This window comes from Pipistrellus hanaki, assembly GCF_964339955.1.
Source record: "Pipistrellus hanaki genome assembly, chromosome: 6".
Classification (NCBI taxonomy): Eukaryota; Metazoa; Chordata; class Mammalia; order Chiroptera; family Vespertilionidae; genus Pipistrellus; species Pipistrellus hanaki.
Genome location: NC_140508.1, coordinates 63823622 through 64092080, shown reverse-complemented (window position 1 = coordinate 64092080; position 268459 = coordinate 63823622). Strand labels below are relative to the sequence as shown.

At 48.6% G+C, this 268459-nt stretch overlaps 6 protein-coding genes across 9 annotated transcripts; 2 read left to right on the top strand and 4 right to left on the bottom strand.

The window, feature by feature from the left end:
- The first annotated feature begins 25177 nt into the window (after positions 1-25177).
- On the top strand, positions 25178-121452 carry MGLL (monoglyceride lipase). Of its 2 annotated transcripts, none has more exons than XM_084887359.1 (8): positions 25178-25406; positions 26742-26886; positions 66671-66777; positions 90894-91030; positions 92550-92660; positions 100650-100739; positions 115565-115780; positions 118405-121452. In XM_084887359.1, exons 2-8 carry the CDS (start codon positions 26762-26764, stop codon positions 118537-118539), a joined length of 921 nt encoding a protein of 306 aa, XP_084743485.1. In that variant the 5' UTR covers positions 25178-25406; positions 26742-26761; the 3' UTR covers positions 118540-121452. The 2 variants fall into 2 exon arrangements, with proteins under 2 accessions (XP_084743485.1, XP_084743484.1); XM_084887358.1 differs by lacking the exon at positions 25178-25406 and adding an exon at positions 25447-26239.
- A 5324-nt stretch (positions 121453-126776) lies between these two features.
- ABTB1 (ankyrin repeat and BTB domain containing 1) lies at positions 126777-136083 on the bottom strand. 2 transcript variants are annotated; one of them, XM_084887356.1, is made up of 12 exons: positions 135924-136082; positions 134775-134837; positions 134630-134685; positions 133120-133264; positions 132765-132924; positions 132625-132670; positions 132135-132251; positions 131932-132050; positions 131530-131628; positions 131258-131425; positions 128930-129130; positions 126777-128846 (listed from the first exon to the last, which is right to left on the bottom strand). In XM_084887356.1, exons 1-12 carry the CDS (start codon positions 135977-135979, stop codon positions 128640-128642), a joined length of 1437 nt encoding a protein of 478 aa, XP_084743482.1. In that variant the 5' UTR covers positions 135980-136082; the 3' UTR covers positions 126777-128639. The 2 variants fall into 2 exon arrangements, with proteins under 2 accessions (XP_084743482.1, XP_084743483.1); XM_084887357.1 differs by lacking the exon at positions 134775-134837 and having other exon boundaries at positions 135924-136083.
- A 276-nt stretch (positions 136084-136359) lies between these two features.
- On the bottom strand, positions 136360-167403 carry PODXL2 (podocalyxin like 2). The gene is made up of 8 exons (XM_084887774.1): positions 167212-167403; positions 162765-163043; positions 147542-148350; positions 146691-146765; positions 140821-140977; positions 140110-140171; positions 137441-137620; positions 136360-136793 (listed from the first exon to the last, which is right to left on the bottom strand). Exons 1-8 carry the CDS (start codon positions 167279-167281, stop codon positions 136581-136583), a joined length of 1845 nt encoding a protein of 614 aa, XP_084743900.1. The 5' UTR covers positions 167282-167403; the 3' UTR covers positions 136360-136580.
- An 11013-nt stretch (positions 167404-178416) lies between these two features.
- Positions 178417-196639, bottom strand: MCM2 (minichromosome maintenance complex component 2). Its single transcript, XM_084887840.1, has 16 exons — positions 196518-196639; positions 195356-195588; positions 191809-191984; positions 191451-191708; positions 190064-190283; positions 189562-189769; positions 188897-189031; positions 188412-188603; positions 184528-184621; positions 183128-183378; positions 182889-183015; positions 182181-182293; positions 181029-181274; positions 180083-180265; positions 179719-179874; positions 178417-179270 (listed from the first exon to the last, which is right to left on the bottom strand). The coding sequence occupies exons 1-16, from the start codon at positions 196521-196523 to the stop codon at positions 179160-179162; spliced, it is 2709 nt and encodes a 902-aa protein (XP_084743966.1). The 5' UTR covers positions 196524-196639; the 3' UTR covers positions 178417-179159.
- A 4091-nt stretch (positions 196640-200730) lies between these two features.
- LOC311624449 (cytochrome c oxidase subunit NDUFA4-like) lies at positions 200731-201233 on the bottom strand. The gene has a single exon (XM_084887696.1). The coding sequence runs from the start codon at positions 201158-201160 to the stop codon at positions 200912-200914; it is 249 nt and encodes an 82-aa protein (XP_084743822.1). The 5' UTR covers positions 201161-201233; the 3' UTR covers positions 200731-200911.
- Positions 201234-205478: 4245 nt separating this feature from the next.
- On the top strand, positions 205479-214802 carry TPRA1 (transmembrane protein adipocyte associated 1). Of its 2 annotated transcripts, none has more exons than XM_084887301.1 (11): positions 205479-206570; positions 208191-208331; positions 208470-208602; positions 211162-211248; positions 211341-211413; positions 211525-211604; positions 212105-212215; positions 212353-212413; positions 212605-212707; positions 212806-212886; positions 214142-214802. In XM_084887301.1, the coding sequence occupies exons 2-11, from the start codon at positions 208207-208209 to the stop codon at positions 214383-214385; spliced, it is 1098 nt and encodes a 365-aa protein (XP_084743427.1). In that variant the 5' UTR covers positions 205479-206570; positions 208191-208206; the 3' UTR covers positions 214386-214802. The 2 variants fall into 2 exon arrangements, with proteins under 2 accessions (XP_084743427.1, XP_084743428.1); XM_084887302.1 differs by having other exon boundaries at positions 206318-206570; positions 208537-208602.
- Positions 214803-268459: the final 53657 nt, after the last annotated feature.

The following is a 268459-nucleotide window of genomic DNA, read 5'->3' as shown; positions in this document are numbered from 1 at the left end:
ATAGAGAATTAGAAACATCGATGAGAGAAACATCGATCAGCTGTCTCCTACACACTCCCCACTGGGGAAGTGCCCACAACCAATGTACATGCCCTTGACCAGAATAGAACCTCGGACCTTTCAGTTCACAGACCTGAAACCGGTAGGGCTCACCCCAGATTTTTTTTCCTTTACAGTGGGGCACAAGGACTTAATCAGGGATGCAGTGAAACATAGCCACATGACTGTCAAAGCCCCACACACTGGGTACTCTTCCCCATGCAAACTATGAAAGTAACATGGTTCACATTCAGAAGCACATGTAGCAGATGCTTCATTAAGCTCAGTTTTAATGCCAGGCCATAGTGCTGGAGATCGTGTTTTCTTTGTATTTTAATCACAGTTTATCTCACAGTGTGTGTTCCTTAACAACACTATTTGGATTTACAAATATCACTACCCCCATCCGAAATAAGTTTACAAATAGATTTGTACATCTCTTCAAAATCTGAAACCTAAAAATTCCTAAACAGTCCTGGGGTGAAACAAAACAAAGCAAAATTATTCTCATTGTGGTGAACGTGGCTCATCAATGCTGAGACAGAAGGTAAACCTGCCCGCAGGACACGGAGTCACCTGCACACGTGACAGTCTCCTGAGTGCCATGGGGTCCACACCCATAACTGAGCCAATGAAAGACAAGCAATCCACGAACTTTGCTTCTGGAATGATACAATTCCATAGCAAGATGGTGACACTTGGGGATTCCATCCCACTGCTACTTTGGAAGAATCAGCTAACAGCCTCTCTTACAGTCTCAGATTCTATTCCCTTGTCTCCCTCCCTTTAATCAAACTGGGATAGACTTCAATGCCCGACACAGGCAGGGACCAGGGCCCGCTCTTATTAGCAGAGAACAGTTACTAAGATGGACAAATGCAACAGCTAAGCAGTTTACAGCCATCTAGTAAATTGCTCACCCCGGAAATTTTAAAAATAGCTTGTCATCTGCCTAGTGTTACTCATGAAAAGTTTGGTGGAAAATTATAAAACCTTCTAGAAAGCATGTTCTCTCTCTCTCTCTGAGGTTTTTAGGATCTTCTCTTTATTTTTGTTCTGAATTTTCATCAGGATCTGCATGTGGGTTTCCATTAAAAACAAGCAAACAGCCAAAACCGGTTTAGCTCAATGGATAGAGCGTTGGCCTTCGGACTGAAAAGTCCCAGGTTCGATTCTGGTCAAGGGCATGTACTTGGTTGCGGGCACATCCCCAGTAGAGGGTGTGCAAGAGGCAGCTGATCATTGTTTCTAACTCTCTATCCCTCTCTCTTCCTCTCTGTAAAAAATTAATGAAATATATTTTTAAAAAAACAACAACAAAAAAGCAAGCAAACAAACAACCCCCAGAACCCTGCTTAGCCCTCAGCATTCTTACTGTGAAGATGCTCACCTTTAGAGCACTAGCCAAAGGCAAGGTTGTGATGCTACCACACACTCCTTGGCCATAGATCGGCAAACTTTTTCTAAGACAGTGAGTGTTTTTAGGCATTGCCTGCCACATTCTTGGCCAGAAGGTCTCCATTGCAACTGCTCAACTCTACCCTTGTAGCACGAAAGCAGCCAGTGCAAAATCTAAATGCAGGGCCATGGCTGTGTTCCAAAAAATTTTCACTTGGGCACACTGGAATGTGAGTTTATATATTTTTCACATGTTACAAAATATTATTTTGATTTTTTTCCAACCATTGAAATGCCATTCATACATGCAGGCATATTCAAAAACAGGCAGAGATTGGATTTGGTCTGATGATCTTATTCTGCACACCCCTGCTCTATGCCAGTGGTCAGCAAACTCATTATTCAACAGAGCCAAATATCAATAGTACAACGATTGAAATTTTTTTTGAGAGCCAAAATTTTTAAACTTCTTCTAACACCACTTCTTCAAAATAGACTCACCCAGGCCATGGTATTTTGTGGAAGAGCCACAAAATACCGAAGAGCCCCATGTGGCTCGTGAGCCGCAGTTTGACGACCATAGCTCTAGGCCAACAGAAAAATCACAATACAGTGTATTTATTTTGTAAATTTTACACATCTCTTTTTTCTGTCATTAATATCCATTTTCCTAATCAGAAGACCTTCAATTCCCAGAAACAAATTGTCTTTTAATCAAATAGTAGTGGCTAAAGTAGATACTGTGTATGGGGGGTAGAGGTGTTTGACTCCTACCTTATATCATACATAAAATGAATTTAAGCTGAATTATAAACCTAAATGTGAAAGGAGAATATTTTCATGAACTCAAGGTAGGCAAATAACTTGATAAGGAACCTCATAAAAAGCATATACAAGAAACATCTATCTATCTATATAAAAGCCTAAGCTATCGGAACGCCAGAACAATGGGTCACCATGACACACACTGACCACCAGGGGGTAGATGCTCAATGCAGTAGCTGTCCCCGGGTTGTCAGTGTGCTCCCACAGCCAACCTCCCACAGCCAGCCAACTTCCCTTGGTCCCTTCCCCGATTCAGCAGGCACCGGCCGGCAGCCAGAAGGCCCTGATCAGCCCTGATCACTGGCCAGGCCTAGGTACCCCACCCATGCATGAATTTTGTGCACTGAGCCTCTAGTTGATCTATAAATATTGTAAACAGAATAAAAAAACAAACAAACTTAAAAAGCAACCCAGAGACGATAGTGAAGGTATTATGATAGCTGACTATATGGTATGAACATTGAACTTAAAATTGGAAAACTTGGATCTGAATTTCAACCTTGCCTTTTACTAACTGTGTAAGTTTAAGTCACTTAAATATTGCCTAGATTTATTTTCTTTTACCATAAAGTGAGGGGAGAATTGGACCAGGTGATTCCTAAGTTCTCTCAGCCATGTTAGATTACAGTTCTGTTAATCTATTATACATTGAAATCTACTTGATTCAGCCAAGAGAAAGGATCTCATACATATGTGTAATCAAGTTGTCCACTGATAAGATAAAGGCCACTTGAAGGTAAGGGTCTAGATTTTAGTCTCAAAATTACACATGCTACCCTCTAGTTGTCTCCTGTGCTATCAACCACATCATCTCCTGACCTTATTAGGGGTGTCGAACTCAATCAGAGAAGGGGCCAAAATCTAAAATCCAGCCTAAATCGCTGGCCGAATGGTTTACTGAACAGTCATAAACTGACAATGTCATAAACTGACAGCGGAGTGCAGTGATGACAGCGTGGTGCGGGCCACATTGCAAGGCCTGGCGGGCCGGATTTGGCCCACGGGCCTTGTGTTTGACACATGTGCCTTAGATGATTAGCTGCTGAGAACCATGAATAGGGTTGGTTTCATAATTAGTATGCTTCACTTTAAGAAGTCAAGGTATAGGATATAATTTCAAATTTGAAATAAAAAAGTAAAGGTTAATGACTTTCAATATAAAATAATTTTTAATTTCCAGCTCTAATTGGTTTGGCTCAGCAGATAGAGCGTTGGCCTGCAGACTGAAAGGTCCCAAGTTTGATTCTGGTAAAGGGCATGTATCTGGGTTGCAGGCACATCCCAGTAGGAGGTGTGCAGGAGGCAGCTGATTGATGTTTCTCTCTCATTGATGTTTCTAACTATCCCTCTCCCTTCCTTTCTGTAAAAAAAAAAAAAAAAAAAAATCAATAAAATATATTAATTTTTTTTCCATTTCCGAAAAGACTTCCCATACTATTTTATAAATTTCAAAATATCCTGAGCATTTTTGTAAAATGTTTGAAACATGAAATTATTTACACACAGCTCCTCAGCAGAGCTTAGAGTTCTCTGCTACATTGAACAGAATTCAAACCTCAGCCATGGAAGATAAGATCAGGATTGGGCCTCTGTTCTCCATATCTACTCCTCTCTCACCTCCAAAACTTCACTTCCTGGCCATGAAGGCAACCTCCAAGGACCATTAAAACGGAATTAATCTCTCCATCTCGCACAAGGCCCCTCACCTTGACCTTTCTTAGGGCACTTACCATTCTCCCATATGGTCTCCTTTCGTGGCCATGTTGTATTTTTCATTGGCCATGAACTTCTCTGAGGGCAAGTGTCCTACCTTTTGTATTCTCAGGTCTCCCACAGCACCTTTAGAAGCAGGAGCTCCAAGTTGTCCAGGCAAGGACTGAGGATAGGTGTGGGGAGGGCTGGAGCCCACAAATATGTGCTGGGGAAGGGCTGGTTCAGGAAGAGCTGGTGAGGGCTGCATTCCAGGCATGTGCTGGTTCTCCTGAGCTGTAAGAATACGCTTTTCCACTAACAAAGCGTATCATCAATCTGCAGAGGCAGCATCTCAGGAACACGCAGAAGACCACCTGCTGAGAGCATCACCTTGTGGGGTGGTGAAAGGGTAGGTGCTGTTAGGAATATGGAATCAGAAATCTGGTCTACATAGAAAATCTGGTCTACATAGCCTCTGTTTCTGGTTTCTGGTTTTGTTTTTAAAGCCCAGAGCACAGGAGTTTCATTAGAACGTGCCAAGAATGGACCAGGGAAGGGATGGTCCTTCCAATACCCCTGTGTGTTCAGTCACTTGTCAGGTGTCACCCCACTTGCGGCTGTAAAAGAACATCATCTCTGCACTCTGGCCATGCATCCTCGGGTTCTTGTTCTTTAGAACCCGTTCTTACCAAGGTCAACTCTGATTTTTCTGAGCAGACTTCTTTGCTGGGAAGAAAATTTGGCAACCCACTGACATGCATACTGCAGTATACTTGGCAATTACAGTTAGTTAAAAAAAAAATAGTGCTTATTTTTTCCAATTATAAACATAATATGTGCTTATAATAGAAAATTGGAAAGTATTAAACACTAGAAAGGAAGAAATAATTATCCATGATTTTACTGCCTGTGACACCCACTGTTAACATGTTAGTGAATTTCCTTCCAGACATTTTCTATGAATATTTATATAGCTGAATTCATTTCCTGGGTACATTCTTGCATTACACTTTTAACTTTAAGTTGTAACATGAGCATTTGTCGGTTATGGACAACTATGGAAAATATTTACTATCAAGCTCTTTCCTTAAACTTTTCATTAGCAGTACAGTTAAAAGTATATATATATTTTTTACTTTTCACCACAGCATTAGAAACTCATTGTAACAACAACAGCAAAATCGAAGATGACAGTAATTTAAAAAGAGAAAGTTTATTAAGCTCCCTCCCTGCAGATATAATCATCATTGGCTGTGTTTTTCTATGCCTCTATTAATCTTGGTGTATTAATATACATTTTAAAAACTGTATGACTTAACCAGCACATTGTGAAGTCATCAGAAGCTAGGTGAGTAGGGGCTGCATGGCAGGGCCACAGACTTCACAGCGTCCAGAGGCTTTAGCTGCAGGGGAGCCAGGCTCCTGGCTCCGGTGCGGGAGGCCGCGGCCACCCTGAAGCTTTTGGCTTTCTGCGGCTCCCTTGGGTGCAGAGGAGCAGGGCCTGGGTTTTGAGAGGAGATGCCCGAGGATTCCACCTGGATGAGAAGCACTAGCCTACACATCCACTTCTGGGCCACACCGAGTCTTTCAGCAGATCATCGCTCTTGAAGGGCCAGACTGGAACTAAAACTGCAGTGGGGGACACACACCTGGTGTTCCCAACGAGGTCAAGCTGATGCGGAGATTTTTCTCAAGTGAGGATGGAAAACACTGTGGTCCGGTAGGAAGGGCGAGGTGGTGAGAGGGGCTGACCCAGCTTCCCCAGTGGCAAGCTGAGACAGAGGAGGGAGCTCTGGGCTATGGGAGGGTCTGTTCCCTCAGAAGGTTGAGGCCCGGGACCCAGGCTGGGCTGCACAGCTGGGAGCACCAGCGCCAGACCAGCAGCCCATGACACATCCAGCTGGGAGAGGCAGCAGGGCTGCAGGCCCCTGGGGAGTCTGGAGCGAGCAGACGGGAGAGAGAGCGCCTGTGTCTGGTTTCTGGTTTTGTTTTTAAAACCCAGAGCACAGGAGTTTCATTGGCCGCTACTTGCATGAAGCTTGGATCCAGGGAGGGTGGTGCGGACTCAAGGCGGAGAGGCTGGGTGGGAAGCTTTGTGGGGAGACGGGAAAAACAGCAGCCGGGAGTCCTGCATTCAGTTGTACCCCCTGCACCTCCCCCCCCCCCCCCAAAAAAAAAAAACCACACACACACACACAAAAAACCCCGCAAAAAAACAACAACAAAAAAACCACAAAAAAACAGCCGAAACTGGTTTGGCTCAGCGGTAGAGCATCAGTCTGCGGACTGAGGGGTCCCGGGTTCGATTCCGGTCAGGGGCATGTACATTGGTTACGGGCACATCCCCGGTGGGGGGTGTGCAAGAGGCAGCTGGTCGATGATTCTCTCTCATCGATGTTTCTAACTCTCTATCTCTCTCCTTTCCTCTCTGTAAGAAAAATAAATAAAATATATTACAAAAAAACAAAACAAAACAAACAAACAAAAAAAACCACATGAAATGGCCATTTTCCCTGAGAGGAGCTAGCTGCTTCCAGCGGCCACAGCTCAGGAAAAAGGAAAACAACCTTCCCGAGGTGACACAGCCCGCCCCACCCTCAGGAGCGCTGCCTGCTATGCCCTGCTTGTTGACCCTTACAGAGGAGACAGCCGCGGAGGCCAAGTCTCCACTGTCTCAGGAAGCACAAGGGGCTGGGCTGGGGAAGAGGCCAGCCCTCCCGCTCCCCGGGGAGCCTGACTGTGCTTTCCCCAGGCGGGAGGGGAGCTGGGAGGAGCTCCAGGTGAACTTCCAGCTGACCCCTCTGCCCAGCCACGGCCAAAGGAATATTCTGAGCCTCTCGCAAAGGAGTCGCTCTGGGACAAGGACACACACCCATCACTTTTTCCGAACAGCACCTCCCTGTCATGGGAGACCCAGAGGTCTAGACGCCCCATTCCCCCCAGTTCCCTTTCAGACACAGGCTTTTGAGTGATTAAGATTGATGGCTGGCTGGCTGGCAGGCGAAGGCAGGCAGAGATGGAGCCAGAGAACCTAGGGAAGCTTGCAGACTGAGCCCGGGGCTCCATGCTGCTACCCAGGGTAGATTTGCCCTCCTGATTGCAGCCGAGTCCTCTGGAGACAGGCACAAACATAGATGGCTTGGAGCTTCAGGCAGGCTGCTAAAACCAACGGAGGGCAGTTTCTGATAGGGGCTGGCGCCTCAGTGCCTCCCAGGAAGCTCGGAATTGGCGGCAGAACAGTCAGCACCGTCAGCAGAAGAGCAGGACCCAGAGGGAGCTTCTGGAGGCTGACCCGGGCAGAACCACCACTTCATTTTTTCCTTTTTTCTCTCTCCCCTTAATTTTAAAAAAAAATTTATCTGCATCTATCTGCCTTATTGATTTGTTATTATTTTAGTCTCTATTGTTTTGTACATATATCTAACTTTCCTCTTCCCTTTTCCTACTCAGATTTCCCCCCTTTTCTTTTTTCTCCTGCTTATTCATCTCTTTTCCTTTTCTTATTTTGTGTCTATCTGCTTTCTCTATTTTCCTTTTTAATTTTTCTTATCCTCCTTTATTTTAAACCACTTCCCTTCCCTTATTCTTCTAATTCTTTATTTCTTCTTTTCTTCATCCCCCCTTTTTTGTTTGTGTTTGTATCTTTGTTGTTGTTTTTTTCTCCTATGTTTTTCCTTTTTTTTTTTTTCTTCTATCACTCTTGCTCTCTCTTCTCTTTCTTAATTCTCTCTCTTCTCTGGTGGTTGCTTTTGTTGTTGCTGTTGGGTCTTGTATATGCTTTCGGTTTGTGTCTTGTTGTGTTGCATTTTGCTTTGTCCAGTTAGCACCTCCACAAGAGCTTGCATGACATGGTGGGTAGTGACGGTGAGCCACATGGCCTCCACAAAAATCTGCTCTGCCACCCACCATAAGCCCGCCACTTATATTGGTAGACGTACAAAGGATTACTTGGGGAAATAGCCAAAGGGGATGCCAAATGGGCAGTTAACAGGTAAGCGAACTGGAGATTTGCAAAGGCCTGCAGGTGTACAAAAGGGCTAGGGACCTTCAAAGGGCTTAGTGAAATGCCAGGGCTGGAGATCTTCAAAGGGTTGGCAATTCTGGTTTCAGCAGCAAAGCTGTTCATCTTTCCATGCTCATAGGCAGGGTCAAACGGGGAGGACAGGCTGCACTGCCACATGAGCTCCCAGGTCCTGTGTGCAGCTGCCGGCCAGGTTAGAATGTGCCTTCCTAATCAGAATGAAACAATCATGGTTAACAGAGCAGGGTTAATATTTCTTACCATTCTAGCTGGTTCCCCAGCATTCTATTTCTGCCCCTATCACTTCCCTAAGGAGACCTTGAACTTCCACAAACATCTTTGCTTATGTGTTTTGAATATGCTGCTTCCTCTGCCTGAATACCCGCTCCCCTGTGCCGCCCCTGCCTGGTAAACTCCTACCCAACCTATGGCACTCCACTCAGATGTCCTGTCCTCCAGGAGCCCTTCTTACTCCCCTCTCTCCCCAGTCAGGGTTCATTATTTTCTCTGCACTGAGTCCATAAGTATCCAAAGCTCTACTACACTTACCATATGGTACCGTGCTTATTTGTTCACATGTTGATCTCTTGAAGTAGATTGTCATTTTCTTAAAGTCAGGGATCACATTTTATCATTTTTGCATTCCCAACACTGAATTTGTTTAAGTTACTGACAGATCTCTAGTGAATGGATGAATAAACAGAGGTGCTATAATGACATGTAAACCTATACAAAACCTCATTCTTAAAATCATGTTTCCTTCTTTATTAAGATACCACTTGTGAGTAGATACCCCATTTCTCCTGAAGAAATTAAATGAGCCTCAACATACTATTATATATTTTATAAACAAGAACTACATTTCCCAGGCTCCCTTGCCTCTAGGAAGGAAGCCTGGGAAATACATAACTGCATTATGGAGTTGTTCATTTCCTAAGTGAAACAATGCTGTAAACAGGTTCCCACCCTGCGAGCGAGGGACTGCAGAATTCTAAGCCCATGCTTTGGCTCAGTTTGTTTCTGTCTTCCTTCAGCTCAGAGCAGATGATCTAGGCTGCAGTGTTAGCAGCTTCCAGAAAATGCTCAGGCATGGCCAAAGCTAACAATGAGAAGGGCCCGTTGTCCTGCCCTGGAACACTGGAGAGTTCGAGGGCTTTTCGGCTGGCGTGTTCTGTTTCAGTGGATGACAATTCTGTGCCAATATCATACCGACTGTAGCCACACTGCTGGTGTATTTTGTACTACTTTTGTATTCATGCTAATATTGGCATTAAAATTCGATTTTTCCTCTCTAGAAATATAATTTTAGCAGTCCTAGATTTCAACATGCAATGTGTGACGTGTTGAGGCTGTCCAGTGGGACTGAGTCTATACCCATTCTGAATGCTCCCTTAGATGGTGGTCTCTGTGTTCCATATCTAGCCTGGGTTTTATTTTTGTAGAGACTTGTCTTAAATATCCTTAATTTGTAAAAATCCTAAAATTATTCTCCTAAAAAATTCCCACTGCCCAACTTCATCCCCCAAGCTGTGGATTTTAAAAATTAACTGAGAGCATGGATTCCCTTTTCTAAGCATGCAATCATAAAGTGTGTAGAATACATACAGAATATATTTGTGCACTTGTGTTCTCATTTTCTGTCTCTCCCAGAAAGAACAAAAGCTGCAATAAGAGAGGCATCTTGTTTGTTTCATTCTCGCTGTTTTCCCAGCTCCTGGCACATAGGAGCTGCTCAGTAAATCTGTGGGCTGACAGAATGGTGGTGTCTCTGTTTTTGTAGATGTATTTGCTGCATAAGCCAGTTGCTCTGAGTGAGGCATGGTTGGAATAAACGAAGAAGCAGAGACCTGTTCTCAGTGCCCTCCCTGCCCCTTTTTCATTCCGTATCCTTTTCTTGTCAAGCATGTGACACCTTCCTGACCCAGGCCTTTGCTCTCTTTCAGCTGCCTCCCCTGCTGTCTCCCCCATACCGTAGAAGGCATGATTGTTTGTTTTTCTTTTGCATTCCTCCAGGTGTTCTCTCAGGTTAATTAGAATAGTTAATTTGTTAAAATGGGTTATCCAAAATGCAATAACTATTCTGGAAAAGAAGAAAAGAATTAAGGTTATTTTTAAAAAATAGTGTTTTTAAAAACATGTTTTAAAATCTAACCTAGAAGGAGCTAAATCAGGACAGGGGCTTAAGTAAGCAGACAAGAAAGGCTGCCCATTTCTTATGTAACAGTGATATCAGCTGGCAAGGAACTGACGGAGGTAGAGAGAGGAAGGAGAAAGATACTGAGGACAGAGATAGAGAGACTGCATACAGCTAAGTTTTCAATGAACAGAGTCCCATTCAACCAATGTTTACTAAGCCTGAGCTCTTCTTGATGCTGGGAGAAGACAAAGCTCTTATTCTTGTGGAATGTCCATTCTAGAGCACTACTGTCCAATGGGAACCGAATGAAAATCACAAATGCAAGCCACATGTGGAATTTAACATACTGAGCTAATCCATAATATTGTTGTTTCAATGTGTAAGCAATATAAAAATTATTAATGAATACTTTACCTTCTCTTTTATGCTAATTCTTCAAAATACTGAGTGTGTTTTATACTTGCAGCATGACTCAATGCAGAGTAGCCATTTTCCGAGAGCTCAATAGCCATGTATAGCTAATGGCTCTCATATTGGATAGCGTCATTCTAGACTATAAACAAGTAAACAAAAATGGACTATATAATAAGTATATTTGTAAGTAATATAACTTTAGAATTGAGTATTTATACGTATTATGAAGTACTCAAATAGTAAGGGTATTATGAAGAAAAGTAAAACAGGACAAGCGATAGAGAATAAGGGAGCTCTTTGGCCTGGTGGTCAGACCAGGACTGGGGGGAGCAGACACTTGGGCAGAGACTGAGGGAGTGAGGGAAAGAGCCATTCTAAAGCTGGAGAAAGCTTTCTAGTGGAACACCTAGAAAGAGCAAAGGCCCTGAGTCAGGACCCAGCATGGCCTCTCAAGGGTGAGAATCAGGGAGATGAATTCAGAGCCATCGGGGTTAGGGCTGTACCTTATAGGCCTGGCAAGGAGCTTGGCTTACCATGTCCATAAATTGTCTTCAGAGGACATGAGTTATGCTCATGTATTCCAGATGTTCCATTTCTTCCATGTTGAAGGCTATAAATCCTAAAGCCTTCCCCTGTGTTGTCTTAGGACCTTACCAGTTTAAATGTATCTGTTAGCATGTTTTCACTTTTGGTGTCCTTAATAGTGTCTATATTATAGTGACTACCCTGAATCCACCATGCTCTGGACACATGGACACTGTGTCTGGGGTTTGGAGGGTATCACAGGCCAACACCCCCATTTAAAGGCATTTTCTCCCTGCTAGATGGTACGAGTCACCAGCATGCCCTTTGAATATCTTTATTTGGCACATATAGTCATGCTTAAAAAGTGTCTTTATAAATGTATTATCAGCTCTTCTCCAGGATTAGCCATTTGGAGAGTTTTGTCCTTTCTCTTAACCAGCTCTTTGTGCTGCCAATCAACTTAGGCACCCATACTCCCAAAACATTTGTAATGCTTCCAAGAGCAGCTTCCAAGAGCAGCTACCAATAGAGGCCACCTCAAGCTGTGCACCAAGTGAGCATCAGTGGGCCCTTGTAGGCTGAAACATGCATTTCTAAGAGGCTGACTTTCTGCAGCCTCTCCTTCCTTTGCTTTCTAAGGACCTCCCCAGTCTATTATAGATACATCTCGGTCCCCCTTTCTTCCTCGTCCCGCTCCTTTCCTAACTCCTTCTCTTCCATGCCCTTCTCTTCCATGCCTTCTCTGTGAGCCCCATCAACCCTGAGCTTGCTCCTTGGACTTTTGGGGTGGGAGGTCAGTATGCATGGTCATGTCCCACCTCCTGATACAGAACAAGTTCTGGTTTATCCTTAGGTTGTCAGCCAAATCATGCACTCAAGAAACAGAGACTGTTTGGTGCTTGGAGATGGTACAAGCTTGAAAAATGTTGGTTAAATATGTATTTTGTTTTGCAGGTTTAAGATGTTACTGGGTCATGTGCTCCCCTGATCTGAAGTATGTGTGTGGGGAACCTAGTGTTCCAATTACAACAGGGCCACTGATTATATGAAAACAACTCCTATTAACCTCCCAAGAAGAAATTCTAAATGTTTCTACTCCCTGTAATAGCTTTGCCTAATAGAGGCCCCCTTCTTACCAAGACCGCCTTCTCTTCATGATCTCATGTGCCTGTGCTCCTTCATTACAATATTATTTTGGCACTACAACAATGCTCCCCACTGTTCTGGTTTAATATCTAAATAAACATAGGAGAGTTTTAATTTAGAGGGAGAGCCACACGTTATTGACAGCGTTTTTTAATTTGATCCTCGGGATCTGCTTCGGATGCCAGAATTGAAAGAGTTTTGTCTCCTCTAGCATTTTGTTCTCCTTTGTCACATGCCCAGGTCTTCCCTCTCATCTTAATATCTCCTGAGCACAGCGGGGCAGTAGCCCCTCTATTTAGTTGCAAATGTGTGTGTGTGTGTGTTGTGTGTGTGTGTGTGTGTGTGTGTGTGTGTTTTGACAGATGGAGGCAGAAAATGAACAAGATTTTAAAAGTTTCCTGATGGGATAGCAACAGTTCAAATACCAAATTAATCAGAGCAAGTAATGCTAGCTGCTGTAAGAGATGAAGCCCAAATGGCAGAGGTTTAATGAAATAAGCGGTTGCTTGTCATTTGCTTCATAGCCAAATGCAAGTTGTTTAGGTTTCTCTGCTCCATGCAGTCATGCAGAAACCTAGATCTTTTTTTTTTTTTTTCCTGTTTTATTTTGTTAATCAAGGCCTTTCTACTGTGTGTCTCCTCATCATCTTCTAGGCTGATGGATTGGGAGTAGCGGAGAGAGAGAGATAGAAAGAGGTTTCCTCCACATTTCATTAGTCAGACTCAAACCTCTGAGCAGCAAGGGTGTCTGGGAAATGTAGTCTAGCACCTGAGGAGGAATTTATGGCTTTAATCATCATTTAAATCACAGTATTGTCCCATGCTACACAGGTAGGCGAGCCAGGGGTGGTTTAAAAACCATAAAGAATGTGTTTGTTCTTACGGGGACACTTTGTCTTACATGACTTTGCCAGAGAGTTGTGTAATTCCCAGCACTTGAAAAGGTTGGAGGGACAGGAGAGGTCCTTGATACCAGTGGTTTTCTAGCAGCTGTGTGGTTTCTTTTTTACATCTGGATCTCTAATTCTTTTGGAATTTGTTCCTAAGTAAGATGTGAAGTGTGGATCTAATGTTATCTTTTTAAACAACTAAATAGTTGTCCAGGGCTATGTTAAAAAGTTCAACTTTGCCCCAGTGATTTGAGACGCCACCTTTACCAAATGGCACATTCCTGCAGTGCCCCGGTCTATTTTTAGACCTTCTATTCTTTTCCGCTAATCCATCAGTCTATTTATGTGCCAGTCACCACACTTTCTAAAAAGGTATGCTTTAGTGTCTACCAAGGCATTCTTACCTCTCAGACAGTAATTGCTCTTCTTGTATTTTTAAAATTAAGAGTTTTAGTATCAATTGTCTACCTCCACAAAGAAGCTTTTGCTATTTTTTTCTGGGATTGTTTAAACTTTATAAATTTAATAAAAACTGACATCTTTACCATGTAGTCATCCTATCCAAGAACAAGGAATGTCTTTCTACTTATTCACATCTTTTTTTTTTTTTTCCCTGTCTTTCAGGTGCGTTTAATAGGGATATATATATATATATATATATATATATATATATATATATATATTAATATATATATATATTATTGATTTTGTACAGAGAGGAAGGGAGAGAGATAGAGAGTTAGAAACATCGGTGAGAGAGAGAGTCATTGATCAGCTGCCTCTTGCACACCCCCCACTGGGGATGTGCCCGCAACCAAGGTGCATGCCCTTGACCGGAATCGAACCCGGGACCCTTCAGTCCCCAAGCCGACACTCTATCCATTGAGCCAAACCGGTTTCGGCAAGGGTTTTATATATTTTTTGTTAAGTTTATATTTTATCTTCTCATTATTGTAAAAAGAGTTTTCTCTACCTTAATATCCTTTGATTGACACACACACATATTACATTTATATGTGTATATTTTACAGGCTACTGACTCCTATATGCTAATTTTATGTCCTGCTATTTTACAAGTTTTTTTTTTAAATATCAGTATTTCTCAACCCATGAAGTTTCTAAGAGCCACCCTAAGGAATATTTTCAAATATAGATGCTGAGATTCCCTTCCCCATCCAAGGACACAGGAAAATGTCAGGGGAGAAGGAGAGGTCTGGAGGCCCTCTGCTTCTCTGATCAAAATCCACCAGGACCTGGAATGTGAGCAGCTCGGGTCCACGAGAGAGTGGGGCTGGGCGAGCAATGGGCTGACCACCTGTGCGTGACTGCCTTTCCCCGAGGCCCAGAGCAGAACCACCTCTCAGCATGGGAAGCAGGGCCTGCGGGTGCAAACTGCGGAAAGACAGGGCTGAGAACAGTCAGCACCTGGAGCAACAGGCTGGGAGGCTGAGCAGAGCTGAGGGTTAGGACCCGGAGGCTGGGCTCCTAAGTGCTAATAGACTCAGGGGTCTTCAAACTACGGCCCGCGGGCCACATGCGGCCCACAGAGGAGTCTGATCCGGCCCGCCAGGTTTTTTGGGCAGTGAGCGCAGCCGAGGTGTTACAGTAGGAATTAGTAGTTCATATAGTCCGGCCCTCCAGCTCTCTGAGGGACCGTGATCTGGCCCCCACTTTAAAAAGTTTGAGGACCCCTGTAAGACGTGAGAACCTATGGGTGAGCCGCCAACGGGACCGGGACCATGACTGTAGACACCTGTAGTTACTTATCTCGATACTTACGTGTCTATTTTTGTGCTCCTGGTGCCGAGGGTTGAGCCTCTTCATTTCACATCATTTTATCATGGTTGGCTCTTCTTTTATTTTTCTTCCTTATTTGTTTTTATGGTCAGCTACTTATTTGTTATTTTCTCTTATTGTTTTTTATTTATCGCTTTCTGCATCTCTATGCCCTATCCCATTTCTCCTTCCAAAAAAATACAACTCTTCTATTCTGTTTAGAGTTTATGTTTTTAAAATACATTTTTTGGGGGAGTCCCAATGTTTCTAAATACATGTAAATGGAAGTGTGTTATGGATTTCATTGTTTTCATTTTATTTACTAAGCATTCTGAAAGATCATCCTATTGCTTGGGCGCACGCATCTGATAATTTCCTTGAATTCGGCATGACTTTTCATGGTGTGTCCACTGCCCCAGTGATGGCTGCTGAGGATGCAAGGACACCCCTCCACAAAGGATCGCACTGCCCCTCTGGACCTGCATGGGAATGGGAATATGAGAAACTGGCCGTGGGGTGCACACAGTTAAAGGAGAGGGGCTGTCCACTCCCACCAACGAGGCAGGAGCTTCCTACAGCCCTGTCCCTGCCACTGCTTCCCAGGACTCAGCTGTCAAGGTGGTCAGGCTAACAGAGTCATACAAACTGATGTACTAATGTTATTTTATGATTTTAACCATCTCTTCACTTTGTTTATTAGCTTTTAAAATTTCTGTTTGTATAAATTTCCTGATTATATGCTTCGCCCATTTCTCCCCCCCCCCCCATTAGTAATCTTTTTTCTTGTTGGTTTCAAGAGTTCCTTGAAAAAAGTACCTCTTATAAATTAATCCCTAATTTGTCTTTGGCAAATATTTTCAGCCTTTCTCTGCTGTCTTCCCCTATCTGTACTTGGTGTCCTTTGTTGAAAGGACATCCTTAATTTTGTTGTAATCAAATGCTTTTTTTCTTTCCTTATGGTTTTAGTTTTTAGAATTTAAGGCATTTCCCCCTATACCTGAATGTGAGCATATAATAATAATAATAATAATAATAATAATAATAATAATATTCTACATTTTCTTCTATTAACTTTTTAAGTTTCTCTTTCACTTTTGGGCCTAGTATCTATGTGGTGTTGGGTTGGGATTCAGTTTTGCTTTTCCAGTACTATTTATTGAAACATCTACCACTTCTAGTTCTGACTGCTGTGTGGGGAGAAATAGGTGACTCAACTACATTCATATCTGGGTTGAAAATATTACAATTAATTATTACACAAGCCCTTAAATTAAAGTTTCTCCTATTTTTGGTTATTAATTAATCCATTTGTTTTAATAGTTTCAAGCTCTTTTATATGTTGTGAAGTTAACACCTGGATCTTGGTAGACTAGAGTTGCCAGATTTAACAAATAAAAAATACAGGATGCCCAATTAAATTTAAATTTCAGATAAACAATTAATTAGTTTTTAGTGTGAACATGTCCTATGCAATATTTGGAACATAGTTACACTAAAAAATTATCTATTGTTTCTCTGAAATTTAAATGTAACTGGTCATCCTGAATCTTATTGGGCAATTGTGGTACATCCAACACAATAGAACTTGTCCTGACTGAGTCTTCCTGCCATCCCTCACCCCTCTGCCATTGTCCCCACTAGTAACAAGGACATTGGTTAGATACTATTCCTGGCTGATACGGCTTAGTTCCAAATAACTTATCCTTAAATGAATAGCTTAAAACTTCACCTGTTTCTCAAGTGTTATTAACATGCTTATGAATCACCCGGAACCTTTTTAAAATGTATACTGTGTTCCAGAGGATCTGGAATTCTGTATTTATAACAAGTTCCTAGGAGAGGTTGATGTGGCTCATCTATGGACCAATATCGGCAGTTGGTATTTAGGGGGTCCTGTGCATTCCCTGGGGAACCTGGCTATTAAGCCATCATGACTTTGGGAACCAGAGTGAAGCCCAATTTGGCAAGTCCATGCTCCTCTCCTCCATGCTAAACCCCAAAGGGCAGCAGAGTCCAAGGAAAGAGAAGCTACAGACCACACACTTGGAACTTTTCCAGAGTCTGCGCATCTCCTCCTCCAATTATTGAAGACGAGTGTTGCCATTGCATGATTTCTTATACAAACCATGACTTGATTCTTTGTGGCCTCCCTCACTTCCTGCTTCCGGTGATTATCTGTTCTCTTGTCCTTTCTCGCTGGACTGTAAATCATGCGAGGGGAGGGACAATGGTGTTTAGCTCCAAAGCCCAGCATCCAGCACAATCTCTGGCATGTAGCAGCTGCTTAATAATTGCTAGCTGAATGAACGAAAGAAAGAATAAATGGATACTTGACTTCTAATTGTCAAGACTGTCGTTAAAGCAATTTTTGTTGCCCTTTTAAGGGCTCCCTGTACAGCCCTGTTTTGCTGTAGCAGTTGGTGTACTTTACTGAGAGAGGAATGAGTTTCTGGAAGTTTTCCTCTCTGGGTTTCTCATTTTTCTGTTTCCAAGTTGTCAGCTACTGCATAGCACATCCCACCCCACCCTCACCCCACGTACACACACACACACACACACACACACACACACACACACACACCAGTCAGGAACTTAAACATGCCAACTTCTTGGTTTGGCATAATTCGTATTTCTCAGTCTTCCCACTGCTGAGCAATCTTCAAATAAGAGGAGATTGTGTTAATCTATTCACAGTTCTTTCTCCTTTTCCAAGACTTCTCTACGGCACGCCCCTCAGTTGCCATTCCCCAGGTCTCCAACCATCTTTCAATCTGCTAAGAATTTTCCTAGTAGCTCTGGTAGGTTAAGTCAATAGAGTAAGTTGTATCTGTCAAGGTTCTTGGCAAGCAATAGAAATCAAATCCAGCTGACTTAAGCCCAAGGGGACTTCACCGGAGGTCTGTTGGGTTGCTCATAGAATGCACTAGACTGCAGACCTGGCTTGGAAACAACAGAGTAGGGACCAGGACATGCACCAGGCCTCCCACAGCCCGAACATGCAGCCACCTTGCCCAGCAAGCAGGAGACTGAGTAAGCGCCTCGTGTGCCTTCCATCCCATATGCGCTCTGCTCAAGAGTCAGCCAGAGAGAGTCCTTTGTTAGAAAGGGCCCTTTGTTAGAAAGGAGAAAGTGTTGCTGGTGGTCAAAAAACAAACAGGTCAGAGAAAACAAATGTCCACAGAGACCTCTGAAGGATTTGAAGGAAATGAGGGGGAAATCGGACAGGCCTGTGGCAGTGTGGGCGAGAGATCCCAAGCATCCCAATTGCTGGTTTTCAATGGCTTTTCATGTCTGAAACACTCAGAATCCACCGGGAATGATGGGAGTAGTGCTGGAGATGCAGAAGGAGAGGTCCGGACTCCTGCTCTCATTCAGATTTCATCACCCACTTACTGTGCAACCTCGGGCAGGCCATCTCTCTGGTCTCAGTTGCTTCATCTACACAATGATGGCTTTAGACTAGATGATGTCTAGGATGCCTTCCAGCTGTGGTATTTCCCCGAAGGCTTGACAATTTTGCTTGATGTACAGAGAAATGCACATTTAACATTGTACAAGGTAGCATGATGTCATAAGACACAGGTTCTCAGGTGTGTGGCATTGACAGGTAATTTGGAAGGGAGAGTTGATGGCTGTTTCACAAATAACCGTAAAGTATTTGCTATATGCCAAGCATTATTCTAAGCCCTTTAATGTGTTAATTCATTTATTCATCACCACAATCCTACCACATGGATACTATTATAGCCTCCCTTTTACTGATGAGGAAACTGAGTCCCAGAGAGCCTAAGTCACTTGCTCAAGGTCACAGAGCTTAAAAGTCCAAGAGCTGATTTAGTCCCTGGGTGGCTGCCCTTAACAAGCACACCACATGGCCTCTCTGACCCAAACCAGCCAGATACAAGCAGACCAGGAGAAAGTGCTCTTGTTTAGAAAGGCTGTGCATTGTGCTTCCTTCCACCCCCAGCCTTGCCTAGCTGATCTGGAAATGTCTATCATACGTAGCAGCTGCTGCATTGTCAGTCAGCCCTCATTGGACTTCCCCTGCCTAAACATAACCACTGCCTCATTTGCCTTCAAAGGCCAAATGCTAGTGTTAGGTCAGTGCATCTATTTTAAGAGAAGTGAAAGAAAAAAAAGTTTTTCAAAAAGTAAAATAGAAAGATACGCATGTGTGACCCACCACTGTTATATGCTAACAGAATCCATTTGATTTGCATTTATAATGACCCCAATGGAATATTTTTTCAGTAGGTTTAACTTTTAGCTGCTCCATTAACCAGGTTAGTGAGTGGAAGGATTTTCCCTTTACCACACAGTGCAAATCTCATTAAATGACTGGGCCTAGTTACTAATTGCTGACATTCTGGATTTGCCAAATGCATTTAAAGAAGGTGCTGTGTGGGCGGGAACCTGTGTGTTCATCTTTGTAGATTTGATTGTACTTAATGGCCTTTCCTGATAGGCCTGGTCCTGGTGCTTGACTACAGAGCAAAAATAGCCACCCACAGAGTGATGGTTTCCAAGAGCTGGGAGGACCCTGGAAGACAATCCCGGCCAGTCCTTTTCCTGACCCACAGGAAGCTGACCCCCTGAAGGGCAGTATCAGCTGGAATGGAAGGAGCCTGACATGGAAAATTCTGCTGCAGGGCTAGAGTGTGTGTGTGTGTGTGTGTGTGTGGGCGGGGGGGTGGGGGGGTGGGGGGGGTGGGGTCCTCAAGCCCATCTCTCCCACCAGCCGCCACCCCTGCATGTCCCCCGCCTCAGTTATGACCACAGCACTGACATTATGACTTTTCCAGTTCAATGTCCCATGTACTCTGTTATTTACTTAATCTTTTTATTTAAACCTGTGCCGCGCCAGCACAGTCAAGGCTTTGGCGAGCCTGAGTGGGGACAATGAAGGATGGAGAAATGATAGACAAAGAGAAAAAGCTGGGTCTAGGTGGATCTTCTGTGCCTGGCTGAGGGCACAGAACAGATCCAGACTGTATTGTGTATTCACCACCCAAAGTCAACTCTCCTTCTATCACCCTTTATCGCCCCAATGCCCTTTTCTGCCCCCCTACCCCCTTTCCCTCTGATAATCACCATACTGTTGTCTATAGTGTTTAATTTTTTTTTTTCTTAATCCCTTCACCCTTTTCGCCCAGTCTTGTAACCCCCATCCTCTCCGACAGCTGTCAGTCTGTTCTCTCTATTTTGTTTGTTATTTTATTTTGTTCATTAGATTCCACATACTTGTTTTTCTCTGGCTGGCTTATTTCTCTCACTTAGCATAATGCTCTCCAGGTCTATTTATGCTGTCATAAAAGATAAGATTTCCTATTTATTTATTTATTTATTTATTTTTATGACCAAGTAGTATTCTATTGTATAAACGTACCACAGCTTTTTTATATACCCATCAACTGACTGGCACTTGGGATCCTTCCAAAAGTGGCTATTGTAAAGAGAAAGGATAACTTGAAGTTGTAAGATGACAAATGTAGTGATGATCTTCTGCATCAGTTAGCTATTGCTGCCCAACAGGCCGCTCCAAATGGAACGGCTTAAACCAACAAGCATTTACTCGGTTCATGGTGCTATGGGTCAACAATTTGGGGCTGAGCTCAACTGGCTGGTTCTTTTGGTCACAACGGGATGCCCTCAGGCATCTGCCATCAACCGCAGGTCAGCAGAGTACATAGAGGTTGTCTGCTTATCTGCTGGGGAGCTTCAGTTTCCTCCATGTGTCTCAACATGCTTGTGCCTCAGTCATTGCTCCGTCCAGCTGGCCCAGCTGGTTCACATAGCAGAGGAAAGTGAGAGAGAGGAAGCATGTCAGACCCTAGACGCCCAGGCGTTTCTCAAACTCTGTCCACCACTGTCGAAACCTACTCCCCTTCCTTCATGCCACTCAGAAGTCTGGATCTGCCTCTTCAGGCACCCAGCAGCACGGAGCCACTAGGAACTCAGCGACTCTCACTCCCCTCTGATGCCATGGCATCTTACTTCCTCCCATCCTCCTCACATGTGCTCCCAGCATGATCTACTCCCCTCCAGCCTCAGAACATCTCTGGAAGGCCACATAAGAACCTGCAGGGCTGGTTCCCTCTGTGGACAGGAACCAGGGCACAGAATAGGAAGGATACTCACAATTCACTGTTAACTTGTTAGCTCTCATTGGGATTTTGAACACGTATACATTACTCTAATAATGGTGAAATTTTATTGCATCCTACCTACCAGGTGCCAGGCATTGAGCTAAGTAATTCACTTGTGCTATAGAGGCATCAAGAGGGTACAGTAGCTGCCCAAGATCGTGGAGTTAAAGTCAACAGAGCCAGAGCTTGAATGAAGACTGTCTGGTTGCAAAATCCATATACTTCACCACTGTGCTCTACTGTCTCCTCTTCAAAGAAAATGTCTTGAAGGGATGTCTACACTGCTGTTGCCACTCATTTTCCATTCACTTTATAGCTCAGAGCAGGTTGTCTTCTGCTCCAATTAATCCATGAACTGGGTTATCCCCAAGATCACAAATGACCTCCTTCTTATTAAATCTATTGGACACGTCTTAGTCCTCTGGTTTGGCTTATGGACAGCATTAGACCTTGTTAATCCTTTGTCTTACAACATGCTGTGCCTTTGGATTTGTGAAATCACACCTTCCAAGTCTCCTCCTTTGAAAACTCACCCCCTCCTTTTCCTCCTTCCCAATGTCCTCACAAAGATCTCTCGTAGGCCATTTCTCCCTCCAGTTCACGTGTCCTGGGCAATCTAATTCATTCTTATAACATCAATCACCAATTGCTTCCCAACATTCACCTCCATCCGTAGTCTCACACTGCACCTGCTACGGCCTGGCATGTCTCTAGTTGGATTTCCCAGAGACTTTGAAAAGTCTAGAATCACACCCTGCCCACCACCGTTAACACTTACCCTCCTTCCTTCATGTTCCAACCAGAAAACACAAAGATTCGCTTTTCTGGAGTGAGCTCAGCAGAGGAGTGGGCAGATGCGCAGTTGCAGATGCCTCCTGAAGGGGGCAGCCTCCACCCAGCCACAATGCAGACCAATGCCAGGCACAAACGGGGCCCCTCATTGCCAATGTCCTTTCAGAGGAAATTCAGAAACCAGCACTGAAATGTCCTGATTTCTGAATGCTGGCTACTAATTCAAACATTTTGAAAGCATTTGTAGGCCAAGCTAAACCTTTTGCTGGACAGATGCAATCCACAGGTGGCCGAGCCACACCTCTACCTACCCATTCTCCTAGGGTGAGGTTACCCTCTCCCACGGGTGAAAGAGCTGTTTCTGGGCCAACGCCTATGTCTCCAGCCTGACCTCTCTCTTTGGTTCTAGACCCATGAACTCATCCTCCTCTATAGACACCTCATGCTCAGCACTGTCCACACCATGGCAAGGAATAATCAAATCTCTCTGCAGTTCAAAAAAAGCCAGGAATCTGGATTTGCATGCAAAATCGCCAAGTTTTAAATTTCACATTAAAATTTTATCAGACAAAAAGTACTTTTTCTTGGGTCAGATTTGACATCATGGCCACCAAACTGCCACCCCGACTTTGTGCGAGCTGACTGTCCCCCAGGGGTGTGCTGAGTGCCCCACAGACGTGCTCTCACTGATCTTGGCCAAGGTCTGGAGGGGTGTTCATATTCCCGTGTCAGGAAAGGAGGCAGGCCAGCCAGGTCCAGGGACTCTCTGGAAAGTTACATAGCTCATTGGTGGAGCATAGTTTTTAGTCTTAGGTATTTTGGCTCAGTTTTCTTTCCCCCTGAGTTTGATGGGCAAGACCTTACTTCTTCTCTGTCGTTCACTTTAAATGTCATCTCCATTTCCAAGCTCTCCTTCTTTCCCACAACAACGCTAAAATTGTTGATAGAAACTCATGGTTATCTTACTCACCAGTACCTGAGCATGATCTATTCTCAAACCTCAGAGCATCTCTGGAACACTTGCAGAGGGCCGAAAGAGGCCACTTTTACTTGAATTGCCATCCTACCTTTTCATCCTGGGTGGTAGGAATGGATCCTACCCACCAGCACTTTTATTACAAATCACCATACCTAGAGTAATCCTGTCTAGAGGAACTGGGACCAAGTCACTAAAGGGTACCCCAGTCGGCAGGGACCACTGAAATACATGGCCACACTTCTGCATCTGCAAGGGCAGAGGGATGTGCTTGTCCTTACTACTCTTGCTAAGCACAGCTAAAAGCCCTGGACATTATATATAAAACAAACGTAAGGAGACTCTGAAAGTTAGAGCGAGAAGGCAGATCAGTTTGAAATCTTCGGACCCAAGAAATGACGTGGTGAGTTCCCTGGGTTTTGTTTTGCCTCATACAGTCCAGACTTGAAGCTGAAGAAGCTAGCAACCCAGAAATGCCATCGGGGCAGAATAGACAATGCCCAACAAAAGCACGCTCTTTCCAACCAAAGAACCGGGAGAGGGAACGCTGAAAGACAGAAAACATTCAGATGTTACCCTTTCTACACTAGTCAGCATCCTGTGGCCCACACCCTCATAGGTTGAATGGGAGACCTAGGTTTCTACCTCCACCTGGAAGCAACGAGGCACCCCTTCCGTTCTGTCCCCCAACTCCAGGCCTGGAGCAGCAGAGGCCAGCTAAAGCAGAAGGTTTAAATAAGATCCAGAGTCTCACAACAACACAAAAATGTCCAGATTTCAACAGAAAATCACACATCTTACCAAGAACCAGAGAGATCTAAAATTGAATTTTTAAAAAAGGAATAGATGCCAACAGAAAGAACAGAGATTTTAAAGCAGCCACGATAAAAGCGCTTCATTGAGCAATTGTGAACATGCCAGAAACTAAGGCAAAATAGGAAGTCTCAGGCAAGGGATAGAAAAGCTAAAAGATGACCCAAATGGAAATTTTAGAACTGAAACATACAACAACGGAATTGAAAGCTCAGTGGATGGGTTCAAAGGCAGAGTGATGGGGACAGAGGAAAGAATCAGTCAACTGGAAGATAGGACAGTAGAAATTACACAGTTTGGACAACAGAGAGAAAATATACTGAGAAAAATTTGAACAAAGCCTCAGGGACCTTCAGGATTATAATGAGAGAACCAATATTCACATCATTCGAGTCCAGGGAGAAGAAAAAAAAGACGGTGGGCTAAAAAAGTGCTTGAGGAAATAATGCCTGAAATGTTCTAGGCTGCTTTTCAAAAGCCATTGCTTTATTTCTTAAGTGAGATGGCAGGCGCTAAGCCTGGGCCTCCCCACACAGTGTGATATTGAGATAGCAGTTTCGGAAGGACAGCAGTTATTTTCAACACTGCTATGGTGTAAAGCGTTTTTGTGAAAGAAGAAGGATACAAAGGCTGCTGAGGTCAGTGTGAGCAAGGGACATGTGACACATAGCTCCTGAGTTCCAGGTGATATCAGCCTATGCTCCTTTCTGTGCCCTCTCACCCACATTGCCAGCAGTCCTGGACAGCTTCCAGACCTTCCCTGACCTGTGCAGACACACCAGACGCTTTGTTTGGGGGCCTGACTCCTGGGTCAGGGGAGAGTTGCTGTGGATGGGGGTGGAGGGAGAAGGTCTGAACTAGTCTATCTCTGACGACTTCCTGGGGATTTGTGCACTGTCACCCCCCACCCCGCTCCCCAATCCCTGCTTTTTATTTGTGTGTCTGTGTGTGAGTGTGTGGGGGCAGTGTGTGTGTGTGTGTGTGATATGAGTGTGTCTGCCCTTATGTGGATGACATGCGTGTCTCTGTATTTGTGTGGGTTTTTTCTGAGTGTCTCTCTGGGTCCATGTTCCCCTCTGTGTGTATCTATGTGGGTTTGTGCGTCTCTGCGGAGGTCATGTGTCTTTCCTTATGTATTGAGTGTGTATGTTCTGTGTGTCTGCGTGTGGTGAGTTCTGTGTTTGTATGTGTATAGTGTATCCGTTTGTTTATCTGCGGGGAGGTCTGTGTTCCTGCATGCATGCATGTGGTGTATCTGTGTGCATTTGCTATGTGTCCCAGTGCACGTCAGTGTGTGCGTATGTGTTGCAGTGTGTTGTCTATGCCTATGCTTGTGGTCTCTGCGTGCGGGTCTGTGTGCACCTGCACGTGTGTTAGGTGTGCGGGCCTGAGGGCTCCATGGTGTGCATGCCCGCATGGGTGTGGCGTGTCCTCCGGAGTCTCCCCTCTGGAGAGTCCAGTTCTATCCAGGGCCCGTGACAGCGCCCCCGCGGCTACCCTGGGGAGCCGGAGCCCACGAGGCCGGCGCGAGGAGGAGCGCGTGGCCGAGCCCACGAAGGCGCCCCGCTCCTCCCCGCAGGCCGGGCACACGTGGGCCCGGCGCCGCCTCCCCGCGCGCCGCCGTCCGTCTCCCTCGTCCCCACCCACCGCGGGCCGCCCCCCCGGAGCCGGCCGGGGATAAAGTGGCGGCTCCGGCGCCGCGCCCTGACCCCCCACCCGGAGCCCAGGCACCCAACCCAGCTCGGCCGACCCCGGCCCGCGGCGGACCCGGACCCGCAGCGCTCGGGAACGCGACGGCGGCGGCGCTCGAGCCCCGGTAACTGCCTCCCGGTCCCCGCCCGGCCCGCGAGCGCCGCCGCCAGGACAGGGGTGGGGAGCGGCTGCGGGGTCCCCGGGCCGCTGGGCGTGGGCTCCCGCACCCTCCGGTGCGCGCGCATGTGCGTGTGCGTGTGCGTGTGTGTGTGTGTGTGTGTGTGTGCACCGCCGTGCGCGCGCCTGTCAGCCTGTGCGCGCGCGCGCCCTCCCCGCGCCCTGGCACCAGCCCCCGAACCAACCAACTTGTCCGCATCCGCTCCATCTTCCCGGCTCCGGCCAGGTCTCCCCGCGGCATCGCCGTGACAGCCGCCGGGCTCCGTCCCCGGGGCTGCCGGGGGCGCGCAGGAGGCAAAGTTTGCCGGGTGCCACGGGGTGACTCTCCTCGGGGACCCGCATCGGCGCCGGGTGCGAGCCGCCTCGCCGCGCGAGGAGCGTTCGTCCCCCAGGTTCTCGGGCGGTGGGTGCTGGGCTCCCGGCCCCTCCCTCCCCCGAGCCCATTCGGCGGCGATTTCTTTGGGAAAAATGATGACACGAAGAACTAGTAGCGGAGGATCGCAGGCTCCGGTCCCCCGCCCCGGGAAGGGAGGGGAGCCGCGGAGAACTTGTCAGTGAGCGCTGGAAGCAGGCTGCCGGGCTCCGCACCCCGAAAGGCAGGATTGCGGGGCAGGGCGCGGGGGAGCCAGCGGACTGGGGGCTCCAGCTGCTGGATGCCGCGCTCCGACCTCGCAGGCGATGAGGGAACAGCCCTTATCTGCCCAGCCCTCCTCTGCCCGGCTCTGATCCTCCCGGCGGTCGCGGTGGTGGAATGCAAAAACCAGGAAATGATGGAAACAGGTTCGTCCAGCCGGCATCTTTGGAATTCCAGGCAGGAGGCATTACAGGGAGCGCCATCACCTCCTGGCTGCCCCCCCCCCCCCCCCCCAAACTTCCTGGGAAATTTGAAGATGGCTGGGTCTTCTCGCAGCTGGGTCTTGATTCCCACGGAGCTAACTATAATCTCCACTTGATGATAGCTAAAATAGTCTTTAGGACGAAGTTTCCCGAAATGATTTAAAATAAACACAGATGGGAAGGAGGGGAGAGGGGGAAGAGAAGGGGAAAGCTGTAATGAAAGCACTTAAAAAATAAAGTCAGCTTTCCTTAAGAACAAATGGGGCTTTTCAGTGTTGGAGAGATTGCAAGAGATGTATGTATTTTTTTTTTTTTTAATCTTCGAAATGGAGTTTTTAAAAACTGCTTTAAAAAAAAAAAAAATTGTTACCGACAAGGCTTTTCTCCCCTGTCCTCTGCTTTTGCCATGCTTCTGACTTTGGACTGTGCCCTCCTTTCTTCCCAGGACTTGGCCGTCCTCTCAGAATGCCGGAGGAAAGTTCTCCCCGGCGGACCCCGCAGAACGTCCCGTACCAGGACCTCCCTCACCTGGTCAACGCTGACGGCCAGCACCTCTTCTGCAAGTACTGGAAACCCGCCGGGACTCCCAAGTAAGTCTCCCCCCGATGCCCGAAACCTCCATACCTGCCTCCCTCCTCTCGCTCCGTGGGGTGTCACCTAAGGGGCCAGGCGCTCCAGGATCTGCTTCACCTGCCCCCTGAACAGACATGAGGCTCAGCCATGCTAACGAGGTTGACATTGATACCTTATTTTTATTATGACAACTAGGATAGGGATTCTGCTGCAGGGCGGTTTTCAAAAATTCCACATGACTTTCATTCTTGTACTGGAGTTGGTTTCCCATTGTACAGTCACGTCTTAAAAATCAAGCCCAGTATTTAAAGAAAACCACCCAAATCAGATAAGAAAATCAAAATTATATTTAGTAACCTTTGTTCTCTTTTTCCTGTTTGGTTATGAGCTCTCGAAGGTGTCATTCCTTTTCTTGGAAGGAAGGGTTCAGGGTTATTTCCTCTGATTTCACGCCAGCTGGGTTGCTTTTATATTTTCCTACCCAGGATTGTCTTGCTGTTAGAAACAGGACTTGGGACTGTCCATAATGAGACAGCTCGCCTCCTGCTGCTCTTGTCTTGTCTGAAACAGGGACAGCCCTGCTTGCTTGTGTTGAGCAGGGAAAGAAATGATTTGTGGTAACCAATTGGCCTAGTGATGAGTGAATAGTTCCATGGACAGCTTACCTGCTCCTTCCTAGGCCTCTTGTCTCCTAGGGGACATGGGGACGTGTGATGATGTCTCTCTCTGGGTTTCCGTAATCACCTAACCCTAGCACAGCTATAAAACGTCTCCGATACCTTTAACAGGCCTACCTGTAACAGGTATATGTGTAACAGGTATATCTGTAACAGGTGGCTGCACATTAAAAAAAAAAAAAAAAAAGCAAAGCTACGGACTTTTTAAAGATCTAGCTGAAACGCATAGCTTCAATGCAGCTGTACAAAGTAGCTATCGTAGTAGGCTGTTCCTAACAGCCCTGGCAATGTCCTTCTTAAAGGTTCCCCCCGGAGGAGAGCATGTGTGTGTGTGTGTGTCTGTACATGCACATGTGTCAGATGGAGGGAGGGTTGTCAAGCGTGACCTTCGTGCTTCATGCTGACTTATTCTCCACCCTGACTTCACTGGCTGTAGAATTACAAATTCTTGGTTGAATTTCTAACAACTTAACAGTAGATGGTGAGTTATTTTTCAGTATACAAAAAGAGGACATAAAAGTGAAAGGAGACGTTTTTCATGTCTGAATCTCAGACTGCGGGGGCTTTCTCTGTTGAGTGGGAGGTGGTTCTGTTTGAGGTCAGGGGAGAAAGAGGGCCTGCAGTCCTCACACGGGGGCAGGGTGTGGGTGCGTGTCGGAAAAGGCTGGCTTCAGTGTTTCACAGTCTCCAGGCCGGGGCTGCGCCGTGGGGAGCTCTCTGCTGTTTCCCCTTTGCTCTGGTCAGAGACTGAAACCCAAGAGTTTAATCAGAGCTGTCGCTTGGAAGTCAGTGTTTGCGTCTTAGCGGATGTTGATGGAAATAAAGAATGGGGTGGATGCTGGAGGCAAGTGGGCCCTAGGTTTTGGAAGAGAACAGTGGCTGGGAGGTCAGGTGACAACCAAAGCCACAGAAGTTGCATCTCTAACCCAGGTGGCTTGACCTCAGCTCCAAAGCCTCCCTGTAGCCCACGCCCCAAGGGGCTCCGCCTCTACCTGCTGGAGATGGTGCAGATCAATAAACTCCCCTTTGGGGTTGGGCGTCCCCCTCTGTCAGGGATCTTTACAACATTTCACAACCAGCTCAGACCAATGAGAACGTCCTGGAGGCCCCCTCGATGGCACCGGTTAACCCTGTGCTTGCTGCATTGCAGGGAGGGCCAGACAGCCCTGGAGGAGAGATCATGGCAGCTGAGTGGTGGGGAGGCAGTGGGGGCCTCAGGGCAGAGGTTTATGAAAACTGGTACAAAGCATCTCCATATCTTAATAACAGAGCAGCTGCTGAGTAGGTTCCCTTCTTGCATGGCCTGGGATATCTCTTCTGTTACCTTTCAACATTGCTGCCTGATGCTTTTAGGATCGGGGAGAAGACCATAGGCCACCACTGGCTGCAGCCTGTCTCCTCCAGGGACTCTCCTTCAGGCCTTTCCCCCCAGTCCAGCTCAGGGTCTTCCCTACTCTACCATGTGGGGGAAACGCAGGCAGACACCACCGTGTCTCCACTTGTTCACTTTGCTCCTTTAAAAAGGCCCTTGGGACCTCAGAAGACCCCACGGGCCATCTTACACAGAGGGGTGGTGTGCCTGCCTTCCTTAATTGGCACAAGTTGGGTTGGTTTTCTGATCAGCCCAGCTCCCTGTGCCTGCCCAGGGCACCTGACCCAAAGTTCTGCCCTCAGAGGACTTACTGGGCACCAAGAACAGCCCCGAAGTTGGCTCAGAGCACCACTGGGTCACAGGTGACAGCCATAGCTGGGAAACTGGCTTAGCTGGCTTTTGGAAACAAATCATGTCCTCATACCGGATCCTGAGAAAGAAGCAAGTATTCCTTAGGATAGCCATTACAATGTGTGTCCAAGAACAAAGCTGTCCTAAGTATAGCAGGCTAGGATTTAGTCATTAGGAACCTGAGATTTTAAATCTACATCTGCCAATACCAAGGCAAATTTATGCTCAACTAGTAGTATTTATTTATGGCAATTAGAAATGTTAGACTTACTAGCAGAATTATCTCATATTGATTATCAAGTATGTTCTGAGGCCTGGACTAGACTCAGTACAGACATATCTTATTTTATCTTTACATCAACATGTGAGACAAACATTATTATTATTATTATTATTATTTTACAAATGAGTAACAGAGGCCCAAATGACCAAGGAAGCAGTCAACTGTTCTTAAAATTGTTTCCTAAATAGCACCTCTTTATAAATTCTTACATCTTTGTTGGTAAAGAGTAATAGAATAATCAATTCTCCTTAATCATTTGCTCAGAATATATGAAAAGTGGGACATCGACTAAAGATATGTATCCAATCTGAAACAAACAAATCTTCTGATGCCCTCGGGGACTGACTGGCTGCCGTGTAGAGGATTCTTCAGTACTTTGGATTTTTTGAAATGCTGGTTCTTCAACAGTTTCACTGGTGGTATCGGCAGAGTAGTGGAGACTGGCTCGGGTGGGGGGTGCATTGCTTTGTGGGCTCTTCATATTCAGAAAGGGTGGGAGAGTGGGGGTAATATTATTTAGTGCCTTTAAACTCAGTCCACCAAGTGCCCCTCAGTCCATTGAAAGGACAACTTCAAATTAACGCCTGAATGTCACTTAGTCATTTTCGGGACAGCAAAGGTGTTTCTGCACAGAATGTTGCATGACTGACTGCATGCCATTGTTGGTGGGTGGGATGCTGGGGGTCGTCTGACACAACACTCACTTTGATGGCTTGATTCCCGGAAGCCCTGCTTTGATCCTGTCGGACCGGGAAGGCTGGAGAGCACGCTCTAAATAAGATGACACAGCTGCGCCCCCTGGCACGGTCCGCTCCAGGCGAGGCCCAGATCACGTTCTTCTGCTCACCGTGAAGGCCTGGCCTGATGGAGATGGATGTGGAACAAATGCTTTGGTGCTCTCCACCCGTCTGTAAGGCTGATGCCCCTCTCCTGCCGTGTGCACGTTGTATCTGGGTAGCCGGGGAGCTGTTCAGCGTTCCTTTTTGTGGCTTCTGTTCGGTGGTTAACTGGTGCACCGAGGGAGCTCTTTCAACATTCAGGCACCCCTCCGCCTGCAGATGTCCTGATGCAACCCCCCAGGGAGGGGAGCTCTGCCACCCTTCCCCAAGAATGCAAGTGACTCATCTTGGAGCGTTCCGTGTAGCATTTTGTTGCAAGCTCCCCTGCATTTTCAGAGATCTTCCAGAACATAAGCCTGGGACGTTCCTGGCTTCCTCTTCGTTCCCTTTCTTGCCTCCAGCTTCAGCAGCCTGACTTTTCCCTCCAGTAACTCTGCAGCCACACCCTCGCCATGGAGATCCCTCTTCTTACCTCCCCAGCCCCACCAATCTGACCTGCTCCCCCAAACAGTCCGCTGCTGGTGTGGTTTTCCAGATCTTCCCGGTGGTGATGTGGAGTTAGGGCTGGCAGTGGGGCACATGGCTATCCAAGAGTAGGGTAGCATCGGTTCTGGTGGTCACGGTCGGTGGACCTAGAATCAGTTAGCCCACGGCCCCTCTCCCCCTGCTCCTGTCCTCATTCCTTATTGCCTTGGACTGGGGCTCAGGGGACATCCCTACCTCTGTCCTGCCCTTCCCGGGCTACCGGATCCCTTTCTCCATGAAGACCTTCCCAATCTGTGTCCGGAGTTTGGGGCAGTGCCCTCAGAGGACACTTCCTCCCACCTCTACAGATTTACCTGGAGGAACAATTCCCCGAAGCTGGAATATATTGGAAGGCTAAAAAAATATTCTCCCTTCCTGCCTCCCTTATAATGTCCTCCTCCCATCGGCCGCCAGCCACTTGGGGGTGGCACCTGTGGCTCCGGAAGATAAGGGCCCCTCCCAGCCAGCTGGATCCAGACCAGGGAGATGCAGAGTCCTTACCATCTGGCTGGACATAATTTCTATCCCCACTGCCTTCTGGAAATTTTGTTCTCAGAGATCAGATGGGTGTTGCCCTCTTCTCCCCTCTCTCGTAGGCTTTCTAATCAGGTGGTAAGTCTGTTAAGTGGCGCCTTTCTCCCCCCTCCCTCCACCTCCACCCCCAGCCTGGGATTTGCTCAATGTTCTGAGTGAATGTGCTGTGGGCTCTGCTTACATCCCGGAGTGTTTGTGCCTCCTGTGTGGCCCCTGCTGACTCCTGTGTAACTCGGTGTTATTGCATCAGTTACCTTTGGTTGTTACATCCCCGGGGGCCACCAAACCGCAGCCCTTATTTATCTCTAAAAGAAGTCATCCTGGTCTCCATGGGTGTGAGGACAGTTGAGTTCCTCCCAAGCCCGGCCCCTTAGCTCTTCCCCCTGATTGGAGGAGCTAGGGTAGCTTTGGGGCTCCCCAGAGCATCTTAACCAGACAGGCTGTCAGGAGTCACCTCTGCCAATGTCCCTGCTCTTCCCTTCCATTCAACAAGTCAGTTCAGTGAACACTTACTTACGGAAGTCCGTCTACACTTTCTAGGCATTGTGTTGGGCACCAGGTTGGGGAGAGAGTGTCAAAGACCACTTGCTTGACAAAGGGCGGGAGGGGAGATGAACACAAGGTCAATTGGCATATGATGTGGTAAGTGTCTAGGGGTAGGACCACCACTTACCCAGGAAGAGCTTTTGTGAAAGTTAGAAAAGGGAGCCCACCTGGGCAGACACGGCCCCTCAGGCGCGAAGTTCGGTGAGCAGAGTGTCTGTTAGATTTCAGCTCCTACTCATCCTTTCAGCCAGTGCCCGTGAGAAGGGCGTGGCGGAGCAGGGAGCCGGGCGGGAAAGCAGGAGCCACAGCAGGTTGGCAGTACTGAAAGAAATAGAATGAAGCTAGAGAGAGGTGGGAGGGGGCCAGGCCTGGGGGCTCCTGCAGGCCAAGCTACAGGTGCGGACTTGAACCTTCAGGGCTTGGGGGGGTGGGAACTTGTTGCTTGGACAGTCATTTTCCTGGAGGTGTTTGCAGTAATCCAGGGGACAGGTGAAGAGGGCTGAGTCACAGCACAGTGGGGCATGGCAGGGTAGTAAGGGAAGGGGAGGTGAAAGTTGATTATGTGATGATGATGGGCAGTGCAGGGAGGGAAGGCAAGCTCTCACATGCCTTCCTGAGTGGGCCATGGGCTCCTCCTTTCCTCCACACACCTTTAGGGTATCCTCTGCTCTGAAGATGCCAGGGCTGCTCTCTGGCAGTGAGTTCAGGTGGGGCCACCCAGAGCAGTAGGACGTGTCATTGGAGCAGGCCTGGGATACACCAGTAGGAGAAATGGAGGAGAGGGAGCGTGGCACAGCAACTGAATTACATTGCAAACATCAGCAATAAAATATTAATGACAAGGACAAGTTCATTTTAGTGAAGGGGAGAAAGGAATCTTGTCTTACATTGGCTCTCCAAAATGAGGAATCAAGAATTAAGTGCCTTTGACTTTGTGTTATTTCATGAAATTTGCACTTAAACTCTAAGAAAATGGACCTTACTGTGCATCTCATACCAGTCCCATTATTTTTAATTAGATTACCGATTTACCGCATGCCTCAATTTTCCTTTGCCTATTTTAAGAATTTCCAAAAGTTTCTTCTCTTGTATGAAGCCGTTATTTCTCCCTCTGATGCTTCTGCCTTTGTTGTAGTGCAGGGAACTGCCGTATTTTTAAATAGGGCATCTCTTCTGGGCTTTTTAAAACAGATTCTTTGAATAGCAAAGATCTTTTGATGGCAATAGGAAAGGCCGGCTGCTATTCTCACAGTTGGTTTTTCCAACAGCTTCGTTAGGGAATAATTTCTCCCAGTTGCTATAAGAATGTTCTGCAAATACAAACCTGCCTTTGTTTTGCAGTGGAGTCTAAGGGAAAAAATAGCAAAATAAGCTGCTTCCTGAATAGCAGCCATTGTCCGCCATTGTCTATTTATTGGCACCTTTGAGGTTTGGATCGTAATCCCAGATGCACTTTGTCCGTGAATGCAAACCAAACCTCCGATATTGCAGAAATGGCGTAAACGGCCTTCAGTGGTGTGAATTCTTGCAGCTGAGATTACAAGACGACCCTTGTCCAGTGCGTTAGGGTCATCCAAGGTTCTTGTCGGTGGGAGGTTCTTTTCCTTTCATGCGGCCTTGTTCGTTAGGGGTGGGTGCGGGGTTGCGGATGGTGTTCCGGACGGCAGTAGGAGTGAAATGGCTCCCTATGTATTTGAAAGCCTGACCCTCTGCAGCAGGGGCCGTGTTCAGCTCAGAGGGCTGCAGGAGAAGCTGTGCGTGGGTTTCACTCCATTTGCAGCTGCCCGGTTTCACACCCATAGCCTTCCTTCCCCCAACGCGCCTCTCTCCCCTGCTCTGCGGACCGTTCGTTTCTTCTCTTGGTGCTCAACAAATCCTCCTGTGCAGTGACATCAAGGCATGCCTTCCGTTCTCAGAAAGGCCCCAACACTGATTTTCATGGGGCCACTGCTTTATCAACGGTTCTAGAAGACAGGACAGGAGAGGAGAGGCGATAGAGAAGAGGAGGAAGGGGAGAGGGAGAGAAGAGGAAGAGGAGAAGGGGGAAGAAAGAGAAGGAAAGAAAGAGGGTTTAAAATTATATATTTTATATATATATATATATATATATATATATATATATATATATATATATATATATATATTTATCCTGTTCATGTTAGGGTAAGGGGAATTTGACCTTCCTTTCCTTGAACGAATTTTTAAAAACACAAAGATTTAAAAGGTTGCCAGGGGCAGAATTAATTGGTTCTTTTCGTGAAATTACACCTGTGCTACCTTGAAGATGTGTGTGCCTTTGTCATCTCATATTACTACCCCCAGAGAGCAGGTGCTGGGGATAAGGAAGGCTTAGATTCCTGAGATGGTGATATACTCGCGCCACCAAATTGCACGTTCTCCGTTGTTTTGTTTTCTCTGTGCACAAACTGTGTGCTTGGTCTAGAATGGCGGTCAGCCCTCTGTGGGAGCTTAATCAATGTGCTGAATGAATGAATCTGCTCCAGCAAGAGGAAAGGGGCACATGAGCATGTTACTGACGGAGCCAGATTCCACCACCCCCCCCTCGGGGGGGAGAAACTCAGACTTGAGCACTGAGGTATCATTAGAATTTATCAACGCTCCCTATCGTTAGGGACTTCTTAAAGTTGTTGGTGGAGAGTGTTAGGGAGTTAGAGTCTGCCAACCTTTGGACATGGGTTTGTGGGTCTATGTACTTTTCTGGAAAGGAAGATGGATCACAATCTCCTGACCATGTGTTTCTTCTGCTCCAGGCTGTCTCTCAGGAGTTGCTCCCCACACCTTCTTCTTTTGGGTTCAAACCACGACTTAGCCCTTCCCAGTAGGGATTTGAACAAATGTCCAGTTTGGGGTAGGGATTGAAGGGGGTCTTAATGTGCCAACACCCCCCCACCCCACCCCCCCGCTGCCAGAAGCCATGTGACACATCTGCATTTGGGTGGTTCTGTTTTTAGTGGTTAGAAGTGTGTGGGTACTAGGTGGTACCCAAGGAGCTGATAGGGGTGAATGGACTTCAGAAAGACAGTAGGAGACTTATTTATTTATTTATTATTTAAAAAAATATATATATTTTATTGATTTTTTTACAGAGAGGAAGAGAGAGGTATTGAGTTAGAAACATCGATGAGAGAGAAACATCGATCAGCTGCCTCTTGCACACCCCCTACTGGGGATGTGCCCGCAACCAAGGTACATGCCCTTGACAGGAATCGAACCAGGGACCTTTCAGTCCGCAGGCCAATGCTCTATCCAATGAGCCAAACCAGTTTCAGCAGGAGACTTATTTAGAGGCTCAAGCGATGGGGTAGGAGGAAGGGGATAAATTGCAGGAGGGGGAGAAGCTCAACAAGGCCTCTAGGAAAACAAGAGAAGAATGGGGCAGAAGAAACAAGGGGTCCCCAAATTAAAAGGGGGAAAGGGAGAAGATAATGTGAAGAGAAAGCTCGAAGTCAAGAAGACGCTCAGCCAAAGCAGGTCAGTTTCTTCAGGATGTTTACAGCCTCCTGAGTTAGGTGCTGGTTAGGAAATGGATGCCTTTTAGACATTTAAAACGTTTTGCTGTTTATCCCATTCAGTCGATCCTGAGGAGACATGTTTTGGATAAAACTGTTCTCTTCGGGAAGTGAAGCAGGATGGCGCTGTGGGGAAAAGCCCAGGCCCAGGGGCTGGACATCCAGGACCAGAGCAGGTCCATATGGATGAGGCGTGAGGCTGTGGATACGTTCCTTTTTTTCTTTGTTGTTACGGTATTACATATGTGTCCTTATCCCCCCATCCTCCTCACCTCCCCCTCATGCCCTCACCCCCTGGTGTTTGTGTCGCGTGGATACATTCCTTGACAAGTCTTGGCATCAGTTTTCTTATCTGGAAAATAGGGGCTAATAGCACCTTTCCCCCAGGGTGTTTGTGCAGGTTGGGGGTAAGTGTTAAGGTCAGTGGTTGGCACACGGTAAATGGCATGTGCATGCTGGCTCTTATCACTTAGTTTGGCTTCTTTGGCTACTTCCGTGGTATATAGATATTAATCGTATGTCCATATACTGGCAGTGAATAATCTGAGGATGAAATCTAAAAAATCCATTTACAAGAGCATCGAAGAGAATAAAAATGCTTAGGAATATAAATTTAACAAAAGAAATGCAGAACTAATACTCTGAAAAGTGCAAGACATTGCTAAGAGAAATTAAAGAAAATCTAGATGAGTGGAAAGACGTTCCATGTTCATGGATCAGAAGACTTAATATTGTTCAGAGGGCAATACTCCCTAAATTGATCTACAGACTTAACGCAATCCCTGTCAGCATTCCAAATGGATTCTTTCTAGAAATTGACAAGTTGTGTCTAAAATTCATGTGGAAACTCGAGAGACCCAGAAAAGCCAAAACAATCTTAAAAAAGAAGAACAAAGTTGGGAGACTCTCATTTTCTGATTTCAAAACTTACTACAAAACAATAACAATCAAGACAGTGTGCTATTGGCATAATGGTGGAAAATAATTGAGAGTCTAGAAACCCCCATGTATCTATAATCAGTTGATTTTGACAAGAATGCCAAGATAATGCAATAGAAAATTAAGAGTATTTTCAACAAATGGTGCTGGGATAATTGGTTATCTACATGCAAGAAAATAAATTGGATTTCTTTCTTACACCATATATAAAAGTAAAGCTATTACACCTAAATGTAAAAGATAAAAGTAGAAAACTTAGAAGAAAACATAGGGGTAAACCCTCAGAACTTTGCATTTGGCAATGGTTTCTTAGATATGGCACCAATTTCACAAGTAAAAAACAAATTGATAAATTGGACTTCATCAGAATTAAAAACTTTTGTTCTTCAAAGTACATAATAATAAAAAATGAAAAACAAGTCACAGAATTGGAGGAAATATGTGCAGATCATTTATCTGATGAGGGAATTATATCTAGAATGTATAAGGAACACTTACCAGTCAGTGATACAAAGACAACCCATCAAAAATGGGCAAAAGACTTGAATAACATTTTTCCAAAGAGAATATATAAATGGCCAACGAGCACATGAAAAGATGCTTAATACTGACTGTCTAAGGGAAATGCAAAGCAAAACTACAATGAGATACCACTTCACATCCCTTAGGTTGGTTATAATAAAAAAAAAAAAAAGATAGAGAATAACAAATGAGGATGTGAAGAAATGGAAACTCTCTTGCACTGCTGGAGGGAATTTAAAATGGTGCAGCCACTTTGGAAAAACAGTCGGATAGTTTTTCAAAGGTTAAACACGGTTACCATATGACTCAGCAATTCCACTCTTGGGCATAAAATAAGACAATTGAAAACATATGTCCACAGAAAAGCTTGTACAGGAATGTTCATAGCAGCATTAATCATAATGGTGAAAAACGTGGAAACAATCCAAATATCCATCTACTGATGAATGGATAAATAAAAAGTGCTATATATCTATAATCAAATATTATTTGGCCATAAGAAGGAATGGAGTACTGGTACATGATACAACATGGATGAGCCTGAACTCATATGCTCAGTGAAAGAAGCCAGTGAAATATACAGCATAGACAAATCTATTGAGACAGAAAGTAGATTAATGGTTGCCTAGGGCTGGGGTGGAGATTGGGAGGTTGATTTTGGCAAATCATATTTACCAAAATAATCTAATGACACAGAAAGTTGTTTAGATTATAATGGGACATAGAAAACTACAGAATAAAAAGCTGTGATCTCAACTACACTAAAAATATAATCATGGATAAAATATTAGAAATGAAAATAGTGGTCTTTTCTAGGTTGTGCATTTGTGATGGGCAAGTTTTATTTTGTTAGTTAGCGTTTTCTGTATTTTCCACATTTTCTAAAAGGAGTGATTTGGGGGCAGTCTGGAGGACTTTATATCTAAGCCAGGTCCTGAAGAGTGATGGGATTGAACAAAAATGAAAGTACATTCCAGGCAGACGAACTGGGTAACATCAGAAGGCACGGAGGGGAGAGCACAAATGGCTGGTGAACTGAATCTGGGAAGGCACCGGGGTGTTTAGCTACAGAGAGTCTTGTGTACCTTGTTTGGACTTTGACTATGGTCAATGGGAGTCCCATGAGACTCCTTTAGTGGGACTTGGGAGTTAAGACAGAGAAAAGAGAAAAGACCCCATTGCTGAGATCAGTAGCAGATTTAGCATCAAGAAGTATGTAAAAGAGACCAAAAAATAGTAGATGGAGCACTGGGAGAGAATATTGTCATAAAAGGAATGATGGGCCCCCCAGAGCCAGCTCCTGTAGACAAGAAGCTGACCTAAGAGTCTCTTCTGTCTGGCTTGGGTAGTGTCAGCTACAAAGCAGGAGCTTGCTGACAGGATGATTCCATCTCATCACTCCTTCCTAAAGTTTTTTTCAAAACAACTCAGAAGAGAGAAGGATGTCAATAATCCTTAAGCTTCCAGGTCCCAAAAAGAGAGGTCTGGATGTCCTGTCGCTTCTGCAAAGGAAGAGACAAATTTGTAGCTATAACAACCTATCCATCCATCTCCTCACTCATCCCCTCATCCATCCCTCCATCCATGCATCAGTCCATCCATTATCCATCCATTCACCCACACATTAGTTTCATTCAACAAATATTTACTGAGCACCAACTCTATGCTGATCTTGTGCTAGGCCTTGAGAGGTAGAAAAATCATTGAGACCCAAAGGTCTCTGCCTTCCGGGGGCTCAGAGTGCAGAGAGGAAGACAGGCAGGCAAGCCACTTGTTCACATGCCAGGGCCAGTGAAGTCTGGGGTCTAGACCAGGTACTGTGCCTGAGGAGGCTGGAGAGCTTCACTGAGTGTCTCCTCCTTAGAATCCCATGCTCATACCATGTCCAATAACTTAGTGCATTCGTACACCAAAGATGGGCATTGTCAGGGCTCTGCGTCCACTGAGGCTCCAGCTGAGAGTTGGGGATGGAGCCTGTCTGATCTCTAAGGCTGACCCTCAAAGGACTACAGCAAAGCCAGCTTTCCTTGAATATGTCTTTTGTTTTTAAAAAACTTTTTAAAAAATTTATTTAATGTGCCATTTGCTTCTGCATAGATGTTTTCCAAGCTTTTCTGAAGGTTTTGCTTGGTATTTTTAGTATCTGAAAATACACACTGCTACTCAGATGGCTGCCTTTAGGGAAATGGATATAGTATTGAGCTGACTCTTTATTTAAAAAAAAATATTTTTATTGTTTTTTTTAGAGAGAGGAAAGGAGAGGGATAAAGAGTTAGAAACATTGATGAGAGAGAAACGTCAATCAGCTGCCTCCTGCACACCCCCTACTGAGGATGTGCCTGCAACCAAGGTTCATGCCCTTGACCGGAATCAAACCTGGGACCCTTCAGTTCATAGGCCGATGCTCTATCCACTGAGCCAAAACAGTTAGGGCTGAGCTGACTCTTTATTAATTTTCTGTCCATTGATGTGAGTTGGGTTCTAAAATTCCCTACTATTATTGTATTCCTGTGAATTTCTCCCTTTATGTTCATTAATAATTGCTTTACATATTTAGCTGCTCCTATGTTGGGTGCATAGATATTTATAGTTGTTATATATATATTTATGATTATTACAATATAACAATAATACATGTCTGTAAGCATGTATTGGAAAGGAGAAGGAAACTGATCTTCAGAAGGCTCAGGCCTGAGACTGACACCTTGGTAGATATTCTTTGCTTTCCCTCCCTGAATTTCATAGTGCTATAGGGTGGTTAGCATCATCCTTGCTATTTCATTGACCTAGAAACTGAGAGTCACATGCTATGCTAATAAATGGCACAGCCAGGATTTAAACCCAAATAGCTTTGCTTCAACTATTCCCTCTCCAGCAACCAGTTCTACCTCATGAATACTTACAAAGCTGTTTCTATAACCCATGTGGCGCAGGTGCTATTTAATGATCACGATAACCTGTGGAGGTAGGATGGTAATCCCATTTACAGATGACAAGACGAGCTCACAGAGGCACAGTGGCTCTGTTGAGGCCCCACAGTGGGATGACAGGTCTGTGGAGTGAGTCCAGGGTCCATCGCCTGTCCAGCCTCCCCCGGTGTCTAACTCCAGCATTCACTCTGATTGTGCTGGCCTGGCTGCACCTGCCAGGTCAGGTTATAGCATAGCTCAGAGGCTGCACTGTGGCCATAAAGTTGTGACTGTTTTCCTTAACTTCTTCCCTGTAGGATTGTCTTACCTCTCCTGAATTTTCAATAAGTTTCTGATTATTTATTGCCATCCACTTGGCATTTCACCACCCAGAAGAACTTAGAGCCATCTGCAGACTTGGAAAGTTCATGTTGTTCTGCTTTCAGGGAGGGGAAAAAAGGCATGTTACATAAGGTGGAACCCAAGTACGTTCTTATAGGAAGGTCAGGGAGCCACTCCCTTACTAAATAGGCCCCTATTACCTCCTCCTGCCATTTCCTGTTCCATCCAGGTGAGAATTGCCTTGCAGCTATCTTTTTAAACATTTTTCGTTGCAAAGCCTTTCAGAAGACTCTAAATGTTATCCCCAGGTCTACATGGGATTGCCCTCTCTTCAAGGTCTCCTTTGGGTTCTGTGACAAGAGGTTTCTCCCAGAGAACTCAAACAGTCTTCCTCTCAACAGTCTGTGTGAGTCACTTTGCCCTTTGGGCAGGCCTGGGGGTCATCTCCGGGGGCTGAGGTCCCCTGTGAACCCTTGCCCACTTCCTTCTACCCCCTCTCTGGGTTGCTCTCCTGGCCCAACTGTTACCATTTCTTCCATGGCTCCACAGATAGGGAAACTGAGGCACAAAGGAGTTACTCATTCATCCCCTGGAGTCAGGGAGTCTGAGCTGAATGAGCCACGGTCCCCTATCCTCGGGAAGCCAGAATTCATCAGGCAAGAAGATGATTGAGGGATAGGTGAGCAGTGGGGGAATGTGGGACAAGGGGCAAATGAGCAGAGGGGATCAGCTGACTCTGACAAGGTGGCCTGGATGGCTTGGTGGCCAAGCTGAAGGAAGGGATGGTCATCTGACCTGGCTCTGAACAGGGAAGTGCTGGCCAGTGACAGAGGCAGGCCTGGAACTCTGTGTCCACCTGCCATCCGTGCTTACTGGCTCGACACTCAAGCTGGTGCTTCCCTCATTGGTAACAAGGCTTTCCGGTTTTTATCACCCCATGACCATTTTGGGAGGTTTGCCTCTTAATGGACCATCTCTCATTCAGGTCATTTCTGTCCCAGGCTTCACCCCATCTTTACTTGTAACGAGTCTTCAAATGCTTTCCAAGGGCCACAGGGACCAGCCTGACAGTGAGAGAGGGGCCTGGTGACCCTTTCCAGTCCGAGTTGTGTTGACCCCTCATGGGGGAAGACCCATGCCTCTTGTTCCCGTGCCATTGGTGTGATTTCCACCATGGCGATTTGCATTTAAGTTTTCTTGACTCAACTCACTTTTTCACTTCAACTCTATTTTAAGAGGAAACATTCTAATTCAAGAAATGGAAAGCCAGGATCAAATATTGATAAAAAGTGGCTACAGGAGGAAACAAAACCATTCTAGCTCTGTACTAGGCTTGCCCCAAACCCAGAGCCTGTGGCTTCTCTCTCTGTCCTGAACATGGAGGTTGGCTAGAGTTGAACAGGTGTTTAAGACGGATCAGCACCTAGCTGAGACTCCCTCCTCTCCCCACAACATCCTCAGAGATGAGAATAGGTTGGACTAGAGGTTATGGCGCTGTGCACTTTGATGTTATTTAATGTTGTGTATGGAACCTCCATAATTTATCCTGAGCACCACCAGCATGGGAATCTTATAGGTTGGGAACCTATAAGGTGGGAATTCTGTTCCCCTAGATTTATGTTAGTAAGTGTTGTGGATTTGTACCATCTCTTCAATAATCTGATGGTCTAGTGTCCCCCACCACCAATATACTATTATATATATACACATCTCTTCTTAAAAGTCACCCTATAAGTGAGTGTGCCGTTCTCTTTCCCTATGGAACATACCAGCACAACACAAACATACAGATGGTGTGAGCTTGCATGCATCAGTAGGGTTGCTGCAAGTATGGTTGGCACCTGGGAGGGGGCAGGGAAGCAGCCAGAGGCCAGGGCACTCCCCCAGGCACCCCACTGTTGGGAACGAGAGCAAACACAGGCCCTTTTCTGTGCCGTGAAAGAGACCAGGGTTTGGAAGACAGAGCTCCGAGCTCATTCTCACAGAAGACCAGGCAGCCACCCCGACGTCTGGCTCCTCGGCTTTCCTTTTCTGGAACCGGGACAGCTGTGAGATGCTTCATTAATGGGCCATCCTAAAAGTCACGCCATGTGTCTTCCGCAGACCATTAGTGATTTCCCAGAAGGCCAGTTCCAAATATTGATCTGGACAGTGGCCTCTGAGCAGCCCTTTGGCGTGAGAACCTTTCCAAAGCTGGCCAGGCCGTGGCTGCCAGAGAGGCCTGGGAAGAGATTATACATGTTAATGAGCGTTCTGAGTCTCTTGGCTTCTTACAACACAGAGCAGCTCTGTGATTAAACATAAATCATTCCTGGAGGTTGCACACCCCCCCTCCCCCCACGTGTAAGGAATTATGTGGAGGCTGAATAAGTCCATATAAGTGCCTACTAGGTTTATTAGTAAGGCAGTTGTCCATCTCACTGAAACACACTAAGACAGTGGTCAGCAAACTGCGGCTCTATTGACTAATGAGTTTGCCGACCACTGCACTAGGAGATTCATGGGAGGAAGGGAAAATGTGGGAGAGGCTTAGTTAGCCTAATTAGGGAACCCAGGATGTCACGTTTGCTTGTCATTGCATTTTGAGCAATAGAACTGAATGTTCTATTGCCACTATGTTCCTCAGTAGCGCCCCCCCCCCCCCCCATATTTGGTCATTTTTGCAGTTTATTGGCAATAGGAAGGCATGTACTTACGTTAGCAAATTCCTCTCTGGTCAGTGTCTTTTCAGTGTTGTTTTCCAGTTTTATTTAGATATAATTGATGTGCAGCACTGTGTGAATTTAAGGTCGCATCACAGCATCATGACTCGACTTACATATATTGTGATAAGATATTCACAATAAGTTTATTTGCTATCCATTGTCTCATATAGATAGTATACAAAAAAGAAGAAGAAATGGGTTTTTTTCTCTGGTGGTGAGAAATCGTAAGATGTACTCTCTTTCCAATATGCATACAGTAGTGTTAGCTGCAGTCATCAGGTTAGACATGACATCTTTGATACTTATTTATCTCATCACTGAAAGTTTGTACCTTTGACCATTTTCCTCCAATTCCCCCTTCTCCCCACCCTCCTCAGGTAACCACAAATCTGATCTCTTTTATTATGAATTTGGTTTTTTTCTTTTTCCTTTTTTTATTCAAGAGTCCACAAATAAGATTATACAATATTTGTCTTTGTCTGACTTAATCCACTTAGCATAATAGCCTCAAGGTCCATCACGATGTCACAAACGGTAGGATTTTCTTCCATTTTATGGCTGAATAATATTCCATTGTGTGTATATGTATCACAACTTCTATATCCTTTCATCCATCAAAGGACACTTAGGTTGTATCCCTGTTTTGGCTATTGTAAACAATGCTGCTATGAACCCAAGGTGTATATATCTCTTTGACATAGTTTTGTTCGTTTGTTGGTTTCCTTTGGATATATTACCAGAGGTGGAATTCCTGGATCACATGATAGACTTACTTACTTATTATTTATTTTTGTTAATCTTAACCTGTAAGATTCCCATGCTTGTGGGAGGAAATTCCCCCACCCCCATTGGTTTTAGATAGAGTGAAAGGGAGAGTAAAAGGAAGGGAGAGAGGGAGGGGGTGAGAGATGAGAGGAGAGAGAGAGAGAGATTGGTTTCCTCCCACACCTGCTGGGGATTGAACCTGCAACCCAGGAACATATCCTTGACAGTGAATTGAACCCTCAAACCTTTGATGCCCGGGCTGATGCTCTAACCTCGGAGAACTACCCGCCAGGGCCATGTGGCAGTGTTATTTTTAATTTTTTGAGGAACCACTGTAGTGTTTTCATAGTGACTGTACCAATTTCTATTCCCACCAACAGTTGGTAGGGTTCCCTTTTTCCACATCCTCACCAGCAACTCATTACCACTTGTCTTTGGATGATAGCCACCTGACAGGTGTGAGGTGATGTTGAGCATCTTTTTGTGTGCCTGTTAGCCATTTGTCTGTCTTGTTTGGAAAAATATCTGACTGAAGCCTTACAACTAGCATCTCTAGTAAGTCTAGTACCATAAGAAGCAAGTCTGTGTTGTAAAGGATGCAGCAAAATACTCTCCTGACCCCCAAACCCTGACTGTTTTTCTCCATAGTGCTAAACAAGACCTAGCACATGTTTATTTGCTACATATTCTGATTCTGGCACTAGACTGGAATCTCCATAGGGATAGGGGATTTATCTAATTCAGATGTGTCCCCAGAGCCTAACCTGGTGCTTGGCCCAGACAAAGTGCTCAAAATCTCTGTTAACGAAGAGCTGAAAGCTGGATGAGCATCAGACTAGTGACATGCAGTCCTACTGTTCCTTCATGTTATATTTCGAGTGTGATCATAGTCTTCTGGCCTCTTTCATGAAACTTCATTTTTTTCTAGGAAAAAAAAAGAAATATGCATAAAATATAAATATTTCAAGGAAATAGGTGCTTTGGGAGATATTCTAGTACTTTGCGCACACCTGAACTTTACTCGGCAGTTCTTACCAGCATACTTGTTAGATATTTTGCATTAAAATGAATGTGAGAACAATAGAATCAGATGTGAGGGATCTTATTAATGCAAGTCTACATTTCTTAAGTTATAGGCTAGACTGAACATTATAGAAAAAGAGACATGCAAATTTAGTGGCTTATATTAAGATAGAAGTCTATTTCTCTCTTTCTTACCAGGCCAGTCATGGAAAATCCAAGTTGGCAGGGCCACTCTGCTCCATGCAGTCATTCAGGGGCCCAGGTTCCTTCCATCTTGTTGCCCCCCTACCACTTAGGATGTGGTTTCATGCTGTGTCATTGCCACTTTTATGTTGTAGACAGTGGAAAGAAGAGAGTAAGTATAAGGCAAACAAATTGTTTCAAGTGGAAATCACATACATAACTTCTGTTCATATTCCATTGGCATAATTGGTCATGTGACCACAACTAGCTGCAAGGAAGTCTGGGGACTATGGTCTCTCTCTGGGTAGCCATATCTCTAGGTAAAATCTATTACTATGGAAGAAGGGGAGAATTTAGTTAGGGGTAGTCAATTTGCAGTTTGACATGAAGACCAACTCCTCTTTCATGAATGTTAATATGGTATGGCACACTCCCTATGATATCACTTATATGTGGAATCCAATCAATAAAATAAACGAAGGAAAGTGCTATATGCAGGCATGTGGTCATTTGTTCATTCAATAAAGATTATTAAGGCTTTCTTTGGTGGACAATGCTGTGGTGAGCAATTTGGGGGCTGCCAAGGAGCCTAGTTACTGTCTGTGACATAGCTGGGAGATAAGACATTGGCCATGCAAAAGGACCAAGTAAACAGGGCTGATTCATTATTTCATTTATTCGTTCACTCTCATTTATTTACACATGACTCATTCTAAGAAGGACTTGAGGTAGTGTAATTATAGTAATATACAGTTGGTAAAGTGCTATTTACACATACAATCTCTTTCATCTTCCCTCCCATCCTGAGAGATGCAGGGTAGGTGCAGAGAAGTTACATAAGCAAAGAAATTATACAGTTGGTGAGGGCTGGAGCCAGGATTAGGACCTAGATCTCTCAAGTAGTGTAGTGTAACGGGCAACGCACAGATTCAAAGTCAGGTGGATCCAAAGTCATTTGCTAGTGAACAACCTGCCTTTTTTGAGCCTTAGTTGTCTCATCTGTAAAATTGGTGCTAAGGCTACTTATGTCAAAGAGCTATCAGGAAGAGTCTAAATGGGCACTCCCTACATGTATGTTTCTTTTCTTCTCTTCTGGCTTCCTTGGAGCTTTTGATCATGCATGTTCAATGATATCCCAAGAATGCAATGGAAGAACATTAGGGCAGAGATTCAGGGAAGTGAGGTATGTGGCCCTGCCTGTTTCCTCAAGTTTTCACTTCCTTGCGGGAAATCTGCTGCTCTCTCATCCTGACCTTGTTATTCATGCCCCTCTACGGGACTCTTCCCACCCTGCCTGTTCCACCTATGACTCTTTCAGTGCTATCTTGCTTAGCCATGTCATCTGTTGCCTCAGCTCACCGTGCATACCCTCACCACCCACACCCACACCCACACACACACCAGGGCCGCAGTGGCTGGAGCGCTCTGGGAAGGCCTGAGCCTCTTACAACAGGCACAGGTGAAGAGGACGGGCAGGATGCCTGAGGTGACAGGGCCTGAGAATGAGTGAGAGGCAGGAGCAGAGCCATGGGGTGCTCTGGCTGTCAGCACAACGAAGGCAGGTCTGTGTCAGCACAGACTTGAGTGGGAGAGCTGGAGGCAGGGTGTGGAATAGGAAGCTGTTGTAATCATCCAAGTCTGTGTGCTACAGGACAGGGTGGGAACGGGGGAACGCAGAGAACAAATGCAAGAGGTGATGGCTGGGTGAAGAGCTGGCTGAAGAGTCAGTCCAGGGACCCTGTCCAGTGGCAATCTGTGGGAGCAGAAGGCATGGTCACAGAAGTGAGGATGAGGCCGAATCTAAAACCGGCATCAAGGAGCCAGATGAGACCCAGGACTTGGGGCTTAAAGAAAAGCAGAGGTAAAAGCCCAAAGAGAGAGCCCTAAGACAGACTGCCTGTGAAAAAAGCACCCCAAGAATTTACCTGTGTGTTCATCTGATGTACACAGAGCTGGTAAAGAGTTCACACCTCTTTTTATCTGAATCCAGACCCCCTCTCCCCTATTCTGGACTGCTCTCTGCTGGCAAGAGCTTTTCTCTAAACCCGATGGAATTCATCCATAAACATAACGAGCAGCCACTCTGTTTCAGGTGCTGTTCTGAGCAATGGAATCCAGGGACATAAGGTAAACATGGTTTTCTGGCAGAATAGCAAGGCAATAGATTTCTCCAGCCCTGGAGATAAGAGGCTATGACACAGCCAAGCCCAGGGATATGGGAACCCAGAGGGAAGGATGACTGATTCTGTCTGGGAGGACTGGAAGGACAGTTGGAACCGGGTATTGCGCACTGGGCAGAAGCTTGCCAGGCAAGCTTGTCATGTAGCAGGAGGTGCTTCACCTCATTGATAACTAGGGAAATGGGAATGAAAACCACAGTGAGACTCCTTCTCGTACCCATTCAATTGTCAGACATTACAAGTGCTATGGAGGATGTGGGCAAAGGACTGTTCCTCTGCTACAGGCAGGAATGTAAACTGGTCTGGTCTCTTTGGAAACAATATGCTCCATCCAGAGACTCTACTAGCTGATCTGCATAATAGGGTCACTCCTGTCCATGGGCGTAGGAGTCATACTCAGGAATGTCCACAGCAGCATGACTTGTAACCTGTCAGACCTGGAAACAACTCAAACGCCCGTTCGCAGGAGGCTGGATGAATGTACTGTAGGATATTCTTACAGTGGAATACGAGACAGTAGTGAAAACGACCACGGCTACACCTATCCGTGGGATGATTCCCAGCGCATTCTGAGTAAAAGAAACGAGACACAGATGGACTATTAGGATGAGTCTGTTTACGTGAAAGTTCAAACACGGGCAAAACTAAACAGGTCATTGTTTACCTATATACATAGGTGGTTCAACTGTGAAGAAAAGCAAGGAAGTGATCAAACCAGGAGTCAGGGCAAGTGGTGACTTCTGTGGGGAGAAGGAGGCACGAACTTCTGCAGTTCTCCTGACGTCCTTTACGTGGCTGTCCACGGTCTGCGATGATTTAGCTCAGTGTTTTTCAACCTTTTTTGGGCAAAGGCACACTTGTTTCATGAAAAAAATCACGAGGCACACCACCATTAGAAAATGTTAAAAAATTTAACTCTGTGCCTACATTGACTATATATAAAGTAATTCTCTTGAATAGGAATCAAATAAACACAAAGAAAGTATTTTATAATTACTTTATTATGAAATATTAAGTAAACAAAATAGTGAAAAATTATAAAATTCTTGTCTTGTCTGCACCTACGGCACACCAGGCAACATCTCACGGCACACTGTGCCGCGGAACAGCGGTTGAAAAACGCTGATTTAGCTGCACAGATAAATTCGCATGAGCCGTCACATTAGCCTCGGGGACCCAGGGACACTGACCTTGGGGTGATTGGCCTTAAGGCTGGGATGAGGCTGGAGACCAGGGCTGGGAACACATTGGGAAGGCTCTCCTGCGCTTTAGGAAACTTTTGATTTCATGTTGTTTTTCTAATTGGGGATACTTTATACTATTAGTGATCACCAGAATATTTAAAATCCTAATTATAGATAAGCATAATCAAAGGATTATGCTATACCTTCATCTTTTTCTTGCCCCAGGTTTTTGCTTTCAGAAGCCTTCCAGCTCAGAAACTAGGCAGTGTGCACAGCAAGACTAGATTGAATCTTGAAAGGACGAGAGGAAATATTACGTAGGAGACATGCACTCCTGTGCATCTTGGAGACATTTTTCATTGCCTGAAAAAAATAGTGAGCTGGGAGGAGGCTCAGCCTTGTTCCGCTGTGCCCCGTCTTTTTTGGGGACAGCCGCATGGAAGGGAGGCGGGAACGCAGCCAGCAAAGGAGAGGCTGCAGAGACCCAGGAAGGAATGTCCAGAAGCTGAGTGGAGAGCAGTCCTGGGACACGTCCTCTGCAGAGAAACAACAGGACAGTAGGTGGGGGGCAATGCTGGCATGGTCATGCAGCCCATGGCAACAGGCATGTGTGTGTGGCATGTGCCTGATGGCAGTGTGGCGTCACAGGCTTCTATCCTGCCAGTCTTGACGGCAGGCACACCATTTGGCCACAGGCTCCCATGAGTCCCTGCAGAGTGGGTAAGACATCGCCTTCCAGAACCTCTCGATGTGGCAGGCATCCAGGTGGCCCAGCGGGAATGCGATAAATGCCCAAAGGAAGATGTTAGCATCAGACTGTCTACCCCTCTGTTTCAAGCTGGTGGATGCTGGATTTGCTTTTGCATACTTATGTGGAAATACATCTTTGCTGTGGCTTATGATTTTCTAGTTGAATAACTGCAGGGCAGGCCCACTTTGGGATCTAATTATCCTTACACCAGGCAGGCTTGACTGAGGCTTGGCGCTCAAAAGATGGGATGTTTCTAGACATCTTGTGCCACTTACCCCGGGGCACCATTGGCTTCATTCAGCACATTGCTGTTCTGAGAGTTGTGTGCCAACAGTTTCTGATGGCACAGGAAGCAAGATGGATGGGTCTCAAATGAACTTCTGCCCTGTCACTATTGTGCAGCAGGGAGGTCTCTCATTGACTAGACTCCTAACTATGTTTTTTTGAAGCCAGACCCTGATTTTGGCCACTTGAATATACTGTTACCTCACGGTGCTTTTTAGTGAAGGCCCGAGCGAAATGAAATGTTAAAGGACCAACTGCAGATTCATTGTGTGCAAGGAAGTGGAGGCATTGGAAATTGGAGATCAAAGCTTCTCAGAAGTAGCCTTTCAAAACAAGGGTCCAATGCAGGAATATATGTGGCTGTTGAGAGTGTGGTGCTGGAAAAGGCTCAGAGACCTGGGGTTCGTGGGAACAGGGAGATGTGATTGATTAGTAATGCCTGCTTTGAGTTCAGGAGTGAGATGGTGGGCCGCATTCCACCATCTACCCATTTCCTAGACATGTCCCTGGTGCTGGGCCCCATGCAGAGATCCTCCTCACTCACTCTCACAGCAACTCTTCCCGTGGGAAATGTTCATGGAAAGATGTTAGGGAATCAAAAGCAGGATCCCAATGAAATGTAGCGTGTGGTTACAGTTATAAATTGTGATAACCATCATAATTTGTAATTATAATATTTAATTAAACTATAAATAATTACAAACAAATTTTAATATACATATGGAAGGGAAGAACCTGAAGGGAAATACACCCTATGATTATAATGGTTATCACTGAGGCGTGAGATCATGGATGGATTTCAGTTTTCTTTATGCTCATCTGTATTTTTCCATTTTTCAAAATGACCCACATTCCTTTTCAAGCATATGTAAGTTATGTATGTGGGCATGGCAGTGTGAATTTTTAAAATATTATATACGTCTGGAGAGTTGGTGGCATGCATTTTTTTTATTATTTTTTTTTACTTCATAAATTCACCAGGGACATTTATTATTCCTCCTCAGTGTAATTCTTAGTAGCTGCTTAAAGCCGTACTGACCCCTCTGCCTCATCTGGGCTGAAAGGTTTGGGCAGGCACCTTCCCAGTCACGTCCCAGCTTCTAATACTGAACAGATCTTGACCTTCTTCAGAGAATTAGGTGAAGAATCACTAGAAATGAGAGAATTAGGTGAAGAATCACTAGAAATCTAAAAGGCTTAGCAGCCCCACAGCAGGGCATGGGTCTGAAGAGTCATAAAACATCTTCTGAGATAGCGTTGCCACAAGAAATTTACAAACTGTCCAGTAGCTTCCAGCACACGCCAGGAAGACGTGGCTCCTGTAAAGTAAGAACGGGCACTTAGGAACAGGAATCAACTGACATCTGGAAAGATCCCCTGGATCTAGACCTTTTCCAATTGGGAGGATGACGCTGTGCATATGGAGTGCTTCGCCCAGCACCTGGCACAGAGGCCCTCAACATATGTTGTTAAAATGTCAAAAATAAGATTATATTTACGTTATAACCTACCTACACACACGTTAACTGTTGTCCCAAAGTTTTAAAAACTGGTTTATTAGGAGTTATGCTCAGTGGGGTTCTGAAACTGTCTGATTTGTGCAATTCTGCCAAACCCAGCTCTCTCTCCTTCTCTGTAAATACACATGGGCTGCAGACTGAGACCCAACTGGGGCACTGAGAGCTGCTGAGCCAGGCGAGCTCCAGGGCGGCTGTCATCCTGCCACACACCTGGCCCCTCTCTGCTCGCATGTCTCTCTGCTTGGAGCCGCCTCAGTTACCCTGTTGGAGCTGGGCAGAGCTCCATTTGGCTCAGAGCCAGGGGGAGTGGAGAGTTCCTTCAGGGTAGGTAAGCCAGCAGTCATCATCCCTGCTCCCCGAAAAAATATGTCAAGTCATGACCCCGGGTGGGACCAGGCCCAGTTCATTTTTGGCCCAGAAATACCTGCTTTATGTGACTCAGCTATATAAAAACCCAAATGCACAGGCCAGAAGACCAGGAAGTGAACTGCCGTGAAACCAAACGGTTGTGCAGGCATCCTTTGTGTGTGCCCACGTGGCGTGACTGACACAATTCCGACAGGCACAGAAGGGTACAAAGCATGGCAGGTGTGGGAGTGGGCACTGTGAGAATATTGCTGTGAAGCAGCTCTGTGTGGCAGGGGTGGTTTTTCCTCTTTCGCATGTGCCTCCCTGAGGCGGTGAGTGGCTTTCTCAGCTGTCAGAGGCAGAGCTCAAACCCAGGCAGAGCTGATTTTTAAAGCTTGTCCCTTTTCCGTTTTCTCAAAAACGCTTTCCATCAAATCTTACAGACACACATTTATGGACTGTGGCCATGTTTCTCTGCTATATTACTAGTTTACGAGATAAAAATAAAGTGGATTTAGCATGAGTATCTTTTTTTTTTTTAATATATTTTATTGATTTTGTACAGAGAGGAAGGGAGAGAGATAGAGAGCTAGAAACATCAATGAGAGAGAGTCATCGACCAGCTGCCTCTTGCACACCTCCTACTGGGGATATGCCCGCAACCAAGGTACATGCCCTTGACTGGAATTGAACCCGGACCCTTCAGTCCCCAAGCCGACGCTCTATCCATTGAGCCAAACCAGCCTCGGCTAGCACAAGTATCTTTAAGCCAGATAGATAACCATGGATCTCCATAGAGAAAGAGAGAGAGAGACAGATACATAGGTTTGGACCTAGTTAGTGACCTCCAGGGGCTGCACCATGTGAAAGGAGAGGGGCCCATGCTCCTCCTTCCCATGTTGATGGAACAAAAGCAAACAGCCTGCTGCAGCATCAAGAATTTCCGTAAAAGGTGAGGAGGAAACTCCTGGCCTCCGGAGTTCAGCATTGGGGTAACTGACCCTCACTGGCATTTGAGTGTCCTGATCCTGGTCCTGGGTGTGATAATCAAGGAGTTCATTCAATAGCATAACATATGTAAAGTCCTTAGCTCCACAAATAAGAATTTCTCCCCTTTAGCTAAGAAATAAACACAAAATTAACAAAATGCAGCTGTGTAGAATAATCAGGATGTAACATCTAAACTGTGGCTGGGCTGTGGTTTTCCTGGAGGCTGCAGATACTTCTGAGTGTTTTAAAATAGGAGCACTCAGACACAAAGAAATAAGAAGAGAAGGGGGGACGGAAGCTCTCTGGTTCCTGGGGTGGGGATGGGGATGGGGCATGTGCTTCATCAAAAGGAACAGAAAGGTGGGCCTCACCTGGTGCTGGCCTGTGACACCCTCAGCCTGCACTTTGGGGACCCATCTGGCGGTTTGGAGGACCGGGGCCTCACCCTGCTGTGGCTGCATGAACTCTGCGTCTCCTCAGAGCAGGGAGCAGTGTTCTCATTCCCATGGTGGGTCCCGGGAGTAAGAGGAGAGGAGTGGAGTGTGTGTAGTCCACTGCTACACCAGGGTCACACAGGAAGCGGGCAGGCAGATGGGGGACTGAGTAGGGACACCAAGCTAGAAAGAGAGGCATTCGGAGGAATGGCAGGAGGCTGTGGGGAGGGGTGGAATGGGAAGCAGTGCTATGGGTTATTCATAGGCTCCTTTCATGACCTGACACATAGTAAGTCTAGTAAATAATGAACGAGTGACTCAGCGTATTTACTTCAGGAATGTAGACTAGAAGCAGACTTTCAGTAGGTAATCTCCAGCCAATTTGAGGATGACTCTGCACTTTATGTAGAAGAACCACTCCCAAACAGAAGCCATGCACACACCCTCGCCCACCCTCCTGCACCTCTTTGGAGCACACAGCTCCCCTATTTCCCTCTCCAGGGCGCTTCTGAGGCAGAGGAGTCCACGGGGGGCGGTCAGCGTGCTGGCTAAGGCAAAGGGTCCTCAAATCAATTTTTCAAAGCGTGGCCTGTGTATGATTTGGGCTAGATATTTAATATTGCTGTGTGCATTTCTAAGTTTGTAAAATGGCATGTAATAGTAAATACTAGCCAACATGGATTGAACACTCACTGGCTCAGAGTTCCACAATATTGACTAATTAATCCTCAGGACTCTAGGAGGTACTGTTATTGGTGCCCCATTTCACAGATTAGGAAACCGAGACCCTGACAGGTGGACCCAGGACTCCAGTCCAGAGAGTGATTCCAGGGCCACATCCCATAGGGTGTTGCCTCTTAATACGTATCCGTCAGCCCTGTTATTGTTAATCAGGGTGACTGTCAGTATATCTACTTTTAGTGATCTTAACTGAGTGTCTTCTGTTTTATAATGTTCTTTATGATAATAGAAATATACCATTTGGGGTGGACAGCAGCATTTAAATGTACTGGATAAAAAACTGTTCTGGGTTTTGGTTGTGCACATTCCAAATGGTGCACAAAATGGAAGAATGATTTCCCTGTGGCCTTTTAGAAATTATTATAATTTTTTAAATTTTTATTGATTGATTGATTATGGTACCACATAATTGTCCTCATCCCCCATTCCCATCCCAAACCTCTTTCTACATAGGCTCCCACCCCCCTGTTGTCCATGGCCACAGGTTAGGCTTATATACATGCACACAAGTCCTTTGGTTGATCTCTCCCTCTTACCCCCACCCTCCCCTGCCTTCCCTCTGAGGTTTGAGAGTTCTGATCTCTGCTTCTCTTGAAATTATTATAATTTAGTTTCTCCTTGGAAAATTCCTGTATTGAAGATCTGCCTTTTAACAAGAAAACTAAGAGTGGGTTGGGTTTCAGAGATAATTAGTCCAGTTTCCATTGTGTTCCTGACTCTTGAATTTTCCTTCCAGCCATAGATGTGTCTTTGCCTGTCACATCCTGGCCCCGAAGCCTTCAGCACCTCCAACCCCCTGGAGGATATAATCAATCATTTTACTCCAGCCTCTGGGGCCTCTTCCCCAGCTGAGCTTTGCTCCCTCACATGTCAAGCCTTTTCCCAGCCACCTCATGAGCCCACATGGCATCTCTCACCTTGACCACCAGTTTCAGAGCCTCCTTACCTGTCCTCATTCTCTTCCTTCTGTGGGCCTACTGGCCACTTGGACCTCTCCATTGAAGCATCTGTATCAATTGCAGACTATAGAAACCTCCCTTGCCAGGCGAAGTGAAAGGGGATTTAATGGGAGGGTCAGGTGCCTTCAAAATAGTTGGAGGAGCTGCAGGAGAGGTCTCCCGGCCTCCAGGAATGCTTCCCTGACTGTTCTAGCCCACACTCATCTCTGCCTTCTCTGAGCCACATTCATTCATTCAACATTCATGGAACAAAGGCCATTCCATCTGCTAGGGACAGGGCACCAGGATGGATAAATAAAACATGGTCCTTGTTTCCAAAGAACTCACGGTCTACTTACACTAGATTATGATGAGTCCTGATGTGAACATAGTGCTACCAGGTCCCATCGGGGAGCAGCTAACTCAGCTTAGAAGCTAGGAAAGACTTCAGAGTTCATAGAAGGGGTGGCTGGTGCAGGAGGCCAGAGGATAACCTGGTCGGGGCATGGGGGCTGTGGGACACCACCTGACCACTCACTGTGACATGCCTACATGCTATCTTGCTTCCTCTTATTGTGTAATCACATAGTGGTAAGATTACAATCTTGATAGTCAGCCTAATCAGCTCTAATCCCACTGGGTTCAAAACCTGCTATCTGTGTGATTGCACGCAAGCTATTCAGCCTCTCTGGGCCTCACTTTTCTCATCTGTAAAATGGGAGAAATAGTAGCACCCACCCAGTGGGGTGGTTGTGAGGGTTAATAAATGAGTTAGTGCATAACACACTTAGACCAGTATGTGGCCAAAGTAAATATCAGCTGCTAGCATGGGCCATTCAGTAATGCCTGACTCTGCAGCAGGCATCCTGCTGGCTTCTTTTCCATAAATTCTCTCAATCAGCGTTCACAAAGAGCCTGGGAGATCAGCGTTATCGATCTGCTTTACAAATGAGAACTCTATTTCTGGTTCCCTCTATGAGATGCTAGACCCCTTTAGGAATTTTTGTTCTATTTCCGTCCCTGCCACATGCTCCTCGTGCTGTGGGAGCCCGGCCAGGGAGGAAGGAGCAGTCATCCCAGACTCTGAAAGAGGAGGGGAAACAGTTACATTTGGATTCCAACAGAGCCCGCCATGCTCTGGCTTTAGTTATGGGAGAGGGGTTCAACTCAGCCTCATGGTCCCACTCATGCCCGATGGTTTTTTTCTTTTTACTCTGTTAACATTTTATTTTATTTTAAAATATATTTTATTTTTATTTTTTAAAAATATTTTATTGATTTTTTACAGAGTGGAAGAGAGAGGGATAGAGAGTTAGAAACATCAATGAGAGAGATCAGCTGCCTCTTGCACACCCCCTACCGAGGATGTGCCTGCAACCAAGGTACATGCCCTTGACCGGAATCGAACCCGGGTCCTTTCAGTCCGCAGGCTGACGCTCTATCCACTGAACCAAACCAGTTTCAGCTCTGTTAACATTTTAATTAAGGGTAGCAAACAATAATTAAAGAGATGACATGTCAATTAATTTTCCTATCTGTAAATAGCCTAATGGAAATTATTGTTAAATCTGACTTAAATATTTTTCCTCAAAAAAACCATGACCTCAAACTACCTATCATGAGGAACATCTCATATATATATATATATATATATATATATATATATATATATATATATATATATATATATATATTCCCATCTGGTATCGTACATAGTTGTTACAATATTAGCGACTATATTCCTTATGCTGCACTTTACATCCTCGGGACTGTTCTGTAATTACTGATTTGTGCTTCTGAATCCCTTCATCTTTTTCACCCAGCCCCCCAGACACCCTTCCATCTGGCTACCGTCAAAATGTTCTCTGCTTCTGTGAGCCTCTTTCTGTTCTTCTTGTTCGTTTGTTTTTCAGATTCCATATATAAGTGAAAGAATATGCCATTTGTCTTTCTCTGTCTGGCATTTCACTCAGCACAATACCCCATAGGTCCACCCATGTTGTTGCAGATGCAAGATTTCATTCTTTTTTTATGGCTGAGTTATATTCTATTATATATAGGCACCACTTCTTCTTTATGCATTCATCTATTGATGAGCACTTAGGTTGCTTCCATATCTTGGCTATTGTAAATAATGCTGTAATGAACACAAGGATGCCTATATCTTTTCGAATGAGTGTTTTGGATTTCTTTGGATAAATACCCAGAAGTGGAATTGCTGGGTCCTTCTTTGTCTCTTATTTTAGCCTTTGTTTTAAAGTCTGTTTTGTCTAGTATAATTATTGATAGCTCAGTTTTTATTTTCATGAAATATCTTTTTCACCCCTTTACTTTCAGTCTGTGTGTGTATTTTGATCTGAATTGATCCTCTTGTAGACAGCACATATAAGGGTCTTGTTTTCTTATTCATTCAGTCACTGATGTCTTTTGATTGGAGCATTTAATCCATTTGCATTTAAAGTAATTCTTGATAGATATGTATTTATTACCATTTAATTTTTATTTTTTAAATGTATTTTTATTGATTTCATGGAGGAAGGAAGAGGGAGAGAGAGATAGAAACATCAATGGTGAGAATCATTGATCGGCTGCCTCCTGCACCCCCCTCCCTCCCCTGCTTCACCCCCTGAGCCCACCAGGGATTGAGCCTGCAACCTGAGCATGTGCCTTTGACTGGAATCGAATCAGCTAGAACATTGCCATTTTATTATTCATGTTTTTTTTTTAATTTAATCATTTTTTCCCCCTTTATCTACTTAAAGAAGACTCTTTAACATTTCATGTAATGATTTGGTAGTGATGAACTTCTTTAGCTTTTTCTTGTCTAGGAAGCTCTTTATTTGTCCTTTTATTCTAATGATACCTTTGCTGATAGTCTAATCTTGGTTGTAGGTACTTACTTTTCATCACTTTGAATTTTTCATGCCAATCCCTTCTGGTCTGTAAAGTTTCTGTTGAGAAGTCAGCTGGCAGTGTAGGTAGTTCCCTTATAGATAACTAACAATTTTTTTTTCTTGCTGCTTTTTAGATTCTCTGTTTGTCTTGAACCTTTAGCATTTAAATTATGATGTGTCTTGGTATTGGCCTCTTTTGGGTTCATCTTGTTTGAGACATTCTGTGCTTGTATGTCTATTTTCTTCACCATTTTAGAGAACTTGTCCATCATTATATTTTAAAATAAGTTTTCAATTCCTTGATCTCTCTCTTTTCCTTCTGACATCTCCATGATGCAGATGTTGTTACACTTGAGGCCCTGTAAATGATCCTATTTTTAAATTATTATTCTTTTTCCTTTTTGCTGTTTTGATTTGGCATTTTCTTCTACCTTATCTTCCAAATAGCTGATTTGATCCTCTGCTTCATCTAATCTACTGTTGACTTCCTATAATGTATTCTTCATTTCTGACTTTTTTTTTTAATGCTCCGTATTCATTTTTATGCTTCCTACTCTTTGTTAAAGTTCTTATTGAGTTCATCTATTCTTAGCAAACTTATAAGCAGTTTTTTGAAGTCTGCATCTGGTAGATTGCTTGTCTCCATTTTGGTTAGTTCTTTTTCTGGATTTCTTTTTCCTGTTTTTCATTTGGGATATGTCTCTCCATTTTTACTACTTCCCTGTGTTTATTTCTATATATTATTATAGATAGATCTGCTGTATCATCCCATTTTAGTAGAGTGGCCTTCTATAGTAGATGTCTTGTAGGGTTCAAACTTGCCAGTCAGCCAAGCTGGGTGCTTCAGGGGCATCCCCATGCAGGCTGTGTGCACCCTCCTGTTGTAGTTGTGCCTTGACTGCTGTTGGCATGTCAGTGGGAGAGATTGACCCCAAGCTAACTGGTTGTGAGGACCTGCTATGAGTAGACAGGAGGAGCTGCTGTGCAGGGGCAGACATCATGGAGCAAGAATTGCTTTAGGGGGATTGCTAGTGCCTGCCACTTGAGTGTGTCACTGGTAGAGATTGCTGAGTGATACTCTGGCAATGGTCTGAAGCTGTCCACTAGGTGCACTGGCTCTGGGGCCTCCCAGGAGGTGTGGACCAAGTTTAGCCATCAACTCATCACTTCCTGAGGCTACCTGGTATGAACTAGAAAGCAATCTGCAGATGGCTGCTACTTGTACTGGGCTTAGAGGTGCCTGGGAGACTTAAACTGCAAACTAAAGCTGGCTGTTGCTAGTGCTAGACTTGGGACCACTTAGTAATACATACAGGGTATGCTGAGGCCAGATCCTGCTTGTCTGGAGGTTGTGAGCCTTTGAGAGATTTTAAAGAAGTCCAAAGCATGAACCAAGACAGGCCATTTGTATGAAAAAATCACTGGAAGCAGCTTGGCACTTGGATGAGCCTGCAAGTTGGGTGGGGCCAGGTTTCAGGGATTCACCTTGTGGAGTTGATGGAGACTCAAATATAGTGCCTGCCTGCACTTCTGTCTGGGTAAAAGCCACCCCTCCAGACCTCCTGTTTGCCCTGGTCTTTCAAGCTGCTGACCAAGCATTAGTGCTCAGAGGGAGTAAGTCTATGCACAGGCCCTTTAAGAGGAACTTCCTGGGACTCTAGCAGCTCTCCATCTCACTCAGCCACAATCCCTGCTGGTTTTCATAGCCTGAAGTTATGGGGACTTCTCTTACTAGCACTGGAACCCTGATGTGGGGCTTTGACCCTTTGCTCCTCAAGGGGGACCACCCCAACTGAAATAATTCTCCTGATTTTAACCATCGCACGTTGGTATTGGGACCAACCCCTTTCACATCTGCATCCCTCCTACCAATCTCAATGTGGCTTCTTTTGTATATCCTTAGATATAGGACTTATGTTCAGCTAGATTTCAGGTAGTTCTCAATGATGGTTGCTCTGTAGTTTAATTGTAATTTTGATCTGATTTTGGGAGGAGGCAAGTACCACATTTGCCTACTCTGCCATCTTGACTGGAAGCCCTGATGATTTTAAAGTCATAAAATCTGGCAGCAGGAGTTTAGCGGATATGGATAATGTGGTGGGCCCTGCACTGCCTGAGTGGAGTGCCTTGGAAATAACCAAGAGATACCAGCATATCCAGTCCCCAGAGGAGGCAGGCAGACTCCCTCCCCCCATCTTCATTTGAGGACATTATCAAAGTAAGGGGACTGGCTGGGTCAGACGCCCCCACTCTACCGCCTGAGCTACTGCCTAGGGGTAGGAACATCCACTGTGTCCCTCTGATCATTTGTTTCCCCCAAACAAACCCTGTTTTCCAAACTTTCCTGGTCAGATGAACAGAACATTTTTTTCAGTAGGGCATCCAGTTCTCCCTTTAATGAAGCCTGGCATCGCTCAGAAAAAGGCAGGCAGGAAGGAGGCTAACATTCTCTACTCAGTGCCTGGCCATACTAAGTGCTCATTTAATTCTCCTGATGGTCTGGTGAGGGAGGCATTGTGATCCCCACTCTACAGATGTGCAGATAGAGTGGGGAGTGGGTCCCAGCAAGTCCAAAGTCCTGTGGGAAACAGGTGGGGGCCCCTTTGATGGAGGTGAATTCTTTTTCTCCCAGCGCCGGTCTCCATCTTTCAAGGCACTGGTGGGCTGCTGGCTGGTTTCCTGCCCACCCTTCCAGGGGTCCTTGCACCCTGTGGGTCTATGAATGGGCCTCACCATTCGAGGGGTCAGCAAGGCAGAGCAGATGACTGGGAAGGCAGGGGCCTCAACCTTGACCTACAGAGCCCGTTAGCTGTATGTATTTTTACATTCCTTTCTTCATTTCATGCCAAAACTCCAGTGAAGTTGGTGCCAGGTACAGAAATCGAGGCCCATGGGAACCCAGGAACCAGATCATGGGAGGGCTGGAGCCTGAACACAGGCCCCCAGACTGCACGTGGGCCACCTGTGCCACCAGAGAAAAGTGGACAGTTACAGAGTGCTTTCTCTATGCCAGGCAAGGCCCCGAGCACACATCTTCTCGTTTTCTCCATATTGCCCTCCGCAGCAGGTGTTGTTCAGATTATCTCCATCTTGCAGGTGAGCAGACTGAGACCCAGAAAGGACTGTCACTTCAACAGTAAATCAGTAGTGTCATAAGAGGAGAATTGACTGTTTGGTTGAAGGGAAATTCCACTTTATCTCACTTGGGCATGAATAAGCAGGCCCCGGCGTATAGACTCTGAGGAATTCTGCAGCGTTTTCATTTAAACTTTAAAGGGTTGCATATGCTTAATGGGAGCTGCCCTGCCTCCCAGGGCTGGATGCCAGGCAGGCCATCTGCTCCCGGGGCCAGGCCTCCCCCTCTGATAGTCCCTGCCTTCTCCCAGAGCAACTGGCTCCTAATAGGCTGCAGCCATTAAACACGGCCCCGGAATAAGATCTTCACTAGCCTTTCCTGCAACCTAATTTCTGCCGCTGTGGGTACTGCCGCGTCTGCACAAATACTCTGTTCATTTTCTGCTACTGCTGTTGATCGAGGTTGCAGAATGCCAGGGGAGGAACAGTAGGATGCCCTGGCCGTGCAGGTTTCCCTCTCCTCTGTCCACAGCAGCCAGAGGGCCTCCAAAAATCAGACCAGGCCACTCCCCTGGTCCGCACCACCCTCTGTGCAGAGAGCACCTCCTCCCAGCTTCTTGCTGCCTCCAGGGCCCCGCAGGCTCTGGCGGCCTCGCCTCTCAGAGGTTGTCTAAGGCACCTCTGCCTCCCAGCAGCCTCCCGATATCACACCCTTGTTCTGTGCCTGGGATGGGTGCACCTGCATTGCCCTGGGCGGGACCCTAAACCCAGACTGCTCTCCTTCCCACCCACAGCTGTCTCCCTCAGCCTCCAGTTCTCAGCTGTAACACTCCAAGGTCTTCCCAGCCCCAGTAAAGCCCCCTGTGGTGTCCTCTCTTAGTCTTCACGGCAGTGCTCACAATACACACCCCGTCGTGTACTTTTTTCTGAGTACCTGTCTTTCCTAGGAGACTGTCAGCTGTGTGCAGGTGGGGACAATGCTGTTGACCCATCTCTGTGTCCCCTGAACTTGGCATGTGATAAGCTTTGAGCCGGTATTTCTGGACAGTCTCAACCCAAGGGCCTTTGTCACCGCCATGCTGTTACTGCAGGCTCAGAACTGTCAGGTGACTTGCTCAGGGCCACGTGTGGTGGCGCTGGGAATCGAACCATCCACCTGGCTTGTGCTCTCTGTTCACAGCCTCCCAGCATCTGTGCTTTTGTTATCATCTAAGTTCCTTTGTGCTGTCTGTTTTCAGAGCATAAATATCACCATGATGTCCCTGGAGCCCTAAGTGGGGGCCAGCATCCAGTGTGAATGTGGAAGTCCCACAGAAAGCTTTGATAGAGGCTTTCCCTTTCCCCAAAGACACAAGACATAGAGACACAGAGCTCAGGATGTGGCTGGCTGTGATGGCGACCAGGGGAGGAGCTGGAACATGCTGGGACTAGGGTGGGCCTGAGGGACTGCTGGTCATGTTTAGACACAAATGGGCTGAAGCAGATGGTGGCTCCACCTACAGCAGGTTTGTGGGGTGAGAGACAGGGAGGTCTGACAAGGGGAGGGCATGTCCAGGCCGGTAGGTGGCAAAGCGATGGAAAATCCTGGTGCCACCCTGCTTCCCAAGGCCCTTGCCCCAGGGCATGAGCGCCAACCTGGGAGACTACAGCGGGCAGAGGGGCCACACAGACACTCAACAAATCTTTACGAAGCTTCTACTCTGCGCCAGCATTTCCCCCAACTGAGAATACAGTTGTAAATGGGAGTGAAGAGATCTCTGCCCTCACAGAACACAATCTAGGAGGCAAATTAAAACAGCACTGGATACGTACCTTTAGACCAGCGGTCGCCAGCTGGTGTCTGTGGACCACTGGTGGTCTGTGAGGTCCAAAAGGTTGGCGACCGCTGCTTTAGACAGTGGCGTGTACTGAAAAGACTGCTTCAGCTGAAGTGGTCAGAAGAGGCCTGAGATTCAGTGATGGTCAAAGCCAGCAGACAAAAATGGGGTTGGGAGCGGAGATCCCCAGTAGAAGCCCCTACAGATGGGAAAGGGCTTGCCAACCTGGGCTGAAGCAGCTTGGACAGGCTTTAGGGAGCCGATGGCGCACACTTCTTCTCAAATCCAGATTCAGTGACAGCACAGCAATAGCTTGAAATCAGCCATCGTGAGAACATTTACACCGTGGAAATAGGCAAACACTACAAATGGGGATCATGTCCTTCCCACATCTTAAATACTTAGCACATCCCGATTGGCATATCTGAGCATCAGCAAGGAGCCCAAAACAGGGGGAGGAGGACATTGTCACAGAGCTTCAGGCTGTGCTTTGTGGCAGCAGACAAAATGTCTCTGAAGGGTTTCAAGCAGAGAGGTGACATGATTTGATTTTCACTTGGCCAAACAGATTCTACAAAACAAAGCCTCATGTAGATAGGAGGAAGGGAGATTAATTTATCAGAATTGGGAGCCAGGCAAAAGATGAATCCAGTAACTCAGGAGAACTGCCCCCCACCCCCACCCCCTAACAGCAGCAGCAGCATAAGACCAGAAAGAGGCCAGTGGTAAGGGTGTGTATCAGGAGATGCCTGACCTGGGTCTGGAGGGGAAGGGGTCTGAGCCTGCAGGTGCTGCCAGGCCTGTGCAGAGAAGGGAGCTGAAGCCTCTGCACCTGCAGTGGGATGGCCATGTCACTCTATTTCATTTCCCAAGGGATGGCAGCGGCAAGCTGCAGAGGCCTCTGCCTGTCTACAGGTAGAACCCCTGGTTTACCCAGCTTGTCCCTTAGGGAGATAAGTGGTTTCAAAGTGGCTTTAAAAGTCTCCATACCAACATGGCTTCATTCTCGCCACTGGCAAGTTCCATGTGACATCTGAGCAGTATTGTCACCCAAGTTGCATATGGCGACAAAAGCAGGTGCCTCTCGGCCTGGCCAGTTGGACTTAGTGGATAGAGCATCAGACTGAGGACTGAAGGGTCACAGGCTCCACTCCTGGCTCCAGTCAGGGTGCATGCAGGAGGCAACCAACGGATGTGTCTCTCTCACATCGATGTTTCTCTCTGTCTCCCTCCCTTCCACTTCTCTAAAAATCAATGGGAACATATCCTCAGGTGATGATTAACAGAAAACAAAACAAAACAAAAAAGAAAAGCAGGTGCTTCTCCACATCAACTGCACATGCTGGGGACCTGACCGGCATGGCTCAGTGGTTGAGCATCGACCTATGAACGGGGAGGTCCTGGCTTGATTCCCGGGTTGTGGGCTGGGGAACTTTCCCACCCCAGGCCCATTAAGCCCAGGGGCTCTTCTGATGGTAGGACTCAGCCCCAGCCTGTTACAAAGCTCTCTGGGTGATTTCAAGGTCTGGCCCACGTTGAGAACCACTGGATCAGAAGGATTTCTGTCGAGTAAGAGGCCAAGTGTTTTTCCACGTCTTGCCTAGGGGGTGGACTCTATTGGCACGCAATTTCTGGTACGATGTCAATCCCTGGTGCTATTCCATCGGACATTAAGTGAAACCCCGAAGTTCTCCTCCACGTTGGACCCTGATGGTATCGAGAGGCCAACTTTTGCATGACTGGCTTAATCACTTGTCTGTTTGCATTAACTGTGGGCTCCACTAATGCAGCAGCTATTGCAATTCCCAAAGGTTTTAACGTGCCGAGCCTCCCCAACCTTTTGCGGGTTGGCGACGATGACTAGGTTCCAGCCCACGCTCTCTGTGCTCTCAGTCGCTGAGAGGACTCCCATCGGCCCATCTCAGAAGTGTCAAGGGGTCAGATATAACCAGGCGTCTGGGCATCCCATGGAGCAATGAAGAGGGTGTGAAATGTTTCTCTTGCATCTTTGGGAAAAGAGCAGGGAGGACAGATGTCAAAGGAAAGTGAGGTTAACGAGGTACGTTGTGCTCTGCACAAAGAACAAAGCATGTAGCGTGGTAGAACAAAGCCATGCTGTCCTGCCCCTCACACCCTGGCAGCAAGAAACTCAGGCTGCCTGGCCGGCATGGCTCAGTGGTTGAATGTCGAGGTCACGGTTCGATTCCCAGTCAGGGCACATGCCTGGGTTGTAGACTCGATCCCCAGTGTGGGGCTGCAGGAGGCAGCCGATCAATGATTCTCACTCATCATTGATATTTCTATTTCTCTCTCCCTCTCCCTTCCTCTCTGAAGGGAATAAAAAATGTTTTTAAAGAAAGAACACAGGCTTTTTTGGGGGGTGGGGGTGGGGGAGAAAGGTGTTTATTCACTCAACACAGATTCTCTGGTCCCTGCTCAGTGCCATTCGACTGGAGAACTGTTCTGGGGTTTGCCACTCTGGCCTCTTGAGCTGACCGCAGTGTAGAGGACACAAGCCAGTAAGTGGCCAATGGTGCTGTGCAGTGAGGGTCCAGTGCAGGTCAGGACAGTCCAAGGGAGGGAGGCCCCCCCCCAGGGGGGATGGAGGAGAGGCCCTTCTGAGGTGACGCCTGTCTGAGACCTGAGCCTGAGAAGCAACCCTGGGAGAGCTGGCAGAGGGCACTCCGGGGAGAAGGGTTGGCAAAGCCACGCCCAAGCTGGAAAAGCCGGGTGCTGCTGAAGAAAGGCGGGGAGCCCCTCCTGAGGACAGGGAGGTGAGCCGGGAAGGTGGCCAGAGGAGGGCGGGGCAGGCAAAGGACAAGGTGACTTGTATTGAGCCCACTGGTGGCCTGAAAGCTGGTGCCGACATGCTTCGATCTACCGTCACCAACTTGCCACGTGACTTGGGCAATTACCCTCTCAGATTTCCACTCTCAACTGTGAAGAAGATAAAGCATGAGGTGATTTTAAGGATTAGAACTCTTGTATGTGGAGTTAACAGAGGAACGGACAAGTAGTAAATGCTCAATAACATGGCAGCTACTGTCCTCCTCCTCCTCCTCCTCCTCCTCCTCCTCCTCCTCCTCCTCCTCCTCCTCTTCTCCTCCTCCTCCTCCTCCTCCCTCCATCTTATGTGCACAAACTGGATGGGTGTGTATCACAGCAGCCACTCCTTGTTCGAGGGGACTCTAACCTGTCATGGGTTATATGTGAAGACTATGAGTGTTGACAGTTGTGTATTTAAGAATCTAAATCCCCTCTCAAACTCCACCACTGCTGGGCTGACGCCAGCCCATGTAAATGCTGGGGTGAGCCGTGTGCCGCGGGCGCTGTTGTTTGTGTCCCAGGGTGCCCATGCCTCTTTGAAGGCTTTCCTGGGTGATGGAAAGCCAAGCTCTGCTTCTAGCTCCAAAGGCTTCCACTGCACAGATCTTAGGTGCAAACTATAGCTGTTCATTTTAAAACCTCACAACCTTTGTCATTCATCCACCCATTCAGCATTTGCAGAGTGCCCACCATGAGCTCAAAACTAGGCTAGAAACGAAAGAAAAATAAGGGAAAATGTCCTCAAGAAGGTTGTAACTGGTGGTGGAGGTAGGTAGAAGGCAGCTGTCACCACTCCTGTGACAGAGGGATTCCAGAGGCCAGAGCGGAGACGTGAGACGGCCTTTCGGAGGCCGTAAAATAACTCTCAGAGGGGAACCTTAGGGCTCAGGCTAGAAGGAAGGGGAGGAGTTTGCCAGACGGAGAAAGAGGGAGGGGAGTAAAAGGTGCGCACATACTACAAATGCCAGCAGCCTGGGGAAGAATGAATGTGGAAGTACAATCATTCCACACAAAAATGGAAAAAGCTGGATGGATTCTTCTTGTTGCTAGTGACAGGCAATCCAGGGCCCTCAACAACAACAAAAGGCAGGACTGAGGAGAATGCTGGCTTCTCGTCCAGCTGGATTCAGGGCTCAAATACCACAGGACTTGGTGGCCCTCCTTTACATGGTTCTCTTCTGTTGGGTCAACTCATAGAATGACGGGGGCCATTCTAGCCCACAGGCCAAGGCTGCAGGCTGGTGGGAAAATACAAATGCTTCTCCCGACCATCTCAGTCAAAGCTCTGGGATCGGCTCTGATTGGACCCAGCCAGCTCGGCTTGAGCCACATGCCTGTGCCTGACCCAGTCACTGTGGCCTGATCACGGAGCGCCCTGATTGGCTTAGGGCTGGCCCACCTGGGCGGCGTGGCCAGGGAGGAATCCAGCACTGATGGAGGACCTGCCATGTGCCAGGCTCTGTCTGGCACGTTGACATCATTTAGCAGCTGCAGCCCTCACCACCCCTCTCCAGAGGAGGAGACTGTTATTACTCGTTTGTGGTGAAGAAATGAAGCTTTAAGAATGGGTACTTCGCCTGAGAGCTCACGGGATCTGGACTCCATTCCGTGGGACCCCTGATCAGCGTTCTAAGAGCAATCCCCTCTCACTCACTGATGCATGTAGTCTGCCGTCTGGTCTGTGACTTGTGATGTCATGAACACTCTGGACTGCTTGGCTGCAGCCTCACAACCTACCGCCTTCCTGACCCAGCTCCCCTCTCTTCCCTGCAGGGGCCTCGTCTTTGTGTCCCATGGAGCCGGGGAGCACTGTGGCCGCTACGATGAGCTGGCTCAGATGCTGGTGGGACTGCAACTGCTGGTGTTCGCCCATGACCACGGTGAGTACCCCCAGGGCCACAGGGCACAGGGCCCACGGTTCTGGCCAGTGCCTGACAGTTTTGGGGTGTAGGAAGGCCTAGTTTACCTTATCTCTGTCCTTCTTCCTCCTCAACTATTCTCTTCTGGTTCCTACAGTGAAACGTGGAAAGTACATCCTCCATGAGATGTTTCTAAGTTAAAAAGAAGAAAAAAAATGCATAGTATCTAAACAAAAAGCATGTCTGACCAGCGGTTTCTGTTGAGTTTGGAATTGAATGTAGGCTACTTAGGAAACTCCACTGAAAAACCAAAGTGGAAATATGTTTATATAAGAACTAGCCCCAGGCCAAGTAATCCTCTTACATTTATAGAGCGCTTTCCGTACGAAATGAGCCCTGGTTGTCTCCCCGGGGACTTCAAATGGATGTGATGCGTCAGTGCCAGTGCCGTTTAAACTCTGTTTTAACCACAAGAGCTTTAGAAAGCATTTCAAACCAGGAGAACAGTAAGTCTCGAAAGACCATATTGGTCACAAGAAAACCCCAAACACACACACACACACACACACACACACACACACACACGCACACACACGCACACACACACACGTCTCCAGGCTGAGTCTTTGCTTCTTTGTCCTATAACAGAACCCACAATAACCATTAACATGTATTGTTCATTGACTAAGGCAGTATGTAGTCCCTTAATTATCTCTGTGACATTCTCCATGGCTGGGAAGGCTCCCAATAGAGATCTTCCTTTGCCCAGCAGCCCTTAAAAAGGAGCATTGTCATCCCGCCCTCCTGTGCCTTGTCAGCAGCATGCTGCTGGACCCTTCACCCCAGACGGCACAAGGGCTCAGACGCAAGCATACCTGGGTCCAAGTCCCCACTGAACTGTGATTCCAAGCCTTGCTATCTTAGAGACCTTTGTTAGCCATTGCAAGCCTTCAGTTTCTCATCCACCAAATGGGCAAGATAGGCCTGTCACACAGAAAGGGCTGTGGTGAGATAATGCATGGAGAGGGCTCAGCCTAATTGGGTGCCTTCTTCCCCTTTACTCTGTTCTCTCTGAGACCCCCTCTAGCCACAATGCAGACCAGCTGATGTTCTGTGTATCCAAATGGGGTACTCCAAGGCGCTTAGCAGGCCCAGCTAAGCTGAGGCTGGGAGTCAGGGGTGCTGCCCAGAGCTGGGTCATCTATCAGGCCTGCAGAGGCTGCTGTGAAACTAGAATGAAACGATAGATATGGCTGCTAACAAGGGTTGTGTTGCTGGTTTCTCTAACACAATTTGTAGAAAAACAGGTTTCTATAAATCTGGTGCTAACTGGATTTTAAGTTAAATCTTGTTTAATTAATTTACAATCTAATTTTATTGTTTAGACAGGGATCTCGAGACGCTCCCATTATGTCAGTCTGGCTGTGTCTCTCAGTGTGCCTGAGAGATTGACACAGATTGCCCCTCAGTATCTCATGTAACTGTGCTTTCCATTCTCACCTTAGAATTTTACAGGTTGACCTCATGGGCAGGAACAGCTTGCCAGAAATGAGAATGACGATTCCTGACATTTATTGAGTGCCAACTGCACACCAGGCTGTGTTCTAAGCATTTTCGTACATTATTTCTGATCTCTCATAACCATGAATATTACAGCCTCCTTTTAGAGGGGAGGATTCTGAGGCTGTGTAGCCCGGGGCCCATTGTCATTGCACCGAAGCACACACACCAGTCCTGGCAGTTGGACTGTATGCAACAGAAACCTGCTGGCAGTAACTTAACAAATACATTTCATGCTTCTCGAAGTCTGCGGGAGACGCTGAGACCGCCAGTATGCCATCAGCGCCCAGGGTTCCATCTGCAGTTCTGCTCGGCTGTTCTCAGCTTGTGGCCTTCATGCCTAGGGATGCCATCTCCTCCTCCTGTTCTAAGCAGGAAGGAGACGCAGAAGCAGCACAGCGGAAAGGGCTGGGCTCATACGAGGAAAGCACATATTTCTTGCAGCTCCCAGGCATATTCCAGCTGCATTTCATTTGTCAGCACCGCACAGCATGGCTACCCCCATGCTGTAAGGGAGGCAGAGAAATCTAATTTGTTAAACGTGTATTTGCAGATGCAAACGAAACAAAAAGATTCTGTACGAAAGAAGTAGAAAATGCACATTGCTAGTAGCCATCTTGTCCTCTGCCACACCACACTCCAAGTTTATCATTTAAGAGGGCATTTCTCAACATTTCTACTTTATATGCTTTCTAGGTATAACAGCTAACTCACAGAATCATGCTTCTAGCTTATCCATCCCCGTGTTCTTTCGCAGTGTTTTGATGTGAAGGTTATTATTAGCATCCTCAGCAAGGAGTGGTTCAAGTTCCTAATTAGCCCTGGGTTAGGCGTAATGCAGGGGGAAATGCAAGGACTTAGTAACTGCTGTCCTCATGCTCCAGTGACCTGTCTTCACCAGAAAAATCAAGCAGCCTCTATTAAGTGCTGAGCTTTGTTAGAGCATTTGTCACCCTGAGTGGTAACTTATTCCTTTATGGTGGAAGCAGCAAGCTCCTGGCAGACAAAGACTGTCTTACTGTGTCAGTGATAGCCTCTCTCTCTACCCCCACCATCTTCTCATCTGCCGTGTGGGGCCCAGGACTGAGCAGAGAGTCGAGGCATCTCCATTGGTTGTTGAATGAATGAAGGAGTTCGTGATCCATCATAGATCAGCCCAGAAATGTCTCAAATATCAGCAGTAAAGTAAGTGCCCACATTCACAGGGCATGATCAGGTCTCATCTTATGGAGAGGATCCCGCACAGTGGCCACCGGAACTTCGAGTCTGGTGGCCAAGGCTGGGGCAGGGGTAGCAGTCAGGTGGAGCTAGACAGTGATGTGGAGAGAGGCTGGAGCAGAGGTGGGGTACAGCACCTCAGAGATACGGGGCTTTCCCAATGCCAAGAGGGACTTGTTGGGTGAGTAGGAGCTTGCTAGAAGAAGAAAGGGTGTGTGTGGAGAAGAGGCAGTGATCCCTGAGAACTCTGGTTCTCACACTGGCCGCCCATTGAAAGTACAGAGGATTCCTGAAGAACACTGGTGCCTGGGGGCCCTCTCTCCTCAGCGATGGATGTCTTGGGTTTTTGGTGTGGCCGGAACATCGAGGCTTTGGAAATTACCCGAGGCTGAGAACCACGATTCTAGGCAGAAGAGGCCAGAGATTGAAAAGCTGGATATACCAGGTCACATGCTTATGCCCTATTCAGGTAGAAATCCCCACATGAGGGTTAGGCAGACCCTGAGGTTTAGGAACAGAAACCGAGGACAGCCCCTGCTGGCGAAGCTCGGGGCCCCGTGGTAAGTCCCTTGGGACACGTGGAGCTTGTGGAGGAGTTTATGCCGGGAGAGAGGGTGGCTGCTGGCAGCAGCGAGGGCCACCAGGGGTCTTTTGGAACCATCAGGAGCCGGGATCCAGGGCAGGGCCCAGCGAGGAAGAGGCACGAAGCAGAAGTGGGGCTGCTGTGGCGACATCTGAACAGGTGAAAACCACAGAGGCTGGGATTTTCTGTGCCGTTCTAAATATAACCCTGGGGGGTGGCTCTCGCAGCACCCAGCCCCTCAGTCACCGCCTGCTCATGGTGACTCACTGGAAACCCCTCGGCCTTCCTGGCAAGCAGATTCGGCAGAGTGACCCCGATAGAGGGGCGAAGGAGGCCATGTGGGTGGAGGGGCGGTGGGCGGCAGGCCCCGGGTGACAAGGCTGCTGGCCAGATCGCCCCTCCCGGTGAGCAGCCTCCTAGCTGAGCAGTGGCCCACTTAAAACGACTGAACTTGGTCTGTCTATATTTACAAAGTATAAAAGAGTAACTGTCAACTGATTAACAGTGAATTAATTATTTGCAAATATTTGAGGGAAAGTGTTAAAGGAAGTTTATTTTGGGTTTTGTTGTTTTTTTTTTATGGCTTAGGTGCATTTCATTGGTTTTCTTTCAGAGATCTTTTAAAACTATGCCGGGGTGTGTGAGAAGAGGGGTTTCTGAGGGAATGTTTGTGGGTGGCAGGCATGCCTGAGTAACCTGGGAGGGGGCCTTCCCTGGCCAAAAAAGGGTATTCAGGGCATTCTGGGGAGAAACACATACACCAGGTGTTTCCCATTCAGGGAGACAGGTTTGAGTCAAGGTACTTGCTGGGTCTGTTCTGAAGTAGACTGCCACTAATTCCAGTAATATATTCTTTCGCTTGAAATGGTTGAAAATTATGTTAACAATTTTTCTTGTCTTAGTAAATATGAGGATGAAAATCTTAGAGTGAGTAGTCCTTTTGATGCTTCAGAAGGCCTAAGTCCAGGACGGGGCAGGGGAGGGGGCGGGTGGTGAGGGGGTGAGCTCTCTGCAGGCGCCTCAGGCGTCAGGCCTGGGGTGTGCCTGGATCCATTTGGGTCTCTGTGGTTCCCTCCCTCACCTCCCCATTCCTGCTTGATTCATAGTTAGGCAGACCTTCCCTCTTGGACATGACCCTCTAACATGAGGTTATTTGGTCACTTGCTTCTTTTTTTTAATAAAGCAGATACTTCCCCGAGCCTTAGTTTGATCATCTGTAAAATAAGGGTTAAAAAATATAACAACAAACTTCAATGATAAGATTCCCTTGTGGTTGTGGACGGAGTGGGAGGAAGAAGGGTTCTCCTTGCTCCTGGAAGGCGTGTGGAAACCCACATGGCTGGGCGTCACCCCGGCCTGTCCGGTACTCTTGGGCAAATTCGAAGGAGGCCGGGGTCACCACCGGCGTTTCTTGTGAAGAATCTGCATCAGGTGTAGTGTAGATGTAGTCCACACTGGAAATGTACGGTTTGCCATCAGCAGATTCAGCATGTCGTATAGCAGATGCTACAGGAGAGCCTACTCTGTGTAGCGTTTGTACTGGGTGTGGAAATATGGAAATGATGCAGATGCAGGCGCTGCCTCCAAAAACCCAATACCACAAAGGGGACAGACATGCTTTAAAAGCACAGAGAACAGAGGAGCTCATTCCAGGGCCCTGGCGGGCGTGTGCAGCGGTGAGAGTCTCCCTTGGGGAGTGAGCATCCAGAAAAATCTTTGGAGGACATGATACTTGTGACCTTGGACAAATCACCGCTCCACACTGAGCCTCAGTTTCCCTACCAGAGTCATAGTATCTACTTGCTGAGGATTATGTGAATGTGGCACCTGCTGGGCACATAGTAGGTGTTCAGTAAATACCTGTGCTGTCCTCGTTTTTCCTTCGTTTCCATCTTTTCTGCAGCAGGTTGCTCACACTTCCCATTTTATTTAGCCCGATAGCGCTTCAGCCCGTAGTGGGACCCCTCCTGCCCATGTCACTGTCCCAGAAGCCGCCTCTCTGCCAGCATCTTGGGGCTTCCCTCTGTTGACGTCTGGAGCAGCCACCCCTGGCTTCCTACCCACTGTTGATTTCATTTTTGCAAATATTTAGAAAATGACTGCTGTGAAGATACACTGAACGTGCCGAGTGATTCACGTGTGACTCAGGCGCGTTTGTCGTCCGAGTCCTGTCTCGTGCGTTCGTGTTGGGGGCTTTGGAAGCCAAGCGGAGGCTCCTGGAATCCCAGAGCCGTCTTTTCTCTGGTCCAGACGTTTGCATACCAGTTCTCCAGCCTGGGAGGCAGAGGAAAGGCACGCGGATGAGGTGGGCCATCTTGGGTTCTTCCCGACCCAGCTCTGCAGCCGGGAGGACCGTGCTCTGCCTCTCTGTGAGGCCAACAGAGCTGCTCTTCCTCCCGGTGCGTCCTGAAACCCGGGGAGTCTGCTGCATGGCCAACGGTTCTTTTTTTAATATATATATATTTTATTGATTTTTTACAGAGAGGAAGAGAGAGGGATAGAGAGTTAGAAACATTGATGAGAGAGAAACATCGATCAGCTGCCTCCTGCACACACACACACACACCCGCCAACCGGGGATGTACCCGCAACCAATGTACATGCCTTTGACTGGAATCAAACCCGGGACCCTTGAGTCCTCAGGCTGACGCTCTATCTACTGAGCCAAACCAGTTAGGGCAGGCCAGAGGTTCTTAAAGGGAGTGTGCTCTCCCTAGTCCCTCCTCTATCCTGACCCTCTCTCCCTCTCCTTTCCTCTCTCTAAAAATTTTAAACATATTTAAAAAATAAACAGTATGCACCTGGCTTAGGTAACAATTACCTTGGATTATTATCCATCTGCAAAGATTGAATATTTTCCTGAAGACATTCAAGTCGGGTGGGTCGGTCACTCTCAGAGACACACAGGGTTTCCCAGCACACTCGGAGGCCAAGAGGAGGAGAATGACCTGGCACAGCTGCCCAGGTGAGAGGCAGGATCAGGAGCAACCGCCTGGGTGTGAGCCCCAGCTGCCCCACTCACCACTGCAGAGGCAGGGCGAGGGCCTGACCCCAGGACTTCTGTTTCCTCCCCTGAAGTGGGGATGGGGTCAGGTACCTGGATGTGGGGCGCCTGTGGTCACCATCCGTAAAGCCCTTCGGACAAGACCTGGTCCAAGGGAGCATTTCAGCACATGGTGCCTCTTCCAATACGCACACTCCTAACCGAAGCTAAGGCCTGAGCATAATTATGGTCTCTGTTAGTCTCCAGCGAGCAGGAAGCCGCCATCAGCCTTCCAGGAAGGCCTGTCTTCGCACATTAAAGTCTGGGGGCAGGTGCTGGGTACGAGGTCCTGCCCACCATGGCAGGTTTGGGCCGGGACTACAGGTTCCCCGGGGGCTGCCTACATGTGGGGCTCCCAGGCTTGGAAATGGCTGCTGCTCTTGGTAAATGAGCATTTGAAATAACTCTGGCTGCAGATGGACCATGGACGGAGCTGCTCACAGTTTTAAACAGGTAGAGCCGAGGCTGGCTGCGCTTCAGCATGTCCCCCAGAGAGTCTGCGTGGCTGTGGGGCCCACAGGGAACGCTCAGGCCTGGAATGGGGGTGGGAGGGAGAGGGAGAGTGCTGGGGGAGGAGCACCCTCTGTGTGTGAACTGGAGCCGTTTGGAAGTCCGAGCTGAAATAGCATGTGACCAGGGAATGTCTGCCCCACAGAGAACTAAAAATAAGTGACTGCGATGCTGCAGGCCGCCAGGGCCGCAGGAGAGCGCGGGCGGGGGAGTGGGGCCTCCTCTCGCCGGAGAAAGGAACCGCATTACAGCGGACAAGCTGCTTACAAGCCTCGGGTGGCAATTTTGTTTTATCTTTTTTATTGAGTTTATTGGGGTGACACACGTTAACAAAATTACACAGGTTCCAGGTGCACAATTCTACACACATCATCTGTACACTGTCCTTCCATCACCATGTGTCCCCCCCTTACCCTCCTCCACCTCCCCCGCAGCACCCCCGGCAATCTCCACACTGCTGTGTCTGTGAGGTTTTCTCTCTCTCTGGTGTGTCATATTTGCTCAACCCCTCCACCCCCACCCCACCCCCACCCAGCTCCCCAGCACCTCCCCGCAGCTGTCAGCCTGCTCTCTGAGTCTGCCACTGTTTTGCTTGTCAGTGTATTTTGTTCGTTAGACTCCACATATGAGTGAGATCACGTGGTACTTGTCTTTCTCTGACTTGACTGGCTTATTTCACTGAGCATAATGCTCTCCTGGCCCCTCCATGCTGTCCAAAGGGTAAGATTTCCTTTTTTTTTTTTTTTTTTTTTTTTTACAGCTTAGTAGTGTTCCATTGTGTAAATGTACCACAGCTTTTTTATCCCCTCGTCTGCTGATGGGCACTTGGGCTGCTTCCAAATATTGGCTGTTGTAAATAATGCTGGAGTGAACACAGGGGTGCATATAGTCTTTCAGATAAGTGTTCGGATAAATTCCTGGGTCATTATGCAGCTCCATTTATAATTTCTTGGGGAAACTCCATACTGTTCTCCACAGTGGCTGCACCAGTGCACGAGGGTTCCCTGTTCTCCACGTCCTCACCAGCACTTGTTGTTTGTTGGTTTCTTGATGACAGCCATTCTGGCGGGTGTGAGGTGATATCTCATGGTTTTAATTTGCATCTCTCTGATGATGAGTGACAGTGAGTATCTTTTCATGTCTGTTGGCTCAACTGGCTATTTTAACATGTATTGAATACATGATACCAGCTTGGAAATCATAAGTCACGGCTATCCATGCGTGATACACCCTTCCCGAGTGTTTCCACAGCCTTCGTTAACTTCTTTTCCGAAAGTCGCTGCCAAGGCAGACCGCATGACGGTCGCCTTCATTCCAGAGGAGAGGGCGCAGGCCAGGAGTGCAGGGCCGGCGTCAGAATCCCAGCTCACCGCCCTGCGAGCCACTTTCCCAGAGCCTTGGTTTCTCTTCTGTTGGTGGTAAAAGGAAAAACTGAAAGGCCACCGCGGTACGGGTTCCCAGCACAGTGAGAACTCTGTGAGGCCGTGCATGCTTAGTGCTTCCCTGGACATTCAGGAATGAAGAAGCTGTGTTCGAAGGCCAGGCAAGTCTGAGCTGGGCCGGGCCGGACATGCAGGGACCAAGGCAGCCTGAGGTCTGTGTGCTGGACCCCTTGGGCCTGTCCCTCATCTGCAAATGATGAGACCGATTCCTCCATCGTCAGCTATTAGAGTGAGCAGCTTATTGCAGACAGCACTTGGCACGGGGCATGAAGGCCGTGTGCAGTCTGCTTCAGTCCCTTCCACATGGTGTGGCTGCAGAAGCAGCCCCCGGGGGGCACCGTGAGGTCCTGCCTCTATAAGCAGAGGCTGGGTAGCGGGTGGCACTGCCTGCTGGAGTCGGAGGAGCCCTGGAAAGGCACCCACTCCCTCGCAGCCTCTCACCCCTGTCCTGAGCCGAGCCCAGCACCCAGCGCTGTGGCTCTAACAGGACAGCCCGTGGGAGAAGCGGTATGCCTCCAGAGAGCAGGAGCTCCCCAGGAACTGCCTCCCACACCCAGGGCTCTCACAGCACAGTCGGCCACAAGACACCCCCTGACGGGAAGCACCCTCAGAGCAGTGCCCGAGGCTGGCTGATCTCTGCATCCAGCCAGGACCTAGACAGTGCAGCTGCTCAGTGGATGTCTGGTGAATGATGAGGCACTTGACAAAGAATGGTGGTTTCTCTGGGTTTTCTCCAGTTCAGACTATGAATCATGTCTGTGTGTGTATGAATTTGGCCTGGAGGACGGACCCTGTTAAAGAAAATAAAATAATGTTTTTCCGCCTAGGGAAAATCCATCATTTCTGTGCTAGGAATTATTTCCGATGATCGCCTCCATTTAATCCTTTCAGCAATGTAACAAGGAGGGGTGGGGAGAGGGAGGGGGCGCAAGCTCAGGGATGCAGAGTGACTTCCCCGAAGCTGCACAGCCGTCAGGATGGCAAGGCTCTGGTCAAATCCCCACACTCTTCCAACTCGGGAGCATCTCCATTTCTGGAAAACTGCTTCGGGCTGGGGTGCAGCAGGCCGAGTCTGACCAGCAATGCCCCTTGCTGTGTGCCTCCCAACAGCTGGCTGGGAGCGCAGTCCCCAGGCAAATGGCCCTGGGGTTTCTGCATCATAGAATCGACAGGCGTGCCAGAGCAGCTCCAGGATTTGCTGGGGAACTAGAGTCTGTTGGGGGTGCCAGCTGTATCGAGATGCTTGTAGCCCAGATATTAGGTGCCAGCTCCCCACACACCTAATGCCAAGCCTCTACTCAGAGGTGCTCGGACTCCCAGAGGTGGCACCCAAGCCCAGCCAAGGGACAGGCACAGCGCCAGGGCCGATTCCAGGGGTGGAACCCCGTCCTTTACCCAATTCCTCGGCTTCCCCACCGGCAGAGACAGTGCCGTGTGCCCCGTGCTAACCGCGCCCGGGAGCCTCACGGGGATCGGAGCCTGTTGTCAGGTCACGCCCAGCCCGAGGCAGAGGGGCTCGGGCTCCTGGCCTGGTCCGCTTTTCCTGGCTGCGTGGCCAGGACTAGTCCGTGTACTCTGGTTAGCCTCAGTTTGCCCATCTGTCTGCTGGGCCCGAGGCTTCCCCTAGACACCTTATGTCAAAGAAAACCCAGTAAACTCTGTGCAAGAAACTTGGGCTCCCTCTGCTCTGCCTTTGTTTGAAAGGCTGTGCTCACTTCAAAGAGCCCTCTCTCTGTACCACTGGCTTCCTTTCTTCCACGCAGAAAACCAAGTCTGCTAGGCAGGGCCTGCCGGCAAAGACTGTGAGGCAGGGGCCAGCTGCTTTCCCCCAGAGTGGAGGAGAGTGCTGGATCATTTAGCACCACAATAGCCGTCATTTCTTTCACGGCTTATTGTGCACATGTCACCCGATTGTAAAATCTCTGAGGGCTTATTCAGTGGGAACTTCTTTTACCGAAAAAGCAGAGGAATCATGCTTCGTAAGTACTTCATCGGAAGGCCAGGGGACAGATTCCAAGGCTGCTGGGGGGAATGAGGGAGGAGGTGCTGGGCTGATCGGAGGCAGGTCAGTGCCCACCCCCCCAACTCCCCTCCCCCTCTGCTTCTTCCCAGCTGACCCACAGACCAGAAGCTCCTGAGGTCCGCAGGCTCTCTGGGCTACAAGCATCTTCTACACAGTGGCACCATTTCTGTAAACAAGAACCTCTCCGAGCAGGAAAGTGCCAGGATATGTGAGAACACGCCCGTGGCTAAGATTTCTAAATGACCACAGGTAGACACAGCCGACACTCGATACAGAAAGGTGAACCTGACCTTCATGGGACACCTGCTGTGCACTGGTCAGAGTGTAGAAGTTTAGTCACACGTCCATGTGTGTGACCGGGGCCAGGAAACGGGTGACGAAGGTCCGGAGAGGCGGGGACGCCGGCCAATCACCCAGCGGCAGAGCGACAGGTGTGAGAGCCGCCTGACCCGCGTGTTCCAGCCGCTGCGGGCGCAAACAGGGACCTGTGGGAAAGAGCCGTCAGAGCCCCCTCCACTCGCCCTCACCTGCAGTGATAACATTCACAACTTACAGCAGGCACAATCCGCACATTTTCAAGAGTGAGATTTCCACTTTAGCAAGAGCTTTTTCCTTGGCAGCATACGTGTTCTGCTCTGTTCTGTGTTTTTTTTGTTGTTGTTTTTGTCCCCACAAAATATATCTGATTTTTAAAGGCTTTCTTAGCAAGAAAGAAAAGAAAATTGTAAGGGACTTCCCCTGTTCTCCTGGCTACACCCAGCAGAATCCTCAAGAAAAGAGACTGACACTTTGACACGAGTCACAGGGCACCACCTTCACAGCTTGGTCCTGGCACAGACCACCTGCGCCGAATATGTGTTCTTAGCACCTGGACTCACTTTCGTATGTTGGTGTAATTATTAAAGACGCTTTCTGGCACTCCTGTTAATGGAAAACCAGAGTCACTTCCCATAAACAGAGAGCAGCTGGCAGAGACTGCTGTTTGCCTACCCATCGTCCGACCTTTCCCTTCTTTTTAGGAACTGAGGCCTGGTTTTATTCAGATCGGCAATGTACACCACCTCCCACCTTCCCGAATGACTAGGTGTGGCCCTGTGACTAAGTTAAAATAGAAGTTGATGGAAGGAACTTCCAGGAAGTCCTCCTCAGAAGGCAGGCACCACGTCTGGTGTCTAGAATGTAAGTGGGATGTTGTGACTGAGGCCAGCAGCCCTCTTGGACCAAGGGGCGCACCTGAGGCTGGGTGCTCTGAGGGAGGCAGAGCGCTCCTCCCTCCTCCCACACACAGCAGAGCTTTAGCTTCGGCCGTTTCTTGTTCCGGGTCGTAGCGACTCATGAGAAGTGGAATTATTTGCGTTAAGGTTTGCCTTTGGCTTCTCTGCCTGAGGCTGGGCAGCATGTAAGGGGCCTCCCCGGGCAGATGCGCTGTGCAGGCTCAGAGAGCGGCAGAGCGGCCGACAGCCCTGCCTTTAGCATCGTCCCTCCCAGACGGCATAGATGGGTGACAACTCAAACTGGGAGCCACCGCCCAAAGGTCTGAGGAGGCCAAAAAACATAAAAACAAACAAAAATGTTGCATTTTTCCCTACACCATCCCCTCGCTGGGGCTCAGGGTGAAGTTTTAAAAACAGAATGCACAAACATTTGAGGAAGTGTTTCCATCCAAAGAGTGTGGGATGTGTGAACATGAATGCCCACATTTCAAAAGGCATCTTACAAGATGCCCGCCCTCCCCCCCCCCAAACCCTCTCATTGTGGCATTTCCCCTTTTCCTCCCCAGCCTTGGTTTCCTCAGCTGCTGCGTGGGAGGGAGTGTGGGGAGGCCGGCTGGGAGCCTTGGGGGCAGGCTGGGGACGAATCATGTGCCTTCCCTGCATCCTAGGCCAAGGCCGGCCCCACTCCAGCCTTCGCAGGACACCGGCCAGCCGCCCCCTCCCAGCCAGCGCTCCAGGACGCTGGCTCCCCTGGCCTGTAGGGGAACCTGCTGAGCTCCTGCAGGGATTAATGGCCTAGGGTGGATCCCAGCGCTGCTGGTTAGTTACCCCTCCGTGCCTCAGTTGCCACCCCGGGAAAATGGAGATCAGGAATGTTGTCTTACCAGCAGGGCTGTTGTGAGGATTAATCCAGTTAGTCATGTAAAGAATTTGAGACACTGGATGGTTATACAACATTTCTAAGTCTCCCACTACCATTAGCAGGAGGTTCTGAAATTCTCATCTTATGGTTGAGGAGACGGGAGCAGAAGTGAAGTATTTCTTGCGATCTTGGAACATATTGGTAGGGATCTATATATACATAATTTTCTTTCTCGTTTTGCCTTTTATGGTGGTGCGGATGACAGCAGGACTGCTTCCCTGAAAGAGGGAGAGATTCTCTCTGAGTCCAAGGGGATAGAAGGAGCTCAGAGTGGACTGGGTAGGAGTGTGGGCGGCCTAGCCTGGCAGGTCACGGGGATTAGAGGTCGTGGGCTGAGCTCACAGAAGGAAGTACCAGCAGGAGGAGGAAGCTCAGAGAAGCAGTGTGAAACCAAGGCCTGGGGGGCAGGGTGCGCCACAGAAACCAGGAAAACAGCTGAGATGCACCGAGGCCCACGTGCCCAGAGGCTGTGATGTGGCCTGTGGCAGGAAGTGCCGTCCAAGGGAAGACAAGGTTCATGCAGTACCGGCCGGTCTAGGCTGGTCCACTCCATGTGCCAAGTCAGAGGTGGAGATGCAGCAGGGGTGGAATTTGGAGATTGTCACCAAGGAAAGAGTGTCAGGGGGCCCTGCTGGGGGCGGTGAAACCCGCACGTCCCCATGGGCCAGGAGCCTTTGCCATCTTGTAGCCATGCGACCTTGATAAGGCCATCGGAGGGTTCCTGAGCCTCATCTTAGTTGCAGGAGGGGCTTCCTCCCCTTGGGCCCCATGCTGCCCTTGTTATTGCCGCCACTTCCAACAAGGAAAGTGAAGGTCAGAGAGGGGCCGGCTTCTGAGCACACAGGCCAGATTGCCCCAGGCTTCTTTGCGGTTCTCTTCTTTTTTCCTGCTTGGGTTTCTGTTCTTACTCCTGTGAACATTGCATCTCCCACATTCCTTGTATTGTCTTCTTCCCATAAGAATCTGGTGTTTATTTTATAATGCAAGAGTAGAAAAATCTTCCTTTTATTTTGTTCCAATGAAAGACCATTAACTAAAATAAAAAAAATAAAATAAAAAGAGAAAAGAAAATCAACCAATGGAACAACAGCAGGTAGAGGGCAGTTTCTCTCTCTTAGAAAATATAGCGACTTTAATGCACATGCGTTTTAGATTAGGGCAGGAAAGAGAAGCTCTACCTGCAGAGCCCTGTGCTTGCACACCGAAGGCTCTGGGGCCCAGAGCGGAGGGAGGTGACAGGGTTCGGCCGGTTTTGCAGGACGGGTCAGTTCGCTGGCCTGTGGGCTTTGGAAAGTCTCCCTGTGTCCTGGCCTTCCCTGTAAAATGCTCACTTGACCGGTGATGCCTGCGGTTCCCACCCCAGAAGGACCTGGCCTGGGTGCACCTTGTTCTCGTGACACAGCCCACACGCCCACAGCGGAGAGCTCAGCACACTCAGCCCTGACTGGTTAAAAAGGAGGAAAAACTGCCATGAGTTGGGCTATGGGAGGGTTTCCAGGACATTTGTCTAGGGGAAAGCTAGAGGACTGTTTGTGGAAAGAAAAAGAAGACCATTGCACAAAATTACACAGAGGTGGAGACATCTGAGTGTGAGTGGGTAGAGAAGAGAGAAGGATGCTCGTCCAAGGGAGAGGGTTGGCAGGCGGAGGGTGTAGGAGACTGTATTCACGTGTTTTGTCATGTAACATAAGGAGATCAGCATAAAATGCTTGTTGACCAAGCTCTTATTTGTGGCTCTTCCCCTGGCACAGGTCAAACACGGTGGACTAGGCAACTCCAGCTGTCTCACAGGAGAACAGCTTTCTCTGCCAAAGCTTCGAAGTCTAAAATGGAATTCTCTGGGGGCCAGTTTCAAGTGAGCCCAGGTTTTCTCACCCAGGGGCATTGTCACAGTCACCAGCCAATCAGTCAATTATTCTGATGTAACAAACCACCCAAAGCTGAGTGGCTTAAGACGACGATTTATCTAGCTCGTGATCCTGTGTGTCAGTAAGTTTAGTCTGGACTCAGCTATAGATCAGTAAGGCCCTTCTGGCCTGGGGATCATCTGGCTGCTGTGCCTAGGCTAGTCTCTGTCATCCGTTAGGTTAGCACAGTTTCCAGAAGCTTATGAGACCCATCGAACCTGGGCTCAGACCTGGCCAAACGTCACCTTGGCTGCACTGCGTCAGTCAAAGCAAGCCCGAGCCCCAGTCCAGCCCTGGCTGGGAGGGGCTGCAGGGGCACATTGTAGTCAGCCTGCCAAGTGACCAAGATAAGTGTCCAGGTGTGTTTCTAAAAAGGCATAGGTAGCAGAATAGGATGAAAAGCATTTTTTTTTTAGTTCTTTCTGAGAATTAATTTTTTCCATCCTAGGAATTTTCTTGTGGCTCTGATGCAAGACAGAATCCTCATTGCTCTATTAAAGGGTTTTCCTTATCCAGTGCCTTTGCTTTAGAAAGGTCATAATCACTTTGGTTGTTTGGTGGCAAAAGCTGGACATTGCACAGCCAGTCTCAGAAGGAGCTGGGGGCCCCCGTTCTGCCTGCTCCTTCCGTCCTCTCAGCTCGGCTCCCAGGGAGAGCTCCTGACCACAGAGGCCCAAGGCGGCGGGTGCCCAGGGTGCAGTTACTCGCTGGAAAGCCTTGTTTGGCTTCAGGGGGAAGGACTGTGCAGTGGACACCATGTTCAGAACTCGTGGTTCTGGTTTCAAAGCAGGCATTCTCACTCCTGGGGTCACAAACGGTGGACGAAGGAAGACTAACGTTTTCTGGGCCTCGGCCGCCAGCTAGATACAGCTGTCTCTGATGCCGATTTTAGCTGTTGGGAGGCCCACGATCATAGTGGTGAAGGAGTGTGCCCAACCTCACACAGCTGAAGAGTCGCAGCAGAATTTGAATGCAGATCCGACGCCGATCCCTGTATCGGGTCTTCCAGGAACTGCCAACCCATGGGTTTAAGGTGTGGAGGCAAATGTATTAGTCAAAACATAGTCTCTATAACCTATTTTCCAGCAAAAGTGACCATACGGACACAGAGAAAGTCATGCACCAGTGAAGTATTCTGTGAAACCCGAGCCAGCTCAGGAATTTGTCTAATTTGGCAAATTGTTGCCCATACCTTTGACATTTTCCCCCTTTGTCTGGTTCTAAGTATAGGAAGTGTTTTTTATATGAAGCGTTTTCCTGAAGTTTTAAACCCTTACGATTGCTGATCTTGTGGTTTTCTGTAATTTGCCTCAGTGTTATTTACGGAATTTGCAGAGCTTCCTGTTATTTTGTTACCGCTTTTTTATTCCTTGATCTCATCGCATCCTGGAAGTCTCTGATCGTGAATGCCTCTTCCCACCCCACAGCTGCTGCCTGTTTATAAACCCGGGGTACTTTCTGTATTCATCCGGGAGATCTGAGGCAAAGGTCTAGCATTTCTGGATGGTTCTGGCTAGCCTAGAATTGCCCAGAGCCCGACCAGGTCATGAGACAAAACGAACGAATAGGAGAAATGTCCCAGGGGCATGACACCTGGGAAGGTGGCAGCTTATCAGACAGCGGGAACCAGCCTCCCTCCGATCTCCAAAACCAAGTCATCAGTCAGCGTGATGCAAAGCGAAGATCATCTTGCTAGATGCCAAGAACCGTCATTCTGACACGTTTTGTCATGCTGTTGCCTCTTATTTATACAGTGGAGAGTAGGATGTTTTCAAATAAACCCTCTAAATTTGAAATCCTGAGAATGCATTATTTCTAAAATGCCGCACCGTTAACAGCCTTTTAGCTGGTTACATTATAAAGCATATTGTAACAGCTTAAAGGAAAAATCTGAGCTGAAATGTGTTTCCATGGCCCATATGTTGAATTCTGGCATCTTTTTCAAGCTGTTGTCAATTAGGAGAGAGATTAAGTTCTGCCTTTATGTCCTTTGTGAGATCGGGGATGTGCTTAGATGCTGCGGAGAGCTACAAAGGGAGATGTTTTTTCTTGGGTCAAAGGTGACGGAGAGCAGCGGCCGTGGGGAAGACAAAGATGTGTTGTCCCCAGTGTCCGCGATGGACACGCGGGGCCATCAACCAACACAGAGAAGGAATGGCTTCTGCTGTGGGAAACAAACCATTTTGCAGGCCAACAAACTGTGATCTTGGACTTTTTGCCATATGCATGTTTTTTAAAAAGAGAAAGAGAGGTTGAAGCAGATCTCCTGGTCGTAGGCTGGTTCTTGCCCTGAACCTGGATCCAATCAACCTCTGCAGTCCCTTTACCCCGTGGCTTTGAATCTCCCTTTGTTCCCACACTCTCTGCTCCTGGAACCTAACAAAGACATTTTTAGCATTGGTGGGATGACCCAGCATACTTTCGTGTTGGCAGCGAATGGACCTACTATATAGCCTTTTAGCTCAAGAATGCATTTCCATTACTTTTAAGTTGTCATTGGTCTTGTTTCCTTACACTCTGGTATAAGATGCTATTGCTAATGGGATTTCTGCTACTGGATGTCACAGGAGCACAGAAAACAAACCAGGCCTACATGAGAAAACGGATTTGATATCTAAATTTTAAGCAGCATAATTACATTGCCGCCTAAAATAGGAAGGAAACTTGGGGATGCCAGCATCCTTGCTCCAATAAGGCATTGAGGCTAAAGGCTGGACGCAGAAAATACAAACAGTCATGAGGAGGCCTGCTGGCACAGGGAGGCATGGCTTGATGTGCAAAGGCCACTGAGTGGGCCTTCTGTCATATTGTTGTGGGAGCATTTGCCATGGCTCCAGCAGTCACACGGACTCTGCCTGCTATCTTGACTTCTAAGTGAGTCAGCCCAAATGGGGAGACTTATACTATGGCTCTCTCTCTATCAATGGTAGAGAATTATGTTGACCAAAAAAAAAAAAAAAGAAAGAAAGAAAGAAAGAAAGGGAAGAAAGGAAAACATATTACTTGAGCTACTTGTTCTTCCGACCAAAACAATGGCTTTCTGTTGGGTTTTTACCTGGAAGCAAGCACCACAGTGGGAAGAAGGTGGGTGTGTCACTCCTGTATAATAAACAAAGACATAGCTAGCTCCCTCAGCTGACAAGGATGTGCCGAAACTCGCATTTCCATACTTTGCTAGGGACAGGGAAAGCTATCAAGTTGAAAAGCATTTTTGGTTCTATGAATGAAATCTCATTTTGGCAAGTTAATCCTAACAATTTTATATACGGCTATAAAAAATGTTCATCTCAGTATTATTCATTGTAGCAAAAGACTGAAGGCAATCTCAGTGCTCCACCATAAAAAGCAGTTGAGTGAGATTTTATTTGATTCCCCCTGACTGGCTTACATGCAGTCATTATAAATCACAGATACAAATTATGTAACGATGTGGGAGAAATATCCATGCATTATATGTTAAGTTAAAAATCAACTCTAGGCCCCTGGTACCTTGTCAAGACCTGACACATAACAGGTATTGAGGACATGTCTGTTCATGGCAAAGAGTTTTCACCATCTTGTTGCAGCAACCCAGATAGATAAAGGTCTTATCTAATTGGAGGACTGACGTTCACCCTCACCCCACGCCCAAACATATGCCCCTAGGAACCGTGAGATAATGGGGTGTTGACTGAGCAAGAAGTCTAGTGATATGCCCTGACTGGTCTTGCTGGAAGGCATACATGATGACCACCTTCACTTATACCTTCTGCTCCTTTGTAGTCCATGTGTCATGGATGCCCTAGTATGAGCAAAGCGGCCCCAGGTGGCTTTGTCTGGTCTGGGAGAAGGTGAGATGCTGGAAAGAGCCTGAGGAGGCCATACCGAGATAGCGTTCAGAGCATGTGCAGGACAGATGGTCTTCCGGGGCCACAGGAAATAATATGAGTTTGTGGGTTTGTAAAAAATGTAAGGGGTGAGCCATGCAAGCATCATTCCACAATTTGAGTTTTGGGTTTGTTTTTTCTTCAATGTTATGTCTTAGAGTTCTTCCTGAGTGAGTATATTATAGAACATTTTGCCAGGCCGTTGAAATAAACCAAGCTTTACTCACACATGTTTCCCCTGCTATCAGAAAATAGAGCATTCCTGTGAAATCTGTTGTAAGCCAAAATGGTGTCAAGTGAAAATATGATTATCATTCATTTATATGGAAAACTTTTTGAGCTTTCCCAGACCCAAATTTCAGCACATGCACTATGTCTTTAATTCCATTCACCACGATTGACGCAATTAATCACATCCAGGTTTATGCTAGGTGGAACACACGAGCTTTCTTAGGCCTTTATGGGACATTAAGACACACCTTGCTAACGGATGCACAGATAAGTGGGGTTAAAGCGCAGATGCTCACACAGGTCAAAAGTTTGATGCCGAGATGCTAAATGTGGTTCCCAGGTGGGGCCACTCTCACTGCTCAGGGTGCCTCTGCTGCCTCTGTAACAGCTGCTACCAAACAACCCTGAACGCCATTTTTGCTTTTCACCTTTTTTTTTCATTAAAGTGAACATCCTCTTTGGGTTTCTGTTAGTGGCAACGGGAACTGATGAGGTCTTTTTGTAAGAGCGAAGTGGGGGACTCACGAACTTTGAAAAGCAGGGATATCAGTTCTTATTTCTGGTTGATGAGAGAGGAATGGTTTGTTACCTTCTTTTTTAAAAATGCTCATTTCCACAATTTTTACTTATTTGCCACTTCCTCTGTGTCCAGCACTTACCACAGATTCTCTCAGTTCATAGTACAAACAATTCAAGGAGGGACTATCACCCCCACTTTGCAGATGAGGAAACTGAGGCACAAAGAAGTTGAAAACCCTGCGTGAGGCCTTCCCACTGGGGAGCCCGAGGCCGCCTAAAGGCCAGAGCCATCCCAACTAACCCCACACTCAGTGGCTGTCTCGATGCTTTCCTGGTTTTCCCCATACAGTGAGCATGTATTACTTCTATTCTGAAACAGTGGGACCATCTGACACTACCAGATCAGAAGGCCTCAAGCAGAGGATGCCGGACAGTGCAGAGTGGGTTAGAGCAGGGAGAGCTTGAGGCGGACAGGGGCTGGATAGGAAGCTGTCACCAATTCAAAGGCCATAGACGTCTTGGTCCCTGTGAGTAACGTAGGCGTGAAAGGAAGGAGACTGACGCAGGAGACTGTGATCTAGAAATCCAGAAGAATTTTGTGACCAGCTGGACAGAGGGCTAGCACTGAATTCAACGATGACAGCTCTATTTGGAGCCTGGATGAGCCTAGGAGTCATTAACCATGACATAGAATCCAAGAGAGAGCCATTGAGATAGAAGCTGCTTGAGGAACCATGGGACAGCCAGGGGAATCTTTCTCCCTGGGCGTGACCAGGTGAATGTTTAGCTCTGGAGAGAACCCAGAGCCAGAGACTGGGAGACACCTGCCTCCGGATAAGAGTCACAGCAAGGGAGTGGTGGACGTGAGCAAGAGAGAGCTTGGAGATGCCCAGGCGTCTCCTGGCTTAGTAGGTAGACGGCGAGGCAGACACAATCATGCCTGGTAATAAGGGCTGGTTTGTGACTAAGCAGACCAGAGCAGAAATCCAGGAATAGACTAGAGTGAAAAGGAAACTTTCACATATGATAAGAATGACATTGCAATTCAGTGAAATAATAAAGGGCCTCTTAGCAAGTTCTGTTAAGACAATTAAGACCCTTCTGCATTTTGGAACTTAATAGAGGTGTGGTTGAACAACATTGTGGATATACTAAATGCCACTTACTTGGTATGCTTTATAATGGTTAATTTTATGGTATTTGAATTTCACCTCAAGTTAAAAATTATAATGGTTAATTTTATGGTATTTGAATTTCACCTCAAGTTAAAAAAAAAAAAAAAAAAGAACCATAGGGATACCAAGATAAACTCCAAATGGATCAAAGATTAATGTGTAAAAAATGAAACTATATCTTGTGATAGTTGTTGGTGATGGTTATACAATAATGTGAATGTACTTAATGCCTCTGAACTGGACACTTAAAAATGGTTAGTGTAAGTTGTATGTTGTGTGTATATTATCACACAAAAAAATGAAATGAAACCATATAATAATTCACAGAAAATATGGCTGAATTTATTTATAACCTTGGGTGGACAAGGCCTTTATTAATAAGAATCAAAATTCAGAAGCCATAAAAAGAAAACAGGTAATTTGACTTTTCGAAAATAACAGTGTTGCCCTAGCTGTTCTGGCTCAATGGATAGGGCATTTGGCCTGTGGACTGAAGGGTCCTGGGTTTTATTCCGGGCAAGGGCACTTACCTTGGTTGTAGGTTCCTCTGCCCAGGTTAGGGTGTGTGCAGGAGGTAACAAATCGATGTGTCTCTCTCACATCGATGTTTCTCTCTCCCTCTCCCTCTCCCTTCCACTCTCTCTAAATATCAATGGGAAAAATATCCTGGGGTTAACCAAAAACAAACAAACAAAAAACACACACCAATCTTGTGCATAGCTAAACACAACATAAAAAGTCAAAAGTCAAATGACCAAGTAACATACAAAGAGCTTTTAAATATCAAGAATAATGCAAAACCCTGATAGAACAAGCAAAGACATGGATTCTCAGTTTACCTAAACTAAATACAAATGGCTCTTTAAAAAATGATAAGATGCTCAACACACTCTTTCTCTCCTATACATGAGCAAAAATCCAAACAGCAACCAAGATGCTTTGTTTGTAAGGCTGAGAGAAACAGGCCTTCTCTCTCATGCCTTGCAGATAGAGCGAAACAGCAATTGGGAAATTTGCATTTGGACCGAATGTAAGATGATATTAGGGAGCTACTGTGAATTCCCGCAGGTGGGAAAGTAGCATTGTAGTTGCGACAGTCATGTGAGTTTTAGGAGATGCATACTCAAGTACCTAGGGATGGAGTGCGTGATGGCTATGAATTCCTTTTATAAAATTGTTTTTATAAATAATTTCAGTTTATAGGAAGTTTGCAAGAATCATGAAAAGAACCTCTGTATTGCCAGAGCAGGAGCGGAATAGAGAGAGGGAGAGGGAGGGGGAGAAGGAGAGGGAGAGGGGGAGGGAGAGGGAGAGGGAGAGGGAGAGCTCACCAGGAGCCATTAGGATCAGGAAGAATCCACTTTGGTAAAGAAGGGAAGCCATCACAGGGGGGAAGGGTCAGGAAGGCCATGTTGGTTGGTTCATATTTTTTTTTTTAAAAAAAGAGCTATAGTGTCTGCTCAGTCAGGAGGTAGGTTTGCAGGTTTTCGGCTAAGGGAGAATTTGGAGGAGATGCTGAGGCAAATTTGTTTGGTGACTATGTGTGAAGAGGCAGTATGTCCTGTTGCCTGGCTCACAGCTCACACTCACCCAGCCCTCACAGAATAGGCTGGCGAAGGGCTGCTGTGAGCTGAGTCTAGAGCGAAAGATGTTCCAGCTCAGACTCAGAGGGGCCATTCCTCAAAACACTAAACCGAACTATCATATGACCCAGCAATCCCACTTTTGGGTATATGCCCCCAAAGAATTCAAAGCAATAGTTCAAATAGATATTTGCACACACCCGTGTTCATAGCAGCAGTATCCAGAATAGCCAAGAGGTGGAAGCAACCTGAGTGTCCATTGACAGTTGACTAGATAAACAAAATGTGGTAGGTATTGCATATAGTGGAATATTATCCAGCCTTTAAAAAAATAAAAAGGAAGAAATTCTGGCCCAGTCAGTGTGGCTCAGTTGTTGATCCTTGATCTATGAACCATGCGATCATGGTTCAATACCCAGTGGGGTCATGCAGGAGGCAGCCAATCATTGATTTTCTCTCATCATTGATATTTATATATCTCTCTCTTCCCCTCTTCCTTCCTCTCTGAAATAAATAAAAAATATAGTTTAAAAATAATAAAAAATGTGGAAAGGAAATTCTGACACGTGTTATATAACAAGGATGGACCTTGAAGACTTTATGCTAAGTGGAATAAACTGGACACAAAAAGACAAAACTGTAGGATTCCCTTATAGGAGATTCTTAGAGTAGTCCAATTCAAAGAAATAGAAAGTAGAAGGGTGAGTGCCAGGGGCTGGAGGGAGGGAACGGGGACTATGTATTTAATGCAGGTATTAGTCAGCTTGAGCTGCCATAACAAGTACCACAGACATGGTGGCTTAAACAATAGAAATTCCTCACAGTTTCAGAGGCTGGAAGTCAGAGATCAAGGTGTCAGCAGGGTTAGTTTCATTGAGGCCTCTCTCTTGGGCTTGCAGACAGTCATCTCTCCCTTTGTCCTCATGGTCTTTCCTCCGTGTGTGTCTGTGTCCTAATTGCCTCTTCTTATAAGACACCAGTCCTGTTTGATTAGGGCCCACCCTAGTGACCTCATTTTAGCTTAACTGCCTCTTTAAAGGTCCTGTCTCCAAGTAGTCACTGGGGGGTTAGGACATCAACATGTGAATTTCAGTTTGGGAAAATAAAAAGTTCTGGTGAAGATGGTGGCGATGGTTAAGTGTGAATGTACCTAATACCACTGAACTGCACACTAATAAATGCTTAAGAGGGTATACATTTTAGATTTTGTATATTTTACCACAATACAAAATGAAACTTAATTAAATGTAATTAAATTTTAAAAGGGAAAAAATCCTCAGAGAGGCAAGGGAGCTGCTGAAAGGGTGACAGGCCTGGGCCCTGGCCTTCATGCAGGGGGCAGAGCGCAGGTGGGGCTGGGCAGGGGGAGGGTGGGAGGCCACGGGGGAGGGGACAGGACAGAAGGAAACAGGAGGCTGTGGTCTGACCACACTGAGGGCTGGGCAGCCAGTCCGTGTCAGGCGATACTGAGTCCTCACCTTCTCATCTGTGAAACGAGTGTTACAGTCGCTGCTATAATCGCTGCCTCGCAGAAGCAGCAGGGAGGGTCTGGGCTGATTCTCTCGCTGTGTGGCCCTGTCCTCTCTGAGCTCTTCCTTTTTTGCGATTTTCAAGCAATCGCATCAGCTGCTTTCAGCCTGAATGTGGAAGCCGCAGACAGTGAGCTGTTTCTATAGAGACTTACATCCTCCTGAGAGGAGGGGGGACGCAGATACAGCCTAAGAAAAGAACAGCCCAGAGAGGTGACAGATAAAATCCCAGAGGGATGGGACCTGACCTGGTTTCACTGCTACCTCGTTGAGAAAATGTCTAGCAAGCACACTTGACTATTTTATGTTATGTTTGTCATACTCCCTCCTACGAAGTGAGATGACACTTTACCCGGTGAAAGGCTAACGTGGGAACACAACTGTGAGGGTCAAGGAACTGGGAAAACCCAGGAAAGTGTTGAGCCTCACGGATCTCACTCCTGGCCGCTTTCCAGAAAACCGGGCTTGCTGCGTCTCTCCTTGCACCTTCCTTCCTTCCTTCCTTCCTTCCTTCCTTCCTTCCTTCCTTCCTTGGGGATGGGCACGGGGAAGACAGCTGGCTGTGGATAGGGGTTGCAGTCTGGTTCACTGTATGATCTTGGCAAGATCTACCCTGTGCCTCAGCTTCCCAATCTGTACAGGTGGGGGAGACCGACCCCCATGTGTGAGAGCGGTTGGAATGGGCTTAGTGAGATGATCCACTCAGGTTCTCGGTGAAGAGCGGCTGGTAACCCTGGCGAGGACACCGCTGCGCTTGGGCAGAAGTCAGCCCTCCAGTCACCGCTGCTCTCTCGTCTCCCTTTCCCTTCCAGTTGGCCACGGACAGAGCGAAGGGGAGAGGATGGTAGTGTCCGACTTCCACGTGTTCATCAGGGATGTGCTACAGCACGTGGATGTGGTGCAGAGAGACCACCCGGGGCTGCCCGTCTTCCTGCTGGGCCACTCCATGGTAAGTCGACCACAGGTGATGCAGTCCAGGTCAGGGCTGAGGCCATGGGCCGTGTGAGAACACCGGGATGGAGAAGGGGCAAGCGGACTCCCCACCTCATCCCAGCTCCCCGCCTGGCTGGCACACCCCACTCTGCACGTGCAGCTCCCAGGCCGTGGAGTGCTTAGGAAACAGGTCAGGTTCAGAGCCCTGGAGACAGCCCAGAGAGCTCAGAGCAGCCATTGCTGCCCACCAGGGCCCCAGGCACCAGGGGGTGGTCCATCAGTCCAGTCCTTACAGAGGAGCTGGGTGTAGGCACTGACCTTTGGTTAACCCTGCCTCTACCTCAGCGCTGTTTGAGGCTCTCAGGGCACTTCTCCCTGCAGAGCCACTTCTCAGAGGGGGTGTGGGGGGTATGGAGGTTGTGCTCCAATCAGCGAGGAGCACACGGCATGTGCCCTCACCCGCTGCTGGCTTCAGAGCTGCGCAAATGGAACCAGGCACAAAGGCTCCCCATGGGCCCGATTTCTCACCGGTCATTCGCCATCCTTTTTACACTTTAAAGTTGTAAAAGCCTCTTAAAACGAACCAAGTATAGTCTTTTTTTTTTTTTTTTAAATATATTTTATTGATTTTACAGAGAGAGGAATTGAGAGGGACAGAGAGTTAGAAACGTCGATGAGAGAGAAACATTGACCAGCTGCCTCTTGCACACCCCCCACTGGGGATGTGCCCGCAACCAAGGTACATGCCCTTGACCGGAATCGAACCCGGGATCTTTCAGTCCGCAGGCCGACGCTCTATCCACTGAGCCAAACCGGTCCCGGCTCGAACCAAGTATAGTCTTTAAATTGAGGGTCCTCACACTGGCACATCTCCCTCCCACAAGCTGGCGTGTTGGCTGGCAGAGAATTTGAGCTGCTCGATTTTGAATTTGGGGAGTCTGTTCTCTCTAGGGCAGAGCCCCTGGCCCTTGTCACCGCCAGGCTCTGTCCCTGAGTTCCTCTGCCCTGCCTGGCCCCTGTAAGCATTTACAGTGTCAACCCACGGTTCAAATGACCTGCAGCTTCAGCAAATAGTCAAGGCCTCAGACCTTCAGCACTGTCCACATTCACTAAGTACCCGGATTTCTGGAACCTTCACTGAACCGAGGGGCGGGGGGGCAGGGAGGGGGACGGTGCAGTGTAGCAACCTCTTACGATCATCAGATTAAACAAAAACAACCTTTGGTAAGCCTGAGAGAATGGATCCGCTGGATCTCTGCCAGCTTTGGGTCTGAGGCAGAGTAGGGATGTATTGTTGAACTTGCAGCCCACACGCAGGAACCTTATTTGTTTCTCTCTGAAATGTTTGCTCCTGGGAAGAAATACGTAATAAAATAATTGCAGACCCAGCTTATCCAACATTGGATGGCGTCTGTTCCCAGGTGGATCCCCTGGGGACTCTGACCAGGCTTAGGGGGCCCCTTCCACGGAGCTCGCTAGGAATCGTGTGCTGGCGGGCGCCGGCACACAGCAACTCTGCCCGTTTCTCCTTGCAGGGAGGCGCCATCGCCATCCTCACGGCCGCCGAGAGGCCATGCTACTTCGCTGGCATGGTTCTCATTTCACCTTTGGTTCTGGCCAGTCCTGAGTCCGCAACAACTTTCAAGGTAAATGGATTTCTGTTTCTGTGAAACTCTTGCATTTCCTTGGCAACTCCGGGAGCTGGCGTCGGGGGTAAAGGGCGGGAGTCCATTTGGACACCTATCAAACGTGATTGCCACCAGGGTTCTATACTTTTTATAATCAGGGGCTTCCCACCCCCGACCCCCCAAAGACAAAGGAAAAATGACTGCCTGTTTGTGTATGTTTTACTCGTGACTGTTGAAAGGAGAAAAGATTACCTGTGCTAGGAATCCCAGCGAAATAACCTGTGTGAACAAGCCACACGCAAGTTGTGTGCTAACTTCAGCCAAAAGTGCCCCTAAGTGGACTTGCAGGCTATTGGTAATTGCAACATAGAGTGGTGTTCACCTTCGCTCTCCCAGAGCACTTTCCCCTCTGGTTCTAAGCCAGCTGGCATTTCGTTTTTCTGGTTGTGATGTTACACAACAGCATGTGTGTATGCCTCTTGGTCCTGGGGCTTTGAGCTACGAGGCAAACAAGCCGATAATACTATCACCCGAGGTAGAGCAGGCGTCTTCCTCCTGAGAAAGGAGAGGAGCAGGGCTGCTTAATGGTGCATGTGGGTTGTTGACATGTGATGGGCCTGCCCTTGTGGGGCATGAAGTTTGAGAGAAATAATAACCCAATGAGAGTAGAGAATCCCTAACCTGTGCATCTCCAAGGCATGCTCCATCTCACCTGAGAGCTAGGTGGGCCTGCTGCCTCCTGAGCCAGTTCCTGGGGCTCTCAAAGGAGCACGAAGGGTGAGGCGGTGGGTCACAGGGCCAGGGGGGACTGGGCAACCATTAGCCTATGTGCTTTCCCTACCTTCCCCCGCCTCATCATCCAGTGACAGCGGGATCACTTAAGTCATTGCCTTAGCTCAGGTGCCTTTGATATTCTGAGGACCCAGAGGAACACAGCCCAGGGAGTGAAACGTGACCTTGTCAAAATGTCCTCAGATGTCTCCTGTAGCCCACAGCCACAGCCGTAATCCTTAGAGACGGGCTGGCAGGTCCTGTGGACGGGCTTTCAGTGAGGTACCGAAAATGTCACCAGTTTCAATGAGAACAGGTTGAGCAAAAGATAAGCCTGTAACCATCTGATACTTTAACCAGAAAAACAACAATTTACTTAATTCAAGGAAGAGGAGAGAGGGCTAGCTCTTTTGAGTATGACTCAGTTTCAAGGAATTCACCCCTGCCTTATTGCAATCGACCAGCAATAGTGCATTTTAGTGCCGTGTGGGGCAGCAGCGAGGCGGGACCCACGTGTGTCTGCCATGGGAAGAAACAAGGTCACCCACAGAACCAGAGGTGGCCTTTAAGTGTGCCAAAGGGGACACCACCTCCTGGGCACCTCCCTTCGTGACGACGATTGCACAATGCGAGCCAAATCAGTCACGGGCTCTCGTCCAAGTAGAATAAGCAAGACCGGGGTCTCAGAGGAGAGGGAAGTTCCTTCTGCCGTCCATGTGCTTGGAGTCACGTGCCTGAGATTTACTCAGCTCAGTGAGTGCCAGGCATGTGCTGTACTTCTACGTGCATTATCTCACTTAACTCCCATCATCAGTCCATGAACTGATGACGGGAAAGGTCATGGAGAGGTCACGGCCTTCCTTGGATGGATGGAACACTGAGGCTTAGGCTGGATGAGTGACTCTCCCAAGATTACACAACTCCTGCGATGGATTTGAATCTGGGGCTGTCCATGCCTCATCTAGGGTGCCTCCCCGTAGGAGGAACTGGATGTTTTTCCGTAGAGAAAAGCCAGGGACTGGGGGGGCTTATCAGATGATGCACACACAGGTCATGGTAGCTGAGCCCTGAGGTGGAGCTGGTAAGGTTTCCTCCCAGAGTCACCGGTGGAGGCGGGATTTCTGGGCAAGGCTACAGGAACGTGACCTTTCAGAGCCCTGTGCTAATAGATCACCTTCTCAGATCAAGGGCCAGCTGTCCCTGGAGGGAGGCAGGTCTCTCCCTATTGACCAACACAAATAGATTTCCTGTTGCCCTCAGACCTGAGGGCACGTCCTTCCCACCATGGGTTCTGTTGCTGCCTCTGGCTGTTGGGCAGTTTTGACTGATAGAGTCTTTGATTCATCTGTCTACTCCCACCCCAGATGACTTGATCGCCCTGCACACATCTGGTCCTGTCTGGCAACCTTCCAGAAAGAGTCTCATTGAATCTTTTTTTTTTTAAATTTAATTTTTTTTTAAGTTTTGTATAATACATTTACCCGAGGGAACGCTCCCTTCCTAATTTGAAGGTGGGCAGCCAGAATTACAGAGGGAGTGGATGCATCTTCTGTGGACACACATACACCCTCCATTTGTTCCTGCTTTACACCAATGGAACGTGCTCCCCGCACTTTTTAGTTTCACCGTTCTCTCTTGGTTGACTGATTTGTTTTTGTGAGTTTTGGGTTAAATTAGGCCACTTTGCAAAGTGGTCCCTCTTAGTGCTCCTCCCCATCAGAACAGCAAGAGGCCCACTGTGGGGTGAGCCCTGGATTAGGTGAGGCCCCACTATGGGATAGGCTGTGGATTAGGTGAGGCCCCGCTGACCAAACTTTGGGCCGTTTATTTGCAGTGGTTTGCTCTAATGGGCCCAAAGGTGGACAGATTGCCGCAGACCATCTCTCGCTGAGAAAATTAAGGCTCAGGGGGACCTTTCTGAAGGTCAGTGGCGCTGTCAGGGGCCACAGAATGCAGAGCCTCATGACTCCTCGCCCAGAGCTCAGCTGAGGACGTTTCAAAGGTTTGTTTCATGGCCCGGAGTTGCTGCTGTAGAGATTCTTGAAATCATTAAAGCAGGCAGCATGAGGTCTCAAACTTCTCAGTGCAGAGGGTCATGTGAAAGGTGGCAGAAGACTGTTGACATAAGAAATGTCTAAACCTGAAGAGAATTTCTATGACTTTATTGGAGCCAAACTGATGGCATATGCTGGGGCACAAAATGTCAAACAGTTATGCAGTTTCTTTTATGCATTTGAAATTAAAGCAAGAACTTAAGAAATATTATATGGAGGTGGGAGAAAAGCAAGGCGGGGACTCGATGACAGGATCAGATTTGCTGTCTTGATGGTTTATCTGAAAAGGAGGGGTGTGAAAGAGGGCATTTCATAGGTGTGTTAACCTAGAAGCACAGAAACAATGGACAGGACTTGCTTAAAGCAAAGCCTTTTAGTAAAGAAGATATATGCCTGAGGCATGACTACCCACCATGATCTGTCCAGTTCGGAATTTATAATAAAATCACCGTGAGGTTACTCTCCATAGAACTCCTTTTCTGTCCACATGCCCTACCTTGAAATGTGAGAATCCCAGGTATCTCTTCCCCCCAACCCCACACCCCCCTCCAATCCTGCACACAGCTGGTTTTCCCCTCGATGTTCTGTTTTCAACAAGCTGGGTTGGGAAGAGGCTTCTGGTCTCCAAACACTGTGTTAAGAATATGGTTGCACAAGAGAAATGAGAGCAGGAGAAATTTAGAAACAAAAATGTAGTGCATTAGACCAAGTCTCGGCTGTTTATGCGGCCATTTCACGGGGATGATGCCCTGGGGAAGACGGGGCTGGAGTAAAACCGGAAATAGAGGGGAAACCTTTGGCTGCCCAGATGGGAGGATGTCAAACTCTGAGCTAAACTGGGGTCTCCTCACCTGATCTAGCCCAGGAGGACACCGGGAATGTGCAGCAGGCTGTAGCGCACCTCCTTTCTCTGAGAGTCCCTGGGGTCAGGACCAAAATGGCCCTGGGCAGAACCTGGGATCAGGATGGGGCTCAGCCTGCTGGGAGGCTAGTCTTCTAAACGACCTTCCTGACTGTGGCCTGGAGGTTGTCTCATGGGGTCCAGGGTCAGATGCAGGTGCCAGCCCACTGCTTCCAGCTGCTTCCACTCCCCGCCAACCAGGGCACCTGGCCAAGTAGGGAGAAGGGAGCGGCCACGATAAACCTAGCACGCCTTGGTTGATGTCCTCTCCATTACCATCCTATAAGGAGGGACAATTATTCACAATTTAGGCAAGGAAATGAGGCCCATTGTCTTGCACAGGGTCAACGTGAGTCCCAGCTCTGTTAGTGATTGTGGCAGGATGCTCCCTTTCACCCCAAACCCGTCCAAATCAGGTCTCCTTAACTTTAGCCCACTTCCCACGTGAATGCCACGCATCTGTTTTTAACCGCCGTCATCCAGAGGCCGTTGGAGCAGGGTGGGGGGTGGGGGTGGGGGTGGATGGATCAGGTAGGGCGGGGTGTGGGGGACTGGCTCTTTCAGACTTCAAGTACAGTTAGATCCAGGAATTAAGGACTTAGCTGTGCTCATGAATTTGGCAGCAGCAGTGCCTCATGAGGCATTGTTACCTCCGTCATACCTGCTCTCCACTAGCTGGGGGTTCAATCTTCTAGACACTTAGGACTTGGGGAAGGAGTTACATGGCTCCAACTCATCTTTGGGGAGCCCCAGCAGTCAGCAAGTATTTAGTCCTTCCGCGGGGTTTACCAAAAATGGCCGGCAGGGCTTCCTGTCCTCCGTCTGCTGGAGGGTGCGCTTTCCCTCCTGAGAGAGCAGGGCTATCCTCTGACCCTGGTGCGATGCCACCCCCACAGAGGGGGAGGAGTTCTAGCCTCCAGCACAGGGCAACCTGCTGGAGCCACTTTCAAAGGTAACGATGGTCATTACCTCCCTCGTGTCAGGTCTCTCGTGAGCAAGAAGCTTTAAAATGATCTTAGGGGGCCATTAAAACCTTCATAGCAATAAAGGCATTTGTGCAAGTCACTGGTGTTTAAAGTGATAAAGTGGAGAGCCTGCCAGTTAACCCCAGAATGCCACAAAGGCATGCCAAGGACATAGGACACATTCCAGTCTCTGACTCCTCAGGAGGTGGACCTCGTTTCTGGGGAGTTGTCCTCTTGTGAGTGAAATGATTTGGGGTTTTAACTCTGATGTGACATTTGTTGCAAAAGCTGCAGGTCACATGCTTTCCCTAAAGTCTCCACTCTGGATAATGCCAGCGTGTACTCATTCCTTCATCAGCCACTGCCAGTTTCTTGAGCTTCTCTTGGGGCCAGAAGCCCAAGAGAAGGTCAGTTAGGAACTAGCTCTGTGGGAATCGGGTCCCAGGTAACTTCCCAGCAACCCTTCAGGTTCTTTTCATTACCCCATTTTAGAGATGAAGAAACTGAGGATCGTAGGCTTTCTTGGGGATGCAGAACCAGAGGTCTGGTGCAGATCTATCTGCCTGGCTCCCAGACTGACTCTGATTCTTCCACTTCAACACCTCCCTCTTTGGGGCTGGTATCCAGTGACTGTGTGTCCTTTCGTTGTGGATCTCAGCTTCCAATTTATGAAGCACTGCGTGGTGTCTCTCCCGGTCCTGTTGCAGGCTGAGTACCGAAGTGCTATGTCCCTGGGTCCTTTTCCGGCCAAGCCGATCCTGAAATGGGTAGGAGGCTGACTTGCAGAAAAACAGCCGTGTCCTTGGGAAGGCCATGCCACAGCAAGCGGGCAGGCAGGCCGAGCCGGGCAGCAGGGTCTGGGGACTGACATTTGCACAAGGTCCTATCAAACACAGCCACTCCTCAATTCCTGGGCGTGGCAGGGTCACATGTGGAGTCAACCATCAGCCCTTGTGTCCTCTCAGGAAGCTGTGGGCAGGAGTCATGGAGAACAGCAGAATGTGTAGAAGTCAGGCCTATGAACTTTGGGATACATGAAGTTTTTCTCCTAGTGTTGTCCTTGGTGGAGGAAATAACCCCTAAATTTCATCAGGGTCCAGTGCCTCTGTGCACCCACAGTGCACTTCTTATCCATTGTGTTTTCTCTTTATTAAAAATATTTAACTTGCCGAAACTGGTTTGGCTCAGTGGATAGAGCATCGGCCTGCAGACTGAAAGGTCCCAGGTTTGATTCCAGTCAAGGGCATGTTCCTTTGTTGTGGGAACATCCCCAGTGGGGGGTGTGCAGGAGGCAGCTAATTGGTGTTTCTCTCTCATCGATGTTTCTAACTCTCTATTCCTCTCTCTTCCTCTCTGTAAAAAATAATAATAATAATAATAATTAATAAAATATATTTTTAAAAACATTTAACTTTTGAAAGCACAGATACCAACTTCTGAATTTAGATTTCCAGAGGATCCCCTAGTTCCTGGAGTCCAGACATTTGACCTGTGTTTAGAAACACTCGGGTCCTTTCCTTTTGTAAAGCTCCCAGAATCCCGAGTCCTTCTGGTTCCCTACTTGTTCACAACCCCAGCTTGGCCCTTGAACCTGCCCAGTAGACCATGTCCGCTCACAAGCTTCAGATGGTATGAACTGACTTGAGTGCTAACCTCGTTTTCCAAGTTGGATCTCCTTACATTTCTATGCTGGACTGTCACAGCTCAGCGCAGAGCCTGGCAGTAGCACCTGGCACATTGATGGCAGCACGTCGACAGGCATGGGGTTACACCAGGCTTGGGGTGCAATCACCTACACTAGAGGTCTTAGAGGCAGGAGATTGCCATCCTCGCCCTGAAAAATGGAGAGTTGCCATGTGAATTTCAGAACAGAGGTGTGCATGTGTGTTCTCTTAGGAGCAAAGCCCTGCCTGGTCCCTGGCAGTGCGAGGCTGCATCATGCTTGTGCGGCCTGGGGAACGGGACTCGTTAGAGCTTGAGTGCGAAGGGAGATCAGGCAGCAGCAGTTGTGTCACTGTGGAGAGTGGCAGTGCCTGCTGTTCTAGATAATCCATAGGAAAGGTTGGCTTCTGGTTGCATTCATAGCGGGAGAGAGAGAGAGAACATAATGAAGGCTGGTGGCATAAAAGGCAAGATCAGCCTCGCTCAGACCCTTGCCCCCTTTCCAGCTGAGCTCCTGATGTGGTACTGAGCCTCTGTTTTCATGTCTGTGAAATCAGGATAAACCCTCTCCTCACAGCATCTGTGTTGCAATGAAAAGACTGGGCATCTATGACTGTGCCCGATGCACCAAAAGATTGTCACTCAGTAGAGGCCAGTGCCCCAGCTCCCTACCCAGGGTACTGAGGAGACATCACTTAGCTCCAGGACATTCGCTCTCAACATGCGCTGAGAAGTCACCGTTTGCCACCTTCCGTGTGATTCTAATTTCAGCGTTTCACAGCTCACTTTCGAAATAGCATCTTTCATCCCTGCGTGTCTGTGCACGGTGCGGAAATGAGAACAGTCCCCTCCACAGGCGGAAGCGTGAGACCCAGGTCCATGCTTTTCCTGGGTAAACCCGAGACCCCGCAGGAGAAATGGGGTGGGACAGGAAGGCCTGTACCTGAATCAGGGTCAAGCTCAAGGAGCATGTATCAAGCACCTACTGTGTGCCTGATGCTTTTGCACCCAGGGGTTCTCCTGGGCAGCTAAGGAAACAGAGGCTCAGTGATGGTCAGCACAGCCAGGAATCAAGTCAGGTCTCGCTCCCTCCACCACATGTCTGATCCGGCTTGGTGACCATTTGTTTCCCTCCAAGAGAGACCACGACAGTCGGCAGATTCTTGCTGATCAGAGCAGGCTCCTGTGGAGCCTTCTAAGCACTCTGGCTACCCTCTTGGGTGACTTAGGTGATGCTGCTCCTGTTGTGTGTTTTTTTAGAATCTTCTGAGAAGTTTTTTAGAATCTTCCTCTGATCGTGTGCAGAAGAGCTCACCGGGGAAGCTCCTGCAAATAACTCAGAATCACCTCTGATGAGTGATTGTGGGGTGAGGGGGCCTACCACACAGAACCCGGAGCAGCAAACACAGACGTGGCATCCCCAACGACAGCCCCGGTGACCACTCTCGCCCACTCCCACAGGGATCTGAATCAGCCTCACTCAAGGCTGTCTGAGTCAGAGCAGGGAGAACCCTGGTGCGCTCAGCCTTGGGAAGCAACCCTGGCTGGTGTTCAGTTTGGGCGTCACTTCCCTTAATTTGCTGTAAACTGTCCTGTGGGCAGAGCTGGGCACGGATCCCACTGCACTCACACCCTTGTTTTCCTCCCTGGTTAGGTCCTGGCTGCGAAGGTTCTCAACGTTGTCCTACCAAACATGTCCATGGGCCCGATCGACGCCAGAGTGATTTCTCGGAATAAGACGGAGGTGAGACTCTTTCTGAAGACCAGGGGGGTCGCTGGGGCTGGCGAGGGCGTGAAGGCAGCAGCCCAGTGGGGAATCTGAGCGTTCGCTCTGTCGGTGGCATGGTGCTGCCCCGTGGCCGAGGCCCTGAAGGAGGTGATGGGGACGTGAAGGTGCGGGAGATGCTGTCTGGTTCAGGATTGGGAGAGGAGGGATAAGTGGTGGTGATGCCTGAACTGAGCCCTGAACATGCAAAGAAGCTAACCAGACGGAGTTGTGTGCCTATCAGCCAGGTCTCCTTGGGTTGTAAGTGACAGAAACTTAACTCACAATGCTTTAAGCAAATTTAAAAGTGAAACCTATTGGTGAATACACCAAAGGCCTCGGGAATGGGTGAATCTGGGGGCTCAAAAGTCTTGTTCACCATCCACTCTCCCAGGTCTCATATCCCCTGGTTTGGCTCCATTCCCGACCAAGCTTTGCCCAAGTGGAGGCAGAGATGGCTGCTGGCAGCTTTACATGAGCCACCCCCGTGGGAAGGTAGTAACTCTCTCCAAGAATGGTCTCAGGGCTGATTCTTACTGGCTGATTGTCCAAGCCTGAGTTCTTTGTCCAGGAAACGGGTCAGTGTCAACCCCACCCAACTTCAAGGACGGAGTGAATGGGAGGGGGGCAAAGTTGGGATAGAGTTTCGGAGGACAGAAGAATGGATTCAGGCCAGGCTGAGTGCCCTGTGGGCTGTGGGAGTGGTGCAGGGCTAACAGGGAGTCAGAGGGAAAGGTTCTGGTGGAGGAAATGGCACATGTAAAGAGCCCTGGTGTGGAGAGAGGACAACCCATTTGCAGAACAGCCAGGAGTTTAGTTCAACCACATGTAGGGCAGCAGGTGAGTGTCGAGGACTAAAATGAAGTCAGATTATGAGGTTACCCATGAACCCTATCTTCCGGGAGCCACCGCCCTCCTTGCCAGGAGCATGCTGTAGCCCTCTGCGCAGTGTGGCCTTCTATACAAGCAAAACCAGAGAAAGGAAGGGGAGGGGAGAAAAGCCAACTGAGAGAAGCTTAGAAGAAGAGACTAAGTGGCTTTGGAGAGATAATCCGAGAGGCTGTGCCATCAGTCAATGCCATTGCCTCTGGGACCAGGCAGGAAGGTCAGCATGGGCAAAAGATCAAGATTAACAATGTGGGCTCTGGTCAGTGGTAGAGCATCTGCCTGCACACTGAAGGGTCACAGGTTCCATTCTGATCAGGGGCACATACCTGGATTACAGGCTCATTCCCAGGCCCAGCCGGGCCCATGGGAGAGGCAACGAGGCAACCAATCCATGTGTCTCTCTCACCTTTCTCTCTCTCTCCTCTCCTCCTCTCCCCCCTCCTTTCCCTTCCTCCCCCCTCCCCCTCCCTCCTTCTACTCTCTCTAAAAAGCAATAGAAAAAAATATCCTTGGAGAGGTTTAACAAAACAAACAAACAAAAAAGATCAACAGTGTGCCTGAGACACTGGGTCTGAACAGAGTTCAAAACCCCAGAAATTGGGGTTCATCTATTAAGACACCGCTCAGTGAACCAGCCCACCCCCCAAAGCTGAACGCAAGGCCAGCACCTATCCTGCCTTTGATTGGGCCTCAGTGCTACACACACAGGTGGGCACATGTGCTTACCCCCCAAGGCAGCCCCAGATGGGCAGACCGAGGCTCTGCAGGAATGGAGGACTTGTCTGGGTCATCCGCTGTGGGACCAGCCTGAGAGCTTAGTGGGTGTAGTCCCAGCCGCTCTGTCTGTGGGACAGCAGCCCCCTGCAGACTTACAGCCAGGGGACAGGCAGCAGCCCTGGGCCTCTGGAGGACCCTGGGATTATCTCCAGGATTAAGCAGTTCATTTTGCCGCTCCTCTGCCTCAGCTTCCCATCTTGCCTTAGGTACTTGAAATCATGAAAGCTGTGGCTTCCTAAGGACCCTATAAAACAGAATGGGTATTCTAGCTTCCCCAGGTTTCCTTGGGACTTGAGCAGTTGGAGTTCAACTTTATTATAAAATTGGACCTCTTGGGACTCTGAGAGTCACTTGAGAGTGGGCACATCAATTCGAATCATCCCCAATGTGTATAAAGGAGACATTCTTTTTCTTTTTAACTTTAAAACAATATATTTTTCTTTATTGATTTCAGAGAGGAAAGGAGAGGGAGAGAGAGAGAGATAGAAACATCAATGACAAGAGAATCATTGGTTGTCTGCCTCCTGCATGCCCCACAATGGGGATTGAGCCTATAACCCGGGCATGCGCCCTGATCAGGACCCTCCTGGTTCATAGGTCAACGCCCAGCCACTGAGCCACACCGCTCAGGCTAAAGGAGACAATTTTGATCAGGTTAAAACTCCCAGGCTTCCAGGGCCAGGAGAGCCTTATGAATTAGGCTGGTGTGAGGCGCTATGGAGTGGTGGGGCCTGTGGGGAGCCAGAGGCTGTCAGATCCACCTGAGTCATCCGCATTCAATTTTAATTTAATCTGAATTTTAAAAACCACAGTGCCTCCCAAACCCACGTCTTGGGGCCAAAATGGACCAGGGTCGAAGAATAGGTGAGTAAAGGGAAGGAACATGTAACTCCATCTTGCAGTTCTGTATGTTCAAAAGGCACAACTTTAGGACCCAGAAAAACCAAAGGCAAGCATATGCTGTTTGATTTAATCCCAACATGAAGCTCAACCAACATTAATCTCATTTCACAGGAGTGGAAACTGAGGCTCAGAGGTTAAAGAACTTGTCTCTGATTGCACAGTCAGTCAGGGGCAGAGCTGGGATTTGAACCCATTTGATTCCGAAGTCCATATTTGGGTGCCTCTTTCCAACTAGTATTTACAATAATTAAGCTCTTTTTCCTTGTTTTTAAATTTATTGATTTTAAAGAGAGGAAGAGAGACAGAAAGAGAGAGAGGTTGCCTCCTGTATGTGCCTTGACTGGGGATGAAACCCAAAACCTGGGTATGTGCCCTCACCAGAGAATCAAACTCGCCACCTTTTGAGAGACATTTTTATTTATTTATTTTTATTTTATTTTATATATTTTATTGATTTTTAACAGAGAGAAAGAGAGAGAGATAGAGAGCTAGAAACATCGATGAGAGAGAGTCATCAATCAGCTGCCTCTTGCACACACACACACACACCCCCTCCCCCACTGGGGATGTGCCCGCAACCAAGGTACATGCCCTTGACCGGAATCGAACCTGGGACCTTTCAGTCCACAGACCGACGCTTTACCACTGAGCCAAACCGGCTTCAGCCAAACTCGCCACCTTTTGGTGTACAGGACAACGGACGCCCCAACCAACTGAGCCACACCGGCCAGGGCTCTTTTCCCTGCTTTATAATTACTGGTCCACACAGCCTGTGGCTGGGGGCCATGGCTCCGTGTGCAGATTCGCTTTGTGATGGGGCCCCCACCTGCCGGCATCCCCCATAATAGCCCGGCTTGAATGTGCAATCTCTAGTAAAACCAATTATTTTTGCAGCAGCTGTGCTCGGACAACAGTGGGTTAAAGAGAGAGGGACCTCCCTTTGAGAGCTTTGAGAGGAAACATCCAGGTGCAAATGTAGTCATTTATCTCACCACCTGAAAGAACTTGAGCATAAAGAAAGGGCGGAGGGGGGGAGAGAATATAATGAAATTATTCCAAACCCTCTTTGTTTAAGTATAGAAACTCTCAGGGTTTTTATCTCATTTTTGAAATAGTGGAAAGTTCCACTGAAGGCCTTAAACACACAGAAGAGTCGGGTGTGAATATACAGCACACAGTCTCCCCTGGGATCCCGGTTGCATGCCCTTATGTATCAGGTTTCTGACTGGTCAGGTAAATGGGGTGATTCTTTATAAACACTAATAGGCCTACCCGGTTTGGCTCAGTGGATAGAGCCTGCGGACTGAAGGGTCCCAGGTTTGTTCCGGTTAAGGGCACATGCCTGGGTTTTGGGCTCCATCCCCAGCAGGGAGTGTGGGGGCATGCAGGAGGCAGCCGGTCAATGATTCTCTCTCATCATTGATGTTTCTCTCTCTCTTTCCCTCTTTCTTCCTCTCTGAAATCAATAAAAAATATTTTTTATATAAAAAAGGAAGGAAACACTAATAAATGTCCTGATAGGAAGACTTAGAGGAAGGAGGTGGCTGGTCAGCAAAAAGCTGAAAGCTGAACTCCTGTTGGAATGAATAGGAGCGAGCATTTCCATTCTCTTTGGCAGAGAGAATTCGCCTCTCACATGTCCAACTCTGAGTCTCCCTTTCAACCTTGTGCTGAGCTTTAAAAATAGCAACGCCCAGAGGGGAATGTGCTCAGAAAAGGCACCGCCTGGGATCTAACATCGGGTGTCTTAAGGCACAGCTTTAGCTAAGATATTTCCCATGGAGCCCTGCAGCGATAAAAGCTCAAAAGAGGAGAAACGTTTGCCTAACGAGCTTACTAAAGCAGGCCCTCGGAGGAAGGGTGCAGGCGAGGGGGTGGCGGATGGCAGACTCTTTGGAAGGCTGGCTCTGGGGAAACAGGCTGGCTCTGCCGTTCGAATGTCAAAAGCAGGATATCTGTTTGGGGTTTGCTCTGGCAAGGGTTCTCACAACCCACCCAGGGCTGTTAGCACGATGCCCTTCACCAGCATCACTTCAGGGCTGCCAGCCCGCAGAGGCACATTCTCCTGGCCTGCATGGCCTCCGGGAGGATTGTCCTCACAGCCCAGTGCTCAATGGCTGCTCCCTTCTCCTGTGTCAGACTAATCCTTCGGTCTCCCGCAGCTCCGAGAAGGCAGTCTCATTACCAGCATTTGCATTTGTAAAAAGCTTGGGCCCAGACAGGGCTAGTCACTTACCCGAGGTCACACAGCTACTTAGTAAGGATTTGAGCCCAAATCTCTCTGCTCCAAGCCAAGCACTCTTGGCACTAAAATCCTGGGGACAAAGAAGTTGCTACTGTCAGACATTTTTTGGTTGTTGCTGTTTGTCTACACATTTAGAGTCCCTGATCAGAACACTGGAGAACTGACATATTAATCATTCCGTCCTCGGAATGTGATGAATCCCTCCCACTCCGAAAAGCCTTGAATGCTCCTAATAGTTGTCAGGCCAAGGATGTGGGTGACAGTGAGTGTGTGGGGGGAAGGAGGGGGGTGGCGGTAAAAAGGGGATTTGCTCAGAGTCTCCACCTGCCCTCACACCACACCATTGCTGACGGTGCAGTTATGAACAGAATGCACTGTTTCTTCCCGAGCTTCATCCTCTGGCCTGGGAGCTGGGTGGAAGCCGGGAGGAAGAGATGCTGTAGTTCTGAGTGCACGGTTTCCATATTGAGGTACTGTGTCTTCTGGAGCCAAGTCTCTGTTCTCTATAAATACTCTGGGATGCCCACCAGGAGTATCCTAGCTTGTTTGTATCACGTTGGCAGGCCATATGGTGAGAGCTGTGAGGAGTGGCCAACTCTGCTTCATTTCATTTCTATGAGTGGGTGCCACTCCAGACCCCACCCAGTGTTTGAGATGTGCCAGGGTCAAGGATTCAGCCCCCCACCCCACTCCCCTGCAACCAACCTGCCCACCCATATGGCAGGAGCCCGCCTCTGCCCGTGGCTCTTGAAGGCTCCTGCCAAGTCTTGGAAAGCTGGGTCACACGGCAGCTTTTAACTAATTATAACCACAGCTAAAGATAGGCCCCAGCTGCCCCTCCACCCCCGGGACATGGCCTCCCTCTGCAGTCCCCTCCAAGAACTGCTTATTCACTTGCCAATATTCCCAGCTTGGTTCGCCAGTTTTATCTTACTGCTCTCCATCAATCATACGGTTACCAAATTACCTCCCAATATGTGGGGTTTGTGTATCTGGTGTACTTGTAAACTAACACATTGAGACACCGGCCCTTGGAGATTGAGAAAGGTTTGTTCAGCTTGGCCAAAGCCAGAGGACAGGAGAGCAAGATCTTTCCATCTTTCTCGCTCTCAAGAAAGCAAAAAATAGGGAGTTTTTATGCAGCGAGGGAGCAGGAAGGGGGAGTTCCCGGGAACGGAGAGAGAAGCCTGTGTTTCTTTAGTCACAGATAACATTTTGTGCAGCCAGACTTCTGGGCGGCGGCAGCTGGTCGCAGCTACCTTGGAGACATTCTTTCTCCTTCTGCAAAACAAACTCATAAATTCTCCTTGTGGCCCTGGCATTATTTCCTCCTACTTGACAAAGAAGCTGTGCATCAGCAACACAAAATTACATTGTGAGAACAAGGGCTGCTGGGTTGAAGAACCAAGATTCTGCAAAAAATGGCATAATTGCGCATCAGTCACGTTGTCTGTAGAGCAGAAACTAGACAGCGTGTGATTGTTGCCATTGTTGAAGCTCCCATTGTTTTGTGCTTAACGAACTATATTTTTTTATTATCTCAAGCAAAGTCTGCTTTTAAGCACCTTTCCTGGAACTTGCTTTGCAGGCAGCCCTTCAGAGCCTGGCTAACACTTCTCTAATCTTTGACTATAAGTTATGTGACAGCCAAAGCCATTGAAACATTAGTTAACGCCTGTACCCATCTATCTAGATTATATGATCTAGAACCTAAGCATGTTTACTGTTGGATGTCGGTCTCAATAGTTCATATTTCCCACTGGAGACTTGTCCATTTGAGGCAGCTATCCTTTACTAACATCTTAAAGGAAAAAAAAAATAACGAGTCATCAGGAGGTTTCTTCGAGTGCATAGCTCAGTAAGGGGACAACTGACAAATGGCTTGGTCTTGTGCCCTGAAAAGTGGGACCTGTTGATCTTTGTGTCCCCTTACTCCAGATGTTTCCTGCTCCCAGCTCTCCTCCTGCTGACTCTGGAAGAAGCAGCTTGGAGCACGTGAGAGACAGATTCCTGAAGTCAGTGACTTGAATAGCAGCAGAAAAGCCAGCCACTCTCTAGAGTAGGGGTGTCGAACTCAATCAGAGAAGGGGCCAAAATCTAAAATCCAGCCTAAATCGCGGGCCGAATGGTTTACTGAACAGTCATAAACTGACAATGTCATAAACTGACAGCGGAGTGCAGTGATGACAGCGCAGTGTGGGCCACATTGCAAGGCCTGGCGGGCTGGATTTGGCCCGCGGGCCTTGTGTTTGACACATGTGCTCTAGAGAGACTGTCAGGGTTCACGTGGGAACACAGCCTGGGCAAAGCTCTCTCAGAGGTGCCATTGGATTAAGCCCCCATTTACATGAGGATCCAATGCAACTGACTGGCTGAGGCTTGAATAAGTGGCTGAGCCAGACCCAAGCCCCAAATGGGCCTCTGCTACAAGCCTGCCCAAGGGACGTATAGCTCCTCCTGGCAAAAGGAATCAGAATAAAGAATGAGAAAACAGATTGTGGGGAAAGGAGAGGTCAAAGCCAGCCTTTTCCTACAATTTAATTATGGAGATTTTTTTTAAAAAATATATTTTATTGATTTTGTACAGAGAGGAAGGGAGAGAGATACAGAGTTAGAAACATCGACGAGAGAGAGTCATCGATCAGCTGCCTCTTGCACACCCCCTACTGGGGATATGCCCGCAACCAAGGTACATGCCCTTGACCGGAATCGAACCCGGGACCTTTCAGTCCCCAAGCAGACGCTCTATCCATTGAGCCAAACCGGTTTCGCCTAATTATGGAGATTTTCAAATCAATAGAAAAGTTGATATGGTAGTACAATGCATACCCATATGCTCCTCCCCAGGATGCACCCATTGGAAATATTCTGCCATACTTCCTTTTTCTATGATTCAAAATGAAAATACAAATACAGATATAGATTTTAAGTCTTTTAAAATGTATTGTGGTAAGATATACGGAACACAAAATTTGCTATCATATCCATTTTTAGGTGTACAGTTCAGTGGCCTTGAGTACATTCACATTATGTGTAACCCTCACCACCGTCCATCGCCAGAACTTCTAATCTTTCCAAACTGCAGCTCCATGCCCATTAAACACGGACTCCCTACCTCCCCTCCGCCAGGTCCTGGCAACTACCATTTTGCTTTCTGTTTCTATGAACTCAACTATTCTAGATGCCTCATATAAGTGGAATCATACAGTATTTGTTCTTTTTTATCTTTTAAGCATAATGTCCTCTAGATGTACTCACGTTGTAGCATGTGTCAGAATTTCCTTTCTTTTTAAGACTAAATAATATTCCATTGCATGACTATACCATGTTTTGTTGATCCATCAATCCTGTTGATGAACACCATCTCTTGGCAATGACGAACAATGCTTCCATGAACTTGGATGTGCAAATATCTCTATGACACCCGGTGTCACTGATGCTCAGTTCCCTTGGGGACTTAGGGTGCAGCCTGGCACAGCATCAGCCCTTGGCAGATGGGGGCTGTTGTTAACAGCTGTTTCTAAAGAGGTGTCTGCAGAGCCACAGGAGTCCTCTCACTGCTGGTATTGAGCACCGCTCATAGGAGGAAACACCTGAACTGTACCTTGAAGGGAGACGGGGATTTGCTGGCTGACAGGAGTCAGGGCATGGGAAAGGCATTCTGGAAACAGCGGGGACAGCCCCCAGTCTTCAGGTACAGAAGCTGAGCATGTGAAAGGGGTGGAGCCAGGAAAGGCACGGGCTTCCTGGAGGAAGGGGCAGCTAAGCTAAGTGTCATAAGAGAGGAGAAACTCCAAGGGGAGCTAAGGCAGAGGGAACAGCCATGCGAGACCGCCGGTACAAGGGTGGCAGGAGTGTTGAGGAAGGAGGCAGAGCGGCGGCTGGAGCCCACCACGTGTGGCCTTGCAAGCCGCAGGAAGAGTATGGACTTGACCTTGCAGTAGGTGGGCAGCACAGCAGGGTTCCCAAGTCCAGGGGGAATCTGGGCGCAGTGTTCAGGGCATGGTCAGCGGGGGAGAATTCGTCAGACCCAAGAGGAGGGGACACGTGGGGAGAGGAGCAGACACTGGCCACACAGCAGGCAAGGCTATTTCCAGTATTTAGCATGTTTCGTATTCAAGCCAATTGCTCTGCTAAATTATTATTTTCATTTAGAATATTCCACAGGCTTAACATTCATGAGAATAGCCCAGTGAGCCACAGGGAACAATACTGAACAGCTCCAAAGAACCTACCTTTGGGGGTGTTTCCTCTTTCATGCCTGATTATTCTTGTTGAATGAATTAATGAGGGCCTTTTCCTCTAAGGCCCATGGATATCATTCCAATGTGAATACCCCTTTGCCAGCTGTTGGCCGGTGGGCCTGGTTTAGAGGTTTCCAGGTGCATCTGATCTGTGCCAGGCTCCCCGGGCCCACAGGTGTTTCTCGTTGGGCTGGGATAGAGGAAAGTTGGCTCAATCATTCAGCCAGTATTTGCTGAGGGCCTCCTACACGAGGACACAGCAAAAGTAGGACAGAGCCCTGCCCCAGGAGCCAACCGTCCAGTGGAGAGACAGGCGGGTGCACAAACCCCTGGGTGAGGGGTGAGTGGAAGGCTTGAGAAGGGCTGTTAGCCAGGAGAACTTGGAGAATCAAAAAGGTATCCCTGAAGGCGTGAAGGCTGAGCTAAGGACTGAAAGAGGAATAGATGTTGATTGATTTAAGAGCCAAGGGCTGGAACAGCCACTTGGGATGAGTGATGGAAACCATAGTACACAGAAGAGGATTTTCTATCATTCAAGTCTTTCCACAACAAATTGCCATTCAAAATAAAGGTAGGAAATGAAGAGATTGCCTCTGCAAAGACATGTCCATTCATTGTAGGGTTCCTCCAGTTTCTAGATTTTAGAGCTCACTTAGTTAGAATTGTTGTGCACTCTCTCCAGAATGCCAGAGCAGGCTCTCTGATTTCCTGTGATAAAAATAGGTGGATTAAGAAAGATTTAAACCCTGGAGGAAGGAGAAGGGAGTCCTGGGATGGACTCCGAAACACAGGTGGAAGGATGAGGCTTCCCTAGGAAAAGGGAGGGTGTTAGAGGGAAGGAAGGTCAGAAAAACCCAGTTGTAGACACACATAGGTCCCTGAAGGGGAACTGTAGGAGATCAGACCCAATGGGCTATATTTCTCTGTGAAGTGATAAACAGTGTCATGTGAGGAGGGTGCATGCCTGTCTGTGCCTAGTAGGGCACCCCCTTCCCTTCTGTGAAGGGTAGCAACTGTGGTACCGACCAAGTCCTTTCACCGTCAGGCCTAGATATGTATGGTTCTCACCAGGGGCCCACCGCTTTCTTTCCTGAGGAATGCCACCTCCATGGCTGCTGGCTGACCTGTGAGTCCACGGGACTCACCTTCACTTTCTCTTCTCTAGAGAGGTGGCATAGCGTGGTGAGTGGCTCTGATGACGATGGTGAAGCCCAACTGCCTAGGCTCTCATCCTGGCTCTGCCCCTTATTTGCTGTGTAATCTTGAGTGGGTCATCGAGCCTCTCTTCTCGCATATGAGATGGTGAAAATAGCAATTGTCCCTACACTGGTTTCCTGAGAAGAGTCAACGAGCGAGTACCAGTAAAATGCTCAGCACAGCACCTGGTACATAATTAAGGGCTAAGTGTGTTCGTTATTTTAAATACCATTTTAATTAAAAATGTAATTTTGTATTCCACCACGGAACAGATTTTTTAAAAATAGGTCAAGGGATTTGGCTGTAGGGGTGGTGCCTGGATGTTGCTCAACCCACTTGAAGACAACTCCCAGCTGTAGATTGTTGCTATATTTACTGTGCTTTAGGGCAAAGTCTCGTCCCCACAGAGAAACAGTGTTCAAAAGTCAGCAGCCCCAGTTGGCACGTTCCTAGCTGGCAAGTTCAATCTTGCTGAGAGCTCTCAGAGCCACAGAAAACAGTGAAAGGCGCTGGGGATTGCTAATGTATGTGAAGGAGGCCAGGAAAACATTCACAACCTGTGACACTGGAATCCCAAGAGGAACCTTCGAGGTTCCCTCAGTGGGAAAGTGAAGGCCTGGAAGGAGTAAGACTTCACCTAAGGCTATGTGGCTCCAGGTCCCTGAGGCAGAGACCTTCCTTTCCTTGTCCCCAGGGTCTGAGCCAGAGGCACCCCACACATCACTAGCCCCGCTCTGGGGCCAGGCCCTGGGCTTGGCATGTGTCTGCATCAGCTCATTGAGTCTCCCTAGAGTCCTCAGAGGCATTTCCACCATCACCCCTATTTCACTATTCGGCAAACTGAGCCTAGGAGAGAAGAGCCTTGCTACATCACGGCTGGGAACTATCAGGGCTGGGTGCTCCTCACTCCTCAGGTCTCCCTTGTATTGTCAGTTGACACGACCCCCAAGAAAAAAAGACTTCAAGCCTCAGCCAGTGGCAGCACCCCCAAAGGTCAATCATCTGAAACAAAGATGTGCTCACTTGGACCTGGACCCAGAGCCTCCAGCTGACATGTCCCCAGTAGACACGTTCTCAGCTGGCATTAAAAAAAAAAAAAAAATTATGGCCGAAACCGGTTTGGCTCAGTGGTAGAGCGTCGGTCTGCGGACTGAAAGGTCCCGGGTTCGATTCCGGTCAAGGGCATGTACCTTGGTCGCGGGCACATCCCCGGTAAGGGGTGTGCAAGAGGCAGCTGGTCAATGTTTCTCTCTCATTAATGTTTCTATCTCTCTCCCTTCCTCTCTGTAAAAAATCAATAAAATATATATATTTTTAAAAATTATGATTAAAAAAAATGGGGAGAGGGGGTGCAAGAGATAGTGCCAAAGACTGGGTCTTTGTTATATGTTTTTTAAATTAAACTTTTTGGTTTGACGTAATAGTGATTCACATGTAGTTGTGGGAAATAATGGAGAGGAATCCCAAGGACCCTTACTCAGTTCTCTTCAATGCTGACATCTTACAAGACTATAAGACAACATCACTACCAGGAAGTTGACATTAGCACATCAGACCACAGAGCATCCTATAACCACAAAGATCCCGCATGGTATCCTGCTGTAGCCACACCCACTTCCCCTACCCAACCCCTGGCAACCACATTTCTATTCTACATTTCCCAATTTTGTCATTTGAAGACTGTCATAGAGATGGAATCCTATAAGAAGTCATCTTTGAGGACTGACTTTTTCACCTTTGGCTTTGAATGTGCTGCTTCTGTTGACCAGTGCTCTGGGTTGGGTCTGGTCCAGGAGAAATAGCCCTCTCCGCCTGTTTCCTGAGCATGTTCTCACCTCACAAGTAGGACTTCAGGTGACTTTAGATCTTAAGCTCTTAAAAAAAACAAAAAAAACCACCACACACACAAAGGCTGGCCGGGTGGCATGGCTCAGTGGTTGAGCGTCGAATGTGCTCAGATTGCTCAGTCCCCAGTAGAGGGTGTGTAGGAAGCAGCCAATTAGTGATTCTCTCTCATCAGTGATGTTTCTATCTCTCCCTCTTCCTTCCTCTCTGAAATCAATAAAAATATATTTAAAATAAAAATAAATAAAACAAAGGCCATCGCGCCTGGGCCAGAATGGTTACTTGAGGGGAGGGTTTGGGCCCTCTGAACCTCAGTTTCCCCATGAAGTTTGGCCCTCCTTTTTGCTCCAAACTCCTCTTTCCCTCTGTCCCTCTTGCCCTCTGCCCCGGCTGTGGCTCCCACCAAGGGCCTGCCCTTTCCCCCACACATCTGGCAGCGCCTTCCCCCGGCCCATACACAGCCATTGTGTAAACAGGGTTACGTGACCAAGACATGGAAAATGAAGCCAAGAGCAGGAAGCCACTTGGGCCGTGAGAGCAATTAGACCCGAGAACAGACTCCCCAAGGGGCCTCATGTGGCCAGGATGTCCTGGAACAACAGAGCAAGGGGGCAGGCGGTTTCAGGAAGGTGGTGGTCTAGCGGGCTCTGGCCCTGTGCGCTCCTAAGGACACATCCCCTGCAACCAGGGCCCAGCGACAAGGAATGGAGTGCTCTGAGCAGGGCCACCCGCCCACGGAGACCCAGACCACAACAATGGGGGGTTAAAAAGGAGACAGGCTTATTCACTTCTCAGTGTCACCATGTGCTCCAGTGCATCTAGTTGCTTTGTGTTTCTGGGGTGTGGCTCTCCTCCCTGGGGCCCCAGCTCCCTCCTTACTCTGGTAAGTGGGAGGAGGGAAATAGGACAAGCCTTGACAGGAGGATCACACCGCTAACTTCTCACTTCCCATTGGCCAGAATGTGGTCACATGACCAGACCTAACTGCAAAGAGTGCTGGGAAATGTAGTCTTTATTCTGGGTCCTTCCTTGTATTCCAAAGGAAACCTTCGGGGTTCTATAGGGGAGAACAGGAACTGAGTAATGGATAATGGGCAGGTTCCTCCTCCCCAAATAAGGATAATGAGAGCCATTCTTCAGACAGAGTTAAGGTTAATTGGGTTAAACATATAGTGCAGGCACATGGAAAGGAAGAGCTCAGAAGTGGAGTGTTAGATGTTATTATTTTTCACTAAATGAGGTCTTGCACATACTGCCCTGACACTGTGCTGGGTACAGAAGTGCTGCAGTTGCCATTGCTCTCATTGATAGCCTCAGTTCTCAACAGACTGCCAGCCCAGGGCTCTCCTTCCAAACAGGGCTCCTTGCAGACCCTGGACCAGCAACTGCTATGGCCATGCACTGACCCTGCCAGTCTCTTGTCCTCTCAGTCCCCAAACAAACGGCCTTAGCCCTGCAGGATTCACACCAGCTCTGCTGCAGGAAGTGCTAATCTGTCTCATGTGGTTCTCCACAAAGGTCTGCTTTGCCTGCTCTGTCCCCAGCACAGGAGGAATCAGGGATGGCAAGGATGGCCCAGAATAGTTTCTCCTGCCTCGTCATGGACCTGAATGCCAGCTGAGGCCTGCAGGGCTGGGAACAGAAGAGAGGTGTAGCCCTGCCTTTGCAGATCAGATTGGAACACAGTGGGCACTCTGGCAGTTCACAGGGCAGCTGGAGGCACATTTCCTTCCACGGCCCCTCTGCTCCCTTACCCATACCCATACCATGTGGCATGTCTCCAATCAGCCAAGAACCTACTGGCAAGGATGAGGGAAATGAGATAGGGAATGTTTTGGTCTCACAACTACCCATAAGGCCTGAGAGACTTCTAGAGACTTCTCACCCAGATTTTGTGGGGGCAATGCCCCACCTGGGGCCACAGTGAGCAGGCAACTCACTGTTCCCTTAAAGGCAGGTGGCTGTGAAGCCAGGGAAAACAAGGACAGGGTGTCAGGGTAGCCTCCTGAAAGGCTGGGTCAGATTCTGAATCACAAGCAGGGGCAGAGTTAGAGTTAGGTCCTGGGAAATCTGATGATTGAGGAGGGAGGACCCAGCCTCTGGGCATGCCCCCTAGAGAGGCAGTAGGCATCCCTGTCTGGGTGGCAGGCAGCCTTCTGCAGCCTAGAGGACATGGAGGCTGGAGCCCCCCACAGCCCAGACCTGCCCTGGAATTCGTTCCTCCAGAAGCCCATGGGGTGGTGCCCTGCCAGAGTGCCTCCGGGGCTCCTCAGACCAGCCCCACACCTTCTGCCAGGGCCCCCAGTGCCCCTGCGTGTTGTGTGTGCCCTCACCCACTTCTACCGGGTGGGCACTAAGTAAGCAAAATCCACACCACTAACACCAGAATACCTTCAGAGCTGTTCCCGAGCAAAATCTGTAACCAATACATTGTTGCCCATGTAAAAATATATGCCTTAACACTTGAAGCCGTGTGGAGGCACATGTATGAATGTGGGATGCATAGAACAAAGCCTGTGAAGAGAGGCATCAGAACAGTGCAGGTCTGGGTCATGGAAGGGCTGGCCAGGTGCCTGCGCCTCAGGCTGAGCTGACTGATGGAATCAGCTCTTCAGGCCAAAGCAGAAGGAAGATCTAACAGACGATAGCAAGGTCCCCTACCCCTGAGCTAAAGATAGAAACCTCTCTCTTTTTCTTGTCTGCAGGTCGACCTTTATAACACGGACCCCCTCATCTGCCGGGCGGGGATGAAAGTGAGCTTCTGCACGCAGCTGCTCAACGCTGTCTCCAGGGTGGAGCGGGCCTTCCCCAGGCTGACCTTGCCCTTCCTGCTGCTCCAGGGCTCTGCTGACCGCCTGTGCGACAGCAAAGGGGCCTACTTGCTCATGGAGTCTGCCAAGAGCCAGGACAAGACGCTCAAGGTGAGCACGTGACCCCCTCACTTCCCCAAAGTGGGAAGGTGGTGTCCCTTTGGGCACATCTGCCCAGAACCCCATGGCTACCTCCAAGGGGGAGGTCATTTTGGGATGCGGCCAGCCTGGCCTCAATGGAAAATACATACCAGAAATACAAGATGGCTGTTCATTCTAAGCAAGAACACAAGCCATTAGCCAGTCATGGGAGAATACTCAGAAGACGTCTGGGTCAAGGAAGAAACCCGCATCTGGGCACTGGGCAGAGAAATGTTTCCAAGGGCCTGTCTCCCGCTTTTCCGTGTCCCAGGTCCAAAGGCATGTGGCTGCCCGGCCTCTCTGCAGGTTGGTTTTCTGCAGCAGCTGGGGACCAGCCACCACTGCCAGGGCTCTGGGGTACCAGTGCAGTGGGCATGGCAGGGTCTGGTCTGCAAGGGCATATGCAAGAGGGGTTGGGACCTGTGGCTTAGCCAAATGGCCTGTCAGACACACAGACCACAGTGGACTAACGTGGAGGGCCTGTAGAGATGGAAAATGTTTGGAGAGTCCAGACATTTCTGTTTTGTTTGACTAATTAAACTGGGAAGAGCCCCAGTTGCAGGAGTGGGGAAGAGGAGAAGCACCTACTGTGTACCTGTCAAGTGACCGTTGACCACAGCCCCAGAATACTGGTGATGGATATGTGGCCCCAAACTATGCCACCTCAGCCTGTGCAGTAGGCACATGGAGGCCGAGTCCAGGACCATTTCCTGCTAAGTTATAAAGAGAAAAGGCAACTACTCACTACAGATCCCACCCTTACTAAGCGACAGGGTCAGAATTCGAACTCACTCCCACTGACCCTCTCCATTCCATACGGCCCTGACAGACTCTCAGGGCTTTGCAAACTGTCAAGTGCCTTCCTTGCACCATTATGCATTGCAGACCCTGGCCCACACCAGCTGTCAGATGTAGACTCGTGGGTGAACAGGAAGCAGGAGAAAAAGGAAAACTGGCTCTTAGGATGCTGGAGAACATGAAAGGCCATGGCCACTTTGCAACTGGGTGAAGGCGCCTCACAGGTCACGCCCTTTGCCAGAGTGGAACTGTGGTGGCCCCACAAAGGGAGGCCATGTAGTGTGCTCATTTGTTCATTCCCCATTCATTCGTTTCTTCCTGAACCCAAGTGTTCAGTCGGCATTGACCTTGTGCCAGGCCCTGAGAACAAGACAGGCAAAGTCTCAACCCTCTCACATGGTCTGTCCTAGTGGATGAGCAGCAAACAACCAACCAGACAGGATGACAGTGAGGAAGAGGGTCAGGGTCCTGAAGGAAATCAAGCAGAGAGTGGGACAGAGGAACTAGAGAAGAGGTAAGACACTCACTTAGATGGGCAGCCAGGCCTAGGAGCTGACAGTGACTAGAGCAGTGGGAGAACATTCCAGAACAAGGAGGGGCAACTGCAAAGACCTAAGTTGCAAACTATTGGTGTGTGCAAGCACTCAGGAGACTAGTGTGGTGGAGTGTGCTGAGCTGGGTGAGGGGGACCTGGCAGCAGAGGAAGGGTCCCAACTCTTAGTGTGATGAAGAAGCCAACAGCGTGTTCTGAGCTGGACAGCAACAGGCTTTTGCTATGGTTCTCAAAACATCCCTCAGCTGCCCTGTGGAGGTAAGAATGGAGGAAAGGGCACCGAGTAGGAAGATGGTGGTGTCACCCAGGCCAAGAGGATGAGCTTGGCCTGAGGCAGTGGTAGCAAAGACAGGGGACAGCCTGGCAGGACCTGGAGAGAGAGTGACTGTAGTGATCACGAGACTAAGGATGGATCCTGAGCTTGGGCCTGCATCAGTGAGAAGACTGTAACCCCTACCCTGAGATGGGTGATACAGGAATTCCATTTTGAAATGCCTGTTGAAGAGGCTGTTGGAAATTTGGGAAAAGAATTGAAAGAGCCAGGACCGGTTTGGCTCAGTGGATAGAGCGTCGGCCTGGGGACTGAAAGGTCCCGGGTTCGATTCGGGTCAAGGGCATGTACTTTGGTTGCGGGCACATCCCCAGTAGGGGGCGTGCAAGAGGCAGCTGATCGATGATTCTCATCGATGTTTCTAACTCTCTATCCCTCTCTCTTCCTCTCTGTGAAAAATCAATAAAATATATTTAAAAAAAAAAAAAGAATTGAAAGAAACTATAAGAGGAAAGTATTTTTAGAAGGTTAACAGCTTCCGAATGATGCTAAGAAGACAATATGAGAGGAAGTGTTCCCTGGGTACAACAGCTGTAGCCCATGCCAATTACAGTCGCTGTGGGCTGGTGGGAGTGAACGTAGACTGGGACCAGCTGAGGTCCAGGCGGAAGACAAGCAAGTGAAGACAAGGAGTGGAAATCAGGGTTTGAGGTAGAGGCACACACCAGATCACAGCTGGAGAGAGAAGCGGAATAAAGGAAAGGTGTGTGTTGACTTCAGGAAGGAAGTGCTAGATCATGTTGGCACATTTTAATTTACTTACATCATCATCTGACCAGAAGGCACTGGCGCCATAAGGATGGAGTCCTGGGGGCACGGGGAGTGTCTGGGGGACTCTGGCTGCCACCTGTGGCCTCCCTCCCTGCACCTGGAGCTTCCTTAGCCCTGACCTCCTGTCTCTCCTAATTGCAGATTTACGAAGGTGCCTACCACGTTCTCCACAAAGAGCTTCCCGAAGTAACCAACTCCGTCTTCCACGAAATAAACATGTGGGTCTCTCAAAGGACAGCGGCGGCGGCGGCAGCGAGAGCAGGGTCCCCACCCTGAGCGCACGGCCAGGCCCCCGGCCCTCAGCCGAGGAAGTGGGCAGAGGAAGGGCGGAAGCTGACCTCTCAGATGTGACTTTAAAACATTACGAATTGGAGGAATCCCTAGACTAATTCACTAAAGAAAAAAAAAAAAGGGCACTCTTGTCATACATTAGGTTGTTCTGTCTCTGGGTCTACCTGAAGGGGTAGACACACCTTATGCAAAAACAGAGAAGGGTCGCAGGCAGTTTTCCAGAGGTGGAATGTGCTGGAATATCCTTAAAACCCAGCACAGCCTCTGCCCTGCCCGTCCTAGTTCCCGCAGGGTTCCCAGGAATGCCTGGTGTTCTGGGACACCTGACTGCAATAATTGGAGGAGTCCCTCTCCTGCTCACCCTCCGGCCACCCCCCACCCCCCTCCCTATGGCCTCAGGCTGGCCTCTCTCTGGCCATGGTGGTTGGCCTGAGCTTCCCAGGCAGACTCATGTGCCTCCTGAGGCCCAGAAAATGCCTCCTACTTCCTCGGAATGGGTCGCCCCCCAATGACCCCTGTCAGCTCCTGGTCAGCAGGATCTGGGCGTGGGGGTGCCATGAAACATGGCTGGAGGCCCTGCTCCCCTCCCTTCCCGTCAGGGAGCCCGAGACTGCCCGCCGAGAGCCGGGCGTTCAGGGGCTGCCTTGCCTTCCATGACTTGTTGTACTTGATACCGAGAGACGATTGTATTGAAGAGGAAAGTATATTCTAAAGCAGAGACAATGTGGTAGATGGGTGGTGGGACCCAGGGGGCTTGTGCCTCTGCACAGGAGTGGGACAAGCTAGCCTGGGGACCCTGTGCCAAAGGCATCCAGGCACAGCCCCAGAGGCAGGCCCCGAGCGCCAGCCTTGGCAGTGGCAGCGGCAGGCCTGTCCTTGGCCCCCACTGTTTGGGCTCACAGCAGCCCCAGGAGCTCAGTGCTGGCAGCACAGCTACCTCTGGTGGCAGGAGAAGGGAGTCCCAGCTCGGTGGCTCTGCAGCCAGGTGGGCGGTGGGCTGGCAAGGCTGGCTGATAGGGCCGACCTTTCCCAGCCGAGGCCCGCGCCTGACCATCCTCTCTCAGGTGCCAACCCCCGCCCGCAGCCCTCACGTAGTGCCAGCAATAAAGGGGATCACTGCCCACTGCAGGAATGCCTTCACTCCCGGCAGCCTGGCTGGGACCTCACGAGGCTCCTTAGTGTGACTATGACTGTGTGGGCGCCGGAGGGCAGTTGCTGGGAGTTGAACCCGTGGAAGGTGCAGGCAGGAGCCCTAGGCTACAGAAGAGGCGCCGATTCCCTGCCAGGGCCTCTGACTCTGGGAGTTGGGTCTCCCACCCTCTTCCTCCAGCAGCAGAACTGCCCCTCGCCCACACCCTATTCTAGGGTTTTCTTTAGACCTCCAGAGGGGAGCCCCTCTGCCCGCCCTCCAGGGACCTGCCCACACCACAGCGAGGCTAGAATTGGTGCCCTTCGGTGGGCAGCCCGGTCATGCTTGCTTGCCCGGGCCCAGGTTTGTGTTCTCCTGCCCCTGCCCCTCGGGAGAGGTGAAGCGCCCAGGCAGCCATCCCCCTGGGGCAGAGCCCAGGGCCCTGCAGAGAGCGGCTTCCCTTGCTCCATCATCTTTCTCTGGGTTCCCTTTGAGGGGGGAAAATGTAAGAAATGCACTGAGAGAGAAGGTCGGTGCCTGTGGAGTTGGGCCTGTGTGTATGTTTGTGCTCCTCGGCTAAGGAAAAGCAGACACTACATTGCAAACTACCAAACGCACAAGACCCCCTGAGCCCAGACCTGGAATTCTCACCAGAGCTGTGACAGCTCAGGTCACAGAAGTCCCCCTACCTCCCACCCCCCACCCCTGCCCCCTGCCCCACCTCTCCTGAAAGCGGGTGACTGCAATGCCATCTCCCAAATTAAATATCAGGCGCATGGTTTGACCAGGAGTCTTTCGGATGCACCGATTTATTTATATGAGAGCTTTTACAGAGACAAATTCAATCGCATTTACATACCTGGCGAAGGGATCGCCTACATCAAAAAAGAAATTATTTGAACTGGGACTGACTCCAATTCTAGGAGGCGAGGTGGCGCCATGCCAGGCCCACCTGCTGCGTGAGCGGACACCGCTGTGGGGAGCATCATCTGCAGTGCTCCAGGCGGGTCTCCGGTGGAGTTCATTCTCAGTGTTGGCAGCTTCGTGTTGACACCTGGAGCCTGCGAGCCCCGCCGTGGCCGTGGCCGTGGCCGTGGCCGTGGCGCGAGGAGCTGGGGTTGGGAGGGAAGCTAGGTCTCACACACAGCCTGGCCTCGAAAAGGTGAGCGGAGGGCAAAGGCGGCCGGGGAGGAGACCCCAGAGATGCAGCGGATCCAAACCCACCTGGAGGGGTGGCCGCAGCGGGATACTAAGCCCGAGCCCTGATGTGGACACAGCGCCTCGCCCTGTAACCCAGAGGTCCTGCTGGCCCGTACAGAAACGGGTTCCAGGCCCGGAAATATTTCTAGGCAAAAAGGTCACTTGCAGCCAGTGGGGCTCCCAGCCCCAAAGGGCCCCCTTCCTCTGCAGGGATGGGGGTGTGTGGATGGGCAGCCTCGCTTCTACCCACTGGCAACCCCAGCTTCCCCCTCAGCTTCGGGGGAGAGATTGGGGCTCACAGCAAGAGCACAAAGGGTGCCCTGGACACCCACCTGGCTCTGCTCTGCCCTGTAGCAAGGCTCTGAGCTACCTTTTCTTCCTCGCGCCATGGCTAAGAGAAACCCATTAGGATCACAGTGATTTTCTAAGTGATTCACCTGTTTGCTATTGTCACTGCAGCTCCGCACCCCCTGCATATATGCTGTTAGTGGGGACACCTGTATCAGTTTAAAACTATTAAAGGAATCAATATGCCACAGCTAATCCTAATAAACCGGATGTTTTCTGAATGGTGTCTCCTGTCTGTCTGCCTGACCCAAGACTGCAACCGTCCCTGCAGAGAGCGCAGCGCTGAGAGCCTGGCTGAGTGTGGGGGGCTGTTTCTGTTTTCCGAGACCCGCACGGAAAACGACAGGTTCCTGAGTGGAGGAGTTGGGGATTAAGAAATTTAAGGGGGGGGGAAAAGAGACCAAGACACATAAATAGATTCAAGCTGGGATCGGGTGGGGTGCTATCACTCTGGTGGAGAGACAGTCAACCACCCACCACAGACAATACAGTGCATTTATTGATTTCCAGAGGGGGGTTTAAGGTCAAAGAAGTTTTGGGTGTGCCCAGGTCCTATTCATTCCCTCATTCCTGGGATTTAGCAAATCAAGACCCGGGTAAGTCGAGGTCCTATTCGTTCCTCAATCAATACTGATAACAGTCTCCAACATTTTGGGAGGCTGTTTCCGGGGACAGCCATGCCAGTCACCTTGGACTCAACTGACATTAATTTAAAGGTCATCCATGTGCATTCCCAAGGGGCCCTCTACAGCAGAGCCATCATCTGATGCCAGCCCACGGGTCTGAGTTTGCTTCTCTGTCCTTCGCACATGGGGACGTTCGCCCTGAAGCAGAGGGAGCATGTGTTCCGTTACATGGCAGACCCGGCCGCCTGCACACAGGGGAGCTGGGCCTCCCCGCTCTGGGCTAACCGTTTCCTCTGCAGCGCCACACGGGTGCCTGACACCCCAGAAACAAGCTCTGATCTCAGCCACACCGGCTCCGCGGGGCCTCATTCATCTCCGCACAGGGGACCCTAAAGCTCCGAAGAGCACCCTCCACTCCTCTTGGTCCCACCCTTGCACCAGACCCAGCAGTTCATCTTGTCACTTCGGCCCCCCGTTTCCCTCTGGCCCCTCAGCTGCCTTTGTCCTTTCTCCCACGTCCACTGTCTCCAACATGACAGTCTCCCTGTCGTCTGCCTTCTCCATAAAGCCTTTCCCACCACCCTGAGGTCTCCCCACCGCCCCAGGCCCTGCCCTGCCTTCTCCTCCTCTGATCGGCACCTGTTCTGCTTGTCAGTAGCTCTGTCCTCACCACCTGAACGAGCGGCGGGAGGCTGTATCCTTGCGTTAGATCTCCGTCTGATTTCCGGGGGACCCAGATGAAATGTCTGTCCAGGGAGGGAGGGAAGGTGAGAGGGTGCAGGCCCGAATGGAACAGCACAGAGCCTGGCACTGAGGGTCGATTCCACCTGTGCCATCAGTCCCTGTGGCCCACGCTGAGAAGGCCCCACGTCTTGTTTATTCCTGTGCTGCTGCCGTGTTGAAATTCTCAGTCATTTCTGGACAAGGGCCCCACAGATTTTTTCTCTACTGAGCTCCACACACATGAAGTGAGTCCTGTGGGCGTGGCTGGAGCTGGCCCTACCCTCCAACAGGCAAACCTGAAGGACAGAGGCCGCTCCCCCGAGATGCCCCCTTTCTATCCACCCCTAACCGAAGTCTACCCTGAGCAGGAGTCAAACCTGGCCTCTCCTGTCTCTGTGAGCATTCGGGGCTGTCGGGAGCTCCCCACCGAGCACTCGTGATGTGCCTGCCAGACACGGTGCCTGGCCCCGGGGGCCGCCCCACAGAATGAAGACAGGGTGACACATCCTGCCACTCCAGCACTTAGCGGGGGGTCAAGAAATGAGACAGGGCACATAGTGGGCCCTGCCCAGCAGGCCAGGGTTCTCTCCAGGGGAGGCCTTGGGGGTGGGGGCAGGGAGATAAGTGGGTGTGGGGAGCTCACGGGGGTGGAGGTTGGTCCCAGACCTTTCAGGATGGCTGGGGGAAACCTACCCAAACAAGGACCGTGTGCTGAAGGGAACCCATGGGGTAGGTGCAGCGCTGAGCAGGCCACAGGGAGGCCGACAGCTGTGGCTGGAGGGGGTGTCACTGGAGCACAGGGAGAGCTGCCCCATGAGACTGCTCAGCCTGCGGCTTCAGGTAGAAGACACAACCAGGCCAGGATGGAGGCTTGTGGGAGGAGGCAGCATGAGTCTGTCTCCCCCTTTCACTCTCCTGAGCCTGCAGTCTGGAGCAGGCAGCTTCCAGCCCGTAGTCCAGAATGGCTGCTCCAGCTGCTGCCACCACGTCCTTGCTCCAGCCAACCAGAGGGGAAGAGAGGCAAGGGGCAGGCCTGTGCCTTCCAAGGAACAAAGCAGAGATCCCACCTAGTACTTCCGTTCCCATCTAGAACTGGGGCAAGGCAGGCTGGGAAATGAGCCAAGTGCCCATGAAAAAGGGCTCAGACATCAGGGAGAGCCAGCAGGCTGTGCCCAGGAACGAAGAGTGCACACCCGGGCTTTCACGGAGGGGACCCGGGCTCAGTATCTGCCCAGGAGATGCCAGCAGGGCAGGGAGAACGGGCTGCTGGTGAGGCAGGGGCCTGTGGCAGTGGGGACAGAAAAGGGGATACTGAGGAAGCAGCTCTTAAAGAGACAAAATCAACAAGGTTTGGTGACCAACTAAGTTTGAAGGTCAAGGAATCGGGAGAGAATGTAAAGAACATGTGTCTATCTTCAAAAAGCTCTACAGATAAATGTCAATGGGGAAAAAAGCCAAACCTGTAGAGACTTTTTATGAGCTTATTTGAGTCAAACTGGAGAAATACACCAGGGAACAAGCTCTCAGGTGCTCTGCAGGACAGGTTTTGCAGCTTCATGCACACATTTGAAATTAAGGAGGGAAAGTAAAGATTACATGGAGGTAGGAGGCAGCAAGATGGGGAGTGAATTACAGGATAGGTAACAAGAGCATGTGCTTTGCTAAGGCTGGTTATGCCTTCCAGGGGTCTCCGAGGTGAGTTAGCCTAGATGCACAAGAACAATGGACTTCAAATCTTTTGTTAAAGTTGTATGCCTGGGGAGTGACTACCCACCTCAGCAGCCCCATTAGGAAATTATGACCAGGTCAGTCTGTAAGGTCGTGGTAGGCAGGTAGATGCGCACAGGGCAAGGACAATAGGCCAGGTAAAGGTCACCTTCAGAAGTCCCCGACTCCGAGTTCTCTGGTAGACTTTCTCCAAAGTGAAAAAATGTTCTATCTTCAAATGTCTGCTCCAAGGACTAAGGCTGCCCTGAGTCCTGGCAAGAGCAGTCCTGACTTTGCCATGCCAGCGGCCAGGGGGCAACCTCACCCTGCCTTGGGTTTCTCAGTCTGCTGCTGTGAGAGGGGGCACTGAAGGCTATGTAGGAGTTTTCCAGGTAGAGGAGAGAACATAGGATGCAAAATTTTCATTCTTTGTTTTTTTCTTCAGGTGGAGAGGATTTTAGAGAACGGGTGAAAAAAATACTTTATTTTTTCGTTATAGACTGACCTCCTGTTAACAGCTGTTTGGGCCAAGGCCAAAGGGGTTGTGGGGCACACCTGAGGTGGACTGAATGAGCTCATGTTTCCCTTGGGGAAACAGAAGCTGCACTGACATCTTTACAGCCACATCTATTCCATAATTTCCTTCCGTGATTACAACTCAGGCTTTTTGGTTGTTTCCTGTTTATTTGTAACTAGAGCCCCGATGCACAAAATCATGCAAGAGTAGGCCTTCCTTCCCCAGGTGCAGGCACCAGCTTCCCTCTGGCACCTGGGACCCGGGCTTATCTTGCAGCCCAGGCTCCATCTAGAAGGACGTCCATAAGGATGTCAGGTCTAATTAGCATATTACACTTTTATTATTATAGATACCATAATAGGCACCTTTGCACTCACCTAGACACAAAATGTAATGGGGCACCAAAAGTCTTAGTAATCAAGATAATACTGTAATTTTTAAAATCAAAATTAATGCCCAAAAATGATAAACCGAATCATATTTTTAAAAAAAGTTAGGGTCTGGCTTTTCTTTTTGCTTCCAAACTTAGTATGATTCAGCACAGCACTGCTCCTGATCTGGTCTCCGCCCTGCCCCACCATCACGCCTTCTCAAGGGTATAAACAAGCCACCCCCTACTTTACATTATGTGTATAAGCATTGTTTCTTTCTTTTCCATTGTTGCTTATTTTGTCAGTATTTGGCTGAACTATTTTTCCTGCAGTGAAAAATATGTAGGTACCTTGAATTATGATAGAATGCATATATTACCCAATAAAATTTATGAAAATTTATATTTTCTCATTGAGCAGTTTTGCACTTACCAGGAGTGAATTAAAATGAAGTCAGGGATAGATGTGCTTTTCCATTCTAAAAGTAGAACAGCTACACACTGCACATTCTGAAAGCATTGGAAACTACATACAAGTGCCCCGGTAGTGTGGCTCAGTTGGTTGGGTGTAATTTGTGCACCAAAAGGTTGCTGATTTGATTGATTCCCCATCAGGGCACATGCCTAGATTGTGGGCTCAGTCCCTGATGGGGGGTGTGCAAGAGGCAGCCGATGGATGTTTCTCTCTCCCTCTCCCTCCTTCTTTCTCTAAATGTCAATAAAGATATTTTAAAAAGAAAAAAACTACACACAAGTCAGATGAACCCCCAACTCCCACTCAGTACTCCTCCTCCATTCCTTCTTGGGACATCATGCCCTGTGTTTACAAGCTGGGGTTGTAGGGCACACCCAAACACCCAAGTGAACTTTTAAAGATGCAAGTCAGCCGCCCCCGCCGCCCCCCCCCACCCCAATCACTTCCTACTCTCACTTTCTCTCTAGGCTCAGCATTTACAACCAGTGCTGCACTGAGCCCTTCACAAGTAATAACTCAACACCCCAAGCGAGGAATTACTATAAAAATGACTTCCCATTTATAGAGGCAAACAGGCACAGCACACCACCAGGCAGTAGGAGAGCCAGGGTGGGAGCTCCTGCCCTCTGGCCATGCTGACCCCCCAGTCTCCTGTCAGGCTTCCAGGACCTTCCATAAACCCTGCCCTCCACCAGCAGGACCACCCTGTCAGCTTGGCGAGCTCCCCCTCCTCACCACTCCTCCCAGCCTACCTGCCAACTTGTTCAATGATCACTCCTCCTGTCATTCAGACCTCAGAGCTTCCCCTCCCGAACCAACACAAAGGAAACGCACTGGACAGGCAAGGAAGAGATTCCCCGAAGTTCTGGCAAATAACAGGAGTGACAAGGTGTGAAGTGACATGGAACAAACTGCAGGGGGCCAACGTAACCAGCATCCAGCCTGTGGGAGAACAGTGCGCTTCTGGTCCTCCCAGGGCTCTGGGCACCACTCGGGTTTCAGCCTGCTGTTCCCAAGGCAGACTGGAGCAAGAGGCCTTGGGTGCAGCTCTGGGCTGCCGATGGAAGTGGGTCCTTGTGGTGTCGGGAGAAAAAGCGTTTTGGGGGACCACAAGGGAGGATGAGGTCGGGTGGTAAGATTTATTTGGGTGGAAATAGAAGGCAGTTCCCAATGTCCCATCGCTGTCCCTCCTGCCACAGGAAATCAGGATCAGAAATAGAACCAGTATCCACATTAAAACTTAGTCCAGTCCGGAGTTTCTCACCATCCGGCTAGCTTAGTTTGGGTTCCTGGCTACAATCCATAGCTGTGCTGCTTTATCCAGGCTCCAGCCTGGAGCCTGTGTTTAGAAGAGAATGGCCATGGGGCTGCTAAGGCCACCTGGCTATGGAGTGAGAACAAGGGGAGGAAAGGGTGAGTGTGAGCTGTTGAGGGAGGGAGAGAGGGACTGGCTTTGTGTCCTGGGATTAGATTACCTGGATTTGGGGAGGACCAGTGTATTCAAAGTAACCAATCAACTTCCAAGCTTCCGGAGCTTCTGATAGGACCACTCAGACCAATCCATTCTTCCCCCAGGCTTGACTGGCAGTCCTCTGTGGTCATTTGGCCTCTATGCGCATGCCTCATAGAAGCACCTCTCCCTGAGCCAATTTACTCCTACTTTGCACTATGTAGCTCCTCCTTCATTGTTCTGTCCCTTGCGCCAGTGATCTGCAGGAAGGGACTAGTGGTTGTCGGCAGTGTGTTAAGTTGTAACTTCCTGGTGAGGCGATGTCAGATTCCCTTTGCTTTCTTCCTTTAATATCTAACTACCTACACAACACCTGGGCCTCGGGGACCAGGTAGGGCAATGGGGGGCTGAAAGCCGGAAGGGCATCCTGAGAAAGCCACCTCTGACCTCCCCAATAATGCCATAGCCCCTTAGGAGGGGCCAGGAGACTGGCCTGGGGCGGAGGGAAAGTGAGGTACAGTCCCCCTCTTGCAAATGAGGCCCAACACAGCCAGTGGCTAGTGGGGTGGGGAGTGGGGAGTCAGAGGGCTTCCTCCCCCTTCACTTCTCTGCACCCACCTCTCCCTGCCCTTCTTCCTGGGATTGCAGAGCAAGCCGCTCCCAGGCTGGCCAGGGCTCCCCAGTCCCTCCCCCCCTCCCCCCCTATCCTGTCTGTGGCCCAGCCTCGGTCCCTGTGCCTTGGCAGCGATGATTAGACACTTCAGTTGTATGAACAGCCTTCCATATATAGTAAGTGCTCAGTAAACGAGAAGGCAGTCCTTACTTGGCCTGAGGGGAAAGCAGCCTGTGTCCACAGTCAGCCCGACCCACTCAACGTTCTCCAGGGCCCCCAGGCCAGGCAGTTGGTCAGTGTGACCTCACCAAGAGGTGGGGGGGAGGGGGGAGCGGTGCCCTGAGGGGAGTGCCCTGGGGCAGGGGTGTGATGAGGAGCTCAGCTGCGAGATTTCAGGGCCCCCACAAACAGGGCTGCCTACTGAAGACCCATAATCCCGGAGTAGCCCCTGCTGGGCACCTAAACCTCCCCATGAGGGTCCCCAACTCTGGAAACTGCCCTCCACCCCATCTCACCATCTTCCCGGGGCTCAGGTTCCCAGTGAATTCAAGCTTTATTGCCACACAGACTCTGCTGCTCCCTCCTGGCCATCTCTGTGCCTGTGAGAAGGTGGCTTGGTTTGAGGAAGCGAGCAGCCAGGGAGAGCCGGAGTGGAGGGGAGGGGGGCCTGGGGAAGGAGGCTGAGAGGTCCCACCCCAGGCTTCCCTGAGTGGCGCCCAGCCCCAGGGCGGAGGGGGCTGGCGTGTGCCCTGGGGAGGAAGCTCGTCCCCAGGGGATCCGCCCTGGGGCCTCCAAGCACACCAGGGCAGGGAGCCATTGAGTCTCTTCCACACACCACGGCGCCCTGGAGGGAGCGAGGAGCACACAGAGCACACGGCCGCCCAAACCACGTGCGCAGTCCACAGGGAGCCCCTGGCCCCGTGTCCGTCAGCAGTCCAGGCCAATGGACACCAGCAGGTCCTCAAGGGCGTGCAGCCGCCGCTCCATCTCCTTGATGTTGCTGTAGGTCTGCGCCACGCTGGTGATGTGGAAGCGGATGTCATCCACCAGAGGGATGGAGTCCTGCTCCTGCCGGCCTCTCACGGCCGCCGCCTCCTCCCTCACGGCCTCCGCGAAGTCCTCCTGCTCCACCAGCTGTGAACAGGCACACTCAGGGCACACCGCTGCTCGCCACCCTCCACTGCCTGCCCCCACCACGGAGGCTCCCACCGGCCCACCTTCTCGATAACCTTGGCCATGTACTCGGTGCACTGGTCCTCCAGCCGTGCCAGGCGGAACAGCTTGGCCACGCGCCACAGGCTGACCACGCTGTCCTCGTCCAGCAGCTGGGCCAGACTGCGGCCGCACAGCCGTTTCAGGCCCGGCAGCAGGTACATGTCGGCCATGCTCAGCACGTCATAGGCCACCTCCGGGGGCAACTGCAGAGAAAACAGGGGTGAGGGAGGGTGCACCTTAAGGTCACCAAGGCCTCTCCGGGGCTGGCAGCAAGGCTGAGACCTGCTGGCCAGAAGGTGGAGGCTTCGGGCAGAGCAGGAGCTCCCTCCCCTTGCCAGGTACCTGACCCAGACCCCTGCAGGCATCCATGGGACCAGAAGGGACACAAGAGTCTGGGGCTAGCCCTGATGGTGTGGCTCAGTGGATAGAGTGACAGCCTGTGGACTCAAGGGTCCCAGGTTCAATTCCGGTCAAGGGCAAGTACAATACCCTTGGTTGCGGGCACATCCCCAGTAGGAGGTGTGCAGGAGGCAGCTGATCGATGTTTCTCTCTCATTGATGTTAAAAAAAAAAAAAAAAAAAAAAAAAAAAAAAAAAGAGTCTGGGGTTCCCATGGCTCAGGCAGGGCGGAGCCCGAGCTCTGAATCACACAGACCTGAGCTCGGAAATTCTAGCTGTGGGACCTTGGGCAAATCACTTCGCCTCTGTGCTTCAGATCCTCTGTGAGATGCAGCAGACACAATCATGTGTGCTTTACACGGCGGTCAGAAGTGACAGAAGTTGCTTCTATAAAAACTGAGGCAAGGACCCTACTGAAAAGGCAGGGGAGTAACTATTTACCAGCTCCCTCCCATCATAGTGGCTATGGGATTTAGGGCACAGCCATAGCTGTACTCATGCTGGGAGAGACCGTGTGCTGCACCTAGACTGTGGATGGCCACAGGGAACAGGCTGGAAATGGAGCAAACAGGACCTCTGCTAAGCCCATCACAGGCCAGGTGCATGGTGCTTACTTGTTCCAGGCACTGTGCCTGCAACATACACATTCATGTGCACAAGACCTTAGGAGGTAATAACTATCAGTATCCCTTTTCTAGAGGGGGAAACTGAGGCACAAAACAGTTGAGTAACTAGCCCAAGATCACATAGCTCCGATATAGAAGTGAGGCTAACCCAGAGTAAAACCAGGGTTGAAGCCCAAGTCCTTGCTCTGAGTCATCAAGAAGCTGCCCTCTGGGTGGCAAAGCTCTTTCTAGGGTCAGGGTGGGCCAAGGTGGACGCTGGGTGGCAGGGGCCAGAGAGCTGAACTACACCACCGGAGAGATGAAATAAAGAGGTAGGAGGGTTCTCTAAGTGGCTAGGTGGTAAATACTGTGCCACAGGGTCTCTGTTGCAACTGCTCGGCTTTGCCATTGTGCAAAACCACCAGACAGTAGAGAAATGAATGGGGATGGTTGTGTTCCAGTAAAATGTATTAAGGGCTGAAATCGGTTTGGCTCAATGGTAGAGCATCAGTCTGCAGACTGAAAGGTCCCAGGTTCAATTCCGGTCAAGGGCATGTGCATTGGTTGCGGGCACATCTCCAGTGGGGGGTGTGCAAGGGGCAGCTGGTCGATGTTTCTCTCTCATTGACGTTTCTAGCTCTCTATCCCTCTCTCCTCCTCTCTGTAAAAAATCAATAAAATATATATATATTTTAAAAATGTATTAACGAAACGGGCTGTATGTGGCCTGCAGCCCAAGATGGACTGGCCCGCCATGGGGTACTCACCTTCACCTGAAGGAAGGAACTTCTCTCTTCTGTAAGTTACCATATTTGTGTGTTGTTTTTTTTTTTATTACAGTAACCTTTCCATGCACACCCGCATACACACACACAAACACACACACACCCCCCCAAACCCTGGCAGAGAACACCCTGGCAGAGGATACTCTTGGCACTCTCTGTTGCTGCCCATGTCACCCTATGTTATGGGGGGCCTTGGGGGAGGTGAAGACACAGGGTGACAAAGGTTACTGTCTTCTGGCTGAAGAAGTTGGAGACCCTACGTGGCTGACACTATGTCCCCAAGTGTCCAGTGCTGATGACATAAGTCTTGTCATTCAATCTTGTCATGGATGTAATGAAGACCCCTCTGCCGGAAAGAAAAATCTAAATGGACCCCACACTCGCTCTGCAGCCTCATGGAAAGCCTGTCCCTCGGAGCCAATGAGGTCCTGGGCAGACCGTGGAAGTCCCACACGGACATGGGCAGTGTACCTGTCCTGACCATGGTGTCCCCCACCCCCCTGCCCCTGGCACAGTATACGCAGCGGACCCCAGTCCGTACCTCGGTGTGGTTGGTGTATATGTAGTACAGCACGTGGGTGAAGATGTGGGGCGAGACGCCGTGCAGGGTGATGGTGGGAAGGCCACCAGAGGCCTCTGGCCCTTCGTTCTCTCGGAAGTGGTCATCCAGCAGGGCCCGGAAGTAGTCGCTGCGGCCACAGAAGAAGGCCTGGGGGAGACTGGGCTTAGGAAAGGCCAGGGCCTGGGCTGTGCCCACAGAAGCTGGCCTAGGGCTTAAGACAGGGGCTCAGGGAGCTGTGGGGTGGACAGCACCTTGTGGCAGAGGAAGCTGCAACCCTCCACTCGGAAGCAAACATCAGGACAGCTGTTGAAGCCATCAGGGAAGGGGAACGGCAGCTCCCCAAGATCACCCTGGGGGACGGGAGAGGAGACACCGTTAGCTGATGTAGGTGAGAGAAGGCAGAGTGGCTGGCCTCAGCCAAAGTCCACTCTAGGTTGACCCTGGAGGAGTGAACGGGGGTGGACTGCAACCTCATTTGCAGATTTAAATATAAGACAAACAACAAAAGTGAACAGCTAGGCTCAGGAAAGGGAAGTAAATGGCTCAAGGCCACATAAGGAAATGAACCCAAAAGTGGGGCTTGCCTACCACAGCTCTGTCCCCAGGTAAGTCTCCTGCCCACCAGGCCCAGTCCCAGGCCCCTGTGTGCTTACGCGGAGCTCAGGGGGCAGGGCACAGTCAGCCAATAGGGCCAGGTCCTCCCGGAGCCGGGGGTCCTCTGCAGGGGGCCTCATGCTCAGCACCTTCACATGAGTGCCTGGCTTGGATGCCACTGCAGAGACAGTGCAGCTTCAGGGAGCCAGGTTGGCCCTGTCAGTTCCCGCCCAAAGCCCAGAACCCCAAAGCCTGGACGTACCAAACTCAGACACTTCCTTGCACTTGGCCTCCAGGTCGTTGAGCAGATCCAATAGCTGGCACTGCTTGGCCAGGCGCTCACAGTCAATGATGTGTTCCACACCGACGTCCAGGCCACCTGGGGGCACGTGGGGGGCTCAGGGCCTGAGAGCGGCCATTCGAAGTTCCCAGGCACATGGTTTCACAGGTCGCCTCTCTGCTGAGACTTCTGGGCCTACATGCTGCCTTCATTTCCCAAGAGCCACTGTCTGAGTTCTACAGACCCCAGAGCAGATAAAAGGGGGCTCAGTTTGTGGGTGAAATAAGCTCTTCCTTAGCAGACAGCCCAGCTCACTGTCTCCCAACCCCACCCAGGAGGCAACTGGAACTGCCTTGCAATGCAGGGGACAAGCACCAGGTGGCAGAAGGTCAGCCCAAGGCTACAGCTGGACCTGCTGCTGGACAGAAACACTGCCCCTCCCTGCCCGCCCGGCCCAGGCCTGGGGTGTCACCTGTGTACAGGTACTGCAGCAGGGCCCCAAAGGCCACCGCGTTGATCTGCAGGCAGAGAGCCGGGAAGGGAGGTCAGAAGCCTGGTCCGGCACAAGCCCCCTGCTGTCCCTCCGCTCTCCCGCCCCGGGGAGGGATGCACCAGTGGATGTCTGAGGACCACGATGCTCTTGCCCTTCCACTTGGTATCCAGCATGTTGGCGAAGTAGGTGCTGCGTGCACCCAGAATGCAGCGATGGGCCCGGAAGGGCTTCCCGTGCACCACAAAGAGCACATCGCTGTGGATGCCTTGGTCCAGAAGCCTGGAGAGATGAGGAGGGGTGGGGGTGTGGGGGGAAGGAGAGAAGGTGGAAGAGGGCTCAGGAGAGTGCCTCTCCTCCGTCTCACCGCTCCAGTCCCTCATATCATCTTGTAGGAAGGCTCTCAGTCCCTTGCAGGCCACACCCATCACAGACCCGGTGGGCAAAGGCCATCAGATGCCCCACACTCCATCTCACCGCTGCAGGAATTCGTCATAGTAGTCCCGCCTCCTGGAGGTGGGTGTCACTTGCTTATAATCAAGCAGGGCCCGGCGGATGGTGTCACTGGCAGCCCCATAGAAGCAGCGTTCACCGTGGAAGGTGTTGGCCTCACAGCGGGCTCCTAAGGGGGGCAGAGCTCATCAGTCAGCAGGCCATGGGGTGGCATGCTGCAGCTGGGGAGGGGCCTGGGAAATCCTAATCTGCGTCCTCCTCCTCCACTCCTCCCCACATGTAGAGCCCACAGGCCTAGAGCAGTGGTTGGTAAACTCATTAGTCAACAGAGCCAAATATCAACAGTGCAACGATTGAAATTTCTTTTGAGAGTCAAATTTTTTTCAACTTAAAACTATATAGGCAGGTACATTGCTATTAACTTAATTAGGGTACTCCTAAGCTGGCCTTTGCTAAAAATGTGGTATTTTGTGGAAGAGCCACGCTCGAGGGGCCAAAGAGCCGCATGTGACTCTAGAGCCGTGGTTTGCCGACCACTGCCCTACAGACTCCTTCCTAAATGACCCTGGACCTACTCTGACCCCAAGGCTCAAGCACACAGGCAAAGTCCTGTACACTCACATACACACATTCACTCACACACACCATGAACTACACAAAACAGAGTAGGCTCAGAGGCTGGCCTTATGCACAGGGGCCACTACCATGAAAAGACAGGTTCCTGTCCTCACTGAAGTGACACTCCAGTGGGGCAGAAGGACAGGAAACAGATCAACAAACAGTATCAGGTGCTCTGAAGGAAACGAAGCAAGAGGAAGGGTGACAGTGATGGCAGCTGCCAGAGAGGGAGGCCGAGGAAGGGCAGTGTGGCGGTGACAATGCACAGAGACTGGAATGAAGTGAGAGAGCTGGCCATGCAAAGATCTGGGAAAGGACATTCTAAACAGGAGGAACAGCAGGGATAAAGGCCCTGAGGCAGAAGCAAGCCTGAGCGCTAGAGACCGAGGAGAAGACCCGTGTGGTTGGAAGAATGAACGCGTGGGAGAGCCAAAGAAGAGGCCAGAGAAGGAAGAGCACGCCATGGAGCGGCTCCCAGGCAAAGCAAGGCATTCCAGTTCTATGCTCAATGCAGTGGGAGCCACTAGAGGATTTTAATAAGCCCATTACATTCGCTGAGCTCCACTTGGCTACAACATAGAAAACAGACTGTAGGTGGGGCAGAAGGGGCAGCAATAAGACCGGTGATGAGGCTGGCACTGCATCCAGGGAGAGATGGTCCAGGGAGAGATGGTCCAGGGAGAGATGCTGTAGCTGGGTTGGGCAGGAGCAGTGGAGATGGAAAGTGGACAGAGAATGCTTCTGAAAGTAGAGCTAACAGTACTTGCTGACTGGGTGTAGGGGTGAGGGAGAGGACTTAGGGTGTTTGCAAATGTGTACACATGCTCTAGAGCCCTTGAAAAACACGTATACATACACACGCACGCACACACACACACACACACCGGTGGATGGAATTCCTGTCCCCTTCCCTCACCATTGGCCAGAAGGTAGAGTACCAGTTCTTCATGCCCACACAGACAGGCATAGTACCTGAGGGGAGAAGGAAGGAGTACTGGGGGCAGCTGCAGGACTGAAGGGGCTGCCCCATCCACCCTGACCACCCATCCCCTGGCACTCACAAGGGGGTACTATCCCACTTGTCCCATACATTCACATCCACGTCTCGCTGCTCCAGCAGGTACCTGGGCAGGGAAAGGGGAGGTCAGAGCCTGGGTCAGGACAGGCTCATAGTCTGGGAGAGGAGACCTGTGGAAGGAGAAGGAGGGAAGACATTCTTTTTGGCTGAAGGAAGTCTCCCCCAGGTGAGGGAGGGCGGGTGACAGGCAGACTAGAGCTGGAAAGACGTTCTGAGCAAAAGGGCCAGGGAGGCAGGATGTAGAGGTGGGAACACAAAAGGCAGACGATGAGCTGAAGAGGCTGAAACGGGCCTGCAGGCATTTGGGAGTGAGGCGGTGACCCCTGTGCTGCTTCTGCCAAGACCCCCTGGCAGCTTGGGTCCAAAGAGGAAGCTGCTTGCCGGCATTCTGGTGGCACAGAAGCATGAAAAGAAGTAGACAGATTCTAGAAGGCGCAAGTCAGGAGGCAGGTAGCTGATGGAATGTCAAGGTAAGGGGGTCATCATGGATGGTGATGGAGCCATCACTGAGCAGGGCAGCCTAGGGGGCATCCAGGTTGCAAGGAGTGCTGAGTAGCATCTAGCTTTGGAAGTTACCAACTAACTAGGGGGCACTGATATGAGGGAGGGAGGGGTCAAAGGAAGCTGTGGGCATAAGTAATGGGGAAGGAAGGGTCAAGGAAGACAGGTTCCCCACCCCCAATAGGACCCAGTCTCCCTTCGCCAGAGCCATGGAGATGGCGATTTCAACGCCATATTTGCTTTAGCTACATTTATGAATGTCCGAATCCCGGTGACCAGAGGCCGATTCTGGCTCTACATGTTCCCAACGCCAGGTCCAGAGGCATGAGAGGAACCCCATCGGGAGTCCCAGGCCTGCCCCGGTGTGACCCCGGCACTCAGTGAACTTTCTCTCCTCCCACTTCCCTTCCCGGCCTTGCGTGGCGGTCTTCTCCGGCACCTCCTCCGGCACCCGCCCCCGCGCACCCCCGTCGGTGAGGCTGCCGTGGTGCCCCGAGGCCTGTGAGCGGGGGTCTGGGGTGGGTCGGGTGCTGAGGCCAAGGCGCCCGCCTGTCCCGCGGCTTTCCCCTGCACACCCCGGCCTGGAGGCGCTCTGAGGGGCCGCACTCTCCCGGGACTGCGGAGTCCTCACCGCACTCGGCCCACGTCTCCCTTCCTGCAGCTGGTAAAGAGGTCGCTGATGTCCATGGCGCAGACGCGGCACAATCGCCTGGATCCGCCACCGCTGCGGTGCACAGACGCTTCCGAGCTGGAAGTAAACAGGCGCCGACCCCGCCCCGGCCGCTTGCCTCGCCCCTACCGCTCCCCCAGTGCCCGCCCCGCCAGCGCTCGCCCCGCCCCTCCTCCCGCTAGCCCCACCCCCAGTGCCCGCCCCGCCCCTCCAGAGCTCGCCCCGCCCAGCCAGCGCTAGCCCGCCCCTCCTCCCGCTCGCCCCGCCCCTCCTTCCGCTCGCCCCGCCCCTCCTCTCGCTCGCCCCGCCCCGCCAGCTCTAGCCCCGCCCCTCCCTCCGGCTCGCCCGCCCCATCAGAACCCGCCTCGCGGCAAAAATCAAGCCAGGCAGGCGGATGTGTCGGGCCCGGAATGGGCTCCGGGAAGTTTTAATGGGGGTCCCGGGACCCGCCCCTCGGGACGTGGGTTGGGGTGGGGCTGTGCCATACAGTTTCGGGTGGGGGAGTAGTGGGAGGAGCCGGCACCGGGAACCGGACTGCGGAGGGTGCGGGGCCGGGGAAGGAAGGGGCGTGGCTGTGCGCCCTGGGTCCGCCTTGCTGGTCCGGCACTGCGTCCGCCCTCACAGGTGCGTGTCCTCCTCAAACACGTCCGAGTCCTCGGGGTCCCGCTTGCCCCCCATGAGCGTGCTCCAGCCCCCCGGGCCGTTGACGGCCCCGCCGCCGTTCAGGCTGGGCTGCTTCTCCTGCATCTCCGACTGGCTGTCGCTGGCCACGTCCAGCGTGGGGTTGTCGTGGCAGCCGTTCTCTACGAAGCGCAGCTCCTCGCCGTGCGACTGCGGGCAGGGAGGGACCAGGATGCTGGGCGGGGGCCTCGGCCCGGGCCCCAGCCCAACCCCCAGCTGCACTAAGTGCCCCGTTGACCTGACCTGTGACCTTGAACAAGTCACTTCAGTGCTCCTTCCCTAGTCTGTAAAACCCTACACGGGGAACCCCAGGGACCTTCCACAGATGCCACTTCCCTTCTGCCCTCTTCTGCGCGGTTCCCGCAGCCCAAATCCTTTCTTAAAATAATTCTACTGATCCTTTGACTAACACCAGCTGATCCCTCCCAACAGCCTTCTTATAGACTCCAAGGGACTCCTGGGAAAGGAACTCTTGCCCTGCCCTCTCCTGTGTGAGGAGTCTTTTCTGGACTCCTGTGCTCTGCTGACCTAGGGCTTCTCTGGTGAGACATCCTAAAGAACTCAGGCCTGCAGGGCCACTCTGTCCAGGAGGCCTGAGCTCATACCCATGGAGGGCTCCTGCGGGTGCAGCGGGTGCCCTGCACAGAGATGCAAGCACTGGACAAGTGGCCTCACCTGCAGTACTGCCAGCCCACCTGAGATGGCAGTCTGCAGATGACAGAGCTTGCGGGGCACTCCCATCTCCACCAGCACTAACCCCAGCCCACGACCTCTGCCCCACCTGCCCCCACACTCACCACGTGTTTGAGCTTGGGCAGCCGGCGCTGCCAGCAGTTGTAGAGCAGGCCCAGCACGATGATGATCACGCAGATGGCACCGATGACCACCAGCACCACAAAGAGCGTCCCGTAGTCACTGCGCACCTGGCTGGCCCGGGCCTGGCAGCTGCTTGTTGTGGAGTAGTTCTGGATGCCAATCTGGGGGTGGGAGGGGCCAGGCTCCTCAGCTGAGGCCCTGGGTGTTATGGCTCCCACCCCACTAGGGCTGGGGCTTAGGAACAGGGATAAGCTTTTCCTGGCTCCTGAAGGTCCCTTAGGGGCCGGATCAGTGTTCATGAGGGACTCTCTTTGCCCTATGTCCATCCTGTTCCCCTGGGGGCAGCTCCAAGCCTCTCTACCCTACATTTCTATTCCATGCCCCCCCCACCCTTCTTCCCCAGCATGGTACTGTCTGACCTTGGCCCTGTGGGAAAGAAGTCTGGCTCAAAATCCATTTGGTTGTGACCCTAACCACCCCAGCACACAACCCCCCCCTGACTGAGGCTGCCCACCCCCATGCTGCCAGTCATGATCCAAACTAGACTGAGTCTCCCCACCTGTCCCACCAGTTTCAAAAGGAAGAAAACAGACAAGGGCAGCTGGGGTCCACTTGCTACACATCTTATCCCACACACCACTGAATTAGGCCCCTGGGTATTCTGGAATTATCCTGGTCATTACAGGCCAGAGACAGAGCAGGAGATACTGGAGACAGCCCACATGGGCCACCCCGGCCTCCCAGCTTCCTCCCCTTTTCCCCTGGAGTGGTCACCAATGGTATTTAGTTGCCCAACCCACTCCCACACTGCAGCTTGTCTTGGGTGGGCCTGCTTTCTCTGGTCCAGAGGCTGCTGTGCCTGACCTGGCCCGGCAGACGTTCTCTCCACAAATCAGCATCCAGGCAGAAAGGCTGCCAAGGTGAGGTGCCCTCCTCAAAAGACAGGTGCCAGGGCGAAGGTGCTCTTTCCTGGCTCCCAGTGCAGAGAGCTGGGAGCCCCCTTTTTGCCTTGCACTCCCCTTTCTAATGCCAGTTATTCAGCTCTCCTTTGGTTTCTGTGAATCGCCTCTATATTTCCACTACCTTCCTCTATTGACTGAAGTTATGAAGGGTCCATATTTCTTGCTAGAACTTGCTAAATTTGACCACTAATACACTTCCAAATGCTCGGCATGCCTTTGGCCATGTCAGTCAGCATGAAGTGTCCAGTAAAGCCAGAACACCCAGGGACTGGGAGAAGAGGCAGGAGAGTCTATAAAAAAGTTCAAGGCCAGCCTGTTCCCACCAGCTCTCAGGGTTCACAAGCCAAGACGTTCACAGGCGGAACAGTCCTTAGTATAGACACAGCGTTGTGGTGAAAGACCAGGGTCTTGGGTCATTCAGGCCTAATCCAAAGCCTGGCTCTTCTCCTACAGTTAGCTGTGCAATCTCAGGTGAGCCACCACCTTCCTGGGCTTCAGCTCTAAACTTGAATGGAGTACCGAGGGTACTCAGTAGGGTGCCTTACTTGTGCTCACAGCCCTGGGGCTGTGGTGAGGAAACTGAGCGCAGTCTGGCACTCACTAAGGATTCAATATGTTCTGCTGATAAAACAAAACAAACAAACAAAAAAACAAAAAAACAGAATCCCCACAAGAATCTGCCTCTTCGCCTTGAGTGTACTGAAGAGGCAGTACCACAGTCATGCACAGTTCATCTTTGCTGTCAAATATTATACAGCCCTCAATAAGAAGGATGACTGTCCCTAGCTGGTTTGGCTCAGTGGACAGTGATGGCCTGTGGACTAAAGGGTCCCAGGTTCAATTCCAGTGAAGGTCACAAGCCCAGGTTGGGGACTCAATCCCCAGTAGGGGGCGTGCAGGAGGCAGCCAATCAGTGATTCATTATTGATGTTTCTGTGATTCTCTCTCATCATTGATGTTTCTATCTCTCTCTCCTCCCTTCCTCCCTGAAATCAATAAAAAAAAAAAATGTATTTTTAAAAAGGAGGACTGATAACAGATCACTGGATTTCACAATGAGTGGAAGGGGTTTTGTTAGAGATGGTGACTGTCCTCGGGAAGGGAAGTGAATGAGGAACAGGAGGAACAATAGGGACCTGCCCCTCCTATCAGCCTTGGCTCTGCTCCACCCTGCACAGGTGGCCAGCCTGTCTCCCCAGCCACAGTCTCCAGGACAGGACAGATGCTGGGTCAGGGGTGAATCGCAAGAAGGCAGGCTGGTCTGCTGTGTCCTGAGCCCTGCCCCTCAACCCCAGCTGGCACCCCAGCTGGCCAAGCACTACAGACTCCCATGGTTTCAGAAAAAATGCCCAGGCCTCCTGTGCTTTCTCCTGTGGAGCCACAGCACATGCTCCCACCCACCAGACTTCTGAACAGTTCCTTGGCCAGACATACTAGTAGTGTTTCTCCCACTATCTACCCAGAAAACTCCCACCTGGCTGTGGCTGGCTGTCCCATGCACAGTGCAGTTGATAGCCAAGTGCTCATATACTCTATCTCTCCCTTGGGAACTGTGTCTTAGGAGATTAGAATAAGAGTTTGTTTTGCTCCTTGCTCCGCATGGTGCAGGCCACTCTCCTGCCCTCAGGGAAGGTAGCCTGGCTGCCAGAGCTAAGGAACAGCACGGGAACTTGTCCCTGCCCTCTTACCTCCACCAGACTCCTGCGGATATCACCCAGCACAGAAAGGACATCTTGAGTGGGCATCACCCCTGGGGGGAGACAGCATCATCAGTCCAGCCTTGGCCACTGAGGCGCTTCCCCCTTCGGACTCCTGGTGTCCTTGGACAGCCTCTGGCCTGAGTTTCCAGAGCCTCACTCCCTGGCTCTTGTCCACACACAGATCTCATGGTGTATACACAACCACTCGCTCCTCTGCTTGCTGCCCACTGACTGGCTCATTAAAAAGATTTGGTGAGTGCCTACTAAGTGACAGGTGTGATCCCAGGCGGTCACTTCCACAGCTCCTTAGGTCTGCATTCTGAACGCATTCCTTCTCAGCCCGCCACAAAGCATTCAGTGCCACAGTCTGGCACCTGTACTGAAACCACACTCTTCCCCTCCTATTCCCAGTGTTCCCACCTTCCTCCTCCTGCCTTCAAGCTTCTTGTTAGTACTCCTGGATCCTAAACTAGGAGGCTCAAGCAGCACCTCATCCTGCTATCCTAAAAGCCCATCCCACATCCAAAAGCCCTGGCTGGCTGCACTTTCTCACAGTTCTGCAGGAGAGCTCCCATGGCCTTGGGAAACCTCTGCTGGTTTGGCCGCCTCCCACTGCCTTCTTGGACCTTCTCCCCAAACATACCAACGACCCCCCCCCCCACACCCCCAGCTTCTTTGGGTGCCCCTCCCCCCGCTCACCCTGCTCGCCCACCAAGGTCATTAGAAGGTGCTGCTCCTTCTCACTGGGCTTGCTCAGGGAGATGTGCCAGTCCCCGTGGGGGCCGCTACCATGCCGGGGTAGCACCTCCTCCACCAGAGCCAGGAACTGCAGTCCCCAGTGCTGCCGAAACACCTCCTGCAGGGGCAGAAAGAGAGCCTGTGCTCAGTGAGGGACACAGCTCTAAATCCCCCTGCCTGGAGACCCAGCCCCCACGCCAACCTCCGCCCATCAGCCACACACTGGGAAAGGCCATCTGGCTATTTCAGAGGGGGCTGATCTGGACCACGGAAAGGCTGTGAGCTTTGCCTCTAGAGGACTGTGGGTTTGTTCCCTACAGGCATGCAGGTGCTCCTTCCCGCCTTGGCTTTGCACCACGAGGAGGGCGTGGGGCCTATCCAGGGATACTCGCAGTTGAGCTGGGGGTACAGGTATGCCCAGGTACAATGACAAGTCCAGGAAGTGGGTGTGCAGCATTTGAAGGAGTATGGAAGACTGCTCATGGTGCGTCCATGTTCAAGTGTATAGTGCAAGGGATAAATATTTTGGGTGCAGGGATAAAAAAACAACAAAAGATATTTTCAACCATACAGCCAACAAAGATCAGGAGGAGAGGTGAGAAGCAGTCTAACTGTGCTCATCTCTCTTCTGTCATTGTAGAGATACAGCGTAAAGTTGGGGAATCAATAAAGATGTCTGAGTACTCTAATGCTGGTAGTGGTGGCCAGAAGAACTAAGCAGAGATGGTTAAAATGGTAATTTTAAACCACCCCCCACCAAAAAAAAAAAATAATAATAATAATAAAAAAAAATAAAAAGCAGGGCTGGGAGCAAAAGGAGGGATGTAAGGAGACTTCTCATTTGACGCTCTCTTGTACTGTTTAGATTTTCTTATGGAGGGTGTGTGTGTGTGTGTGTGTGTGTGTGTGTGTGTGTTAAAGCAAGATGCTGGCACTGAGCAGGAACTCAGTGAGTGACAGGAGCTCAGGCTGGGGCTGGAGACCAGGACCCTGCCTCTGGCTCCCAGCCCGCCATTGTCCCTGCCTAGCCCCATCTGAAACAAGACCTTCCTTTGGTCCTGTGACTGCTACCCACTCCCCATCTCCCTAATCCCTAGCTCCTCTCCAGCAGATTTCTCCCTCCCATACCTGGGAAGTCAACTGTCCCCTACTCCTGGAGTCCAAGATTCCCTGCCAGAGACCATCCCCCCACCACCTGCCGCCAGCTCCTCAGCTGCAAGCCAGGGCTGCCGTAAAGCACAGGAATCTCACCAGGCTACCCCTCTGAGACCGCTGACACTTCTAGTCTCCTTTCTGTTAGAGCCCAAACTAATGAGCCTTCCCCGGATGTCATGTCAACCTGAAGGCCACTAGGGTAAAGTTCCTCCTTACCATGGCAAGTGCCAGATTCAGGCTCAAGCTTTGGCACTCACTGGCCTAACAGAAATCCAACTTAGTTTTTAACTTGGAAAAACACTGGTACCTGGAAATAGCCACATGCAACTAGAAACTCCCAGTTCCTGAAATGGTTCTTACCATCTGTGTGTGTGTGTGTGTGTGTGTGTGTGTGTGTGTGTGTGTGTGTAGGGAAGGGGTGCAAGCTCACACCTGCCTGAGCAGGGTACACAGAATGCACTGTGTCCAACCAGCCCCACTGCTTGCAAAGAAACAAAAAAACAAACCCACCCTCCTGTCACAAGCAGTGTATCTCCCCCCCACCCCCAACCCTATGCTTCACTACGTGTGTATGCCCCACATTTTCTTGGGCCCAACTGCCTGCATCATAGTAAGCCCAGGATAGGACCAAAGCCCAAATTTTCAGATGGGCAAACTGAAGCTCAGAGAGGTGCAGTATTTGGCTAACGGTCATGGAACTGACAAATGGCAGAACCAGGATTTGAACCCAGATTATTTAGATTCCAAAGCCAGGGCTTTTCTCCCAGGGCCAGTGGTTCTCAACCTTTTTAATGCCTCGACCCTTTAATACAGTTCCTCATGTTGTGGTGACCCCCAGCCATAAAATTATTTTCGTTGCTAGCGACCCACAGGTTGAGAACCGCTGCTGTAGAGCCTAAGACTATCAGAAAACACAGACAATTACATTACAATTCATTAAAAGTAGCAAAATTACAGTTATGAAGTAGCAATAAAAATAATTTATGTTTTGGGGTCACCACAACATGAGGAACTTTATTAAAGGGTTGCGGTATTAAAAAGGTTGAGAACCACTGTCCCAGGCCACCGACACTCAGTTCCTACTTACAAAATCAATGATATCCATCAAACCAGTTTGGCTCAGTGGATAGAGCGTCAGCCTGCGGACTGAAGGGTCCCAGGTTTGATTCTGGTCAAGGGCATGTACCTTGGTTGCAGGCATATCCCCAGTAGGGGGTGTTCAAGAGGAAGCCCATCGATGACTCTCTCATCGATGTTTCTAACTCTCTATCTCTCTCCCTTCCTCTCTGTAAAAAATCAATAAAATATATTAAATAAAAAAAAGAAGAAGCAAAAACAAATGGATCTTGAAGCCAGAAGAGTAAGCTGACACTAAAGCCACAGTAATTCCAGGACCCAGATATTGGATCCAGCAGTTGGAGACCTGACTTTCAATGCTCACATGGAGACAGGAAATGTGCTCCTGGCCCAGGTGGGGTGGGGAACTACAGCAGAGCACCAGGACAGAGCCTCAAAGAGCAGCCTTTTCAGTAAAATGGGGACTCAAAAAACTCCCCACTCACCTGGAGGAGCTAGAAGGGGCATGCCATCTGCCTGTGTCCATGAATAGGAGAAATAATGTTACCTAAAATCACTTAAAAACACAGGCTTGCACTTCACCTGGGAGTGGAGTCCAAACTTGTAGTCCTTTGTGGTATAGATATCTAAGCCAAGAAATAAGTTTAAAATTATTCTAAGACTATTAGAACTCCTGAAGATCCACTGAAATCACTCTGTAGGAGTTCTTTCACAGCCTGGGGTTTAAGATGAGATCACAATAAATTATGATCCATATGAGGGAATAAGACATAAATGCAAAAACAGGAGAACTGACAGGTCAAGATGTGATGTCACTAAATATAAAAGAGATAATAAAATAAGTATGTTTAAAATAACTAAAGAAGTAAAGGAATAGAAACTATAATGAGAGAAGAGAACAAAATTTTAAAAAGGAAGAGATTTGGAATCAAACAGAAATTCTAAAAATATAAAATAATTATCTATATTAATGACTCAATGGATAGATTGAGTCAAACAGAAGATTAGGTAAAACTGAGGAGAGCTACTAATTTGAAAGCTAGAGCTAGAAAATCATCCAGAATACATCAGAGAGATTTTAAACACATAGAAAACATAAACGTGTATATATTAAAAGACATTATAGCCCTGGCCGATTTGGCTCAATGGATAGTGTCAGCCTGCAGACTGAAGGGTCCAGGTTCAATTCTGGTGAAGCACACATGCCCGGATTGTGGGCTTGATCCCCAGTAGGGGGCGAGCAGGAGGCAGCCAGCCAATCAATGATTCTCTTTCATCATTGATGTTTCTATCTCCGGCTCCCTTGTCCTTCTTCTCTGAAATAAAAAATATATATTTTAAAAATAAATAAAAGACAAGGTAGATGGAAAAATAAGGCCCTAAACCTCTAAGAATGGGAGAGAAATGGGAATTTGGCAATATTTAACAAACTGCATATGGAATCTCATTTCTAAGAATTTACTCTGAATATACATTCCAACTACACAAAAATACATATGCACATTATTTACTGCAACATTGGAACTAATTGCAGAATACTGCCCTACAAAGGTAATTTGATGAATCAACTGTGGTATACAAACATAATCGAGTCATTATGCAGTTGTAAAAAATGATTAAGAATGGTCTCTATAAATAATAAGTGCTAGTGAGGATGTGGAGAAAAAGGAACCCTAGTCCACTGCTGGTGTAAATGCAGACTGGAGCGGCCATTATGGAAAACAAGTGTGAAGTTTCCTCAAAAAATTAAAAATGGAACTGCCATTTGACCCAGTAATCCCACTTAGGATATATTCCTAAGAATCTCAAAACACCAACCAGGAAGAATATATGCAGCCATATGTTCTTAGCAATGCTATTTACAATAGCTAAGATTTGAAAACAGCCCAAGTGCCTATCATTAGATGAATGGATAAAAAAGATGTGGTATATTTACACAATGAAATACTATGTAGCTGTAAAAAAGAAGGATCTACTACTCTTTGAGACAGCATGGAGGACCCAGAGATGATTTTGCTAAGTGAAATAAACCAGACAGAGAAATATAAATATCACATGATCTCACCTATATATGGAATCTAATGAACACAATAAAATAGGACCAGAAGCTTGGAAACATGGAACAGATTGGCGAATCTCAGAGAGAAGGGAGAAGGGGAAGCTGGAAGAGTTTAATCAAAAAACTTATATGCATTGCCCATGGACACAGATAGTGGGGCAGGAACCAGGAGGTGGAAGACAAGAGGGGATAAAAGGGGAAATAACTGTAATATTCTCAACAATAAAAATTTTGCCCTGGCTGGTTTGGCTCAGTGAATAGAGTCTCGGCCTGTGGACGGAAAGGTCCCAAGTTCAATTCAGTGAAGGGCACATGCCCAGGTTGTGGGCTTGATTCCTCAATAGGGGCCATGTAGAAGGCAACCGATAAATGATTCTCATCATTGATATTTCTATCTCTCTCTCCCTCTCCCTTCCTCTTTGAAATCAATATATATATATATATATTTTTTTTAAAGAATAAAGTTGTTGTTGTTTTAAAGAATGATCTCTGTAATGGTCGTAAAGTGGTTTCCAGACTATACTGTTAAAGGGGGGGGGGGGGGAATGCAAGAGTATTGCTAAAAACTAGCTGTGTCACCCTCAAATCCATACGTTGAAGTCCTAACTTCCAGTATGTCCTAATGTCGCTGTGTTTGGAGACAGGTCCTTTAGAGAGGTAACTAAGTTAAAATGAGGTCATTAGGGAGGGCCCTAATCCAATGACTGGTGTTCTTACAAGAGGAGGAGTTAGGACACAGACATGAACAGGGGGAGCACCATGTGAGGACACGGGGAGAGGACAGTCATCTACAAGCCAAGGAGAGAGGGCTCAGGATCCACCAGGCACAACTATGAAAGGGGGCTCACGTCGTAAACAAGGGAAGTAAAATATACACATGCACATGTTTCTAATACTGAGACACCCAGCCTTCTCCCCACCCTGGTTCCCAGTGAACACTGGGAACCAGCCCTTTATGCTCCCAGTAGAAAAGAAGTCTCCTTTCAAAAGATCTAATCACCTAGGAGGAAGGACCTAATGATGTTGGGATTAGAAACTTTCAAATGAAATGACCCAGTCAGACCACCCTCCTGAGATGCCATCGTTAAGAAACTCCACCACCACGCTCAAAGTTTCCAGCCAGCTTCCTGGTGGCAAACACCGCCAGACATTTGAAGAGTCTGTGCATGTGGAAAAACTGAGACTGAAACAAAGAAATCAGGAAAGCAACCTATACAGGAAGGAAATATTTTTAAAAATGATTTCCATGTCCTCAGAGAGATAAGATATTGCATGCATGAGCAAAAGTATTCCTTTAAATTAAAAAAAAATGGGGGGGGGGCGGGGAACAAGAACAAAAGAGCCCTTAGAAATTTGAAAACATGAAAGCACTGTTTTCTTGGATGTTGGTTCATGCCCTGGGGTAGGCTAACCCCCTCTGACTAAGAGCTAAGCCTTCTACCCCATCCCCTGCCCATTCCCCAGTGCCTGCCTACTGCCTCCAGTCTGCCCGCCTGCCTCCAACATCAGCCTGCGGTCCTCAGCCTAGCTCAGCACTCACACAGTCTATGTTCTCTGTCATGTTCAGAATGATGTAATTTTTCCCAGCCAGATTGCTCCAGTCTTTGCAGACCACCTGTACAATGAAACAGAAAGAAGAGGAACAGTTACAAAGGTATAATAAGCACAGGCATCTAGAGAGAGCCTGGGTAGAAACTCCTGAGAAGCTGGGAGGTGAAGACCAGGGATAGGTCTGTGATAGGTAGGCAGGAGCTGACAGCCTCTGCAAGGTGACATGCCCAGGACCCAACCCAAGTTCACAAACCCACATGTCTTCAGGGGGCAAGTGAGAGGAGGAAGCCGGGAGTGACACAAAGGAAGAGGAATCTGTGCCAAAGGGGCCAGACTACAGAGAGTTTGCCTCAGCTAGGAACAAACTTTGATTTTAATGCTCTGTAGGGCAAACAAAAACATGCCTGTGGGCCAGATGCCCAGGCTGAAAACTTAGGACCCCTTTCCTGTCCTTCTGGTGTTGGAGAGTGTGAGCACAGGGCAGGTATGATGAGGGTAGGAGCAGAGTGACTGTGCATGTGAGAGTGTGCATGGAAACAGCTGGAGAGAACTCAGGTCAAGCACAAACTCTAGCCACTGTCATAAGCAGTGTGGAAGCCAAGAGTAGCAGCAGTAACACCTGAACAAATTAAAACCAGGCCCAGGCAGCAGACTCTTCCAAAGCTTCTACTTTGTGTGTAAGTGTGGTGCGGACACCCACTGCTGAGCCATGAGGTGTGCATCCCCAACAGGTCTGCTGAGACTCGCATGGTGTCAAGGCCCTCCATGCTCCGCCTGGCAGATCTCCCACGGCAATGCAGCCCCAGGGTAGCCAGTGGCCTGCAGGTGCCTCCTCGTTACCTGAGTAGAATCCCAGGGGATTCTGGATTGAGCTTCGGCAGCCTGCCTTTCCTGTGGCTGCTGGCCGAGGTCTTCTTGTCCCACGGTAGCAGAGGACGGTGTCAGTTCCATTTCTTGGGAGGCCAGGGGGACAGTGGCTGAGGCTCCAGGGTAAAGGGGGTCTTCATATGGGGTCTCGGCCCCACTTGGGGCTTCTGCTTGAGGGAATGAGGCCAAGGACAGCACCTCTCCTTGCTTGCCAGCCAACACAGTTATTCCCGTGGTAGCCTCCTCAGTTGCCTCCTGCGGAGACTCAAATTCTACCTCATGCCCTGCAGCTGGCAGCGCTGTGTCCCCTGCCTCCTGGTTGGTGAAATCCTGACCCCCTAGGGTCCCTGTACTTGGGGTGACGGAGGGCGGAGACAGGCTTGGTTCCATGCTGCTCCCTACCTCCACACCCGAGGAGGCCTGGTCCCCAGATTCTTCATGCTTGTGTTTGGGGGCCAGGGGGCCCTGGCTGCTGCTGGTGGGAGAAAAGTCATGGACCTGAGTTTGGGCTTCTTCTTGGGCTCTGTTCACAGGCAGCAGTTCCTCCTTCTCCTCCTCCTCCTCCTCCTCCTCTTCTTTCTCTACATCCTCCTTCTCCTCTTCTTTCTCCTCCTCCTCCTCCTCTTCCTCCTCCTCCTCTTCCTCCTCTCCAGGAGCCATATGCCAAGGTGGCTCTACCAGGTTCATCTTAGGCAAGGGAGGGGGGAGGCTCGACGCCTCTTGGCCCTGGCTGGTGTCTTCTAAAGGACCTGCCTTCTCAGTCAAGTCTGGGAAACCATAATCTAAGGACAGAGACGGAAAATTCATTCAATGGTTTTATTATTCATTGCTTTGCGTAGTATTTGCTGAGCAGATGATATAAAAGAACCATGAGACCCCTGGGAGGACAGTGGGGAGATCGCACTATTGGTTCCATCAGAAAAGACTGGGAAATATAGCTGGGGAAGGGAAAGGGGAAGACTGCAGGGGAAACAGAGGCCAGGCTGGCCCTCGTTTCCTTCATGATAATAAAAATGACCAAAATCTGACACACAAATTCCATGAATACAGAAATGTATAAGGTAGAAAGTTAACATGATTGCACCTCTCAGAAATAGCCCTTATTAACAGTTTGATGGATATCTTCTCTATTGTTTTATAATTTATTTAGTGTTTCACCAAGAACACCCCATTATAAAAGGTTCCCTTTATGAGGTGTAAGGACCCTCTGATCACAGGAACAGATGAGACCCATGGATTATGACCATTGTTCCTAAACTGTGCTCTTATTCTGTAACTCAGAAGATGAAAAAGATGCAAGGAGAGCTAGTGAAAGGCCACGGCTGAGCCCGCAGTTTTTAAAGCCTTCCAGAAGGTCCAGGGACACTGTTAGCAGTGGGAGAGGGAATTTTTATTCTCATTGCTACTCTAGAAATTATATTTTGAAGCAGAAAAATTAGGAGACACCCTTGAAACCAGAATGTTTTCTGGCTTTTCAAGGAATCTTCTTTACTATAACGGCATATGGAAAAAAAAATAGACCAGTTTTGCTGGGAATTCATTCAAAATACCAGAGGTTATATTTAGGTGGGAACTTTTATTGGCTGTCATTTTGTTTCAAAATAATAAATATCAAAGACAGTTTTAAAATACTGAGATTACTGGGTCACTCCTAGGAATATATCCTAAGAAACCAGAAACACCTATCAGAAAGGATATATGCACCCCTGTGTTCATAGCAGCACAATTTACAATAGCTAAGATTTGGAAACAGTCTAGGTGCCCGTCAGCAGATGATTGGATCAAAAAACTATGGTACATCTATACAATAGAATACTATGCTACCATAAAAAAGAAGGAATTCTTATCATTTGCAGCAACCTGGATGGAATTGGAGACCATCATACTGAGTGAAATAAACCAGTCAATGAAAGAGAAACACCACATGACCTCACTCATTTATGGATAATAAAGAACATTATAAACTGATGAACAAAAAGATAGATACAGAGACAGTAAAGCAACAAACAGACTGTAAATGACAGCAGGGAGGATAGGGAGATATGGGGGAGATAAGAGATCAACCGAAGGACTTGTCTGCATGCATATAAGCAAAACCAATGGACGGAAAACTGTTGGGGGGAGGGCATGTATGGGCATGGGGGGGCAATGGAAAGATATGTACACATATAATACCTTAATAAAAAATAAAATAAATAAATAAATAAATAAAATACTGAGAGAGGTGGGAATAGTTTAAGGTGGTGAACTAAGCCTATTTCCTTCTCTCCCTCCACCACTTCCTCCAAAGTTCCTGTCAAATGACAAAATTTTTTTTTCACTATCAAAATGAAAGTCTTAAAAGTTTAGATAAATTTCTGGGGCCATGGAAAGCATATGAGATCATAGAATAAATAACATCTTGGGCAAAACAACATAGTAAAAGATAGCAGTGGAAGAGGGAAGCTTTCTTACCAAAAGAGTTAAAGGGCAAAGAACAACTGTGGAGTTAGCAAGGACACAGAACACAGAAAATTCAGGGAACAGAATACAATTAAAAATTTCAATTAATATCCTTAGAAAGAGCCAAAAATATTGCATCCCTAAAATAAATACAGGATAATAAAAAATCAAGTAATCTTTAAAAAGAAAAAGTTCTTAGAAGTTGAAATTCAATTGTTCAAGTGTAAAATTTCAATAAAACATCTGGAAAAAAAGTCAAGAGAAAACTCCAAAGCAAAAGCAAAAATACAAGATTTTTTTTTTATGACTCCAAAAAAGATAGAATCAATAAAATGGAGAGGAGAGAGAGAGAGAGAGAGAGAGAGAGATATCAATTTCTGAAGCCTGGAAGTATGAATCTTAATAGTGAAGAGGTATACAAACAAAGTGAACCATAGAAGACTCAAACCAAGCCTTATTTTTATGGCAACTCGGCATCCTAAGTGGCAAGAGAAGATCCTAAAGACTCTCAGAAAGAAAACGGGTTATCCATAAAGGAACAAGAAACAGATCATCAAATTATCATCATACTTCTAACTAATAACACTAAGCTGCAGGAAGGAAACTGAAAAATAGATTCCAAATTCTAAGGGAAGTTCATTTTTCAATTTGGCATTTAATACCCAACTAAATTATCATTCAAGTGTGCTTTAAAAATAAGACATTTTTGCCGAAACCGGTTTGGCTCAGTGGAAGAGCGTCGGTCTGCGGACTGAAGGGTCCCAGGTTCGATTCCGGTCAAGGGCATGTGCCTTGCTTGCGGGCACATCCCCAGTAGGGGGTGTGCAGGAGGCAGCTGGTCGATGATTCTCTCTCATCGATGTTTCTAGCTCTCTACCCCTCTCCCTTCCTCTCTGTAAAAAAATCAATAAAATATTTTAAATAAATAAATAAATAAATAAATAAATAAAAATAAGACATTTTTATATATAAAGACTAAAAGGTTTACAATCCATAGATTCTGAGGAAATGATTTAAGGACATTCTCCAAGAAATCTATCTTCCCAAAAGACATAGGAGAAATCAAAAAACATGAGAGGAATGTCATAAAAATAAATCTCAGGGTGGAAGCTGTGCAGAAGGCCTAAAGAGCAAGTATGCAAATTAGAACAAAGATCTAAGAACTCAGAATCATTACAAAAAGAAAAATTTATTCTATGAGAAAGCATGATTTTTTAGAAGCTGAATGATAGTGATAATTGAAAGCCGACAATAATATTTAAATAATTAGACTTATCCCACTTTTGTTAAATTATACTTTTTTTTTTAGTATTACAGACTTAGTAACTAAAACCTTCCATCATTCTAACTCCTTCTCTCTCTCTCTCCCTCTCCCTCTCCCTCTTCTTCTCCTTCTCCCTTTCTTTTCCCCTTCCTCTCTCTAAGCATGTCCTTAGTTGAGAATTTTTTTTTTAAAAGATGAAAAAGAAAATATGCCAAGCTTTATCCAACAGTATAACTACACATGATCTGAGAAAAATACAGAACCTGAGTCTAAACCAAAATTGAGATGTATTCTATAAAATACCTGGCCTATCCCCTTCAAAAATGTCACAAGTCATGAAAGACAAAGAAAACCTGGAAATTTTTCCAGAATAAAAGAGACAAATGAGATAGGATGACTAAATGCAGTACATGATTCTGGACTGGACAGCGGACTAGAAAAAAATTTTTTTTTCATTTGCTATAAAGGACACTACTGGGAAAACTGGCACAGTTTGCATAAAGTTTGGAGTTATATAATAGTATCACATCAATGTGAATTTCCTGATTTGTGATAATTGTACTGTGGTTTTGTAATAGAATGTCTTTGCTGTTAAGAAATACACACTGCTCTGGCCGGGTGGTTCAGTTGGTAGGAGTGTTGTCCCATGAACCAAAAGGTTGCAGGTTCAATTCCCAGTCAGGGCACAAACCTAGGTTGAAGGTTATTCCCGGTGGGATTGTATGAAAGGACACTGGTCAATGTTTCTCTCTCACATCAATATTTCTCCCTCTAAAAATCAATGAACATATCTTCAGGTGAGTATTGAAAAAATATATACACTGAAATATTTATGGGTAAAGGAATATCATGTCTGCAACTTGTTTAGAAAAATTCTATGTCTATATGTCTACATATACATATACAGAATAAAGCAATGTTAAAAATAGGGGAACCTGAGTGAAAAGTATATAGGATTTATTCTTGTAGGTTTTCTGTAAATTTGAAAATTTTAGGAGAAGAGGGAAAGGGGAGGGGGAGGGAGGGAGGGAAGGAGTGAGGAAGGGAGGGAGGGAGGGAGGGAGGGAGGGAGGGAGGGAAGGAGGAAAAGATCACTTTAACTACTGGCTGGTGAATGTGCTGGAACCACCAAAAGAAGAGAGAAGAGGGCAGGTCAGGTCATCCTGGACGAAGAGCTCACAGAACTCTCCAGGAGGAAGGAGCACAGTTGCCATGACACAGAACAAGCCTGGAGGACAGGGAAAAGTGCTTGTCCCACTCAGGTGTCCAAGGCAGGGAAACCAGGCTTCCAGGGACTTGCAACACGGAGAAAGGAGCAGAAGCCTTAGCTGCCATTTTGGAGGGGAATAAAGGAGTAAATTGGCGATTGAAGAAGAGAAAAAAAAAAAAGAAAGAAAAAAAGAAGTGAGGTGGATGAGGGAAAGGAGATAGCCAGAGATACGGCGAGAAAAGAAAGGGAGAGGAGAGAAGTGAGGAGGAGGGAGAGGGGAATGGGTCTCCTGTCCAGGGAAGACAGGCCACCTCCCGGTCCTCTAGTCTTCTCATGATTGATGGGCTGTGAACCTCTTTCTTCAGTGACACACCAGCGCGTGAAGCTGCAGTCCTTCTGGTGGCCATCATTGGAAACTACATCTGCTGTAAGTCCTGGGGAAAATCCAGCTACCCACTCCAGATACAGGGGCCCTACGAGATCCAAAGGCCCATTGCCCCACCTCTTACAGATGAGGGAACACAAGCTTGGAGAGTAGAGGGTACTTTCTCTAAGCTTTGAAGCTAAATTTGTCACGCTGTGAAGTTATACAACTCAGGCTCATATTTAGTCAAAGCCAGTCTTTTTTTCTTTTTTTAAAAAAATATATATTTTATTGATTTTTTACAGAGAGGAAGAGAGAGGGATAGAGAGTCAGAAACATCGATGAGAGAGAATCATCGACCAGCTGCCTCTTGGGCCCCCCCCACCCCCCCACTGGAATCAAACCCGGGACCCCTCAGTCTGCAGGCTGACGCTCTATCCACTGAGCCAAACCCGTTTGGCCAAAGCCAGTCTTTCAAGACACCTCCTAAGACTCATCTTCAGACACTGAGAAGAGCCAATTGACAGCAGTAGCATCACCTCTCCCAGTTCATCTGCCCCTCTGGCCACAGCCAATCTCTTTAAAGCTGTGCTTGAGTCACCATACTGGGCAAAATGTGAGAGACAAGGTCAAGCTTCAGAGTTCTGCAGGCTGGTTGACTGGCCTCTAGACTCTGCACACCCACCCCTCTGCTACAGGAGGCTAAGATGAAATGGCATAATGAATGCAAACACATCTGTCCCATGGAAGGTACTTTTTTCTCCCCAAGGCAATCTCTAAAAGTCTCACTACATGTCTTGCACTCCTCTAAGCTTTCCACACAATCCATCTCCCAGTAGGTATTATCTGTGGTCAGCCTGTTGTTATAATGGGACTACGAGGAGTCTAGGGGTCTAACACTGGGAGGGACCTAGGAGGCTCTCTGATAGCCTCAGCCCTCTGGCAGGTGCCTGGCTAGTAAGTCTAAAAAAGATGGGTTCACAATCCTTTCGAGAACACACCTTGGCCTCCTTAGAGAGGAACTGCTGTTGTTGGCTTTTTTTTTCCCCTCTCGCCCTAATTTCCTTAAATCTAACTGATGGTTCATTTATAACTTAAGCCCATTTCTGTTTTATCTACTAAGTAAGGAACACCTGGGAAGTATCTCCCTCAGGAAAAACACACACAACCCTACGAATTGTCTTAGTTGCCCTAATTTAGCCTTCTTTCCCTGGGGCTAAACAACCATCAATAATTATTCCTTATTTGCAACCTTTCCTATTAATATTTTTCTTCTCCTGTGAAAACTCTGGATTTGCCAAAGTTTTAACAGTTGTTATACAAAATCAACAGAGTAGTTACACAACTAATATTTGCTGAATGAATTATTGAAATTAAAGATCCACTAACTAGAGGCTAACTGATGCTCAATGTAAAAGAAGGTTCTTGGTGGAAGTACCGGTAACATCATTCATCACAGCACTTAAGCCGCACTCTCCCCAGGCGATGTGATAGGTGGCTCAGAGGCCTTTAGAGCAGCGTTTTTCAACCGCTGTTCCGCAGCACACTAGTGTGCCGCGAGATGTTGCCTGGTGTGCCGTAGGTGCAGACAAGACAAGAATTTTATAATTTTTCACTATTTTGTTTACTTAATATTTCATAATAAAGTAATTATAAAATACTTTCTTTGTGTTTATTTGATTCCTATTCAAGAGAATTACTTTATATATAGTCAATATAGGCACAGAGTTAAATTTTTTAACATTTTCTAATGGTGGTGTGCCTCGTGATTTTTTTCATGAAACAAGTGTGCCTTTGCCCAAAAAAGGTTGAAAAACACTGCTTTAGAGGCCACTATGATGAAGCTCCAGGTCTCCTGACAACTTGGATTCTTTTCTTTTTCCCTTTGAATCTCACCATGGTACTGGCTTTTGTTCTCTAAATCGATCATGTTGCATTTTCTGTCTCTTACATTCCATCAGGTTTTTTTGTTCGGTTTTGTTTTGTGTGCATTTTTTCCAGTACAGGACATGCTTTCATTTATTTTAGAGAGAGAGGGAGGGAGGGAGAAATATCCATCCACCTGTTGCCTCCCGGACACGCTGAACACACTGTATGTACGGGATCAAACCTGAAACCCAGGCAAGTGCCCTGATCAGGAATGGAACCCACAACCTCTCTGTCCACAGAACAACTCCCAACCAACTAAGGCACACTGGCCAGGGCTCATCACAGTTTCGTAGGTCTTGTTCCCCCGTTTATCAAGGCCACACTGGACTTTATTTCTTCCTTCCAAGAAAGCCATATTTCATGGATGACCTTTTGTATCTGCTTAAATATTAATGAACTGATTCCTCTGTTTAAGACATGGAATTAAAACAGGCAAGAGGGCCAGTGGCCTTGAAAATCACTTTCAATATCCCTTTGGATTAATGTTGAATCACTAAAAATTGTCCCCTGAGTGCAACACTCAAGCCAGTTAACCAAATGCTAATACAAAACTCATAATAGATTTGTATAAAACAGAGATACAAAAGAAGAAGCTTTCAGTATAATTAAAAGCTACCTCAACCTCAGTAGTCATGAAAGAAGCATAAATTAAACAAGATGACAAATTTTTTTAGCCTACCAAAAAATATATATATCTCCTATATATTAACATGCTAAGTGTCCAACCATTTGACCAGTTGCTATGACGTACACTGACCACCAGGGGGAAGATGTTTCAACCAGTAGGTTAGCTTGCTTTTGTGGTCTGGGCCAGACATGCCGTGGTCCCACCCCAGCCTTGATCATACACCAGTGGGGTCCCTCAGCCTGGCCTGCATCCTCTCACAATCCGGGACCCCTCAGGGGATGTCCAGGACCCCTTGGCAGTCCAGGGCAAGGGACCCCACCAGTGCACAAATCTGTGCACCAAGCCTCTAGTATATATCCTGCATAATGGCCATTATTGAATCCGTGCTGACTTGAACAGAAATCACTCTACATTTTTGGAGGGGGGGTGGCTATATCAATGAAAAATTTAAAAAACACATATTCTGAACCCAAAATTTCACTTCTAGAAGTGCACCCTAAAGAAACAATTAAGGATGTTCATAACAATTTGGTTTTAAGAATTCTCATTTAAAAAAAAAAAAAATTCCATTATGGCACAGTTCACATAACAAAGATTAGAACCAACCAGGCCTCACACAGCAGGGGGTAGACTGAGAAATGGAAGCCCATCACACTACAGATCAGCCTTACAGATGAGGTGGGAAGGCTGTGGTCGCTTGCTTGGAAAGATGTTGGTAACATAAACAGCAAGATCTGTACACTATAATCACTATTTTTTGTAAAAGTATATTTTATGTATTTCCCACACGGAAAAAGTTCAGAAAAATATACATGTTTACATTTGTTAACTCTGAGTGATGGGATTATAGGTGGCTTTTACTTTCTCCTTTTAACCTGTTTGCCTTTTCTAACTTTCATATAATGATACTCATTACCAGCATAAAACAAAAATACAGATTTTTTTTTCTTTTTGCCTAGGTGAAGTGCTTCTGACAGCTGGTCCTCCTCTTAGTGAACACGCCTGATGTATGGGCAGTGACTCAGAAGGCTAAACATTCTATAGCAGATACAGTCTCAACAAGGATTCACTGTATAGAATGAATGTCTAGGTCTCAGCAGACAGCTGCTTTGATGATCTGCTTTCTATAAAATTCATTACAGGCAACAGTAATTAAAGTAGACTCATGAATGATTTCATATAGAGAGGAATAGCAGATCTTGAATTGGAAATCTCAGACTTGAGATTCAGCTCTGCCACTTATTACCTGGGTAATTTAGTACCCCTTTTACACCTCTCTAAGCCAGTTTCCTTATCTATAAAACAGGGATACTAATCATGCCTGCTTTTACAAATTTCATCTGGCTGCAGTGAGGTAAAAAACGTGTGTAAAAATACTTTATAAAATATAAATACTTCATGAATGTTCTTTCCTCAAATGCAATGTGGTTTATGCCCAATCATCATTTCAACCCTTCCCCCTCCCCCCCCCCCCATTTTGGTTAATGGCTCTCCAATTCTCCCCTCTTCTTAGTGCAGGAGTAGAGGGCCCCAAGACCCACTATGAGCCAGTGAGAGACCTCTGTCCCAGTGGCCTTAGGACTGGTGGGAGATGGGCTCAGGACTCCAACCAAACTAATGAGCTTCCCCTCTGATACTTTTCCAAAAGTGATGGAAAGGCACATTTTGCTTCTGCTGGGGCTGTTACAGGAAAGAAGAATGACATTGCAGGTACTAGGGGCTCTTGAACAGCCTCCCTAAGAATGAAGCCTGAAGGGGAAGCACAGTGGAGCAAGGCGGGCTCTGATTCAGGTTCAACCCCAGGACCCCACCTGCTTGAAGCAGTCACTGAGCCAGAAACACCTGTGTGCCTGTTTGAGTAGGCTTTCTAGAACTTGCCAAGCCCAAAGAGTTATCTCTTTTCTTGTAGAACACCAACTTGTTCACTTGGGGAAATTAAAACTGCTTGCAGAGAATTTTACTAAGGAATTTAGAAAACAAAAAAAAGTTGAGGGTGACAATAGGGACAGTCTTGTCCTGACTGGTTTGACTCAGTGGATAGTGGATAGAGCATCAGTCTGCAGACTCAAGGGTCCCAGGTTTGATTCCGGTCATCGATGTTTCTGACTCTCTCCCTCTCCCTTCCTCTCTGAAAAAAAAAAAAAAAAAAAAAGGACAGTCTTGAGATAAATAAGTAACCAGTATATATATATATTTTTTTTTATTTTAAAGAGGAAGGGAGAGGGAGAGAAAGAGGAAGAAACATCAATGATGAGAGAGAATCACTGGCTGCCTCTTGCGCACCCCCTACTGGAGATAGAGCCAGAAATCAGGGCATGTGTCTTGATGGTGAATCGAACAAAGACCTCCTGGTTCATGGGTTGATGCTCAATGCCTGAGTGACACTGGCATGCAAAATATTCTTTTTTTAAATATAATTTTTAATTAAAAAAATAATTTAAATAATAGCCCAAACCAGTTTGGCTCAGTGGATAGAGTGTCGGTCTGCGGACTGAAAGGTCCCGGGTTCGATTCCGGTCAAGGTCATGTACATTGGTTGCGAGCACATCCCCAGTGGGGGGTGTGCAAGAGGCAGCTGATCGATGTCTCTCTCTCATCGATGTTTCTGGCTATTTATCCTTCTCCCTTTCTCTCTGTAAAAATTCAATAAAACATATTAAAAAATAATAATAATTTAAATAATAAATTATTTAAAATAATTAAATAATAATTTTTAAAAATTCTAAATAAATCTTTATTGTCAGATTATTACAATTGTTCCTCTCCCCTCCCCCCCCAAAACTCCCCTCCACCCGGTTCCTACCCCACCCTCTGCCCTTACTGCCCCCACTGTCCTCATCCATAGGTGTATGATTTTTGTCCAGTCTCTTCCAGCACCCCCACATCCCTTTACCTCCACATCCTTTTACCCCTTTTCTATGCCCCTGATTCTATTATATTCACCAGTTTATTCTGTTCATTAAATTTTCTATTCACTTGATTTTTAGATTCACTTGTTGATAGATATATATTTGTTGTTCATAATTTTTATCTTTACCTTTTTCTTCTTTCTCTTCTTAAAGAATATTTCAGCATTTTATATAATAATGGTTTGGCAGTAATGACCTCCTTTAGTTTTTTCTTATCTGTGAAGCTCTTTATCTGACCTTCAATTCTGAATGATCGTTTTGCTGGGTAGAGTAATCTTGGTCGTAGGTTCTCACTATTCATCACTTTGAATATTTCTTGCCACTCCCATCTGGCCAGCATAGTTTCTGTTTAGAAACCAGCTGACAATCGTATGGGGCTCCCTTGTAGGTAACTGTTTTTCTCTTACTGATTTTATTATTCCCTCTTTGTCTTTTGCTCTTGGCATTTTAATTATGATGTGTCTTGGTGTGGTTCTCTTTTGATTTCTTTTGTTTGGGGTTTTCTGCACTTCCTGGACTTGTAAGTCTATTTCTTTCACCGGGGGGGGGGGGGGGGGGTGGATTTTTCTGTCATTATTTCTTCAAATAGATTTTCAGTATCTTGCTCTCTCTTTTCTTCTGGCACCCCCATAATTCGGGTGTTGGTACGCTTGAAGTTGTCCCAGAGGCTCCTTACACTATCTTCATATTTTTGGATTCTTTTTTCCTTTTGTTTTTCCAGTTGGGTGTTTTTTGTTTCTTTGTATTCCAAATCTTTGACTTGATTCTTGCATTCCTCTAGTCTGCTGTTGGGTCTCTGTATAATATTTTTTATTTAAGTCAGTGTATGCTTAATTTCTAGTTGGTCCTTTTTCATATCCTCGAGGGTCTCACTAAATTTATTGGCCTTATCCTCGAGGGTCTCACTAAATTTATTGGCCTTTTCTAGAAAATTCTTGAAAAACCTTATAACCATGGTTTTGAACTCTATAACCATTCTTTTGCTTTCCTACATTTCTTTCATTTGTGACCTATTTGTCTCCACATTTTAGCTGCTTTCCTGAGTTGATAGAGTGGCTTTGTGTGCTAGGTGTCCTATAGGACCTAGTGGCTCAGCCTCCTCAGTTACCTGAGTGGACACTCTTGGTGCACCCTTTTGTGGGCTGTGTGCACAGTCTTGTTATAGTTAAGCCTTCATTGTTATTGGTATCACTGGGAAGAATTGACCTCCAGGCCAATTGGTTGTGATGATCAGCTGTGTCTACAATGGGAGAACTTCTGTGCTGGAGAGATCCTTATGAGGCAAGACTTGCTTCAGTAGGGCTTTGGTGCTCACTGAGACTGCCCCTTGAGTGTGTCCCTTATGGATCTGAGGAGTTGGAATCTGGATGGTCCTACTCTGACCCCTGAGTACACTGGCTCTTGGATCTCCAAGGAGGTGCTAATTTAGCCTCTGCCTGAGGCCAGCCAGTAAGAGTTATGAAGAGAGCTGCAGATTCCTCTTCTTTGTTTGGGGTTTGGAGGTGCCCAGATGAGGCTCAGCTGTCAAGAAATACAAGCTGCTGAGCAGTCTTAAGCCTTCTTTTGGATATTCTGGGTCTCTCTGACTCAGCTGCAGTTTGTTAGGTAAGTTTAGATTTCAAAGGATCAGGCTATTCATATGCAAAAGCCTCTGCGCACAGCTTGGACAAGGTGGAGTTTCAGTGCAAAGCAAACAGCAATGGCTTCCCATCAGCCTTGCCCTAAGAGACCCCGAGGTCTCAGTGTCCATTGGTAATTGCTGCAAGCACTTCTGAGAGAAACCCACCCTCAAGTTCCACCCGCTGCCAGACAGTCCAGTTTCTCCCTGGATGAGTCCGGGTCCCCAGAGTCTTGCCCAGAAATGGAGTTCAGAGCAGTGGGGAGCTTGTGCCTCCCTGCAGATTGAAAAAGCCTGTCGCATACTCAGTTGCCAGCCCTCTCCGCATGCATGCCTCCATACCTCTGCCTTTACTTCCGCAGCTCCTCTGAGTTTCAGTGTGCTTTTCTCTTCCCTTCTAGTTGTAGAATTTCCACTCAGCCAGCCTTCCTGTGGTTCTGGATGATGTCCATTTTGTCTTTTAGTTGTAGTTTTGAAGTTGTTTTGCGAGGCAGCAAGTTCAGGTGCTTACCTATGCCGCCATCTTGGTTTTGCAAACTCAGGCAAAATATTCTTAATCATTAACAATTCTGCATGAGCTAAATGATCCAGCTTTATGTTGGCTTGATGGTAAAGTGGCAAATCTACATTACATTTTTCCCCTACCTTTTTGAGACTGCTTTTTTCAATTGAACTGTCTGAGAATCATAATATTTTAAATCTGCAAAAGACTTCAATTTATTATTTGCATGGTCTCACAGATAAAGAGACTGAAGTCAAGTTTAGAAAAGGAATCCACTCATCATCAGTCAAACAGAAACTCCACCAGCTGCTTTTGCCATTGGACCCTTGCCCCACCCCTCACGATCACTGCTACAGAAGGGGAGCGAAGGCACCAGCTCTAGTTCTTCTAGGAATAACAAATTAGAAATGAGATGTACAATAATACAGGTAATGATAAAATATACTGGTACAGGCACACCTTACCAGCACATACACTAAAACTGGAAAGATACAGAGAAGATTAGCATGGCTCCTGTGCAAGGATGACATGCAAATTTGTGAAGCATTCTATATATTTTTTTCCAATTAAAAAAATTCATTGGTTTCCTAACTAACACATACCATCAATGTGCTCCTGTGGCAACAGCCCGGGTCCACAGGTACACACTGCTCAGGAAAAACTGATTCTAGACTCAGCTCTGCTGTACACAAGTATGTGCCTTGGGCAAAGCTCTTGCTGTGGGCAAGCAGACCAATCAAAAGATGAGCAATGAGGGAGCCTAGTTCCTTCTCTGCCTATTCTATACCTCTTGTCCATTGGAGGGCACTTGTGTCCCCACCTCACAGCTCTTTAGTTATGTACAGTAGAGACAAGAAAACAGACCTGTGTTGTGGAGCTGGTATGTTGTGGACTTGGCATGAGCAGAATGTATGCAAACCGCCCATTACATGGCTTGTGTTCAATGAATGACAGGCATTTTTATTATAATGACACCTAGAGAAGCCAATGGGGCAGGGAGAAAGAGAGAAAGAGAGAGAGGGAGAGAGGGGGAGAGAGTTATGAAATGGGGAAAGTAAGGAGGGGTGTAAAGCAAATCCTCTGTGGTCACCTGTTCCTACCTATACCTTTGTAAATTCACTGCTCTATAAATAAAACCTCTTTGGATTATTTTAGTTTGATTCTGTCTTAAGTTTCTGATTGGGATGCTGACTGACACACCTTTAGAAATTTTATTTTAGAAATTTATCTAAGCAAAGAATCAGAAAAGTACAAAAACATATGAGGATATTTATAGCAGCATAAAAACTAAAAAAAAAAACAAAAAAAACCAACAACAACACCTAAATATTCAACAATAGAGAACCTGTTTCATACATATGATGAGCCACATGATGAGATACTATGTAGTTATTAAGAATCAGTTTATAAAAGAATATTAATGATGTGGAAATTCATTTCTGAAATACTTTAAGTGAAGACCTTATGTCCATTATGACTCCAATTTTGTATGTAAAACTATCTAGAAGAAAGCACTCAAAACTATTAATAGTAATTGTATTTTAGTTGTGAGATAATATCAGGATTTTATATTTGTACTGTTTCTATATTTTCTACAATTTTCAGGGTTTTTTTGTAATTAGAGCTAAATTCTGTAACCCCATGTGCATGCGCTCATGCATGCACACACAGATTTGACAGTCTGACATTTAAAATGGGCTCCTTCTGGCCAAGGACATGGGCACAGCTGCTGTAGCTAGAAGCATGGAAGCTCTGTTGCATCTGTAATCAGCCGTGGTACGTATATGCATTCCTGCTGAGCCCAGCTCCCACATTTCTATTGGTCATGCTCTGTAGGTCCAGAAACCAGCTCTGGCCCATGTCTGAGGGCAAGATAACCAGAACATCTTGATGGTGCCAGAGAGACTTAAGGCGGGACATAGCATGTGTGGACTTCCAGGAACCTTCAACAGAGACAATACAGCAGAGCACAGAAAAACAAACAAATCCCAGACCTTGGAAAGACCTCATGACTTGAATCATGACTTGACAATATGAACAGTTGTATGACCTTAAGCTTGCTTTTAACTTGTCTAAGCTTCAGTTTTCTCAGGTATAAACTGGGGATAATATTAGGGCACAGAATACAGGCTCACTAAATAGCAGTGAATATCAAAGAGAAAAGGGCCTGTAAGACATTCAGAATCCCAGAGACTTGGCTCCGATGCACAGAGAAAGCTGGCGGAGAGAAGAGAAGAGATGCGATTTGAGCAAGAAAATGGTCCTTTGGCATTTTGCCAGGAATGCCTCCTACCCAGCTGCAATCAGCACATACTGTTCAGAAGAGCTACCTGCAGTGGGTCCCAGGTCCAGACTGGAGTCATTCAGCTCGTCCTCCTCTTCCCAGAAGTACTGCGGTGGCTGCAGAATGCGGGACTCTTCACTCTCTTCGCTGGGGAAGCCTGACCCCGGGGCTCCCAGGCCAGCTCCCAGTCCCATGGCCTCGCTGGGCTCCTCTGCGTCCAGCGGCTCCAGGCCAGTGGGCAGCAGGAGGTCCAAGAAGGAGGTGGAGGTAAGGCCTTCTGGGCCAGGTTCATCAGATCCAGCTGCATATGCGCCCAGGGACACCCCTGCACAAACACAAAAGCCCGGTGGTTATGAGAGGCCAGAGAGGACAGGCTGCGGTGGGGTTAAGACATGTCTCCACAGCAAAGAACCTGAAGTGGGGTGATGCTTTGGGGGACAGTCCTGAGACCCAGGGACTGTGAAGGGATTCTTAGATGCCATTCTCATTTAAAAAAAAAAAAAATTAGCCCTAAAATAAAATTTGGCTCAGTGGATAGAGCATCAGCCTGCGGACTGAAGGGTCCCAGGTTTGATTCCGGTCAAGGGCATGTACCTTGGTTGTGGGCACATCCCCAGTAAGGGGTGTGCAGGAGGCAGCTGACTGATGTTTCTCTCTCATTGATGTTTCTAATGCTCTATCCCTCTCCCTTTCTCTCTGTAAAAAATCTCAATAAAATATATTTTTTTAAAATAAAAAAATTTTTAAACATATTTTTATTGATTTCAGAGAGGAAGAGAGAGGGAGGGAGAAAAAAGCATTAATGATGAGAATCACTGATCAACTGCCTCCTGCATGCTCCTACTGGGGATTGAGGCCGCAACCCGGGCATGTGCCCTGACAGGTAATCAAACTGACCACCTGGTTCATAAATTGAAGCTCAACCACTGAGCAACACTGGCCGGGTACTTCAGCTTTTTTAGAAAAGTGCAAACTGATTTTAAAAATTCTTGGAATTTTTTAAAATATATTTTTATTGATTTCAGAGAAGAAGGGAGAGGGAGAATCATTGAGTTGCTGCCTCCTACATGTCCCCCACGGGAGATCGAGCCCTGACCTCCTGGTTCATAGGTCGACTCTTAACCACTGAGCCCTGCCAGCCGGGCAACAATTCTTGGAATTTTACCTTTTACAAAGTAAGTGGAGAATCAAAACACACATTGCCTCTTCAAAATCCAAGGACTTTCCAAAACCGGTTTGGCTCAGTGGTAGAGAGTCGGTCTGCGGACCGAAAGGTCCCAGGTTCGATTCCAGTCAGGGGCATGTACATTGGTTGCAGGCACATCCCCAGTGGGGGGTGTGCAAGAGGCAGCTGGTCGATGTTTCTCTCTCACTGACGTTTCTAGCTCCCTATCTCTCTCCCTTCCTCTCTGTAAGAAAATCAATAAAATATTAAAAAAAAAAAAAATCCAAGGACTCTCTCAGAGCTGAACTGTGGTGTGGTGGCAGCGCAGTCACTGCCTCTGGCCTTGGTCAGACTCTCCAGCACAGCTTGAATCTTGAGAAAACTGTGTCTGTCCTCTTGAGGAAAGTCTGACCAGCAGTCCTGTTGACTTCCCACCTCTGGGGATAATATACTTTTTAGTCAGTGAAGCTCTTTGCGCAGGGGACTATGGTCTGAAGTCACTGGGTCTATTCTCTATCACTTCTATGACAGTTGATTCCTCCATTCTCCGAACCCAGTCCTTTACTTGTCAAGCAGAGAAGCCACAGTCTTTCTCTACTTCTGCTCCCTTCCCCAACCTTGTCTTCCTTTCCCAACAACCTGGCAGGAATTAACAGATATTTTGATAACCTTACTGAAATAAGGTTTTTTTACTGTGTGTAAAAAAAAAAAAAAAGGAATCTAGTTTTTCATTATTTCTCCAATAAATAGTTCCGTGTTCTTGAAGTTATTTTCCACTATAATTATGTTTTTCTTTTTATAGACCTTGATGTTTTCAACAGCTTCGGCAATGAGTAATTGTTTAGGTAATTGAGAGGTTACTTATTTTCAAACTTGCCCATTAAAATAGTAGCTGAGACTTATTCATTCTACGTATAAGTATTTTTGCACTTAACTAACCTGCCTTACTTGAGACCCCACCTGATTTGCAATTTCAGAATTACACTCTTCGTAACTTTTTCCTTAAACACCCATAATTTCCTGTTACTTCATCATTGCCAATAGAGGAAGGGAGAGAAAAAGAAGGGGCGTGAAAGGATTAGAGGATCAGCCTCAAATAATAAAAATCTGACCCAAACACATTCGAAAAACAGGCGAATGAGTGGGGAAAAAAACAAAAAACACATAAAATGAGCCCTTAGTAATCCCATGTCTTATCTCCCCTGCAATCTGCTCCTGATCCAGACATCCTTTTCTGATTTTCACCATCAGCTCCATCCTCATTGTCCTCTTAATCAGCAGCTCTGTGGTCCAGATCTCCCTAAGCACCAGTCCTGGAGCTGCCCGGCAGCATCTGTTACACTGCCCTCACACCCTTGAGTGTCAGCTACAGCAGAAACTGTCTAGCACTGTCACCCTACCACATACATACTTAGACTCATGTGTGTCTGTGTGTGTCAGAGAAAAACGCTTGTGTAGGGTTTCTGCACAAAGGCGTGTAAGAAAGAGACATCCTGCTAGATTCACATGTAACCCATACATGGAGATAATATAGGTGTCATGAGGAATGTGTATGGAGGGAGAAGAGGAAAGAATAGAAGGGAGAAAAGTTGCCCAGAGTAAGCCATGGCTAGCCATGTAAGGGTACAGGCAGTTACAAGTGGGCATGGCCAGTTCCGGTGTGGCTGTCCCAGAAAGAACTGGTGAACTAATAAATTTTAATTGATTTGTTGAATCTTGCCTTCTTCAAAGGGGATTTAAGATGTGCAAGGATGGAGGTAAGTGTGTGTGTGTGTCTGAAAGAAGCACTTGTGGACATTTTTCCTGTGCACACCCATCCCTGATGGACCCCTGCTGAACCGAGCCTTCCTGGGACATGCTCAGGAGCTCCCCTCTCCCCTCCCGGACGGTTTTCTGGGGATTCTGTCGCTATGGCCCACGGTAACGGCACATCTCACTGCCACCAGCAAGCAAAGGCTGCTCCCCCCTCAGGAAGAGACCCTTCACCGGTCTCTCCTCCACTCACACACATCGCACACATGCCTGCCTTTGTGGGCTAACTGTATGGGAAGTGCTTCCCGCCAATGTCCCATGCACACTGCTACCTATAACATGCCACACACCTGTGTGTCCACTGGCAATGGACTCACTCCGGGCTATAGGAGCGTGCACACAATCCAGGCACACACTCACCCCAGGTCTCTTCTCCACCAACACCAGCTCCCAGTCAGACCTCCATATATACTCATGACATCTCTCCCCCTCGCTCTGCCAGCCACGTGGAGAAGCTGCTTAGCCATGTCCTGATATGACCTGCTCTTGCAGATAGCCCGTCTCCTTCCTCCCAACCCCCATTCTGTGTTGGTGGCCTGGCTCAGAGGCTGTCACACACTTTGTGTTTCCACCCTCTACCCCCGCCCCCCCTCACCCCAGCACACACCTAAATCCCGTCTGCCCCTCCGAAGCTGTTCTCAGACTGTCTCTTGCTCACAGGCACATCCATTGCACACCTGCCCCCGACCCCCACCCCCCGAACCTTTCACCACCCACATACATCCCAGTGCCCTTGAGTAACTGTGCATGGAAACCATCTCCGAGGGTCTCACCCCGCTGCTGTCAGCTGCGCAGGAGCTATCCAGCACCGTCACTGTCACACAGGGGGACCCGGGGCTGCAGAGCCTCCTCTTTGTCAGCTCCTGACAAAGTAACTTGCCCAGCACGGCCCGGGAGCCGCATTCACAATGACACACCCCTCCTCCCTCCCGGCCCGGAGCGCCCCGCACGCGTCAACACAGCCCGCTGTCGCAGCAGCTGTCTGGGGAGGCGCGGCGGCCGCCCCTCGGGCCGCAGACACTCCCACCCGCGTTCCCCGCCGCGGCCCCAGGGGACCTCGGATGCGGTCTCCCTGTCTCCCGTTCCCGGGAGGCTGTCTGTCTTTCGCAGAGGCGGGCGGGCGGGCGGGCGGGCGGGCGTGCATCCTCCTCTCCGCCCCGGGGCCGGCCCCGAGCGCCCCTCGCCCCGCGCCGCCGGGAGCGTGCTCGGGCGCCCGCGACTCCAGGGCTCGCTCGCGGCTGTGTGTGAGGCTGTGTGTGTGTGTGTGTGTGTGTGTGTGTGTGTGGGTGTGTGGGTGTGGCGCTCACGCGTGGAACCACACACACCGAAGGCACACGCGGCCGCCCCACGCCCCGCACTCCCCTCGGGCGCGTGTGGCGGGAGGACGGCGCCGCGGCCCCGCCAGCCCGCGCGCCCGCCCCGCGCCGTCCTTTGTTGGCGGCGGGAGCTGTCCAGCACCGCGGCCTGCAGCCCGCCCGACCGCCCGCCCGCCCGGCCCGCCGCGGCGCGCACTCACCCCCGGCCAGCAGCAGCAGGAGCGGCCGCAGCCACGGCGGCAGCGCGGCAGCCCGCGGCAGCCGGCCCATGGTGCAGCCGTCGCCGCCCGCAGCAGCAGCGGCGCGGCGCCTCGGCCTGCGTCAGGGGCCGAGCTCCGGCGGCGGCGGCTGCGGTGGCGGCGGCGGCGGCTGCGGCGGTGGCGGCGGCGGCTGCGGCGCGCGCCCGCCCCATTGGCCCGGGCGGCCGTCACTCACCCTCGGCCCCGCCCAGTCGCGTGCCGCGGGCGCGCCCCCGCGGAGCTGAGGAGGGGGCGCGGGTGGCCCCCTCCACCGCCTAGGCGGATCAGCCAATCAGCGCCGCCGAGGCCTGGAGGAGGCGGGGCCGCAGCCGCCGAGGCCTGGAATTTGGGGCCTCAACACCTCGCGCAGGACCCTCAGGACGCCTGTCCAGTCCCGGTGATGGAGGTGAGCGCCGCAGCCACCCAGTCGCCCATCCCCTGGAAACATTCCCTGCGCGCCCAGGAGGCAGGCAGGGGTCGCTGGCATCAAATGAGGTGGCTCGGAGGACTGGGGAGTGACCGCTAACGCGGTCAACGTGGAGTGTTGCCAACTGGACATCACGAGGTTGCACAGCAGCTCCGAGAGGACTGGGGCTAGGAAAGGCTTCTAGAGGCATTTGGGGAGGCGGGCCATGCAAGCCATGGTAAGAGGATGAGGCAAAGGCCGTGGGCCAGGCGGGAGCAGAGAATCCTCTTGATCCGGTCTCATGCACATCCTTACTTGCAACTGTCCTTCAGTGAACCTCTTGTCTTCAATGAACCTCGCCTTATTTTTAAAGCGGGCTTTGAGTTATTAGGGCAATGGTTCTTTCTCTCTCTCTTTTTTTCTCACACTTATAAGACAGTTTATTTAGAAAGTCACAGAAATAGAAGTGATCCGTAGAAGAAATGGGCTCAGGAAACAAGTTACAGCGGCAGAATAAAGATATCATTAAAACAAAATACAGCGCTTGGAGCTTAGAAGAGAGAAGGAAGGAAAAGGACCTGGGGAAGGAGGTGGGGAAAGGCTTGGGTGCACTCCAGTGAGAGAGTCGCTAGAGCCGTGTTTCTCAATTTTTAAGTGTTTTGTCCCTGTGGCAACTAAAGTTCATTCATGTGCCAGAGCACCATGTAGGGAACAAAGTAGCCACACCCCCATCCTCATAGTTTAGTCTAGTGAAGAAGACAAGGAAAAATCAACACCACACTTATGGTCACATGATTACAACTATAGTGCGGTGTGTCAAGAGGAGGAGCAACGAGACAGCACAGAAAGAGGGTTTACATTCACCTTCTCCAAGACGCGTTTTCGCTGGCACCTGGAAACATGAATGGTGGGAGATGGGTTGGGGAGAGCATTACAGGCAGAAGGAAAGCACATGGACAATTCCTGAGTTAGAAGGGAGCTCAGCCTCTTTGAGGAACAGAGAACAAACGGTTCCAGCCCTTTTGGAATTACAGCAATTTGAATATCTCCAGCCGTCATAATTTGTTCAACTTTAAACTTTATATAGAGTATATTCAGAAAACACTTCTTTAAAATAAATTATTGAATTTTTTTTTCCGAACACCACCTTCACCCCTCTATCACTAGGCATTATAGAGGACCTCAAAGGACTCTTCCAGAACTAAAAGCTTAGGGGTGTGAACAAAAATGGGAACTAAACCTGACAAGCTCAGGGAGGCCTGCATGATGGCCTTACAAACTCAGACCTCAAAGTAACCGCGTTAGATGGTCTGCAATTAAAACTTTTAAAAATAAAAGCAGTTTATGACGGGTAGTCATGTCATAGGGTTGAATCTTCCCTGACAAAAGTCCATCTTTACCTTCAGTGAGCCTGTCTATTGGTGGTTGTTTTTTAAATCTATTATATTATATATTTGGAATGTCAAAGTAATTTCCTCCACCCTCATCCCCTCAAAGCACAGTGACTGCTTTGAGGGGGTGAGAGCAGGAACCACAAAACCCCTCATTATTATTGTCATGTTAATTGTTGACTGTTAACTATCCTGTAGTGAGGTCTGTCAAGAAGGAGAAAGAGCAATGAGACAGTATAGAATAGAGGGTTTGCCTATCTAGAAATAAGTATGTCTATCACTTTACTTTTTATCCAATCCCAGCGGTTGTGTGTCTGTTCCCCAACTCCCTCACCCCACACTTGGCTTTCTCCTGGCCACACCCTCCCCCGCCCCCCCCCCCCCCCCATCTACACCAATGGGTTTCATGTTACCCATTTACATTTCTTCACTCCTTTTTTTTTTAAATATATATTTTATTGATTTTTTTTACAGAGAGGAAAAGAGGGGGATAGAGAGCTAGAAACATCGATGAGAGAGAAACATCAACCAGCTGCCTCCTGCACACTTCCTACTGCGGATGTGCCTGCAACCAAGGTACATGCCCTTGACCGGAATCAAACATGGGAACTTTCAGTCCAAAGGCCGAAGCTCTATCCACTGAGCCAAACTGGTTTCAGCCACTCCTTGTAAAATATGTTTTTATTGATATATTAAAGAAAGAGAAAGGGAGAAGGAGAGTGAAACATGGATCGTACCTCCTGCACTCCCCCTACTGGGGATGGAGCTTGCAACCCAGGCATGCCCTGACCAGGAATGGAACCTGTGACCTCTGTTGCAAGGGATGATACTCAACCAACTGAGCCATACCAGCCAGGGCTTACATCTCCTCTTTTGATTGTAATGTATAAAATAAGGTACAGAACTGCCATTTTCCAGAGCATTTTCTCAATCTGTTGAGGTCTTGCTTCCTGGCAATTGTCTCCAGTTTGGCTCAAATAAATTTGTGGCCTAATAGGGGCCACATGCTAACCTGACAAGCTCAGGGAAGGCCTGCATGGCAGCTTTGCAAACTCGAAGACCTAAAGTAATCACAAAGGATGGTGTGAAATTAAAACTTTTTAACTAAAAGCAGTTTTTGATGGGTAGTCATGTTCTGGGCTGGCATCTTCCTCTTTACCTTAACTGAGCTGTCTTTTTCCTTTTTCTGGACCCCCCTCAAACCACAGGCACCACTCTGCAGAGACCACAAATCCCCTCCTTGTTACTGAGTTAATTGTTGACTGTTAACTATCCCGTACCCACCTATGTAAAAGATATATGCTCCTATCATTTTGCTTTTCTTCCAATCGCAGAGGTTTCCCTGCTTTGCTTTCTCTCACCTCCCTAATCTATCATCAATGGGTTTCATGTAGCTCACTGCACCTGCTCTTTTGATTGTTATGTATAAAATACAGTGCAAACCTACCATTCTCTGGAGCATTATCTTAATCCAATGAGATTTTGCTTCCCGGCAATTGTAGACAGTTTGGTTCAAATTAACTCATAAAAATTCTCTACAGGTTTGAATGTTCTTACATTGACAGGAGAAATAGGAGTTGGGGTGGAGGGTGATAGAGTGGAAATGGCTCTTAAAGGAAAGAACATGAACAAAAGGTAGCTCAGTATGATAGTACTTGCCATATTGAATTTAGGAGATGATCATTTCATGACTAGGATGAAGCAGAAGAAAAGGTTAAAAAGAGAGATGACTTGCTCTAGCTGGTTTGGCTCAGTGACTAGAACATTGGCCTGCAGACGGAAGGGTCCTGGGTTTGATTCCGGTCAAGAGCACATGGGGGGTTACAGGTTTGAACCCCAGTGTGGGGCTTGCAGGAGGCAGCTGATCAATGATTCTCTATCATCATTGATGTTCCTATCTCTCTCCCCCTCTTTCTTCCTCTATGAAATCAATAAAAATATATGTAAAAAATACCCCTGACCAATAAAATATTTTTTTAAAAAGAGAGATGACTTACTAGCTAAATAGTTTACTGAATTTTTTGGTGAATTTATGTAAAGTAGTAGGCCCTTATAAATGAAGCAGTGAAACAAAGGAAAAGTGACATGTCTAAGGACATAATGAAAAGCAGTAAGTAAAATTAAAATTTTTAGGTAAAGATATTCTTAATTTATAGAACTACATAATTTCATTTAGCCAGTGGTCAATTTAAACTCCACATCCCTTTTTGTTCAATAGACATTGTGGGTTCTAGAAAGGTAGGTGAGGACCTGATAGTAAAGGACCTTGAAGGTCATGATGAGCAGTTTAGACTTTATTCTCCAGAAATTCATTTCTTATATAAGAATCACGGCATGGTTAGGGCTATATGTAGATAGACAATTCTGAGAGCAATAGGGAGTAAGGACTAGAAATAGAAGAAAAAGGAAAATGGCCAGTGACGAGATTGCTGCAGGAGTCCCAGGAGCAGATGGTAGAAGTCTGACTCGGGGCTAGCACAGCAGATTGGAGAAGACACCCCAGAGATAGGTCTAATATGTTTCAGAGAATGACTGAATTGAGTCCTGTTGACTGTGGTTTTTGTGCTATTCTCTGTGCAAATACAAATTAGGCAAGACCTAGTTTACACAAAAAAAGCCCACAAATAGGCATGCCTATAGAGTATAAAGCAATTTTGGACTTAAAAAGAAGACAATGTCCAGAACAAGGAAGCTAATGGTCCTGCTATTCTGAGCCATTTGATCTTTGTCAACATTATGCTTTTACAGTAACCTTCTCTCCCTCCCCCCCCCCCCCATTTGATTGTTTAATGAAGGACCGAGTAACAGAGGAGGAATCCAGGAAGATATCATTAAAAACCAACTGTGAAAGCTGAGAGTATTTGGCTTGATAGAGAGAAGACTAGGATGCATCTCGACCCATCTTCTCTCTCCTTCTTTCCTCTGTTGCAATGAAGGAAGCACCTCTTCTTTATCACAGGCCAGTTTCCTCCCCTTGGCGCTCATCATTGCATTGTTTGTGTCCTTTCAAGGACTTCCATTTAAAGGTATCTCTTTTCTGACAGTGCCTGTGTCTCTCCTTTCTGGGCTGCTCTCATTAGGTATAAACATGATCTGGAATCTCTCACCATAAAAAAATGCTAGGGGAGATTAGATCATGCTGCTGATACACTGAATCCTTGTACCTACTTTCCCTCCAGCTCTTGACCCTAGAAATTGTAGAAATAAACATTTATACATCAGTCCAAAATAGCACTGGAAAACAAGATGGGATCAATTGGTGAATCTAAAATGATGAGGAATTACTTGAAGGAATAAAAAAAAAAAGAGAAAGTAATATTAAAGTGATGGAGAAATCACAGTCAAAATGCATGCCATTCTAAATAGGTCTTAGGTTAAAAAGTATATCACAATATAAATTTTAGTGCATTTAGAAATGAATGACATGAGACTATTGCATATCAAAATCCATGGGATGCAACCAACAATTCACAGAGATATTTTATTACCACAAATAATCTTTTAGGGGGAAAAAAAAACAGGTTAAAAGTAAGTGAACTAAGCATTCAATTTTAGAAACTTTAAAACGCATACACACCAATGAATTTCTATTGCTGTTAAAATAACAATAAAACCTAGTAAAACCAATTAATAAAAGCCTGTTACTTGAAAAAGGTGAACAAAGAAGTCAAACTTTAGTATCAAGATAAAAAAGAGAAGATGTAAAAAAAAAAAAAAAAAAAGTACCATTAGGAATGAAAAAGGGAACAAAACTACAAATAAGATTTTTAAATTATTAGCTAAATTTGACATATAATTTATTAATAAAATTTAAAATCTCATTGAAATGAATACTTTTAAAGAAAGCAAAATACTGACATTTATTAAAGTAGTAGAAAAGCTAAACCAACCAATAATAATGGGACAATTAAAAGACAGCAGAGAATCTACCCTTAAAAAGACATAAGGCCCATTTGAAATGAGTATATTCTATAAACCTCAAACATAACTCTTCCAGAAAAAAATTAGAAAGCCCCAAATTTACTTTATGAGGCTAATATAACCTTGATACAAAAATAAAAATAAAAATAAATAACAACCAACCACCACAAAGCAAAACAAATACAAAGAAAAAAACTAAGAATAATATAACTAGAAAAAACCCTAAGTCAGTCTTACTGGACACGGATGCAACTTGTATAGAGAAAACATGAGCAAGTTAATTACAGCCATATGTTAAAAATATTGACATATCCTGATTAAGTAAGGCTCATCCTAGAAATTGAAAAATGGTTTAGTATTAGAAAAAAACCACTAATTTCGTTATCTGTATTAAGAGAGCCAATTAAAAAAAATTTTAGGAGAGGCTCCCTCCAAAATAGGCATGCAATGAAACTTAGTATTTATTTCTGTTAAAAGGAATAAAAAAACTTTAGAAGCAAACAAGAAGTAGAAAGAAATTTACTTAATTTTAGAAAAGGTTGTTTCCCAGAAACCTACAGCGGTCATCACAACTAATGAAGAAATATGAGAAGCATTCCCATTTAAGTGAGGGACAAGAAAAGAATAACATACTCCTGGCCACGGCTGTCATGTGTGACAGTGCAGTCTTGGAATCCAAGCAGCTTCTAAGCTGGAGACCTGTGACCCCGGGCACCTTCACACTACCTGGGAGCAGATAGTGCAGTGAGATGGTGCTGGGTTAGCCCACCTGCTATATCTGTGGGTAACAGGCAGGGACTGCACGTGCCCTTTGAGGCATTGGTGCGATATGCGGGGTCCCAGGGCAGGAACTGTGGTCCTGAGGGGTCAATGGTGGACATATATAATATTGTCAACAACAAAGCTTAAAAAACATCAAAGCCGATGGAGCAGCGCTGAAGCAGCTGGCCTGTAGCCACTGATTGTAACATGAATGAGAAATAAATGTTTGTTGTAGTAATAAAAAGATTTTTTTTTAAACTTTTGTGCTTTAGAGTGTTACCAGACGGAACAGAGTTTAATAACTCAGTAGTTGCCAGCCAAAAGACAACTTCGAGATGATTTTATGAGAAGAAACAAATCTTATTATGAGCCAGCAATCAAGGACAGACACATCGGGGGTCACTTTCCAAAAACAGTGTGCCCTCAAACAAAGAATCAGATTTGTCCTTATTCAGGGGAATCATGCATAAACATGAAGGTGAGCTACATCATCTATACATAGTTAGGAAACATGCCCATAAATACATGGAGTGCTCAAAAATGGCGGGAAATCTCAGGTCCTGGCAGGAGATTTTAGAATTATAATGAGAAAAGTTTGAGGAGGTCACTAGAGGGTCTTTGAAGCCGCTTGAAACGCCTTGGGCAGTTTTAGCCAAATCAACTCCTATTGCTACAAAACATCCTGGGCTTGTTCCTAAAAAAACAGCTCTGGCACCCATCAATGTCAGAGATGGCACAGGCTGGAAAGGAAGTTTAATCAAGTTTCAGCCTTCCTGTTAAACTCTTAGCAAATTACAGGATATGCTTACACAAATCTTATAAAATTTAGGATGATTTAAGAGGGTTTACAGGTTAATCTAAGCAAAATTATTAATTCTAAATAGAAGTTAGTCTATACTAGACTACCAAGTAGGATGTGGGATGTGTGTGTGTATAATATATATAATCTCCGAACGCATAATAACCTGGCTACTCAGTGTATTTTTATCTCAAATAGATACCAAAAGTTAATTCTAGACTTTTGCTGGAGATCAAGCACCTATTTTCCCTGAGCTTTCTATCAGCCGTTGCAAAGGGGAAAACTGATCAGGTGCATGATTTATAGTATCTTTGATATCAATAAATGAGGTACTCAAGAGAAGTACATTAAGTGGCCAGATTATTATGCGTTCAAAGATCATAATAATCTGGCCACTCAGTGTGTGTGTGTGTGTGTGTATAGTTACAAATGGACTCAACCAAGAAAGTGAAGACAATCCTCAGAATGGGAAACAATATTTGAAAACTATAAATCTGACAAAAGATTTGTGTCTAGAATAATATATAAAGAACTCTTAATAACTCAATAATAAAAAGATGACTGTACCCTAGCTGGTTTGTCTCAGTGGATAGAGCATCAGCCTGCGGATAAAGGGTCCCAGATTCAATTCTGGTCAAGGACACATGCCCAGGTTGTGGGCTCAGTCCCCAGTGAGGGGTGTGTAGGAGGCAGACAATTAAAGATTCTCTCTCATCATTGATGTTTCTATATCTCTCTCCCTCTCTCTTCCTCTCTGAAGTCAATAAAAGTATTAAAATAAAAAGATGACTGAATTTTTTAAAATGGGCAAAAATCTGAAGATAGTTCTCCAAGAAGATACACAGATAATCAACATGCAAATGAAGAAAATGCACATCAAAATCACAGTGAGAAACCACTTCACATTAAGATGGCTAAAATAAAAGAGCCCTGGCCCATATTGCTAAGTGGGTAGTGCATCCCACAGACCAGGGTCAATACCAGGGTCAATACCTGGTCAAGGGCAGGTACCTTTTGTTGCAAATTCTGTCACTGACCCCAATCGGGTAAGTGCAGAAGACAACCAAATGTGTCTCACGTCTATGTTTCTCCCTCCCTATCTCTCTCTTTCTTTCTCTTTTCATCTCTCTAAAATAAATAAGTTTAAAATGATATATGTAAATTATAGCCCAATAAACCTGATATTAAAGAAAACAAGAATACACAAGCATAACTTTTATGTTATCTTTAACATACATAAACAGTATGTGGTATCGTTATATTTAAAATTTTTAAATATTTGATACCACATCTTTGGCTTTTTATTTTTTCACTCAAAATTATCTTCCAGGTTAATCTATTAATAAACTTTTATTCCCCTAACCGGTTTGGCTCAGTGGATAGAGCATCAGCCTGTGGACTGAAAGGTCCCAGGTTTGATTCCGGTCAAGGGCATCGACCTTGGTTGCGGGCACATCCTCAGTAGGAGGTGTGCAGGAGGCAGCTGATAGGTGTTTCTCTTTCATCAACGTTTCTAACTATTCTTCTCTCTTCCTCTCTGTAAAAAAAAAAAAAAAATCATGTCGGGACCAGTTTGGCTCAATGGATAGAGCGTCGGCTTGGGGACTGAAGGGTCCCGGGTTCGATTCCGGTCAAGGACATGTACCTTGGTTGCGGGCATATCCCCAGTGGGGGGTGTGCAAGAGGCAGCTGATCGATGATTCTCTCTCATCGATGTTTCTAACTCTCTATCTCCCTTCCTCTCTGTACAAAATCAATAAAAATATATTTTATAAAAAAAAATCAACAAAATATATATTTTTAAAAAAACCTTTTATTGCATGAATAAAAAATTCAGTTGTTCAATCCTAAATACCAAAAGCTTTCCCTTGATCTGTGTGCCTTGCCAGCTGTCCTATTTCACTTCAGAACCAAACTTTTCAAGTTCTTACATATGCAATTTCTACTTTTTAACTTCCTTTATTCTACTCACACTGCATTGAAACTGCTCATCAGTCATCACCAACCTCCACAGTACCACAAATACCATGTTTTACCTTGAGATGCGCATTTAAAAATTTTTCCAACATCTCTACAATGAGATGTCTTATGGTTGATGACATCTAATCATTCTAAATGTTAGCATTTTTGCCTTAGTTGCACATAAAATAATGGTGATTCTTATACTAAGTGGCATCTTATATTCAGTGAAACAGTACAATGGACAGGTTTGTTATTTTCTGATCTTTCAGCTACATTGGCCCAAACTGACCTCAATCTCCTTGAATTCTTTTCTTCTGGCTTCCATAAACACCCTCTCCCCTAGTTTTCCTCCCACCTTCTGCCCAAGCCTAAGTGTCCTTTGCTGGTTCAAATCGTGGACACTCAAGTTTCCTTCAGCAATCATTTCTCTCTCTGACAGCTGATAGTGAGTTATAGCTCGTGCCCAAACTTATTCTCAGCAATCCAAACTCAAATCTGTCTTTGAAGTTTACATTTCTACTTGAATATCTGAAAGGCATTTCTAGCCAACATGTCTAAAATGAAATTCCTGGTTATCCCTACTAAACCTCAATCTGTTTCTCAAGCTAGAAACTGATCATCCATGGTTTCTTCTTTTCTCCCATTTCTAGTTTATCACTAACTCTTATCGAATCTACCCACAGAATACATCTAAAGTATGTCCAGTTTCCCCAACCCAAGTCCAGACCACCGCCATCTCTAGACTACATCAGACTTCCACTCAACTCTTCCTTCTTTTCTCTCTTCAGTACAAGTTACAGTAACCAGATGGGGTCATTTTTTAAATACACTGGACCATGTTCCTTTCCTGCTTACAGCCTTTAAGAGCTGTCTTACTACAGTCAGATGCGAGGCCTTGTTAGGCCTGTGTGATATTATCATAGAATCAGAAATGTGTATTTTGGTTTGTTTCAGCTCCTTGTCAGAACTCCTAACACCCTTGTAATTTCTTAAGTGATAAGAACCATAGAAACATCATTTGCTGAAACATTTGGGTTTTATGTCTCCTGAACCAGCTCTGGAGTAGTAATGGTGATGTTTTGTTGTTCATAACAAACCCCTTTCAACCACACCTGAGTTTACATTAAGGAGGTGACTTTAGAAAGCCCCTAAGGATGGGGCCTGGTTGCCAGGGGAACCAACCTTGTGATTGCAGGTTTGGAGGTCTTATCCTCAGCCCCTGACCTCTCGGGAGGAGAGGGTTTGGAGGTTGAGCTCATCACTAATGGCCAATGATTTAATTATCATGTCTACCTAATGAAGACTCATAAACAGCCCTAACTAAAGGGCTTTGGAGTTTCTGGGTGGGTGGACAAGAGCACATCCATGTTCAGGGAGGGTAGCACATCTCACTCTCTAGGTGAGGCAGGGTAGTAAGAAGTTAGGAACATTCCTTGACAAGTAGAATGGGGAAACGGACAGATAGCTGATTCAAACTGGCCCCATTCAGTACCCTGACTCGCCTTCTCATTGTCCCTTGCATGACCACTCCCTTAAGCATTAAGCTCTCAGGTCAATGAAGTTCTGGTCCATACCAAATAATCAGGAACAAAGCCTTGGGTCTCTGCTGGCCAGGTGGCTCAGTGGGTTGGAGCATCTTCCCATGCACCAGTGGTTTCAGGTTTAATTCCTGGTCAGGGCACATACCTATGTTGCAGGTTTGATACTTGGTCAGGAGGAACTGGTTGATGTTACTCTATCACATTGAGGTTTCTTTCTCTCTATAAAAATCAATAAAAATATATCCTTATTTATATAGGGGATTACAAAAAAAAAGCCTCTGGTCTGTTGACCAGTGACAGTTTTGGTCAAACTAGAGATAACATCTAGGCTCAGTTGTGTTTCAGCCCAGGCTATTATATAAAGACAGAATTGAGATCAACAGATAAAAGTATTTAGACTTTATTAAAAATTTAAACCACAGAAACAGAAATTAAATGTACAAACAACGAGAAAGCAGGGAAATTATTAGATAGGAGAAAATGATTAATACAGCAAGGGTAAGCCATATGAACAGTGGTCCTCATTAGCATATCAACCCCTTCCTCCTTTAGGAAACCAAGCTGTGACATCACAGAGGGTAGAGGGGTTGGGGCATTTTCCTACCCACTCGATTTCTCCAATCATAGAAGCCTATCCACACACAGAAGCCTCGGTGTGCAGAACGAAGTTCAGAAGAGCACTACCTATACCTTGAACTTGCTCTTTAGCCAAAGTGGCCAAAGCAGCCAGGATACAGAACTCAAGCCAAGAAGGCAACAGTTCTCGTAAAACCCTTATATGCTTAGTCACCTAAAAGGCTGTATCTTAAACACACTAGACTCGATCCAGAATGAAGTGGTGGCAGACCTCCCATACATGGTGGGTTACTGGGCAGTTGAAAAGAAACATTGGCAAAGCATGCCCACCCGAGACAGTGAGAGAAGCAGAAAAGGAGCCTAAGAAATAAACAGCAACATTCCCAGCCACAACCCAAGCCCAGCAGCCTGGGGAAGCCAGATAGTTCAACTGCCAGACCTGGCCCCACCACTCTCTGTCCCCCCCCAGTTGGGTTTCGTATCCTTGAAGCATGGGGTGCAGTGAGCATGGACAGACTTCCCAGCCAGAATGAGGAAGCTGCTGTGGAGGCTCAGAACTGCTGGAGGATTATCTTCTGCTTCACGTCATGGCTGAACTTGTTCATCCGAAAGAGCTCACTGTCATAAAAGGCAGAGAGGTTGTGGATGTTGATCTGACGGGCCTAAAGGGAGAAAAAGTCAAGTGAGCCGTGGAAATGGATTCCAAAATGCCCACGTCCATGTAGCCTTGGGTTCAGTTCGCTTTCTAAGGTCCATGCACTGCAGGCTGGGCAGGGCTCCCATCTCCATTATAGGGAAAGCCAACCAGGGCAGAGGCTGGCTGTGTCAGGGTCTGGAGCTAAACACAGGCTTGCCATATTAGCTCTGTCAACTGCCTATGGGCTCAGGAGAGCTACTCAGTATCCTATGATGTTTCCTCTGTAAGATGAGATATCAGTAACAGGATTTAACCTCTTTGGAACAGAATTCAGTACATTACAAACACCCAGTAAATGGCTTTCATCCGATGCCCACCCACTCACTGACAGAGCAAGGACCTTCTGTCCCCAAAGATGACTGACAGCTCCCCAGCTAGCCAACCCTGCCCTCCCCTCCCATCTGTGCCCGTACCTTGTCCACCAAGTCCTTCTCAGGCACTTCAATAGTGTCCTGCTGGGCCCCAAAGCGGTTGCGTTGATACGTCACCTGCTCTGCCACTAACTGCTTGAGTATGAAGAGCAACAGCTCATTGTTATCACGTCGGAATGAAAGGTAGCGGGCAAAGGTCTGCATGAGACAAGAGCAAAAAAATCATCATCTCCCGCTACCAGGAAACTCAGAACTAAGGGATGTGGTCATCCCACTCCCACCATGCTTCTTCACCACCAGCAAGAGCAGCCAGGGACTTCTGCTGCCAGGCAGCACAGCAAAGCCAGTGTCTCGAGATGCCCATGTAGCTTCCCTCCTAAGGAACCCCACCTCAGTGCACACCGACCTTCCGCATGCTGCGCATGACACTGAACTTCTGCGTGTCGATGAAGCTCTCCAGCATCACACGGATGGCCATGTTGACGTCATCCTCGATCACGTAGTCCCGCAGGTGGATGCGTGCGTGGGCCTCTGCCATGCGGATCATGGACTCGATGTGCCGCACTGTGATGGGGATGCTGCCTGTCGCCTAGAGAGGATAGCATCAGATCTTCTCAGAAGAGGCCAGGGGAGCAACAGCGGCAATGCTAAAAGCCCAAACCCAGAGGGCACATCTCATCACCCCATGGCAGAAGTGCTCAACAGAGCCAGCAGGTGACCTCACTTTCTATTCCTTGAAGTGTGGTGGTGGCCAGGCGATGCCTATGCCATGGCCTGCCACTATCATACCTGCACATTTTGTCCCCAATGCGTTCACTTATACGCATTCCAGCTGTCCTTGCTACTGGCATGTACAACGTAGAGAAAATAAGCTGTTGTTTCTATGAAAACTAAGTTGAATGCTCTGAGAAGACTTGATGAAAAGGTTAAAAGAAAGAAAAAGGTTGTGGTCTGACTAGGTGTGTGAGAAGGACCAGTCTACAGGAATTCTGTATTCCAAATGCTTGCACGCTGCTTTTAAATGCTCTTCCTACCATAAGAGAACCAAAACCAGCTCAGAGAACCTGGTGAATTGGTGAGATTTATGCAAAGTCAACATGGAACTTAATCAGTGGCCATCAAAAGAACTTGGTCATTAAAAGACCTTGGTCCTATACCCACAGAGACAAATGCACGCACATATTAAGTGACATCTAAAACAAAACACTTCGGGTATAAGGTATGTACGTTTCCTTTATAAGGCCTCCCGCTTTAGCACTTTTTGGATTAACTGAGTACAAGGATGAGAAAGCTGCAGCCTATTTCCTGCCCCACCCAATCCCAGCCTGCCCTCCGGCTTCCAGGGCCCGCACCATGGATTCTTTCCTCAGGTCGCTGTACATCTTGGCCACTTTATCCTGGTCCATCTGATTGAGCTTCGGGTGGACCTTCTCCTTGGCATAGATGATGTACTTCTTCAGGACATCCTGCGGCAGAGGCTCCACGCCGAACGTGTTGGGCATGGTGGGTTCTGGGGTGCTGCCCAGCCTCTCCTCCTCCTTGTTACTGGGGTGATGTCTGACGTGGCTGCCAACCACAAAACGGGCCAGCATCTCATCCTAAGGCAAGGTGGAAGAGGGCAGGTCACAGGGAGAGTCTCGTAGCCTGGCTGGGAGAAGTCAGCTAGCTGGAAGAAGTGCGGGCTGATATGCTTCAGAAGAATGTTCTCTCAATACTTATATCCCAAGCCTTCTATGTGCTAGGCAGCTCCAGATACCCGGGTCCATTGGTAAATGTGACCACGCTCTCTCATGGAGCTCACCTCTCAGGGAGGGTAGAAAAGAAAGTTTTTAAATTAATTACAGAAAGTAACGTGCTAAGAGAAGTAAGGCAATGAGTGAGGGCGTAAGGCGACTTCTCCAGGTGAGGTTGCTAGAATACCTCTGTCATCTGACAGTCCCACAGAAGAGCATTCCAGGAAGGAAAAAGAGCAAGTTGGAAGCTCTGGCATCTTTAAGGTGTGGATGAAATGAGGAAAGGAAGAAGAGATAAGTGCAGAGATCTTTTAGGCTGGCAGACACAGCAAGGATGGTGGATTCTCTGATGGTTACAGGGAAAGCTGCTAGCAGGTTCTTAAGAAGGAAAGGCATGACCTGACTTATGCTTTCAAAGGACAGGCTGGCTTCTAACTGGAGGTCTAAACTGGGCATGAGCGGAAGCCAGGAGATTAGCCTCGGGACACCACAGTACTTCAATCAGAGCAAGAAAAGCAGCAAGTGAACTCTGGCAGTGGGAACAATAGAAGTTGGTGGCAGACTGTGGACTGTGTTGGGTAGACAACTGGGAGGGGGACCGGTGAAGGAAACAGAAATCAAGGTTGACTTCTGGACATAAGAACAAGAATGGAAAACACACCGAGGTCCAGGTGGTGCCCCCTGTCCTCATGCCTGGCACACCACAGGCCCCAAGCCTCACGGAGGTTCCCAGAACTTCCTGCATGGAAGCTGGGACAGGTGACTGTGTACCTGCACGGGGTCCACTGTGTCCCTCACCACACACAGGATGTCGAAACGGGAAATGATCGGCTCCGTGAGGTCCACGTTTTCTGAGAAGGTCAGTGAGGGGTCATAGCGGCCGCCTGAAACACAAAGGAAGCTATCAGGGTTCATGTTCCTGCACATTCTCTCTTCTTGAGCCATAGAAAGTTCTCTCCAACCCCAAGTTGCTTCAGTGACAGAGGGGAAGGGCACTTTGGCAGAGGAGCTATTGTAGAAGAGGGTGGAGATCCAGCGCCTGCTGTCTGAGGTGGTCTGGACAAGAGACAGAAGAGGCTTTCTCTGAGCAACAGACTGAAATAGCTTCGAGACAGAAAGCATACCTGTCTCCCGGCAGGAACAGCCAACCAGACAGGCGAGGGTGCCCGGGCTCTCTAAGCTCTTGCTGGCTGGGTTTAGCAACCACTCCTCCCAAACTTAGACAATGACCTAAATTCTTCTCTCAGGTGTTCTAAGAATGGCCATGGGTGGTTCTGAGAACATGGCTCAACAAAAACGCAGGCACATCACTTCCCGCTCTGGCAGGCCACGCGAGAAAGAATCACCTTTTGCTGCCTGACTCAGATCTGGGACTGAAGGAGGGGTGCTGTGGGTGCCTGATTCCCCAAAGCAGCGTCTCTCTGGGTCTTGTCCCCTTTAGCAGGCCCCGAGCCCTGCCAGCTAGTGTGCCTGGTATACCTATGGGGTTGGCAGCGGCAATGACGGTGCAGCGAGCCTGTAGTGAGGTAACGATGCCAGCCTTCGAGATGGAGATACTCTGCTGTTCCATGGCTTCATGAATGCTGGTTCTGTCCTGGTCATTCATCTGCAAGAGACAAATGCATGATTCTCCATGATATGCCTCACTAACACTTATCCTCCACTGTGGGTTAAGCCAACACACCCTGAGTCCATCACCCACAAGGTCCAGAGCCCACCTTGTCAAATTCATCGATGAGACATACTCCTCGGTCAGCAAGAACCAGAGCTCCAGCTTCTAAGGTCCACTCCCTGCTGACAGGGTGCCGCTGGACATATGCTGTGAGGCCCACAGCTGAAGCCCCCTGGCCGGTGGTGAAGATGGCACGGCTAGACACTTTCTCAACATATTTGAGAAACTGAGACTTGGCTGTGCCAGGATCTCCGCACAAGAGCACATTGATGTCACCTCGCACCTTGTGCTTGCCCCCTGCAGGCAAGGATGCAAGAAGGGGGAGTAGAGATGAAAGGAAGGTAAGGGGTTTAGGGCTTATCTCCAGTTTCTTAGCCTATTATGAATGGCAAAGAAATATTCTCTCCAGAAAGGGTTGCAATACTCTAGGGTTAGTAATCCCACTACTGAGCAATGACCCCAGAAAAATGGGTACATAGGAGGTGTATATAAATATGTTCTTTGTAAATGTAAAAAACTGGAAGCAACTTAAATGTTCTCCAACTAGAAAGATAACCAAATATATTCTCTATATGGACCATGATTTAATTTAAATTACATACAGTAATTTAAAAGAATGAACTTGCTCAGTATGCACTAATACCAAAAGATAACAAAGATGTGTTTCTTGAGTGAGAAAAAGATGGATACTTTATGCATATTCACTTATACAGACATACAGGAACTGTAAAGAGAGACATGCATTTGTGTGTGAAATCCTGTGTTTTCTAAGTATGTGTGCTAAACCTATGAATAGTCACACAAAAGTCTGGGAGTACACAAACCACAAAGACCAGAAGAGTGACCTAAAGGGAGGGAACTAGAATTAAAAAGGGTGGTTGCCCTGACTGGTTTGGCTCAGTGGATAGAGCGTCAGCCTTCGGACTGAAAGGCCCCAGGCTTGATTCTGGTCAAGGGCATGTATCTTGGTTACGGTCACATCCCCAGTAGAAGGGGGTGTGCAGGAGGCAGCTGATCAATGTTTCTCTCTCATCGATGTTTCTGACTCTCTATCCCTCTCCTTTCCTCTCTGTAAAAAAAATCAATATATATATATATATATATATTTTTTTTTTTTTTTTTTTAAAGGGTGGTCGACAGTGACTTTGGCTTTTCTCTAACTTCTAATTATTTAAGAAGAGGATGTAATATAAGTAAAAACTCATGTATTTTTAAGTTGAAACAACTTTTTAAAAGATAAAGTTTAAAAATAGGAGTGAAGCAAAGATAAATTTGCTCATCACAAAAGGAAGGCAATGGTAGAGCCATGCCATGAGCTATGTTCTACCTGTGATGACTGAGCCACACATGGTCTGGCCACCTCTTAGCAAGCTTTACATACAGAGTCCTGCCTTGTCTGGTATCTAGAATCTGGCTCCCACTAAATTCCCCACAGAGACTTCTCACCTGGGTTTTTGGGCTCCCCTCCGAACAGAGCCAGCGCCAGGCCTCTCTTGATGTCTTCGTGCCCGTAGATGGAGGGAGCAATACTGGCAAAGATCTGAAGAAGGAAGGGAGAGCGCCATGGGAATAGGAACTCTGCTCTCTCTGGAGTCTGGGCAGATAACCACCCTGTTCCATCTTAGGGATGGAGAAACCCAGCCCGAAAGCACCCACACTACATCTGCTTCGATTCCACCAGGTCTGGCCTTAAGCCCGACCTTACGACTATGGGCCTTGCCACTGGTGGCTCTTTCTGAGAATCACAGAATTTAATGCTTAAAAGAACTTTGGTCAGCCCCCTTTGTGTTATCCTAACTTAGAAAAGACTACCCCAAGGTTGCAGATCAGGAGCAGGAAGGAGAGAAAACCCAGGTTCTCACATGAGCTCTGTGGTCAGCCTGTGATGGAGAAATATAATACAAAGCAGAAAACGGCATTAAGTGTCCTTCAATGGATGAATGAACAAAGATGTGGTACATAAAAATAATGGAATGAAAACAAGTCAACCATAAGAAAGGATGAAATACTGCCATTTGAGACAACATGGGTGGATATTAAGAATATCATGCTGCTGAAACCGGTTTGGCTCAGTGGTAGAGCGTTGGTCTGCGAACTGAAAGGTCCCAGGTTTGATTCCGGTCAAGGGCATGTATATTGATTGTGGGCACATCCCTGGTAGGGAGTGTGCAAGAGGCAGCTGGTTGATGTTTCTCTCTCATCGACGTTTCTAGCTCTCTATCTCTCTCCCTTCCTCTCTGTAAAAAAAACAAACAAACAAAAATATATATATATGCTAAGCAAAATAAGTCAGACAGAAAAAGTGAAGAATCATAAGATTTCACTCATATGTTGGACATAAAACAGAAAGCAACAAATGAACAAACAAAACAATAAAGAAAACTCAATGACAGAGACAACAGTATGATGGTTACCAGTGGGAAGGCGGTAAGGGGAGGTTGAAGAGGGTAAAGGTGGTCAAATATATGGTGATGGAAGGAGACTAAACTTTGGGTGATAAGCACATAATGCAACATACAGATGATGTACTGAAATATATAAATACAGAGCTTCAGGGAAACGCAGCTACCAGGAATTCAGGTCATTTCAACCGGTGAGTCACTGAAACGTTTTCCATTTGTGTGTGTGTGTGTGTGTGTGTGTGTGTGTGTGTGAGAGAGAGAGAGAGAGAGAGAGAGAGAGAGAGAGAGAGAGAATATGAGAGAGAATGCAAAATCTGCTGAATGTTAAGATGAAACTAGAGACACACCTTGCTGACGGGAGTCAGCTTCCACCTATGGCATGGTTGTGCCTTCACTATTCTCAACCTTTCCACCTTCTGCAAAGCACTGTATCCTCACAGGTCAGACTGAGTGGTGTGGGAAGCACCAGGCCCCAGGCCTCAGCACTTCTAGTGCTGATGTCGGGAAATCAGCACTAGAAGTGCTGAGGGAGACCCACCCCCACAGTGCTGGATCCAGCTGTCTTGTCTCAGCCACCAGCCAAGTGGAAGAGTTACTCCCTCTGGCCTCCCTGAAAGCACGGAGATGAGGAAAACCCATTTCTGGGAACTGGGGCTGAGGTCAGCAATCTATTCTGTGTATGGCCTCTCTCCACCAGAGACCGCAGAACCTTCTGGAAACAGGATCTGCTGATAACAGTGCTGCTGGTACCAGAAATGCCTCCTGCCACAATTTTATTAGTTAGGAGTAGAGGTCTGTTTCTACAACACTGCTTCTTTTTTTGTTCTTTCTTTGACCCTAAAATTTACTGCAATCCCCAGTCCAAGCAGAGGCTGTTAGCACTGTTAACATTAGTGGCTCACAGTGGTCCAGGCCTAATGCATCTATAGGCAGATGTCTCCAAATACTGTTTCCCAAAGGAAAGAATATTTCTCACAGGGTTGTTTGGAGAAATAGCTGATTCCAGGTCTGGAGAAGCCTGCAATAATCCTAGCACAGAAACCTCCACAACATTAAAACCTATATCTTTACAATCATGGAAATGCCAACATCAGCAAATAACTGATAGGAATTGCTAATTATTTTTAAGCGTGATGATGGTATTGTGATTTGGTTTTAGTAGAGTTTTTTAGAGACACATGCTAATATAGTTACAGATAAAATGCTGGCATTTCCTTGGAAATACTTGAGAGGGAGTGCAAACACAGAGAAAACAAGCTTGGCCAGACTGGGACAACTGGTGAAACTGAGGGATGTATAAGGGTTCATGATACCATTCTATACACACATCTGAAAATTTCTGCAATAAAATTTTAAAATATAGATCAGGACCTGCGCTAGGGTACCCCACAGAACTTACAATTACCAAATACACATGCATCCTACAAAACTCTGGTTACTGCATGGAGGGAGCAGAGTACAGTCATTGGAAGTCTCTGAGGCCAGACTGCCTGGGTAGAAATCCTGGCTCTGCCATTTGTTAACTATGTGATGTGGGTGACTTACTTAACCCTTGTGCCTTAGTTTATTCATCAATAAAATGCACACAGATACATCTCGATTACAGGAACATAGAACAGAAACAGTTGTTACTATCTGGAAATTACCTAATCCCATGGTTGGCAAACTGTGGCTCGCGAGCTACATGCGGCTCTTCCACAAAATACCACGGCCTGGGTGAGTCTATTTTGAAGAAGTGGCGTTAGAAGAAGTTTAAGTTTAAAAAATTTGGCTCTCAAAAGAAATTTCAATTGTTGTACTGCTGATATTTGGCTCTGTTGACTAATGAGTTTGCCGACCACTGACCTAACCTATCTGGAAATTACCTTGGTACCTAAACAGTGTCAAGCAGACTGGATACATATAACAATTTGTTTATTACACCCTCATCTGCATTGGGGATGTTGGAAGACACTCTGCCCCAGATTTCCTATCCTCCTACATACCTTGTGCCGCTGGCCCTGAACTCTATCCAGATCGCTCTTGAGAGCTGTTTCTGTAGCGGGCAACCCAGCAGCACGAACTCATGTCTCCCTCCAGGACCATGAGCAGCCTGCATCCTGCTTGTTGATAGCAGGTTCCCAAGCTGATACCCTGCCTCCCTGTGGGGCAGTAGGGAAAGGGGCAACTGTGTTATTACCTACACTGCCCACTGTGCCCTGTGGCTGACTCAGTTCCTCTTGGAAAGTAACAGGCCAACTTAAGCAGAAAAGCAGAGACCAGAGAGACAGCCAAACTGTTTGGCATTAAAAACTGAACAGAAATGGAGAGTGAAGCAGAGAGAGGAAAGGAGGGGAAAAATTAAGAGAATTCTGGGCCTGAGAACACTTAGAACTTGGCAGCTGGTGACACCTAAGCAGGTACAATGGGAGAGGACTTGTATGAACAGAAATTTAACATTCTATTTGTTATCTTTGTGTCTACAATGGCAATCCCCTTCATCCCAACTTCAGTGAAAATGTCTACATAAAGGAACCAAAGCCATATTGCAGTAGTGCTCTACCTGGAGAAGACTGTGGGCAGGCGCCTGACAGCAGGGGACGCCTACCTGGGACAAGTTATTGCTATTGCTCTGCTTCCCTTTCAATTTCATATGGGCTCTACATGGTCTGATAAACCCTACAACCCTGTCCTATCTGGGTGGGGACATAGGCTCAGGCCAATCTCACCAACATTTATGCTCTCCCCCTGGCAAGTTTACTGAGCTGCTACTGGGAGTAAAATAAGGGAACTCCAGTTTCCAATACCTGGAAATAAGAAAGACTAAGGTTTCAGGGCAGCCTAGAGTAGTAGCCAAGGCTAGGGCAGCGAGCCCTGTGTACCCACAACACCCCCACGAGCCCCTGGGTTCCTTGCAGAGCACAGTAGCCCTGCAAGACTTCAACTTGCCTTCTCCCCGATCTGCTGGTCCTTGGAGAGGCTGATGATCATCTTCACATCTTCGTCGGTCAGTTCCCCCACGGCAACCTTGTTGTCCTTCTTGGCTATGTGGTTGGCTAAGATGACCGTGGCAAAAACGGGGAAGCCATTGGCAGTGTTGAGAGAGCCGTCGTAGTTGTTGTGGTAGATGCCGGTCAGCTCCTGGGAAAAGGCAGGCTATGTGGTCAGAGGGGGCCAGCCCTGGGGTCACAGTGGGAGCTGGGCCTACCTCCACACCTGGCATCACCCAGTTGCTTCTCCTTTAAGTCCTCCATGCTACAGACATCAAGACGAGAAACTCAACAAAACCAAAGCACAACTATAGTCTTCAATCCAGTATAAGGGTCACTTAAGAACTTAGCCCACTTTCCCCATCTGCCATCAACCCCTCCTTCAGTCCACCACAAATCTCCTTAGCAACTCAGTTCCCTCCCAGCCCGCTCCTGGCCACATACTATCTCGTCTCCTGGCTTGCAGCTGTCCACCAGATCGGCGAGGAGGATAGCATCCTTGGAGCGGGGCAGCCGGCCGGCCGCCACTTTGCCAGGACTCTCCTGAATGCGGATGCGCTGGTAGTTCTGATAGATGGTCTGCAAAAGACAAGCAGTCATGGGACATGTCCCCGTGGGGCACACTTCACACTTCTTCAAGCACTGAATGATGTCACCTGACCCCGACCACGTAATACAGTAGTTTATAGAGATCTTCTAATCTTTTGAGTCACTTCCTGGCTGGGTGACCCTAGTCAATTTCTTCATTGGCAAAATGGGGTAATAGTACCTGCCTTAGAGGGCAGAGGAAGACTACATATGTTTCACCAGGCATCTGGAAAATACTCTAGAAATAATTCTCAAAGAAGCCATCAACTTTTGATGCTTTAAACAAAATCAGTTTTTAAATATTGGCTTGAATTTTTGAAAACATCTTGTGGGCAAAACGAAACAGGCTGGCCAGACAGATGAGCTTTGCCCTATGGCATGGCTAATACACGATACCTTCTTGCTTCCCTCGGCTGCCCATGCTAGTTTTCCAAACTGCCTAAAATGTCAGGCAGGCCCTTCATTCATACCAGGGACCCGAGACAGGGACAGACAGCAGCCAGTGATGCGTGCTTGCTCACCTCTTCCATGTTGACCTCAAAGGGGCCAGCGGACTGGCACTCAGGACAGGAGCCGGGCTTCACCTCCTGGTTCTGGGACTGAGCGAAAGGCCCCAGCACAAAGCTACACTTGTTGCAGTTGTATTTGACCATGCTGAGCTGGGGCAGGACGCCTGTGCAGCTGGTCACCACCCCGCTGGTACGGATCAGCTGATTCAGGTGCAGCTGCCTGTGGAGATGAGAGGGCACCTCAGAGGCCTGGAGCCCCGATGCTTGACCCGCACCCTCTGGAGAGGTGAGGCCAGCATGTGAGAGCATTCCAACATCAGATCCTGGAAATCTGGGGCCTGGCACCACCAGATCCATCGTACCCCACCCCATGCAAGCCAAACTCATGGCTGAGGCCTCTCCTTGGCCACAGCCATCGCCCACACCACCACCCTGAAAAGCTCTCTTGAATGATGCCTGGAGCCATAGGGTGCCAAGGACCAGACCCTCAGCCCCTGCTCTGTCCTCAGCTCACCTCAGTGAGCGCAGCTCCTCCACCAGAGGCAGGTGGGAGATGCGCACGTGGATGTGGCTGGTGATGCGATCGTACTTGGGGTACATGGCCAGCACGACCTCCAGAGCAGCCTCATCGAAGATCTGTAGCAGCTCCGCTGGCGCCTCTGGCAGGAAGTAAGCCAGGACATGCTCCCTGGCTGCCAGGTCCTCATAGTTCACCACCAGGCTCTCACGGTTCTCTAGAGAGGGGAGTAAAGCTGGGTGTCAAGCCAGAGGAAGCGATTTCTGTCTCACCGAGCGAGGAGAGAAAGCCCAGCTCTCACGGCTAAGTCCACCTTGCTTTAACCGTGTGACTTAGATTCCCTGACACATCCCGAGTCTCCACTTTCCAATCTGTAAAATGAGGAAGTCGCTGGGAGAATTAAGTAAAATAATACACACAGAATGGCTGATACAGCAGGTCTGCAACTTGAAATGCCTATAAGGACCAGGAAGGAAACCAAAAAATAAACTTGTGTCAAATGTAAGGCTCAGCAAATGGAGGGGACAGCAGGAAACAAAGAATTGCATGCCTCCTTTAAAAATAATCCCTGTCCCACAGAAATGCTGCTACTTTCTAATCAAAGTAGTAATCCAAATTTTTTACATAAAACCTGACAAAAATCTTTTTTAATTCTCACCTGAGGATATGTTCACTGACTTGAGAGAGGAGTGGGGGAGAGATATAGAGAGAAACACTGACGTGAGAAACATCAATTGGTTGCCTCCCGTATGGGCCCCAACAAGGGATCAAACCTGCAAACTAGGTATATGCCCTGATCAGGAATTGAACCAGCAACCTTTTTGGTGTCCTGGATAACACTCCAATTGAGCCACCTGGCAGTGAGGCAAACGTGCCAAATTTTGAACATGTTAAAATACACTTCTGGCAGAAACCATCTGGCTCAGTGGATGGTCCCAGGTTCGATTCCGGTCAAGGGCATGTACCTTGGTTGTGGGCACATCCCAAGTGGGGGGTATATAAGAGGGGGGGGGGGCAACTGATCAATATTTCTCTCTCATCGACGTTTCTAACTCTCTCTTTTTCTCTCTGTAAAAAAATCAATAAAATATATTAAAAAAAAGAAAAAAGAAAGAAATACACTTCTGTGGTACAGATTTACTCCTTGGACAATCAGCTGGACTGTCCTGGTGCAGACTCACAATACTTTTTGTATTTGTCTGAACATGGACATCGTGGGCACCAGGTTCTAGCTCCTGACCAGCAACAGGAAAATTATTTAATGTCCCCTACACTCCATGTCACCATTTAATGTGCTATTACTGGGCCAAAGTGGTAATTTTCTGCAGGAGAGTTTTGCAAGGTGGACCACGGTGAGCAGAGGCCCCGAGTACAGAAGCCAAACCTTTGCACATGTCACTGATGCGCTCCTTGAAGACATTGTGGCCGTGGCTGTCCACATGGGTGCGCAGGAAATTCTTGAAGCGGTGGTGGATCTCCAGTCGGGGGCCGGCCATGCTCACCCACTCGCGCACAGAGTGGCCCTTAAGGTCCTCTAGGTTCTCGATGCTCTCGATCATCTCGTCCTCCTCACCGTCGTCCGTGGCCCGCTCCACAAGGCGGCGTTTCCGGGCGGGGCGGTCCTCATCCTCTTCGTCGCTGTCTGGGGACAAAAGAGACAGCCTACAGTGAAGTCCTCCCCAGCTCCCAGAGGCTCTGACAACAGGACCGCTCCCCTTGGGGTTGTAGACATCTCAACCTACCATACAAGAGCCCACGGCGCATGCGGCCCAGGCCCCGGCCAGCCTCGCGGTCGCGCTGCCGCATGGCCCGCTCCGCCGCCTCCCTCTGACTGGCTGTCAGCTCCTCTACATCCTCATCGTCCAAGGCCAGTCCGTCCGCCTCGTAGGTGTCCAGCTCCGGGATGGCACGGTAGTCCCTGAGAGACCCCCAAAAGGACCCTGTTAGTATATATATATATAAATAAAACAACTCTAGAAAACAAAAACACAAAAACACCACCCAGGAACTGGGTCTGGGCCTGAGGTTTCCAGGCCAGAAACACAGAGGGATCAAAAGGATCTCCAATGGATAAACCAAGTGTGGCTTATCCATGCAATGAAACTCTTTTCAGTTTCCAGAAGGAAGGAAAGTCTGACGAATACAACAAGATGGGTGAACCTTGAGAACATTATGCTAGTGAAACAAGCCAGTCACAAAAATACAAACAATGTATGATTCAGCGTGGTATGAAAAATTTCTAGAGATTTTTGGTGGTGATGGTCGGACAACAATGTGAATGTTACTTAATGCCACTGAGCACACTTACAAAGGCTTTCAGAGAGTCAACCCCAGCTCCCTGAGTGGGCAGGAATTTTCCCCTCAGACAATGCGGCCTCAAACCCCTTCAAGTAGTGGGAAGGTCTTCCATTGACATCAGCCAAACCGGCCTCTCTCACATGCCTGCCCTGTGGCCCAAGCCTCTCAGCTTCTCCAGGGCTGTCAAGGGCTCATTTTCCACACGGTCACCTATCAGCGATCTGAGGGGAAATGATGCCTTAAGAAGGAACTCCGAAGAGCAAAGCCCCGCTCTCCCTGCAGTTCTGGGAGTAGACATCACTGCTCCATCCAAACACGCGGAAATGGAGCATTAGGGAATAATATGACTTTTGCCAACAGTTGCTCAGCAGGGTTGCATGTCAAAAAACAATCCAACTACAAATCACAACGTTTGTTCGCCACGCCACCCTACCTTCCCAAGATAATCCTCTTGCCTTTTCCCTTTAGTCAGTAAGTGGCAATTAGGGCAACTGCTACTATTTGGGGGTTTCTTGTTTTTTACTGTCACGCTACATTTCAGACCAAGTAATCCCATACTGCTGATGCTAGAAACAGAAGCCAGAGACAGGTACATTTCTGGGCTCATCTGTTTCTGAATTCCTAAATTCTCAGGGAAAAGGTATCTCACTCTTCAAGAATTTCAAGTCATGCCGAAACCAGTTTGGCTCAGTGGTAGAGCGTCGGTCTGCGGACTGAAAGGTCCCGAGTTCGATTCCGGTCAAGGGCATGTACATTGGTTGCGGGCACATTCCCGGGAAGGGGTGTGCAAGAGGCAGCTGGTCGATGTTTCTCTCTCATCGACGTTTCTAGCTCTCTATCCCTCTCTCCTCCTCTCTGAAAAAAATCAATAAAATATATATTTTTTTTAAAAAAAAAGGAATTTCAAGTCATAAAACGTCCTCAGCAAAATTCCATAAAAAATTGATAAACCAGACTTGATTAAAGTTAAAATCTTTTGTGCTTCAAAATACACCATTAAAAAAAGGAAAAAGACAAGCTACAGATTGAGAAAATATTTGAAAAACATGTATTTGATAAAGGACTTGTATCCAGTATAAAAAGTTTTTAAAATTCCTACAATTCAAAAAAGTAAAGAATCTGGATACTTCTCTAAAGAAGATATACAAATATCCAACAATCATGTGAAAAGATGTTCCACATTAAGCATCAGAGAGACGTACATCAAAATCCAAATGAGACACCACCTCACACAACATTAGGATAGCTATTATTAGCACACACTTAGATTGCAGATTCCATCCCTGGTCAGGGCATAAGGGAGACAATCAATCAAAGTGTCTCTCTCACATCAATCCTCCTCCCTTCCACTCTCTCTGAAAATCAATGGAAAAAATATCCTCAGGAGAGGATTAAAAAACTAAATAAATAACCATAGAATTATCATATGACCCAAAATTCCATCCCTTGGTATTTGTCAAAGAGAACTGAAAACATATGTTCACATAAAAACTTCATAGCAGCATTATTCTTGAGTGCCAAAAAGTTCAAAGAACCGAAATATCCATCAAATGATCATAAATAAAAAAATGTGGTCTGTCCATACAATGGAACATTATTCAGCCACATAAAGGAATGAAGTACTGACACACACACACACTACAACACAGATGGACCTTGAAAACCACACTGTGAAAGAAGCCTGTCACAAAATCCAGTTACATATTATGATTTCATTTGTATGAAATGGCCAGGACTGGCAGCTAATCTAGGGACAGATTATTGGCTGGCTGCCTAGGGGTGAAGATGGGAACCAGGATTAACTGTAAACAGGCACAAGGGTTCTTATTGGGATGAATGGCCCCAAAAAGGAAATGCTCTAAAAATGGATGGTGGTCATGGTTGCCAAACTCAGGAAATTGAGGAAAAAGCACTGAATTGTATTCTTACAACAGGTAAATTTAACATATACAAGCTGTAGCTCAGTAAACATGTTTATTAAAAAGCCATAAACACAGTCTAATTGGGCCCAGCTAGCCCTCACATACCTCTATCCAGAGGCCCCTGCAAAGGGCCTCTCCTCTTGTTCTCAAATAGGAAGGGGAGGTGGAAACTGAGGGTAGAGGATGAGGGAGGGGGATACTGCCTGAGCCATTCCACAGCACACAAGAAAGGACCTGTCCAGGTTTGATTGGTCCCAGACTTCTCATTCCTTCCAGTCTGGCGTGTACTACACACCCAGTCTGGATGACAGCACTTAAAGCAAAGATCTAAATGGTTCAGTGCCCTCGACAGTCTGTGGATGGCTCACCAAGCATTCCCTGTGGACTGTGGGACGGCCTGTACAGTTCTCTCACACACACCAATTCTGGAACTCCAAGTCTCAGGAGGAGACTGTTCACGAGGCTCCTGATATTCACGTAATTCTACTACTGATGCACCTACCAAGTCCCTGTTGTAAGTATAGGATAGGACAGTAGAAAGCTAACCCTGCTTTCTTACGAAGTTTACTCCACTGTGTTCGCATTAAACCTCAATAACCTTTAATACATGTTTATATGTTTACTAATAAGTGTGAAAGTATATAACACAGGGCCTGGTGCAGATTAGGCACAATAAATGTTTGCTGAATCAAATCTAAATCTTGATTAATAAGCACCTGTTTCTCTGAAGTTGCAGAAAAACAGTCAGCTGCCTGCTTCCCATCCTTCCCAGTTGACATCCCTAATACGGTCCTCCAGGTTAGAGACCCCTTATATCTCCCGGGGCACACATCTCCTGGAGCTGGGGCTTAACCTGTCCTTAGGTGCAGTCTTAGAAAAAGCAAGTTACAAAGACCTACACTGTGGCCCCGAGAAGCTGTTTGTCTCCCCCCAGGCCCTGAACCAACATGCTCTCAAAAGTAAGATGCTCTGATTTGTCTGCTTTCCCAGGACCCAAAGCAAGGTCACTGACACACAGTGGGCACCCTACAGAACTATTTGTTGAGTGCAGGGCCTTGACTGAAAGTACCTCTCCATGCCATCTCCAATAAGCTCCTCTCCATCCTCTTCTTCTTCCTCTAGGGGTGCCTCTGTGCCCAATAGCCCCTCAGACTCATCCTCAAAGGGAGGAAGGTCTCGCCCAGGGCTGGAGGTCAGGGCATCTGTGCGCCGGGAGCTTCGCCCAGGGCTGGAGGTGAGAGGATCGTTGCTTTGCCGACGGCGGGCAGGGCTGGAGGCAATGGTGAAGGATTCAGATGATTCCTGCAAGAGAAGGCCAAGAAGATGAGGGCTGACTTAGCTTTCTATGATAAGGGGGTCTCCTTACAGTTATCCTGTCCTCCACCACACCAAATCCCTTCCAGCCTCAAGACTGCACATGCTGTTTCCTTTACACAGAATGCTCTCCTCTGAGCTGAACCAAGGGCTTAACACACCGGAACCAGCTCAAATATCACTTCCTCCAACACTGGGTCGTTCACAATAGTTTTTCTCCAAGACAAGTCACTGAGGAAACCTCATTTGTCCCTCCCCATAAGCAAGCATTCCCACCCATTTGAGCACCCACATTGTGCCAGACAACTGCCATACAAGAGCAAGCAAAATAGAGCTCTTCCATGGCCACAGACAAAAGAGTGGTGAGACCAGGGACATTTGTAATACTTTCAACAATAAAGATTTATTAAAAACAAAACAACAAAACGCAACAAGTCTTGATGCTCACAGACTATGGGAAGGGTCAAACAATAAACAAGACAAAGAGACAAAAGTATTACAATAAGAAGGGCACGAAGTTGCCGGACCTTGTCAGTCTTGTGTTACACCCCGCTACCAGGCAGAGAGGGGGCCCAACAAGCATGTGCGGAGTGAACAAGTGACAGTGGTCTGGCAGGCTGCGCTCCCAAGCTGGAACGGGAGGCAGCATCATCCGGACTCGAGCGGCGCGGGTCCGCTAGCTTTGCAGACTCCGAGAGAAATCAGCTCCAAACCCGAGCCCAGGGGCCCAACCTCATCCGAAGGACCGACCCCCGGCGGCGAGGGGTGGGGGCCATGGGCAGGGCATAAGCTCAAGCAGCGCCGCACCCCCCAGAATTGTCCCAGCTGCTGGCGCGCGCCCCCCACCGCCCGCGCCTCAGGGGGTACTGACTTGTGAGCCGCGGGGACCACCCACAAGCCCCCACCCGCACGCTCACCGCCATCTTAGCGCCACACTCCTCTCCGCTGCTCCAGCAAAACAGTTTTCCCGCGAAAAGTGGTTCACGTGACCCGCCACCCCGGGAGGCGTCTGATGAAACATGACGTCATGACGTCGGCGTCCATTTGCGACTCGCGGAGCGCGGCGGGCTTCCAAAGGGTGAGGCCCCGCCCATGACGCCCGGAGCTCCCGCCCACGACGCCCGGAGGCCCCGCCCACGACGCCCGGATGGGCTGGGCCAGTGACACTGGAAGCCCCGCCGCCAGCCGAGCCGTACGTGGCCGGGCTCTCAGCACTGGCCTGACCAGCAGTTTGGAAGCTGAAGTTGCGGGTGCGGGCAATGGGGGCTGGCTGCGTGACCTAGCCCGTTCTATAGATGAGGCAACTTAAGTTCAGAGCTTTGTTTTCTGAGGTTTTAACTGTCTTCTGAGTGGGAAGTCCGTTTCAGCTTCAGTTTCTGCTGCTCCAAAAGCTCTCTTGGGCTGAATACTTCAAAGCACCTAAATTCTGCGGAATTGTAGGAAGTCACTTTTTGTGTGCCCACTGTGTGTTGTATGTTTTTATTGATTTTAGAGAAAGGAGGGAAAGAGGGAGGGAGGGAAGGAGAGATGATAAGAGGGAATCATTGGTCGGCTGCCTCCTGCACTCCCTTTACTGGGGATGGAGCTCTCGACCCCGGAATGTGCCCTCACTGGAATGGAACCAGCGACCTCTTGGTTCATGGGTCAATCAATGCTCATGCTCTGGACCTCACCAGCTGGGCAGGAAGCCATTTCTGATGTTACTGTAGACGTTATCCTCACCCAAAGGAGCAAAATGCAGGGATGTTCCAGGTTAAAGAACGACTGTTGTAAAGATGTAGGCTGCATGGATGGCACAGTGAGTATCTGCAAGCAATGCCAAGAAAAGGGCAAGACTTGAGGTTGGAGAGCCAAAGTCAGGAAAATCTCCCAAGTCATTCTAGGGAGTTGGAGCTTCATTCCTGAGAGCAGTGGAGAGCCACGGAAGGGTTTTGAGCAGGTTAAATGAGTACGGGGGGGGGGGGGGGGGTGTGTGTTAGGAGAATCCCTCGGGCTGCCTCTGCGTGGAAGTGGATTGAACCAGGTTGGAGGCGGTTGCTGCGATTTTTCCTCCACTTACAGGCAGCACAGGCTAAGGGAGGACCCTTGGTGAGCCGGGCAAGGATGGATGTCAGCCCTCTTGGTACTTCAGTGCAGTGAACCAGCACCTCTGGATAGGACCCAGAATATAGGGCAGGGGAGACTATGAAGACTAAAAATATTCAAGGAATATTTAGGAGATGGAGTCTATCAGCCTTAGGGAGTAAGGACAGTAAAAGGGAGGCATCCAGGATGACACCAGGATTCTGGTTTAGGTGACTAAGAGAAGGATGGCACCACCTCTGACACATAGAATGCAAGAGGAAGACAAGTAAGTTTTGGGGAAAAGAGGATGAGTTTGTTTCTGGCTGCGTTAACATGGGTCCTGAGTGCAGCCATCCAGGATGCCATTTGATATTCATTTATGGGTGGGGCTCCAGAAGGAATTTGGGCAACTGCCAGCCTTAGGAGTGGTTGGATAACCAGATAGTGAGTGCAGAGAGGAGAGAAGAGGGAACCTGGGAAACACTAATGGTTAAGAGGCACCAACAAAAGATGCTGGGCAGGAGTTGGGATACTGGGAGCTGCAGAGGGAGAAACCAGAGAAGAAATGATGGATGGAATTGTATTATTTATCTATTTAAGCATAACAAATTACCTGGGAATCTAGCAGGCTAAAACAATTACTGCATATTATCTCTGTGGCTGTGGTCTGGTTGTGGGTTCATGGCTGGTGCCTCTGCCTCAAGGTCTCTCGCTGGCTGCACCAGTGGTGCTGCACTCATGGCTCAGCTCAGGGAGGCCCTGCTTCCAAGCTCCCTCATGTGTCCGGTTTCAGTTCTTCCTTGTCTGTTTGATGAGGACTCAGTTTCACACTGGCTCTTGGATGGGGGCCTCCTCAGTTCCTTGCTATGTGGACCTCTCCATGGGGCACCTCACAATATGGCAGCTGGCTTTGCACTGAGCAGTGAAAGAGGCCATACAAGACAGAAGTCATGTCTCAGAAGTGACATTCCATCACTTTTGCCATTCCCTGTTTGTTAGAAGTCAGTCTTTAGGTTTAGCCTACTGTCAAGGAGGGGGGATCTCGGGGGGCTGTCTCAGAGACTGCCAACCAGGGGTGTGTGTTGAGATGGTAGACGGGGACAGGAGGTGACAAGCTGCCAACAGGTCACTTTTGGATAAGGACCAGGACTCATTAGTAGCACTGGCAAGAGCAGATCTATGCCGGATTGGTGTCATACACCACATTAGAGTGTTTTGAGTAGTAGGGAAATGAGAAGGGTGAATTTGAACAATTTTTTGAGAGGTAAATGCCTTAGGTATCTTGACCCAAGGGGATGGAAGTCCACATGGGCCCATTGAATACTACTGTTAGCGATTAGATCCAGTGGTCAAAGGTCACTCTCCCTGTATGAGAGCTGTTGTGGCCACTGCCAATTCACTATAAGATGTAGAATAGATAAATAAAAGGCTCTCCACTGGTTCTGCATGTGCCTCATTCAGTGGAAGCCTTACTTAATTTTGATCATACTTCACACCTCTCTGCTAGCAGACTAACCTCCTGTGAAATTCCTTTACTGTCTTCATCTACTGTGACTATAGCTCTGTGTATTACCCAATCCTGCTACTCTCCTTCCTCTGTTCTTCAACAAAATTCATCATGACTGCCTGACATTAAGACCAACTACTAACTCCTCAAATTGATTTACAGAAAACACTTCTTGAAAATGCTGAATTAGTTTGATGTACTGATGATTCTTATCTGGAATATAAAAATAGGCCGCTATCAAGTAGGCTATGCATTTGTCTCTACATGAGACCATTGAGGCCAGACCAATGCCTCAGGAAATTTTGCTTAACGAGAGGAGCTCTATGCATTAATTTGAGCTTGCATTTGTTAAAATGGCTAACATTTATACTAAAGCAGGTATGCTTTTGGTGTTACCCATGACTTTGGTATGCTGTTCCAGACATAAGATTTAAAAAGTTCATATGTTTTAGAACTCTTAGAGGCTATCCAGTTACCTAAATCTTTAGCAGTCATAAAAGTCCCTGAACTTACATTGGCAAACACGGATAAAAAATAAAGGTAATCATTTGGCTGACACTGGTGCTAAATTAGCAGCATTAAAACAATCTCAGCCCCTAATGGAAGCACCTATGCTACCAACTGAAGCAGTTAGAGATTTAAAAGATATAGGATCTTAGCATTTAGATGTTCAACAAAATAGAAAGTAGTAGTTAAAACATGGCTGTAAGTTTCTTCTAAAAGTAACTTATGGATAGGTCCAAATGACTGACCATTCTTCCCTGATTGCATATAATATATTACAATATGTACATGACTTAACTCAATGGAACACTGAAAAAATGGTTTCATAGGAAAATCCTATATAATAAAAGCCTAATATTCTAAATGTCCAACCATTTGTTTGACCATTTGACCAGTTGTTATGATACACACTGACAACCAGAGGACAGACGTTCCAACCAGTAGGTTAGCTTGCTGGGGTCCGGCCAATCGGGACTGGGCTAGATGGGCCAGACACGCCCTGGAGCCCTCCTATGGAACTCCCAAATATATATAAATGGGTGTTATTTTAATCTCATGATGACTTTAATGTTGTCTGTGTTGATGATTATCAGGATCATCCAACATATGGAGGACATGAAGTCCCTGCTTCAGAAATAAGCTTAATACTTCCCTCAAAGTCTGGGTTTAAGGGCCTAATTATGTACTCTCATTTAGGGGTACTAGGTATTTCTTCTTGTGTGGGACCCAAATACATGTCACCTTGCTAACTTGGAAGTGAGGCAGATGTGGTATTATTATATTAATACCTGATGCTGTCACCAGAAAGACTCTCCCTTCCTCTGCCATTGGCCCCAGTGGAGGCACTTTTGTCTATAAACTTTGACTAAAATGGACCAAATGGAATTTGGATTTTGGGCATCATCCTTTTTTTTTTTTTTTTTTTTTTTTTTTTTTTATCTTTTCACCTGAAATCCTATAATATTGTAGATCAGCAAGGCTTTGGGCATTCCTTCACTAGCGTTTTCTTTCTTTGTTATGGAGTAGCTGAATTAGTAAAGTCTGTATAAGAAATCTTTCTATTCTTTTTTTTTTTTTTAAGTTTCAAATATTTATTGATCAGTGTAAACCCCAACACAATACACCAACATGATTTTGTGCATTTGGAGGGGGAAATATTTCCTTGTTAAGTGGAAAATTGTGCGGATGGCTCTGGAAGACCTTCATTTTAAGCAGCTTTATAGTGAAACATTTCATTTAGAAGTCTGGACCTTCTTTCTTCAGTTTGCTGTAATCTACATTCACTGTGTAGAACTTGTATTGCTCATTGGGAGCCACTTTGTTCCAGGGTTCTGGGTTATTCTTTCTGTCCCAACAGACATCTGGATTGAACAGTGCCAGCCGTGTGACATACAGCGCTGCTCCGGTACCCCCGGCTCCGATAAATACGAAGAGGGGGATCAAGCTGGGATTCTTCTTGGCCTGGTTGAGGATCTGGCGGAGCATGGAGGCGGCGGAGGGCACAGAGCAGGGAGAAAACAAACACGCAGCGCTGGCAGCCGGGACTCAGAAATCTTTCTATTCTTATAGCACAATCATGGAATGTTATTGCATCTGTTCTTGAAGAACAACAAGGAATGATGTACTAGTTGTCCAGCAAGGTGGTACTTTGCCCTATTGGGAAAGGAATGTTGTTTTTATGTTAACAAATCAGGTAAAGTGATGCAATAGCTTGAGGTTCTGAAACAAAACATTAAAATCCCTTGAACAGACAGAACATTACCCTGTAAGTTGGGATTGGACAGATTTATTTAGCTGGCTGCCTGCAGAAATAGGAGCCTGGCTTTATTCTGTATTACAGGCCTTGATCATATTGGTTTTATAATTATGTTGTTCACTTACCTTAACTAGGTGTCTCACCAGCTACATCCAACAATGACTAACAATCACTCCCAGAATAATGGTAGCGCCCAACACCTAGAGATGTTACAATGAATAAATCCGAGACCACCTCTACAAAGGAACTGTTGATCTGAGGAATATGTGACTTAGCTCTGCTTCTGACAAGCCTCCTATTGCTCAAATGTGTCCATAGCTCTCTTACTTTATACTTAGGAGATTACTTTCCCCCTATCCATGTATAGCAGAAATGAGCCTTCCTGGAGACAAGGGATCAATGCTTTTTCAATGACCAATGATATATCTTTTTTAAAAAAAATGTATTGATTTTTTTACAGAGAGGAAGAGAGAGGGATAGAGAGTTAGAAACATCGATGAGAGAGAATCATCGATCAGCTGCCTCTTGCACATCCCCTACTGGGGATGTGCCCGCAACCAAGGTACATGCCCTTGACCGGAATCGAACCTGGGACCTTTCAGTCCATAGGCCGACGCTCTATCCACTGAGCCAAATCGGTTTTGGCAGCTGATGGATATTTCTAACTATCTTTTTCCCTTCCTCTCTGTAAAAAAATCAATAAAATATATTAAAAAATAAAACTTTAACCTAGCAATATATATAAGTAATTAATTGAGCTAGCATAGTATAAGTCTGCTTGCCAGCTCCAGTCACAGCTCTTTCAAAGCAAATTGTGTAACTCCTTTGGAGCCCCCTTTTTTTGTCCTTAATAAACTCTGTTCCTTTCTTTCCCCCAGGAACGAAGTTGGATTTCTACCCAAATCTGTGTCTCTGGATTTGAAATTCCTAAAAATATCCAACACACCCAAATAAAACTTTTGTTTGTCTCGCAGTTCTCAGTCAGTTAATTGACACCCACTGGGGCTTGCAATAAAGTTTTCACAGCATCTTTTCCCACCACATGTGCCTTTAATATCATAGTGCCTGTGAGTCCTGTGGCCTGTGGTACAGCCCTTTCTTCCTATGAACCTCACTCCAAGCTGGAAGCCTTTTATGTCACACACAGGTTTATGAGGCAGAGCAGCATTCCCACGTATGGAATATACCATCTCCAAGAGTGGGTTCTGGCATTGTACTTCCTTTCCTGTGATGGGGTGTGCAAGATGCAATCATTTGTCCTTTACTTTGGAAGGGATGTCCTGATAGGCCCCAGACCACAGGATACCTGTAAACTTCACAGAAACTCACCCTTGGGAGCAAAAATGCCTCATTAAATGCCTTCATATTCTTGTTCATCCTGCCAGATCGGCAGGATATCATTGGTATAATAAATCAAAGCCATATTCTGCAAAATGTCTAGATGGCCTGGGTTCTTCAGACTATATTATGACAATGTGAGAGAGTGAACATAGGCCTGATGCAAGACCATAAGTAACCTGCTGTCCCTACCTGTGAATGCAAACAGATCCTGATAGGGATGGTTAGATCAAAGGCTACCCATTAGTGGCCATATCGATCTGTCCTAGCCCTGACACTAGCTCAGCAACTGCAATTTAGGCTACTACTAGTACTTTGTTGTTTGCAACAATCTACTATCAATCTCTGTATTTTTCCAAGGCCAGGCTGATGAATTAGGTAGGGATGTGATGGACCCCAACCCTTCCCACATGTTTTAGGCCTTCAAAGGTGGCACTAATCTTTGCCATTTTCCCTGGTATGGGGGATATATATATATATATATATATATATATATATATATTTGATTTCTTACAGAGAGGAAGGGAAAGGGATAGAGAGCCAGAAACATCGGAGAGAGAAACATCGACCAGCCATCTCCTACACAACCCCCACTGGGGATGTGCCCACAACCAAGGTACATGCCCTTGACCAGAATCGAACCTGGGACCCTTCAGTCTGCAGGCCGACGCTCTAATCACTGAGCCAAACCGGTTTCGATGGGACATTGTTTTTTGTTTATTATCTTGGCTGATGTGGGTGAGTGAGGAGAATTTCAGGGACTTTCACTTTCACTTCTATGAAATCTCTCACCACTCAAACCAAGGAATCAAACTGGATATTCTGCTGATTATCCCAGTGATCTATTCAGCCTTCTGGCTACTACTTTGACCTCAATGGTATATGACAATTGCACTCAATGCTCCTAACAGCTGAGCACTACCACCTTGTCTCTCTCTCTCTCTCTCTCTCTCTCTCTCTCTCTCTCTCTATATATATATATATATATATATATATATATATTTCTAATGATTTCAGAGAGGAAGGGAGAGAGAGAAAAAAAATCAATGATATGAGAGAATCATTGATCAGCTATTTCTTGCACTGCTCACACTGGGGATCTAGCCCAGCGTTTTTCAACCGCTGTTCCGAGGCACACTAGTGTGCCGCGAGATGTTGCCTGGTGTGCCATAGGTGCAGACAAGACAAGAATTTTATAATTTTTCACTATTTTGTTTACTTAATATTTCATAATAAAGTAATTATAAAATACTTTCTTTGTGTTTATTTGATTCCTATTCAAGAGAATTACTTTATATATAGTCGATATAGGCACAGAGTTAAATTTTTTAACATTTTCTAATGGTGGTGTGCCTCGTGATTTTTTTCATGAAACAAGAGTGCCTTTACCCAAAAAAGGTTGAAAAACACTGATCTAGCCCACAACCGGGGCATGTGCCCTGACTAGGAAGCGAACTGTGACCTCCGGGTTCTTAGGTTGACGCTCAACCACTGAGCAACACTGGCAGGACTACCATCTTGTCTTTATTATTTTGGGACTCCTTCTCCCCCCCCCCTGCCCCCCCCCCGCCCCCCCCCCCCCCCTGCATTGCTACCAGCGAGCCAGTTCTGTAGAAGGATTCCTTGTTAGCCAGGAACTAGAGAGGATACCCACCCCAGAGCCTGGTGAATGGTAAGGAACAGAACTTGGGAGTCAGATCTTTGTTTATTAAACTATTATTTATTGAAATTTGCTAATGCTTCATTCTGCCCTGGGGGTAGGAATACTGCAGTGAAGAAGCCACTGCCTGGGATGAACGGAGGGGGTGAAATGGAAACCCCGAGTTCTACAAATAAGATCCACAGAAACCTACACGAGGACATTATGATAGGAATAAACTCTTTCCTCCCAGGAATTCTGTACTATCTCAAAAAGTGTAAAAGTAAAGATGGAAGGTAGTCTGGTCTCAGATACTTCATTTGTCCTTCTCTGGCATATGGTAGGGGAGAAGTTTACTGCCTCCTTGATGTTAATCCGTTTGGCTCAGTGGATAGAGCGTCGGCTTATGGACTGAAGGGTCCCGGGTTCGATTCCGGTCAAGGACATGTACCTTGGTTGCAGGCACATCCACAGTAGGGGGTGTGCAAGAGGCAGCTGATCGATGATTCTCTCCCATCGATATTTCTAACTCTCTATCCCTATCTCTTCCTCTGTAAAAAATCAATATTATATATATATATATATCAATATATATATATTTAAAAAAAAAGTGGCCTATGAGGTGCTTTTACTAAAGTGAGTTGGGGTGATACATGTAACTTCCAGGTAGAAACTCTACTTGTCGACCTTGGCTCCTCACAGCTCATTTATGAATGCAGGCATAGGCGTGGAGCAGCACTTCTGCTGGCTGACACAGAAACTATGTACTCTGACCGAAGGCCAGGGTGGGACAGTCCCAGATAAGACAAATGCCAAATGGCCACAGTGGTGACATCCTAACTCTTCCTTTTAGAAGTGGAGTTGGCGAAGAACACGGTCCAATCTCCTTCCAGCCCTTCGGTCAAACAACTTTGTTATCATGGGATGTGTATCTTGTGTTTACGGTGATAAGTGGATTTCTACAATTAGCATCAGGCACTGAGTCAGCCTCAGGACCTTGCGGGGAATGTGACCTGCACAGTTCCGTCCTCTGACATTGACATTCTGGTGTGGAAGGAAGGCTGATGACTAACTAGGAAGCAAATTAATATAATGTTAATGAGACGGCGCTCAGAAAGAAAAAAAGGGGGGGGGGCATTATGTGACAAAGACTGGACAGCTACTTTAGCTAGAATGTTAAGGAGGGTATGTGACAAAGAGCCAGCCAGGCAGTGGACAGATGTAGGGACCCGTAGGCAGGAACAAACTTGGTAGGAGAGAAACAGAAACCATTGTGGCTTGAACTGCTGAATGAGGAGGGAGGCTGGTGGGAGATAAGGGCTCAGAAAAGGGGGCAGGCTGTGCGGGGCCAGCGTGAGAAGAGCCAGGAGAGAACACAGCATAGAGGTCAGGAAGGCATGCATGGACCGGGAAGGCTTCATTGAGGAAGTTACCTAAGGAACTGCTGAAGTTAGAAATGCGAGCAGAGGCAGTTCAAAGCAGAGCGTCTAAGCTTTGTCATTTCTTAGTTGTGTGGCTTTGAACAAGTTATTGAACGTCTCGGAGCCTCAAGTTCCTCCTCCGTAAGATGCGACTAGTAATAAGCTCCCTGCAGGGCTGTTGTGAAAATTAGTGCCTGTGACCTGGACGAAGCTCAATAATGCCAGTGCGATTTGATTTGATGGAGGCGGTCCCGGCGGCGTGGCACGCGGGTGAAACGCGTCACTCAGGTGCTGACAAACACGCCCGCGGCTCTGCCCCGCGGCGGCTTCCGGTCCCCGCCCGGGCTCTGCCGCTGAGGTCAGAGGGCCCCGCCCACCTGGCGCCTGATTGGCTCTCTCCGCTGCGTAGCTCCATTCCTATAGGCTATTGGGGGGCTGGGGCGGGTCCTAATGCTCCGAGGAAGGACTGTGGCTGCTCTCGCAGTTTTGGCTGAACCAGAAGGACGTGCCTTCCTTCCGGGTCGCCGCTGCGAGGAGGAGCCTTATGGCGTCCTGGGAGCCGGTGGGCCCGGCTCGCTGACCGCCTCTCGCCTTCCTCTCTGAGCTGTCACTTCCGCGGAGCCGGCCGCCTGCCCCAGGTGCTGGAGGCCGGAGTCCCGCGGCCTGTGCCGGGTTCGTGCACCGGCGGCTGCGGATGGGCGACCGCGGCGGCGGGGCGTGATCGCGGCCCGGAGCCCTCTGGTAAGAGGGACCCTCGACTCCTGTCATCGGCTGGAAGCCCTACCGTGGGGCTGGCACCTCCACTCCAGAGAGGTCCCCGGCCTCCGCCTCCCATCTGCAGCCCTTCCCCCGCGCCGGCGGGCAGCCCTGGAGCCTGGGTGCATTTGGGATCTCCCCGCGGCAGCTGTAAGGGAGCCCAGAGCTGATGTGGACTCCCATCCCCACAGCTGGGCCGGGGCCCACCTGCCCCGCTCCTTTCCTCGGGGAGTCACCACTTCTCGGCCCAGAGGATACACCGTCAGGGAGTCCAGGGGGTCTCTGGGTGTGGGGACTCAAAGGAAGAGGGGACGAGGTAACTGAGAGTCCCATGGGGGGTGGGGGAGAGGGGAAGGCCCTAGGAGGGGAGGCAGTGACCCCACACACTTAGCTGCACAGGCCCAGGGCTGTGGCTAGGGAGCAGGGCTTGCTGACCTGTGGCTGGAGGCTAAAACACCCCCACATCTGGGCCTCTGTTCCCATCTGCAAACAAACAGGGTGACAGGGCCTGCCTCCAGCTTTGCCGGGGCCTTCAGTAGCCTGAAAGGGCCGGGGGAGTGTTGTTTATGAGCTGAGGTGCTGTGGTTGTGCGAGGGGCCACCTGGAAAACTGCAGGACGCTGCTTCCACAGGACCAGGGGCGGGAGGTGGGGAGGGGGCTGTGGGGTCCTGGATCCTTCTCCCACTCCCCAGAGGGGCTTGGTTGCAATGTACTGGGGATTTATTTGTCCAAATCGTAACATTTGTGGAGAACTTATTTTTGTGCCGGGTCCTGTTCTAGGGTATGGGGCCACGAGCACACCTGGGGTGGACAGCTGATAGATAAACACACAGCCAGGACCACTCCTGACAGAGGCCACGTGCCGTCAAGAAAACACAGTGTGGCTAGCAGGGAGAGATGGTTAAGTAGGGGTGGCCAGAAAGGTGAGACAGCGCTGGGAGGGGAGCAAGCCCTGAGGTAGGCAAAATTTGGGGAACAAGCCAGGGCCTGGGGAATGGAAGGGACTGAGGCAGAGCAGTAGGCAGGGGTCAGGTCAAGGTGGGCCTTGAAGGCGAGGGAAGGGGCCCAGGGTTTCTCTTCCTTCTGGGGGCTCCTAGTTGGGCTGTTGGCAGCTCACTTGGAGTGGCCTCTCAAGGACAGTGTCCACCATGGCTCAAGGATAAGGGCTTTTAAAAGTTGGAAGCTAGGGGTTGGAAGCACTGAACAGCATTATAGCATACCTGAGGCTGGTTGCTATGAAGAAGTGTCACCAGCCTCTTTCGTCTCAGGGCTTTCTGACTTCCCCAGGTTTCCCATCTGGTAGCTCTGGGAGAGCTTTGGTCAGTTCCATTGAACAGATGAGGGGTAAGGAAGCTGCGGCCGAGAGAGGGGAGGCACCGCCCAGGAGCTCACAGTAGATCCAGCACGGCGTGACCTGGGCCCGTGTGGGGTTGGGTTGGGACATGTGCAGGAAGACCGCACCTCATCTCCTGGCTGGGGTGACAGGGAGCGGGCAGCAGGCTCGCTGTGGGCAGCCCCTCTGGTACTCCACCCGGAGCCCGAGACCAGAGGCCCAGGGCTGCACAGCCTCTGCAGTGCTAACCTCGTGGCTCTCACTCCCCCAAGGCTGGGTGCTGGCAAGATGGAAACCGTGCAGGAGGTGGTTTGGGCCAACGGGAGCACAGTGCTGACCCCTCCCCTGGCTCCCAACATCAGTGTGCCACATCGCTGCTTGCTGCTGCTGTACGAGGACATTGGCACCTCTAGGTAAGGCAGTCACAGCCTTGGCTGGCTGGCTGGCTGTGTGTGAGCGGGCTTTCCTGGTGTGTGTGTGTGTGAGTGGGGAGTGGGGGGGGATGCAGACACAGCCTCACCAGTGAGCTGGTTTTTATACCTGTTTGCTAGGGTCCGGTACTGGGACCTCTTGCTGCTCATCCCCAATGTGCTCTTCTTCATTTTCCTGCTCTGGAAGCTTCCATTTGCTCGGGCCAAGATCTGCATCACTTCCAGCCCTATTTTTATCACCTTCTATATCCTGGTAAGTTCACTCCAATTGGTGACAGAAGACCCTACCACAACTGGCTTAAGCAAAAGAGGGAATTATTAACTGCCTCTGAAATATTGTAGAAAACCAGCCTCAGGTATGGCTGGATCCAGGGGATTAAGTAATGTCACCAGGACTGTCCCTCTGCATCTCTGCTCTCCTCTGACCTTCTCTCAGATGAATTCTCCCCTTATCTTGTCGGAGATAGCCAAGAGCAGCTTAGAGCTCATTTCCTGCCTCTCTGCTAACTAGCGAAGAGTGCCTCCAATATAGACCTGTACTGCCCTCTGATTGGCCCACTTTGATTCTGTGTGCAGCCCTGAGCCAATTACTGCGACTATGGGGAAAGGAATACTTTGGAGCTGGGAGGGTGGGGTCAGCTAAGCCTGAGGAGGAGGATGACAGTCCCTGGAAGACAATTGGGGAGCCATTACTAAAGGGAAGACGAATGGATGCTGAGAGGGGAAAAGTTACCCACTGAGCCTCCATCTCTCCTTCTGTCTATCCGTCCATCTGAGACCTCTTTGTAGCAGACCTCCTGCTGCTGGGAGAGCCTGCCTTCTCCTTGCTCAGTGGTCTTGGAGGGTGTCGCCTGGGGAGAGGCAGCAGGGCTATGGCTGACAAGGCAGTCCCAGGTGTGAGTCTCACATGGGAGCCACCCAGCTCCCTTTCTTCAGGGCTCACGCCTGACTGGCTGGAGTCCCCCTCTTTCCGTGCCGCTTAGCTCTCACTACCTGAGAGCTGAGTGGCTCCCTGGTCTCCCCTTTGTGGCCGGTGTCAGAACTTCCCAGTCAGAAGAATGGGCACTGGGCAGGCAGAGAGGCAGGGGAGGCTGTTGGTAGACCTCACTAGACCCCCAGCTTGTGAGGTGGTGTTGAATAGGGATGGCGATCAAGACCTGCTTTCTTCTTTGTCCTCTCCCACAGCCTCTCTGGCCATTTACTCATTTATGTATTTATTCAATAGATATCAATCATCCACTGTATGTCAGACAGATGCTCTTTCTGGGGGAGTGGGCAGGAAAAGAAACCCAGGGCCAAAGCCCAGGAACATGAGGCAAGGCCAGGGGCGTCAGCACTAGCCCCACCTTCTTCCTCCTGGGGACCTCATCCTGGAGGGGGGCAGTGGTAAGAGTGCCCTTAGGCAGACCACCTCCAAACCGCAGTTGTGCAGGATGACCTTGGGCCGGTGGCTTGACCTCTCTGTGCCTCAGTGCCCTCTTACGTGATGTGTGTCGGATTTGATTTAGCTTGTGGCACTCCTGTGAGCACCAAAGGACAGTGTCCATAGCTCCTGCCCAGTGAGGGCGTGGCATACTGTAGGCACATAGCATTGGTTGTGTCTGCAGCCTGCTCTTCTGGGTGGTGTAGGCCTCCCCAAGGCTTAGACGTAGCTTTCATAGCACAAGGGACAGAGTATGTATGAATGTGGGCTCTTTTGTTTGTATGTGTCAGAAAAGGAAAACACACAGAAGCCAGACTGAGAAACTGACAGGTCCCAGGCCTTCAGGCACGGCTGGATCCACAGGCTCAGTGATGCTCCGGCGCTGTCTCTGTCTCCTTCTTAGCTTGGTGTCTTTCTGATGGCCCAGTCTCCATGGCAGCCAGGCTGTCCCAGCAGCTCTGGGTTTGCATTCCCTCTGCTTCCTTTCCCAGTGATTGCACCTCTTGTCCTGGCTGTGACTTTCACTCAACTCCCTTGGGTACCACCCCATTCCCAAACCAGTGGAATGGCATTCTAGAATGGCCAGCCCTAGGCCACAGGCCAGTCCCTGAAGTCAGGAGTGGTAGGGTCAGTCCCTCCCCGCAAACCATGTGATGGAGGAGGGTGGGAGAGGAATGAAGCTGTTGCCAGAGGAAGAGGATGGATACTAGGGTGACAACAGCTACAGATGCTGAGCACAGTCACTTCTGCAAAACCTGCTCCTATGGCACCTTCCCTGGGGTCTGTGATGCCTCTTCTCCGTGCCTTCCTTTCTCAGCCCCCGGGTCTCAGAATTAAAACCATGACTATGACAAGATTAACGGCAGATGTGGACCCAGCCCTTCACGTCTACATTTACTTACCCACTAGAGGCCCGATGCATGACATTTGTGCAAGAGTAGGCCTTCCTTCCCCGGCTGGGGCACCGGCTTCCCTCCCAGGACCTGGGCTTCCCCGCAGCCTCAGCTTTGTCTGGAAGGTTGTCCAGAAGGACATCTGGTCTAATTAGCATATTACACTTTTATTCTTATAGATTTGATCCCTCCAGAGGAGGTGCTATTATTACCTCTAATTCATAGGTGAGGAAACTGAGTCGTGGAGGGGTAGTTACTTGCCTGAGGTCACAGAGGCAGGAAGCAGCCACCCTACTAAGCATTCTGCAGCTGTCAGTGTAGATGGGACACTGAGGCCCAAGAGAGGAGGACCAGGCAAGTGCAGGGTGGTCTCCCCACCTCCTGCTGTTTAGTTTGGAACCCTTCCATTCCGGAGGAATCAGAACTACTGCAGGTGTGGGGGGTGGGTTTGCTGTCCTTGCGATTCCCAGAACCACACCCCTTTCTCACCCACCAGGTGTTCGTGGTGGCGCTGGTGGGCATTGCCCGGGCCGTGGTCAGCATGACGGTCAGCACCTCGGATGCTGCAACTGTTGCTGATAAGGTGTGGCTGGGCCTGCTGGCAAGAGGGGTGGTGGGCACGGGGGAGACGGGTGACTGGGCCCCAGGCTGACACTCTGCCCACTCTGTGTCCAGATCCTGTGGGAGATTACCCGCTTCTTCCTGTTGGCCATCGAGCTGAGTGTGGTTATCCTGGGCCTTGCCTTTGGTGCGTCTGCTGCTGGGGCTAACGCTCTCCCTGCCCCTCCCTGGCTGGGGGCCCACCCCTCCGTGGCCACCTGGGCTGGCTCCTGCTGACTGACCAGCACATTTTTCCCAGGTCACCTGGAGAGCAAGTCAAGCATCAAACGTGTGCTGGCCATCACCACCGTGCTGTCCCTGGCCTACTCTGTCACCCAGGTAAGGGGGTGGGCGGGGCAGGGCAGCCCTGGGGCTCCCTGGAGGAGGCTTGTAGTCAGCAAAGGCCAAGCATCCACTGCCTCCTGGTCCTGGATCTGGGTTTGAGTGTTTATCAGGTGCAGTGTTCTCAAAATGTAGTGACATCTAAGGAGTCACCTGGTGCTAACAAGGCAGGTTCTGGGGGACCCTCCCAGATTTCCTTCTTACAGATCGGGGTGGGGGAGGGGAGGATGCACATCACCTGCGGTTTGAACAAGCAGCCCCGGTAGGAGAATGTAGGTCTGCAGAACACATTCTTAGTTTGGGTCAGCTCTGTCCCCTGCCCCACCTGGGCCTGTTCTGGGTGCTGTAGCTGGGTGGGAAGGATGTGATCAGAGAGTAAGCTGGAGCAGGAACCCCCGGGGACCAGGGTGGTGGATAGCTTCTGTGGTGGAAGGCCTCAGGGAGGGGACTTTCCAAGTGGCGAATCCTGTGAGACCCTCCCCTGCCTGTTCCTGCAGGGGACCCTGGAGATCCTGTACCCTGATGCCCACCTCTCAGCTGAGGACTTCAACATCTATGGGCACGGGGGCCGCCACTTCTGGCTGGTCAGCTCCTGCTTCTTCTTCCTGGTGAGGCAGAGGGAGGACCCTGGGCCTAGAGCCGCTGGGAGTGGCCGAGTTAGCCGGAGTCTGACACCATGGAACCTGGCCTAGTTCTAGGCCCGGTGCTCCCAGCACCCTTCTCAGTCCCGCTTCCGTCTCTGTAGGTGTACTCTCTGGTGGTCGTGCTTCCCAAGACCCCTCTGAAGGACCGCATCTCCCTGCCTTGTGAGCTGCTCTGGGACACTGCTGGGTGGGAGGGCTGGGAGGGTCTGTTTGGGCCACGGTGGCCTGGAGCTGGAGAGCCCTGGGTGGGAGGAAGGGAGGGAGGACTCCTTGGGGGACCGAGGGCTCCCAGTAACACCCTGGGATGAGGTGTGGAGGAGAGGACAGGACCTCACACTCCTCCCACCCCCCAGCGCGGAGAAGCTTCTATGTGTACGCAGGCATCCTGGCGTTGCTCAACCTGGTGCAGGGGCTGGGAAGCGCGCTGCTCTGTGCTGACATCATCGAGGGGCTCTGGTATGGAGGCTGGGGGAGCTGGGACAGGAAGCCCCTGGCTGGGGAGATCCCGCCCAATGAGGCATGCTCTGACCGGTCCCCTTTGTCCCCCTCCCCAGCTGTGTGGACGCCACCACGTTCCTCTACTTCAGCTTCTTCGCGCCCCTCATCTACGTGGCCTTCCTCCGAGGTTTTTTCGGGTGAGTCTTCCCACAGGGGCCCAGGCGGGAGGGATTGGGGGCTGGTGAGCTGGAGGTCTTGATAGAGCTCCAGGCTTTCCAGCCCATAGCCCTGGGTTGGAGGGCTCCAGGCGCCCCCGCGTGGTTGTGGGCGGAAGCGCGCCTCCCTCTTCTTGAGCGTGTGTACCTGCCTGGTACAGCTTTTAGAGCTCCCCTGTTCTGGATGTAGGCCAAAACAGGAGAGAGAGAGAGAGGGGCAGACGAGTGTCTCTGTGTGTATACATGTACATATATGTACACACATACACAAACACATGCACACTCACATATACAGATGTGCACAAATGTGCACATACACACACGTATATATATGCCACATACATGGAAAAGTACACTTTACTGTACTACATAGACAGTAGCTATGTACATTATTCTGCACTTGCTGTTTTTCATTCATTCCTCAGCACACACTGACTGTGCCATGCACTGCTATACCCGAGATACAAATGGGAATAAATTGTACAGAGTTTCTCGTGCCCACAGAGCTTCTATTCTAGCTGGGGGTGACTAGGCAGAGGAGCAGGGTTGGGGGGAGTCCAGAGTATATTTGAGCAGGGGGTGGATGCGCACACTTGGAGGTGTGTTTGGGAGATGGGATGCTAAAGACATGGGGGATTGAGGGTTGAACCCCAGGCCTCTGAGGTGGTGGAAGCTCATGCATTTTCCCCCAAACCAACCTTCCCCACCTGCCAGGCCTGAGGTAGTCTTCCTCCTGACTGGAAAAGCTGGGAGAGGGCTTTAGAGGTGGAGTGAGAAGGACTAGATTGATTCCAGCCTAGCTCTGATCTAGCCTCAGGCTCCTGTTTGAAAATTGGGTGCAGTTTTTTTCTCCCTCAAATAGTGATCCTGAGGATTGAGGGGTGAGCTCAGAGTGCAGGGTTGGAGGTCATGGCCAGTGCTTCTGAGCATGCTCACCAGGTACTGTTTCAGGCTGTTCACCCTACACTACACGAAGAGCCTCTGAAGTTGGGGTTGTTGTACCCATTTGGGGTGAGAAAGCAGGCACAGCACCTCTTGCCCAAGTGCACACAGCCAGGAAGAGGCTGGGTTTTAGTCCTGTTGGACTCCATGGTCCAAGCGATAGGGACCTCAGGTTTGGCGTTAGGCAGCCATAAGTGCATTTCCTCCTGGTCTGATGGCCTCATTGCCCAATGAAGGAGGGCCTTTCTGGACTCAGACTGAGGGGCTCCCCATGACCCTCTGTCCTTTCCACTAGCTCGGAGCCCAAGATCCTTTTCTCCTACAAATGCCAAGTGGATGAGACTGAGGAACCTGACATGCATCTGCCCCATCCCTATGCTGTAACCCGGCGGGAGGGCCTGGAGGCAGCAGGTGCTGCCAGCACGCAGTTCGACTCTGCCGGCGGAATGTCCTACCTGGATGACATCGCTTCCATGCCCTGCAATACCGGCAGCATCAACAGCACGGACAGCGAGCGCTGGAGGGCTCTCAATGCCTGATCGCAGCTGCCCTGGCTGGAAAGAGTCCTGGGCCTGTGGACGGCAGAGGGGAGAGGAGGCCAGGCAGTGCAGAGTCCTGGGAGGACAAGGCCAAGGACCTTGTGTGGGTGGCCGTGCTATGCAGGCTCTGTCCTTTCATCTGGGCCTCCAGTTGCCCTCAGCCGTCTCTGCTCTAGCTATACTGCCCCCCCCCTCCCCCCCACCCTTCTGTCTTCCCTTGCCCTGCTCCACAATGTGGTCCAGATTATGATCTCTCATGCTGGCCAAGGACACCTCTTTTCTCCAAAGGAGAAAGCCTGGGCTCCCAGAGCTGGCACCCTTCCCTACAGCACTTTGGCCTTTTCAAAGCTCACTCTGGCAGGTGGGCTGAAGTGTGTATATTTTCTTGATCTATTTTTTAATAAAAAGGAAAAGGAGCACAGGTGTTGCTGTGGAGATTCTGTCGGGGTACTGGGGCTGGTTCCTTTCAGGAGCCCAAGGGCAGGGATGCTCAGAGATCCCGGCAGATCCCTCTGCATCCTGAGCCCAGGGAGGCTCAACCAAGAAACACTGGCCAGTGCGCAGGCCCTGCTGGCTGCTGGGAGGCGGAGGGAAATCTGGTCCATCTCTGTTTGAGTGGAGGGGACAAACGTGGAAGAAGGGTTGTGGTTTCTGTGGGCTGTCTTTCCGCTCTGCTAAGTGTGTGGGGGTTGGAATAAGCCCTTCGGTCCCATCCTTTCTCTACTGCTGCTCTCTTGGCCTGAGCCAGCCACTCCCTCCTGCAGCTCCAGTCTTACCCTCCGTTAAAAGGGATAAGGAGGTCTGTCTGTTTGTGAGGACTAGAGAATAGTAAGTGTGGAGGACTGGCATTTGGGACTCGAACACTAATGATGGCCTCTGGAATGGCGCTTGGCACCCAGAGGTACTGAGAAGACATGATGCTGGGGAGTGACATTCGTAGTAAGAATGAATGTGACGAGGGGAAGTCAGAGTGAAACACTGTTTTGGGAAAATGAAGGTGAGAGGGAAGAGCCACACGTCCCTATTGCTGCTGGTGCAGCTCACTTTGGTTTTGAGTCCTTTGGCAGCCAGAGGAAAGGGAGCTGCAGTTATGTAATTCCCACTGTCAGAGGGGAGGAGGTCTTAGCTGCGGCGGTGGAGGTGCTGAGAGTCAGACTTGGCACCTACCTCTGCTACTGTCCTTTCTCTCAGGAGGGCACTGAGGGTACCAGCTCCAATACAGCTTGTGACAGTGGGTCCCACGTGCCAGGCTCCCAGAATCCAGGGCCCCGAGGGCTAACAAAGCCATGGGCACGGCAAGTGCAAAGACACAGCCAGCGAGCCGAGCTCCGCCTCACAACTTTGGAAGAGTCCTGTTAGGTGAGAAAGGGAAGCCTGCAAGTGTTGGGGGCCAGACAGAGGCTTTTACAGTCAGATTCAGAGCTGGGTTCAATATTGGAAGCCTCTGATGCAAACACAATCTAAGACGTCATAGCGACAGCCTGCTTCACTCAGATTACCGAGCAAGCAGCCAGGTCCTCGGGGAGGTATCAACAGAAGAAAAGAGGTTAGAAGCCTGCTGCTTTTTTGTTCTGACTTGAAAGCTTGTTTCTTTAAATATATGTGGGTGGCAAAAAACACTCATGCATTACAAGGGATATATACAGCAAGAGGTGAATCTCTGTGACTTTGGCCTTCAGTTTCCTGCCCGCCTCTCAGGAGCACTGAGAAGTGTGTGTGTGTATTACCCCTAGTTTAGGGGCCATGAATGCTCTGTAGCTTCTTTTCTCCACTGAGTAATTGATCTGCTGATCATTCACTCTGGCAGCTGCACACACATTATGGATACATGGCAATTTATTTAACCAGTTCCCTTGGGATGGACTTTTGTTTCTAAGACATTTCCCAACAACAAACAATGCAGCAACAGCATTTCTTATAAATATGCTTTGGTAATCCATGTAAGCGAAATCGCTGGAACACACAATCTTAATTAAATTGTTTTAGTTTTATAGTCTTCTGGGAGACTAATAACTGTCCTCCGACATAGACTCTCCTTTTCCTCCACGGTACTAGACTCCCTGGCTTTTAGCTGGCTACACAGCTGCCTGGAGTAAAGGCTCTCTTTTCCAGCCTTCCTTGCCGGGGGATGTGGCCACGTAACTAAGTTCTGGCCAAGGGAACTTAAGTGCGCTCAGTTAATTTGTTTTCCAGCAAATAGGGAGGGCAAGACTTCAGCTGGAACAAGGAATGCCTTTGGGTTTGCAGGGTCATCACTTCACCTTCTGCCTCCTGGGCCTCATTTCCAGGCTTCATGGGTCATTGCCAGCTTCCCACAGAAGTTGTCCCTTCTGTTTGTGGCTTTCCTCCCTCAGAGACGCTGGGTCCAGGCTCAACCCATTGCCCTCACACCAACCCCCTCACCCCCTTCCTTCAGGTTCTAGCAGCCTACCTCCACTTTGTGGGGATGGGGAACTATGTGACCTTGGGGAGTGCTGATGCATTGTGGGGACACTGGCTTGTTTTTGGAGATGGGGCCTGTGAAGCTGAGGAAACACTGACATCATTTATTACTATAGAGCGTCCCTAGGACCCTGTGCGGAGCCACCTCCTGTAATGCCCACAGGGAAGCTCTGTCCCTTCCCTGACAAGGTGTTACTGTCAAGCTGCCTGAACTTTGCAGTCCCAGGTCCTGAGCCCAGAAAGGGCAGGCAGGCTGTCTCCTGGGGTTAAGGGGCCCTCTTCGAGCAGCTTAGCTTCCTGGGCGTGTCTCCAATGATGCTCAGGTTGTCTACACCTGCCACCCAGGCTGTCCGGCACCATGCCACTGAGCCTGGGGCTGCTTTGCGAGAACTCCTGCTCCTACTTCTTCCTGCCACCCTCCTTAGGAGTCTGCCCTGCCTCCTTAGGGCAGGGCGTTATGAAGGGACACAGCCAGTCCTGAGAAGCAGCCGCTGAACCATCAGAAAGGGAGGCCGCAGCCACAAGCAGCCTCGGTCTCAGAAGTTGGTTTGTGGAGCAGCGAGAGGTCAGAGATACCCACTTGGCTCTAGGCCCCACTGAACAGATGGGTGAGAGTGGCATGGGGCAGAGTGGCAGTCTGACTGGGTCGGGGACAAGACTCACATCCCTCAGAACAACAACAACAACCGAGTGAGACCTCAAGGATGTAGGCCCTGAGTACCTTGTATCCTGGGCTTCACACAAGGGCTCGGCCCTCAGATGCAGTCCCAGCTGGGCAGGGGCAAGGTAGGCCCTTCTGGGAATCCGGGGTTGCTGTGGCTCAGAGCATCAGTCTCCTCTGAGAGCCGGTTATCCTTGTTTGTACCCAGGCCAGCCAACAGAAAATTCTGCTACACCCTGGTAAGTGCCCTGTGAGACAGGCATTCCTTGCGGACCCCATTTTACAAATGAGGACTCCGAAGCTCAGAGGTGTCATTATTGTCTCATGGGAAGTGGAGCTGGGAGGGGTTCCCCGGGGAGGGTGGGTTGCCATGCTGCACCCCAGCAGCACTGGGTATGGAGGGTGTGGACCAGAGCTGGAGAGGAAGTCCGGGGTACCCAGCAGGGCCCAGTGTTGGCATTCAAGGCTGCTGGTTGGTTATCCGGGGAGATGAGTGTTACTCAGGGGCTGTGATCACAGTGGTTCTAAGCACTCTGTGTGGGTTTCACTATTGGGACACATTCCCTAACGTGGGGGAGGCTGAGACAGAGGGAAGTCCATGGCCAAACACAGGGCAGGTGAGATTTTCCATGGCCTCTAACCACTGTACTTGACCGCCAAGGCACAGAAACACCTCCTGCATAGAAAGGGCACTAAGCCTTGCCTCTGGGGTCCCTAGACCAAGGTGAGAAAACCACAGCCCGTCTGGGGGTGCAGAAAAAACACCAAAAAATTGCCAAGGAGGGACAGAGCTTCCTGGCGTTTCTGGCAGAGTGGGGTCGGGAATGCAGACACCCTGGTTCCCATTCCCAGCTCTGCTACGCCCCCACCCCCTGGGTGACCTGGGCAGGCCCATCCCTCTCTGTGGCTTGGTTTCCCCACCTGTAATATGGCACAGTTCAGGCCTCCTCGGCCTCTATGAAGTCCTTTCCCCATCGTGTTCGGGGCCTGGCACAGAGCAGCTGCTCCATCTAGGGGGCTGCCTACCTCTGTTCTGAGCAGGGCCTTGGCAGTGGTCGGGCTGGGGAGCGCTGGGGCTGCTGCTGGAGCGCTCCTGTCATTGGCCCCGTGTACCAGGAGGCACCTGCCGGCCCGAGCGTGGCCAGCATTTTATTTCTCATATTGTTTGGAGCTGGTGACTCAGCTGAATGCATCCTGCAGATCAAGACCCAATCACCTGCTGTGAAGAATGTTTAAAGCTGCTCCAGTCAAGCTCTCATTCGGGGCTCTGGGAACCCTGGAATGCAAAATCAGTTCTGCTCTGCTGGGCCAACGGGCATCCTGGGGAAGACAGGCCTGATTCCAGGTGGAAAATGTGAGAGCCACCCAGAGGGGATGGCCCTCGTCGGGGCTGAGTCCTCCCACCGTGGCCTTCCCCTGGGGTTTGTGTGGGTGACTGCACTCTCTTCTAGTCATTCAAGCAGCCTCCTACCCCAGAAGGTGGCCTCTGGAAGGCTCCTGCTCTTCCCTGCACACCCCAATTTCACATACTGACTCCCACCATCCTCATAAACAGAGATGGCCCATGGGCTTGCTGAAAACATTTTTTTTTTTAACCAGTCAGAATTTAAATATTACATTTCACATACATGCCCAGATATTCAGTTTCTCAAAAATAATAAATAATAAATCACAATATGCCCAATCCCTGATTGGGGCATTTTCTCCCCAGTTCTGACAGGTCCCCTGGCCTACAGCAGTCATCTGTGTTCTGCTTGGCCCCTGTACGTCTGGGAATTTGAAGTATCAGAGAAGTTGTAATGGCACAGCAATGAAGTAACATCTCCCAGGCTGCGTCTTGTCCTCCCCACTTGTGCCATTCCACAAACATTTTCTGAGCACCTACTGTTTGCTGGTCCAGACATAGGTGGCAATCAAGAAAACAAATCGCAACCTCACATTGCTGTGTTCCTTTGCTTACTCTACGGATAACCCTGTTTCTCACTCTTTTAAAAACCTTTTTTTAGCTTCCACAGCTGAAAGTCTTGTTATTTTGAAATGTTTTCTATTTATTTATTTTTATTTATTTATTTATTTATTTAAAATACATTTTATTGATTTTTTACAGAGAGGAAGGGAGAGAGATAGAGAGCTAGAAACGTTGATGAGAGAGAAACATCGACCAGCTGCCTCCTGCACACCCCCCACCTGGAATGTGCCCGCAACCAATGTACATGCCCTTGACCAGAATTGAACCCGGGACCCTTCAGTCCACAGACCGACGCTCTACCACTGAGCCAAACTGGCTTCGGCGAAATGTTTTTTATTGATTTTAGAGAAAGAAGAAGGGAGAGGGAGAGAGAAAATCATTGATGTGATTGGCCCCTTACTGGGGATTGAGCTGCAACCTGGGCATGTGCCCTAATTGGGAATTGAACTGGCGACCTCTTTGTGCATGAGACGCACCTCAGCCAGCGGAGACACACTGGCCAGGGTTCCATTTCTCACTTTTATGGACAGGCTCTCCAACATTCCGTTTCTCAGATTCTCAGGCACTGTCCCCCGCCCCCATGGGTGGGCCTAGGCCTAGCCCATGTGAGGCTGCAGGGATTGGCTTAGGGAAGCAAGTGAGACTTGGGCCTAGCCAATCAGAACCAGCAAGCTGCTTCTGGACCTTGAGAACAAGACTTCTCTTTCTGCAGGGTTGGCTGGGCTGGTGGAATGCTGTCTGAAGCTGCTATCACCCCCATGTTAGAGCAGAGCCAAGACAGGGAGCAAAGCACAGAAACAAATACAGCACCTGGACCCATCTGGGCCTGAGTGTGCTCCCGCCAGGTTTCAGGCACAGGAGCTGAAGCGGCCCCATTTTTGCCCAAGCCCGTTTGAATAGGGCTTTTGTGCCTTGTGGCAAATGTGAATGAAGGGGGGATCACACCAGGGAGATGCTGGGGGGTGGGGTGCTGAGGGCATGGAGAAGGAGACCCAGCTCTGCCCCAGGCAGGGTCCTTCCTACGTGGAGACCCCGGATGAGCTGGAAGGGGAACCAGTGTTAATAAAACGAAGCGGGACAGAGTATGAGGAGGACAGGGGGGCACTGCAAAGCACAGGGCTGATGTTAGTGCTCTTGGCATCTTGGTTCAAATAGGGAATCCGATAATGTCTTGGCTTTAATTTTTTCCTTCTTTCAAATGGCCATGAGCTTCCTATGGTTTGACTCAGAAATTCTAGAAGACAACAGCTGCCACACTTAATATTACCCGCAGGGCGAGAAACGATGACCTGTGACCTTCCATCATGGGCCTCGCAGCCTTAAAGCAAATGTCCCATTTCACTGGACAGGGCAGCCAGGCGCCAGGCTCCTGTGTACAAATAGCCCTTCTGAGGACACTTCTGTCCTGACAGTCAGCAGAACAGGAGTTCACACTCTCACGCCAGTCTCCACACTGAGGAGGAGAACACATGTGCCTTTTCTGGTGAGCATTCCCCATTCTCCCCTCATCGAAAAGAAGAGTCTATAATGTGGTGATTGCAGCTAGCGCCTGCGTTCTAGCAGCTGCAGGGGAGCGGGACCATGTTCTTTCTTATCTTGAAGAGATTTCTTTTCCAGCATAGGAAAGGCTTAGCGTTTTCAGGGCTTAATGCGGAAATCTTATTATTTGGCAAGAAGAGGAGGTGGGCGGGGGAAGGGGGGAGGAAGGCAGGCTCAACAAGCTTGAACAGTAGAGGCTGGAAAGGCAGAGACAAGAGGATTAGCAAGTAAGGCACTGGGGCATCTGCCACTGCCTCCGCGGTGAGAGACAGCGGCTCCGGGGAGCAGGTGTGTGGACACACCCCACCCACGTGGCCAAATACAGAGATGCTCTTTCCTGATGAAGTGAGGTCAGGAGGCAGCAGGCGAGCGCTGGTGCTGGGCTCCATGGTCTCCTCGATGCCCCGCTCCCTCTCTCTCTATGCTTGGCCACTAAGAGTCTTGGCTCCCAGCCCCGAGGTGGCCTTGGTCACAGGATGGTGACCGCACCTCCGGGGTCCTGGGTCCTGTCCTTGGCAGGAAGAAGGAGGAAGGGATGGGGGTGAAGAGTGAGAAGAAGCCAAGTTGTCAGTTGTTCCCGCATCTGTTTGAGGATGTTCCCATAAGCTGCCTTTGATAAGCTTCACTTTCACCTTGCTGGCTAATGATAGCCTAATCAGCCACCACACTGCAAGGGATCCTGGAACATGTAGGGGTTTCAGTTCCTTTTTCTTTTGACCTGGGCATATGCTGTCCCAGATAAATCAACAAGAAAGAAGGAAAGAAAGAGAGAACGAAAAGAAGAAAGTATTAGGGAGGCAGCTGGCAGTCTCTGCTACCTATACTCAAAAACACGAAGAATCAGTAAATGAACTAACTGGTAGTGGCGCACATCACAGTTTTACCTTTTCCCACAGTCACTCAAATGGTATTTTTAAAAGAACTCTATGAATCTAACGTCACAGATACAACGAAACCCCTGACGGGACCCTCCCTTCCACATTCCCTCCCTAACTCCAATAGCACGTTCTCACTACACCGCTATCTTGAATTCCGTGTTTATGAATGCAGCCAATAGACATGTATCCGTGAACAATGTGCAGCGCTGTCTTGTTTCTTTACATTCATTAAGCGGGCGTATGCTGATCCTTTTCCTCCTCAACTTGCGTTTTCGTTCAATCTTGTTGATATTTATCTATGCTGATCCTTCTAGCTGCTGCATAGGATTCTGGTACGTAAACAGCATCGGTTACTTGTCAGTGCTGTCAGCCAGGTTGTTTCCAAACTGTGAAAGCAGACGGCGCTGTGATGCACACCCTGTGCCTGACGTTCTGGGTTACTGTGCTCAGGGAAGTGTTCTTTCAGCATCTCCTGAGCGCCACAGCCATCCCTGGGGCAGGGCAGTAGCGGAGACCAAGGTGTTTACACTGGGAACCGTGCCCTGCAGAGGGTTCTGAGATCCTCGGAAGGAATTGTCAGGATGAAGCTATTTCCAAACTCACTCTTTATTTTTTAATTGATTTTTTTTTTCTCTTTAGAGAGAAAGGAAGGGAGAGAGAAACATTGATGTGAGAGAAACATGGCTCGGTTGCCTCCTGTGCATGCCCCAACCATTGATCAAACCGCAACCCAGGTATGTGCCCTGACCGGGAATTGAACTTGCAACCCTTTGGTGCACGGGCTGATGCTCCAACCAACGGAGTGAGTATGGCCCTTGTCTCATGAGTACGCAGTGAAATTTTACAGATCTGACGTGTGATGACATGATAGCTCTGACAGCCAACAGAGAATGTTCTTTAATTTTAATTAAAATTACATTTTGAGTATTTAATTTAGGATAAGGTAAATGTTGATTAACAAACATCCCACCCACGAAAAGTTTTTGGGGTCCTAGGTAATCTTTCCGAGTGTGAAGGGGTCCTGAGACCAAAGGGTCAGAACTGCAGCAGACAGACCAAACCCATCGTTGAGATCCACAGGGCTGGAGTGCAGGAGGGACCACACTCAGGGCAGGGAGAGCTGGAGGGCCCTTCCCTCCTCTCCCCTCCCCTATCCTTCCAAACTTACAGGTTGGCTTCCACTATAAGAAAGAGCTTTCCTTCTTCCCTTTCCTTTATTTCTTTAAAATGTATTATTCAGGGGAAAGCATAGACACCTCGGAGAGTGAAAGGGGTCACATGACATGAGAGGAATAAACCAGGCCTGTCCCTAGAAAACTGGGATGTATGCTCACCTATAACGCTCCCCGTTCCCAACTCCAGCTGGCTTCCAGCTCAGAAGGCTCAACTCCTACTGCCCCAGAGGGGCCTCCCCGCTCAACCACCACCGCCCCAGAGGGGCCTGCCCAGAGCTGGAAGCCAGGCTTTGGAGGGCTTCCTGGTGCTTCCCACTCCCTCACCCCCTGCAGCCATTAGGTCACCAAGTCTGTGTACTTTATATTTCTAAAATACATCCCCAATCCAGGCTTTCCCCTCCTCTGCCAGCAGCCAGGTCCCATCTTTTCTAGACCAATGTTGTCATTCCCATATGCCCCCATCCCCTTTGCAGACTGAAGCCAGAGAGATCTTTCCAGAGGCAGCTCTGATTTTGTTGCTCAGTTATCCCCTCAATGGCTCCCTTCTAGCATGGCTCCCCAGGGCCTCAGTAAGGCCCCGGAGGCCCCATCCTCCTCGCCTGCCTCACCTGGAGCCACACTTCCCTGTCTACACTCCAGCACTCAAATATGGGGACTTCTCCAATTCTGAGCTTTACAGCACTAATCTATCAGCCCCTGAGGGCCAAAGATTGTTTGTGGTTACGATGTTTCATAGCTACCAAATCAGTGTTTTACAACCATTCCACTAAATTCACTTGGAATTATATTGGGAGACTATTTTGGCACCGCTCTGTGAACTAATACAGGCATTGAGACTTGGCGCTGTAGACTTCCCACCGGCCACTAGAAGGCGCTCTGTAGCAGCCTCACAAGGCGGAGCCCTCGTTCTCCTTTGAGAGTACCTGCTTGGCTCATCCACAGTGACTATCAAAGAGCCTACCGAACTGGTCCACAAAACAAAGCTTGGTGAGGCGCTGTATTTAGCCAGCTCAAGCGTGACACCTGATATACTGGTGTAAAAAAGAATCGTGTTTATAGAAGTCAGCTCAAGATTCATTTACATATTTAAAACTGTTTTATTTGGAAATTTAATGCACATCCAATATTGAATATCTTTTTCTTGTCATGCTTTATATATCAAGCGTCATCCTTTCCACCATGCCTCATGGAGGTTCCTCCGCCCCCCACCCCCCATTTCTTCTCATCCAGGTGAGCCATGATGTGCAAAGGTGGGATGTCTGGTCCCAAAATACCAGGGTGTCAGGGTCTGTGCACATACAGCTGCTTCGGTTTGTGATGCTTCTGCTCTCCCTCCATGGTTAATTCCTATTTATTCTCCAGCCTCTGCTCAAACCCTAGCCTTTTCTGACTCACCAGAAAGGGTAGGCGCCCCCTTCTACCTGTCCTCGGGTGTTTGCTGAACAGACACAGGTAGAGTTCCTACCATGGGCTAGGCTCTGCTCTCAGGCACTTCACCTCCAATGGCCCATTTGCTCCTCCCAGCAGATGAAAAGGGAAGGGGCTGCTGTTATCTTTACCAACGACAAAACAGGCCCAGAGAGGTGCTGAGTGCCATGGCCACGCTCACCTCACTGGTAACCGGCAGAGCTGCGATTCAAACCCATGCCCATGCTCTTAGCTGCTCTGTTATGTTGTCCCTCATTCATTCAGGGTCCTCTGTAATGCACCATTTACTAGTTATATTTGATTATTATGATGTCTTTCATGGTACTCAGCACAAGGCCTGCTTCTCAATATACACTACTGAATGAATATAAACATGTTTGTTTCTTTAGGTGATCAAAATATTCTATCCACGTTAGCCTGGCCAGCGTGGCTCAGTGGTTGAGCGTCACCCTATGAACCAGGAGGTCATGGTTTGATACCTGGTCAGGGCACATGCCAGAGTTGTGGGCTTGATCCCCAGTAGGGGGTGTGCAGGAAGCAGCTGACCAATGATTCTCTGTCATCATTGATGTTTCTATCCTGTTTCCCCGAAAATAAGACAGTGTCTTATATTAATTTTTTTCTCCCAAAGTTGTGCTAGATCTTATTTTCGGAGGATGTCTTATTTTCGGGGAAACACGGGTATCTCTCCCTCTCCCTTCCTTTCTGAAGTCAATAAAAATGTATTTAAAATAATATTCACGTTACCCTAAATTTTTCTTTTTACAAACTGAAGATATATGAGGCTGGGAGAAGTCAGAAACTCTAGACCACACCTCTCAGCCCAGACCACTGATAGATGATTGATGCTCAGAGGGCAGAAGTGGGTCATCCTAGACCTGCTTGGGAGCAGAGATGACCCACCTCTGCCAGAGGGGGCCAGGGAAGGCTTCCCTGAGGAAGCTGTTTGGATTAGGTTTTGCAGGGTGAATAGAAGTTCACTGAAGCACAGAAATCCATCCTGATAGGACCTGGGGTTGGGAGCCTCCCCTGGGATGAAGGTTCAGTCTTGGCCTCAGATGACCTCCCTTCATTCAGGTTCAGGAGGGACCATGGAGGAAAAGAGGAGCAGCTGTGGGGACATTTACAGAGGTCTCTGTACAGTGAAATGGTCACGTGTTTTCCAGTCACCCCTTTGGCCAAATTATGTAGTGCTTTGCAGAGAAGAGCAAGTCAAGTCTTGTTCGCTGTGCTTTCTCCCACTTGAAATGATGCTTCTGCCTCCCACCTCCCTGCCTCCTGCATGGCTGGAAGCCCTTAGGGTTTCTGGAAGTCTCCTTTGAGACTGCAGGTGTCCTGGGAGTGAGGCAACTAGTGAGAGTAGTTGACCACTGATCTCTTCATTGTTGGCTCCCAGGTGAGCAGACTTGGGCAGGGCCACTGAGAGCAGCACTGGGCCCTGGAGTGCACTGGCAGAGATGGGTGGGGAGGGTAGGAGGGCTGGCTCCAACCTCTGGGAGCAGAGGTAGCTTGTGGCCCAGGCTGGCCAACGAGAGCACAGTGGTCCCTTGGATGCATCGATGGTTCAGGGCGGTCACGTGATCTTACCTTGTCCCATGAGAGAAAATCTCAAGCTTTTGTCTGCGTTGGTGAGGAAAAGAGTAGGTGTTGGGGCCGTAGGTGAGAAGCTGGAAGCCTGGCACTGCTGGTACGCGGTCTTCACCTGCACGTGGGAGGGCCTGCCCACAAATGCAGCTGGCACAGAGAAAATTGGCATTAAGAGACAGGCTCCTGAAGAGATGTCTTTCAACACCTGAATCTGCGTGGGCCCGAGGTCCTAGATGTTTAATGACTTGAACTTCTACCCAGTATTACAGAACCAGGCTGGGTTGAGTTCCTGATGCTGACTGCTGAGAGGATCCAGGGCAGAGGCGAGTTGGCTTAATTAGGCTGTGTCCAGAGGGCATGGCACTGAAACAGGCGAGGGAGACACGCCTGCGTCTTCCCAGCCACCAGGGAGGGGTGGGCAGCGCTGAGTGGTGCAGAGATTACAGGTGGGGAGAAAGCACACACACTCGCTTTTGCAGAGCCACACAGCAGACTTGCTTGGCTCCCTGCATGAACCTACAGGCACGGGCCTATAGACTTACCACGGAAACACACAGACGCAAATACACCTCACGTGGTTTACAAAAGCGCGGCCCAGAACAGAAGTACACAGCCTGAGACCCATAAGTTCTGTTTCTGGGAGGCTACCCCAAGGACAGAATAAAGGCTTGGCTCCAGGGAATTTCCCTGCAAGTGCAGCTCGTAATAACAAAACGTTGGCAGCTCTCTGGATTCCAGAAAGGGGGTGGCTGAACTGCGCGGTAGAACACAATGGCATGCTAGTCAGCCCTCAGTGCGAAAGGCACAGCTGTTTCCTTATGTGGAAGATGAGCATCGTTTATTGTTGAGTGTGTGTGTGTGTGTGTGTGTGTGTGTGTGTGTGTGTGTATGTGTATGGGGGTTGGGGGAAAGCAGCTTGAAAATAGTCTGAACACAACAAACCCATTTGGGTAAAAGAGAAGTCAGAATTAGCATGGAATAGGGGCTGGATGTAACGGAGGCTATTTCTAAATCTTATGCTTGTGGTGCTATTTATTCTGGTAGGATGTGAGTGTTGCTTTGCAAGCGGGGGAAACAAAACAAAAACTTGATCTTGAGAAGGAATATGAGTTCTACACGCGTGTGCCCTCTTATATGGGAAAATGAGGGTAAGTGTGTGGGTTGAGATGACCATGTTGCTTATAAATGGATGCCCAGCCAGAGGGGATTGATGAGAGACATCAAAGGGTGGTACGGTGATGCAGTTGTTACAAAGGGAGGAAGTTCTAGATAAACTCTTGTGAGGCACAGTCTCTAAGAAATACACAGTGGGGGGGGGGGGGAAAGCAGAGTGGTGTTTACAGTGTGTGATCATCTGTACAGAAACAGTTGTATGCATACGTAAGCATAAACTATTTCTAGAAGGACCCGCGGAAACAGAAGAGCCTGTGGTTGGGGGAGGGAACTGGTGGTCTGGGATGGGGATGGGGGAAAGGGAGGCTCATGCTAGCTGTAATGGCATCTATACCTTGAGTTAAAACACCATCTGCATGTGTTCCCTATTCCAAAGCATGACTTAAACATAAAGAAGAAGCAAGCACAGCCACGCGCGGGGAAGCACGCAGCAGAGAGGCCCAAACATGCCGGCAGAAGCATCTGCTCGTCCCAACGCACAAGCCCCTCCCAGCAGACCCTCTCGTGTGTCTGTGTGTACAGGGCCCAATGCCAGTGCTCCCTTCCCCTGTGTATGTCCTGCAGGTGGCTGAGCCATCCCGTGGGGCTGGGGGTGATGGTGGAGGGGGCTTTTGGGCAGCCGGGAGCCGTGGCAGCTCTGTGCTCTGCCTCTTTAATTCCCTCTGGCTGAAATGCCAATTTTCTGCTAGGCTGGCCTGGCTGCTGCCGAAGCCCTTCTGCTCACAAACTGCACCGAAGAGCAGAGCAATTAGGCAATGAACGGCTTTAAGTGGAACCAAGAGGCCTGGTGCTTCTCTGGGAGGGTGGCCTCTTGGTCTCACCTCCGCCGGCGTGGTGACTGGGAGGGCAGAGGGGGAAAGGGCAGGCGCTGGTGATGGGCCTGAATGGGGGCTGCTCATGGAAGACTCCAGAGCTGGATACGGGGACCTATGGACCAGTGGGTCTGTGGCCCCCTTCTAGCTTATCCCTGCATGTGCAGGCTCTGGATTCATTCATCCAACTGTGTATTTACTGAACACCTACTATGTGCGAAGCCCTGTTTTAAGCATTGGGATCCAATGGCAAAGGTCCCTGTCCTCTCGAGCGCATATTATACTAGCAGTAGGGGAGGCAGATAATAAGCAAAGAAACAAAAAAGCAAGATGATTCCATAATGAAATGGGAAGATGGCAAAGGGAATGGATGGGGAGCTCTGCTAGTTAGAATAGTCAGGGACAGACTCTCCTAGGAGGTCACCTTCCTGCTAAGACACTGAGGATGGGAAGATGCAGACATAACAAGAGTTTTCCAGGCTGAGGGAGCAGCAGGTGCAAAGATCCTGTGGTGAACCCAGTCTTGACTAATTGGGAGAACACTAATATGGCCGAAGCATGGAGTAAAGGGAAGAGTCAGGAGAAACGGCCTGGGACCCCCAGCATGCTGGCACTGCTCCGGGTGCTCACAGCCATCCTGTGGAAGGGGATGTGCTATCAGAGGGAAAGGGCCTTGCTGAGTCACCCAGCAGGGGCTGCCGCAGGAGTCAGGGCTGTTCAGCCTGTAGAACAGCCCAGGTGCCTGGTCTTTGTGTGCCCAGGCGGCTTTCCCTGGGGGAGGGAGCAGGTGGCCCAAGGGTGGGTGCCAAGGGCAAGAGGCACAGCCACTGAGCAAGGAGGAGCTTTTTAACCGAAGCCTCTGGCTATGGGACGCTCTGCCTGTCAGGTGATGAGCTTTCAGTCCTGGGAGGCATTCAAGCCAAGAGTGGGCAGCTGGTTGAGAGGATTTTGAACTCCAATGATGAGCGGTGTGGGACCACATTGGTGTTTTCCAGTTGTCGGCCTGGGGTCATCTCAAGGACCCGATGGGCAGCGTGCCCACCTGTGTGGGAGGCTGGGCAGGGCACCTACCTCTCTTGGCCATTCCCTCAGCTCTGAGGTGGAGGGAACAGTAGTACTTGACGGCGTCTTAAAGGAGCTAGTGCATGCAGGCACGGGAAAGGGAGCCTGTCTGGCTGAGGGCGGGCAGCGTGAGAGAGCTGTTGTATTATTTCAGCAGCCCGTGGGCTCTTACCCACTTTCTTTTTCATCTCTTTTTCTTTTGAATGGAAAACTTCAAACCATATCTGTGGTTTATAAAAGATCACATCATACAAAAGGATCAGCAAGGAAAGGTGAATCTCCCTCTAACCCCTGGCTCTGCGTTCCTCCCAGAGGCCACGGCTGCCAGCATTTTTTTGGGGGGAGGGGAGTTGCCTTCCACAGATACTCCGCACATAAGGAGCCATGCCTTCCCCACACAAACTGCCGAGTCTATATATACTCCTTTGCATTTGGCTTCTCCCCCTCTTTCCTCATCAAAGCCACATGCACTGATTTAACAGTTTTAAATTTTCTGAATAGAAAATATGTTCTCACAGGGTTTAAAAACTACAATGGTCTATTCTGAGAGTTTTCTCCCTCCTTCGTGTACCTGACCTCGGACAGGTGAGCACCTGTATTGGTTTCTTAGGGATCCTTTCCCTTTCAGTGTTTCTTTATACAAATCCAAACATGCGCGCGTGCACACACACACACACACACACACACACACACACACCACGCAGCTTATTCCCAGGCCCGGCTCCTACCCCACGGTCTTAGACTGTACGTCGCTTAACCTGCCCCCGTGTCTGCCAGAATGCGGGTTTTCCCATATCCGCCTCAGAGCCTCCCACTGCTGTGAACAACTGCGTGGTACGCCAGTCTGTGCCCAAAGCGGAGTTTTTGTAATTGGCTCCTGGGTGGGTGGTTTCCCACACTTTCACTGTTCCAAGCACAGCGTTAATGGCTCCTCGGATAGACCGTTGAAACGAATCATTTCATGGGACCTGGGTCCACCTGCAGGCCTCAGGCCCAGCCACAGGGTTGCTGGGTGCCATGGAGGCCAATAGAGACAGCTTCTCTGGGCACTCCCGCCGGCCACGGACCTGTCTCCACAGCGTTGCCAACATAGTGTGTGGGCCCCTGACAAAGATGCCATTCTGACAGGGGAGAGATTATACCTCAATGCCATTAATGCCCATTCCTCTTACCATACGTGAAGCCAGGCATTTGTCCTATCTTTAGGGCATCTGTTCATATTCTCTGTTCATTTTTATTGGGTTGTCTTTTATTGATTTCAGGGAGCTTTTTATATATTGGTTAAATTAGACCACAGTGTGGCCTGTGGGCTAACTCAGGCCTGTGTATTTGTTTTTTTTTTTTTTTTTTTTGAAATAAAGTTCTTTCGGCACACAGCCACACGCATTGTCTTTGGTTGCTTGCACACTACAACCGCCAAGCTGAGTAGCTGCAAGAGACCTTATAGCCTACAATTGGTAAATATTTATCTTGTGGCCCTTTTCAGAAAAAAAGCTTGCTGACGTTGTGTTAGACTTTTGTGACAGGAATTGCAGATCCTTCCCCCGGTTTGTCATTTATCTCTTGACCTTTTTCTTTTGCTTTAAGTGCATTTTAAATATTACTATAGTTCCTTGGGCATGGTCTAACAGGGCTAAACACTTGGCTTTGGGAGTGTCTTGCTTCTCGAAAACCATCATCTTTATATACCAGGTTGTGGTTCAAAGTTATGTATGTTTCATTCCAGATCTAAGGAAAAAAAAAAAAAAAGAATGAAAAAGGCAAATTTGAACAGGCCTGCCTCTGGCACTGGGTGACCTTGGCGGTTTCCTTCTGTGAAGCAAGATCCAGAGCAGGGATGGGCTACCCAAGGTCACAGAGCGCGTGCGACCAGGGTCTCCCTCCCCCGCTCTGTGTCTGCGCAGTCCCTCCTCCGTCCTTATCCTCGTCCTCGGGGCGCATCTGGCCTCGGAGGCTGCAGGGGCTCCCCACCACCCTCCCCTCTTCCTCCCCTCCCCTCCTCGCTCAGCTCCGGTGGAGCGCGTGGCGCGATGCTGGGCGCGGGCAGAAGGGGGCGGTGTCGCACCGAGAAGGAGCTCTCGGTCGCCTTGGGCGCTGGGCAGGCGCGGGGCGCCAGGGCTGCCACTGTTCCTCCCAGCTCGGCGAACCGGGCAGGCGCGCGGAGCGCCTGATCAGAACTGGGTCACACCACCCTCCTCATGAGCCCACCCCTCCCTCCACCCCAGCTCCTGGGGCACAACCCCGCTAGGGTCCCACCCCCAGGCCCCACCTCGTGCCCCCCTCCCACTCAGATCTTGGCCAGTGCTCCTCCCACCCCAACTTGCTCTCCCCCCCCCCCCCCCCGCCCCTTCCCCCAGGCCCCTGGTCCTCTCTCTGCCTTCATTTCCTGGCTCATTCCTCTCTCTTTTCTCTTGTTCTCTCAAGGCAGGAGTCAGACTGCGCTGGATTCATTGTTAACATGTAAAGCCCACCACTGAGCTCCACTCCAAACCCTCTGGGGGTTCCTGTCACCTTAAAATAGAACCCAGCGCCTGGCTCCCAGGCTTGCATGAACGCCCTGCTGCCTGCCTGACATTCCCCGCTACTGACAGCGCGCACATCCACCTGCCTTCCTCCTAACAAAGCCTCGGGATGGTGAGGGCTCCAGGCCTCGCACTTGCAGTTTCCAGCCACAGTGCCTTCTCCGGTGAGCCCGTCTCTCATGCCCTCCAGGCTCAGCCGCATGGCCTTCTTGCTGGTCCCTAACAGCCCCCAGGCTCAAGCAGGTCTTTCGGCCTTTGCACCTGCTGTTCCCCCTTCCTCCCCCCAACACACAGGCTCCAACTGGCCATCCAGGTCTCAGCCTAAAGGTCACCTCCTCAGCCTAAACTGGTTTGGCTAAGTGGATAGAGCATTGGTCTGTGGACTGAAAGGTCCCAGGTTCGATTCTGGTCAAGGGCATGTACCTTGGTTGCGGGCACATCCCCAGTGGGGGGTGTGCAGGAGGCAGCTGATTGATGTTTCTCTCTCATAGATGTTTCTAACTCTCTATCCCTCTCTCTTCCTCTTTTTTTTTTTTTTTTTTTTTTTTTTAAAAAAAAACCCACAATAAAATAACAATAAAATATATTAAAAAAAAAATAAAGGTCACCCCCTCAGAGAAGCAACTCTGCAAACCACCACCGTGCTCCTTTCTCTTGAACTCTGCCTGTGGCACGCTGCATCTGGTCTCGTCCTGTGCACTCCCCGTGGGCCTCCCCAGAGCTGTGTGAGCTCCCTCTGGGAGAAGTTTATCTTGTTCACCCCAGCACCCCCAGAGCCGAGCTCAGGGCCCTTGTCCACATGGAGGTTCTCAGTGATGGATGGATGGGTGGATTGGCGAAGAGGGAGGCTGTTTTCCTCCCTGAGGATCCAGTTAACAGAAAGCCCCTGAGTGTCAGAGCGGCAGCTGGCCAGGTTAGGGCAGCAGCTGGCCAGCCCTCCCCAGCAGCCAAGGTCCATCTGGAGGCTTTGTTTCAAAATGCAGAAATTGGGCGCTCAGGGCACCCCCACGGTGGATGCAGCTCTCCGCTCTCAAGGGTCCCTCTGGCCCAGTGTTGCTGGGCTCTACAAGGAGAAGCAGGAACTTTTTTTTTAAAAAAATATATATTTTTTTTACAGAGAGGAAGGGAGAGAGATAGAGAGTTAGAAACATCCATGAGAGAGAGTCATCCATCAGCTGCCTCTTGCACGCCCCTACTGGGGATGTGCCTGCAAGCAAGGTACATGCCCTTGACCGGAATCGAACCTGGGACCCTTCAGTCCGCAGGCCAATGCTTTATCCACTGAGCCAAATCGATTTCGGCGAAGCAGGAACTTTCAGCCCTTCCTTGGAGGCTCAAAGAACAGGGGGCTTCCCCCTCATCACCCTGTGAGGCTGGGACCTGGGCTGAGAGAACAGAGAGGCAGGGGCTGGCTCGGCAGGCAAGGGCAGGGTGGCGGTCTTGGTGGCAGGGCACGAGGACCTGTGTCCTCTTGGGGGGAGGGGTGACAGACCTCTTCCTGCCCTAGCTCAGGCCATTGCCCCTTTTCCCCACCACAGCCCCAGTCCCGCAGCCTCCTTCCTCAGGGCCACAGGGGCCAGCTAGTCCTTCAGCATCTGCCGGGAAGCCTCCGGACAAAGTCCATATCCTCAGCCAGCAGGTATTCTCTCAGGTCTACAGCCTCTTGCCCAGACCCCACTTCCCGGAAGGCTGTCTGCTTTCACCCCCCTCCCGATCTCTGCCAGCGAGCACCTCTCTGTCCCTGCTGAGTCCCCTTGTCCTCTAGGGCTGGGTTCACTGTCACTGCCTGGCTGCTCAGGGGTCCCTCCAGCTCTGCTGCTGTCACTCTGGGTTGGCTGGTTGTCTCAGGCCTCCCAGGGTTCTGCTCACGGTTGGAGAGAGACCAATGGACTGGAAACTCTCCAAAGACCTGAACTTCAGAAAGGCTTACTCTTTCATTGTATGGCTGAGCCACAATTTACTTATTAACTCATTGCTAAGGCTTGTGGCTTATGTCCAGTTTTACTCTTATAATTAATGCTGCAATAAACATGCTTATTTCTTTCCCTACCCCCTCTCCTCTGAAAAGAAAAATGAATGTATGAATGAGAAGGGAAGCCTGTGACCCAGTGGGGTTTCCCAGTTTTCTCCTTGCCTCTTCTCCTTCCCCAACCCTTTCCTCAATCTGGTCTGTAGAGAAATCCAGCCTGGCAGTGGCTCAATGGTTGAGTGTCAATCTACGAACCAGGAGCTCACGATTCCATTCCCTGTCAGGGCACTTGCCTGGGTTGCGGGCTCAATCCCAGTAGGGGGTGTGCAGGAGGCAGCTGATTGATGATTCTCTCTCATCCTTGATGTTTCTCTCTCTACCACTTCCTATCTCTGAAATTAATAAAAACATATTTAAAAAGCAATTAAAAAAATGAAAAAAAAGAAGAAATCCAGCCATGTTCACCTCCAAAATATACTCAGAATTGACCTCTCTCCCAACCCCCGCTGTCTTCCCCCACTGTTACCACCCTGATCTGAGCTGCTCCACTCTTTCTCTCCTGGTTTGTTGCAGCAGCCTGTCCCCCTCCCATGCCCCCGCCAAGCAGCCAGAGGGAACCTGCCAAGACTGGAGCCAGATCCTGCCCCTCCGGGCCCCCACCTTCTGCAGAGGAAAAGCCCACACAGTCTGTTCCCGGAACCTCTCAGGCCTCTCTCCTGCCTCTCTCCTCAGCCCCACTCCACTCCAGTCACACCATCTCCTTACCAGTCCCCACACAGGCCAGGCACAGTCTTACGCCAGGGCCTTTGCCTGAGCTGGTCCCCATGCCCGGGTGCTATTCTGCTGGATCCCGCCTGGGCTCCTTCACTTCCTTCGGGTCTCTGCCCAAAAGTCTCAGAGACATCCCCGGCCACTCTCCCTCACGCTCCGTCCCCTTTACTCTGCGGTCTTCCCTTTTAGCTCTTTATTGCCCCATATACACATTATATTTTTGTCTATGGTCAGCCTCCCCCGTTAGAGTGTGAGTTCCAGGAAGGCTTTTGGTGGCTTTGTATCCTGTTGTATCCCAGGCCCCAGAATATTGCCCAAATACACCAGACGCTTACTAGGTATTTGTTGGATGAGTAAATAGATGCCCGGTGGGGGCAGGAGGGACGGTGGGTGCTGCCTCCTTCCTGCCTGTGTGTGCAAAGCCCTGCCCACGCCTCTTCCCTGGTGAGTCCGTGTGGTGTGTCTCATTTAGCTGTGGCGAGACCCGGGTTTGTTCAGGCAGAGCACGTGGGCTTTGCATTGGAATGAGAAGCTCTGCTGTGATGCAAAGGGCCCCCGTCACGGGCCACCCTTAGTGACAGCTGAGTGCCGCTGCCGTCCCCGGGGGCACGGAGCAGGCCTGTCACAATATTTGTTCAGCGGGCGGCGGAGGCTAAGCCAGGCTGCAAACACAGCGCTGCCCTGAGGGAACCTCTGGCTGCTGCTGGGCTGCCTCACGGAGCCGGGGCTGTGCTGCTCCTGCTCCAGCATCTGCCCAGGCGGGGGCTGGGGTGCGGGGACTCCCACGGCCCTGCCTCCTTGGCTTCCTTCCGGCCCAGGCCCCCTCCTGCTCTAGCTCCCACTTCCTTTTGCTTGAGCCCCTTTGAAAGACTTAGCTCCTGGACCCTGGCTCCCCACGGCCTGCAGCCAGCCACGCAGGCTCCCTCGGGACTCCCCCACGCCCGGGGCCACCTGGAGCCCCAGACTTCTTGCCTCTCCGAGTAGGACAAGTGTGGGTAGGACTTGCTCTGGATAGGGCTCCTGAAGGGCCAGGAGCTGGGAGACACACACAAATCCAGCTGTTTGTGTTTGAGTGACCCTTGCTTGTCTGTCTGTCCGTGTCTCACACCTGACAGCTCCCTTCTGCCTGTGTGTTCCTCTGTCTGTGATGCCCTGACCCTTTCTCTGTTTTGGCCTCTCCAGTGTGCCAGAACCAGCGCTGGGATTGCTGGGATCTGTCTATGGACTGTCCTGTTGGGTACCCCTGGGCAGAGAGCTCATTTCACAGAGGAAGCCACCGAGCCACTGAAGTGCACGGAGGTCACACAGGGCTCACCCATCCCCTACCGTGTCCTGCAGGTTAGGGGACTGCTCTCCTCATTGTCCCTGCACCACCCCTGCTCCTGTCCTAACCCCTGCTAATGCCTCGTTCCCACCAAGACCCTTGTCCCCGGTGTGGCTGCCCCTCCAGCACAGACTGCCTCCTCAGCCACACCAGCCTGGCACAACCCTCCACCTTGCCCTCCAAAGCACAAAACCTAACACTGAACTACACACTGTGCTCCCTGATTATTTTGTGCCTTATCTCCTCTGTTTGCGTGAGCGCCTCCTCAGGCAGAGCCAAGTTCTCGGGCCCAGCATGGTGTTCCTTGCAGGCAGGGCTCCTGGCTGCTGTGGCTGGGGGGTGTGGCCACACCTTAGCCTGGAGACCATGATGTCACACTAGAGGCCACAGGCACCGGCGGAGGCAGCCCATCCGTAATTTTACATGTTTACGCAGCCCTGCGGGCACAGTGATACACAGGATTGGAAGCTGCCCTCTTCCCTGTCCTCCCAGAGCCAACTGCGGGAGGCGGGCTTAAGTGGTCCTGAAACACCTGGAGCTCTGACAAGGACCTGACCACACCCGTTCTCTCTGAGGCCTGTCACCCCCTCACAGCCCGCAGACAGGCCAGCAGGTGGGCTTTTATTTTATTTTATTTTATTTTATTTTTTTAAAATATATTTTTATTGATTTTGTACAGAGAGGAAGGGAGAGAGATAGAGAGCTAGAAACATCGATGAGAGAGAGTCATCGATCAGCTGCCTCTTGCACACCCCCTACTGGGGATATGCCTGCAACCAAGGTACATGCCCTTGACCGGAATCGAACCCGGGACCTCTCAGTCCCCAAGCCGACGCTCTATCCATTGAGCCAAACCGGTTTCGGCAAGCAGGTGGGCTTTTAGACTCTGCCTCCCAACTCACCCAGAATCACCATGCCGTCACCGAGGCCAAGCGGCTCTCCCTCTCACCTGGGCGACAGGCCTCCTCATGGGCCTCCCTACCTCCCAGGCCCCTGCAGCTCATCCTCCCCTCAGCGGCCGGAGGAAGCATCGCTTCCCTCCAAACCCTGCCCCACGCAGAATAAAGTGCCAGGCTCTGTCACCCCACGCTGCTGCGACCTGCAGTCCAGCCCCACTTTCCCACAACTCCAGCTTCCTCGGAACACGAGCTCCCAGGTGCCTTGCTGTTCTTGCCCAGAATCCTTGTCCCTGGTACCTGCATGGCTCCCCCTCCTGCCTTCATTCAGGTCTCTGCTCCAAGATCACCTCCCCAGCGAGACGGCAGCATCAGGGCTCTACAGAGAACCAGTGGGATATGTGTGGGCATGTGCGCGTATATGAGTGTGTGCATATATGTGATCTGTTATTATGTATATGTGCTTGTACCTGTGTTTTATGTGTGCGCCTGTATGTGTGGGGATGTGTATATGTGTGTGTGTGTGTGTTCATGCATGTTCATTTATGTCTGTGTATGTTAGTGTGCATGCATATATAAATGTGTATGTGTGTGTGTGTACATTTGTATGTGTGCTTGTGTGAAGAGAGAGAGCTATCTTATCTAATAAAGAGGGAATATACTAATTGACTGCCACGCCCTCAAAGATGATGGTGCCCACAGCCAATAAGGAGGAAATATGCCAATTGACTGCTCTGCCCTCAAAGATGGCAGTGCCCACAGCCATAATACGGCGGCTCCCAATCCCCTCAGCTCTGCTGGGACACCTGCCTCCAGAGTCCCCCAGTTTCCTCAGATCCCCAGCCACCCAGGGTCGGCCTGAGGTGCAGGCAAACCTTGGATGGTGGCAGTCCAGCCTCCCAGGGCTGCTTGAGGCTCCGGTAACCAGGGCCGCGGAGGCTTGTGCTGCCTGGAGCAGCAGCAGCAGAGGTGTGATGGGACATCGCCCTCCCCTGATCGCTGGGTCACCTCCTGCCCCTGGGGGCTCCCGGAATGTGAGAGAGGGCAGGCGGGGCTGAGGGACCCCCCTCCAGAGCATGGATTTTCATGCACAGGGCCTCTAGTATATATATAGAGAGACAGATTTATTTTAGGAAATTGGCTCACCGATTGTGGGAGCTGGCAAGTCTGAAATGTTTAGGGCAGACGTGCAGGCCAGAGACCCCAGGAAGAACTGATGTTGCGCCATGAGTCCGAAGGCTGTCTGCCATGGGAGCTTCAGTGTGTCTGCAGGCACTGGTGTGAGGGGCTCCATGCACTGCCCTCATGAAGCGCCTCCACCTTTGCGGGAGGTGGGATTGGACGGAAGGGAGGTGTCCTCCAGGAGGTTCGCTTCTCAAACTTCCGCTCCTTCCAGTGCGGGAAGCCCACTTGGAGGCCTCTCCGTCTTCCCTCTGCCGTCGCTCTTGAATTTGCCTCCTCTTCTCTCCTCTGCCTCTCCCACCACCTGGGCATCATGGCTCGTATCCAGCCTGTCCCCTGCTTCCTCCTTTGCCTCCCGGCCCTCTCTGCATACAGACGCCATCATGACTTTACCAACTCACAGCCAACCCTGACGAACTCTGCCTAGTGCTCTTCTGACCCCCTTGCCTCTGAGAGAAGGTCTGAGCCCACAGTCAGGGTCATCTGGGACCTGCCTGCCTTGCCTCTGTTCTTCCTCCATATCCCCTGTGCCGTGGGGCCTTACACTGCTGGGAAAACTGCTAAAACTTGACAAGGTGGGGTGGGGGTGGGGTCCTGGCAGGCACCATCTCAATTACAGCCAAACCATATAAGTAATAGGCACCCTAGTTGTGGTGTGACGAAAGGGTTCCTACCTCTGTGGTCTTCTCCCTCCAAACCCACAACGTCAATGTAACCACTGGAAGTGACAAACCCAAATCGAGGGATACCCTACAGCAGGGGTCCTCAAACTTTTTAAAGTGGGGGCCAGATCACGGTCCCTCAGAGAGCTGGAGGGCAGGACTATATGAACTACTAATTCCTACTGTAACACCTCAGCTGCGCTCACTGCCCAAAAAACCTGGCGGGCCGGATCAGACTCCTCTGCGGGCCGCATGTGGCCCGCGGGCCGTAGTTTGAAGACCCCTGCCCTACAGAATAACTGGGCAGTGCTCTTCAAAAGGGTTGTAAGAGACAAGAAAGGACAGAAGAGTTATTCCAGACTGGGGGTTGGGGGACCAAGTGGACACGCTGACTAAATGCAAGATGGAGCCTGGACTGGACAGACGTCAGTGGGTAAACTGGTGACCAACTATTTTTCAGTCTTGATAAATGCACCTTGGTGATGTGATGCATTAACAGGACCCTTCAGAAAATCTAAAATTATTTCAAAACGAAACGTGAAGAAACTCTAGCTGCTAAAAATTATTTTTAAAAAATATATATTTTATTGATTTTTTACAGAGAGAAAGAGAGAGGGATAGAGAGTTAGAAACATCAATGAGAGAGAATCATCGGTCAGCTGCCTCTTGCACACCCTCTACTGGAGATGTGCTCACAACCAAGGTACATGCCCTTGACCGGAATCGAATCTGGGACCTTACAGTCTGCAGGCCGACGCTCTATCCACTGAGCCAAACTGGTTTTGGCTAAAAATTCTTTATTGTGTTTCTCATGAGAATGGTCATGCATGCACATTGCAACACTTCAAATCAGCAGAGCCTCCGGGCTGATGGCACCAGCCCACCCCGCAGTGGGAAGCCTGGCTGCAGATACGTCCTCCAGGTTTCATGCATTCATTAGCACCTACCATCCTCACCATTCTGCCTCTGTCACGTGGGCTCCAAAGCACACTCCGTCTTGCCACCTGCCTTTCCATCTTTTCTTCCCACAGGATGTCTCCTAGGTCAGCCGGTGTGCATGGTCGCAGCTTTTCGAACAGACTTCTCCACGAGTTCGGCATTTTATGTCCTTCTTCTTGTCTGAGCTGATCAGACAGACACTTTATTTACCCGGTGATGTGATCAGTAATGTGATCAGGGAGCCGCTCTGGGAGTGAAGTGCCCGTGTTACCATGTTTGTTCTAAGCTCAGGCTTGCATTATCTTCGGTCCACATTTCCTTCCCACGAAACTTCTTAAGCCACGTGGCCATTTTGCTGAGGGGAGTCTAGTTAACGCCAGATGCTATAATCCACAAACCCAGTTACCCTGTCCCTGTGCGGGAAGAGAGCGACTGTGCGTGCCTTCTGCACTCGGCCTCCCCTCCCTCCCTTCCAGGGCACGTGCTGTTCCAACACCCAGGCCTTGAGGCCATGTGAGGTGGCATGTTGCCTTTATAGGATACATTAGTGAGCCTCTCTCTCTCTCTCTCTCTCTCTCTCTCTCTCTCTCTCTCTCTCTCTCTCTCTCTTGATACAAAATAGAAGTTCTAAATTTTCTTTCCCATACTGTGGTTGTGCATAGAAGTCCTAGCATATTCCTGTACCATATTTGCCATGGCTTGGCCTGCTTGGAGGGTTGGTGCTCCATTTTGGGGGCCTCTGGGCTGGAGCACCCCACCCTCTATGAGGCTAACATGTTCTCCAACCTCTAGCTGATCTCGTATTCCCCAAGAAGCCCTGCCTGACTCCCAGGCTGCACCACGATCCTCCCAACTCTGGTCCACAGCCACCACCCTCCCTTAGGACAGAGTGCTGGCCACATGAGGCCTGGGCGGGGACCCTGGACTTCCTCGGCCCGGCATCGGGCTGTGCGAAAGGAATGGAGGGAGAGTTTGGATTTGTAGGAACACGGAAGGAGGTGGTCCTGGTGGGGAGAAGCGTGACACAGGTCAGGGCAGGAGGGAGTCCAGAGTGGGCCTAGCCCCTCCAGTTTCCATGTCGGGGAGGGGCCCCCATCTACCCTGTAGCCTGAGCTAGAAACGTGAGCCCCCCCGGAGTCTTGCTCCTTCTCCACCCACTCACACCCAGGCATGTGGTCCTCCACCCGCCAGAGAGCTCACATCGGCCCCCTTACTCCACCCCCACGTGCTGCGTCCACATCCCCAACCAGTATTCACCCCACTTGCCCACCCAGGTTCTTCAATGGCTCCCACTGCGTTCAGGAAGAAGGCGATCCTGTCAGGCACCACCAGCCTGTGGGCCCCACCTCAGCCTCAGCCCTGCCACTCTTCCCTCATGCCCCAGCTGCACGCCGGTGCCCTGGTGTCCGCCCCACCCTTCACACCCCTACATTCACTTTGTACTCGGGACCTTTGACACGCACGGAACTTCTCCACTTGGCAGAACCTCCCAAATGTCATCTCCTCAGGGCATCCCAAAACTAGGTCAAGGCCTCTTGTTATAAGTTTGATGTGTTCATTTTCCATAAAACTCTGCATGTCCTAAGGGCAGGGCATGCTGTTTTCCTCATAGGAGACTCCTCCGACACCCAGTGAATATTGTTTTAAGGCATAAATGAGAGAGTGGGGCATAGTGAGGGTCTCCCCGCTGTGAGGGATAGCAATGGGGAGAGACCCTGGATCCGGCTGAAGGTGGCCCCTGCAACTGAAAGTAACATTGGAGATCCAGGGTTGGGCTGGGCTGGGGTGGGAGGCATGCAGAAGGGGAGGGTGTGATGGTGTGGGTAAAGCTGGAAGCAATTTTCTTGGATATCCCAGTTTTCTCTCCCCAGGAGGGTTCTCTTTTGTGTCGTTGGCTGTGGCCACATCTGCATGGTCGGGCCCCTCCTTTCTGGAGTGTCCCCGTGTGACCAAGAGTGGGTGGTGCCTGGCGTGCACCTGTGTGTGTATTTCTGTGAATCAGATCTGCCTGCTTTGTGGGCTTAGCACGTGTCTGGATCCATGGAGGGGTGTGTGTATTTGTGTACAAACACATGATTGTGTGGGAAGGGCTGATAGGGGTATGTCTGTGATGGTTTGAGTGTGTCTGTCCTCAGGTTGTGGGTGTGTCGCCCAATGCCTGCGGGGCTGTGTAGTTGGTTTGTGGGCTCCACGAGTGCCTGGATATGCAGGTTCCCCCAGACCAATGATCGGCAAACTGCAGCTTGAGAGCCACATGCGGCTCACAAGCCTTGGTTTGCAGCTCTGTTGACTAATGAGTTTGCCGACCACTGGGATAGGGGCTTAATCACAAGGAACAACAGCAGCCTGTAATGATTGGAATTGAGAGTCTAGGTCAGTGGTCTGCAAACTCATTAGTCAACTTGGCAAGCCGCAGTTTGCCGACCACTGCCCCAGACCCATTTTTGCTTCCTACTGGCTCCCCACCCAGTTCCCATCACCTAGCAACGGGGGACTCTGGTCATCGCAGTGGCCTGGAAGACAAAGATGTCTCTGTGAGGGAAGAGCTGTGCTCACAGGGGGAGGGTCTCCAGGCCTGCTCAGAGCAGAGCCTTGTTCAGGCTCAGGCCCACTGCAGGGCTGCCTCTCCCAGCTCATCCCTGTCCCTGGACAGAACTCCCTCCACCCCCTCCACCCCTGCCTTCCTGTGGGGCTGACAAGGGCAGGGGCTCGCAGATACTCTTGCTGCTCCCACAGTGCCCCCCACCCACCAGGGAGCCTCTGGTGGCCTCAGCTGGTGGGGTGTGAGAACAAGATGGAGGGGATACCCGGTGCACCATCTGGTGGGGTTTGGTTTTGCAGATTGGGGCCTGACCCTGAGCACATTCAAGTGAAGGCAGACCCATCCAGAGTGGGGTGAACAGCTCCCAGAGGAGGTGAGAGAGCACCCAGATCTGCTCCTCCAGAGACGCGGCTTCCTTCCCTGAAAGCCAGAGCCCGGGGCACTCACCTGCAGCTTGGGGCAGGGGACTGGCAATCCTGGGGGCAGGCGAGGGAGCAGCTCCCAGTGCTCCCCACTGGTCTCAGGGCTCTGCAGGCCTGGTGTCTTCTCGGGACTCCAGCCTCCTCCTCTCTGCACTCGGTCCCCGAGTGCCATGCACATGGGCCTACAAGCTGGACCAGTTCTTTCTCAGGGCCTTTCTACATAAAACTGCCTTCATTACTATTACTATTATTATTATTCATTAGTAATTTATCTTAATTTCATTAGTAGTTTATTAAATAAGATCATCTTAGAGAGGGAGAAGGCTTCAGGTAAAACACAGTAGGGTCGGGGTACAGGAAGTTGCCTTAGAGGAGCTGGGACGGGCTTTGTCAAAGCGGGGGCCTCTGACTGATGCGCTGATGGCGGAGCAATCTCCATGGAGACCTGGAGGAAACGTTCGCCAGGCAAAGGGAAGAGCCGTAGAAGTGCTGCCTTCTCCCTGTGTGCTCCCATTTTTGTGTCTACATTTCCTCTTCTTATAAGGACACCAGTCATATTGGAGGAGGACCCAACCTCATGACCTCATTTCACCTTCCAGGCCCTGCCTTCAAATATAGCCTTAGGTATTAGGTGCAGCCATCCCATGTTCTAGGAAAAGTCTATAGGAAAACGTTCATAGGTTAAGACTTCAACATATGAATTTGGGGAAGATAAAAATCCAGCTCATAAAATGGATTTTATTTTTATCCAGCACAGGTCCTCTCCAAGAACAAGAGAAGCCTTGGCACTTCCAGTTTTGTTTTGTTTTTAAGAGTTTTGCTTATTAAAAAAACGATGAAATGCCTCAGTGGCTTAAAAAGTTAGTCTCTATTTTAAATGATGGCTTTAACAAATTACTACTTTAAACACAATCCATGCAAATAATGCACCCTGATTATGCTAATAACAAGACAATTCCAATATTTAAAATAAAATGATCACTTAGTGCATTCCAGATCCTCTGGCCATGGGACACGATTTTTAAGTTTGTCGCGAACAGCTTCTTTTAATCTTATCATGCATCTCCGTATTTAGGGATAAAATAGTCTAAGCTTTTGATTCCTTGGCTGTGATGGCCTTGCCAGGCACATCCCAAGCATTACTGTGCAGACAGCAGATTTCTCCTGGGCTGTCTCAGGACGTGGGCAACCCTCCGTGTCCTGCAGCCTGCGAAGCATGTGCCCAGGCCCTTAGCACTGTGGCCAGGAAAGCCGCTCCGTGAGTGGGAGGGGAGCCAGGCCCAGCTTGGGTATCACCATGGTAACGCTCCCCACTCTCTCCTCGCTGAGACCTGGGCATCTGTGGCCATGGAGACTGGCCCCCGCCACTGGCACATCTGCATAGCAACCAGAGAGGGAGCCAGCGCAGCTGGGCCTCGCTTCAGGAAAGCAGGTACACTCAGAGCTTTTATAAATCATTAAGGAGAAGATGGGCGCCTCGATGGGAAAACGGACAAAGGACACGGACAAAAGAGGAAACCACAAGTGGCTAATAAATATATGACAAGTGCTCAACACTACCAGAGATCATAGAAATGCAAATGAAAACAAGATGCCTTTTTTTTTTTTTTTTTCTTCTTCCCCAAGCCAGCATAATTGGCAAGAGATGTGGAAAACAAAAAGATAAGCCCCCTGTGTTGGGGGGAGTGCAGGGAAACCGGGACTTGCAAAGCCTGCTGGTCTGAGTGCACATTTGTAGAACATTTCTGGGAGGGCAATTTGGCAAAACGTATCAAAAGCCTTTAAAATGCGCACACTTCTCGAACCAACAATTCCAGTCCTAGTAATTTATTCCAAGGTAATAATTAAATGAGTAAAGATTTAGCTAGAATGGTGTCCCTGCAGGGGCAATTATAATAGCAAAAAGTTAGCAGCAACCACCATCTGGGGGGGAGAGGAGGGAAGTGATTCAAACATGTATTTTGCATTCATACAATGGCATGCTCTGCAGCCATTAAGAAATGTTGCAGAAGAGCGTTTAATGGTAGAAAACGCTGTACACAGAAACGTGTTCAGTAGGAAAGTACCAGAGGATAAAGCAGGAGTATACGCTGTGGCGGTTTAGTGGGGAAGAACATTCAGGGCCTTTTTTTTAAGGTGAGTCCAAGCGTTCAGCACCCTCTGAACTTGAGGAGGAGATGTTAAGACTCACGAAAACTCTGCCTCGACCCAGTACCTGGAGAGAACTTCCAGAAGATTCTGTGCACATTAGAGCATGTTGGACTGTACATCAGGAGAGGGGCAGCAAAGGGCAGGACACATGAGGACTCAGGAGTCCAGGCTGCCTCCTTCCACCACCACTAAGCCACTGTGCTCGGGGATGGTCCTCTTCCACCTGGTCGTCAGGTCGAAGGATTCACAGCCACCCCATCCCAGGCCCTCAGTTTCCAGCCCAGACCCCGTTGGCATGAGTGAATAAAATCATGAAGGGTCAAAAAAATGTGTTTTCAAGGTAACTGTCCAGATTTGGGAACCTTGCTTTCATGAGAAAAATTGGCTTTAATGTAGGGCATTTAAAAAAATTAAATGATTTTTAAAAAAAATTTGTGATAAAATGCACATAAAAATTTATCATCGTAAACATTATTTAACAACACTCCCCTGAGTGTGAAAGAGGATATGCTTATGGATTTTAGAGACAGAGGAGGGGAGAGAGAAAGGAGAAAGAGAGAGAGACATTGATGTGAGAGAGAAACACTGAGGGATCAAACATGAAACCAAGATATGTGCCCTGACTGGGAATCAAATGCACAACCTTTTGATGTATGGGACAATGTTTTAACCCACTGAGCCACACGGCCAGGGTCCTCTTAACCATTTTAAGTGTACAGTTCAGTGGCAGAAAGTACATTCACATCTGCAGAGCTCTCATCATCTTCCCACACTGAGACTCTGTAAACATTAAACACTAGCTCCCCCTTTCCCCTTCCCCAGGCCCTGACAACCATCATTTTACCTTCTGTCTCTGAAGTTACTCTAGGGACCTCTTATGAGTGGAATCAGACATATTTGTGTCCGGCTTATTTCACTTAGCATAATGACCTCAATAGTTCATCCCTGTTGTAGCCTGAGTCAGAATTTGCTTTCTTTGAAAGGCTGAATAACATCCCGTTGTCCACAGAGACCACGTTTTATGTATCCATTCATCCGTCAGTGGACACCTGAATTGTTATGTCTTTGCGTTTTTGTGACTACCTCTGCCATGAACATGGTGTGCACATATTTTCTGGGGATGCTATGCAGTGCATTTTTGATGAAGAACCACCCCGTCAAGTTGTTACCAGACATGGGCTGGCCCGGAGCAGGTCTGCTTCAGGCCTGCCTGTAGTGTGTGGGTCCTTGGCTTCGTGTAGGAAAGATTTCACAACAGGAGTCCAGATGGGTTGGAGAGCATGTTCATTAAAGGTAGCAGTAATGAAACAAAGGAAGAAAATTAGGGTCGAAGACACAACAGGGAGAGCCTGGGGGGCGGGGGGGGGGTCTGCTTTGTGTCTAGAAATGTTATAGGGAAGAAGCAAGTCAGGGCAGGGCTGCTTAGCTCACTGGGACGTGAAGGTCACAGTGACGGGAGTGAGCCCAGGTGGGACTGTGTTAGCTCACTGGCAGGTCAGAGAAAAGGGGGCCTTGGAGAGAGGATCAGGGGTGGCCCAGGTTGAGGTGCGGCTGCCCACTGCTCCCTCCCCGGGATGCCAGTCCTGTGGGTCCTTTAGAAAGAAAAAGTTCACGCACAGGAAGGGGCATGGGTATGCTCTAGGTTGAACCCGCATTGAGTCTTTGTCCTGAGGGATTGTTTTCCCCATAGGGGAGAATCTTAAGGGGAGGGTTTCAGTAGAATATGCATCAGCTTCCAGGTGCATTTTTAATGTGCTGATGCATCAAGATGAGTGTATTGGGGAGTTTTGGATTATTCTTTGGCCTATTTTACTATTTTCTTGGGTCTGTCTGGTTTTCATAGGGTTTTCGTTATTTGCTCCCCAACTTCATCTGTCCTTGGGTTTAGTTGGCACAGGTGGCATTAATCGGGTCTTTGTTCTCTATTTTCCCAGGCCAGGGTGATGTCAGCTATGCATTCTCTGGTTAGGGAGGAGGGTATAAACCATTTGTTCTCAGTGTCCTTGGTTAGGGAAGAGAAGGTTCACAGGCTGCCTGCAAGTGGCCCAAACTGTTTGGCCCTGTTTAATTTTCTTGCCTCAGTTTCCACACTTCACCTGCCCAGGAGCTTCCCTAGCTTCTCATGGTCCTGCCACAGAGCGAAGCTAGAAAGGGTGATGAGAACGTTCTTTGATTCTCATGTGGAAAGCTGGGCCAGCTAGATAAATCAAGGCAAACCAGGAGACATCTGTGGCACCCCATCCAGAAGAAAGCTCCAACTCATGAGCGAGTATAGGAGGACCATGAGTTTGAGGGGAAACCTTTTGTCTTCCGACTCACATACCTAGCTTGTACAAAGATGCAGCATAGGCGAAACCTGTTTGGCTCAGTGGATAGAGTGTTGGTCTGCGAACTGAAAGGTCCCAGGTTCGATTCCGGTCAAGGGCATGTATCTTGGTAGGGGGTGTGCAGGAGGTAGCTGGTCGATGTTTCCCTCTCATTGATGTTTCTAGCTCTCTATCCTTTTCCCTTTCTCTCTGTAAAAAATAAAAAATAAAATATATTTTAAAAAAAGATGCAGCATAACAACTTAAACAATTACTAGAGAAGAAAAAATAGTGAGAAGTCATGTAGAAATAATGAGGGTGAGAAACCCCTCAGAACATTCCCTCTACACAGCAAAAAAAGAACTCAAATAAAAGATAAACCCTGTCAAATTACTAGTGGGTCAACTTGGTAGCCACAGTGTATGACACACACACACACACACACACACACACACACACACACACGACAATTTACAGGAAATGAGCCACATATGAGGTGTGTGGCAAGCTTGTAACCACAGTATTTGTGGGTATTGGAGAATCTGTGTGGACGAGGATCCAGATAAATGACAGGTGAACTCCCTCTGAAGTCTTTTGTGCTGCTTCTGCTCTTTTCTCGCTCCTGCCAGCAAATGGTTCGTCTTCTTTGTGTGTCTACATCTTTGTTGAGCTCTTATATCTACTTTGTACTCTTGTTTTATACAGGCAGTGACTTCAGTAAGTCTCGGTCATTTATGATTGTAATGCAAAGTTTAATTCATTTGTTAAAAACTCATTGTCTTATTTTGCTGCTGCTCAGGAGCAATATTTCTAGTAAAATGGTATGCATCTGTCGTATGTTTATCCTGCGAGATTTCTCACTTTTCATTTATTGCAATATCTTCCTAAACATCTGGTGCCCAATTATTTTTGATGACTCATCTCTGCATGAGGCAGTTTTTCATGACGAGCCGTTTCTTTCAGGTTCAGCGGAGGAGGGCCAGGTTCGCACCCAGACTGGATGTAATTGGTGTGTGGGCATCTTTTAGTGCCGATTGGTTCTGACCCGACCGTGCAGAGCCCTGTGGGTCTGGCCACAGACCAGGGTCTCTCTATTCCCTGTGGTCACACGGCCGGCTGGTGTGTTGCAAGTATGTTTTCCCTCTGTCTGGGACCGATTGTGGAGCTCAGCCAAGTAGAGAAGATAGCACATTTTTTTTCTTCTTCACCAAAAATGATTTTGCTCTTACAGTTAAGGATTTTGTTTCTCACTTGGATACATGCTTGTCAACCCTTTCTTGCCCCTGCAACCAGGGGTATTTTCTCCATTTTCTCCTTTTATTGAGTTTTTAATACTTTACTTTTTTTGATTTGGCATTTCAGCTAAGTCCAAGTTCTGATCAAAGTAAAATTTGATTTCCTTGCTATTTCTGAGAGATTTCAGCGAGGAGAGAATGCCAACTAAATGGGGCTGTTCTTGAAAATTTTGTTTGTATTTTTAAGTTTTCAAACAGTTCTGCTTTCAATCAATGCCAGCCAGTGTGCATATCACATTTAGTATGGGTTATATGACAAATTCATACCTAGGTCTTTAGAAAATACAGATTTCAAGAAAAATGTCTAGATTTTCATAGAGAATAAATGATACTGTTTTATCTTGGAATACAGTGTCGATTTCATCACTACATAACATGTTACTATTTTCATAGTCTAGCAATCTGGCTTCTTAGTTGGAAAGCTCAGGAACCAACTTTAGCTCATTTACTGAGAAATAAAGCTTGTTAAAAGAATAATGGGTATCTCACAGAATTATAAAAATATCTACAGAATCATTTTCAGGGCTAAATCTCTGGACACCACTCCCAGAATCCCACTGCAGAACTTGGAATAATGCCTCTAACCCCTATATGGGCATCTTGGTCTAGCAGAGCCTGGGTCACGTGTCCTTGCCAGCTCTGAATGAGACTGGGAAGCAGGACCCTGGGTTCGATGCGGCTGTGTTTTCTGCCAAAACTCATAAGGTGGTGATTTGTCATGCATAGCAGGTGTCTTAGCCCAGTTTGCTATAACAAAGATACCATAGACTGGGGAGTTTAACCAACAGACATTTATTTTCTCCCAGTTCTGGAGTTTGGGAATCTGAAATCAAGGTGCTGGCCAATTTGGTTCTTGGTGAGGGTTCTGTTTCTTTCTTCCTTCCTTCCTTCCTTCCTTCCTTCCTTCCTTCCTTCCTTCCTTCCTTCCTTCCTTCCTTTCTTTCTTTCTTTTTTTTTTTAAAATATATTTTATTGATTTTTAACAGAGAGAAAGGGAGAGAGATAGAGAGCTAGAAACGTCGATGAGAGAGAAACATCGACCAGCTGCCTCTTGCACACCTCCTACCGGGGATGTGCCCACAACCAAGGTACATGCCCTTGACCGGAATCGAACCTGGGACCTTTCAGTCCGCAGGCCAACGCTCTACCACTGAGCCAAACCGGCTTTGGGAGGGCTCTGTTTCTGATTTGTAGACTGCTGCCTTCTTGCTACATGGTAGAGGGAGAGAGATCATCTCTATTGTGTTCCTTCTTATAAGACTACTAATCCTCTTTATGAGGACTCTACCTTCAGGACCTACCCTGTTTCCCCAAAAATAAGACAGTATCTTATATTAATTTTTTCTCCCAAAGTTACGCTAGGTCTTATTTTCAGGGGATGTCTTATCTTGGTAATTACCTCTCAAACTTCCCACCTCCTAATACCATTGTTGGGGGTGGGGGGTGGGAGTAGGGCTCCAACATATTTATTTGGTGAGGGGTGGGAAATGAAAACATTCAGTCCACAGCAGAGGGTGAGTCACTTGCTAAGCAGCAAAACAAACAGGCTTTCTTCACAGCACCATCTTTGACTACCTATATCAGCATGCACTTAATTTCCCACACTTCCACGTATTTAAACGTACATCTGTATTGCTGCTGACACAATACAACTCTCTTAGTACCAAAAGCGTTCACCCTTTCCAAAGAGTGTCCCTCCACGTTTCAAAATCTATGAATCTATGTCCAAGCTCAGTGTCTCAGGAGATGCCCCTTACTGCTATGGTGAAAATTATTAGCAGAGAAAAGGTTCAGATGCTGGGTGTCCAAGAAGAATAGAAGAATTCTAACAGTAGGTTCAGTTCCTAGTCTGAAAGCAAGGCCTCAGTGAGTTCCTCTGCCTATTTCAAGTATAGTTTTTTATTTTATTTATTTTTTTATTATTTTTAAAAAAATATATTTTATTGATTTTGTACAGAGAGGAAGGGAGAGATAGAGAGTTAGAAACATCGATGAGAGAGTCATTGATCAGCCGCCTCTTGCACACCCCCTACTGGGGATATGCCTGCAACCAAGGTACATGCCCTTGACCGGAATTGAACCCGGGACCCTTCAGTCCCCAAGCCGACACTCTATCCATTGAGCCAAACCGGTCCCGGCTCAAGTATAGTTTTTTAGAAGTTTTTTTTTTTAAAAAGGGTTTTATAAACTGTAAATCAATTGGTAAAGGTGTAAGCAGTTCACTTGCTAAGATGATTTTAATCCTCACTTCTAATTCGTCATCTGAGCAAATCAGTGAACTTTGTCTTTGCTACAAGTGTTTTATTCTTTAAAAATGCCTTTTATTTGGTATTCTTGGTGTTAAATAATAACATAAAATAGCCTGTGTTATGGCAAAGAAAGTATTGATATGTAACCCGCTGGGGACTCAATTACATCCTGATTTACTTTACCAAGGTGGTCATGCCACTTGTTCTTGGGTCTTAATAGGCTTCATATTCTCCTGAATATTCACTCTGAGGTCAAGAACGTCTCCATGATGGTGGCCTTTCTGGGATCTAGACATTAGATCACATTTTTGAAACTTGGCAGGCTCCTTGGCTTCTCCGTGTCTAGGTGGCACAAGTTCACTGCCGGATGGTGCTGGTTTAGTTCTGGTTTGTTGATATCCGTAGACCCCACTGGTTGGGGATCATCTGCCATTGGCTCTCTTCTCTCTCCCTCGTGCCCTTTATTTGCTCAATCTATCCACACACTCACTCCCCAGCACCACTTCTGACAGCCATTTGCTGGCCAGACACAATAGGTATAATTTACTGAATTGTCTGCTCTTTGAAAAGTATTGAGGTCCTGCAGCAACCTGAGTTGGTAGTGTTATTTTCATAAAATAGGACACGTCCACAGGATTATAGATGGTATGTGCTGGAATCTAGTGGTGAGACTTGTGTCAACAGAGAACCATGCCTACCTAAAGGCCCAGGGGAAAACTTTGGTGAAATCTCAAAGGTGATCAGGAGGATGCTGCTATGTTCTTTTACTAGCAGTGCCTTCTAATTATAGTTCTGCAGGTTCCTCTGGGAGCATAGAGCTGAGTCCCTGTCGGCGGTGGCATGGCGACAAGGAGGAGCATCTGGACGCTGCACAGTGAGCCAACCTCCATGGCAGCATCCCAGGAGAAGGGATGCCCAGCATCCGCACGTGATGCGTTCTCCATTTGTACCTGACATCTGATGGAGGTCTTCCTCCAAAACGGAAAGGCAGGATGGCTTATGTATTTGAGATAGTTCTCTCTGTTTTTCTGGATGGATTCCAATCAGATGTTTAAAATAAAATTTTTAAAAAGTAAAAAAGAAACTTAAGATGAATCTGTTTTGCTTTAAAAAAATAAATGGAAATCCAGTTGGTTCCATTGTGGTTAAAAATATAGATATATACATAGAAAAACTATGAGAAGGATATACACTTGAGTAGCCAGATTACTATGATCTGTGAACGCATAATAATCTGGCCACTCAGTGTATATCCTATATAATAAAAGGCGAATATGCAAATTGTCCCCTCGACCAGGAGTTCGACCAGCAGGCAGGCCAGCCAACCACCCATGTCCCCTCCCGCTGGCCAGGCTGGCCAAACCTCACCCATGCACGAATTCATGCACCAGACCTGTAATATATATATATATACACTATATATATAATATATAATATATAATATATATTATATATATAGTGTATATATTATATACACTATATATATATACACTATATATATATATATATATATATATATATACACTAGATTATTATGCGTTCAGAGATCATAATAATCTGGCCACTCAGTGTATATTAAAATGGTAACAATAGTTATCCCTCAGTGGTGGATACAGATAATTTTATTCTTGTTGTTTTTCCATGTTTTCTAAATGCTATAGAACATTTTTTTTTTTTTTTTTTTTTTTTTTTTTTTTTTTTAGAACATGCACTACTTTTAGAGTAAGGGAAGAAAGTTAAAAACTATCAACATCTGAAAATATAGACTTGTGCAGCCAGTAACTTAAGGGAGCAGTTAGTCACTTGATGAAAGAACATTTCAGGTTGCAAAGGGGTTCACAGCTCTGTGAATAAAATAGGCCCTTGATAAATATTTGCTGAATCAATTAATAAATGAACTCAGTCTGGGGTTTCCTGAGTGGCAGGCTCCCCAGGGCATTTTGAATAAAATCAATTTACAAAAATGTGATTTGCACTGCCCCCCCTTCTCCCAACACATCCATTGTGAAAAAGTAGCAGATCAGATGTGACTGCACGCTCTGGCTCCTGCTCTGCTGCCGCTCACCGCCCTCCCTCTGGGCCCTGCCCCAGCCTTCGCTTCCTTAACTAAAAAGTGGAATAACGGACACCTGCTAGCATGGTGTTTTGATGTTTTCTAAGGTCTTTTTTTTTTTTTTATAAAGTGTAAGCTGCTTCCATAGAGTAAGAGTTAAGAGTCTGTGTGACTATAAATACTGGGACCAGAGAAACAGAGGTAGTTAAAATAATTTTTTATTGCGAGTTGTGAACATACAACAGAAAATTGCACCAAACAGAAATGAAAATTTCAGTGAGTTACCACAAGGCAAATACTACTCAGGGAATCAGCAACTGGAGCAGAAAATCGAGCACTGTATGTGCCCTCAGAAATCCCTTAATGTGTCTCCTAACCCTTACCCCTCCCTGCTCCCCCAAAATGACCATTATTCTGACTTTTATGGTGATCACTTCCCCTCTTTTCTGTACAGTTTTATCACTCTACTGATGATCCCCAACTTAGCATGGTTTGACGAAATGATTTTTTTTTGACGTTACAACTGATGCAAAAGCAATACACATTCAGTAAAAAAACAAACAAAAACTAACCATTACCCTAACCGGTTTGGCTAGGTGGATAGAGCGTTGGCCTGTGGACTAAGGGTTCCCAGGTTTGATCCCAGTTAGGGGCATGTACCTTGGTTGTGGGCACGTCCCCAGTGGGGTGTGTGTGTGTGTGTGTGTGTGTGTAGGAGGCAGCTGATTGATGTTTTTAACTCTCTATCGGATAGAGAGTCTATCCTCTCCCTTCCTCTTTGTAAAAAATCAATAAAATATATATATATTTAAAAAAATTAATTTTGGATTTTGATCTTTTCCCGGGTTAGAGATATGCAGTACGAATATCTCTCATGATGCTGGTCAGCAGCTCCAAGATGATTTTGCCCAACTGTAGGCTAATGAGGGTGTTCTAATTACATTTAAGGTAAGCGAGGCTTAGTGAGGATGTTTCGTAGGTCAGGTGTGTTCAATGCACTTGCGATGTTTTTTAGTCCTCTCACTTACATCTGGGACTGGGGCAGGGCAGGGCTGCTCCTTCCTCTGGCAGTGTGCCCGGTGCCAGCACACACACACACACCTCCAGCTGAGCAGATCTGTGATTCTGCCACGCTGTACTCACCCACATGCAAAATCCACAGATCCTTCTCTATTCTGTTCTTATGGCTCTCCCACCCCCACCCCCTAACAGCCGATCAGTTCAGAGGAGGCCTCTGGGTGTTTGTGCACGGAGAGATAAGGCCAAGTAGGAATGTGAAGTGCTGGACTCCAAGGTTAGGGACACCTTAGGGCCCTTTTCTAATTCCATCTCCTGAATGTTTATCTTCTTCACAGCAGGCTAACAGCTCTTCGTTCCTCCTTCCCTGCCTTCCTCTCAGCCTCCCTGCCTCCTTCCCTGCCTCTCTGCCTCCCTTCCTCCTTCCTACTTAGTCAATGAATTTTTATTGGGCACCTACTAATTGACAACGTAAAAGAAGGCCCTCAGAAAAGGCCTCACCAGGAAGGTGCCAGTCTGGGGGAAAAGTGTTTTGGAGAGAGGCAACACACCCTGGGGCAGAGTGTGCCCGGCTAGTTGGAGGAGCAGGGAGGAGGTGATAGTGGCAGGGGCGGAGTGAGCTAGGGGAAAGGAGATCTGGGAGGTTACAGGGTGAAGGCAAGGCAGACCTGAGTGTGTTGGGAAAGGACTGAGGCTCTAAGGCACATGTGTCAAACACAAGGCCCGCGGGCCAAATCCAGCCCGCCAGGCCTTGCAATGTGGCCCGCACCGCGCTGTCATCACTGCACTCCGCTGTCAGTTTATGACATTGTCAGTTTATGACTGTTCAGTAAACCATTCGGCCCGCAATTTAGGCTAGATTTTAGATTTTGACCCCTTCTCTGATTGAGTTCGACACCCCTACTCTAAGGAGAGGAAAACCAGGATAGGGTCATGGTTTAGCAGTGAACAAAACAAACTTTTTCTGCCCTCATCTCTGCCCTGACATTCCAGAGGAGGAAGAGAGGAAAGAAGTGAAATAAATAAATTTAAAAAATGATATTGCCTGTTAGAAGGTGATGAATCCTGGGAGGGGAAAAAGAAACAGGGATTGGAAATAGGGAATGTCAATGAGATGGGAATTTTAATTTATAATAGAATGGTCAGGCAGGGCATTCCTGAGAAGTGACATTGGAGCAAAGACCTCAAGGGGGTGAGGGAGTGCCCTGGTGGGTATCCAAGGAAAAGCAGCCTGGACAGAGGAAACTGCAAGCGCAGAGACCCAGAGGTGGGGGCGTGCCATCATTAGCTCTCTCTTATTATCATTACCCATATGGTGATTTCATGATAGAGTGGATGTGGAAGTCTGAACACTAACAAATGTCATATATAGTTATTTTTATTATTCACTAGAGGCCCAGTGCATGAAATTCATGCACTGGGGGAGGGTGTCCTTCAGCCCAGCCTGAACCCTCTCCAATCTGGGACCCCCTGTGGGATCGGGCCTAAACCGGCAGTCGGACATCCCCTCACAATCCAGGACTGCTGACTCCCAACTGCTCACCTGCCTTCCAGCCTGATCACCCCTAACCACTTTCCTGCCAGTCTGATCCTTGCCTAACTACTCCCCTGCCGGCCTGATTACCCCCAACTGCCCTTCCCTGCAGACCATCTTATTGTGGTCATCTTTGACCACATGGGGGTGGCCATCTTGTGTGAGCGTGTGAGGGTCAATTTGCATATCACCTCCTTATTATATAGGATTCTTTTAAAGATTGTTCCAGTCAGCCATGGCCACAAACATGTTGTCTAACCCACACCCCCAGAACTCTGTGGCCTTCTATGCTAAGCATTATTTTCCCACCCAGGCTTTTGGGCAGCAGGGTTTCTGCTAACTCAGACTACCCACCAGGCTGGGGTGTGACCATTTAGTGTCATTCATATTCCTCAGCAGTGGCTTCCTGCACACGTTTTTCTCACACACAAGGGCAATACCAGCCAGCACATGTACTGACAGCTTCTGCTCACCTTCACGTCTGCTCACACACCTTTGACCAAACTCAGCATCAAGTGGATGGAAAAATATTCTCTGCTTCCAGGCTATACAGGGAGGAGTGAAGGACTGAGACAAGGATGTGGGGTCAGCAAATTCTTCTGCAAAGAGACAGGCAGTAAATAATTCTGCTTTCCAGGTCATATGGTTGCTGTCACAGTGATTCAGCTCTGCTGGTGACAGCAGCCACAGACAGTAGGCAAACAAATGACTGTGGCTGGGTTTTAATAAAACTTTATTTACAGACTCTGAAATTAAGATTTTATAAAACTTATGTGCCAGAAAATATTATTCTTTAAAAATGTTTTTCAATCACTTAAAAGTGTAAAAGCCATTCTTAACTTGAGGGCTATACGAAAATAGGTGGCAGGTGGCATTTGGCCTGTGGGCCATCATTTGCCGACCCCTGTAACAGAGGCCTAACGATTCCAGCAGAGAGTGAAATAAGCCAGTCAATGAAATAAAAATACCACATGATCTCACTCATTTATGGATAATAAGGAACATTATAAACTGATGAACAAAAAGATAGATACAGAGACAATAAAGAAACAAACAGACTGTTAAATTACAGCGGGGAGGGTAGGGATATATGGGGAAGATAAGAGATCACCTGAAGGACTTGTATACATGCATATAAGCATAACCAATGGATGAAAAACTATGGGGAGGGAGGGCATGTATGGGAGTGGGGTGGGGGTGGGGATTGGTAAGGTATGTACACATATAATACCTTAATAAAAAAAAAATGAGGGAAAAAAAAAAGGATTCCAGCAGACCTTGAACCAGAGAGCTCAGTGCTGTGCCACACGAAGCCCCCTCCCCCCACCCCCCACCTCGCCCTGCACCCCATGTCCAGGTTTCTGATTCCATATAGGATCAACCCCACAAAGAACCAGACCTGGACTAACTCCATTGTAAATGCATCTGCATCCCTTGGGCCACAGACCCCTTCCTGGAGCCTCCGGCCCTGCAGTCAGGGGCAGGGAGTGTCTGGGGACATGTGCAGGCCGAAGGAAACCTCTGTGAGATTTATGGTTATACAAGCCCTGAGGCTAAAGAAGAAGAGGGCATTTCTGAAGTGTTAGGAAGGTCACAGGGGCAGAAGCATCCTTGATTTCTGATGACGATGGGGAGTGGGAGCCACAGAGCCTGCTCCGAGGCAGAGTGGGTACATGTCACAGGTGGTGTGACTCGGGTGAGAGGGTGGCCACCAAGGGGCTCTGCAGATGGAAAGCGTAGTTATTGTGTTTCTCAGAGCTCTTGTTTTTATTTCCTCTGGGTGTGAGTGTGTGTGTGTGTTAGTGTGTGTGCATGTGTGTGTACCTGTGCATGTGTGGACCTCCCCACCACAGGATTCTCAGTTTGAACTTGTCTGCACTACCTGGGGCTTCTGGAGATGCAGATGCATTTAAGATGGTGTTAGACCAGGCCTGGTTCTTGGTGGGCTTGAGCATATATGGCAACCTGGGATCGGGAACCTGGGACACAGGGGGCACTGCATCGAGCTGTCGCTTCAGGCTATGTCTGTTTCCAGGAACAGTAAAGAGTTCTCTAAACACACTGAGGTGTTCCAGCAGTGAGGTTGGGGGGAAAAAGCATCAAAAGGAATTCGGAATTGTACCAGAGGGATAGGGGTGGAGGGCTGGACTGGGAAGCCATCAGCCACTGTTTCAAACAGCGATGCAGTTAATTGAGCTGTGGCCTACAATGCATTCCCTAACTTGGGGACCCCTGGATAATTGTTTAATCATCACAACAACCCTGTTGGGAGGTACAGTTATCCCCATTTCATAGATGAGCACACGGAGGCAAAAGGAAGTTTAGTAACTGTCTAAGATCCTCCACAAAGACTGGTGACACTGGGAGTTGTGCTGCATTATTTGACTTCAGCATCTGCTGGCTGCTTCCCTTTGATGTATTGTCTTTCTTTATCAAAAGGAACATTGGTAAAATCTGAGTGTTTACGGATCAGCTCAAAACCCATTGCTTTATGTGTCGCTCACAGTGCTCCCGCCTCCCCATCTGTCTTTCCCGGGACAGAAGTCCCCCTTCCCCTCCACACCCACGTTTTGTCCTCAGGAGAAAGGGCCTATCTCGGTTGTGAAGAGGCCTCTTCCTCCCAGCTTCCTGTTGGATGCAATCCCCAGGGACAATGCCCTCGTTTGTTTGGCAGACTGTCGAGGGCACGGGGGGGGTCATGGTCTGGAGCTGGGGTGCAGAGACAGGCAGCTGTCAGGCCTTGTCCCTGGTCTGGAGACCAGCCTGTGTGCTCACAGCTCCTGGAGAACCCAGGGCCCTGCCTTACAGCTTCCTTTGCCCCAGTCTCTTCTGGAGGGACTCTTCTGTCTGCTGAGACCCTCAATTAAGTTGTTCTGGAGGCTCACCACGCTTGGGGAACAGAGTCCTCAGGTTTATGCAAATAAACTCATGTTTATCAGCAAAATCTGCATTATTCCTTTGTTGCTTGAAAACAATTTTAGCTGGCAACTCTTCTGCCTTCTCCTTATGAAAACACTAGAGGCCCAGTGCATGAAAATTCATGCACAGGAGTGGGAGTGGTGGTGGTGGGGGTTCCCTTAGCCTGGCCTGCCCCCGCTCAAAGTCCGGGAGCCTTCAGGGGATGTGTCAGCTTAGGGGCTGTGCCTCTGTGGGAGGCAACCAGGCTGATCAGGGGAAGGCGCGGCCCCCATCACCCAGCTGCTACCGCCACTGTCGGCCACCGCAGCTGCCAGCCCTCCTCTGCCCTCGTGGCTGCCGGCTCTCCTTAGCCCTCACGGCCACCGGCCCTCCTCGGCCCTCACAGCCTTTGTCTGGAAGGACGTCCTGAAGAAGTCCGGTCTATCCAATTAGCATGTTACCCTTTTATTAGTATTGATTTAAAATAGAAAAATAAAAAGAAATATGGAAAGAAAGCTGAGTTCAATCACTGTTACAAGTTTGCCACAGTTTCTCCATCTTCCCTCCTCTTTTTATGCATCTGTCTTGGCTGAACTCATTGAAAGTAGCAAACCCTCCAGCCTGCGTCTTTGAGAATAAGTGTGCATGGCCTGGGGATCTTGAGGCTTCTCAAGCAGCTCTCCTAGGATGTTTGTTGCTTCACCAATTGCACTGTCCCCTTATTTTCTTTTGGGGAACAGAGTCAACCTGTGTGACACAAGAAGGGGTGACACCTGTGGTCCCCTAGGCCTCGCCACTTCTCCAGGCCTTTTTGGAAATCCCTGGGTGTCCAGCTGGCAGCCCTCTGGGGAAAGCAGACTACGGAGCTGGCGAGGTCCAGGAGAGCCTCCTGGGCCCAGTGTCTGGCTCGCCAGGAACCAAGAGGCACTCCTGTTTGGCTTTGCTTTGCTTAAGCCAGTCTGAGTTAGGTTCTTGCCACCTACACGCTGTGATGTAATACCAGTCCCCTCCCCCTCCCCATGTACTCAGCTATGTAAAAAGGTTAAATTGAGATGATCGATTTGAAATGATTTGTGAGAGCATTTAAAAAGAAACTTGGCCATGAACTCTCTCTCCATTTGGGTACTTTCTGTGATTTAGTTACTTTCAGTGATCATGGTGGTAATGGTGAGCTGTCGACTGGCCTAATCTACTTACCAGTGATGAAACACGTGGTTCTGTTTACTTTGTGAGGAGGGCAGTGTGAAGAGTCATTGCAGGGAGAGGGCTGGAATGGAGAGGGGCCTCAGGCATGCCAGGGGATGGGAGACAGGAACCTTTAAGTGGTTTGTTGGTGATAAGAGTTGCTCGTTGTCTACTCCAGTCCTTTGAAACCCCTGCCTCCTTGCTTAGAAATATGAAAATGATTCAGAAGAGAAATTAATTAGCCGAAACCGGTTTGGCTCAGTGGATAGAGCGTCAGCCTGCAGACTGAAGGGTCCCAGGTTCGATTCCAGTCAAGGGCACGTACCTTAGTTGTGGGCACATCTCCAGTGGGAGGTGTGCAAGAGGCAGCTGATCAATGTTTCTCTCTCATCGATGTTTCTAACTCTCTATCTCTCTCCCTTTCTCTCTGTAAAAAAATCAATAAAATATATTTAAAAAATAGAAATTAATCAGACAACAACAGAGAAATGAAGGATGGAGTTGGAGGCCATTCTAGGGGGCACAGAGATGGCCAATACTGTGGGCCTTTCAATGTCACTTAGCTGGTCTAAACTTATGATGCATATCTGTGAAATGGGCTCACAAGGCCACGGGGACCCACCCATTCTGCCCACACAGGACCTCCGAAGGACAGCTCACCACAGACACCTTCGCAGGGCTTCCTAAGAACAAGGATGATCCCGATAGGAGGCAGGGAGCTTTATGTCCCCTATTCCACAGGCCCTGCTCTAGAAGGGTGTCTGTAGCACCGTCTGCTCAGCCTTCCCTCCCCGTGGCCTCAGTGGAGATCCCCCTCGTTATAATAGTCTGCTTGCCTGAAAAAAATTAAAGAGCACTGGATTTGAAGTAGAAAGACCTTCACATGTATAGAGTTTTTCTTGATTTGATTTGTAGAAGTTTTTTCTATTTTTATTACTCTCTTTTCAAAGGACCAGGTTTGTTATTTATCATTTTCAGTGCTTTTATATAATCTAATTTATTTATTTCCCTTTATCTTTATTATTTCCTTTGTCCTGCTCTCATTTGGGTTTGTTCATTCAAAAATCTGAGGTTGAAAGCCTCCTCTGTTCATGTTCTCTTTGTGCACATGAGCAGATTTTTGACAATAAAAGCATTTAAATTTAAAGGGGAGCCTCAGAGGCCGACTAATACTGTCCCAGAGGTTCTGATGTGGGGGGCGGGGGGGGGGGGGAGGGGCAGGAAGAGAGGGGGGGCGTGGAGGGAAGAATTTGTTTTCATTGTTTTCTAGGCATCTGCTGTGGGCTTGATTTTCTCCTTGACCTAGATGTTATTTAGGAAATTAGTTTCAAATCTCTGATTTTCTTTCTTTTTAAAAAATATGTTCTTACTGATTTTTTTTTTTTTGAGAGAGAGAGAGAAAGAGAGAGAGAGAGAGAGAGAGAGAGAGAGAGAGAGAGAGAGAGAGAAAGATCAGTCAGCTGTCCCCTCCCAACACACCCTGACTGGATATCAAGCTTGAAATCTGGGCATGTGCCCTGACCAGGAATCGAACCAATGACCTTTCGATGCACAGGACAATGTTTAACCAACTGAGCCAGGGCTGATTTTCTTTCTATATTTAAAAAAGTATTTCTTTTTAGCTCTATTATATCATGGTCAGGACTGTGTCTCTAAAGAATCTGTTTGAACATTGTTTTGATTTGCATGTGACTAACTATAGGATCAGCTTTCAAAGATGCGGCATGGGCCCTCACCCAAGGGTATCTTTCTGTTTGTTGAGTATATGTAGCTGTTTATGAAATTCATGCACTGGGTAGGTGGGGGGCGTCCCTCAGCCCAGCCTGCACCCTCTCCAACCTGGGACCCACAGGGATCGGGCCTAAACCAGCAGGCGGACATCCCTCTCACAATCTGGGATGCTGGCTCCCAAATGCTCACCTGCCCGCCTGCCTGATTGCCCCTAACTGCTTCTGCCTGCCAGCCTGATTACCCCCTAACCACTCCCCTGACAGCCTGATCAACGCCTAACTGCCCTCTTGCTGGCCTGATTGCCCTCAATTGCCCTCCCCTGCAGACCAGGTTGTCCCCAACTGCCCTCCCCTGCTGGCCTGGTTCTCCCCAACTGCCCTCCCCTGCAGGCCTAGTCCCCCTAACTGCCCTCCCTTGCTGGTCTCATTGCCCACAACTGCCCTCCCCTGCTGGCCATCTTGTGGTGGCCATATTGTGACAACATGAGGGTAGCCATCTTGTGCAAGGGTGGGGCATGATGGTCAATTTGAATATTACCTCTTTATTATATAGAATACTGTCTTCTCAGTTATATAGTTCATATCCTCTGTGTTTATTTTTTGTTTACTTAATATTTCATAAACGGGTTTAGTGAATTTATATGTCTTACCACAGATTTCTCTGTTATGGTGAGACATCTAACATCTTTATATCTAACATTTAAAAATGTGTTTAGTTGCTATTTGGCATATGAAAGTGTGAGAAAAAAAGGGAAGACATGCCTAATTGAACATTTTTGTGATTATCCAAGAGCATGAACTCCAGAGCCATACTGTCGGGGTTCAGTACTGCCGGGGTTCACACCCAGTGTCCACCCTGGCTGCTTATGTAACTTCCCCGTGCCTCGGCTTCCCAAAACTGGTGATTGGAGTTCTGTCCCCTGGAGCTGTTGAGAGAAGGGAAAGAGTCAGCGTGTGGAAAGCAGTCAGGACATTGCTGCACACTAGTCACATGAGGGAATAGTGATGTCATAGCTGATGTCATCACACAAGGAGCCTCTGAACAACATTTACCACGTTGGCTTGTCTGATGTGAAGATTGCCATCCTTGCTGTCTATAGTTGGACTTTAAATTACACACACACACATACATGTGCACACTCATGCAGGAGTCTTAGCCCAGTCTGACACCTCCCCTGCTCTTCCACCCCCTTCTAATCTTCTGTCCACTGGATGCGGAAGCCTTAGCCATGCCATTCTGTCCCACAATCCATCCAGTTCTATTGCGTGTTTAGTAAATAAAGGAGAAGTTTCAGTGGCTCCCAGTTACACCCCACAGCCCGCCCTTTGCGTCTCAAGTCCCTCCCCTCTCCAGGCCATTTCTCTTTATTTTTCTTACCTCTTTTCTTCTCAGGGAAGTATTGCGGGCCCAGTCAGGGGTGCTCACCTCCTGCCAACCCTCCAGGTGGATCTTCAGCTCCCTAAGGAAACAGCTCCTAGAGTCCAATTAGCGGGCTGTGCAGCCTGGCTCCCTCTGCTTCTGCCCACACTGATCATGAGAACTTGGCCCAGCATCTGACTCAGCGGGGCCCCAACATGCCCACCCTAACCTCTCTCGGCTCCAGGTGGGGAGAACCCCTCCTCCTCCTCCCTCTCCCCCTCCCTCTCCCGGGCACCCCCAGTGGCATTGCTGCCCATTCTCTGGCGGCGGAGGCCTGGGGCCTTCCCCGGCAGTTCCTGCCACTTCCCTCTCCTTCCCTGAGGCTCAGGCAAACATGTGTTGCTATTGTACACTGCTAAACCTTCTCTCTTGAAAATGTCATATAATTGAGGTCAAAATACAGTGAAAACTAAGTGTCTCTCCTGTCACTGTCATCCAGTTCCTTTTCTTCAGGGTAATGACCCTTGCCAGTTTTATGAGCCTTTCTATAAGTGTTTACACACACACACACACACACACACACACACACACACACAGTTTTCTCCCACACATAGTAGCAAGCCATTCAGAGTCTTCTGCTTCTTATCTTTTTATCTTAACCGTATCCATACCACCTTATTCCACGTCAGCATATCTAGATCTGCTTTCTTTGTTTCTTAATGGCTGCGGAGAGCCCCCACGGCACAATGTACTCTACATTATGTGCCAGTCCCTTGGGTGGGCACTGACATGGCGTCTCTGTCCTCTGCTGCTCTGCCATCAGTGCATACTTATGAGTGCTCAAGTCCTCATACCCCACAGGTGAGGTTCCCTGGGGCGGGAGCTGAGGCCAGGGCAGGAGCACTTGTGATATGGACAGACACCGTACTGCCACGCTCCCTGCACAGAGTGTGTTGTATCCGTTCCCATGCATTCTTACCAAACAGCGTAACATCAGACTTCCGGGTATTCATTAGTCTAACAGGTAAACATGGCAGCTTATTGCATCTGGCCTGAGACAGTATCACTGGGGACAGGACGTTAGCCTGCCTCTGTTCTCACAGCCAATCTGTCTGTGCCTCCCCTTTTCCCATGCCTCCTCTGAGCTCTGATTCCAAAGCTCCCCCATCCATGACCATCTCACCGGATGTCCTGGAGGCAATGCAAACCCAGCAGACCCTTGTGTCTTCCCCTCACCTGCTCCCCCTTCACGTCCTCACCTTTGGGTGGCCCAGCTTCTTGTCCTAAGGCCAAGGATCTGAATATCCTTTAGGACCCCTCTCCTGGCCTCCACTTGCTATCACATGGTTCCCTTTCCTCACCTCCTCATATGCCTGTGACTGCCCACATCTCCCACCAGAACTACAGCCAAGGCTGCTGACCGCGCTCCAGGCTTCTGTCACTCCAGGTCCCAGCCCCCATAACCAGCTGAGCCACCAAAACATGCTCAAACCCCTAACAGTGACCATGTTGTCCCCTATGGAAGGCTGCCATCTCAAAACCTCAGGCCTTCCCATGTGCTGTTCTCTCCGCTGGGAAATCCAGCCCATGGCCTGTAGACCAGCTTCCCCCGGGGACTTGAGCTCCGAGGTGTGGCCAGGCTCCCCTCTCCCCCACAGCAGCCCCCCAGACCAGCACAGCTGGGATTCCGTCCACTTCTGTGGACCGGCGGTGGAGCAGAGGCTTCTCCCTGGCTTTGTCACGTTTGCTGTCCAGTGAATTCTCCCCCAGGGTCCAGCCTCACCTCCCAGGGCCTGCTGACGCTGGGGGCTCTGGCCTCTAAGAGACCTGGGACTCCTGTGGCAGGCTGGGCTTCTCTGCCCTGGAGAGACCAGCCTCAGTCCCTCTACTCTGAGCTGACAGCTGGACAGCCCTCATTCCTGTCCCGTCCTGTCCCCCCACCCGCTGCCTAATTAACGCCTGGAGTGCTGCAGCCGCTTTGCTCTGTCTCATCTCCAGCATTTTTCATGTCCAATCTACCGGGGAGATTTCCTCAAGGCTTTGAAGTCTCCGGGCACGGGAATAAAGATGTCACCCTGGCACACACAGCGCTTCTTAATGAGGGTGGTTTGATGTGGAAGCTGTGGGCCCAGAGGGAAGCAGCTCTCCCTGCCCCCCATCTTCTGCAGAGAGTGGCCAGGCCTGCTTGCAGCAGGCAGGTGCAGAGGCAGGGCCCAGATTTGGAGCAGAGCTGGCTAAGGGGGATCTGAGCCTGGCAGGTCCCCTGAGGAAGGGGAGGTCGATAATTCTCCTCTTGTCCATCCCCCTCCCACATGCCCAGGAAACCAAATTCAGAGATTAGATCAGACATGCAGAATTGGCTGAAGAGGGAGGACAGGTCAGGTAGAGGTGCAGTGAAGACAGGGCACTTTGAGGGGGGCAGGAAAGAGATAAAGCCTGGGGCAGTGGGGTTGGGGGAGATGGAGCCTGGCAGGGGGCCCCTAGGGAGGAGACAGAGCTGGGGAAGGTGGAGCATCTGAAGAGTGGTCCCTATGTCCCAAACACCGCCTAGGAAGCCAGCTCTAGAGACTGCCCCACCGCCTCTTCTGAAGACGTGTTCTAAAGCTGTGGGAGAGAGGTGCACAGACCCAGGTCAGGCTTGCTGGGAAGAATCCCAGCTCTGACACCTGGGTGAGAACCTTGCTTCTCTGTGCCTCAGTTTCTTTATCTGGAAGATGGGCTGATACTAGGCTCTATCTAATAGATATGGTGAGGACTAATGAGGTAATTTGTGTCAGGGACTAGACATGCCAGGCAGAACAATTATAACCCAGTTTTGGTTAAATATACACTGAGTGGCCAGATTATTATGATCTCTGAATGCATAATAATCTGGCCACTCAGTGTATATCGTATATAATAAAAGGTTAATATGCAAATTGTCCCCTAGATCAGGAGTTTGACCAGCAGGCAGGCCGGCCAAATGCCCATGTTCCCGCCCCCTGGCCAGGCTGGCCGGACCCCACCCATGCACAAATTCATGCACTGAGCCTCTAATATATATATATATATATACTGAGTGGCCAGATTATTATGCATTCAGAGATCATAATAATCTGGCCACTGCATGTATGTCTCAGAGTTTAGGCTTAGTTGGGGGCCCTGAACACCCCATATCTTCCTTCCTTAGTTTACCTGTCACCCCCTCATGTCTGTGCTCCTGGCTTGAGCTCTGCCAGCTCCACCCTAAGCTTCAGTGTCATGGGTGTGGGAGGGGCTCCCTAGTGCTCCTGGTGAACCAGTCACTCAGCCTCTGGAACATCATCTAGCTGCACTTGACTTCAGGACACTGACCCTGGGAGGCCCCTGCCATCTGGGACGACACATCATTCCTTCCAGGGTGAGCCTGTATTGAGGCCCAGCTGACCCCATGTAATGCTGGGGGTCTTGTCCAGCATCTAGAAGGGTTCAGGAATCTGGAGAAGGGGCTGCTGCAAATTATTAAAGAGTCCAGAGACAAAATATAATTTTGGAAGGCATTTTGGGGGGCCAGAGGAGCTTGGCTGTAAGAACCAAGTTCTTTTGAATCTCTGAACCCCTTGCTTTTTATTAACACAAATTGTCCTAAAGCAAGGTAAACATACATATCAAAGGCAAGGTTTAGTATACAGAATCCATTGTCAGATTGGGGGAACTGCCTATTCAGGAGTCTGGCCAATAGGAGGCAATAACATGTAGATTGAAATGCCCTCAGATGGCAGCAAGCAATCATCTATGCAAATCTTTAGGTGTGGGGAAATGCTCTTTGTCATTTCCAGCAGGCAATCCTCAAGGTTCCATCAACTTTTTGATGAAACTTCTTGCATTTATGACATGCTGGAATTAGCTTCTGGCACTCATGGCTCTGAACACTCCAGTCTTGAGGTATTCCTGATTTGGCGTGATGTGGATTGTGCAACCTTGAGCCCTGTGGGGGACCCAAGAAGCCAGCAGAGCTCAGAATGAAAGCATTGCTCTCCCCAGCTATCCACTGAGGGCTCCAAGGGGTGCTGGGTTCCACAGAAAGGTCAAGAGCTTGAGCAGTGTGGAGCTGACAGGGCAGAGTGGGGCTGAAGGAGCCCCCAGCAGGGCCACTCAAAGGTCCAGAGTTGGAAACAGGCCTGGCACTGGGACAGTGACCTGCGGCCTTGCAAACACGTGGTGTAGGTAGGTCTTTTGTTATGAGGCGTGGCTAGTCCTTCAGGCTTAGAACTCCTGCAGCACTCAGACCCATTCTGCTTTTGTCAGGCATCTCCCTTTAGCCTCACATAAGTCTTCTAGGGAGATATTACTGTACCCAGTTCTACTGAGGAAACAAAGATCAGAGAGGCAAGGTGATTGGTTGGTTGAGGCTGTACAGCATTGGTCTCCTTCCTTTCCTTGTCTTAGCCCATTTCCCTAATGGAGAGCTATCTGGGTCCACCTTCCAAGTGGGTGACTTGCACTGGATCCTTGTCTCAGGATTGGCCCCACCGAAGATACCCAGCACGTGCCTCAGACAATTAGGAAGCATCCGTCTGGTCTGTGCTGACATTGCTATGGCAATCTGATGTTTACTGTACACGTGCTCAACCTTCTCTCCTGGGGAACCCAGCACTAGCTGGCCCCTAATACCCTTTTCCATCGCGTTTGGGGCTGAGTTTATTTATTTATTAATTAATTTTTTATATTTTATTTTATTTTTAAATATTTTTTTATTAATTTTTTACAGAGAGGAAGAGAGAGGGATAGAAAGTTAGAAACATCGATGAGAGAGAATCATCGACCAGCTGCCTTTTGCACACCTCCTACTGGGGATGTGCCCGTAACCAATGTACATGCCCTTGACTGGAATCAAACCCGGGACCTTTCAGTCTGCAGGCCAACGCTCTATCCACTGAGCCAAACCGATTTTGGCTAATTTTTTATTTTTAAAATATATTTTATTGATTTTTTTACAGAAAGGAAGAGAGAGGGATAGAAAGTTAGAAACATCGATGAGAGAGAATGATCGACCAGCTGCCTCTTGCACACTCCCTACTGGGGATGTGCCCACAAACAAGGTACATGCCCTTGACCAGAATTGAACCCTGGACCTTCTAGTCTGCAGGCCGACACTCTATCCACTGAGCCAAACCTGTCTCAGCTGGGACTGAGTTTAGACAATTCAGAACTCAGATTGCAGCTTGTGTGGTAACACTTTAGAAGTAAGTATTAAGCACCTGCTGAATGTTGGGACAGCATCACCCTCCAACTGGCAGAGTGACGAAAGGATGGTGACCTTTATAATGGCCAGAGAGCCATCTGTAAGTGAGGGGGGCTGTAACCCTTGGGGAGGGGCTGGGCCTTCATGGGTCCCGGGCTGCTGATGCCCTCCACCCACTGGCAGCTGGGCACTGTGTGTGGCGCCAATTCCCATACTCTGCGGCAGGTTCAGGCCCCATAAGCCACTGGACTCAGGGAAAAGTGAGGGATTAAGTGAGTTAATACGTGTTCTACGCTTTTGTTTAGAGCAGTGCTGTAATAAGTACTTTTACTATCAGCTGGAGAACTGATGAATAAACTGTGGCTCAATTACACTACAGAATACTACACAACATTAAAAAAAAAAAAAGAATGAGCCAGAATTATGCATGCCCATAAAGGTAGATTTTTACACTTTGGGTGACAAAGTATGTTGCAAATGAATATGTATGATATACCATTTATGAAAAAAAAAAAAAGGATAACATGCTTTCTTTAGGAACACATACATACATGTAAATTAATAGAATTCATTAAATTTATACATGTCAATTGATAGAAAATGCCTGGAAGGACATGATGTGCTGTCGTTGTGATACTAGGTGGGAGGTGAAGACGGTGGTGGTGGGGCCTGCGGAGAGCTCTGAAATGGGGGGTGGTAGGTGCGGAGGGCTTTCCCTTACCTGCCGTGTTGAAAGGAGAGTGTGATTAGTTGCATAATGACAACTGAATGTATAAAAAGAAATGGTAGTGGCTATTGGAGAAGGGGCATGAGATGATGGCCCTGTCTGGGGTGAGTGGGGTGCAGGATGGGGATCAGGGTGGTGGAGCAGGGAACGCACCAGGATCCCTGTGAAGGAATATCTAGTTGGAAAAAAACAACATTTCTGTATTATAGAATGATGCAATATTTGGGGATGAAAGGAAATTATTTTTCTTGTAATGGGAACTACAGGAAGTAGAGCTAAACAAATCCCCAGGCAGCAGGGCTTGGATTTAGAAGAGACAGACACACCGACTGGGGACCAGTGCCAGCTTTGTCTTGGCATGTAGCATGCCGCTCTGATCCCGTGCCCGCTCTGGGGAGTGGGCTCACCTGC

Coding starts and splice junctions, on each gene's coding strand:
- MGLL (XM_084887358.1), top strand. CDS start 26,113: ATGCCGCGCTCCGACCTCGCAGGCGATGAGGGAACAGCCCTTATCTGC. Junction 26,240..26,741: donor CCAGGAAATGATGGAAACAG/GTTCGTCCAGCC, acceptor CTTTCTTCCCAG/GACTTGGCCGTCCTCTCAGA. Junction 26,887..66,670: donor AAACCCGCCGGGACTCCCAA/GTAAGTCTCCCC, acceptor TCTTCCCTGCAG/GGGCCTCGTCTTTGTGTCCC.
- ABTB1 (XM_084887356.1), bottom strand. CDS start 135,979: ATGGACATCAGCGACCTCTTTACCAGCTGCAGGAAGGGAGACGTGGGC. Junction 132,925..133,119: donor TATGACGAATTCCTGCAGCG/GTGAGATGGAGT, acceptor TCATCTCTCCAG/GCTTCTGGACCAAGGCATCC. Junction 132,051..132,134: donor CAAGGAAGTGTCTGAGTTTG/GTACGTCCAGGC, acceptor CTGTCTCTGCAG/TGGCATCCAAGCCAGGCACT.
- PODXL2 (XM_084887774.1), bottom strand. CDS start 167,281: ATGGGCCGGCTGCCGCGGGCTGCCGCGCTGCCGCCGTGGCTGCGGCCG. Junction 148,351..162,764: donor GGACCTGGGACCCACTGCAG/GTAGCTCTTCTG, acceptor CTCTGTCCTTAG/ATTATGGTTTCCCAGACTTG. Junction 137,621..140,109: donor TCCGCAGGAGTCTGGTGGAG/GTAAGAGGGCAG, acceptor TCCCACCCCCAG/ATTGGCATCCAGAACTACTC.
- MCM2 (XM_084887840.1), bottom strand. Junction 184,622..188,411: donor ACCAGCAGATCGGGGAGAAG/GCAAGTTGAAGT, acceptor TTCCTTCTTCAG/ATCTTTGCCAGTATTGCTCC. Junction 181,275..182,180: donor ACACAGTGGACCCCGTGCAG/GTACACAGTCAC, acceptor ACCTTGCCTTAG/GATGAGATGCTGGCCCGTTT.
- LOC311624449 (XM_084887696.1), bottom strand. CDS start 201,160: ATGCTCCGCCAGATCCTCAACCAGGCCAAGAAGAATCCCAGCTTGATC.
- TPRA1 (XM_084887301.1), top strand. CDS start 208,207: ATGGAAACCGTGCAGGAGGTGGTTTGGGCCAACGGGAGCACAGTGCTG. Junction 208,332..208,469: donor GAGGACATTGGCACCTCTAG/GTAAGGCAGTCA, acceptor CCTGTTTGCTAG/GGTCCGGTACTGGGACCTCT. Junction 211,605..212,104: donor TGGCCTACTCTGTCACCCAG/GTAAGGGGGTGG, acceptor CTGTTCCTGCAG/GGGACCCTGGAGATCCTGTA.